This window comes from Adiantum capillus-veneris, chromosome 20 (assembly GCF_014529385.1).
Source record: "Adiantum capillus-veneris isolate H3 chromosome 20, ASM1452938v2, whole genome shotgun sequence".
NCBI lineage: Eukaryota > Viridiplantae > Streptophyta > Polypodiopsida > Polypodiales > Pteridaceae > Adiantum > Adiantum capillus-veneris.
This window is the reverse complement of record NC_140950.1, coordinates 123,231,348-123,491,558: the sequence shown is the minus strand read 5'-3', so window position 1 is coordinate 123,491,558 and position 260,211 is coordinate 123,231,348. Positions and strand designations below refer to the sequence as shown.

The 260,211-nt window shown below is 43.9% G+C and overlaps 4 protein-coding genes and 2 pseudogenes across 6 annotated transcripts; 3 read left to right on the top strand and 3 right to left on the bottom strand.

The window, feature by feature from the left end:
• Positions 1-20,954: 20,954 nt before the first annotated feature.
• LOC147433201 (uncharacterized) lies at positions 20,955-118,750 on the bottom strand. 3 transcript variants are annotated; one of them, XM_086492847.1, is made up of 8 exons: positions 118,572-118,741; positions 75,515-75,598; positions 75,367-75,419; positions 22,243-22,400; positions 22,047-22,119; positions 21,787-21,967; positions 21,583-21,704; positions 20,955-21,393 (listed from the first exon to the last, which is right to left on the bottom strand). In XM_086492847.1, exons 1-8 carry the CDS (start codon positions 118,703-118,705, stop codon positions 21,164-21,166), a joined length of 1,035 nt encoding a protein of 344 aa, XP_086348973.1. In that variant the 5' UTR covers positions 118,706-118,741; the 3' UTR covers positions 20,955-21,163. The 3 variants fall into 3 exon arrangements, with proteins under 3 accessions (XP_086348973.1, XP_086348974.1, XP_086348975.1); XM_086492848.1 differs by having other exon boundaries at positions 22,243-22,367; XM_086492849.1 differs by having other exon boundaries at positions 21,176-21,440; positions 118,572-118,750.
• Positions 118,751-150,174: 31,424 nt separating this feature from the next.
• Positions 150,175-152,412, top strand: LOC147433200 (uncharacterized; annotated as a pseudogene).
• Positions 152,413-153,628: 1,216 nt separating this feature from the next.
• Positions 153,629-230,972, top strand: LOC147433197 (WUSCHEL-related homeobox 14-like). Its single transcript, XM_086492846.1, has 2 exons — positions 153,629-153,994; positions 230,137-230,972. Exons 1-2 carry the CDS (start codon positions 153,751-153,753, stop codon positions 230,691-230,693), a joined length of 801 nt encoding a protein of 266 aa, XP_086348972.1. The 5' UTR covers positions 153,629-153,750; the 3' UTR covers positions 230,694-230,972.
• Positions 163,425-174,665, top strand: LOC147433199 (uncharacterized; annotated as a pseudogene).
• Positions 206,012-208,407, bottom strand: LOC147433198 (uncharacterized). The gene is made up of 4 exons (XM_086491497.1): positions 207,239-208,407; positions 206,805-207,150; positions 206,552-206,713; positions 206,012-206,440 (listed from the first exon to the last, which is right to left on the bottom strand). The coding sequence occupies exons 1-4, from the start codon at positions 208,405-208,407 to the stop codon at positions 206,012-206,014; spliced, it is 2,106 nt and encodes a 701-aa protein (XP_086347623.1).
• A 25,897-nt stretch (positions 230,973-256,869) lies between the features above and the next one.
• LOC147433196 (hydroxyphenylpyruvate reductase-like) lies at positions 256,870-258,894 on the bottom strand. The gene is made up of 2 exons (XM_086492845.1): positions 258,413-258,894; positions 256,870-257,783 (listed from the first exon to the last, which is right to left on the bottom strand). Exons 1-2 carry the CDS (start codon positions 258,857-258,859, stop codon positions 257,265-257,267), a joined length of 966 nt encoding a protein of 321 aa, XP_086348971.1. The 5' UTR covers positions 258,860-258,894; the 3' UTR covers positions 256,870-257,264.
• Between the last annotated feature and the right edge of the window lie 1,317 nt (positions 258,895-260,211).

Sequence of the window (260,211 nt, the reverse complement as noted above, 5' to 3'; positions counted from 1 at the left end):
GCAACAGGTCAAAGACGAAGCAACAATTTTGGATATCTCACATCGAGGTATTATCTACCCTCTTGCCATGGTGCGCCACGTGGAGCGACCAATGCTCATTTCACGATTTTGGAATGGCGGTCATGTGGAGCAATGGATCAAAGAATGCACTGCAGACGACAACCAGCCTGTCATTTGCGATTACGTACTCACTGCAAGAACAATAGAGCTATTCCAGGAGAATATTTTGTAGATCATCAATGCTCTCCTCCAAACTCTGAAGTATATACATATGCATAACTACCTCCACAGTGATCTACAATCTCGGAATATGATGCTGCATTTTGGCGAAAAAGGTGTTTACGCCGGCATTGTGGATTGGGGTTCATGCACCAAAACAAATATGACAGCCAGTTTTCCTCCTTTACGCGATATGTAGATAGAAACTAGAAAACAATATGAGAGAGATTATCCATGGGTAGCCCCCGAATGTGTATCTAGTAATCCTCCCTCCTGGACCAAAGCTATGGATATTTATTCCATGTGTCATACATGTAAACGCAGTTTGAAGTGCTTACCAGAGCGCCAAGAACAAAGCAAGAGACATTTTTTGAGTAATGTACTTGCTCATCTTGAAACTGGCAAGCGCCAAAACCCCAAAACCCGGCCTAATGCTTTTGATCTCTCCTTATGTTTAAATGGTGCCCATAGAGTGGGTTACAACATTGTAATGACATCTGGCTTACGACCAGCTGATGATTAATGAAAACACAATCTCATGATTTCATCATTGTTTTACTTTTGGTGTCAGATTTAATTGTATGTTTAATTGAACAAAATATCTATGTTTGTCATTTGATATACTGTCCAATGTCAAATTAATTGAATGGGTATTTAAAAGTAATGACATGTTTACCTGATATGCAGATATGGAAGAAGAACTCAACCACACTGAAGCTCATGCAATTTTTAAAGAAGAACAAGTTAGATGTGGACAAACAGATCTTTCTACTATTGCCAACATTGAAGAAGATGAATCTGAGTTGCAGGGCAAACCATTAACCCTTAAAGAGTGCAAAAATCTTTGCCCTAATCACTTTGTACGCCATCAACTATTTCAAATAAGTGGCGATGCAAAAGATACAGCTCCTTTTAAAGCTCTCTGATTTGCAACATAAAGGACTGGCACGTGTATTGCTGCAAAGGTTTATATGACAAGAGAGATGCCTACCAAACAACAACCAAGTAGCAATCTACTTTATCCAGCAATGCTATGTCTGATATGTTTTGCTGAAGAGAGTGGATTGATCAGATCGTCTAGGCACCGCTGGCGTTGGATGTGGACGCATTGCAGAAAAGGTGGCAGCACGCAATGCAAATAATCCAATGCCTCCTCGCAAGCGTCCTATTGTTTTACTTCCTGAAGAGTCAGAAACACTGACTGAATTAGCCGGCCAAGGACAAGACCTTACCAGCCAAGGAGAAACACCGGACATGCTTCGTGGCCGTATTCTTGAGCTTGAAATAGAGTTAAGTGATTCACAAGCAAAGCTTCAACGATATGAATCATTGTATGGACCTTTGCTAGATGATACTACCACTTCACATAAAGATGTTGCTCAACCATCCCCTGAGCTAGGAATTACAGATTTTACCATAGACGAACTTATAGCAAATCTATCAAACTCATAAGTCACTGAGAAGCTTTTTGTAATCTCAAAATTATATCAAACTCTTTTCGATTGAGTAATTTCCCAGAACCTCGTTGTAATTTCAAACCTACATCGACTTTATGTAATTGTTATTCGACAAAATATTATCGGCAGTTTATATTTGAGTGTGAGTGAATATGTGCGTATGAGAGAGAGAAAGAGAGAGGTTTTGATGTGAACGACAATGAGATAACACTTTCTTTCATCATATACAAAAACTTGTTGAGTAAGTATTACAATGGTACTCTCACAAATCATCTCCATCTTCAAAAACTGCAACCATATCATCTACTTCGTCCATATCTGAGCATTCTGAAACTATCTCCCATTCCATATCATCATCATTATCAACTTCTGCAGAAATAGCTTCATGCATTTGGAAGACTCCATATTGCTTTTGAGCAGCTCTAGTTGCAATGTTTTGAGGCTTATAAATAAGGCTCATATTGCAAAAAAAATACACCAAATCAGCAGTCTGTTTAGTATGAAGTCTGTTTCGCTTTTTAGTGTGCACAAAGTCGAATGCTGACCAGTTTCGCTCACAACTTCCACTTGATGCAGCTACTGATAAAACTCTAACTGCAATGTGTTGCAACTCCACTTTCTCTCCACCATACTCCTTCCACCATAAAGGTGCACTTGTTTTGCCAATGGCATCTATATGCCACGGATCCTGAAACATACCAGTTCTGTTGGCATAATCTACTCACTGATGAAAAGCTGTTTTTCCATGTTCGTGCCCTAAGAGTTGGGAGCACACTGTTTTGAAGTCGGACATAACTTCTTTCTTGGCAGATTGCTGATGCATTTGAAACTTAGGATCCAATACAAAAGCCGCACCATGCAATGGCGTATGCAACTGCACCCAACGCTTGTTAACAATTGTAATCATGGTAGCTTTATCCTTTGCACCAAAACTGACATTTTCTCTTAGCTTGCGTATAGCCTCTGACATATACCAGTAGAGTCGACCAAAAATAAAAGAATCTGTGTCAACTGCTCTCAAAAGATCTACAAATGGCTTTGACACAGTTACTATTCTTTCTACATTACGCCAAAAGACTGGTGAGTTTACTATTTGTGCACATTGACCAGCTGCTTCCTGATAACTTGGATACTTGCTGAGCCATCCATCCCATCTTCTGTCTACTAAGGTTTCCATCAATGCAGGCTTCAACTCTTGCAAAGCAGCAAGAACATAGTATGCCGTAGCAAACCTTGTCGCGCAAAATATTTGCAAAGCTTTATTTGGTGACTTGGTTCGAAAAAGAGCATACGAAAATTGATGCTCTCTAATGAATTTCACCACATGATTTGCATCCAATAAAGTTTGCTTCACACATGCCATTTTACCAATAACTTTTAAAAGAAAATTTAAAGTGTGAGCTGCACATGGTACCCAAGAAATCTCCAGATACTTGACTTGAATAGCTCTTCCTGCTCCTTTGTAGTTGGCCGCATTATCTTTGAAAATAGCAGTCACATTCTTCGGTCCACCTGCCTTTGCAATTGCATGCTCATACACCCCTGCTAGGTAGGTGATAGTCTTCTCTTTCAATGAGCTGTCAATTGCTTCCATGAACATAGCCCCTCTAGGGTTAATAAGCATTACATTGATTAAAGGTTTTTTCTGACAGTTAGTCCATCCATCCAATGCTATGGTGCATCCATATGCTGGAACAAACTCTAGAACTGTGCGGTTGAGGATGGCTTCAGTACTGTCTTTGACTTTATCAAGATATTCAGTTCGCATCTTGTTATAGTCAGGAAGCACAAATCCTTTTTTGGCTGTACTCATCAAAGCATCTTGAAATATTGGATTGCGCATAGCATTGAACGATATGCCACACACAACAAATACTTGTGTCCATTTTAAATGTAACTCAAGCAACCATTGTTTACCTAATGCTTCAGGCATTGTCTGTCCATTGGATGACGCTCTGTCGGATTTGCTTGTGCTAGGAACTCCTCCTGATGTAGAAGATGTCCATGAAGAGGGTTCAACTGAGAACTTTGATCGTTTACTTGAGTGGTACACACCTCTTCTGTTGCCTCATTGTATACAGATGGTTCAATATTCGCATGAATATCTTTAGAAACATCACCTTTATGTTTAGCTGCAAGAATCAACTTTACTTTGCAAGAATACATGGCAAATTTTTCATGAATATCTTTTGGTGGTGCCCCGCACTTTTCAACATTGCCAGGGAATTTAAATAAATGCTCTTTAATTCTGGTTGCATTACCACTGAACTCGTGGCCACAAGATTTACATTTAAGTCGAGATGTATTTCTCCCAGCTTTCAACTCATGCACATAACTCCACTCTTGTCCTTTCACCATGATGCACAAAAGTAATTTGCTAGTAAAAACAAAGTCAATGATCATTTTCATAATCAAAATCAATTAAAACATTAAATTAATTTAACTAACAATGATTGAAGGAAATTAAAATAATTAAAAACAATGATTGAACAAAAATACAATAATAAAAAACAATACCATTGGATTACATATAAATTGCATCGATTTATCTAAAGTGCAAGCTTGTAGATTTAACACATTATGATAATCAATAATTACAATTAAATCAAGTATTAAAATGATTATCATTATAAATTGCTATACATACAAGAGCTATAAGTGACATTTTTAAATGTCAAAACGATAATCATTTACAATACTTGATAATTATCGTATCTATGTAAAGTGCGAACAAAAAGTTCTTACACTTTACCATAGATTTTTAAGCGATTATCTATTTACAATGCGAGCATGTGTATGCTCTCACACAGTACGGTAGATTTTGCAGTCCAAATAAAGATAAAAGAATATCAATATTTTTGGACATGTTTTTCCTAAATTTTTACTCTAGTGAGAGCATAGCAGTGTGAATAGCTCTACACAAAACGTAAAAATATAATTTTGTTTCATTATATTCATTTTGAAGTGAGAGAAAATCTCTACACATCAAAATCGAACTTTAAATTACATAAAATTAATTTTTATGTAATTATATTTTTAAACTAATTATCCCATGTGAGAGTACACTCTACACACAACGATCATATCTTACTTTTTTTTTATTAGTCACTTTTAAGTGTCAATTAATTGAACACATTGACAAGTGATTCTTATAATTACAGTTTGTATCAGGTGAGAGATTAAACTCTTCACAAAATACAAACTTTCAACTATTTACTAAGTTTTTCAAAACAAATTCATATATTTGAATCACAAAACTTAAAATTCTATTGAATTTTAATTTTTATTAAACTCGAATTGTTTTATTTTTTTACAAATTACTTTTTTTGACTGTTTGGTGAGAGTACTCACATGGAAAACACTGACTGTGAAAGCTGGTATAAGGCCTGTCACGTGCTGCTATATATACTAACATATTCGATCGTTATAATTTTTGATCAAAAATAATTTCGATCAAAAATAATTTCGTTCGAAAATAATTTTTGATCGAAAATAATTTCGATCGAAAAACCAAGAAGTTATACGATTAGCCATTTATGCTGATGTGGCACTGTATAATACGGCCGTATAATTTAGATAAACGAATAATACGTCCATTATTCGCGTATTATACGTCTCCCGAATAACGAATAATGCAACTTAGAGCACAATCATGATTTAACATTGTCTTAGTGATGAAATGGGTGTAAATGTTTGAGTTCTTATCAACCTCTAGTTTTTTGTATTCTAGGGTGTCATAGTGGACTAATTACATTTCTTGAAAATAGACAAGTGTTTCCATCCATCAATAGCTTAGGACAACAACTTTGGGAAATAGGCTCCATCAACCCAAACACTTCCAAGGATCTTCCATGCCACTTATTTTTGCTAAAAAACCACATCTTATTATCAGTATTCTCTCTCTTGCAAAAAAATAGTTCCTGATGATTTTGTCAGATAAAAATTTCTTTGTAGGATTGCATATAAACAAGATACATGTGGTTACATGTAAAAGAAGGAATTCCTTGCCGTTCAGATTTGATACTGATCACTTCATAGTAGTAACAAGAAAAAATTTAAAAATGCAGTGGCTCCCAATGATCAACCCAAGAGACCTGCAGGCCCTCAAGTATCTCTCTCTTATCATGAATTTTTTTTTTCGAGAAAAAGATCCTTCTATTAGTTAATGAAACTGCCCATAGGGCGACAACCACCTCTTCAAGAGAGGGCTACACAACCATGCTGGGGAGACTCTCACAATGAAAAAATAGCATTTGTACAATGAGCCTTAATCAAGAAATGGGAGGAAAGAAAATCCACACAGGTGGACGGTAGTGCCATCTGAGTTCACCCTGCACAATGGTTAAAGAAGGCCCAGGATGCCAAAGTCGAAGAAAAGCCTCTTTGCGCTCTCGCATGAGGTCGGAGCTGCCTTGGAGTCTCTCGAGCTGTCCTTTGAGAGTGTGGATAAGATCTAGCCAAAGATCACGAACAATCTCTGCTGGTGGTACATGGCGAGCCTCAAAGATGTAGAAGCAGTGGGCCCTCCAGATGAACCACAGTGTCAGGCCACTGATGAGCTCCCAACACTCCTCTCTCTCACTGTATCACTCCTGTGGAGTAAGATCTTTGGTAGGATGGAGTGTAGGTCGCCCCCCCTATATCAGTATCATCCTGTTGGTGGAAGATAGCTCAAACTGAAGTGCCGGGCCCGTGAGAGTGGACTAAGCAGTTGCCCCCAAGTGTACTGCCAAGCCGTGGAAAGAGCAGGCATCAGCCAAAGAACACAAAGCTACACCTGCTCTCCCAAAGGACAGTCCCAAAGAGAGTGACGCTGACTCTCCTCAAGATAGTCACAAGCTGCACATGTGGTCGAGAGACCACTATGTACAAGCCAACTCCCAACTGCTGTAGCTCTGTGTGTGACCAGACACTGTAACAAAGTGACTCACCTCGGCTATCTGGAGGCCCACCACCTCTCCCAAAAAACTGTCAAGAACTCAGCTGTGAGACCCTCCTCCTGCCAATGAGGTGCTGCAACAGGGTGAGCCTCTCTCTGTGCTGCCAGTATGTGACGTCCCAGTCGAACAGTGTACTAAAATAAAGGGACCCTGGGTGGCCTGTAGAAGAGAAAGAGTCCCTCCAAAGACACTCTCTAGGATCCCACTGTACTCGTGCCAGTGGACAACTCTCCCAAGCCGACAATTTCCAGTGTCCAGTCTCAAGAGCTGTTGGGTCAGGATCGATGACACAAGTCCTCCCACAACTGCCCACCACTCGGATCCTCTGAAAATAGCACTCTGCAACCGGCGAGGCCTCTACTGCAACTCGCTGTAAGTGTCCCTCACCCTGTAACTCAAAAAACAGGGAGGGTACAGTCTGTGAGCAAGATGGAACTCAGATGAGAACCTCTAGTCGCGTGAAGGCTCCCATCCATCTGGGTGCTGTTGGCTCGAAAGGTGTGAGCCACTCAACTAGTACTACCTCTGAGATGTCCTGGCACATGCTTTGCACCTCTCTCATGCCTTATAGCTGAAAGCCCTACAGCTCCTTTGACAAGCCTTAAAATTGTAACCAATCACCTAAAGAGCGCGCTGGACACGCTGCCATGGGACCCCAGGAAACATGAGGCCGACTACCAACCAAGTGGCCTCTCTAAGTGCTAACCATGGGGTTCCAAACAAGGGGCTGTCTCAGGCGCTCCTCCGTGCAAGTAGGTTGACGTTGCTCCAGGCCTCGCCGCAAATGCTCCCAAGATCAAAGCAAACTCACAGTGAAGAGGTCCTTCCGTCTCTTGCTCAAGCCAACTCTGCACATCTCTGTGAAGATCCATCTGGTCGAAGGTTGCCAGGGGCCTCCAGCCTAAGGCACCCTAACACAAAGCCGCTGTAGCAAGAACTCCTTCTAGGGCTCATCACCTGAAGAAGTCCTCCAATGATGAAATTCCGAAGAAGGGCTCTGCTCTGCTGTGATGGGTCTATGATCCCAAGCCCTCCTTGAGAACAAGGAAGAGTGATGACCTACCAAGCCACTTTGGCCTTGGCTATCTGAGTGTCACACCCTGACCAAAGGAAGTTCCCGATCAGCCTTTCTACCTGGCTGATACAAGAACTCGAGAAGATCCAGGAAGAAGTGATGTACCGCATAGTAGCCAACAACACCTGGTTGGCCACTACAACTCTGCCTGCGAGCAGGAAAGTCGTGCGGAGCTCCAATGTAACAACTTCCTCCTGATAGATAGGAGGAGGGGAGCAATCTGCTGCTCAAGAGACAAGTCCAAACCAACCTGACAACCCAAGTACTGAACTGCAGTCCCTGGGGGAATCCACCTGAAACCCTCACCTGGCATCCAATCGGGCACAGGAGCACTACCAACCGAGAAAGCCACTGTCTTTCTCTAGTTGATAAGTGCGCCAGATGCACAACAGAAGGTCTCTAGAGCCTGCTCACACCTGTGAAAGTTGGCCTCCTGGCCATCCATGTACAAGGCTGAGTCGTCTGCAAACTCAGTGTCCAGTAGCTCATCTCCCCGAATAGGAAGTGCTAAGCCTCGTAAACCAACCTGCTACGACACCAAAAACCTTCTCATCACCTCAGCATAGAACAGAAAGAGGAAGGGGGCAAGAGGGCAGCCCTGTCTGACTAAACGTGTGAGCGTGAAATGATCATCTCTACTTTCTGACAAAAAGTACCTGACTGTGTGCACGTCTGTACAAATCTAACACCCCTATGATCCAAGCATATAAGAAGCCCATCCTGCACAGAGTGCCCTCCAAAAAGTACCAATCAACTCTATCGTAGGACTTCTCAAAATTGAGAAGAAGAATCACCAGATCTTCATCACGGAGCCGCACTAGGGTAGAAGCCTCCCAAAAAGTAAAGATGTTGTCAAGGATACTACGCTCCTTGACAAAACCCGTCTGAGTCCCATGTATAAGGCTCTCTAGAAGTGGATGAATCCTCAAACTCAGAGCCTTGGCGAGGATTTTGTAGGCTGAGTTGAGGATCGTGATGGGGCGCCACCGTCGAATCTCATCCAAGGAGCCACCCTCCTTGGGAATGAGGTAGATCAGGCCCTCACTCATGCTGTTAGGCATATCTCCTATGTGCAAGATGTACTGAAAAGCACTACAAATATCTGGGCCAAGCAAGTCCCAGTACTCCAAGAAAAAACTGGGAGTCAATCCATCCTCACCTGAACAACTACCACGGGGGAGTGCACTAAGAGCCGTGTGCAACTCCTCAAGCTGAGTGGCAGCTCAAGACTCTGGCGCATCTCCTCAGTCACAAGACAAGGCATCTATGCCCACACCTGCTCTCTGCATGCATCCTGATGCTCTGACCGGGGCTCTACATACAGTAACTCACGATAAAAGTCAGTAGCAATTGCACGCATGTCCTATGGCTCAAAAACAATTGACCCGTCAGGCCTCCTCAACTGACTAACCTTGGCATGCGTATGCCGAGGTCGGACTGCCTCACAGAAAGCACCAGTCTCATTGTCACCCACCTGCGTCCACTAAGATGCCTGTTGGTGGAAAGAAAATTCATGGCGCCGCTCCTCTGTGGTAACAAGCTCCTGGTGAGCCTGCTGTAACTGCTCCTCCAACCAAGGACTATCTGTATGCTACTCCTGCATCCTCTGCAAGGAAGCAATGCCCCGTCGGAGACGTTGCTTCTCCTCTCTCGCTACAGCCAGGCGAGCCAAAGACTCCTGAAGAAAGAATCAACTAACCTGAGCTAGTCCTGAGGCCACTCTATCAGCAGGAGAATCTTGCATGTCTAAGCTCTTTGTCAAAAGAGCCTTCACTCGCTCTCTGACTGTAGAGTCCAGCAAGACCCTCTCAGGGATGCGAAGCATCGTGCTCCCCCTCCTTTGCCTATTTGCCACTGTGAGGATCACTGGTGCATGGTCCGAGAAGGAAGTCCCTGCCAGAATGCCAACTGTCCCTCCTAAGTCACAAATGTAAAAGTGATCTATCCGCGATAGATTCACTCCTCCCACTGTGCGGTCCAAACGAGAGAAGGCCAGGCTATTTGGGGGCCTCAAAAAGCTAGAATGATGCCACACATCCAAAACCCTCAGATTCATAAAAACCTCTCCCAAGCTGGTACCTCAACTCCATGCACAGTAGCATGGCTACCACCAATCCTGTCAGAGGGGTCCTCCAACATGTTGAAGTCACCCCCTATGCACCACTGCTTTGCCTACGGTAGAGACTCAACAATCTGTGACCAAAACTCTACTCGTGCACTCGCCACATTGGGCACATAGATGTTCAGGAAGCCCACAAGGCAACCTTGAACTTGCATAGTGATTCACTGAGCCCTGCCTGGCACAATAATCCCTTTGCCCACAATGGCCTGTTGCAAAGAACCCGCAATAGTCATACATACCCCACCTTGGATGCCTCTGTGCGCTCCTTGCTGCACTGTCGAAGCAAGGGACTTGCCGATACACCGTGTGCGAGCCGCAGACGGCTCCAAGCACACAACAAGCCTAAACTAGCAAGCTCAAGAGAGCAAAGGGTGTGTCACTCACCGCTCTACGCTCGCCTTCGTGGTGGATTCCTCACCGCGATGAAGAAGAAGCTACAGTCGTGCCGCGCTCAACCGCTTCGCCGCCGTCGTGCCTTCATAATGCTCAATCGCACACACACTCTCCCTCTCTCTCTCTCTCTCTCTCTCACACACACACACACACACAAGGAGGTGAAGAAGAAGAAGATGGAGATGGAGATGGAGCAAGAGCACTCTTCTATTGCACAAATGAGAGAATGAGTAAAAATTAGGTTTAGTTGGCTTTTATAGGAGCTCACCCCATTCACACTTGGGCGCCCATGCTTAGCCAACTAACCCTAGCATGTTCGTGTTAGAGTGCGCCTCTCATCGGCGATCACTCTACCTTTCCCTATTGGACCGACAAGCCCGGTACCTGACTCTAAATAATACACAATACGCGTCTGTCGTAGGTGATAGGGTGTCCGTGTGCCGTGAGGGTTAACATGCCCCCCTTCCTGATGTAGATTCCGTCCTCGGAAGCTATTGAGTTGAAGCTGGTTCGTCGAGGTGGAAGAGCATTTGAGATGAATGTCCTTAGCCTTGTTCAGTCACTGCAAAATCAAACAACATTGGCACAGTAATTGCATTCTCTTAAAAAGCATATGCAGTTTTAGGTAGACAAATTGATTGGTAAAAGAATTTCAAACAATTTGTTAGCAATGAACATTAAATTGCAATGTAATCAAATGCATAAACAAATGTAAAGGTAGAAAATTAAACAAGTCTGAGGTCGCTAATTTGACGGTCAAAAGGCACTAGAGATCGAATATTAATACCATGGGTAAGCTTCTTAATTTTCTGTGGTCAATTAAGTTGTTTAATCGCGAGAGCCAAGTATTCATGTTCGAGGGCTGACTAGAGGCTATATCTAGAAGACCTTGTAGTTAAGCTACCATAAAAGGAATTTCTCATGAAATCATTGCTTGACTGATTACTTTTTCTTTGACCCCCCAAAGTCTTTTCACATTGATTCAATTATGATGTGTGTGCTTATTTTGTATGCCTTGGGTTTTTTGCTTTTCAAGGAAAAGCGCCCACACTGGGAACCTCTAGGGCTCTAGTACCATAGGCGATACATGTGAGTGAAGTACCAATTTAAGCAGGGATTTCTCTTCCAGCTTAAAATTTTACATTGTGGCACTTTGATTTTTTGTTTGTTCATTTTCAACATTTTAATTTTGTAACTTTGGGAGGTCATATAACACTGTTACCCTCCCCAGGCTCATCACATTAGTAAACTCCCTTTATAATACTTAAGCTAAAGGTCAATAGGGTTAAGCCCACTAGAAAGCCCTAGTACATTTCATACAATGCTGCCTAAATCGGATTAAGAACCTAAGTAACCATTGCTTATTAGGAAGGCATTCCCCATGGTATTAAGAGAAGATCTCGAACACCTAGCTTGGTCAAACTAGCTTAGTCGGACTGCTTGATTTTTACACCTAAACAAGTGATTATGACAAAACATTACATTGAATTAAATGTTTGATACTAAGCCAATGCGCTGAATATTATGCTACCAATCACAATCAAAGTAGACAAACATAGATGCAAAAAGATAAGGGCAATGCTAATGGACAAGAAACACCTGTTTGTGTTGATGGTCGCGCTTGATTTGAAGTGTGAACGAGAGAAAGGTTCCATGAACGTCCAAATCCTATCAATAGCAACACGCTCCTGTACACACTATGAAACAAAAGGAATACCTCCAGGAGGCACATTAGTGGGAAAAGAGAACTTCGCTAATCTCTCAACTCTAAAACAGAAACACTCCTATCGTACTAATCTTACCTACCCTCCATCACTCAAGTGATGAGGATCAAAGGTGTTTTATGGCATAGGTCTCTGTTTCACTGTACCAATTGTGACATGTGTAAGACTGAGTCAATGTTTTGACTTTTAATGTGCATACTCGTTTGCTAATTGCTCTTGCTCTTTTTTTTTTTTTTTTTTGTGAGTATAAAGCTTTATATGTACATTCCCTAAGATCGGGGATTAAGAGGTCAGGGAAAAAGGTTGAGAGGGAAGCAAGTGAATAATGGATGCCCACAAACACTCCCCCCTTCCTTGGGTAGATCATACCGTTTGAAATGAGCTTGTCACCCTTTGAAACCAATTGTTCCAGTTGGTAATAGGTGAGGATTTTTGCCAGTAGTTTTCTATTACCCTAGGTGCCTCGTCAAGTTGCAAGGGTGGTAAGGTACTCTCCCAGGATCGAACTTGAAGTGGTTCATCAGGTGATTCTTGAACACTGGGAGGTGTGGATTCTTTTGTAGCTTCATGGAGGTCCACTACTATAGATGGAGGCTGTGTAGAAGCTTTTACCTCTATGGATGTATTACATGAGGAGCTAGAAGCTTCATGGGACTCCCCCCTTCCTGAGCTAGGTGGAACAAATCGTTCTTTCTTTGGTACCCAAACTAGCGCGGGAGCGGGTGTGTAGCATTCTGTGATTTTTTTCTTTTCACGATCATTGATTTGTTTTGGAGCTACGGGATTGGGCTCACTTGGGTTAGGTGATAGGTAAGAGCACAATCTACGTTTTGGCACCCAGATTTGATCATTTCCTTGATAGTAGCCTTGGGCTTCCAATAGTCGTTTAGGGATCCATCGCAACCTTTTCTTACTTTTCTTGGAGCGAGTGGTACTCTTCTTACAAGGCTTCTATTTTTTAGCACTAGCTATGGTCACTAAGGAATCTTTAGGGACCCACTTGTATGTTTTCTTCGTTACATTAGGATGAGTCTTGTCAGAAGCGATATGCATTGCTTGTAGCATATTTAAGGGTACAGGCATTTCATCCCCCTCAGGTGTTACCCAGGTCGTTCCCCTATTTCCCCAAGTGTCTATGGTTAATGCTAGGTGGACCCAATCCACATTGTCCGACTCCGTCATACCCGGTAACACATCCATGTAAGGAGAATCTTGGCCAATGTCTGTATCCTTCTTACAAGTGTAACAATATTGTAGTGGGGCCGAGTGAACTGTGGTGTCAGAGCGATGATCAATAATGGTTTTACTCCCTAAGGGGTGTACCTTACCAGTCACCAAATCCACTCTAAGGACAGAGTCTTGGAATTGCAAATAGACATGATTTTTAGACCAATCATGAACCATTTGTGCTTCCCTCATGAATGGTCGTCCTAAAATCATTTCATATGACATAAGGTGTTTGGAGAAATCCATTACAATGAACGTATGTCGTACCTTGTGTCCTAGAACATTGATCTTAAGATCCTTGAGCATCCCCATAGGTTTGGCTATGGTACCATTTGCCATCTTTACCACAATGTTAGTAACACTGAGGCGGGGCTTTCCGATGGATTCCCAACAATATTTTGTAACGATGCTAACTCCCGCACCACCATCAAGAATTCCATTTATAATTAATCCCTTGGTAGTGATGGGTAGGGTCGCATTAGACTCGTCGCCTTCAAAATACTGCCCTAATTCGTTAATGGGTACCTCAATCACAGACTCGTGTCCATCTAAGTCAAGTGATTGCATATGATTTTCCTCATCAATCATAATCGAGTCAGGCCTATTTGGTTGCGCAAACTGCGGTAATCCCGTTCGTAGCTCTCCGTTAAGAAATGCTCGAAGTGCAAGGAATAACTCAGGATCTCCATACAGCTTTGCTATGATCGTGGTTCGGACCTCAGAAGACATGAAGTCCACTAGTTTGGCAACATTCATTGGCGTTTTGCAGGGTGTAGGTCCTTGACTAGGAACTGGTGAGGATGGAATCTCATATTCCTCAATGGGATCAGGTATTCCTTTGTTAAACATCCTTTCCAACAAGAAGGGTGTATGCTCACTTTCTGATGTCCCGTCCTCACTCCCTTCTTGGATGATACTAGATATGGCTAACGGTCTATGGTTCATGTGGGGTGGATGAACTTGCGTGGGAAACACTGTGTCATGAATTTTGACATGCATGGGTTCTGGTTCTAGTTTCCTTTGAGTCTCCTCCACTAAACCTCTTAGATGTTTCACCTGCTCAATCTCGTCTACTAGGTTTGGGTACGTCCCAATCTTCTTTTTACGATTCTTCCCTTTTTGCCCCTGCGGTTTATCTTGGGGGTCTTGGATTGGATTTGGAAACACTTGTGGTGTTTTCAGAGGCTCTTTATGGTTTTCTCTTATTCGGTTTTCATTTGGTTCCATGTTACTGTTTTCTTTGTCGGTCTTTCCCTTTGTGGTATTGGTTCTAGTCTCCATTGTCTCGATTGAATCTGAATCATCCTCGAGGTCATTCATATACACGGGGTCATCTCCTGTTCCTATGTTTGTTTAGCAACAACAGGTGGAAAGAGAAAGACCAACTAGCTACCCAATTTCACCTTAGTGGCATCCACAAACTATTGATTAACACAGTTGTTGAAGGATTCAATGATTATATGCTACCTTTCAACGAGTCTGCTTTTGAGTGGAAATCCTAGCAGTGGCCAAAAGTACACATTTTTATAAATTGCAAACCAAAAGTATCGATCAAGCTCTAATGTTCAAGACCGATTGGAAATGAGGAAAGCAATGGTTGGAATCAAGATGGATGGCAGTACCATGCATCATCTGGAATCGACAGTGGCCGCTGTCGAAGAAAATCTTTTTGTGGAAGGTGCTTTGGGGGACTCTACCAATAGGCGTCAAGGTTCTAGCCAAAGTTATTAGCTCGGATAGGTACTTGGGGTGCCAACTTCAAGTGAGGATCTCTCTCACCTATTCAAGGAGTTTCTTGCGATCAGAGGCTTTGCAGGCAAGATCTGCAAATGGATCCAAAGGACTTAGAAGACAGGGTTCTTCAAGAACGACTTATTTTTGGGAGGAATGATGATAGAAAGACAAGGAATTCTAATCTGCAAACAAATTGTTAGATTTTGCTACTTTCAGCTATAACAACTTTTGGGAACCTCAGTAGGAGTTTTTGTTTCCTCTCTTGGAGAGAACCCCATATGCGTTTGAGATTTGAGCTACTCATGTAAAGAGATGACACAATATTGAGGGTTAGAATGCCCCATCCCTCCTCCATAATTTGGCTTAAATTTGAATCACCAAATCTCACAATAAACCTAAATACAATCATGATACATCAATTACCAATAAGGTTGCCTTTTTATTGTGCCAACATAATGGCCTTTTCTATTTATGCCAACAATTTTGGCCTTCTCTAATCGAAAACATAGACTCACAGAGTCTTTTCATTGAAGAACCGTTATCTTCTTCCTTCTTCAACATCTCTTCATCCTCTTGTAGAAGAATCACAAAAACATACAAAACTCTTCAAAAAATATGCATGTTTCTCTTTAGAAGAGTTTTACTTATAGAGGTCCATGCACGGTTCATGCATGGAAAATAACTTTTCCATCGTATTCTCTGGGACTAGTGAGAATAATCCGCAAGCAAAGATGGTTGCCAAAAACATATTAGATCTTGTTAAAACATGAAAGTGATACCATAGATACATAGAGCTTGAAGAGAGCCTTCATTTGAGTTAGTATGCACGATTCTGACAATCGAAACTCAAGTTATGATCATTTTTTGGGAAGGACTTTTAAGCACATGCTATTGCCTTCTTCTCTAATCAAGAGAGTCATCTGTATGAAAAATGCCCTTGTCTCTCTCTTTACAGAGTTTTAGCCTTTTTGGATTGCCTCCTCGCTTCCTTTTTAACCAAATTTAGCCGACATGCTATAATTAGCTAAAAATCATGCAAAGTGCTTAACCTTAAAAGAGAGCACTTAAAAATTTCACATCCAATGCTAGGTTCTTGATCATAAACTTGTCCTCTTCAAAAAAAACATCAAAAAACACACTTGATTTAAAGAAAGCACTTTTTGCTTCTTCTTTTTTAAATTCTTTTGCTTTTACAAGGAAAATGACTCATTCTAAATCATAATTCTCATAAAAAGAATTCATAAATCATAAAATGCATACCTTAAAAATAATAATTGGTGACAAAACTACCCATACATAAATACTTGTTTTAAGCAGTAATTAGCTGTGAAGTATCGGGTCATGGCCATACCACTTGCCATTAACCCCAAACACCAAGTTTGGCCACCAAGTGACTGTCATCGAGCGATAGTCTACACTTGAGGGCCAAGGTAGGGACTCTATTTCTTGGAAGTGACCCAAGAACACGTACCCAATGATGGTTGAGATTCATTATCAAACAATAATTTTAAGAAATCTAGTTCTTGGTGAGCATGAGCAAGAGTGCAAAGCGATTGTCACTAGAAACATCATCATATTTGATGCGAAGTGTTGTGTGCATCCAAACAATGTTTCCACATATAGGGTTCTAAAAAAGACAAAAAATTGGTGCTTTAAAAACTTTCAAGTGAGGGGAAGGAGCTCTTACTCTAATGGATATTGAATTATATGCATAGGAGATTACCACCACGATATGCAAAGGGATCGCTAGCTTCATTCGATACACAATTGGGCATGTATTGTATGGCATGTATAGGTGGGTAGAGAGTGAAGAGTCCCCACAAGATAGCAGAAAGTTTTAAGAGCTAAATCTCCCTCTATTTGCTTTTTTTGTATTATAGTTAGACTTCCTAGCTGGCCCTATGATGTATCTATGAGCCTACTATCGTAGCGCTTTGGGGCAACTCTGCCTGCTATAGCATGGCCCATGTCTTCGTGTCGATGGTTGAATGGTTGAACTAGATCAGCTCTCTAAAAGAGTTCCATGAACTATTACTATCACCCTCCACTAGAGTGTTTGAGTAGAGGAGAGTCTCCCTATGTCTCTAAATCTCTAGTGAGAGACAACTCAATTGGCTTTGGTCTCTTGACTTAAATAGCACTGTGTGGGTTGTCTTGTAAAAAGGTATGCATACTTATATATCATAAAGTGCTCTCTATAATACTTCATCTTTGATGGAAGAGTCTGTCTAGGTGTAATTCATGTCTCTCGGATGTATAGTTGTTGGAGATCTTGCATGAGGGCCCAATTCCTGTCACTATGTGAGAGGTATATAAATGGTGATTCTAGGTCATACTGAAAAGAGGGAAGCCGCTCTATATTGAGAGCATGTCTATTGAACCCATGTATCATATGTGCATATCATGATCTATTCTCATCTATCTCTCTCAGCTGCCTAAATGCCTCAAGGGCTCTATATGGAAGTCTCTCACGTGGTAGCTCCCTCAATCTCTGAAAGGATCATCCACTCCCATGGGTGCTGTGGCCAACTTTGCTCTCACAATGTCTTATGGGATGGAGGGCTTGTAATGAATTATCTAAGAGATCATAATGACCTAGAGTCTCTCAATCTGCATCCGCCATGAAGCTGTAAAAGTGCCCAAATTTATGTTGCATACATCATGGCAAGAGTAAGTGAGGTGGGAAAGGCCGGCCCTTTATGCAGGGCTAGTGAAAGTGTGCCTAGTGGCAGCAACGCTCTAGCACTGTTAATGCAGCTTTTTCTCTAGTTGCAATTTTTGGCTATGCTCGCCATGGAGAAACGGGGTCTAAAGGTTGTTAAGGTAATCCCAAGGTATACATATGAATCTACCGCCTCGTCTACCACCCTCTAGATATTGTGAATAGGTGTCTAATATGTCTGAATGTATGAGAAATTAGAGCCTTAGAAGTTAGTCTTTCTAAGGTTCACAGTGGGTCCTCTCTGTGTGCAAAAATCAGATAAAGCCTATCTACTTGATCAATGCCCGTGCCTCTTGCACGAAGAATGTACTCAAATACTCATCAATGTAAAGGTCAAACAGAGTCTGTGACAGTGGGCACCCTTGCTTCACACAAATAGTGCTAGGAATGGGTGTTGAGGTGCCTCCTAGGTAGCATACTCATCCTATCACCTACTCATAGAGAGAATAGATCCCCCAAATCACCTTTGATAGCACAAGTGTATGCAGGTGTTCTAAAAGTCTATCACCTACTCATAGAGAGAGTAGATTCCCCAAATCACCTTTGATAGCACAAGTGTATGCAGGTGTTCTAATCATCTCTTCCAGGCCTTTGCTTGATCAATCAAGCAGCATAAAGATGTACTCGATGGTAGAGGAGGCTTATCTCAAATTGGCATGTCCAATAGCTCGTAGGTGCTCACAACTTAAGAAGCTCAACTAAGCCTCCAGCACTGCTTCATGGAGTTTGGCCAATGTGTAGCCAATCATGATGGTCTTGTAGTTGTCTGGGTCAAAAGCATCTCTGGACTTATGGATAGGCACAATGGTGTACATACTCTACCACCCTGGCAATCCCTTTGCTAGTGATCTGTTGAAGAGCAAGGCCATGAATGGGGCGAGGGTGTCTGCAGCGTTTATGACATACTCACTCTACACCCTTGTGCGATATGAGGAACGTCCATGCTACATGTTGTGAATAGCCCTCTCCACTATCGCGGTAGTAAAGAGAGTAAATGTGGACGGGCGTGGCCCTAGAGGCTATAAAATCAGTGCCTATACAGGTATCTGCTAGAGTCTTCACGTGTAAGTTATGCCATCTCTATGGGTCCTCAATGGGGGGTGGTTGGACGGGGCTCCAATAGTGGGCACCTGTCTCGACTGAATCGTGGCTCATGAGCCGGTAGTACAACTCTAGCTCATGGGCTTCCTCAAACTCCAGCTATGAGGGGCCTCATCTGTCTATGAGCCTCTCACTAGATGATTTCCGCCCTTGCACACTATATACTGAGCCGTCTATATAGCTCTCTCCAGTTGAGATGCGTTGCAGACAAATCATGTGAAAAGTATATGGTGGTATGGGGTTTATCTGGATATATATGGTGGGGGTGTGCTATCAAGGGAGAGTGGGATGTAAGTATGGTCAGTGTCGATAGGTGTGGATGGAAAAGTGAATGATGTAATCTGCGTCCCTGTACCTAAGAATGTGGTCCACGGTGCTATCCAATCTGTATAGGTGTCATCCATGGCTGTCGGATTTGTTAACTCTGGTGAGGTCCTCTCAACTCCAGTCTCATCACAGAATGCAGCATCATGAACTCCTCAACGTTGTAAGTCACACACTGCTTATTCTATGTCCCATTGAATCTTCCCATGAGGAAGACCTCTTCGAGGCTAGAACACTCCATGATCCCTTCTACAAGACATGTATATGGTGAGAGGGTGTCGCCCTCCCCCTCCCCCTCCTCTGGTCTCGTCCCTCTGCCTTCTCTCCCATTATCACAAACCTTGAACCAAGAGGAGGAGAAGTAGCATACAGCAATGCATATGCAGATCCCCTCATGTAGGTGAGTCTACTCCACAAGCATGCCTCTAGATCATATGCCCCTTTAGTTCTCATCTATAAGAGACAGCCACCCCTCCTGATCCTTGAGAAGTGTAAAGGCACATACACTTTCGGTGCAGGGACTCCTATACAAACCCTTGTTCTCCCGGTACACCTTGTTCAAGGCTCTCATGTGTCCCAGTGAGAAGTATGTTGTCTCTAAACTCCATCACGTCCTCGAATCGCCCTCAGTGTGTCCATAGGGATCCATTGCAGTTCCATATCGCCATGTGTCTGTGTGTGAGGTGTTGTAGGATGTGAGCCCTCATCTTGGTTGTGTCTTTGACGGCTCTACAAGCTTTGCTAAAGGGGAGGGGCTCCTCTTCCTTATAGCCAAGCTTCTTGGATAGGATCTTCCCATCTAGTTTGAGAGAGGAATCGGTATTCTCGGGGATATCAGTGATGTGGATGTTGCGGAGGCAGGCTTGCCTCATCCTCTATTACTCCAAGGCGGTGTGCACAATTTGCAATTCGTCTTTTTGTGATCCTTCCTATACCTCTTTGCAAAGGTCAATCTTCTTCTCTATGTTCGCAATGACCACCTTGGTGAGCTCTTTCTTGATGGTGTGTCTCTGGCCACTTCTGGGATTTTTCCTCCTCTTGAGGTCGTCTTGTAGAGACACCACCTCCCCTTTGAAGAGGTCAATCTCCTCTCTTATCACCTCCCGTCGTGGCCAATCCTCCTCTTTTGCTTGCTTCCATTCTTCCTCCTCTTGAGGTCGTCTTGTAGAGACACCACCTCCCCTTTGAAGAGGTCAATCTCCTCTCTTATCACCTCCCGTCGTGGCCAATCCTCCTCTTTTGCTTGCTTCCATTCTTCCTCGCATACATTCTTCAAGGCCACGGATCCCTCCAATTTGATCAACTCCGCTTGAAGCAAGTTGATTAGACCGTAAAGCTTACGGTACATCGTAATGGTTGTACATACGAGTCCATCCTTGGTGGTGTCGACGAGCTCCTTGAATGTGGCTTGAAATGCATACAAGCAGCATGCGGGCGGGGCGAAGGGGGAAAGGGGGGGTTGGGGGAGGGGGGAACGACATGCCATACCAGAGACAAGCCAATTTCTATGGTACCTAAGATTTTCAAGACAAACCACCTATGGCCTTACTTATAATCACACTTTCACATATGCTGATCCCAGGTGGCTTCTGCCTGCATAAATTTATTGTTAAAAGAAGAAGTGCTCATTTGTGAAATTCTAGTGTACCAACAATTTATTTTGGCACCACGGATGCATCTCACAAAGGAACTGACTGATGAGAGCTGAAAATGATGCAGCCCTTGAATATTTTGTGCGTTTTTCCATCGACTTGCAAATCCTTTTCAAACATGCACACTTCTATCGATCGTGCCAAGACTACAAATGAGCCAAAAAAAAGGGGGTCTGGCTCGGTAAGGAAATTCTTGGGCAGCAGTAAAAAGTTGGAAAGAAATGAAATGGCTCCGAAGTCAAGACGTATCAAGAACAAACAATGAATGGTAATCAGCATGGAATACATTCATACTATATGCATCTTGCCCACCAGGTTCATCTTTTGAACATTGCAGTATATATGATACAAGGTCTTGAGCTGAAGGTCTGGTTAAACCACCATCAACCCACTATGAGGTATCTGTCAGAGTAATCGAGAGTAAGAGCTTATCAAATCGAATCCCGGTGACTGGGTTGTCAATGTAGCTGGAATTATTGGATGTGAAAGACAGCTCCTTGAGGGGGGTGAAAAGCTGTACAGTAGAATGGAGGTGTCTCTGCATATGTCGTCGAGTGATGAAATGATGGATGGTCATCACAAGATACAGGCTGGTGCAATGATTCAGATGTCAACTGACAAAATGGTCCATCTATCTCACCATCCTCCCCTGGGGCTGATATGTGCCTCTTCCGCATGCAAGTCTCAATCCTCTTTCGTTTCTCTGAAAGTGGATCACAATCACTCTCAGTGTGAAACATGAAAGAGAACCTGAAACAACCCTTGTATTTTAAATTGGAGCTTACGCTATAATAGAGGACACACTGAATTGAGGGTGTTCAACAAATACAAACAGACATTCAGTATACAACTCCGTAGAAAGACGCATATGTAGCTGAAATAGATGACTTACTCTTGCTCGCTATAGCTTCCTTCGTCATCAAAAGAAACTCCTCCCACTGAAGCCCATGTAACTCATGCTTCTCCTCCTCTGAAAGCTCAAAATTTGGCACTCTTCCACAAAGGTAGGCAGCCCTTCACATCACATTAAAATAATTAATAAATAGTGCTCCTCAGTGCAACATGATTCACCTTATATAAACATCAGTCTGCCAACCTGTCATATAAATGTGCAGCTTCCTCCATAGTTGCAACTGTGCCCAAATGAATTTGCTTCTTCTCAACCTTGATTGCTGCTTGCCATTTCATGTTTTTGTAGTAGACTCCCCGCAACATGCAAGAGTCTTGGTTTTCAGCTTGTTTCCTCCTGGAAGACTTCCTCATCTTCATTGCCAGACCTGAACAACAATGTCATAAAACCGTGACACACTGAAGTGCGTTGTATCATAATTCCTTTGCCATTGACCTTAAAATCACCTTGACTTGAGTCATTCCTCTCTTTAGATGAGCGAAGTTCCACATGTGATGAACTCGGCTGAGGCAATATTTCCTGCATCAAGCAAAGAGATTTATTGAAAGAAGCCTTATAGATTTTAAGAATCAGAGGACACGAGGATGCAGGAACAAATGCAGTAGTGTGAAAACAAGCTAATGTAGTGGGGCACTTCTTAACTGGCTTTTTCTCAATAAGAACCTCTGATGTGTCCATCCTGCCTATTTGAATGACCTCCAGCTTGAACTCTGGTATAGTCTGGTGTGCATTGAATCTTGAAAGCTGACTCAAGATTTTATACCTTTCTGTGAGTACATGACAAGATCCTCCTTCAGAGACTAGACACAAAAAACTTTTTAAAAAATGGTATTGAAATAGCAGTAAGCTTGTACCAAACCCTACTTTTTTGTGAGCAAAATCCTTTACTCTATATAAACAAAAGTCCATGATGCCTAGGCAGCATGACATAGTTTGTACATCACTTGAAGAAAAATAATTAATAAAGGCTCTCTCTCTCTCTCTCTCTCTCTCTCTCTCTCTCTCTCTAAACACAGGCGCCTAGTGGTCAGCAAACCCTAAACGCGCAGCAGACAGTTGCTAAAAACCCTAAATCGTGCGTCAGAATTTAGCTCGACAGTTTTTTTCTCTTTTTTTCTCTTCTCTCTCTCTCTCTCTCTCTCTCTCTCTCTCTCTCTCTCTCTCTCTCTCTCTCTCTCTCTCTCTCTCTCTCTCTCTCTCTCTCTCTCTCTCTCTCTCTCTCCGCCCACAACTGCGGAGGACTACACAGCATCGACGGAGGCTACATCAGAGGATTCGGATCACTTTGGCCCGACATGCACAACGCCCGGTCAAACTACTGTCCATGGAGGAGATTGATGAGATCCGCCAGCGGCCGATGCTGGATTTCTTGTGACTTATGACAATCCCAGCCAGCTGCTTAGTTCACACCTACCAGTTTAGGATCCCATAGTAATTTTATTTTATCATTTTGTCATTTCATTTTGTTACTCTGACTTTGTACCAGATTCACCACATTGTAACTCTTTGGTCTCATTGGTCATTTTGGCCTTTTGAAGACGTTAATATAACATTTCATTTCATTTCCTCTCTCTCTCTCGAGGTCAGCACCAGCATTCACATACGGCCAGGAGACTGTGGAGTATACAGATGCGTACACTTACCTCGGAGTGGTTTTTAGTGGGCCAGAATTTTCATTGAGGAGGGCAGCACAGACTAGACTGACCAGAGCCCATGCAGCATTGGGTAGATTGGAAAGGATGTGTTCACAGGTTCAGTTTCAAGAGCCTAGGACGAAGCTCTGGCTCTTTGACACTCTGGTGGCTTCTGCATTGCTTTAAGGAGCTGAGATCTGGGGACCTTCATTAGATCATCACGGGAGGACAGGCCGCAATGATGGATGGGGGGACATGGAGAAGCCTCTGGTCTCTATGAACTCGCGGCTCATTAGAGCCAAGGCCTCAGTACCACGTGCTATTGTTCGAGCAGAGCTAGCTGCCCCCCCACTAGTGGTTGAGGCGCTCACCACATCGGTCTCCTTCATACACCGCATGTGGGAACTTCACAGAGACAGATATGCCCGCCTTGCACTTGAGTCCTCTCGACAGTTAGCCATGCAAGGAGATACAGCATGCTGGTATGGGGAGATGACATCATGCGCATGGGTTCAGCATAGACAGATTGCCTCCCTTCCAGTACTCACTGGATGCACCCTCTCTGACTCTTACACAGTCCGAGATCACCAGGCTTATCCGCCAGGACTTGACTCAGCTAGACACCAGGAGGACATGGATACAGCCAGCCAGGAGCTGGGCATGAAGATGGCTTTCTACAGAGAGCATCTCCTCCAGCTTACGGTGTGAGCGGGATGAAAACACACACAGCGCCTCTATAACGACCCGACACACACTCTTGGGAAGATACACACACACACTATGGGGCACCACTCGGCTTACACAACACACCTGGCCGAGACAGGGAACACACCTCTGGAGTAAGAGGAGAGAGACTATCCGCTTGCCCACTCCACACCAAGACACACACACACACACACACAAAAACTCAGCTCAAAAGAGGAGAACTTCTGATGTTTAGATACAAATGAGCTTGGGCCAACACCAATGGGGCAAACAACTCACACAATATGGGTAAAAGATACCAGATACAATCACAAATTGGAGAAGAAGCTTCACTCACCAGAGAAGATTACACAGAAAAACAGCAGAAAAAGAGTGAGGAATTTGGCAAAATGGACAGCGCCATCGCGTCCGGAACGGCCCAAACCCCAGTCTACAATGTCAAAGTGCTCAAATCCGACCTCGGATGAGCAGTTTACAGCCAAAACAGGCTCCAAAATGAGCAAAAACACACCTGCGGCTGTTCCTCCTCTCTTCTCCACGTTTTTTATGGTCTTCTCTCTGTTTTTTCAGTTCCCACACTTAGCTTTTTTAGTTGGGCACCCTTAGCCTTTTAGATGACCTCAAACGGACCCCGAACAGGCCAAAAACTGACCTCGCAGTGCATAGTTGTCACCTTTTTGCATCATTCGCACACCGGGCACTCAGCTTTTTTCCAATAATGCATCTCGCCACCACGTGAAGTGGCCCCAAAAAGTGGTCCTAATGATGACCTTTCTGCATAACTCTCACAAGAAAACACCCACGTTGTGTCCGTCCTCATCCGCGTGCAAATATTGACCTCGTTCGCCCTCCTGACGCCACTAGATGCCATCTGACGCACCTGCTGACCTCATGTCGTCGGCCCACGAATAGCTTCCTCGAGAAGTTTTACGAACTACCAACTCCTCCTTATTGTAGAAAAAACACACTAGTATTGATAATAGTGAAAATCGCTGCACTATGTACATGTTGTCCTACCTGTACACATGTGGGCCCCACGTAACCACTTGGCTATGAAAATTGGGTAATCCTTTATTCGATGCACCATGCATGTGTATGTACATATGCGCAATCCTTTGCTCAAAAAAACTCCTGACATAATTTGCCCATCCCCTAGCCTGCTAGATCATTCATGATCAGCAGCAGCAAAGAGAGATATGAGACTCGCCGCATCACAGTTCTCCTCATCCTTCACCAACATTGCTTGCTCCACAGACAGCTCATCTTGCTCCACCATGATCAATCTAGCATGATACAATTTAAGACGCGACCCATTTACCCTTGACTTATGTAGAACACCATCCAAGTTAGCCAGCTGATATGTGCCATTTGGAAAACACTCCACTACCTTGAAAGGGCCTTCCCACTTAATTTGAAACTTCTTTTGGAAGGTGTTGTACAGCTTACTGTTGTAGCGCAAAACCAAGTCATGTTTCTTGATACCCTTACTTTTGACCTGTTCATTTATCTTTGCCAAAGCCTTATCCTGCATCTGCCCATAATGCTCCAATGCGCTCATCCTATCCAACTGGACCTCTTGTAACTGCAAGAGCCTCTCTTTGAATGCATCACTAGGCGGCCCAAGCAACTTCTCTAACATCTTGACCGCAGGCAACTCTACTTCCACCGAAGTACGGTAAGCCCATAATGCACTAGGCAATTCCAAATCCCAATTCTTTCCTTGGTGCTTTGTCACTTTCGAAAGAATCTGTACCAACTCACCATTGAATCTTTCATTTAAGCCATTACACTGTGGGTAATAAGGAGTGGTATGCTGGTGCCTAATCTTCATCTTTGTGCATAAGAAGTCTAGCAGTTTAGCTCTAAATCCTGGCCCCTTATCTAAAAGTAGCTCTAATGGCACCCCAAACTTGCAACATATTTCATCATACACAAATTTTGCCACATCCTTTGCAGTGATCTGTTTTACTGCTATAGCCTCTGCCCATCTAGAGAGATAGTCCACTGCCGTCAAGATATAGCTTTTGCCCCTGCTTGTGATAGGTAACGGGTCTATTGCATCAATCCCCCACTTTTCAAACACATCAAACGCCATAATGGTTTTTCGTAGCTCTGGCTTCAACACTCTCTTCCCAAACGCTTGACACCTATTGCAAGAACTACACCAATGGTGAACATCCTTGTGCAAACTAGGCCATACATACCCCTCTTGCAAAATCTTATGCAAGGTGATCTTTAGAGCAAAATGGCCACCACATGCGCCTTCATGATTCTCTTCCAACACTCTGTAAAGCTCCTCCCGCCAAGGTACACGTCTCAACACGAGATCAGCCCCTTTCATGTATAAGACATCACCAATCAATTTGTACCTGTATGCTCTACGCACAAAGCCATACTTCTTAGACTTCTGAATCTCCTTTGGAATGATTCCTGTTAGCAAAAACTCCTCTTCTTGAGCCAAACTTTCCCGGCCATGATAAAGAGGTAAAGTGGTCCTCAACACAAATAGCTCCCCAATCATGCCTTGAGCTGCTTCAGTGCCTCTCCATTTAGAGCACGTTCAATGTGTCTGATGATCCATGCTTCGAACTTTTTTAACAGGCCTTTAATTCTGAATCACATTTCCTTCAATGAGGTGTTCTTGCTCTTCCACACACCCAGCACTTGCTTCACCACTAACAAGGCATCACCTTTTATACTCAACCTTCGAACCCCATGCTTCAAACAAATGTGTAATCCGGCTTCCAATGTAGCATATTCAGCCTCATTGTTACTATGCGCATCCAATTTGAACCCTCTCTTGCATACTAGCTTCCCCTCTGGATCATAAAGTGCTATATCCCCTGAAGCTGCATCATGGCTCTTTCTGTATGAACCATCAAAGAACAACACATGTGCATTGCTGATCTGTGGCACTTCTTCAACTACCTTTCTCACCACCTCTTCCTTAACAATAAGGGGATTCTCCTTGTAGGTCAACAAATCAGCCAGGGTAGCCCTTGTACTATCTTCCACTAGAAAAGAGAACTCAAACTCTTGCAGCTCAATTACCCATTTCTTCACCATATTTGACATGTTAGTACCATTAATTAATTGTGGCAAAAAGGCATAACTCGTCAAGAAAACAAAAGGCCGTGGTAGCAAGTAATGACGAAATCGTCGACAAGCAAATATTACACTGGCCATCACTAGCTCTACTTCCGATAACTTTCTCTCCGCTACCAACTTCACTCGGCTTGCACAATACACTAGCCTCATATAATGGCTGCCCTTCCCCTTTTGCAATAGCATGGCTCCAATGGCATCATCTCCTACTGAGGGATTTACATAAAAAATTTTCTCCCAATTAGGAGCCTGCATGGCTGACAAACCCCCTAACACCTCTTTCACCTCTTGAAACACTTCTTCACACTTGTCATCCCATTGCAATGGATCATGCTTTGCCACTTGTTGTAATGGATAAAGAAGTTGCGAAGACAATGGAATAAACCTTGCCATGTACTTCACTTTGTGTATAAAGGTTGCCAATTGCTTCGTACTCGTAGGTGATGGAAGAAGAATAATAGACTTAACCTTGTCTGGAACAGCCTCAATGCCATTTTCTGACACCATGTGGCCCAATAACTTCACCCTTGGCTGTGCTAGATGACATTTCTTTGGATTTAGTTGTCCTCCACATTCATCATATCGAGCCAATACCATCTGCAGCTTCTCATGGTGATCAGCCCTACTGCTATAGACACAGAAGTCATCCATAAAAGCTTTAACACAACTACCAATGAATGGTTCCAACACCCAATTTGCTCTCTCTTGATAGAAGGAAGGTCCATTTGACAACACAAATGGCAATACTGTGTAGCAATAGCAGCCCCATGGCGTAATAAAAGTTGTCTTTGTGCGGTCTTTAAGAGCAATCTTCAATTGAAAATAGCCTGAAAAACCATCACACACTGTACCTCTCATAACCTGCCACTGAATCCAAGATCTGATCAATGAATGGAAGAGGATATGGGTTCTTCTTAGTGGCTGCGTTTAAGGGTTTAAAATCTACACAAATTCTCCACTTCCCATCCTTCTTTGGACTGACTACAACTGGACTCACCCATTCTGTGGTCTCCACAGGGACTATGAACCCTGCCTTCAATAACTTGTCCACCTCTTCTCGCAAGGCTTCCATTTACTCTTGACCCATCCTTCTTAGCCTTTGCCGCACTGGCTTAGCTCCTTCTTTCAGCTCTATATGCATCTCTTCGCCCTTGAACCCTCTGATCTCTTCATATGAAGTAATGAACAAATCAGGAAAACTAGCCAACATGTGCAAATATATATCCTTCTCCATAGCTGAGAGGTCTCCACTAATCATTTGCGTCATTAATTCTTGCTTCTTTGACAACTCAACCTTGGTTTGCATCATCCCTTCAATCACTTCATAAGGCCCTTCACTTTCATCTGCAACCTCATTCGCAAATGCAACTAAACCAATCTCCTGGATTTCTTTGTCCATCAAAAGAAATGCAACATCAGCATCCTCATCACTGCTGGTAGTGCTATCACTGTCTTCATCTGTCACCGTGGAAGAGTCTTCATCACTAGACTCATCCTCATCTTCATAAAGCTCCTCTAATCGTTTCCTTGTGTCCATATTATAAAGCTTCTTGGTACCTGTCTTTCCATAGAGGCTAATCGTACCATGTCGACAATCTTGAACAGCTCCCACTACGCGTAACCATGGTCTGCCCAGTATAATAGGATATGCTCCCAACCCTGCTGGCATCACATGAAAATCAACCACTGCCTTTGCTTCATATGCCTCCACTTCTAAGCTCTTTACAACACCCAAGCATTTTACTTTTTGATGGTTTGCCAATTTGATCCAAAAACCTGACACCCCAGCCACTGTGAGACCCATCTTCTCAACACATGAGTGTGTTATGACGCATATTTGGGCTCCGCCATCCACATAACCTTGTCCCAAATTTTTCCTTTTATGCCACACATCTACTATTGGACAAATGTCTGGTAGCTCATCCATTGCCAACACCTTCACTGGACCTCTCTCTGGCTCTTTCTCCATTGGGTTAACCATCCTCTTCCACTGTCACTTTAGCTTAGGCACCATCTCTATAAGCTGCCCAAAAGTAACATCTGCCTTCCTGCTCGTCAGATCCTCCTTCAAGTCATAGCTTAATTGCCCATCCCCTAGTGGAAAATCTAAAACATGAAACTTTCGACGAGCTCTCCTTTTCCTCTTGGCCTTGATATCCTCGCCTTCATGGCTCTTTCCTTTCTTCTTACTAGGACCTGGGGCACTTCTTCCTTCCTTTTCCTCTGTGGTCCTCTTCCCAATAGGCATCACTAATGTATCCTCTAGCTTTGATGCCTTCTCCAAGGTGACTACACTTAGCACTTTTGTCTTTCCCTTTTCCTCCTGGGTCAGTCCACTGGTTCCTTCGTCTCCCTTAATTTCGATGCCATAATCACTTGACCTAGTTTTAGCACCTGTCTTGGCAATGGATACATGTCTCCCCCCATCCTTGGTGGCTTATCACATTGCGGGCTGATGTGACCCAACTCTCCACAATTATAACATATGGACGTCTGCCTCCAAAACCTACCATTGCTTTGTCCAACACCATTCCTAGGCCTTTCTTCACCTCCTTGCTGATTAGCAAACCTCCCTCGACCTCGATTATTTCCCACTTGACCTAGCATGTTTAGGCTGAGATTCTTCATCAAATCTACCATTTGCCTCATGTCTTGCCTTAGCCCATCATCTTGCACTGCTGTAGTGACCACTGCTGGCATAACCTGAATAGTAACAGGAACTACAGGTTCATGATGAACCCCTGACATGCGCCCTTGTAAAGACTCTATAGGCTGAAATTCAGACCTCATTGGCAAAGACTCCACCCCTAACTGGCTCATTTTCCTCAGCTTCCACTCTTTGTTCCTTGCTACCTCTAGTGCATCCTCATATGTCCTAGGCTTCTTTAGCTCCACTCTCCAACGTATATTCTCCCAAAGACCAGCCAAGAACCTGTCCTTCTTCATCATGTCAGGCGGGGGTACCTGTGGTGCTAAAGCCTTGCACATTCGCTCCCATGCCAATGAAAACTTACGTATGTACGCATCTACTGGCACACCTTCCTTTTGCACCAAAGCCTGTACTTCTTGCCACACCTTGTCAGGATCTTCTATCTTCACAAACTCCACTTCCAACCCATGTCGTAGATTGTCCCAACTCAACCTTACAGGTGGATCAGCCACACGCAACTCCTCTTCAAATGCTTTAGACCAAACTCGTGCATCACTCTTCAAACAAATTTGGAGAAGGCGTAATATCTGCGCAAGATCATGAATCTGGTTCTAATGCAGGCAACCTCCATCTTTTCCAAAAATTCTTCCACATCTTCATCACTTCTTCCATGAAACTCCGGATAAGAGAAAGCCATGGCTACCCAAGTTACAATGCTTTGAGAACCCCTTTGAACACACGTGCAAGAACCCAAAACTTTTGACTACCCAATCCCCAGAAACTTCAATGGAGCTCAACTTTAGATAAGGACAAACACATGCACATCAAATGAGTTTTCATAGTTGATCATCGGAATTACAACAGGCAAAGGACATTCCAAGATCTCTCGTAATCTTCTTGGCTCAAACATAAAGACTATGCACTGCTGGAAAAAGATCTTCCTGGACACATGAACATTAATCTGAATTCTTTGAGTTAAATGAAAAGGAGTGAACTGAGGGCCATTTTGATCATCCATTAAAGCCAACCATGAAGCTCCCAAGAAGGCACACCTGACTCAACCTCTGATTTTGCCAAAATTTCAGCAACATAACAACATAAATGACTCAAAATACCAAAAAACCAGCCATCATAACTTGGGAAAATTTCAACAGAGTTTCCCCAGAAGTAGAGCAGTAGGAACCCAAAATATAGACTGTCTATGTATGCATAAACTGTCAACAATAGAACCCGAGCATCAAGTAGGACTCACTAGTACATAGCCTATGGCGAGGTAACAAAAAGGGTGCTCCAGCTACCTGTATCACCGAAAGGATCTCCACATTTGAGAATCCCCCAGCTCAATAAAAATCTCACGCTATCGACCCTCACACGAAGGCTAATGCAAATCGCATATAGTCAAGTCTCAGAAATGACTATCTTCCAGACCAAGTCTCAGAGATGGCTGGGACTGCCAAATACAACCAAGTATGGCTCCACAAATGCGTACAATGGCAGTTTCCACAAGTAACGTACAATCCAGCAGACAATGCGCTCAAATAGGTGCCAAGTGATGCATTCCCACAACAACTGCAAGTGACATCATTGCTAGTATATCACTGTACTCCAGCTACCTGTACCTGTACCTGTCCCTGTAACCTGTAATCTACAACCTGTAATCCCGAAGTTCGAAGCTCGAAGCAGAAGGTACTCGAAGAAGATCCTCCGTGGGGGCACCAAAAGAATGTGAGCGGGATGAAAACACACACAGCGCCTCTATAACGACCCGACACACACTCTTGGGAAGATACACACACACTATGGGGCACCACTCGGCTTACACAACACACATGGCCGAGACAGGGAACACACCTCTGGAGTGAGAGGAGAGAGACTATCCACTTGCCCACTCCACACAAAGACACACACACACACACAAAAACTCAGCTCAAAAGAGGAGAACTTCTGATGTTTAGATAAAAATGAGCTTGGGCCAACACCAATGGGGCAAACAGCTCACACAATATGGGTAAAAGATACCAGATACAATCACAAATTGGAGAAGAAGCTTCACTCACCGGAGAAGATTACACAGAAAAACAGCAGAAAAAGAGTGAGGAATTTGGCAAAATTGTAACAAACTTAGACACTCCAAGTCAAGAATCAACCGCGACAGCACCAAATAACCACTTCAAAACAATTCATAGATCACAATAGATTTGCACTGGCCCGGCGGAGTTCCGTGCCTAGAGATATTGGCCCCAAAGACTGGCGCCCCTTTCGGTATTTCTTTTTGTATTAATCAATCATCAAAGTACAAGAGAGCGGTAGGGTTTCACTCTCAGACTCTGCGTCCAGATGCTCTGAGAAGTGAGGCACTCACCACTAATTTAAAGGTTACAAGGGATGCCCAAAAGCAGAGCCCCAAAAACTTTTAAAATCAAAAGCATCAGTTCTCTCTCTCTCTCAGAGAGTCTTTTCTCTTTTTTTATAAAAAAAAGCAAAAGCAAAATTCGCGTCGCTCATCATTTTCCAAAAAGAAAAAAAAAAAAATTTAATAATCCGCCTCCGCGATTTCCGGAATTTAGGGTTTTTGGCAAAAATTAGGGTTTGCAGGAATTTTAGGGTTTCTGGCAGAAATTAGGGTTTCTGCTGTCCGCCACATCATCACTTTGTGACATACCACCCTCTTGAAAGCATTGTAATCGACTGCGATTACGCCTGCAAAACCAACAAAAACCATAAACCGTCTTAGCAGACACTAAGTGTTAGTACCTACGTACTAGGAACACACATCTAGCACATGTACAAAATCGACAGTCACATCACACGACATCACAGGACATCACCAGACATCACAGGACATTCAACATTCATTCGGATCTTAGACCATGATTTATCGGCAATGTAGCTAGCAATCACATCTAGGTCCAATCGGGACCTCATCGATGTCCGATTGATTAACCCCTATTGCAACCATGTCTATTCGAGATCAATCAGACCAAAATGCTGCAGTCATTTCGTCTACCAGTTCCTGCACTCACAAGAAGTCAAGAACAAATCAGTATCATAATCAAGAATTCCATTTCATAAAGTCATCCAGCAGAATACTGTCAGCTCTCAGTATCCCTGAAGCTCAAATAGACATCAGTGACTTTAGTATCAAAATCGAGGCATCTGTTGACAAAGGAGCGGAGTAACTCCCCTCTTGTGCATCCCACTGCACCAGATCTTCGGCCAAGCTGAGTTCTGGGTTCCGTTTGGAGTAGACTATGCTAAACCAAAACATCGAGGTAAAGTTTCACAATCCGAGGAGTATCTGCTAGGTCCTCCTCCTCCATCCACTTCGCATCAAATGCAGGAAAGTTCTTGAACTTAACCAAGAACCCGCCTTCGGACTTTACCTTTCTTCGTATCATTATGTGCCAAAATCTGTTCAGGAACAAGGATCTCCTCGTTTTCTTCCACTTTGGGTTGCTCATCAGGCTCCCCATCATCAGGCACATCACCCTTAACAGGTTTCAAGAGACTCACATGCAATGCATTGTGAATTCTCCAAGTATCTGGCAGTTTCAATCGGAAGGAGACATCATTTATCTTGTCAGTAATCTGGAAAGGTCCGTAGTATCACATACTAAGCTTTGGAAAAAGCCTCTCCTTTCCCTTCTTCTTTCTTAGGCGTGCCTTCTCAAAGTAAGAGCACCCAATCATCCTCCTTTAGTTTCCAGTCGCCATGATGGGGATCCGCTGCCTTTTTCTGTCGTTCTTGAGACTCCTGCAAAGTCTCGCGAACCTTGGCAAAAGCCGTATCCAAATCTCGCGAATATTCATCCGCTTCAAATTTCTAATCTTTCGTGCTCAGGAAGGATGGAACCTTCGCAGCAGTTTCAACAATCTCACATCGCATCTTCCCCGTCGAAGAGTGTATCGTGTTATTGTAGGCAAATTCCACCAAAGGTAAGTTCTTTTCTCATTGTGTCTTCTGATGCGAGATAGAAGACTTCAATAAATCTAAAATCATTGAATTGGCAATCTCAGATTGCCCGTCAGTCTGCAAGTGGAACAATGACGAGAACTGCAACCGCGTGCCAATGTTCTCCCAAATTGCCTTCCAAAACAAACTCATAAATCTGGGGTCTCTGTCGGAGACAATCGTCTCAGGCGTGCCATGTAATCGGAAAATCATCGTGATCATTCTGTATTCTCGGGAGAGAAAAAAAAATGAAATCCATTTCAATATTTTCCCAGGGGCGGGTGGGTATGGGTAAAGGCTGTAACAATCCCTGTGCCTTATGCCTGTCAAACTTGACCTTCTGGCATACCAAGCAACTGCGCACAAACTCTTCCACATCCTTCTTCAGTCTCCGCCAAAAGAAATCTCTCTCTACCCCTTTCATGGTGGTAGCAATGCCGCGGTGACCCGTAAAAGGTGGACAGTGGCAATCAGTCATAACCTTTTCCCTCAACGGCTGTGTAACGCACAACATAGTCTTTTTCATCAAGTACCTTCCCGAAGGGAGTATCCAGCTACTGTCTCCCCATCCCGTATCCGTGTGAAAATATCTGCAAAATCTGTATCTGTGGCACACTGATCGACCATATCCTCGAAGCTCCTATGATGTATCGCGGAAATAGCCAGAACCAACGGTTTCCGAGACAAAGCATCTGCCACCACATTCTTTTGTCCCTGCACATGGACAATCTTGAAGTGGAACTGTGACAAGATGTTTGCCCACCGCATCTGCTTTTCCGAAAGCTGCTTCTGTGACAAGAAGTAGCGCAAACTCTGATGGTCTGTAAAGACAGTAAAATCCGCTTCGAGTAGGTAATGTTGCCACTGAGTAAGAGCATGGATAACCGCCAAAAGCTCTTTCTCATAAATCTGTGCTGTCATCTCCGGCCTAGAGAACAAACGACTCTCGTAAGCTATGACATGGCCTTCTTGCATCAAGACCGCACCCAGACTACGACCACAAGCATCCCAATATACTTCAAATGACTTCTGCAAGTCCGGCAAAGTCAAAATAGGTCCCGTAGTCAATTTCTCTTTCAACGTCTGAAAGGCAGTCACCTCTGGGGGTCCCCACGAAAAAGGTACTCCTTTCTGTGTCAAGATATGCAAAGGGGAAGCAACCTGTGCAAACTTTCGTATGAACCGCCTGTAGTTCGAACACAGTCCCAAGAAGCTTCTAGCTTCATGGACATTCCTCAAATCGGGCCAATCACGGATAGTCTCTATCTTGGCCGGGTCCATTTGCACTCCTGTTGCTGACACAATGTGTCCCAAAAAGTGTATCTCTGGTAGGAAAAATTCACTTTTCTTAGCATTAATCACTAATGTGTGATCTCGTAATGCCTGAAAGACTTGAAGCAGATGATCTCTGTGTTCTGCCTCATTCTTCGAGAAAACAATGATGTCGTCAAAGAAAGTGCCAACAAATAGCCTGTACTCTCGAAAAATCCTGTCCATCATCCGGTTAAATGTCGCAGGAGCATTGGTTAAGCCAAAAGGCATCACCAAAAACTCAAATAACCCAAAAGTCGTCCGAAAAGCTGTCTTGTAGACATCTCCTGGCGCTATCCTGATCTGATGATATCCACTCTTCAAGTCAATCCTGCTAAAGCACGAGGATCCCTGTAACCTGTCGAGTATATCATCGATCCTAGGAATCGGAAATCTGTTCTTGATGGTGATTTCATTGAGAGTGCTATAATCGATGCACATTCTCCAAGATCCGTCTTTCTTCAAAACCAACAACACTGGAGAGCAATACGGTGAAGTACTAGGCTGGACAAGACCCTTTTCCAAGAGGTCTTTCATTGAGTTCATAATCTTTTCATTCTGTACTCGGCTCACACGATAAGGTGGCCGATTCGGTGGCGTGCTTTCAGATATCAGATCAATGGTATGATCTTCAGGCCCTCTCAAAAGCAATCGGCATGAGCGTGGAGAAAAAAAATCTTGGCGTTCTTTTCTTCAGGTCAAAACATATTCAACCTTTATCCATCGTTCAGTTCTCCCAAAAGAATGAGTAAGAAAACTGAAGTTCATCAAGTACAATCTCTAAGCCCTTCATTTATCAAAGTCGCTTTCTCGGCCCGGTAGTCAACCACGGCGTAGTTCTTGTGGTACCAAGGGATCCCGAGTAGAACGTCACTCACGTGCCCTGAACACCCCTGTCATTGCAAACGAAGTTTGCCAATGCTCGGTGTAATGGCAACATCCCATCCGGGTGCCAGTCGAACTACCTCCGCCTGTGGCGTCAGTCGGTCGGGCGTAGTTCCAAATCGAGCCGCCAATTCCAAGTGAAAAGAAGTTGGCCTTGGCTCCTTCAAAAGAGCTTCCTGATCCTTCACTTTGCCCCAAAAAAGCGGCAAAGTTTGTACTTTCATTCATTTGATTCGGTGCAAGTCCCATGCCATGTGGTACCAGTTCTACTTTTCTATCTGCCTTTTCTGCCACATTCCTCAGCTACTCTCGAACTCTCAGACCTGTCGTCGTCTTTATCATTCTGTTCTTTCTGTGCCTTATCAGGGCACTTTGCGGAAATATGTCCATGTTCTCCGCATCCAAAGCACTTCCCCTCTCTGATGAAGCGAGCTCTCTCCTCAGGAGTAAGCTTGGGTCGTGCATCCTTTTTTTTTTTTCTCTGGGTTTCTCTTTTTCATTCTACTTTCATTCCCGGAAGTCTGTTCAGCTCGTTATGTCATGGCCTCATCTGTGGGGTAGGTCAGACTGCCAAAGTGAATGGCAAAGCCCCGCTTCGCATGACTCATCAACTCCTGAATAGAAGCTGACTTCTGTTCCAAGCAGTGATCTCGGATCTCTGTAGGTAAACCCAAGGTAAACCGCTCAATCTGTTCTCTGAACGAGATCTTCTTGAATGAAAAGGCGGGTAGAAAAGAGCTCCAGAATCTTTCACAATAAGAATTCACTGTATCGCTCTTGGTCATCCGGAGATGGTTCCAAGCAGCTCGTATATCTCGCTCAAACTCTTGAGTCGACCAAGAAGAAATAAAAAGCCTCTTAAATTTTAGCCATGTAACTGGCACAGTCTTGCTTAATAGAAGCGTGGACCACCAAGTACGAGCATTCCCCTCAAAGTAAGAGGCAGCTCTCCGAATCTTGGAGTGCTCTGAATAGCGTCCTCCCGCGAAAGCGATGTCAAACTGCTGTATACAAGACAAAGCCTTCGAAGCATCTGAGTATCCTGAAAAGTATCAACCTTGATCGAGTGGCCACCTTCCTTAAACTCTCGGACTTTCTTGCTTTTATCTTCGAGAAAGTCATACTGGTTGGCTTTGTAAAAATTCTTCTTGTTCGCATAAAACTTTCCGTCATCGGAATATGAGCTGTCTGTAGACGAGTCCTCAGTAGAACTGTCAGTCTCTGGGCGAGATGTAGCCTTCTTTGCCTTTTTCTTGCCTGTTCCGAAGCTTTGTGTCTTGCTTCGCTCTTTGCTTTTTTTCTGTCTTCTTCGCTCTAATCTGAGGAGCTAGAAGAACTGTCAGAAGAAGAAGAAGAAGAACTGGGTACTCCTTCAAATCGAACACGCTTCTTCCGTTTCTTTGCTTTGTCGAATGTCGACTGACGACCCAAATATCCCGGGAACTCAGTACCTTTGTTCTGCTTTTTGCCGTGCTTTTTTGCCTTTCTTTTGCACGTCGAAAAGCTGAGCAATCCGTGCATCAACCACGTTCTCCAGTTCCTTCTCTGTATATTTCTTGGAGGCAGAAGGTTTCTTGAGAGCGGGTTTCGGGAGTGGTGTTGTGGTTCTCTGCCACTCCATCTGTACCTCTTTCAAAGAGGTCTGGTTCATATATTTTGCCATCTTCGGGTCCTTGGCAAAATTGAGCATCATCTTTGTTGCATCGCCGATCAACTGGCGACGCTCTATCTCTCGCCGCTCCGCCTAAGTAGGCCGAGGCGGGCCATACTCTCTGTCTGAATCTTCGTTGTGATCCCAGCCCGCATCTCCAGATGCAGAGGGAGTCGACTGATCATTGCCTGAAGCCATAGGTGCCGCAGAAAAAACATTCGGGGATCGGATTTCCCGTAGAAGAGAAATCGGCCGTGCTCTGATACCACTGTAACAAACTTGGACACTCCAAGTCAAGAATCAACCGCGACAGCACCAAATAACCACTTCAAAACAATTCACAGATCACAATAGATTTGCACTGGCCCGGCGGAGTTCCGTGCCTAGAGATATTGGCCCCAAAGACTGGCGCCCCTTTCGGTATTTCTTTTTGTATTAATCAATCATCAAAGTACAAGAGAGCGGTAGGGTTTCACTCTCAGACTCTGCGTCCAGATGCTCTGAGAAGCGAGGCCCTCACCACTAATTTAAAGGTTACAAGGGATGCCCAAAAGCAGAGCCCCAAAAGCTTTTAAAATCAAAAGCATCAGTTCTCTCTCTCTCTCAGAGAGTCTTTTCTCTTTTTTTATAAAAAAAAGCAAAAGCAAAATTCGCGTCGCTCATCATTTTCCAAATATATATATATATATATTTTTTAATAATCCGCCTCTGCGATTTCTGGAATTTAGGGTTTTTGGCAAAAATTAGGGTTTGCAAGAATTTTAGGGTTTCTGGCAGAAATTAGGGTTTCTGTTGTCCGCCACGTCATCACTTTGTGACAAAATGGACAACGCCATCGCGTCCGGAACGGCCCAAAACCCCAGTCTACAATGTCAAAGTGCTCAAATCCGACCTCGGATGAGCAGTTTACGGCCAAAACAGGCTCCAAAATGAGCAAAAACACACCTGCGGCTGTTCCTCCTCTCTTCTCCACGTTTTTTCTGGTCTTCTCTCTGTTTTTTCAGTTCCCACACTTAGCTTTTTTAGTTGGGCACCCTTAGCCTTTTAGATGACCTCAAACGGACCCCGAACAGGCCAAAAACTGACCTCGCAGTACATAGTTGTCACCTTTTTGCATCATTCGCACACCGGGCACTCAGCTTTTTTCCGATAATGCATCTCGCCACCACGTGAAGTGGCCCCAAAAAGTGGTCCTAATGATGACCTTTCTGCATAACTCTCACAAGAAAACACCCACGTTGTGTCCGTCCTCATCCGCGTGCAAATATTGACCTCGTTCGCCCTCCTGACGCCACTAGATGCCATCTGACGCACCTGCTGACCTCACGTCGTCGGCCCGCGGATAGCTTCCTCGAGAAGTTTTACGCGCTACCAACTCCTCCTTATTGTAGAAAAAATACACTAGTATTGATAATAGTGAAAATCGTTGCACTATGTACATGTTGTCCTACCTGTACACATGTGGGCCCCACGTAACCACCTAGCTATGAAAATTGGGTAATCCTTTATTCGATGCACCATGCATGTGTATGTACATATGCGCAATCCTTTGCTCAAAAAAACTCCTGACAACGGTTGATGGCTTTGTGACGAGGCCGAGATACATGGACACCCACTTGTCTCATGGGATACGATGTGCTATCGGCCAAATACATACATCTTCACACCAATTGCGGATCGAGACTGGGAGATACAGCGGAGTACCAACAGAGGCTAGGACATGCCCCCTGTGTGACATCGAGCCTGAGACAGAGTTGCACTACACATGCCACTGCCACGTCTACTACGAGATACGAGGCCGCTTCCATTGCTTGTTCAGAGAGGGCTTTGGACCATTCTCCAGAGTCATGCAGTACGAGGATCAGAGATGCTTGGGTTTGCTTTTGCTCGAGCTATGCAGACACAGAGAGAGCCTGATGAGAGGAGAGGCTAGCCAGTCCCAGAGACAGATCACAGATTTCTTTAGAGCTGCCACTGGACACCAGGAGAAGTTACTACCACAGCAAAGCTCGTCGTCTCACACCAGAGGCACACTGATCAACCAAGCGACTGAGCTGGGAAGATCCAGACGCCCACGACTGCGGAGGACTACACAGCATCGGCGGAGGCTGCATCAGAGGATTCGGATCACTTTGGCTCGACATGCACGAAGCCCGGTCAGACTACTGACCATGGAGGAGATTGATGAGATCCGCCAGCGACCGATGCTAGATCTCTTGTGATCTAGGTATCCTAGCTAGCTGCTGTTCACACCTAGTAGTTTAGGATTCCATAGTATTTTATTGTGACATTTGTCGTTTCATTTTTGTCATTGTTGTCATCTTGTTACTCTGACTCTGACTTTGTATCAGATCCACCACATTGTAACTTTTTGGTCTCATAGGTCACTTTGGCCTTTTGAAGACGTTAATATAACATTTCATTTCATTTCATCATCTCTCTCTCTCTCTCTCTCTCTCTCTCTCTCTCTCTCTCTCTCTCTCTCTCTCTCTCTCTCTCTCTCTCTCTCTCTCTCTCTCTCTCTCTCTCCACACCATGATAGACATTTGAAAGGATCTTCCCCCCTTTCTTTTTCCTTTTCTTTCTTTCTTTCTTTTTCCTTTTCTTTCTTTCTTTTCTTTTTCTTTCTTTTCTTTTCTTTTTCTTTTTTTCTCTTTTTCTTTTTCCCTCTTTTTCGCGCAATCCCGAAATGGTGTCCCCCACCGTCAAGGCCTCTCCCTTGGCAAGTAGGGTGAACAAGGCCACATTCATGGCTATCAACAAGCGTCTCGCCGCCCTTGAAGAAGAAATGCAAGCATGGAGAAAGGAGATGAACGAATGGCGGAAGGAAAAAGCGGCCATCCTCGAGGAAAGAGACATTATGAGGCAAGAGATCAGCATCCTCAAAGCGGAGGTCGCTTCTTTGCGAGTCCGGCCAGCATGCGAAGTAGGAGAAATTGTCGAAGTGAAGGAAGCAATGAAGGAGAAGCTCACAAAGACCGTCACCGAAGCCATCGAGATAAAAACAAAAGCCATGGCCAACTCCATTGAGGGAAAGATGGATGCTAAGAAGGACGGATGGGTGGAGGTAGTACGTAAGAACCTCAAGAGGGAAGTCAAAGAAGAAGCCCAAAAAGACGAGCATCTCATCATACAAACAACAATTGAAGAGGAAAAGATGAGACAAGCACGGCATCTCAATGTCAGAGTGACAAGCATTATGCAGACAATTGCCTCTACTCCCGAGGAGGAGACCAAAGGGCTATGTCTCAAGCTTGGCTACGAAAGCGAATCTCTCCCATTTGCCAAGGTTTGGAGAGTAGGGAAAGATACAACAAAGAAAATAGCTCTCATCCTCCACTTCCCCAACGAAGAGGAGAGGACCACTTTCATGAGAAAGAGGGTAGCATTGCGTACTCTACAAGGGCCGCCTATATACCTTGATGACGATCTCACACGCATGCAAGTTGAGCATCGACAAGCATGCATGCCTCGAGTGCTACAAGCCCGCAAGGAGGGCAAGAGAGCTATCTACAGAGATAGCCGTGTCATCATTGATGGCAAGGCTATCAACTAGGGATTCGCAGCCTATGACACACCTCACTCATAGCTGCAATGGTTCCTTGTGGACACATCCGGGGAGACTAGAGGAGGTGATGGAGGACCAAGGTATCATACTTCTGACAGAGCCCAGAGAGAGGACTACCGAGGGTACAGGGATATGTATGGGAGTCATCGCACAGAAAGAGCATGCATCAACACACTTCCAGAGGCTCAGAAGGGGTAGCAGTATTATATAGATAAGAGCTACAGGCCAGGATACAGATTGTGACTAGAGATGCGGAGGCACGCTTCATGTAGATCAGAGTGAGCTACATGAGGGGAGCTTTATCTATATTGCCTTATCTTATTTCGCCCCATCAAGATCGAGGTTGGCCACAATCAGTGGAGACACAGCAAGGGGTGACACAGAGTTTTAGAAGAGAGACAGAGAGACGGGGGGAGATACTGTAAGGTCTCTGACCTGACCCAAAAAGAGCACCATTGTACCATGAAATAAATATAATGGAAAAAGTTACAGTTTTCCGAATTTTGGCAGTGTCATGATGTTTAGAATGTTTTAAAGCTTCGAAATGTGAATTAAAATAATTTTTGTAGAAAAATTCCAAAAATAGTAAGTTTTTGGTCACCCGACCCGTCCAGTTTTGACCGTCTCAAAAAACTGCACCCGTACCCCAAATTTGAAAAAAATGTATTTTCGGACCCCGAGGGCTACTAAATATGGCAGGTACTTGGACCAGTACGCCTTAGTTAAAGCTTAGTATAACAATTTATGGCATTAAACTCCGACTCGTATAGGCCGTTCTAGCCTAAAATCAATTTTTCCTAAAATTGTGTGGGAAGGCATCGAGGCTCGAGGCTGTGTGGCAGCAGATTCCAGGCCACTCTGAGCCAGCTTTAGCAACTAGGGGGCGCCCTTTTGCCTTGTGGGAGTTGTAGGAGAGTTTCCAAGCTAGAGAGTGGGTGTGAGAGCCAGTTAAACTAACCAACTAGACACTTGGTGGGTAGGTAACTAGACTTGCCAATGCAAGGAGGGAGTGCTCACTCAGATGCTTATAGCAACCCAGATCGATTTTCAGCTTTGAGGAGCCTATTTAAAGGTGTGCTCACACACACACACACATGCTCACACACACCCAGTACACACACACACCTACACACACCTTGGGGAGGTGATGCCGACACACACAGTTTTTGAAGGAGAAGCAAGGAGGAAAGTGCTGCCGAATTCTCGTATTGAGAACTCATTTGGATCAGAAAATCGAGAGGATTTTAAGCCCCTAATCACGGTAATCATGATTTAATTTATGCTCATCTGTAAACCTCTGCATCATTCTCTTAAATTTCTCGTCTACTATGCTTAATCCTAGCTATAATTCCCAATAGATGCTCTCTAATTTTCCATAGCTATACTCCATTACATAATCATCATCCAATAGCTAATTATGCAGCCATTGATCACTCTTTATCAATGATTAATACATGATTAGAAGAAGATTTCTCTCTTTAGGCAGCATAGTAATTAATTGTCAGCCGGTAATAATGTAGATTTGATGAAAGTCATTCTTTTACCACTCAATAGTGTTGTATTTAAGTTAGATTCAATTTTCTCATGCATTAAGATGTGATTAAGGCAAGAACTAATCCATCATTAAGCCACTAAGAAGAGAATTTTCTCTCACCTATGCATGCGGTAAATCTGCATCCTTCTAACTGCACTAGGAAAGTGATTGAACTTGCTTAATTCATCTCTCTTGTAATTTAATTAGTAAAATTCTGAAATTCTTAATCATCTAAGCCAAGTGATTAACTTTAGAGCCGGTTTCTATAAGACCAGTAAAGTATTACCCATAACATTACTAGGTCTCGAAAGAAAAATCTAACCCTCTTGCATAAAGAGGATTGTTCAATGATTCTAATCTGCCATTTGGATTGTTATGATGCTCTCGGACTTTAGCTCTTTTCTCCAAGTTTATCATTTAAAGTAGTGAGTATAAAATGGCCCCGGTTAAGAGAATTCGCTTCGGTGGTGCCCACGACCGCGAGGCAGGAACGAGCAATGTGAATGGGAAAAGAAAAACTCCCATGGACGAACAAGCACCGGCCATCTCACGAGCCATTGACGAAAAAATGGAAGAGGTAGGTCACAATTTCATTCAAGTTGTTTAATTTAACATTGCACACGTTTAGCTAGGAAAGAACATATCCCCAAACATGTTGGAGAAATCCAACGGAAACCTCGGCATTTGAATTCGTTGTATATTAAGTCTAAAGTAGGAAAGAAATGATTGACGGATATACTGTTTGCAATAGGAAAGAATGTCTGCTAGGGAAAATTTAGCTCGACATGTTCATTCTATTTCCAATGTTGAATCAATCATAATCCCCCTACTGATCACAGGGAGCGGCTCGCGACGATTTCGCAGTAGCTAGAGTTACTAGCTTACGGCCTTTACCCACGACTTGCTTTCTATGCGGTGGGAATCCACGTCTTGCTTTCTATGCGGTGGGAATGTCCATGTCGTGCTTTCTATGCGGTGGATATACCTAGTTGTATGGGCAACTAGGCGACAACGGGAGGAGTAAACTCTCGTTGGAGGGGGGATGTTGTACCTCCAGAACATTGGAATTTTAATGAATAAGTTTGAGTAGAATTTTTACTAGAGTTTCTGTCTTGGTGCCCCTTTGCAATACTGGTTGAAGGGCTGTCTTAACGAACATTGTGACTCGGAATCTAATCAAGGAATTTTTATGTTGAACAACCATTGTGGTAGTAATTAGGACACACAAGGAAGTGGGAGTGTGGGGGTGGAAAGTGGGGGCTTGGCTCAGGTTGCCAATGCCTATGAGAAGAATGGTTCCGATTGGTCGGGAACTCTCTGTCTCCATAGTGCTTAAATCGACACTAGTATTAGTCATTGCCCCTAGAGCGGCGAAGTCTCAAGTGTACGTGCCTCTGAAACATGGGGAAAAAAGCACTCGGGATTTCTTTCCTCTTAGTGGATCTTAGAAACGCTAGATAGGTTAAGTACGCTTCCCCTGCGAGGTGGAGCTAGATCTCATTGCTAGTAGGTTCGAACTCGACTCACTTTGTGATGAGAGATCGTCCGCTAGTTGAACCCTGAACCACTTTGTTCGCTTCCGTTATAAATCTAGTGGCCACCAGGTTCACCATCAGATCCACCGTTTGATACTGCGGGGTGGGGACCTCACACTTGGTATGAGAGCCTAGGTTAAACTGAGAAATAAAGTCGCATTGTTTGAATATTGAAAAGGAACTAAAAGTATATAGGTAGCTGATCCGAATTCCTTGCATTGGTGTTGCAAGAAGATCCCGTGCTAGAATATCGAAAGTTCGAAGTGTTTGAGCTTATTTACGAGCAAGCTCGACAATCCCCTGTTTACTAATTCAGGCGAGATGTCATGGAGATACTAATGAAGGCTCATACGCCACATTCCACTCGCATCGATAGAGGATGGGGACTTGATTGGACACTTGCAGGAGGGATTTACTATCAACGCTCGGAAGCTAGGATGCCTGGCTACCAATTTAAAGAAGATATGTTGGGAAGAAGAGTTGAGGGTGGTGGAGATATTCTACTTGCTGCCAACTCGATTGGACCTGACTGTCTCAGACGACACCAATCAAACCCTCAACAACTGGCTTTTGGAGAAGGTCACCAATGTAATCGCAGCAAACAGAGTCAGAACTTTTGGAGTACCAAAAGAAGAATCCCGGCTTGACACCATAGTTTATTATCCACTCAAGGATGAGTATAGAAACTACTTCACGAACAAAGTAGTGTATCATGTGAACACAATCTCCTAAGCGTATCTTATACGCAATCCAAAAGCCATGTAATAAATTGATCATCAGTTATCCTAAACCTTGAGGAGTTTCGATTGTAATAAATTTTCATCAATAAAGTGCTTTTTGTCTCTGAATCTCTGTCTCTTGATAAAGTGGGATCTTGAATTTTATTTAAAGTCTCGTGTCTATTTTAGCAATCATGGTATCAAGAATCTCGTATAAACCATGTAGGCACCGCCTATTGCTCTCTACTCGGCAGCACAAGAGAAGAAGCTCCTCCTTAAACAAGCTCAACGTCCACTCTTTAAGGGCGAGGGGACAAATGTCGAGAGAGATGCGGAAGTGTGGATGGAAGCAATGGACGATTACTTTGAAGCTGCGGGAACCCAACCCGTGAATCAGACCATGCTTGCGATGTTCCGCTTGTCTGGTGATGCCAAGATATGGTGGAAGCAACATTGCAAGGACCTGGATATTAAGGGATCTTCCCAATCCTGGAAAGACATCAAAACTGCAATAATGAGACGTTATTTACCACCTGCCTATAAAACCTTGAAGATGAATGAGTTCTTTTCACTTCGGCAGCTGACTTCATCTGTCGAAGAGTATTATGCAAAGTTTGTTACTCTTCGGAGATATGCTCCTAAGATGACCTTGGAACAACAAGTAGCGAGGTTCTGCCAAGGGCTAATCGACCCTTTGAATACTCGGTTGGAAGCTCTCAGGCCGACAACACTACAGAATGCCTTGTTGAGGACCAAACCTCTAGCTCTTGAAGTACAAAAGGTTAATCAGAACAGGAGGAATCATTGGGCAAAGACAGCAAGGACAACTGCTTGGAATAACACACCAGCCAACCAAGCATATGACCAGCGTCCTATTGTGGCTACCACCACAACCATGGAGTTTCCAGATGTTCGATGCTATGGTTGCGGCGAGTTTGGACATTACAGATCCAAGTGCCCTAGGAATACTCAGGCAACCAACGCCAATGCCATACCCTTGAATGCCCATGGGCGTGGCCAACCTAATGGAAGAGGAGGACGTGGAAGGATGAACAGAGGGCGAGGGCGTGGAGCTACCGCCAGAGTGAATGCCGCAGTGGTACAACCAACTGTGGGTGATGAAGCAGTGGAGAGAGCAACCCTGCATGCTGCAATTGACAACCCCAATGGTTGCGAGCAATACACAGTCATTCATACGCCAGGATCTCTCAGAGGTGAACAAGTTAACTTCCTTATAGATTGTGGTAGTACTCTTTCATTTCTTTCACCCAGATGCATGAGGAAGCTAAAGCTACATAAGTATCCAACAAGCAAGCTAGTTGTAGAGTTAGCAAACGGCAAGGAAGTAGTATCTCAACATTCTGCAGGAAAAATCGACTTTGATTTAGGGGGACACCCAAATTCTGCCCAATTTCGAACCCTACCCTTAGGATTCTTTGATGGGATACTAGGGATGGACTGGTTAAAGCAAAATAAGGCCCACATCCATTGTGCACAGGGGAACTTTACCTTTACAGATAACTTGGGTAATGAAGCCTTAATCCAGAGGGAAAATGGGAGACCTAGGGCTACTCTAGTTAAGGCCAACAGACTTTTGAAGGGACTGAGAAAGGAACAGCAAATTTATGCGATAAAGCTCAACAAGGTGGACCAATCAGATACCTCACTTCGACCAAACTGGTTGAGTGAGTATGATGATGTATTCCCTGAAGACCTTACGAATCTTCCACCACATAGGGAGGTAGATCATGAGATTGAGACTATCTCTGGATGTGAACCTATCTCAAAAAGACCTTATAAAATGTCACTTCCAGAGGCCATCGAACTCAAGGAACAACTTAGGCAACTCATTGAACAAGGATTCATTCAACCCAGTACTTCTCCTTGGGGTGCACCAGTTCTTTTTCAGAAGAAGAAGGATGGAACCTTAAGGCTATGCATAGACTACCGTGGATTGAACCAGGTAACTGTCAAGAACAAGTATCCAATTCCAAGGATCGACGAACTCTTGGACAGACTCCACGGCGCCAAAATATTTACAAAGATTGATCTAAAGTCAAAATATTACCAAATCAGGATCAAGGAATCAGATATCCCAAAGACGGCTTTCAACACTAGGTATGGGCACTACGAATTCACAGTAATGTCTTTTGGTCTAACAAATGCTCCTGCAAGCTTCAATCGACTTATGCAGGATATTTTCAAACCTTACCTGGATGATTTTGTCTTGGTTTTCTTTGATGACAGTCTGATCTATTCTAAGAACGAGGCAGATCACGAAGAACATGTTCGCAAAGTACTTGATCTTCTTCGGGAACACCAACTTTACGCTAAAGAGAGCAAGTGCACCTTTTGTTCACCAGAGGTCAATTATCTTAGATTTGTCATATCGGCCGAAGGGATTTCAGTGGACCCAGAAAAAGTCAAGGATATCATTGATTGGCCTCAACCATCCACCGTCAGTGAAGTAAGAGGATTTCTTGGGATAACGGGATGGTACAGGATTTTTGTCAAGGATTATGCACGTATTGCTGCACCTTTGACGGAACTCCTGAAGAAAGGAATGAGGATCGAATGGAAGACCGAGCACGAGTTTAGCTTTGCTAAGCTAAAAGAATTCTTGGTCTCAGTCCCTATCTTAAAGCTCCCAAATTTTAGCAAGGAATTTGAAGTAGCGACCGATGCTAGCAAATTTGCTCTAGGCGGAGTTCTTACTCAAGAAGGAAGACCGGTGGCTTATACTTCACGAAAGTTGAGGGATCATGAGAAGAATTATCCTACTCATGATTTGGAACTTTTAGCGGTTATACATGCGCTGAAGTTATGGAGACATTATCTTCTCGGACGCAAGTTTCAGCTGGTTACAGACCACAAGAGCTTAAAATGGATTTTTACTCAACCTATTCGCAACATGCGACAACGGCGATGGATAGAGCTATTACAGGAATACGACCTTGACATAAAGTATAGACTAGGGAAGGAAAATGCAGTTGCAGATGGACTTAGCCGAAAATCATTTCTCGGGGCTATCTCTATTCCAAATAACCCTATCTGGGATAGAATCAAAGAAGCATCCTTGGCAGATCCAGAGTACCAACGAATAGTATCATTAGTCCAGCAGAATAAGATGCCTGAAGCTAAAGATTACTCTCTTATGGGAGGATGTCTTTACTACAGACATAGACTCTGTGTACCGAGAGACACAGCTCTAAAGAAGGCTATTCTTTATGAAGCACACGATAGCCCTACATACGGACATCCAGACTATGCTAAGACTCTTCATGCTGTCAGAAGGAGTTATTTTTGGTCTGGAATGAAAGGAGACATAATTCGCTATGTGAGGCAATGTCTTTCTTGTCAGCGTATAAGGCCAAAAGAATCAAGTTACCAGGGCAACTTCAACCTCTTGACATACCCCAAATGAAATGGGAATGCATCAGTATGGATTTTGTTACAGGATTACCTTCTACAGGAGGTTATGATTCTGTTTTCGTGGTGGTCGATATGCTCACGAAAGTGGCTCATCTAATACCCGTAAAGACAACCTTTATAGCTTTAGATATTAGCCGCATATTCATCAAGGAGATTTTTAGGTTACATGGTCTACCCAAGCGTATCGTCAGTGATAGATATGTCAAATTTACATCGAAATTTTGGACTTCTCTTTTCCAATCTATTGGGTCACAATTAGCTTTCACTACAGCATATCATACGCAGACAGATGGGCAAACTGAAAGAGTTAATCAAGTCATCGAGTACATTCTCAGAGCCTATTGTTCGCAAGAGCCAAAGAAGTGGTTACAATATCTACCTTTGGTGGAGTATGCTTACAATTCTTCCGAACATAGAGGCATTGGAATGTCACCTTTCAAAGCTCTTTATGGACAGGACTGTTTAGCACCACTGAAAATCTGAGATCCAACCATCAGGATAAAAGCCTCTAGTAAGATGTTAGAAGATATGGAAGCTCAGACTAGAGCTATTCGCCAAGACATTCAGGCCGCTCAAGATAGACAGAAGCACTATTCAAATAAGAACCGTTCGGAAAGAACTTTCAAAGAAAGGGATAAGGTTTTTCTGCGAGTCCGACCAAAGAAAAGCAACTTATCTCTAGGCAGATATAAGAAGCTAAGCCCAAGATATTGTGGACCATTCGAGATTGTTAAGGTTGTGAGTGACCAGGCCTACAAGCTAAAGTTACCTACAAACTTAAAGGTTCATGATGTGTTCCACGTCAGCTTACTCAAACCCTATATCCCTAATCCTGATCAATTCTTGGACTCAGATCAGATAGTCATGCCAGCACAAGGAGTTCTCGAGCTCCAACCTGACTACGTACTTGAAACAAGGGAAAGAAAGTTACGCAACATAACTATCACGGAACATCTAGTAACGTGGAAGGATTATCCTGAAGAAGATACAACTTGGGAGGACGAACCAACGCTCTTAAAAGATTACCCAAACACATTCTTGAGATGAGGACATCTCAAATTTTTCACGTTGGGGAGGTTGTAAGGTCTCTGACCTGACCCAAAAAGAGCACCATTGTACCATGAAATGAACCAACGCTCTTAAAAGATTACCCAAACACATTCTTGAGATGACGACATCTCAAATTTTTCACGTTGGAGAGGTTGTAAGATCTCTGACCTGACCCAAAAAGAGCACCATTGTACCATGAAATGAACCAACACTCTTAAAAGATTACCCAAACACATTCTTGAGATGACGACATCTCACATTTTTCACGTTGGGGAGGTTGTAAGGTCTCTGACCTGACCCAAAAAGAGCACCATTGTACCATGAAATGAATATAATGGAAAAAGTTACTATTTTTAGCAGTTTTTCGAATTCTGCCAGTGCCATGATGTTTAGAATGTTTTAAAGCTTCGAAATGTGAATTAAAATAATTTTTAATAAAAAATCCCAAAAACAGTGAGTTTTTGGTCACCCGACCCATCCAGTTTTGACCGTCTCGAAAAACTGCACCCGTACCCCAAATTTGAAAAAAATGTATTTTCGGACTCAGGGGACTGCTACATATGACAGGTACTTGGACCAGTACGCCTTAGTTAGAGCTTAGTATAGCAATTTACGGCATTAAATTCCGACTTGTATAGGCCGTTTTAGCCTAAAATCAATTTTTCCTAAAATTGTGCGGGGAGGCACCGGGACTCGAGGCTGTGTGGGAGCAGGTTCCAGGCCACTTTGAGCCAGCTTTAGCAACTAGGGGACGCCCTTTTGCCTTGTGGGAGTTGTAGGAGACTTTCCAAGCTAGAGAGTGGGTGTGAGAGTCAGTTAAACTAACCAACTAGACACTCGGTGGGTAGGTAACTAAACTTGCCAATGCAAGGAGGGAGTGCTCACTCAGATGCTTATAGCAACCCAGGTCGATTTTCAGCTTTGAGGAGCCTCTTTAAAGGTGTGCTTTCACACACACACACACATGCTCACACACACACCTACACACACCTTGGGGAGATGCTGCCGGCACACAGTTTTTGAAGGCGAAGCAAGGAGGAAAGTGCTACCGAGTTCTCGTCTTGAGAACTCATTTGGATCAGAAAATCGAGAGGATTTTAGCCCCTAATCACGGTAATCATGATTTAATTTATGCTCATCTGTAAACCTCTTCATCATTCTCTTAAATTTCTCGTCTACTATGCTTAATCCTAGCTATAATTTCCAATAGTTGCTCTCTAATTTTCCATAGCTATACTCCATTACATAATCATCATCCAATAGCTAATTATGCAGCCATTCATCACTCTTAATCAATGATTAATACATGATTAGAAGAAGATTTCTCTCTCTAAGCAGCATAGTAATTAATTGTCAACAGGTAATAATGTAGATTTGATGAAAGTCATTCTTTTACGACTCAATAGTGTTGTAATTAAGTTAGATTCAATTTTCTCACACATTAAGATGTGATTAAGGCAAGAATTAATCCATCATTAGGCCACTAAGAAGAGAATTTTCTCTCACCTATGCATGCGGTAAATTTGCATCCTTCTAATTGCACTAGGAAGGTGATTGAGCTTGCTAAATTCATCTCTCTTTTAATTTAATTAGTAAAATTCTGAAATTCTTAATCATCTAAGCCAAGTGATTAACTTTAGAGCCAGTTCCCATAGGACAAGTAAAGTATTACCCATAAAATTACTAGGTCTCGAAGGAAAAATCTAACCCTCTCGCATAAGGAGGATTGTTCAATGATTCTAATCTGCCATTTGGATTGTTATGATGCTCTCGGACTTTAGCTCTTTTCTCCAAGTTTATCATTTAAAGTAGTGAGTATAAAATGGCCCCGGTTAAGAGAATTCGCTTCGGTGGTGCCCACGACCGCGAGGCAGGAACGAGCAATGTGAATGGGAAAAGAAAAGCTCCCATGGACGAACAAGCACCGGCCATCTCACGAGCCATTGACGAAGAAATAAAAGAGGTAGGTCACAATTTCATTCAAGTTGTTTAATTTAACATTGCACACGTTTAGCTAGGAAAGAACATATCGCCAGACATGTTGGAGAAATCCAACGGAAACCTCGGCATTTGAATTCGTTGTACATTAAGTCTAAAGTAGGAAAGAAATGATTGACGGATATACTGTTTGCAATAGGAAAGAATGTCTGCTAGGGAAAATTTAGCTCGACGTGTTCATTCTATTTCCAATGTTAAATCAGTCATAATCCCCCTACTGATCACAGGGGGCGGCTCGCGACGATTTCGCAGTAGCTAGAGTTACTAGCTTAGGGCCTTTACCCACGACTTGCTTTCTATGCGGTGGGAATCCACGTCATGCTTTCTATGCGATGGGAATGTCCATGTCGTGCTTTCTATGCGGTGGACATACCTAGTTGTATGGGCAGCTAGGCGACAACGGGAGGAGTAAACTCTCGCTGGGGGATGTTGTACCTCCAGAACATTGGAATTTTAATGAATAAGTTTGAGTAGAATTTTTACTAGAGTTTCTGTCTTGGTGCCGCTTTGCAATACTGGTTGAAGGGCTGGCTTAACGAACATTGTGACTCGGAATCTAATCAAGGAATTTTTATGTTGAACAACCATTGTGATAGTAATTAGGACACACAAGGAAGTGGGAGTGTGAGGGTGGAAAGTGGGGGCTTGGCTCAGGTTGCCAATGCCTATGAGAAGAATGGTTCCGATTGGTCGGGAACTCTCTGTCTCCATAGTGCTTAAATCGACACTAGTATTAGTCATTGCCCCTAGAGCGGCGAAGTCTCAAGTGTACGTGCCTCTGAAACATGGGGAAAAAGGCACTCGAGATTTCTCTCCTCTTAGAAGGTGGGTCTTAGGATCGCTAGATAGGTTAAGTACGCTTCCCATGCGAGGTGGAGCTAGATCTCATTGCTAGTAGGTTCGAACTCGACTCACTTTGTGATAACAGATCGTCCGCTAGTTGAACCCTGAACCACTTTGTTTGCTTCCGTTATAGAACTAGTGGCCACCAGGTTCACCATCAGATCCGCCGTTTGATACGGCGGGGTGGGGACCTCACAGATACATTTTCTCCTTGTGCATGCCTGACAGAGGGGATCATAGAGTACTACAGTCTTGGCAAAGTCTTTCTCATGGGAGTCTTCAACGGACGGACACAGAGCAGATTGTGTGAGACCTATGACTTTGAGGACTCCTAGAGACCAGAGGATATGTAGGTTATGTACAGCAGAGCATTATGTTTGTAGATGCTGAGCTTACCAAGATATCCGCAATCGCTACCCTGCCCTATTTTCAAGGCAACCTACGCTCAGAGAGCTTATGGAGTCCAGAGTCCAGAGACCAGAGACACCTTGGGCGCTTTCTCCTTGAGATTTAGAGATATAGAGACTTGATACTACAGTCATCCAGTGGGAGTAGACAGTCCCAGCTTACAGATTTCTTTCATCGAGTGACTCCAGCACCACTTGCTACGACTACACAGAGAGGGGTCACTCTCCAGCAGGCAGATGCGATCCGAGCCAAGAGACGACCTAGAGCAGAGGGATATCGTGCTCGACGAGCACACCAGAGGGAGATCTACCAGATTCGGACACAGAATGAGCAAGCCAGACAGAGAGAGATACATCGAGTCTTTTCGACCCATCTGCCATACTACAGGGGCTCTTCACACCCTACCCTCCTATGCATGATATCCTACACCCTACCGGATGGAGCTAGATTGCATCTCATCATTGTACCCCTTGAGCATATACTTTCACATCTACTAGAGATAGAGCTTCATCCCCTCACTCTACTAGCACATGTATTACCCCACCTCTTATCTGATTACTGCAGCAGTGTACCACCTCAACTCTAGTCTTGTATCACTTTAGTTCAGTTCTTTTTCAGCACTTTTATCCTTTTTTGGATACCCAGAGGATACACATGTACATGGTTTTGTCTCATAGGCCGAGTTCGGCCTCTAGAAGACGTTAATAAAGCTTTCTTTCTTTCTTCTTTCTCTCTCTCAAGATAAAGAAGCAAGAGCTGCATAAGGTACAAGATGCACGGGCCGCAGGTAACTACGCCGTCTGTCGTGGATGTAGAGCCATCATTGAGAAGTTTCGAACACAGAAACCCACCCGGCATCCCCCTCCTCCCCCCTTAGCCACCCCTACCCCATAAGCAACATTTGTTGCAATTTTGTTGTATCACCCCCCTAGCCACTCCCCCCACCACATCTATATGTGTCATTGCAAACATTGTACCCTCTTAGATAGAGGAGCCTCTATTGTACACGGTTTTCTGGTCCCATAGGTCACATTTGACCTCCAAGGACAATAATGGAATCTCTCTCTCTCTCTCTCTCTCTCTCTCTCTCTCTCTCTCTCTCTCTCTCTCTCTCTCTCTCTCTCTCTCTCTCTCTCTCTCTCTCTCTCTCTCTCTCTCTCTCTCTCTCTCTATTCCAAAAGAAAATCTTCTATTAAAATAAACATCTCAAGGGCACAACCTCAAGACAGAATGTACAAAGCAGATCACCACAAAGGCGTGACCCCAAAATTTCCATAAATTGAGGAAGGATCGAAGGCCTTGAAGAAAGCATGGGAGGAAAAATGGAAGCAAGGAGTAAGGTGACGAGAGAGGAGATTGACCTCCTCAAAGGGGAGGTGGCGTCTCTATGCGACCGGTGCAGTGACAAGACAAACCTCGCACAAGAAGGATGTTACTTTAACCGGACAGGCATCAGAGGCCTCTAGCTACATGAAGTTGAGAGGGAGAGAAATACACTTGAACAAGAAAATAACTCACAATTGAACCCGAAGAAACTGAAGTCGTTGTAATGCTCACAACCTTCAAGTCACGACACGCTTATCTCTATGTGTGCTCAATACAGCCCGCTAGAGCCCAAAACCCTAATTGTTGCAACTTGCTTTTCTTGCTTGCAATATTGACGTTCTCGCCTTCAAAATCCCTTTCATATCCAAAATAGAGAACAGCAGCACACATGAAAAAGATTACATACCCAAGTTATCCCAAAACAAAAAAAAAACGAAAACAAAAACTGCTCGCTGCTGCCCGTACACGCTCGCCATCGCTCCCTTATCCAAGCTGCTCCTTGCGCTACCCTATGCCTGCCATCCCGCCCCACTCCCCCCCGCCGCCTTGACCTCCCCGCCGCCAAACGCGCGCCCTGAGCCGCCCGCAGCCTGTTGCCCGCCCCATTCCCTCCTTGCGCCGTGCTCCCCCCCCCCCCCCCCCCCCCCCCAACCACCACCACCCCCCTCTTACCCCTTGCTCTCTGGGTTGCTCACCTAAGCTCGCCCTTGGTGGTGTTTCCCAGCAGCATCAATTCGTCCTGTGGACGCCTTCAATCCTCCTTCGCTCGGCATCACAGTAGTAGACACAGATGGAGGGCTATGTTCCACCTCAAAGGGACTCGATGGAAGTCCCCCTCACCGGACCCTGCTTAGAGGCAGAGTTGGCGCACCTTTAGGCCACCTCTGTTATCTGCAAGATTATGGGCACCCGACCTAGCAAAGGGGAGGTGCATGATCTCTTGGAGGCCCGCCTTTTTGCAGAGGTGGGTAAGATCATCGACGTTCAGCTTCTCGAGCACGGCTACTATCAGATAGAGTTTGAGACTTCCGAGATGGTGTCCAAGGTCATTGCGATGAGCCCCCTGGCCATCCAAGCACCTAGAGCTCATTTTCGACAATGGAGCCATGGATTTGATCCGGTTATCGATGCTCTCGTCGAAGCAGACCTACTCATCTCAATCTGCTTCTCAAGCCGAAGATGAGAGTACCTCCCGCTCCTTTCCAGGATGGGGTTTTAGATCGGGACTGTCTTGGAGATACCTCGCACGGCAGCTTCAGTAGCTCCCAAGGCAGCTAGCATACCTACAATACGTGTTTTGATTCGGAACACCCACACCCTCCTGAAGGTCGTTTTACTACCTCAGGTGAGTGGTGGTTGGCTCTGGCAAAATGTGGAGTATTCAGGTCTTCCGAATCAGTGCTTCATTTGTCAGCAGATGGCCATCTAGCGAAGGCCAATCCACAAGAGAGGCCCAGACCTTCGGCACAGACCCAGACCCAGCCTCATAAGGCTAACCAAACACAAACAGACACAGGGAGCTCAAGCAGGTTCGTCCTTTGAGCCAGGTGTCCAGGCTAAAGAGGACTGGCAGCAGGTCCGTGGTCGACATCCCGAGGGACCACCACGCCCCACCCCCCCCGGGGGGTCGTCCTACACCAGGCCAGTAGCAATGGACTCCCACAAGGAACCGTTTCGACCCCTTACAGCAAGACGAGCCCACAGATACCCCCTCCACCTCAGCTTTTCCATCGACAGCCCCCTCTCCTCCCGCGCCACCCACCGCCCCGCCCCCCTCGCATCTCTTCCACCTCCCCCCATTCCCCCCTTTTCCGCCCCCTCTCCCCCCATTCCACCCACTAGCGCCCCTGCTCCATCAGCTTCTCCCGCTCGTGCCTCACAACCAGCTCAAGGGACAAGACCTTCATCGTTTGCTAGAAGGTCTCTTGGCAACGCTTTTGCCACAAGCCACCTGGCGAGAGAGGAACAGAATTTCCTACGGACCCCCCTTCTAGTGCAAACGTAACCTTTTGCCGCAGTCCCTCGAGGACTGACGAGTTTCGACATCTATCACCGGTGGGACTTCTTCGCCTACGACTTCACACGATTCCTCCGCGACTCTTCACCACACTTTCAGGCGGCTTGCTTCGAAGTCCATGTATTGTTTCTTGCAGCTAGAGGGATAGAGGCCCTAGACACAACAGTTGGTTTCTCTTTCCCTCCGTGTGGCACGGACCAGACTAAGTGGACTTTGTACTCAATGATGGACTGGCTTCAGGCTCACGCTCTTGAGTTCTCTCATCACACGGGACACTTGGGGGTGACAGATTTAGTACAAACTCTGTGGCCGTTGGCCAAGTTCTCGGTGACACCTTCGGACAGCAGGATGTAGACACATTGTCATATACTTTTTTGCTGACACACATAGTCCACCATGCTATGTATAAGTACATGAGGACTCCTGGACAGAGGAGGTAGCCCGACGGATGGCACGCTCTTCTTGGGCCTGGGTTGGACAGTCTCTACAGTCACGACTATCTAGGGGTCACTAGGATGCGGAATACTCCCCATCCAAGCCAACCTCGAAGATGGCAAGGTTGGTTGTTATTACAGCATCCGTTTTCTTCACTGACTCCATGAGGATTGTCTCGTAGAATGCAAGGATTAGGTGGACCCCAGCTTCAGCGTCAGAGGGGCTATCTACGTCAAGAGCTTAAGTGATGCCTTGTGGATGGTGAGATTGATATTCTTATGCTTCAAAAGCATCATCTTTGTGAGAGCCACATTAGACAATGTGGTCAGATTTTGTGTGGTCGTTATGAGTCATTTTGGTCAGCTGCATTTTGGTCAGCTGCATTTAGGCCTGGAGGCATCTAGGGAGGGGCATGTATGACTATTGCAAACTCATGGCAGCAGGCCATTGTGGGCACAGGCATTATTGTGCTAGGCACGGCTCAGTGGATTACTATGCATGTCCAAGGGTGCCCCATGGCTTCTTGAACATATATGCGCCCAATGTGGCAAATGCATGAGCAAAGTTTTGGTCGCATATTGTAGTCTTTGCCGCATGTAGAGCGGTGTTGTGTTGGGGGAGACTTCAACATGTTGGAGGACCTCTCAGACGGGATTGGAGGTCGCCGTGCTACTGTACACAGGGCTGAGTTGGCACCTTGGGAGCGGCTATATATGACCTTGAGGGTTTCTGATGTTTGGCAGCATACACGCTTTGTGCGGCCCCCAAACAACTTATCTTTCTCTCCCTCTGACCGCAGAGTAGGAGTGAATTTATCTCGGATAGATCGCTTCTACGCCAGTGACCACATCTGTGACATGAGTGGATTTGTTTGCTTTCCGGCAGGGACTTTTTTCCGACCATGCAACAGTGATTCTCATTGTGACAGACAGACAGAGGAGGGGGAGTACGATGTTGCCTATCCCTGGGAGGGTCTTGCTGGATCCAAAGCATAGAGGAAGGGCGGTGGCACTTTGGACAAAGAGTTTGGACACACAGGACACCCCTGCTAGTAGAGTGGCCTCTGGACTCGCTCAGCTTAGTCGCTTCTTCCTCCAAGAGTCTGCAGCTCGCTTGGCTGCAGCCAGGGAGGAGCAAAAGGGTCTCCGACGGGGCATTGTTTCTTTGCAGAGGATGCAGGAGCACCACCCAAACAGTCGTTGGTTGGAGGAGCACATGCAACAGGCTCGACAGGAGCCGACTAGCATTGAGGAGCGGCGTCATGAGTTTGCCTTCCATTGACAGGCATCTCAGTGGACCCAAGTGGGTGACAGAGTTACTGGGGAGTTGACGATGGAGCCCCGCCATGCGCACACGAGTGTTAGCCAATTGAGGAGACCCGACGGGTCAGTTGCTTCAGAGCCTGAGGATATGCATGCTCTGACTTCTATCGTGATTTGTTGTCAGCTGAGCCTCAGTCAAAGCGTCGAGATGCATGCAGAGAGCAGGTTTGGGTGCAGATGCCTAGCCTTGTTAAAGAGAAGATACGTCAGAGATTAGAGCTTCCTCTGCGTCTAGAGGAGCTTCATGAGGCCCTCAAGAGCACTCCCCGGAGATAGCTATCCAAGGGAGGATGGTTTGACTCCCAGCTTCTTTTTGGAGTGCTGGGATTTGCTTGGTTCGGATCTTTGTAGCACTTATCCATACATCTTGCACATTGGAGAGATGCATGACAGCATGAGGGCATGATCTTCCTTATTCCCAAGGAGGGAGGCTCCTTGGATGAGATTCGGCAATGGCGACCCATCACCATTTTCAACTCAGCCTAAACAATTCTAGCAAAGGCTCTGAGTTTGAGGATTCAGCCACTACTTGAGAGCATTATACATGGGGCCCCGGGCCCCGACAAGTTTTGTCAAGGAGCGTAGTATCCTTGACAACATTTTCACCTTTTGGGAGGCGTCTGCCCTCGTGTGTCTCTGAGGAGAGGATCTTGTGATACTCCTCAATTTTGAGAAGGCTTACGACAGAGTTGATTGAGACATTTTGGAGGGCACTTTACGCAGGATGAGGTCCTCATATGCTTGGATCAGAGGTGTGCAGCTCTCTACAAGTTTGCACAAAATCAAGTGCTCTTGGCAGGAGGAAGAGAGGAGTGCTTCATGCTCACGCGTTCACTCAGACAGGGTTGCCCTCTAGCCCCTTTTCTCTTTCTTTTCTATGCTGAGGCAATCAGCAGATTTTTGAATTCACAGCAAGCCAACTTGCGTGGTTTAGAGCTCCCTATTAGGGGAGACGAGTTACTTGACGTTGAGTTTGCTGACGACTCAGCCATGTACTTGGGAGGGCCAGGCGGCCAATCTGCATAGATGTGAGTTGTAACAAACTTGGACACCCCAAGTCAAGATTCTACCGCGACACAACAGAGATTCACTTCAAAATTCACAATTCTCAATTAGGTCGACCCGGCACGGCGTAGTTCCGTGCCAAGAGGTATTGGCCCCAAAGACTAGCGCCCCTTTCGGTATTTCTTTTTGTATTAATCTTTGTTCAAAGTACAAGAGAGTGGGTAGGTGCTCACTCTCAAACTCTGCGTCCATATGCTTTGAGAAGTGAGGCCTCGCCTACTAATTTATAAGTACAAGGGATGCCCAAAAGCAGTAATAATAAAAGCTTTTCTCTTTTAAAAGCAACTATCCCAAAAGCTTCTCTAATTAAAGCTGTCCTAAAATCTGTCAGCGCTTTTTCCTGCAGTTTCTGTACGAAAATGCCACGTCAGCCTGTCAACGCAGATTGCGCCGCAAATCCTGCCGCTTTTTTCGGATTTCCGTACGAGCCTGTCGACGCATATTGCGAAGGTTCCTTACAGTCTGCCACGTGTTGCTGTTCGGGGGCCAGCCACGTCACCATTTTGTGACATACCCCCCTCTTGAAAGCATTGTAATCGCCCTCGATTACGCCTGCAAAACAGAAAAAGGCCATAAACTATCTTAGCAGACACTGCTTTAGTACCGACGTACTAGGAACAACACATCTAGCACATGTACCAATCGACAGTCACATTACCGGACATCACATGACAAATCACATTCAAATTCATTCCAAATCTCATACCATGATTAATCGGCAACGTATTTAGTAATCGCATCTAGATCCAGTTGGGACAATAAAGATGCCCGATTAACTAATCCATATTGCAATCATGTCTATAGAGATTTATGAGACCGAAATCCTGTAGTCATTTCGTCTATCAGTTCCTACACTCAAGCAAGTCAAGTATAAATCGATCAATATCATATTCATTTTCGGGAATTCTAGTTCATCAAGTCATACAGCAGAATACTATCAGTCCAACACTATCCCTGAAACCCAAAGGGACATCAGTGACTCTATATCAAAAATCGGGGTAATCTGTTGACAAAGGAGCAGAGTGACTCCCCTCTTGTGCATGCCCATTGCACTAGATTCACCCATGCTGAAATCGGAGTTCTATCGGAGTAGACTATGCTAAACCGAATGCTCAAGGTAAAGTTTCACAACCTGAGGAGTATCTGCTAGGTCCTCCTCGTCCATCCACTTCGCATCTAATGCAGGATAGTTCTTGAATTTAACCAAGAACCACATAATCACTTTACCTTTAATCTTTTTATCTTTATGTGCCAGTATCTGTTCTGGAACGAGTATCTCCTCTCTTTCCTCCACTTCGGGTTGCTCATATGGCATCATCGGACACATCGCCTTTAAAAGGCTTCAAGAGACTCACATGAAAAGCATTGTGAATTCTCAAAGAATCGGACAGCTTCAGTCTAAAGGAGACATCATTTATCTTTTCATTTATCCGAAAAGGTCCATAGTATCTCATGCTAAGCTTTGGAAAAAGCCACTCCTTTCCCTTTTTCTTTCTCAGGCGTGCCTTCTCAAAGCGTAAGAGCACCCAGTCGTCTTCCTTTAATTTCAAATCGTGACGATATCGATATGTTGCCTTCTTATGTCTTTCCTGAGATTTTGTTAAAGCCTCCCGGACCTTGGCAAAAGCAGTGTCCAAGTCCCTCGTGTATTGGTCGGCTTCAAAAATCTTATCTTTCGTGCTTAGGAAGGGTGGAACCTTCGTAGCACCTTCAATAATCTCAAATGGCGCCTTCCCCGTCGAAGAGTGGATCGTGTTATTGTAGGCAAATTCCACCAAGGGCAAAAACTTTTCCCATTAAGTCTTCTGATCAGAAATATAAGACTTCAATAAATCCAATACAACTGAATTTGCTCAGATTGCCCATCTGTCTGCGGGTGGAAAGATGACGAGAACTGCAACCGTGTGCCAATGTTCTCCCAAATAGCCTTCCAAAACAAACTCGTGAATCGGGGATCTCTGTCAGAGACTATTGTCTCAGGCATGCCATGTAATCTGAATATCTAGGCAATGAACAATCGCGCTAAATGATCCGGCTTGATTGTTTTCTTCACTGGAATGAAATAAGCTTGCTTGCTAAATCTATCAATAACAGTCCAGATACCATCGTGTCCACTCTGTCTTCGGGAGATCAAAAATGAAATCCATAGAAATACTTTCCCAGGAGCGGGTGGGAATGGGTAAAGGCTGTAGCAATCCCTGTGCTTTATGCCTATCAAACTTGACCTTCTGGCATACCAAGCAACTGCGTACAAAATCGTCCACATCCTTCTTGAGTCTCGGCCAAAAGAAGTATCGCTCATTCGGTTAGAACCTTTTCCCTCAACAGTTGTGTAACACACAACATCGTTTTCTTCATCAAGTAGCCATCCCGAACGGAATATCCCGCTACTACCTCCCCATTCTGTATTCGACTGAATAGATCTACAAAATCTAGATCCGTGGCGTATTGATCAACCATGCCCTCGAAGCTTCTATGATGAATCGCAGAAATAGCCAAGACCAACGGCTTCCGGGACAGAGCATCTGCCACCAAGTTCTTCTGTCCCTGCACATGGACAATCTAGAAGTGAAACTGTGACAAGATGTTAGCCCACCGCATCTACTTTTCCGATAGCTGCTTTTGTGACAAGAAGTAGCGTAAACTTTGATGATCAATGAAGATCGTAAAATCGGCTCCGAGTAGGTGATGTCACCATTGAGTAAGAGCATGGATAACCACCAAAAGCTCTCTCTCATAAATCTGTGTTGTCAATTCCGGCCTGGAAAACAATCGGCTCCCATAGGTAATGACACGGCCGCCTTCTTGCATTAAGACCGCACCTAGACTACAACCACAAGCATCACAATATACTTCGAATGACTTTTGCAAATCCGGCAAAGTCAAAACTGGTCCCGTAGTCAATTTCTCTTTCAAAGTCTGAAAGGCAGTCACCTCTGTGGGTCCCCACGAGAAAGGGACTCCTTTCTGTGTCAAGATATGCAAAGGAGAAGCAACCTCTGCAAAGTTTCTAATGAACCGCCGGTAGTAAGAACATAAGCCCAAGAAGCTTCTAACTTCATGGACATTCTTCAAATCGGGCCAATCACGTATCGTCTCAATCTTGGCCGGGTCTATCTATACTATTGTTACTAAGACGATGTGTCTCAAAAAGTGTATCTCCCGTAAGAAAAATTCACTCTTCTTGGCATTGATCACCAACTTGTGATCTCGCAATGACTGAAAGACCTGTAGTAGCAGATGTTGTCTATGTTCTGCCTCATCCTTGGAGAAGACTATAATGTCATCAAAGAAAGTGCCAACAAAAGATCTTTACTCTCTGAAAATCTTGTCCATCATTCGGTTAAAAGTCGTTGGAGCATTGGTAAGGCCAAAAGGCATCACCAAAAATTCATATAAACCGAAGCTCGTCCGAAAAGCTGTCTTGAAGACATCTCCCGGCGCGATTCGGATCTGATGATATCCGCTCTTCAAATCGATCCTACTGAAATAAGAGGATCCCTTTGGTCCGTCAAGAATATCATCGATCCTCGGAATCGAAAATTTGTTCTTCATGGTGAATTTATTGAGAGCTCTATAATCAATGCACATTCTCCAAGATCCGTCTTTCTTTAAAGCCAACAACACCAAAGACCAATAGGGTGAAGTACTTCGCTGGATAAGACCCTTTTCCAAGAGGTCTTTCACTTGGTTCATTATCTCTTCATTCAGGGCTCGGCTCACACGGTAAGGTGGCCGGTTCGGTGGTGTGCTTCGAGGTATCAGATCAAAAGTATGATCCTCAGGACGAGAATCGAGATGGTGACAACTCGCCTGGCAAGCCCTCAGAAAAGCAATTGGCATGAGTGTGGAGAAAATCTTGGCGTTCTTTATCAAGTTCAGACAAATTTGTCTCGTATTCATCATGTAACTCTTTCAAAAAGATCGAGTAAACAAACAGATTGGATTTCATTAATTTCGAAACGGTCGAAGCCGATACAATAGGAACAGACTTGCCCTTCAATTTCACATCAAGTACAATTTTCCGACCCTTTTCCTTTGTCAATGTTGCTTTCTTCGCCCGATAATCGACCACGGCGTTGTTCTTATGGTACCAAGGGACTCCAACGAGGACATCACAACCTTCCAAGGGCATTATGTAGAAGTCCTCGTGCCCCAAATACCCCTGACAATGCAATCGAAGTTTGCCAATGACAGGTGTAATGGCTACGTTCCGTCTGAGTGCCACTAGAACTACCTTTGCTTGTGGTCCCATCCGATCAGGTGTAATCTCGAGCCGCGCCGCCAGTTCAGGTGAAATGAAGTTGGCCTTGGCTCCTCCATCAAAGAAACTCAGGGCTTCTTGATCTTTCACTTTGCCCCAAGCTCGGCAAAGTTCTGTACTTTCATCAATCATGCTTGGGTCAGTACCCATGCAATCTAGAACCAATCCTGCTTTCATCTTGCCTTTTCTGCCACGTTCCTCAGCTGCTCTCGAACTCTCTGGCATGTCTTCATTTTGTTCTTGCTGTGCCTTTTTAGGGCACTTAGCGGAGACGTGCCCATGTTCCCCGCATCCGAAACACTTCCCCTCTTTGATGTAGTTGGCCCTCTCTCGAAGAGTGAGCCGGCGTCGTGAATCCTTGTCTTTCTTTTCTTGGGAACTCTTTCTCTATCTACTTTCATTATTAAAAGTCTGTTGGGTTCTCTGAGTCAAGATCTCATCAGTGGGGTAAGTCAGATTGCCTGAATGTATGGCAAAACCCCGTTTTGCATGATCCATCAATTCTTGAATAGAATTTGACTTTGGTTCCGAGTAGTAGTCTCGGATCTCTGTAGGAAGTCTGCAGCAAAACCGCTCAATCTGTTCTTTAAATGAGACCTTCTTAAATGAAGAGGCTGGTAGAAAAGAGCTCCAAAATCTCTCGGAATAAGCGTCCAGAGAATCTCCCTTGGTCATACGAAGATGATTCCAAGCAATTCGTACATCTCGTTCGTACTCCCGAGTCAACCAAGAAGAAATAAAAAGCCTTTTGAATTTCAACCAATTAACTGGAGCTTCCTTTCTCTGAAGGGTGGACCACCATGTTCGAGCATTTTCCTTGAAGAAAGATGTAGCCCTCCGAATCTTGGAGCGCTCTAAGTAATGTTGTCACGTGACACATCCAACCCTATGTGTCCGTGGACAAGCTACAGCATGATCAGGGTTCAGTCAGTCCAATCAAGTCTAGATTAGAAGTGATCTGGCACTTTTGTGAGTCTATTCGTAAACCGTGCATGCCCAATCACTTAGTATAGATGCATATCCTCTGGTTGCACACAGCATGATCATCATAATTCCCATCAGAATCCATTAGAATCAGTTAGAGGAATTTTCCAGTGCATTTAGCCTATTTTCCCTATTTTTGGTATTTTCCACTTATTATTTTTAAGTGACTTTCCAACAGAAGTAGGTAGGGCAATTTTGCTAAGTTAATATATAAGCAAACCCAAGTTAGCACTTTTTAGCAGAAGAGGCAGCAGGAGCTTCCCGCTCAATAGGCACCCTCTCAACAGAACCCAACAAGAACCTTGGCGTTTTCCATTGCCGTCATCGCCAACACCCTCAAGCACCTAGCGTTTTCTGTCTTGATAGTTTCCGCATCAGCAACAGTACCCAGATCCCTGGTGTTTCCATCCATTGCATGATCGCCATCATCTCCCAGTCCCCTAGCAGTTGCAGATCCACCCAATCGCCAATAGAAGCATCAGTTTGCTAGCATTTTCCAATCTCAGTCATCAGCGTTTTTGGAGTTCATCAAGGCCAGCGTTTTTGCTAGCTCAGCAAGCAGATCAGCGTTAGTGGTTTTCAGCCATTGCCGCGTCAAAAAGGCAGCGTTTTCAGCCCTATCGGACAGCAGTAAATTCAGCCTAATTGGTTGCAGAAGACCCCCATTTTCAGCCCTCCAAAACGCAGCCAAAACAGACTTCGAAACAGTCACGAAATTCAGCAGTTAGAAGACCACAGATTTCAGCCCTAAGTCGTCGTCGTCATCGGCATAGTCCCGGATTGCATCAGTCCATTGCATCGTCATTGTACCACTTTGTGCAATCATTAGTAGACCACTCTCGCCGACGAGAGTGGGGCCTTCGGAGGAGGGTTTTACATCTCTGGTATCGTATCTCTCTTCTCTCTCTATCTCTCTGTCTCATACACTTGCACGCACAGTGTCCATTCACTTTGTTTGTGATCATAGCACTTTCCATTAAGAACGGAAGGCTCTCCCTTCCATAGGAACTAAAAGGAACCTTGAGCACAATTCGGAGCACTCATCTTGAGCAAAGCGCAAACAATCATTCCGTTGCACCTTACAAATGCCCTCCAAAGAAAGCTATGTTAAACTGTTGTATGAAGGCCAAAGCCCTCGGAGCATCTCGAAATCCAGAAAAAGAGTCAAACTTAATTGATTGTCCACCTTCTTTGAATTCTCTTAGTTTCTTGCTTTTATCTTCGAGGAAATCATGTTGGTTGGCTTTATAAAAATGTTTCTTCTTTGCATAAAACAAGTGATCGTCGGAGTCTGAACTATCTGTGTAAGGTGTAGCGGAATGAATGTTTGCGCTTTGCTCAAGATGAGTGCTCCGAACTGTGCTCAAGGTTCCTTTTAGTTCTTATGGAAGGAAGAGCCTTCCGTTCTTAATGGAAAGTGCTATGATCACAAACAAAGTGAACGGACACTGTGCGTGCAAGTGTATGAGACTGGGAGATAGAGAGAGAAGAGAGATACGACACCAGAGACGTTGTAAAACCCTCATCCGAAGGCCCCACTCTCGTCGGCGAGAGTTGTCTACTTATTGATTGCAGAAAGTGGTACAATGCAGATGTAATGGACTAAAGCAACTTGGGACTATGCCGATGACGACGACGGTGATGACAACGACGACTTTAGGGCTGAAATCTGTGGTCTTCTATCTGCTGAATTTCGGGACTGTTTCGGTGGCTGAAAGTGACTGTTTTGGCTGCGTTTTCATGGGCTGAAATTGGGGGTTCTGCTGCAACCACTTAGGCTGAATTCTGCTGCGTTTCTATCTGCTGAAATCTGCATTTTGTCACTGCTGAAAATCTGCGTTTTTGTTGCTGATGTCGCTGGCTGAAAACGCTGAGGGTCTGCAGGTGTGGCTGGCGTTTTTGTGGCTGAAAACGCTGAGGAGATGCAGGCGTTGCTAGCATTAGTAAAACACTGAGGCTGATGTGGGTTTTGGATGGCAATAGTGATGCCTAGCAGGAAACGCTAGGGCCTGACTGTCGACGGTGATGATGCAGGGCTGAAATCGCCAAGCATCTGGGAAAATGCCCGGCGAGGTTGGGGATCCAAAAACGCTAGGGGTGCTGGGGGAGGTACTGCTGAGAAGTTGCCTGTTGAGCGGGAAGCTTCTGCTGCCTCTTCTGCCATTTAGTGCTAACTTGGGTTTGCTTATATGTTAGCTTAGCAAAATTGCCCTACCTACTTTTGTTGGAAAGTCACTTAAAAATAATAAGCGAAAATACCAAAAATAGGGAAAATAGGCTAAATGCACTGGAAAATTCCCCTGACTGAATCTAATGGACTCTGAAGGGAATACTGATGATCATGCTCTGTGCAACCAGAGGATATGCATCTACACTCAGTGACTGGGCATGCACGGTCTACGAATAGACTCACAAAAGTGCCAGATCACTGCTAATCTAGACTTGACTGGATGGACTGAACCCTGATCATGCTGTAGCTTGTCCACGGACACATAGGGTTGGATGTGTCACGTGACAATCTGAGGATGAGTCCTCTGTAAAACTGTCAAAAACTGGGCGAAATTTAGGCTTCTTTGCCTTTTCCTTGCCCCTTCCGAAGTTTTGCTTTTTGCTTTGCTTTTTGCCTTTTCTATCTTCTTTGCTCAAGTCAGAAGAGCTAGAAGAACTGTCAGAAGAAGAAGAAGAAGAAGAAGAAGAAGAGGAACTGGGTAGTCCTTCAATTCGTACACGCTTCGTCTGATTTCTCGTCGATGCAAAAGAAGATTGACGACCCAAATAACCCGGGAAGTCAGTTCCTTTCTTATGCTTTTTGTGGTGCTTTTTGGCTTTATTGTTTGCGTCCAAAAGCTGGCTGATCTGTGTCTAAACCACCTCTTGTAATTCTTGCTCTGTAAACATCCTCGGAGAAGGAGGTTTCTTGATTGCCGGTTTGATAGGTGGCTCTGTGACCATCTGCCACTGGGTGTGTACTCCGGCGAGGGATTGTTGAGTCAAAAATTTTGCAAATTTTAGATCCTTCGCAATTTTAATCATCTGCTTTGTTGCCTTGTCAACCAATCGTCAACGTTCCATCTCTTCAATCTCGAACTGAGTAGGTCGAGGTGGGCCGTACTCTTCCTCTGATTGCTCATGAGAATCTTCTCCGTGATCTCCTTCCCCATTCCCAGATGCATAAGAAGTCGACTGATTTTTGTTAGAAACCATAAGTGTCGCAAGAAAAGGATTGGATTTCCCAGTTGAAGAGAAATCGGTCGCGCTCTGATACCACTGTAACAAACTTGGACATCCCAAGTCAAGCTTCTATCGCGACACAACAGAGATTCGCTTCAAAACAGTTCACAATTCACAATTACGTCGACACGGCCAAGCGTAGTTCCGTGCCAAGAAGTATTGGCCCCAAAGACTGGCGCCCCTTTCGGTATTTCTTTTTGTATTAATCTGTGTTCAAAGTACAAGAGGGTGGGTAGGTGCTCACTCTCAAACTCTGCTTCTAGATGCTCTGAGAAGTGAGGCCTTGCCCACTGATTTATAAGTACAAGGGATGCCCCAAAAGCAGTAATAATAAAAGCTTTTCTCTTTTAAAAGCAATTGTCTCAAACTTGAGCACTCGACACTCAGGGCCCAAGCATCCAAAGAACTTTAGCATTAGAAAATATATTTCTCTTGGCCAAGAATGCACCCTTAAATAGAGAGCTATGCAAAGAAGTGCAATCAATGTAAGGTCAATAAAGCAAAGCACCTAAAGACAACCGGCCTACTACATCCCTCATACCAAGTGGCACTATATTTCAGCATTTTAAGTTGGTTTACCAAACAGTCGTGGCAATGATGCCATTTAGGTCATGGTAGATAACTCACAAAAATGGAAAATGTCACGTGCACATCTAACCCGATGTGCATGTGGGCAAGCTAACTCCTATTTCCAAGGTTTAGGACAGCCTAGGAAGTGTTCTGGCACCCTCATTGGCCTGTGTGCAAGACCAGCATGCCAAGACACTTTAGAGTAGTTGCATACCCTCTGATCGCACATTGTTAGATTCTTCATCTCCAGATGCTTCGCACCCTGCCTACAGGCTTAACACACATCGTGTGCACTGGCCCTTGGTTGTGGGTTGGCCACCCGTACACCTGCTGGACAGGGATCTTCAGGCACATTTAGGGTTTTGCTCAACACTTTTCCCAGACGGACCTATTTTGGTCCTTTTCCATTTTTTCCTCATTATGGGTTTTTTGTGCATGGTCGTTGGGGCTTCTGGTTTGCCCTACCTACTCTTTATTCTCCTATATATAGGAGGGGGGGGATGCACTCTCCCATTCATCTTGCCATCTTGTACACAGCAGTTTTTGCCATCTAGAGTTATTGGGGCTTGCCAACCTTTTCCATACGTCTCTTGTGTGTCCATCGCCATTGTCTCTCTCTCTCTCTCTCTCTCTCTCTCTCTCTCTCTCTCTCTCTCTCTCTCTCTCTCTCTCTCTCTCTCTCTCTCTCTCTCTCTCTTCCGCTGCTCACTCTGACACACATGAGCACAGCCAGTGTCTGCTAGATGTAGGAAATGGGGAATGTTTCCATACAATTGCATCAATACCTAGCCTAGGTATTTATATGCATCTGAAGCACCTCTTATAAGTGAGTTTATTAACTTGTTAATAAGTGACATTTTTAGAAATCGTGGGATGTTTTATTGGAATTGTCCGACCCAACTTTATCTCTCTCCCCACCTTCCGCTGCTCACTCTGACATGGTATCAAAGCTCTAGGCTTGGATCTGCCATTGCCTACAACTGGGAGGACTCTGCACAGATTTCCATCGCGAATAATCACCTCTTTCCCATCAGCTTTTTCTTTTGGGATCCAGCTTTTTTGCTCTCAACCCTTGCGTTTTTGGTGGACAGTATCTTTTTCTGCACCCTTTGCTAGCGCCTTTCCCTCCCTTTGCCTTATCGCCACCACCTGCGCTCTCCTTGCTCCAGCGTTTTTCCCCATCCTTGGCCTAGCGTTTTTTTGTGGCAGCCAGGACACCATTCGACCAACGTTTTTCAACTACCCTGTGGATCTAGCGTTTTTTGTGGCAGCCAAGACACCATTCGACCAGCGTTTTTTACCCTCTACTTCAGCGTTTTCTTGCTTGCCGATCTTGGACAGCCGGAGCCCTGCTCCTTGCCCCTTGATCTTCCCTCTTGGAAGCTGAACAGTTGTGACTATTGCCGGCGATTTCCCAATTACTTACCTGCTGATTTTCAGCCTGTTTTGGTGCATTTACAGCCCTCACCTACTAAACTCGGCATCCGGTGTTCATCACCTGGTGTTTTTTGCTCAAACTCCTGCGTTCTCGTGGTGTTTCGAGCTCCCTTTTGCTACGATTTCAGGTTTGGACAGCACCTCGACTTTGCTTCATCGGCATCCCTTCGGGTTTCCCTTGCCTACCCCATCACGTACCACCTACTTCGCGGTCTTCTGGAGTTCTATCCGGCGTGGTTTTGCGATCCTATCCTCACCTTTGCTTCTGATTTTGCACAAAAGACTTCTCTACTATGTTTTGTCTGTATCTATGGCAAAGCTCCCAGCCATGCCCATCTTTCCTCCCAGCGAAAAGCTTGATGGCTCCAACTTTGTCATCTGGAAGATGAAGATCATGGTGATGCTTATGCAGTTTGACCTTTGAGACTGGCTTACCAATCCTGCCAATGCCGTGTGTCCTAGCCTTGCTCCTGTATCTCGCGTGTCCTAGCCTTGCTCCTGTATCTGGTGCTTCTACATCGACATCATCAGCTACCACTTCTTATGTAGTTACACGTGCTGGTTCCTCATCTACTTCTTCTCATGGTATTGCTTCTATCGGATCAGGTACTGTGGTTACACAGGCTATGGTGGATCAGTGGAATCTTAACCATTGCAAAGTTTACTCTTTCTTACTCATCAACTGTGCGGATAGCGTGTTGACGTCTTTACGCTCTCACACCGTTGTACTTGAGGTATGGGGTTTCCTTTGCAACATGTACGAGGCGAAGACACCCGGAAGGATCCTCGCTCTGGAGAAGACTTTGATGGACTTACTAGTCTCGTCATTTTCGACTATCCACGACTTTATATCCCGAATGCTTCTGCTCCGCGATGAGCTAGCATCTTGTGAACACCAGATTTCTTCCTAGGGCATGGCAACTCGGTTGTTGCTCAAGCTTCCCATGATTCCTTGTTCCAGTCACTTACTACCTCCACGTGCCCTACTCCTATCACTTGGGAGGAGCTCTTACCCGCTGTGTAGCAGATAGCTTCACGCATTCAGGACAAAGCCACCTCAAACGCCTCTGCGGATTCTACTGCATTGGTCTCTACATCCAGTAGGGGTGGTAGTGCTCCTGGACAGTCTGGACCTGGTTGTACACCTTCTCGCCCTAACATTACTCATTTTGCAGCAAAATGTTATAAACGAAGGCGGGACCGCAAGAAGGATTCAGATCCTAAGGATAGGACGCCTTCTCGACAGATGTCTGCCACCGCCACCTCTAGCCCTTCATAGGCCGATGGCTTCACCCTCTAGTTTCATCCACCTCCTTCTTCCCTCTTATGATCGAGATCACTTTTTTGGCTTGGAGTTTGCCGGTTTACCACCTTGGCCTTCAAGGGGGGGGTTCTCTCTCTTCCGTTTGTGTCTGAGTGCTCTGCTTCAGGGGGGGGGTTCTCTCTCTGAGGTTCTTGAGGTTCTTGAGGTTCTTCTTTCGCTTGCAATCTGTGTTAGAGAAGTATCTTCTCTTACTCGAGCTCTTCTCTTTTCCGCGGGCGCACCCCTTCCCACCTCACGTCGATTGGCCAGCCACGAAGTGCACAGTCCGCTCTCAATGAGTGAAAAGAGAAACAAGGGGAGGCTGGACAAGCCCTTCTTTCTTGGGTTTCCTGTCACTCTTCAAAAACACGATTAAGAATCGACACGCCCATTTCGACTTGGGTTACGTGCGACAGCAACAAGCAAAACAAAATTATGTGGTTCTTGTGGTTCTTTCCTTGAGTGATACAGAACACTGCCAAAGCTCTGATACCAATGTAAGGTGCAGCGGAAGTGAATGTTGAACTTTGCTCAGGATGAGTGCTCCGAACTGTGCTCAAGGTCTCTTTTACTTACGTTAGGGAGAGCCTTCCGTTCCTTTAGTGAGAGAGTGCAAATGATCACAAACAAAGTGACAAACACTGTGAATGAAGGTGCTGAGACTGAGAGATAGAGAGAGAAGAATACGACACCAGAATGTTGTCAAAACCCTCCTTTGAAGGCCCCACTCTCTATGGCGAGAGCGGTCTACTATTGATTACACAAATCTCTACAATGCTTGGACTTGCCGACGATGAGGACGACAACAAGACGGGCTGAAATCTGAAAACGCTAATGGCTGAAATCTGCAAATCTTTATCTACTTAATTCTAATTCTATGTCACTGACGATGTCGATGGCAACGATGCGACGACGACGTGCTGAAAATGCAGATGCTGAAATCTGCATTTTCCGGGCTGAAACTGCAAACTTCGATGGATCTGACTGTGCGGCGAGGATCTGCTGCGGGAAGGTGAGATATGCGAGGTTCAGGACTTGTTCTGCAGGATCTGACTGCTGATAACTGAAAAGGCTAGTCTATATGCTGAATTTGTCACGGTAGATCTGCAAAACGCTAAGTGGTCATGCTGATGCAAAAACGCTAGGGCTCAATTCTGATCTGCTGTGGAAATCTACTAACGCTATGGCTGATATGCTGTGTCTTGCTGTCGTCGGGCTGATCTGCAATGCAAAACGCTGGAGGATCTGCAATGCTGAAAAACGCTGGCTTTGTCTTAGCTGAAAAGGCTAGGTCTCCTGCCCCCGGGGGGGGGGGGGGGAGGGGGGTCCCTGCTGAGAAGGTGCTTGTTGAACACAATGTTCCTGCTGCCTCTTCTGCCAGAAAGTGCTAGTGCTAGGTTTGCTTATATAGTTGAGGTTCTAAATTGCCCTACCCAGTTTCCAACAAAAGTCACTTAAAGATAGTAAGTGAAAAATGTCAAAAATAGGAAAAATTGGTCTATGCACTGTAAAAATGCTCCTGATGGGTTCTGATGGAAATCTGATGATCATGATGTGAGCAACCAGAGGATATGCACTTAATCTAAGTGTCTGGACATGCACGGTTGGCGAACAGACTCACATAGGTGCCAGATCATTTCCTAAGCTAAGCTAACTGACTGAACTAAACCCTTGCCATGAAGTAGCTTGTGCATGTGATAATAAGAGCATGATGTTTTTACGTCCTGAAATGGTTGCACAGATTTATGAAAAAGAGCTATTAGCAGTGATCCATGCTTTTACGAAATGGCAACACCATCTTCTCGGAGCCGACTTTACAGTCTTTACAGATCACCAAAGTTTACGCTACTACTTGTCGCAGAAGTAGCTTTCGGAAAAGCAGACGCAGTGGGCCAACATCTTGTCACAGTTTCACTTTCAAATAGTCCATGTTTAGGGATTGTAAAAAAACTTAGCGGCAGATGCATTGTCTCGGAAGCCCTTGGATTCTGGCTATTTCCGCGATTCATCCCAGAAGCTTCGAGGATATGGTTGATCAGTACGCCACAAATTTTGACTTTTCTGAGATTTTTACTAGGATTCAGGATGGGGAGACAATTTCAGGCTATTCCATACAAGATGGCTATTTGATGCAGAAAACGATGTTGTGTGTTACACAACCTTTGAGGGAAAAGGCTTTGAAAGAGTGCCATTGTCCACCTTTTAAAGGCCACCGTGACATAGATACCACCTTGAAGGATGTGGAACGCAGGGTGGTCGTACGGTCACGCACGTTTTGTCCACGTACGAAGACGTGAGGTACTCATCGAATAGAAAATTTTATGTTGTACGACATCATTACGTACGTTCGAAAATAAAAACACGCAATTCTTAAGCCTAAATTTTACACTTGAGACAATTAGACAATTGATAGAACACTTGAGAGATGTAGAGCTTGACTCTTGAGGGTTGAAACTTGAGCTTGAGAGGTTTATGCAATGGAGAGCTTGAGGATTTTTTGTAATGGCCGTTAATCCCACCGGACGGGACGGACAAAACCACTGGACGGGACGGGACAAGACGGGACGTCACGTCCAACGACCCTGGTGTAGCGTTACTTCTATTGGCCGAGGCTTAAAAAGGATGTGGATGACTTTGTTCGCAGTTGTTTAGTATGCCAAAAGGTCAAGTTTGAAAGGCATAAGGCACACGGACTCTTACAGTCTTTACCCTTTCCCACCCACCCCTGGGAAAGCATTCCTATGGATTTCATCTTTGATCTCCACAAGGCTCAAAGTGAGCATGATGGCATTTGGACAATCATCAACGGATTCAGTAAACGGGCTCACTTCTTTATGGTAAAGAAGAAAGTTAAGCCCGATCATTTGGTCAAACTGTTTATCTCACAGATTTTCCGAATATATGGCATGCCTGAGTCCATTGCTTTGGACAGAGATTCCCAGTTTACTAGTTTGTTTTGGAGGGCAATCTGGGAAAACATTACCACGAGGTTGCAGTTCTCGTCCTTATTCCACCCGAAGACAAATGGGCAATTTGAGATAGCCAACTCAATGGTTTTAGATTTATTGAAGTCATATATTTCGGATCACAAGACTTAATGAGAAAAAGTATTTGCCCTTGGTGGAAGCCACAAAATCCAATAAGTGGATTTCCCCAAAATCTTACGAGCTCTCTCTCTCTCTCTCTCTCTCTCTCTCTCTCTCTCTCTCTCTCTCTCTCTCTCTCTCTCTCTCTCTCTCTCCCCTTTCGATTTGCAACGTCATCTCCTTCTTGCACTCACGCTTGGCTCTACCCGGCCCAAACCTGCACTCTTTCACCTTGCGCATCTCCCGGTAGCCTCTCCTTCGCATCGTACGAGCTCTCTCTCTCTCTCTCTCTGCTTTTGATTTGTAGTGCCATCTCCTTCTTGCACTCACGCCTGGCTCTACCCAGCCCAAACATGCACCCTTTCACCTCGCGCATCTCCCGGTAGCCTCTCCTTCGCGCTTTCAAAACCGTCGCCAATAGGCTTCAAATAGCCCACCACAACGGAGGCGTATGGCGAGAGGGGGGGAGGAGAGAGGGCAATGAAGCGAAGCAGGGGGCAGGGGGCGGCAGGGTGCAGTGTGCGGGCAGGGAGCAGGAGGCAACGGGCAGGTGTTGGGCGGGTGGGCAGCGTGCAAGTGTTGGGCAGGGGTCAGCACGTTGAGGACCGGGGGGACCGAAGGCAACGCGCAAGAGGTGGGGGTGGGAGAGGCTAGGCGAGGGCGAGAGAAATCAGCGATAGCGAGGGGGGGTGCAGGCAGCACCAACGAGCGCTATGCTCGGAAGCACTTTCATGGAGCTGCCCATGACGAGTACTTAATCACGGGTCAACTTGAAAGCTACATGGGAGTCTATTAGAGCTCTAAAAGCTTAGTTTCCCTTTCCCCACCTAATTGATGTGGACATCGGGGATCCTAAAGGAGGGAAGTATGTTATGACCACATCATAGGAGAGGAGACCGAGTTTAAGGCATTGGTCGTATAGATGTCTACTGTCCGGAGAGATGTAGCGTGAACTCGATCAATGTGGTTGAGCACCTATAAAAGGAGGCCAAGGCCTCATTCGTAGATGACAACCCCCACTAGCAAAGTGCCCAAGGTTAGCCCGTGAGGTTAGGCATGCATCAAGTCACCTCGAGGAGGTGAGGCCAGAAGGTATGGGATGCTCCATCTTACAGGTGTGTCCCTACATCCTAGGATGCTAGCCTCGACAAGGCGGTGCTTCCGGATGGTAGCTATGGTTGGGGGTTTTAACCGACGTGTGCTCAGAGGCAGAGTCCAAGGAGCCTTGAGCTCCTCCCCATTAATTGTTTCAAAAGAGACGAGCACAATACATCATTACAAGAACACCGCACGCAAGTACCTCTACACATGTAATAAAAGCGTGTATATCCAAACCACGTGAAAAGGAAAGGGTGGATGGCAGAGAAAAGACATTAGAATTGGGGATCTTTAGAGGGTTGGGAAAAAGGCGACATGAAATTGGACCATAAAGAAGAGAGAATGAGTGAGGGATGAAGAGGGAGCGAGAGAGAGAGAGAGAGAGAGAGAGAGAGAGAGAGAGAGAGAGAAGACTTTGCGCACAAATTCAAGGACACACTCTTTTGGATCATATGATGACGATGTAGTTTTCTGATCTCTTAGGTCTTTTGCAAATGAATGTAAATAAACGATTCATTGAATCTCTCTCTCTCCCTCTCTCTCTCTCTCTCTCTCTCTCTCTCTCTCTCTCTCTCTCTCTCTCACACACACACACACACACACTAGTTGCAAATATGCCATAGCCAGAGAATGAGTAACAAAACTTACCTTGTATACCAAGGTGTCTCCTTTTCCTAATGCTCACCATTCTGATCTGCAACCTTCAGCAACCACATAACCAAAAATCAAAGAGGAAGCAAAACAAGCACACCTAATGTATAGTCCCAAAATAGCCCAGAATTCAAGTGATAATTACTGTCTGATGTATGTTTCAACACCTAGTGACTTTTCTTCACCAACAAAGCTTCGTCTTTCAAAACAGCTCACAACCACTTTTTCCCTGCTTGGAAAATATATGCAAAGACAAATATTTACGTACTCCCTGTGCATACTCAACAAATCATTTTAAGATTACAGTACATACCACCAAGCATAATATCCAAATAGAATTTTGAATGGAATAAAGAAGTTCATTAACCAACAAGCTTAAGTTAAAGTGCTGACAGTTATCGAATACATGTACTAGCAGGTGATAAATCTTCCACCCAAAGAAGAGCCCTGCAGTATGAATAGCCTACTGCGGAATCTTGAATCCCCTACAAACAGATTTTAAAAAGGCCGTCTAACATACAAAATAATCGCACATACAGGAGGGATGCAACAAAAACACAGACACTATTCTCATAGATGTTAGGTTTAGGGTGGATAAAAGAGGGTTGCATTCATACTAGTAACGTGCTAATTGCTCAATGGAAATTGACTAGAGTATAGACACAAAATGAACTAGATTACTTGGTTGAAATGAGTTAAAAAGGGGGTGTTTATATACCACTAGGGAGGTAGCATCTGCTTACCTCATGCATGACAACTTGGTACAACGTATTCTAAGAGCCAAATCTTTGCCTTATGGAGCGACTGACAAGCTAAATGGTCCTAGACTTTTGAGCAATTTGGCAATTTGGTTAATTATGTTCCTAGTTAAGCTAACCCAATTTCAAATGCGTTCGGGGGGGGGGGGGGGGGGGAGGGGAGAGAGAGAGAGAGAGAGAGAGAGAGAGAGAGAGAGAGAGAGAGAGACACGAGTGCTCTGCAATGATGCTCTCAATACACAATGTATGGCTACAAGATCCTAACCATTCTATTTATAGAATGTTAGGTTGAGGTAGGGCAAAATGTGTAACTGGTGCAAAAAACATAAAAGCCCAAAAAATGGCTAAAAATGTGTGCACCCAGCAAGGCTCAGAAAATGACCGGCCGGACACGTGCTAAAAGTGTCCGCCCATGCAATCTACATGATGTGCGATGGGTGGCCAACCCGGGACAATCACTAGCCGTACAAAATGGCGAAGCAACAGTGGTGTAACTCTAACACCCCCTCTCAACACAGAATGCTGAGACAACACAGATGAGTCGAAGATGAGAATCCAAGGTCCGCTGAGGTATAGCCTTCGTGAAGATGTCTGCTACATTGTCCGCAGTAGGGACATCATAGTTACCCCGAACGCGGAACGGGAATGGCGACGAGGAACCCCGAGGAACGGGGGAATGGCAAAGGGTCCGAAACAGGAACGGCACGGAACAAAAGGCATAAATAACACCCAAATAATGCAATTTTTAGCTCTACATGTTTGAAATTTGAATACAAGTAGTATTAGAGTCAAAGGACTCTAATACTCATACAAAACTCGATTTGAAGACCCCTAGGCCATGGATAATGCGAGAGGGAGAGGGAGAGACTCGAGAGGGAGGGAGAGGGAGAGAGTTTAAGAGAGAGAGAAAGAGGGACAGAGCTTAACAGTGAGAGGGAGAGACTCAAGAGAGGGAGAGAGCTTGAGAGAGTGAGAGGATTTGCTTGAGAAGGAAATGGGTGTGTGGGGGTGCATTTTGAGTCCTTGCACACTTTAAAAAACACCTAATGTTCACTACAAATTTGCAAAAAATTGCCCATTTCTCCCCATTTTGAGAGTTGGCCGTTCCGGAGCCGTTCTGGTATCAAGTGGTCACCCGGAACGGCAAAACGTTCCGGGACGTTCCGGCCTTGAAGGGGATGAGGGAATAATGTTCCGGCATTCCAGGGCCTAGGGAACGCGTTCCCCGGTAACTATGAGGGACATACTCCAGATGAAGATCTCCAGCCAAAACCGCTCCCAAACATAGTGGTACTGCACCTCGATGTGCTTTGTCCGAGCATGAAAGATAGGGTTCTTGGCAATTGTAACCGGCCCGTAGGGCGGTAGGCGTTGAATTTCACCCAAAATTCTTTACTTTAGACCCACACAGAGTACTTTGCAAAGGTAACCTGTAACGGGGATTAACACCTAAGTACACACACGACTCGGAAGCTAGAATGCTCCGAGCAGACGCCGACAACCTATAGGCCCCAAAATTGGCGCCCCTTTCGGTATTTCTTTATACTTTGAGAGGATAAATTTACAAAGTAGAGTCCTGGGAATCCTTTGTCTATATCCAACTAGATACCACTTGATTTGGCCAAATTTCGGTAGCATAACAACCCCAAAACTTGCGCGAAACCAATTCCCTTGCTGGAACTCACTTCCACTGGCATAAACCCTCTGATTCCTGCCCAAAAACAATAAATTCAGCACGCTGTATTTACTGGTTTTTGCCCTGTTTTCAGCCCCAAACAGTCCCCTAACTGTCCTCTGCCAGTGGGGCACTATTCCAAATGGTTCTGGCGTCCGTATCGCTGAAAAACAGTCAATTTTCTACGCATACACAACGCACCTGTACGGTGAGGTTATGACCCTCACCGGTGTCTGCTTTGGAGTAGCAGTTAGCTACCAGTGTTCCTGCTCAAGGAGGCTCTTGCCTCAGCACAAAAGCATGAACCCACACAGCTGTACATCAGTCAAATGAAGAGCCCTCTTGTGGGGCATCACATAACTGCACATACGGGAGAGAGAGCAGTGTGTAGCGTGCAGGGCATCACTCCTAGCACCACACTGTACATGGGAGGGAAAGAAAGCACTCCATAGCTCTTAACCTTGACAGGTTCTCAATGAAGCATCCCCCCAGCATAAATCGAGCACCCCCTCTGCTGCCCTTGACCTGTAATGCATCTATGAACAAATAGATGCAAAGGGGGGAAGAAATCCATGGTTGCCAAAACCTGCGTATCGCTGAAAACGCAGCAAAACAGCCTTGTAGACACGCATATGATGCCTTCCAATGCTGAAAATGAGCTCCTTAGACCTAGGCAAAGTCATGGGAAGCTCAAAAATGGAGAGAAATGGCTGAAACTCAGTGTTAACAGCCTCCAAAACTCCTTCAAAAAGTCAGTTACAAGTTTTGTTCTCCCAAACTTGGTAAATTGACCAAAAAGTGCCACCTTGCACTCATACATGCAATTTCCCCGCATTGGGCTTCCTACTTAAAAATCTCTCCACTGGTGCATCAATTGACTTTGCAGCAGAGTAATAAAATGTTCCCCTTGTCATACCGGAGGTAATGATGAGAACACATTTCACGGCCCAAAATAGCAGTTCCCTAAATTTTAGGAGATGCTTCCATTGGGCTCCAACTGGTCATCTGACCATCTATCCTCATTGGGACCGCATCCAAAAGTGCAATGTGGCCCAACTGTCGGATACTTTCTGTTGGTGATCCCACCTTGACTTTATGCCTTTATTGAGTTCACTTCCTAGTATCCACCAACTTGCTAAGTGGGACGGGGGGACCTACATGACCTTGCACTAAGCCTAGACATCCTTTTACTACATGAATACCAGTGCCAACCAATTTTCCGTCTGTGGGTGAAACTACCGTTCACATTGGCCATACAATGTCCGACCATTTGCAACTTCAAAAAGAGGGTCTCAAAAATTAAACAAAAATCATTGGAAAGAAACCAACAACTAAGGTTAGCAGTTGCCACGTCCTCGTGACATACCCCCCTCTTGAATCGCAAACGTCCTCGATTGCATACCATAAATACATGCCATAGATGATCTTGTGTGGTAAGCACCCTTTTATCATCGCATGTATCCGCAAGAAAGATTGTCAAAACATATGTACAAATGACTTAATGAGACCTTCGTACTTTTGTCAAACTGTACACTGTTGTTGCACTGAATCCATGAGTACATATACATTTGATGTGCTAGCTCTATCATTACCCTCCTTTGCAAACATTGAGTTGGGGCATACGTAGGCTGTAACCCAAAGGCCTTAAGGTAAAGCTGCAATACATTTGGTGACTCTGACAGTTCACGCTCTTCCATCCACTTTGCATCCATAGGTGGATAGTTCTTGAACTTCACCACATAGCATCTTGCAACATGTCCCTTAACTTATACGTGTGCAAAAGGCTCTTGCCTCTGTAAACGAACATAATGCCACAACATGATGTACCAACCCATGACCAAGTAAGCTCAAATTTCAAGATGATTTACCGATGCGTCAAAGAATCCAAGCAATCGCCTCAGAGAATCGGCAAGGAGCGTGTCACCTAGCAGACTCACATCACTCCCGCAGGAGATCTAGTGGCCAATCTACCACCAAGAAACCTCTCCCTATCTCGTCTTGGTTCATACTTGCAAACCCTAAAACGTAGCAGAAAATCAACCCTAATTTGACCACTTTTTGGCAGGGCGTACATGCGGAATTTCCTGTCTGTTTTGTGAAGAGAAACCCTCTTTCTTCGTGTCATTCATCCTGTCAGTCATAGTGCAATTCCAAGTTCCTGTACTCTATGTCTTTACCCAAAACAACCGAGGCTCAATCTTTGAGGAAAAAGTGATTGATATCCCGGCAATGGAACCATGAAACTGGCCCGTGGGGCGGTAGGCTTTCGCTTTCATCCGAAATTCTTCACTTTAGACACACACAGAGTACTTTGCAAAGGTAACCTGTAACGGGGATTAACACCTAAGTACACACACGGCTCGGAAGCAAGAATGCTCCAAGCAAACGCCGACAACCTGTAGGCCCCAAAATTGGCGCCCCTTTCGGTATTTCTTTATACTTTGAGAGGATAAATTTACAAAGTAGAGTCCTGAGAATCCTTTGTCTAGTTGGAGTCTATATCCAACTAGACACCACTTGATTTGGCCAAATTTCGGCAACATAACAACCCCAAAACTTGCACGAAACCAATTCCCCTGCTGGAACTCACTTCCACTGGCATAAACCCTCTGATTCCTGCCCAAAAACAGTAAATCCAGCACGCTGTATTTACTTGTTTTTGCCCTATTTTCAGCCCCAAACAGTCCCCTAATTGTCCTTTGCCAGTGCGGCATATTCCCAATGGTTATGGCGTCCGTATAGCTGAAAAAGAGTCAATTTTTTGCGCATACACAGCGCACCTGTACGGTGAGGTTATGACCCTCACCGGTGCCTGCTTTGGAGTAGCAATTAGCTACCCCTGTTCCTGCTTAAGGAGGCTCTTGACTCAGCACAAAAGCATGAACCCACACAGCTGTACATCAGTCAAATGAAGAGCCCTCTTGTGGGGCATCACATAACTGCACATAGGGGAGAGAGAGAGCAGTGTGTAGCGTGCAGGGCATCACTCCTAGCACCACACTGTACATGGGAGGGAAAGAAAGCACTCCATAGCTCTTAACCTGTGAGCCAGGTTCTCAATGAAGCATCCCCCCGGCATAAATAGAGCACCCCCTCTGCTGCCCTTGACTTGTAATGCAGCTGTGAACAAATAGATGCAAAAAGGGGAAGATTTCCATGGCTGCCAAAACCTGCGTATCGCTGAAAACGCAGCAAAACAGCCCTATAAACACGCATCTGATGCCTTCCAATGCTGAAAATGAGCTACTTAGACCTAGGCAAAGTCATGGGAAGCTCAAACATGGAGAGAAATGGCTGAAAATCAGTGTTAACAGCCTCCAAAACTCCTCCAGAAAGTCAGTTACGAGTTCTGTTCTCCCAAACTTCGTAAATTGACCAAAAAGTGCCACTTGGCACTCATACATGCAATTTCCCCGCATTGGGCTTCCTACTTAAAAATCTCTCAACTAGTGCATCAGTTTACTTTGCAGCATAGTAATAAAATGTTCCCCTTGTCATACCGGAGGTAATGACGCGAACACATTTCACGGCCCAAAATAGCAGTTCCTAAATTTTAGGAGATGCTTCCATTGGGCTCCAACTGGTCATCTGACCATCTATCCTCATTGGGACAGCATCCAAAGTGCAACGTGGCCCAACTGTCGGATACTTTCTGTTGGTGATCCCACCTTGACTTTATGCCTTTATTGAGTTCACTTCCTAGTATTCACCAACTTGCTAAGTGCGACGGGGAGACCTACATGACCTTGCACTGAGCCTAGACATCCTCTTACTACATGAATTCCAGTGCCGACCAATTTTCCGTCTGCGGGTGAAACTACCGTTCACATTGGCCATACAATGTCCGACCATTTGCAACTTCAAAAAGAGGGTCTCAATAATTAAACAAAAATCATTGGAAAGAAACCAACTAAGGTTAGCAGTTGCCACGTCCTCGTGACAGCAATAGCAATGCAACTCTGATTGTCGCAGAGAAGACGAGTTGTAGCAGTCAGGGGAAAAAACAACTCTCCCAGTAATCTACGTAGCCATATGTAAGGTGCAGCGGAAGTGAATGTTGATATTGCTCAAGATGAGTGCTCCGAACTGTGCTCAAGGGTTCCTTTTACTTACGGAAGGGAGAGCCTTCCGTTCCTTTAGAGAGAGTGCAATTGTAAGGTGCAGCGGAATGAATGTTGAACTTTGCTCAAGATGAGTGCTCCGAACTGTGCTCAAGGTTCCTTTTTGTTCTTATGGAAGGGAGAGCCTTCCGTTTTTAATGAGAGAGTGCAATGATCACAAACAAAGTGAATGGACACTGAGAATGGAAGTGCATGAGACTGAGAGATAGAAACAAGAATACGACACCAGAATGTTGTCAGACCCTCCTCTGAAGGCCCCACTCTCTATGGTGAGAGCGGTCTACTATTGATTGCACAAATCTCTACAATGCTTGGACTTGCCAACGATGTTAACAACGATGAGGACGACGACTAGACGAGCTGAGATCTAAAAATGCTAAGGGCTGAAATCTGCAAATCTTTATCTGCTGAATTCTGACTCTTATGTCGATGACGACGATGCGACGACGACGCGCTGAAAACGCAGATACTGAAATCTGCGTTTTCCGGGCTGAAACTGTAAACCTTGCGGAATCTGACCGTGCGGCGAGGATCTGTTGCGGGAAGGTGAGATCTGCAAGGTTCGGGAGTTGTTCTGCTGTGTCTAAGGGCTGAAAACTGAAAACGCTGATGCTTCTTGGTGTTCCGTCACGTTGAAACTGCAAAACGCTATGCTGATGCAAAAACGCTAGGGCTGACAATGGTCCTGCTGCTGCCGGTTGTCCTGCAAATGCAAAACGCTAGGCTTCTTGGTTGGTCTTGCTGTTGCCGGGTCTGATTTGCTATGCACAAAAACGCCAGGCTACCTGTGGATGAAAACGCTAGGTCCTTGCTGATGCAAAAAAGCTAGCCTTGCTGATGTGGGGGATCTTGCTGAGAAGTTGCCTGTGGAGCAAGGTGCTCCTGCTGCCTCTTCTGCCAGAAAGTGCTAGCGCTAGATTTTTATTTATACAACTTAGCAAAATTGCCCTACCTACTTTCCAACAAAAGTCACTTAAAAATAATAAGTGAAAAATGTCAAAAATAGGGAAAATGCACTGGAAAATGCTCCTGATGGGTTATGATGGAAATTTGATGATCATGCTGTGTGCAACCAAAGGATATGCATCTACTCTAAGTGATTGGTTATGCAGGGTCTGCGAACAGACTCACAAAAGTGCCAAATCACTTCCTATTCTAGACTGACTTGACTGAACTGAACCCAGGTCATGCTGTAGCTTGTCCACGGACACATAGGGTTGGATGTGTCACGTGACATCCGCTCCTTTTCAAAGTGAGGTACTGGTACCGAACTGTATGGCGTCGAGGGAGATCGCAAATAGCATCCGGAATCCTCGAAAGGACTCTTTGTCGGCCCACTCTGAGGTGTGGGTCGTACGATACTTGAACTTTATAAAGGTCTGCAATGCTTGCTTCTTTGGGCCGCGCCGAAAGCGACACAAAGTCTTCTGTGGCTCCTTCGATGCTTCAACTTCGTTTAGAGTCATGCTTCTTCCTTCTTCAAGAATCTCCTTGATTGAAAATTCCTGAAACCACTTCCAACACAAAACCATGAACATACCTATTCCATGTAAAGTGAGTGGAAAAATTCTTCTCTTCCTCAAAAGACTGTGCATGCAATGTAGATGAACAAAGAGACGGAGTGCTAACCCGTTCACCACACACACGCAAACAATGAGATCGAATATTGTCGTGCTGATCTAAATCAATCAACTGTGGCAAAACACAATGGAAATACTCATGCTTGGTGCTCATACTTTCTTGTGCTCTTTCTACAAATGTGTCATGCCAAGGAAGAAACATGGAATGTGACTTCCTTGAGTGCATACTTTTCAACATTTCATGAACAATCCGCATACATTCGTGCTCATTCATGAGCGAAACGTGCTCAACGTACAATATGGCATGCCTATGAAAAGGGATCACATAAAGACGCTAACTAGAATACACGAAACGATCACGAAAGAAACACTCGAACAATGCGTGCTAACTAATCATGCGAACACATAGTACTTCCTGTAAGGGTTCTTTGGACCTAGGCTCGAGGGCCAAGATCGGTTCGTCGTGTTTGATCAAATCTGCCTGGGGGGTGTTGTGGACCTCAACTCGAAAGCCAAGATCGATTCTTCATGATTGATCGAATATGCAATGAGGTTAGCTTCGCTAGAAAAAACATCAACTAAATCATCATCCTTGTGAACAATCACATCATTTATTTTGAAAATCATTATGCTTGTGAGAAATCACATCTTGATCGTCATGCAAATCATTATGCTTGTGAGAAATCACATCTTCATAATCATGCAAATCCTATGTGTCATGCTTTGGAGACGAAGAGACTAAGAGAATGTCCTTTTCTTGAATCTCTTGCATCTGTGCCTGCACTTCAGAAGAGAGTCGCAACATCTCTTTCATGCGTCGGTCGTTCATGGCTTTTCTTGCTAAGTTTTCGCGATCCATTTCTGCTTTTCTTTCTTTCGACGCATTCACTATCAAATTCTGTCTCTTCTTGCTTCGCGTTCTAACTTCCTGTCCATCATCATCATGTCGAAAGCTTCCATAGGAGTTAGGGCAATCCTTGTCGTAGATGGGAAAGGGGGAGGGTCGGAAAAACCTCATGGTGGGGAAATTCTTCGTCGCCTCTCTCATGCTCATCACCTCCAAGCAAAGTATCCATTCCACTTCGAGTGAAGACCATCCACTGAAGTCGTGGGTTCTTGTGGTCTTGGGTTCTTAAGTTCACGAGGAACTTGGGTTCTTGGAGGTCTTGGTTCTCGGGATTCTTGAGTTCTTGAGGTTCTTGCGGGTCTTGAGGTTCTTGAGGTTCTTGCGGTTCTTCTTTTGCTTGCAACCTGTGTTAGAGAAGGATCTTCTCTTCACCCGAGTTCTGCTCTTTTCCGCTGGTGCACCCCTTGGCAGCCTTGTGCTCACACCAAGGTTTCTTTTTCTCACCTCAGGTCGATTGGCCGGCCGCTAAATGCACGGTCCGCTCTCAATGAGTAAAAAGAGGCACAAGGGGAGGCTGGACAAGCCCTTCTTTCTTGGGTTTCCTGTCACTCTTCAAAAACACGATTAGGAATCGACACACACTTCGGTTCGTACGACCTCAACAAGCAAAAAAAATTATGTGGTTCTTTCCTTGAGTGATACAGAACACTGCCAAAGCTCTGATACCAATGTTAGGTGTTGCAGAATGAATGTTGAACTTTGCTCAAGATGAATGCTCCGTACTGTGCTCAAGGTTCCTTTTTGTTTTTATGGAAGGGAGAGCGTTCCGTTTTTAATGAGAGAGTGCAACGATCACAAACAAAGTGAATGGACACTGTGAATGGTGAGTGCATGAGACTGAGAGACAGAGAAGAGAATACAACACCAGAATGTTGTCAAACCCTCCTCCGAAGGCCCCACTCTCTATGGCGAGAGCGGTCTACTATTGATTGCACAAATCTCTACAATGCTTGGACTTGCCAACGATGTAGACGACGATGAGGACGACGACGAGACGGGCTGAAATCTGAAAATGCTAAGGGCCGAAATCTGCAAATCTTTATCTACTGAATTCTGACTCTATATCGAGGACGATGTCAATGACGATGATGCGACGACGACGCGCTGAAAACGCAAATACTGAGATCTGCGTTTTCCGGGCTGAAACTGTAAACCTTGCGGAATCTGACCGTGCGGCGAGGATCTGCTGCGGGAACATGAGATTTGCGATGTTCGAGAGTTGTTCAGTTGTGTCTAAGGGCTGAAAACTAAAAACATTGATGCTTCTTGGTGTTCCGTCGCGGTGAAACTGCAAAACGCTATGCTGATGCAAAAATGATAAGGCTGAAAATGGTCCTGCTACTGCCGGTTGTCCTGCAAATGCAAAACGCTAGGCTTCTTGGTTGGTCTTGCTGCTGCCGGGGCTGATCTGCTATGCACAAAAACACCAGGCTGCTTATGGATGAAAACGCTAGGTCCTTGCTGACGCAAAATCGCTAGCCCTGCTGATGTGGGGATCTTGCTGAGAAGTTGCCTGTGGAGCAAGGTGCTCCTGCTGCCTCTTCTGCCAGAAAGTGCTAGCGCTAGGTTTTTATTTATACAACTTAGCAAAATTGCCCTACCTACTTTCCAACAAAAGTCGCTTAAAAATAATAAGTGAAAAATGTCAAATATAGGGAAAATGCACTGGAAAATGCTCCTGATGGAATCTGATGGGTTTTGATGGAAATCTGATGATCATGTTGTGTGCAACCAGAGGATATGCATCTGCTCTAAGTGATTGGTCATGCACGATCTGCAAACAGACTAACAAAAGTGCTAGATCACTTCCTATTCTAGAGACTTGACTGAACTGAACCCTGGTCATGCTGTAGCTTGTCCACGGAGACATAGGGTTGGATGTGTCACGTGAGAGCAATGATCACAAACAAAGTAAATGATACTGTGAATGAAGGTGTTGAGACTGAGAGAAAGAGAGAGAGAAGAATACGACACCAGACGGTTCTCAAACCCTCCTCCAAGGGCCCCTCTCTCTATGGCGAGAGAGGTCTATGCTATAGATTGCACAAATCTGGTACAATGGTCTAGATAAAATGGACTGGATGATGACTATGTCAACGATGATGTCGATGACGACGATGGTGTCGTCATCGTCAAGTCCGGGATCTGCGACAAAGGTGTCGTCGTGAAGATAGGGATCTGCGATAACGATGACGATGACGAAGGTGTCGTCGTCAAGATAGGGACTTCGATGACGATGATGATGTCGACAATGACGATGGTGTCGATGACGATGGTGTCCAGGCTGAAAACTGAAAACGCTAGATGCTCTCTATGGATCTGCTATTGTGGCGGTACTACGGGGCTGATCCGCAACCGCCGAGTCCTGCAAAGGCCGAGAATGCAAAATGTTGATGTTAGGTGCAGCGGAATGAATGGTGAACTTTGCTCAAGATGAGTGCTCCAAACTGTGCTCAAGGTTCCTTTTACTTATGGAAGGGAGAGCCTTCCGTTGTTAATGAGAGAGTGCAATGGACACAAACAAAGTGAATGGACACTGTGAATGAAGGTGCATGAGACTGAGAGATAGAGAGAGAAGAGAATACGACACCAAGAAGTTGTCAAACCCTCCTCCGAAGGCCCCACTCTCTATGGCGAGAGCGGTCTACTTATGATTGCACAAATCTCTACAATGCTTGGACTTGCCGACGATGTCGATGACGATGAGGACCATGACGAAACGGGGTGAGAACTGAAATCACTAAGGGCTGAAATCTGCAAATCTTTATCTGCTGAATTCTGACTCTATGTCGATGGCGACGATGCGACGACGACGCGCTGAAAACGCAGATGCTGAAATATGTGTCCTCCGGGCTGAAACTGCAAACTTCGCGGGATCTGGCCGTGCGGTAAGGGACTGCTGCGGGAAGGTGAGATCTGCGAGGTTCGGGGGTTCTACTGCGGAGTCTGACTGCTGAAAACTGAAAACGCTGGTCCTAGGGCTCATTCCGTCGAAAAGATCTGCAAAAAAGCTAAGGTGTCTGGCAGATCCAAAAACGCTAGGGCTGATCTTTGTGCTGATGCAAAAACGCTGGGGTCTCTTGTTGTTCTGTTGTTGCTAGGGTCTGTCTGTCTCGCGGGCAAGTCAAGGCGGTAAGGATCTGCTACCACAATGGCTATGCTGCGGAGTCGTAGGGCTGAAAATTGAAAAACACTAGCAGACTTGCACCATGCAAAAACGCAAGGGCTGATCAGTCTCTGAGGGGGGGTCTTGCTGAGAAGTTGCCTATTGAGCAAGGTGCTCCTGCTGCCTCTTCTGCCAGAAAGTGCTAGCGCTAGGTTTGCTTATATACAACTTAGCAAAATTGCCCTACCTACTTTCCAACAAAAGTCACTTAATAAATAAGTGAAAAATGTCAAAAATGGGGAAAATTGGTTTAATGCTCTGGAAAATTCCCTGATGGATTCTGATAGATTCTGAGGGTAATGCTGATGATCATGCTGTGTGCAACCGAAGGGTATGCATCTAATCTAAGTGTCTGGGCATGCACGATCTGCGAACAGACTCACAAAGGTGCCAGATCACTTCCTATTCTAGACTGACTTGAATAAATTGAACCCTGGTCATGCTGTAGCTTGTCCATGGACACAAAGGGTTGGATGTGTCACGTGACAGCTGATCTGGGCTGAAATTGCAAAACGCTGGCTGTCTTGGCTGAAAATTGAAAATGCCAAGCTGATCTACTGCTGGTTGGTCAATGGGGTGAGGAACTGTAATGGGGAGTTGCGGTCCGTCGAAGCTAAGGCTGAAAATTGACAACATTGGTGGCTGTGGGCTGAAAACACTTAACTGCTGATGCTAAAAACGTTGGGTTGAACTGCTAAGAAAACGTTGAGGAGCCTAAGGGTGCCTGCCGGTCTGCTGTGCTGCCTGCCCTTTCTGTGTCCCTGCTTCTTCTGCTTTTACTGAGTGCTCGATGGGTTTCTTTTATAGATATTTAGCAATTTGCCGTACCTACTTTTCCAACAAAAGTCACTTATTAAATAATAAGTGAAAAATGTGTATTTTGGGAAAAAGGGTTCTATACTCTAAAAAATGATCATGCTGAAATGATTGTATTGTGCAAGAGAGGGTATGCAACTATGACCGACCTGGACATGCACGTCTTGCTAGAGGCTCACAAAGTGCCAGGCTAGGTCCTACGCTAAGACTGACGCTAGACTATGGCAGAAGCATGTCCATGTAGCGCAAGTGAAGTGCACACGTGACACCATATGGCCTCACAAGCAACATAGCAAGCTGCTCTGTACTCCGCCTCTGTGGAAGATAGCGCAACGGTGGGTTGCCGCTTAGTACTCCGTGAAATGGATCCCGAGCCGAGTGTGAAAACTACACCTGTAATAGAGCGCCGAGTATCTAGATTTCCTACCCAATCTGAATCGCACCAACCAAGTAAGGTGCAACCCTTGGAGCGACCATAGAACACACCATGGTCCAAGGTGCCGCTAATGTACCGTAAAGTACGCTTAACACATTGCCAATGTCGCTAACGAGGTCGTGTGTTGAAGGAGCTGAAACAAAAACTGTCTAACACATGTCTAGTCGAGAATAAGTCAGCCATACGAGGAAACCAACAACATTCCTGTACTGCTCCAGGTCAATCAGTGGGGAAGGATCGTTAAGCGATATATTCTCTCCGGGCTTAAGTGGAGTGTCAGCAGCCTGTCATCTGGAATCTCTCCAGGATAGCCTTCGCATACTTCCGCTAAGAAAAGATGTAAGGTGCAGCGGAACGAATGTTGACCCTTGCTCAAGATGAGTGCTCCGAATTGTGCTCAAGGTTCCTTTTTCTTAAGGAAGGGAGAGCCTCCCGTGCTTTTAATGAGAGAGTGCAAGTGATCACAAACAAGTGAATAGACACTGTGCGAGAAGGTGCTGAGATTGAGAGATAGAGAGAGAAGAGAATACGACACGAGGAATGTTGTAAAACCCTCCTCCAAGGGCCCCTCTCTCGATGGCGAGAGAGGTCTACGCTATTGATTGCACAAATCTGGTACAAGTGCAATTGAAGCTAAATGATGCAAATGCGGGAGACTGAATGCTTCGGGAACGACGGTGAAGATGACCTCTATCTGCTGTTGTGGACTTGAAGGCTGAAAATGCTTGATTGCTTGCTAGATCAAAACGCTAATGGCTGTTGACAGAAAATGCTGTTTCTGAGACTGTTTTGTCACTGAATTTCTGCTGCAAACACTGGTCTAGTAGTGCTGAATTACTGTTGCAAAAAACGTTGTATTGTTGGCTGTAAAACTGCTGTGGAATCGTTGTCCTGCTGGTACAGAAAACGCTGAGTAGGTTGTCCAGAAAACGCTGATCAGTAGGTCCTAAAAACGTTGCCTCTGCTGAGTCTTGCAAGTGCTACTGACTGGGGCTGCTGGCGATGAGGATGAATCAGTGTGACATGAAACGTTTCGTGGTTTCGATCGTTTCGGGGTTTCGAGGTTTTGAAACGTTTCGTTTCATAGCGTCAAAAACATGAAACAGGTTTCATAAACGACATTAAATTATATATTAATAAAATATGATAAATATGTATACAATGTAGCACACATGACTCTAGACTTTAATGTCCACAAGAGAGAGAGAGAGAGAGAGAGAGAGAGAGACGTGCTCATTGCTCAGTGCTCACTGCTTAGAAGCGACTTCAAGCGCGCACGATCAAAGAGATGTTCAGTATTGATGAAAGTTAAAACACAGCCACTAGTTTCCTAAATCATAACTGATGCATCATTGATTCATTTAGCAAAGTACTTCTATTGAACAAAGTTTCTGGAAAAAAAGCCCCAATTTTAAACGTTTCATAAAAAATGCTTGTCCGTTTCATGCGTTTCGGCAAAACGTTTCATAGGTTTCGGGGTTTCGGGGTTTCGTCTGCATGAAACGCGTTTTTATGTCACACTGGGATGAATGCTGAAAACGCCAGGGGGTTGGAGTTGGAAACGTTGGATATGTTGCTGAAAACGCCGGGGGGTGGGAGTTGGTTCTTGCTTGAGAGGAGGAGAGAGTACCCTGCTGCAAATGAACTGCCTAATGCACTTCTCCTCTTATGCAAGAGTAGCCTAGCCCTAGGTTGCTTATATATAACTTTAGCCAAATTGCCCTATCCAATTCCCAACAAAAGTGACTTAAAATAATAAGTGAAGAATGTCAAAAATAGGGAAAATAGGTTTAATGCAAAGGAAAATGCTCCTGATGGATTCTAATGGTAGTGTTGATGATCATATTGTGTGCAACCAGAGGATATGCATCTACTCTATGTCACGTGACACATCCAACCCTATGTGTCCGTGGACAAGCTACAGCATGGGTTTAGTTAGTCCAGTCAAGTCTAGATTTAGAAGTGATATGGCACTTTTGTAAGTCTATTCGTAGACCGTGCATGACCAGTCACTTAGTGTAGATGCATATCCTCTGGTTGCACACAGCATGATCATCAGTATTCCCTTCAATATCCATCAGATTCAGTCAGGGGTATTTTCCAATACATTTAGCCTATTTTACCTATTTTTGGCATTTTTCATTTATTATTTTTAAGTGACTTTCCAACAAAAGTAGGTAGGAAAATTTTGCTAAGAAAATATATAAGCAAAACCAAGTTAGCACTTTCTGGCAGAAGAGGCAGCAGGAGCACCGCTCAACAAGCAACTTCTCAGCAGAACCTTGGTGGACTTCCCTCCAAGCAAGAAACCACAGCCTTGGCGTTTTCCTCATCAAGGCATCATCGCAGAAGACCCACAGCCCCTAGCGTTTCTTGATCCACTATCATCTCCAAGAAACCTCTCAGCCTAGCGTTTTTGCTTCACCATCCATCGCCAACAGAAACCAGCTTTGCTAGCGTTTTTTATCATCAGCTCCATTGGCGTTTTTGGATTTCGGCAACAGATTAAGACCGGCAATATTCAGCTAAAGTGTAGCAGATTCAGCCCGGTAAAGACCTCAGTTTTCAGCCATGAAGAACCTCAGTTTTCAGCCCTAAACCTGCAGATTTTCAGCGTCAAAGACCCACAGAAAAGAGCCCCCGAATCAGCGTTTTTGACTCAGTTGCAGATTTCACCCCATAGCGTTTTTGGACAGCAGCAGAAAGATTGCAGATTTCAGCCCTTAGGTCGACTTCGTCATCACCGTCGTCGTCATCGACATAGCCTAGACTTGCATCAGTCTCATGCATACCATTTGTACCAGATTGTGCAATTATAAGTAGACCACTCTCGCCGACGAGAGTGGGGCCTTCGAAGGAGGGTTTTACAATGTCTCTGGTGTCGTATCTCTCTTCTCTCTCTATCTCTCAGTCTCATACACTTGCACGCACAGTGTCCATTCACTTTGTTTGTGATCATAACATTCTCTCATTAAGAACGGAAGGCTCTACCTTCCATAAGAACAAAAGGAACCTTGAGCACAGTTCAGAGCACTCATCTTGAGCAAAGCGCAAACAATCATTCCATTGCACCTAACATTGGTATCAGAGCTTTGGCAGTGTTTTGTATCACTCAAGGAAAGAACAACAAGAATTTTTTTTGCTTGTTGAGGTCGCACGAACCCAAGTTCGCTTGGGCGTGTCAATACCTTCTCGTGTTTTGTTGAAGAGTGACAGGAATCCCAAGAAGAAGGGCTTGTCTAGCCTCCCCTTGTGTCTCTTTTCACTCATTGAGAGCGGACCGTGCACTTAGCGGCCGGCCAATCGACGTGAGGTGGAAAAAAGCAACCTTGGTGTGAGCGCAAGGCCGCCAAGGGGTGCGCCCACAAAAAGGAGTAGAACTCGGGTGAAGAGAAGATCCTTCTCAAACGCGATTTGCAAGCGAAAGGAAAAAGAACCCAAGACCCCCAAGAACCCAAGAACCCAAGACCACAAGAACCCACAACTTCAGAATGGTCATCACTCGAAGCGAAATGGATACTTCGCTTGGAGGTGATGAGCATGAGAGAGGCGAAGAAGAATTTTCCCCCACAGGAGGTTTTTCCGACCCTTCCCCATCTATGTCAAGGATTGCACTAACTCCTATGGAGGCTTTCGACAAGAGGATGATGGACAGGAAGTTAGAAAGCGAAGAAAGAATAGCAGCCATAGAGCGCAAATACCAAGAAAGAATGACAACCATAGCGCGTGAGAGCGAGCAAGCACGCTTGGAAGCCAAAGCAAGAGAAGCAAAATTTGATCGCGAGAACAAAGAAAGAGAAGCAAGATTTGTTCGCGAGAACAAAGCAAGCATGCAAGAGTTCTTGCGACTCTTTTCTCAAGCTCAGGCACAGATGCAAGAGATTCGGAAAAAGGAGACTCTCTCAGTCTCTTCTTCTCCAAAGCATGACACACAGGATTTGCATGATTGTGTGAAGCATGATGATGATTTGATTGACAATGACTTGCATGATGTTTTGATTGACAATGATAAGCACAATGATTTGCATGATGATAAGCATGATGATTTGAATGATTTGCATAATGATTTGGATGACAATGACAAGCATGATGATTTGCATGATCAAGATGTGATTTCTCACAAGCATCATGAGTTGCATGATGATGATGTGATTGTTCACAAGGATGATGTGTTAGTGGATGCTTTTTCTAGCGAAGCTAACCTCGTTGTAGATTCGATCATTCAGGAAGAGTCGATCTTGGCTCTTGCGCCTACGTCCAAAGAACCCTCACAAGAAGTATTATGTGTTCGCATGATTGATACGCACGCATTGTTCGAATGTTTCATTCGTGATCGTTTCCTGTATTTTAGTCAGCATCTTTATGTGATCCCTTTTACTAAGCATGACATATTGTATGTTGAGCACGTTTCTCTCATGGATGAGCACGAATGTATGCAGATTGTTCATGAAAAGCTGAAAAGTATGCATGTAAGGAAGTCACATTCAATGTCTCTTCCTTGGCCTGACACATTTGCAGGAAGAGCACATGAAAGTATGAGCACCAAGCATGGGCATTTCCATTGTGAATTGCCACAGTTGATTGATTTGGATCAGAATGACAAGATTCAATCTCATTGTTTGCGTATGTGTGGTGAACGGTTTGGCACTCCGTCTCTTTGTTCATCTACATTGCATGCACAGTCTTTGAGGAAGACAAGATTTTTTCCACTCACTTTACATGGAATAGGTATGTTCATGGTTTTGTGTTCGAAATGGTTTCACGAATTTTCAGCCATGGAGATTCTTGAAGAAGAAAGAAGTAGACTCTCAACGAACTTGAAGCATCAAAGGAGCCACAAAAGACTTTGTGTCGCTTTTGGCGCGGCCCAGAGAAGCAAGCGTTGCAGACCTTTATGAAGTTCAAGTATCGCACGACCCACACATCAGAGTGGGCCGGCAAACAGTCCCTTCCAAGATTCCGGATGCTGTTGCCGATCTCCCTCAACGCCATACAGTTCGGTACCAGTACCTCACTTTGAAAAGGAAAGGATGTCACGCGACACATCCAACCCTATGTGTCCGTGGACAAGCTACAGCATGATCACGGTTCAGTCAGTCCAATCAAGTCTAGATTTAGAAGTGATCTGGCACTTTTGTGAGTCTATTCGTAGACCGTGCATGCCCAGTCACTTAGTGTAGATGCATATCCTCTGGTTGCACACAGCATGATCATCAGTATTCCCTTCAAAATCCATCAAATTCAATCAGGGAATTTTCCAGTACATTTAGCCTATTTTACCTATTTTTGGCATTTTTCATTTATTATTTTTAAGTGACTTTCCAACAAAAGTAGGTAGGACAATTTTGCTAAGAAAATATATAAGCAAACCCAAGTTAGCACTTTCTGGCAGAAGAGGCAATAGGAGCACCGCTCAACAGGCAACTTCTCAGCAGAACCTTGGTGGACTTCCCTCCAAGCAAGAAACCACAGCCTTGGCGTTTTCCTCATCAAGGCATCATCGCAGAAGACCCACAGCCCCTAGCGTTGCTTGATCCAGTATCATCTCCAAGAAACCTCTCAACCTAGCGTTTTTGCTTCACCATCCATCGCCAACAGAAACCAGCTTTGCTAGCGTTTTTTATCATCAGCTCCATTGGCGTTTTTGGATTTCAGCAGCAGATTAAGACCGGCAATATTCACCTAAAGTGTAGCAGATTCAGCCCGGTAAAGACCTCAGTTTTCAGCCCTAAACCTGCAGATTTTCAATGTCAAAGACCCACAGAAAAGAGCCCCCGAATCAGCGTTTTTGACTCAGTCGCAGATTTCACCCCATAGCGTTTTTGGACAACAGCAGAAAGATTGCAGATTTCAACCCTTAGGTCCACTTCGTCATCACCGTCGTCATCATCTACATAGCTGTCACAAAGTGATGACGTGGCGGACAGCAAAAACCCTAATTTCTGCCAGAAACCCTAAAATTCCTGCAAACCCTAATTTTTGCCAAAAACCCTAAATTCCGAAAATCGCGCAGGCGGGTTATTAAAATTAAAAAAAAATGGAAAATGATGAGCGACGCGAATTTTGCTTTTGCTTTTTTTTTATAAAAAAAAGAGAAAAGACTCTCTAAGAGAGAGGGAGAACTGATGCTTTTGATTTTAAAAGCTTTTGGGGCTCTGCTTTTGGGCATCCCTTGTAACCTTTAAATTAGTGGTGAGGGCCTCACTTCTCAGAGCATCTGGACGCAGAGTCTGAGAGTGAAACCCTAACCGCTCTCTTGTACTTTGATGATTGATTAATATAAAAAGAAATACCGAAAGGGGCGCCAGTCTCTGGGGCCAATATCTCTAGCCACGAAACTCTGCCGGGCCAGTGCAAATCTATTGTGATCTCTGAATTGTTTTGAAGTGGTTATTTGGTGCTGTCGCGGTTGATTCTTGACTTGGAGTGTCCAAGTCTGTTACAGTGGTATCAGAGCACGGCCGATTTCTCTTCTACGGGAAATCCAATCCCCGAAATTTTTTTCCGCGGCACCTATGGCTTCAGGCAATGATCAGTCGACTCCCTCTGCATCTGGAGATGCGGGCTGGGATCACAACGAAGATTCAAGCAGAGTATGGCCCGCCTTGGCCTACTTAAGCGGAGCGGCAAGAGATAGAGCGTCGCCAGTTGATCGGCGATGCAACAAAGATAATGCTCAATTTTGCCAAGGACCCGTAGATGGAAAAATATATGAACCAGACCTCTTTGGAAGAGGTACAGACGAAGTGGCAGAGAACCACAACACCACTCCCGAAACCTGCTCTCAAGAAACCTTTTGCCTCCAAGAAATATACGGAGAAGGAACTGGAGAACGTGGTTGAGGCACGGATTGCTCAGCTTTTCGATGTGCAAAAGAAAGGCAAAAAGCACGGCAAAAAGCAGAACAAAGGTACTAACTTCCCGGGATATTTGGGTCGTCAGTCGACATTCGACAAAGCAAAGAAACTGAAGAAGCGTGTCAAGTTTGAAGGCCTACCCAGTTCTTCTTCTTCTTCTGACAGTTCTTCTAGCTCTTCAGACTCGAGCGAAGAAGACAGGAAAAGCAAAAAGCGAAGCAAGAAACAACGCTTCGGAAAGGGCAAGAAAAAGGCAAGGAAATCTAGGTCTCGCCCAGTGAGTGACACTTCTACAGAGGACTCGTCTACGGACAGTTCAGACTCTGACAACGGAAACTTTTATGCAAACAAGAGGAATTTTTACAAAGCCAACCAGTATGACTTTCTCGAAGATAAAAGCAAGAAAGTCCGAGAGTTTAAGGAAGGTGGCCAAGCACTTAAGTTTGATACTTTTTCGGGATACTCCGATGCTTCAAAGGCTTTGTCTTTTATACAGAAGTTTGACATCGCTTTCGCGGGAGGACGCTATTCAGAGCACTCCAAGATTCGGAGAGCTGCCTCTTACTTTAAGGGGAATGCTCGTACTTCGTGGTCCACGCTTCTATTAAGCAAGACTGTGCCAGTTACATGGCTGAAATTCAAGAGGCTTTTTATTTCTTCTTGCTTGACTCAAGAGTTTGAGCGAGATATATGAGCTGCTTGGAACCATCTTCGGATGACCAAGAAAGATACAATCAATGCTTATTACGAAAGATTTTGGAGCTTTTTTCTACCCGCCTCTTCATTCAAGAAGATCTCGTTCAGAGAACAGATTGAGCGGTTTACCTTGGGTCTACCTACAGAGATCCGAGATCACTGCTTGGAACAGAAGTCAGCTTCTATTCAGGAGTTGATGAGTCATGCGAAGCGGAGCTTTGCCATTCACTCTGGCAGTTTGACCTACCCCACAGATGAGGCCATGACACAACGAGCCGAACAGACTTCTGGGAATGAAAGTAGAATGAAAAAGAGCAACCGAGAGAAAAGAAAAAGGATGCACGACCCAAGCTTACTCCTGAGGAGAGAGCGCGCTTCATCAGAGAGGGGAAGTGCTTTGGATGCGGGGAACATGGACATATTTCCGCGAAGTGCCCTGATACGGCACAGAAAGAACAGCATGATAAAAACGACGACAGGTCTGAGAGTTCGAGAGCAGCTGACGAATGTGGCAGAAAAGGCAGATAGAAAAGCAAAACTGGTACCACATGGCGTGGGACCTACACCGAATCTAATGAATGAAAGTACAAACTTTGCCGCTTTTTTTTGGGGCAAAGTGAAGGATCAGGAAGCTCTTTTGAAGGAGCCAAGGCCAACTTCTTTTCACTTGGAATTGGCGGCTCGATTTGGAACTACGCCCGACAGACTGACGCCGCAGGCGGAGGTAGTTCAACTGGCACCCGGATGGGATGTTGCCATTACACCGAGCATTGGCAAACTTCGTTTGCAATGACAGGGGTGTTCAAGGCACGCGAGTGACGTTCTACTCGGGATCCCTTGGTACCACAAGAACTACGCCGTGGTTGACTACCGGGCCGAGAAAGCGACTTTGATAAATGAAGGGCTTAGAGATTGTACTTGATGAACTTCAGTTTTCTTACTCATTCTTTTGGGAGAACTGAACGATGGATAAAGGTTGAATATGTTTTGACCTGAAGAAAAGAACGCCAAGATTTTTTTTCTCCACGCTCATGCCGATTGCTTTTGAGAGGGCCTGAAAATCATACCATTGATCTGATATCTGGAAGCACGCCACCGAATCGGCCACCTTATCGTGTGAGCCGAGTACAGAATGAAAAGATTATGAACTCAATGAAAGACCTCTTGGAAAAGGGTCTTGTCCAGCCTAGTACTTCACCGTATTGCTCTCCAGTGTTGTTGGTTTTGAAGAAAGACGGATCTTGGAGAATGTGCATCAATTATAGCACTCTCAACGAAATCACCATCAAGAACAGATTTCCAATTCCTAGGATCGATGATATACTCGACAGGTTACAGGGATCCTCGTGCTTTAGCAGGATTGACTTGAAGAGTGGATATCATCAGATCAGGATAGCGCAAGGAGATGTCTACAAGACAGCTTTTCGGACGACTTTTGGGTTATTTGAGTTTTTGGTGATGCCTTTTGGCTTAACCAATGCTCCTGCGACATTTAACCGTATGATGGACAGGATTTTTCGAGAGTACACGCTATTTGTTGGCACTTTCTTTGAGAACATCATTGTTTTCTCCAAGAATAAGGCAGAACACAGAGATCATCTGCTTCAAGTCTTTCAGGCATTACGAGATCACACGTTAGTGATTAATGCAAAGAGAAGTGAATTTTTCCTACTAGAGATACACTTTTTGGGACACATTGTGTCAGCAGCAGGAGTGCGAATGGACCCGGCCAAGATAGAGACTATCCGTGATTGGCCCGATTTGAGGAATGTCCATGAAGTTAGAAGCTTCTTGGGACTGTATTCGTACTACAGGCGGTTCATACGAAAGTTTGCATAGGTTGCTTCCCCGTTGCATACCTTGACATAGAAAGGAGTACCTTTTTCGTGGGGACCCACAGAGGTGACTGCCTTTCCGACATTGAAAGAGAAATTGACTACGGGACCTATTTTGACTTTGCCGGAATTGCAGAAGTCATTTGAAGTATATTGTGATGCTTGTGGTCGTAGTCTGGGTGCGGTCTTGCTGCAAGAAGGCCATGTCATAGCTTACGAGAGCCGTTTGTTCTCTAGGCCGGAGATGGCAGCACAGATCTATGGAAAAGAGCTTTTGGCGGTTATCCATTCTCTTACTCAGTGGCGGCATTACCTACTCGGAGCGGATTTTATTGTCTTTACAAACCATCAGAGTTTGCGCTACTTCTTGTCACAGAAGCAGCTTTCGGAAAAGCAGATCGGAAAAGCAAATGCGGTGGGTGAACATCTTGTCACAGTTCCACTTCCAGATTGTCCATGTGCACGGACAAAAGAATGTGGTGGCAGATGCTTTGTCTCGGAAACCGTTGGTTCTGGCTATTTCCGCGATACATCATAGGAGCTTCGAGGATATGGTCGATCAGTATGCCACAGATACAGGTTTTGTTGATATTTTCACACGGATACGGGATGGGGAGACAGTAGCTGGATACACCCTTCGGGAAGGCTACTTGATGAAAAAGACTATGTTGTGAGTTACACAGCCGTTGAGGGAAAAGGTTATCACTGATTGCCACTGTCCACCTTTTACGGGTCACCGCGGCATTGCTACCACCATGAAAGGGGTAGAGAGAGATTTCTTTTGGCGGAGACTGAAGAAGGATGTGGAAGAGTTTGTTCGCAGTTTCTTGGTATGCCAGAAGGTCAAGTTTGACAGGCATAAGGCACAGGGATTGTTACAGCCTTTACCCATACCCACCCGCCCCTAGGAAAATATTGAAATGGATTTCATTTTTTTTTCTCTCCCGAGAATACAGAATGATCACGATGATTTTCCAATTACATGGCACGCCTGAGACGATTGTCTCCGACAGAGACCCCAGATTTATGAGTTTGTTTTGGAAGGAAATTTGGGAGAACATTGGCACGCGGTTGCAGTTCTCGTCATCGTTCCACTTGCAGACTGACACGCAATCTGAGATTGCCAATTGAGTGATTTTAGATTTATTGAAGTCTTGTATCTCGCATCAGAAGACTCAATGGGAAAAGAACTTACCTTTGGTGGAATTTGCCTACAATAACACGATACACTCTTCGACGGGGAAGACGCCATGAGAGATTGTTGAAACTGCTGCGAAGGTTCCATCCTTCTTGAGCACGAAAGATTAGAAATTTGAAGCGGATGAATATTCGCGAGATTTGGATACGGCTTTTGCCAAGGTTCGCGAGACTTTACAGAAGTCTCAAGAACGACAGAAAAAGGCAGCGGATCGCCATCGTCGCGACTGGAAACTGAAGAAGGATGATTGGGTGCTCTTACTTTTGAGAAGGCACGCCTAAGAAAGAAAAAGGGAAAGGAGAGGCTTTTTCCAAAGCTTAGTATGTGATACTACGGACCTTTCCAGATTACTGAAAAGATAAATGAAGTCTCCTTCCGACTGAAACTGCCAGATACTTGGAGGATTCACAATGCATTTCATGTGAATCTCTTGAAACCTTTTAAAGGTGATGTGCCGGATGATGGGGAGCCTGATGAGCAACCCGAAGTGGAAGAAAACGAGGAGATCCTTGTTCCTGAACAGATTTTGGCACATAAGGATACGAAGAATAAGGGTAAAGTCCGAAGGCGATTCTTGGTTAAGTTCAAGAATTATCCTGCACTTGATGCGAAGTGGATGGAGGAGGAGGACCTAGCAGATACTCCTCAGAGTGTGAAACTTTACCTCGATGCTTTTGGTTTAGCATAGTTTACTCCAAATGGAACCCAGAATTCGGCTTGGCCGAAGATCTGGTGCAGTGGGATGCACAAGAGGGGAGTTACTCCACTCCTTTGTCAACAGATGCCTCGATTTTGATACTAAAGTCACTGATGTCTCTTTGAGCTTCACGGATACTGAGAGCTGACAGTATTCTGTTGGATGACTTTATGAAATGGAATTCCTGATTATGATACTGATTTGTTCTTGACTTCTTGTGAGTGCAGGAACTGATAGACGAAATGAGTGCAGCATTTTGGTCTACTTGATCTCGAATAGACATGGTTGCAATAGGGGTTAGTCAATCGGACATCGATGAGGTCCCGATTGGACCTAGATGTGATTGCTAGCTACATTGCCGATAAATCATGGTCTAAGATCCGAATGAATGTTGAATGTCATGTGATGTCCTGTGATGTCGTGTGATGTGACTGTCCATTTTGTACATGTGCTAGATGTGTGTTCCTAGTACGTAGGTACTAACAGTCAGTGTCTGCTAAGACGGTTTATGGCTTTTGTCGGTTTTGCAGGCGTAATCGCGGTCGATTACAATGCTTTCAAGAGGGGGGGTATGTCACAAAGTGATGACGTGGCGGACAGGAGAAACCTTAATTTCTGCCAGAAACCCTAAAATTCTTGCAAACCCTAATTTTTGCCAAAAACCCTAAATTCCGAAAATCGCGGAGGCGGATCATTATTATTATTAAAAAAAAAAAAAATTTGGAAAATGATGAGCGACGCGAATTTTGCTTTTGTTTTTTTTTTATAAAAAAAAGAGAAAAGACTCTCTAAGAGAGAGGGAGAACTGATGCTTTTGATTTTAAAAGCTTTTGGGGCTCTGCTTTTGGGCATCCCTTGTAACCTTTAAATTAGTGGTGAGGGCCTCACTTCTCAGAGCATCTGGACGCAGAGTCTGAGAGTGAAACCCTAACCGCTCTCTTGTACTTTGATGATTGATTAATATAAAAAGAAATACCGAAAGGGGCGCCAGTCTTTGGGGCCAATATCTCTAGGCACGGAACTCCGCCGGGCCAGTGCAAATCTATTGCGATCTGTGAATTGTTTTGAAGTGGTTATTTGGGGCTGTCGCGGTTGATTCTTGACTTGGAGTGTCCAAGTCTGTTACAATAGCCTAGACTTGCATCAGTCTCATGCATACCATTTGTACCAGATTGTGCAATTATAAGTAGACCACTCTCGCCGACGAGAGTGGGGCCTTCGGAGGAGGGTTTTACAACGTCTCTAGTGTCGTATCTCTCTTCTCTCTCTATCTCTCAGTCTCATACACTTGCACGCACAGTGTCCATTCACTTTGTTTGTGATCATAGCATTCTCTCATTAAGAACAGAATGCTCTACCTTCCATAAGAACAAAAGGAACCTTGAGCACAGTTCGGAGCACTCATCTTGAGCAAAGCGCAAACAATCATTCCGCTGCACCTAACACTCTAAGTGTTTGGTCATGCACGGTCTGCAAACAGACACACAAAAATGTTAGATCACTTCCTATTCTAGACTGACTTGACTGAATTGAACCCTGGTCATACTGTAGCTTGTCCACGGACACATAGGGTTGGATGTGTCACGTGAAAAAAGAAGATGTCGTCTGGTGTCTGAAAAATCTCAAATCCAAGAAAATAGTGAAGAAGCCCAAGATCAGTCATCTCGAAACGCGTCTCCACAGCTTTTATGATCGACTTGATCTTGTTGGTCGTGAGCCTGTGAAAATGAGATGTCCACATAGACAATCACTATCGCCACCAAAGAGTCATCAGAGACAACATAACAATTGGAATCTGATGAGGTATGCCGTAACCCTAGCTTCACGAGAAACTAGTCGAGTGTGAAGTACCACTGTAGCTAGCCTGCTTCAACCCATGCAATGCTTTCCACAATTGATAGACCTAATTCTCCTTCCCTGGTATACGAAACCCAAGAGTTTGCTCCACATAAACTTCTTTATCCAAATCTCCATTCAGAAAAGCACTTTGACATCCATCTAGAAGATAGGCCAACCAAAGTTGGCTGCGAGAGCAAACATTGTGCGTATCGTAGTCATGCGAACGGTGGGAGCAAAGGTCTCGTCAAAGTCCACGCCTAGTCGCTGTGTGAAACCCCGAGCAACAAGTTTGGCCTTGTGTTTGTCAAGGGAACCATTGGCCTTGTACTTTGTCTTGAAAATCCATTTCGTAGAAACCACCTTCCACTTGTTGGGCCTGGGAACCAAAGTCAAGGTTTTATTATGCTCGATAGTGTCCAGCTCTATCTGCATGGCACGCTTCCAGCAATCATGTTGGAGTGCTTCCTCCACCAAGGAAGGCTCAACTGTGAAGCCTGAATCTATGACATGAGTGCAAAGTTCACGAACTCTACACCGTCATAAACTTGCCTCTGCTTGAGGCATGCAAAACGTCGAGGCTGTCTAGGGTTTGGCGAGTCTGGTAACTTCGTGACTCCAAAGGAAGAAACCATAGAGTAGAGAAAACCAAGTATTAACTTCTCCTTGCAAAGTGGGACCGCCTTTACCGGAGGAGAACTATCATCCACACCAGAATTGGAATCTGACATGGCATCATCGGGTGAAGTAACTGGTTGCGGTGTAGAGGGTATAGGGACAAGGATAGGGGTAGGATAAGGTGTAGGAGGTGGACGAGGAGGAGGTAGGGAAGGTATAGGCTTGGATGATGCCCCCTCTCCAAGTGTGTTGAAAAGCTCCATGAAAGTCGCATCACGGCTAACTGTCATGGTCTTACCGTCAGGATCATAAAGCCGGGATCCATCACTCTCGTGAAAGCCCAGGAAGATGAGCTTCTTCGCCTTGAAGTCTAACTTCTGTCGCTTCTGCTTTGGCACATGGACAAAGGCCAAACACCCAAAAACTCGAAAGTGTGAGACCGAGGGCTTACGCTGTAGTAAGCCTAATAAGGAGTCATGTCCTGCAACGCATGGGTAGAACGATTTTGGATGTAAACCGCCGTGTTGCACGCCTCTGCCCAATAAACCCAAGGCAAAGAAGCATGTGCAAGCATCGCACGAGCTATCCTCACAATAGTCCGGTTCTTCCGCTCAACAACTCCATTCTGGAAAGGAGTGTAGGGAGTAGTCAGCTGGTGTTGAATGCCCTCTGACTTGCACCACTGTACAAAGTCCTTCAAGGTGAATACCCCTTCTGTCTAAGCGAATACATTTGACATGCAAGTCCTTTTGTCACGTGACACATATAACCCTATGTGTTCGTGGACAAGCTACACCACAGCAGGGTTCAGTCAGTCCAATCAAGTCTAGATTAGAAGTGATCTGGCACTTTTGTGAGTCTTCGTATACCGTGCATGCCCAGTCACTTAGCCTAGATGCATATCCTCCGGTTGCACACAGCATGATCATCGGAATTCCCATCAGAATCCATTCGCATCAGTTAGGGGAATTTTCCAGTGCATTTAGCCTATTTTCCTATTTATTGGTTATTTTCACTTAATATTTTTAAGTGACTTTCCAACAAAAGTAGGTAGAGCAATTTTGCTAAGTTAATATATAAGCAAACCCAAGTTAGCACTTTCTGGCAGAAGAGGCAGCAGGAGCACCTTGCTCAACAGGAAACTTCTCAGCAAGACCAACCCCCGCGACTACTCTAGCGTTTTCCCCACAGAAGACCTAGTGTTTTTGCATCAGATCAGCCTTGGCGATTTGTGCACAACAGATCAGCCCTGGCGTCATCACAACACAACAGATCAGCCTAGCGTTTTTGCATTTGCAGAACCCCGGCGACAGAAGGACCAATTTCAGCCCCTGGCGTTTTTGGATTTCAGCAGCAAATTAAGACCGGCAATATTCACCTAAAGTGTAGCAGATCCAGCCCGTAAAGACCATCAGTTTTCAGCCTATGCACAGTAGCCGATCACCCCCAAAGAGGTTGCAGATTGTTCCCCCATTTCCAACCATCAAAACGCAGCCAAAACAGTCCATTTTCAGCCTTGAAACAGTCCAAGAAATTCAGCATCTAGAAGATCTCAGATTTTAGCCCAAGTCGCCGTCGTCATCACCGTCGTCGTCATCGGCATAGTCCCATTGCATATGCATTGTACACCGCCGATGAGAGTGGGGCCTTCGGAGGAGGGTTTTACAAACTCTCGGGTGTCGTATCTCTTCTCTCTCCTTCTCTCAGTCTCATTCACTTGCACGCACAATATCCACTCACTTTGTTCGTGATCATAGTACTCTCCATAAGACGGAAAGCTCTCTCCTTCCCTAAGAACTAAAAAGGAACCTTGAGCAATAAAGATCACTAACCTTGAGAAAATACAACATTCATTCCGCTGCACCGAACACCTTTTCCTTTTTGACCATCGGGAGTCTTCTTCTCTATGGCAATGCACGATTTGGACATCTATGCTATCAGCAACTTCAACAAGCTGCTAGGACCTCTATGGTGGAGGGTTTACCAATGATACGCTGCTTATCATGCGTATGCGAGGCTTGCCAGATGGGCAAGCAACACAGGGTTGCCTTTCCGAAGCAGGCATCCAACAAAGCTTCGGCACCACTCAAACTTGTTCACATTGATCTATGTGGCCCGATGAGCACTCCTTCATTTTCTGGCTCACAGTTTTTGCTTGTGCTTGTGGATGATTTCAGCAGGTACACTTGCTTCGTTCTTAAAGCTCGAGTCAGAGGCTTTCAATTTCATTTGAAATGTAAGGAACGTAAAGCGCCTCCACTGAAATGAACTTCGGGTCCGAGGTAGAACGGAAGAGGGTAATCTGGCCTGTGCCAGACACTGGAATCTCATGGTTCTCACCCATAGTGACGGTCTGCACATGAGTCTCCCTGAGAGAGCTAAACCAAGACGATTGGGGAGTCATGTGAGTGGTGGCTCCACTGTCAACAACCCAAGGACCTAACTACGATGTAGCAAGAGCATGGTTCGTCGTCGCGACAAAAGCGGTCCCCGCCATCTTGTGAGAGGCTACAACTGCAGTTGAGGCTGTCTGTTTCTCTTTGTTGGCCTCTTCTCGCTTCTTCTATCTACATTCTCATTCTTTGTGCCCTTTCTTGTGACAGTGGTAACATTCGATGTCCTTGTTCTTTTTCTTCTTCTTACCTTTACCTTTCTTGTTGCCTCCTTGAGCTATCAAAGCTCCTTCTCCATCAACAGCACCTCCGGCTCTGAATGTGGAGTGCCCCTCGATCTGTCCGAGGGAAGGGAGAATCTCGCCCCAGGTGGGAAAAGAGGTACGTCCAGATGTCAGCAAACTTTCAAAGTAGGGATGAAAGCCTAGGGGAAGCTTGAATAGTAAGAGGCCAGCCATGCCTACTGAGGTGATGTCGCCTCTGGAGTGCCCCTCTCAAAGCTCCTTCTCCATCAACAGCACCTCCGGCTCTAAATGTGGAGTGCCCCTCGATCTGTCCGACGGAAGGGAGAATCTCGTCTCAGGTGGGAAAAGAGGTACGTCCAGATGTCAGCAAACTTTCAAAGTAGGGATGAAAGCCTAGGGAAGCTTGAATAGTAAGAGGCCATCCATGCCTGCCGAGGTGATGTCGCCTCTGGCAGAGACAAGGTTGTCCCAGAGTTCCCGCATCCGACGGGTCAACCCATCGAGTGAGTTGAAATCCTTGAACTGAACATTGTACAACTCCCGTTCAAGTGTGATCTGTCTGGCAAACGAGGTCTCCTTAAACCGGTCAAGAATCTGTCTCCACAATGGATATGCATGCTCCTCTTTGGAAACTTCCTTCGTGATGCGGTCCGAGAGGTTCATCATAAGAAAGGTGAAGACTCGTATGTCCCAATCCACCCACTCGTCGATCTAGGCCTGAGTGGTGGTGGGAAGGGTAGGCTTGGTAGCCGAATGGGTGAAATCATTCAACCATTCCCAAAGTCGATGGTAGGCAATGATGTGCGGACTCGTGTCCTCCCAACAGAATAGTTATGTAAATCCAACTTCTTCTCCTCAGCAAACTAGGTGAGGGCATAGTTGTTGAATGTTGCATTGCCGACATAGTCGCAGAAGTGGAAGTGGAAGTGGCCGTAGTCGCAGAAGACGTGGTGGCCCCCTTCTAGGACTATTGTTGTTGTCCCTTTTGCTTCGGAGTCGACATGTCGCATGCTCAACGAGTAGTCCCAGAGGTAGATCGATAAGATTGCAAGTCGCCGACGAGGGTACCGTCTCCAATGTTGTAGCAGTCCAAAATAAACGCTAAGACAACCACCCGATGGTGTCCTGACGAGCAAGGGAGTGATCAACCGCACAAAAGGCAAAAAATCAGCCTGCTGTCTGCCCAAAAAAAGTTGCAAAGGGTGCTAAAAACATTGCTATAACAAAGATTTCAGCGTGGCTGTACGCCACCGATCGGTAGGGGAGCGTCGCAGAGTGTCAAAGGAGGGGGTTCTCGCACTTCTCAACCGTTGAGGGGCTAAAAACAGAGAAAAAAACAGCAAGTGATCAATGCCAAAACGGTGCCAATTTCGGGGGATACCTGACGATGGATGTAGATCTGCAAGTTCCTGGCAATAGTAGACTCTCCAGGCAAGTGAAGGCCGCTCCCTCATGTGCACAAGGGCAGTGTTTTGCAGAAAACGCAGCAAGTCACCAAAAACGCAAATCTGCCAGCAAAAACGTAGAGCTGATCTAGTGCAACATGTGGCTGAGGAGGAAGCACTGACTGTAGGGGATGCAGATCAAGGTCGCAAGAGCAAAAACGCTAGGCGAAATTGCAAAAACATTGATGTTTGCAAAAACGCTAGGCTGTTGTGCAACTTTCCCGCGACGAAACTTTGCAGAAGTGCTAGCGCTAGCCTTGGTTGCTGAGATCAATGCTTGCTTCACTTGCTGGCGATTGATACCATGTGAGAGTGAGCAACGGAGAGGGTGTGAGCCACGCGCGCCGAAAATGCGAGAGAGAGAGAGAGAGGGAGAGAGAGAGAGAGAGAGAACACAAGTGCTCTGCAATGATGATCTCAATACACAATGTATGACTACAAGACCCTAACCATTTGATTTATAGAATGTTTCAAGACATTTCCATTTTGTGACTAATCTGTCACAAACTGCTAATGTCTCAAGCCACTCAAGACTCTGCACGTTAGGGCTCTCCGTTGGCCGACCTGCAAATCACGGCCGAGGGGCCTAAACCCTAAGAGCGACAACAACTAAAGAAGCTTTACCAACCTACACGTCCTAGCCGAGTGGGCCTAATTTTTAAAAAATTTCCTAACCAACTTATGAGGTTCCCATTCGATGAGGCCTATACTAAAATAAAACAAGACCCACTCCTACACACTAAAGTTTGTGTAGAAGATGGTGACATGGCACTTGTACGGACGCCCGCAATTTGCGCTGTCAGTGCCACATGGCAGGCTGTACGGACTTCCACAAATTGCGTTGCAACATGTCCCCGTGGCATATGTACCAAAAATCCCTGTTTTACGTTGCTAAGCTTTTGGAGACCAGATGCTTTTAAAACTTGATGATTTTCATGTATTGCTTTTGGATAGGCCGAGTGCCTTTAAATATGTGCCGTGGGCTCATTCTCTGGCACGTTTCCGAGTGGAAGTGCAGAGAACAAAGTATCGGCTTGTACTAAATTGAAGCAATATCAAGCAATACCAAAAGGGGTGCAAAGGTTTGGGGGCAGTGCTCTCTTGGGGTGGAACTCCGCCACTCCCCACCTCGTGTGTCGTGCATCTCTTTCAGTTCAATTGTTATTTGAAGTACTTAAAGTCTGTTCTTTTCCGTTGGCACGTGATTCCCTCCCGTTACAAATCTTTCACCTAGTTTGTCTAACAGACTTGGACACTCCAAGTCAAGAATCAAACACGACAGCACCAAATAACCACTTCAAACAATTCACAGATCACAATAGATTTGCACTGGCCCGGCGGAGTTCCGTGCCTAGAGATATTGGCCCCAAAGACTGGCGTCCCTTTCGGTATTTTTTTTTCTATTAATCAATCATCAAAGTACAAGAGAGCGGTTAGGGTTTCACTCTCAGACTCTGCGTCCACATGCTCTAAGAAGTGAGGCCCTCACCACTAATTTAAAGGTTACAAGGGATGCCCAAAAGCAGAGCCCCAAAAGCTTCAAATAAAAAACAGCTGCTCTCTCTCTCTCACAGAGAGTCAAAACTTGAAAGCAAAAGCATTCTCTCTCTTTCTCATTGCATAGAGAAAAAGCAAGATTTGCATCGCTCATCATTCTTTTTTTCTTTTTTTTTAATTTCAACCTTCGCGATTTTCGGAAATTAGGGTTTCTGGCAAAAATTAGGGTTTCTGATGTCCGCCACATCATCACTTTGTGACATACCCCCCTCTTGAAAGCATTCTAATCGACCGCGATTACGCCTGCAAAACCGACAAAAGCCATAAACTGTCTTAGCAGACACTAACTGTTAGTACCTACGTACTAGGAACACACATCTAGCACATGCACAAAATCGACAGTCACATCACACGACATCACCAGACATCACAGGACATCACATGACATTCAACATTCATTCAGATCTTAGAGCATGATTTATCGGCAATGTAGCTAGCAATCACATCTAGGTCCAATCGAGACCTCAACAATGTCCGATTGACTAACCCCTATTGCAACCATGTCTATTCTAGATCAATCAGCCCAAAATGTTGCACTCATTTCGGCTATCAGTTCCTGCACTCACAAGAAGTCAAGAACAAATCAATATCATTATCAGGAATTCCATTTCATAAAGTCATCCAGCAGAATACAGTATATTGTCAGCTCTCAGTATCCCTGAAGCTCAAAGAGACATCAGTGACTTTAGTATCAAAAATCAAGGCATCTGTTGACAATGGAGCGGAGTGACTCCCCTCTTGTGCATCCCACTGCACCAGATCTCCGGCCAAGCTGAATTCTGGGTTCCGTTTGGAGTAGACTATGCTAATCCAAAACATCGAGGTAAAGTTTCACAATCCGAGGAGTATCTGCTAGGTCCTCCTCCTCCGTCCACTTCGCATCAAATGCAGGAAAGTTCTTGAACTTAACCAAGAACCGCCTTCGGACTTTACCTTTCTTCGTATCGTTATGTGCCAAAATGTGTTCAGGAACAACGATCTCCTCGTTTTCTTCCACTTCGGGTTGCTCATCAAGCTCCCCATCATCAGGCACATCACCCTTAACAGGTTTCAAGAGACTCACATGCAATGCATTGTGAATCCTCCAAGTATCTGGCAATTTCAATCGGAAGGAGACATCATTTATCTTGTCAATCATCTGGAAAGGTCCGTAGTATCGCATACTAAGCTTTGGAAAAAGCCTCTCCTTTCCCTTTTTCTTTCGTAGGCGTGCCTTCTCAAAACGTAAGAGCACCCAATCATCCTCCTTCAATTTCAAGTCGCGACAATGGCGATCCGCTGCCTTTTTCTATCGTTCTTGAGACTCCTGCAAAGTCTCGCGAACCTTGACAAAAGCCGTATCCATATCTCGCGTATATTCATCCGCTTCAAAGATCTTATCTTTCGTGCTCTTCGCAGCACCTTCAACAATCTCAAATGGCGCCTTCCCCGTCGACGAGTGTATCGTGTTATTGTAGGCAAATTCCACCAAAGGTAAACATCTTTCCCATTGAGTCTTCTGATCTGAGATATAAGACTTCTAATTGTAGAACCAATAAATTGGCAATCTCGGATTGCTCGTCAGTCTGCGGGTGGAACGATGACGAGAACTGCAACCGCGTGTCAATGTTCTCCCAAATTGCCTTCCAAAACAAACTCGTAAATCTGGGGTCTCTGTCGGAGACAATCGTCTCAGGCATGCCATGTAATCTGAATATCTGGGCCACAAACAGTCTCGCTAAGTGATCCAGCTTGACTGTTTTCTTCACTAGAATGAAATGAGCCTGTTTGCTAAATCTGTCAATAACAGTCCAGATACCATCATGACCACTCTGTGTTCTCGGGAGATCAAAAATGAAATCCATCGCTATACTTTCCCAGGGGCGGGTGGGTATGGGTAAAAGCTGTAACAATCCTTGTGCTTTATACCTGTCAAACTTGACCTTCTGGCATACCAAGCAACTGCGCACAAATTCTTCCACATCTTTCTTGAGTCTCGGCCAAAAGAAATATCTCTCTACCCCTTTCATGGTGGTAGCAATGCCGCGGTGACCCATAAAAGGTGGACAGCGGCATTCAGTTATAACCTTTTCCCTCAACGGCTGTGTAACGCACAACATAGTCTTTCTCATCAAGTAGCCTTCCCGCCGTGTGAAAATATCTGCAAAATCTGTATCTGTGGCATACTGATCGACCATATCCTCGAAGCTCCTATGATGTATCGCGGAAATAGCCAGAACCAACGGTTTCCGAGACAAAGCAACTGCCACCACATTCTTCTGTCCCTGCACATGGACAATCTGCAAGTGGAACTGTGACAAGATGTTCGCCCACCGCATCTGCTTTTCCGAAAGCTGCTTCTGTGACAAGAAGTAGCGCAAACTCTGATGGTCTGTAAAGACAGTGAAATCCGCTCCGAGTAGGTAATGCCGCCACTGAGTAAGAGCATGGATAACCACCAAAAGCTCTTTCTCATAAATCTGTGCTGTCATCTCTGGCCTAGAGAACAAACGGCTCTCGTAAGCTATCACATGGCCTTCTTGCATCAAGACCGCACCCAGACTACGACCATAAGCATCACAAAATACTTCAAATGACTTCTACAAGTCCGGCAAAGTCAAATCTGGTCCTATAGTCAATTTCTCTTTCAATGTCTGAAAAGCATACCTCTGTGGATCCCCACAAGAAAGGGACTCCTTTCTGTATCAAGATATGCAGAGGGGAAGCAACCTCTGCAAACTTTCGAATAAACTGTCTGTAGTACGAACACAGTCCCAAGAAGCTTTCAACTTCATGGACATTCTTCAAATCGGGCAATCACAGATAGTGTCTATCTTGGCCGGATCCACTTGCACTCCTGTTGCTGAGACAAAGTGTCCCCATGTATCTCTGAAGCATATGATCTCTGTGGTCTGCTTCATTCTTGGAGAAAACAATGATATCATCAAAGAAAGTGCCAACAAATAGCCTGTACTCTCGAAAAAAAATCTTGTCCATCATCCGGTTAAATGTCGCAGGAGCATTGGTTAAGCCAAAAGGCATCACCAAAAACTCAAATAACCCAAAAGTCGTCCGAAAAGCTATCTTGTAGACGTCTCCCGGCACTATCCTGATCTGATGATATCCACTCTTCAAGTCAATCCTGCTAAAGCACGAGGATCCCTGTAACCTGTCGAGTATATCATAGATCCTAGGAATCGGAAATCTGTTCTTGATGGTGATTTTTTTGCGAGCTCTATAATCGATGCACAGTCTCCAAGATCCGTCTTTCTTCAAAACCAACAACACTTGCTTCCAGGTATCAGATCAATGGTTTGATCTTCAGGCCCTCTGAAAAGCAATCCGCATGAGTATGGAGAAAAATCTTGGCGTTCTTTTGATCAGGTCAAAACATATTCAACCTTTATCCATCGTTCAGTTCTCTCCCAAAAGAATGAGTAAGAAACTGAAGTTCATCAAGTACAATCTCTAAGCCCTTCATTTATCAAAGTCGCTTGCTCGGCCCAGTAGTCAACCACGGCGTAGTTCTTGTGGTACCAAGGGATCCTGAGTAGAACGTCACTCGCGTGCCCTTAACACCCCTGTCATTGCAAACGAAGTTTGCCAATGCTCGGTGTAATGGCAACATCCCATCCGGGTGCCAGTTGAACTACCTCCGCCTGTGGCGTCAGTCTATCGGGCGTAATTCCAAATCGAGCCGCCAATTCCAAGTGAAAAGAAGTTTGCCTTGGCTCCTTCAAAAGAGCTTCCTGATCCTTCACTTTGCCCCACAAGCGGCAAAGTTTGTACTTTCATTCATTAGATTCGGTGCAAGTCCCACGCCATGTGGTACAATTTCCCTATTTGCCTTTTTTGCCATGTTCCTCAGCTGCTCTCGAACTCTCAGGCCTGTCGTCGTTCTTATCATTTTGTTCTTTCTGTGCCTTTTTAGGGCACTTCGCGGAGATATGTCCATGTTCCCCGCATCCAAAGCACTTCCCCTCTCTAATGAAGCGAGCTTTCTCCTGAGGAGTAAGCTTGGGTCGTGCATCCTTCTTCTCTGGGTTGCTCTTTTTCCTTCTACTTTCATTCCCAGAAGTCTGTTCGGCTCGTTGTGTCATGGCCTCATCTGTGGGGTAGGTCAAACTGCAAAAGTGAATGGCAAAGCCCCGCTTCGCATGACTCATCAACTCCTGAATAGGAGCTGACTTCTGTTCCAAGCAGTGATCTCGGATCTTTGTAGGTAGACCCAAGGTAAACCGCTCAATCTGTTCACAGAATGAAATCTTCTTGAATGAAGAGGCGGGTAGAAAAGAGCTCCAGAATCTTTCACAATAAGCATCGATTGTATCTTTCTTGGTCATCCGAAGATGGTTCCAAGCAGCTCATACATCTCGTTCATATTCTTGCGTCAACCAAGAAGAAATAAAAAGCTTCTTAAATTTCAGCCATTTAACTAGCGCAGTTTTGTTTAAAAGAAGTGTGGACCACCAAGTACGAGCATTCCCCTTAAAGTAAGAGGCAGCTCTCCGAATCTTGGAGTGCTCTAAATAGCGTCCTTCCGCGAAAGCGATGTCAAACTGCTGTATAAAAGACAAAGCCTTCGAAGCATCTGAGTATCCTAAAAAAGTATCAAACTTGATCGAGTGGCCACCTTCCTTAAACTCTCGGACTTTCTTGCTTTTATCTTCGAGAAAGTCATACCGGTTGGCTTTGTAAAAATTCTTCTTGTTCGCATAAAAGTTTCCGTCATCGGAATCTGAGCTGTCTATAGACGAGTCCTCAGTAGAACTGTCAGTCTCTGGGCGAGATGTAGCCTTCTTTGCCTTTTTCTTGTCCTTTCCGAAGCTTTGTTTCTTGCTTCGCTTTTTACCTTTTCTGTCTTCTTCGCTCGAATCCGAGGAGCTAGAAGAACTGTCAGAAGAAGAAAAAGAAGAAGAACTGGGTACTCCTTCAAATCGAACACGCTTCTTCTGTTTCTTTGCCTTGTCAAAAGTCGACTGACGACCCAGATAACTTGGAAAGTCGGTGCTTCTTTTGCTTTTTGCCATGCTTTTTGGCTTTCTTCTGTGCGTCAAAAAGTTGAGCAATCCGTGCATCAACCACCTCTTCTAGTTCCTTCTCTGAATATTGTTTGGGATCAGAAGGTTTCTTGAAAGCAGATTTCGGGGGTGGTGTAGTGGTTTTCTGCCATTGTGCCTGCACTTCCTGAAAAGAAGCCTCGCTCGTATATTTTGCCAATTTCGGATCCTTCGCAAAACTGAGCATCATCTTTGTTGCATCGCCGATCAATTGACGACGCTTTCTCTCTCTTTGCTCCGCCTAAGTAGGCTGAGGCGGGCCATACTCTCTGTCTGAATCTTCGTTGTGATCCCAGCCCGCATCTCCAGATGCAGAGGGAGTCGATTGATCATTGCCTGAAGCCATAGGTGCCGTGGAAAAAAAAATTGGGGATCGGACTTCCCGTAGAAGAGAAATCGGCCGTGCTCTGATACCACTGTAACAGACTTGGACACTCCAAGTCAAGAATCAATCACGACAGCACCAAATAACCACTTCAAACAATTCACAGATCACAATAGATTTGCACTGGCCCGGCGGAGTTCCGTGCCTAGAGATATTGGCCCCAAAGACTGGCGCCCCTTTCGGTATTTCTTTTTGTATTAATCAATCATCAAAGTACAAGAGAGCGGTTAGGGTTTCACTCTCAGACTCTGCGTCCAGATGCTCTGAGAAGTGAGGCCCTCACCACTACTTTAAAGGTTACAAGGGATGCCCAAAAGCAGAGCCCCAAAAGCTTCAAATAAAAAACAATTGCTCTCTCTCTCTCTCACAGAGAGTCAAAACTTGAAAGCAAAAGCATTCTCTCTCTCTTTCTCATTGCATAGAGAAAAAGCAAGATTTGCGTCTCTCATCATTCTAATTTTAAAATTTAAAAAAAAAAAATCAGCCTCCGCGATTTCCGAAAATTAGGGTTTCTGCTGTCCGCCACATCATCACTTTGTGACAGTTTGCATTCAAGGAATATACAATATTTAACAATCGTTGACGTTTCAGCAAGTTTTACATGTTCATTTCTTGTAAGGCCACAGTCACAGCACAAGATGTAGCACGTTTGTTCATTATGCACTAGTATCCCCTTTGTGGTTTGCCAAAGTCGATTGTGTCAGATACGGATGTCAAGTCTACATCACATTTTTGGCAAGCACTCTTGACACTAAGTTGAATTTCTCAGTCCAATGATCAAATTAAGATCTCCAATCAGGTAGCCTTCGATGCCTTGAAGTCATATGTGCATGACCAACACTCTGATTGGGAGTTCAAGCAATTTTTGTCATGTGGACATGGCTGTCTGTGCCACGTGGACATGCTTCATTGACTTCCAGAGCCAATTTTGTACCTATCTCTAGATAGGTACAGAATTGGCTCTAGATAGATATCTCTAGACACTCCTATCTCTAGATAGCAATGTCTAGAATTCTAAGAAGATTAGTACTGGTAATTTTGTGAGCCTATTCGCAAGACTTGCATGTCCGGATGAGTCCATTGGATAAAGTTTTCCAGTTTTGGAACCCTCTTGTATAAATGAATTGTACAAGAGTTATGACAAATGTTACACTACGGTGGACATCTGGCATGACGTGCATGTATTTTTACGTTGCAACGAGCCATTTCCCATGTCACAAACTGCTGGTGTATCAAGCACTGAAGACTCGAGCCAACCTGCACATCCTAGCCCAAGGGCCTAAACCCTAGAAGCAATAGAAGAAGCAGAAGTTCTCACCTTGTCACAAACTACTGACGTGTCAAGCCATTGAATACTTGAGCCAACCTGCACGTATCAGTCCAACGGGGCCTAAAAAAATAAATAAAGATGGACCCACACACTCACAGAAAATTTAGCGTATCCAGCTGATGAAGTAGCATGATTGTACGGACAATCCGTGATTTACACTGGCAATTGTATGGATATCCCGCGTTTCGCGCTGACAGATGCTGACATGGCAGGCGTACGGACCTCCGTGTTTTACATTGGGCTGCTAACGTGGCAGGTGTACGGACGCGCTGGCAGTTTTTGGAATCAGATGCTTTTGATGTAACTGCTTTTGGGATGGGAGTTATACTGAGTTGAAGCAATATATAAGAAATATCGAAAAGGGTGTCAAGGTTTGGGATTGAGTACCAGCTTGTACAGTCCTCTGAGCTTATGGCCCGAACCTTTTTAGGTTATTTGCGGGGGGAGTGATGAGGTAGTTGTTGAGTGCTTCATACCGCAGACCGTTTGTCTCGAGGGAGTGCTCAGCGGCGCTGTTTGTTGTTGTCTGTAACATGCATATGTGAGCATTTGTAATGCATTGTGATGTGCCAACAACTGAATATTCCTAATTGGATGAGATTGCCTAGGTATGTAATTTTAGTGCATCAAGACACCTGTGGAAGATCAGTGTGGTCTGGGTGTGATGGCTAATTTTACTACGCCGAAATATATCTGGACGAAAAGAGAAGCCAACTCCTTGATCAAAAGAGCCGAAAGAAGAAGCCAATTCCTTAAAAAAAAGAGCAAACTGATTGTCCCTTGGAATGACTCTCGGAAATTTTTGAGCTAACTTGAGTTGTTTTGCAGATATGTTGTAATCGCGGACAATTACTTTCTTTCAAGAAGGGGGGATGTCACAAACTGCTGACGTGTCCAATCACAGAAGAACGGAGCCATTGTGCACATCACGGCTGAGGGGCCTAAACCCTAAGAAGAACAAGCAACAGCAGAAGAAGAAGTCCTACCAACGTATGGGACTCCGTCCGATGGGGCCCAATTGACGTAAAGGAATTAAAATAAAGCTTGACCCTCACACACACAACGTAGAATCTGATGACGTGGAAGTTGTACAAAAAACCCTGATTTTGCGCTGACATGATGACGTGGCAAACTGTGCGGATTTTGGCGTTTTGCGTTGGCTATTGACGTGGCAGTTGTACGGATTTCCGTTATTTACGCAAGCAGCTTTTGGGCATTGCTTTTGGACCAAATGCTTTTGAGTTTGAAGGCTTTTCATGTAAAACTACTTTTGGGGCCAGGGCCTTTAAATATGAGGCCATGGGCTCATTCTCTGGCATGCTTCTCGACGAACGTGCAGAGGATGGAGTACCGGCTTGTATTGTGTCGATGGACTATAAAGAAATACCGAAAGGGGCGCCAAGGTTTGGGGCCAATACTCTCTGGGGTGGAATTCCGCCACTCCGTGTCACGTGTTGTCTCTCTCTGCATTTAGTACCTTAGTACCAGCCCTAGGTAGTGTAGCATAGGAAGCACCTCTTATCGGTAGGTTTATTAGCTTACTAACAATTGACATTATAAGCCAAGTCGTGGGGTTCCAATTGTGTATCTGCTCGACCCAGCTTATTGGCATTATATAGGTGAACCCCATGTTCAGCACTTGGACCATCAGAAGTCAATCCATCAGTACCCTATAGGCAGCCAGCCCATCAGTACCATCAGCCTTGGCATTTTTCAAGCATCATCCCCTAGCGTTTTTCAGGAGGGTAGCAGATCCAGCCCATCGCCACCAAGACCAGCAATTTCAGGCATGCTTCCACACACCCTAGCATTAGCAGAATTCAGCCCAAGTACCAGATCAGCCCTAGTGACAAAAGATTTCAACCAATCCATCAGATCATCCATCCTTTTCAATTTTCAGCCCATTAAAGTCATCGTCATCAGCACCCTCGACATCGGCCATAACAGATCATCCCATAGCCTCGTCAGTTTGCATATCTAGTCCCAAGGGCCAAAAGCCCTAGTGTTTTCACTTTTCAACCCAGCCTCGCAGATCCAAGCATCTACCGCAAGAATCTAGATCCATTGTATCAGCATTTGTGCAATCTAAAGCAAATAGGATCTCTCTAGCAATAGAGAGGGGGGCCCTTGGAGGGGGGTTTGGGACCCCATCCCGTTGTTAGTCTTCTTTCTCTCTCTAAACCTTCACTCATAGTATTTCTCTCTTCTTTCTCTATGTCTATTGCACAATCTCTCATGAACTAAAAGGAACCCTGTGTACATACTGAGCATTCATCGTGAGTTATCACCTTAAATCACTTCGGCTGCAGATTACAGCTGATTACATGACGCACATGAAATATACAATCTGATTCTGATGGAAACATAGATCTTCCTTACTGATTTTTGTTCCACAACTACAAATATTCATCAAAAATTAGCCAAACAGTTACAAGTTCCAAGCTCTTCCTTCACAGCCTTTGCTGCCCAGATTACTTAGGCACGCATAAATGTCTACTACCCCACCAAAGGAACAGAGACAGCTAGAGCCTAAAAGCTAGAATCTGCCAAACAACATTGGCCACCTTAACCTCACCAACCACACCCATAAAAGGATTCATAGAAGTTCTCAATCAAATCACCTACTAATTAGGTGTACATGCATAAAAGTTGAAACAATTCAGCACTTAAAGAGTTTGTCCAAAGCTGTTTACCGATACCATATCACTTCACAAATTTTACAATCTTAACTTTTAAGTGCGATTAATAATCTCTTAAATGCTAAAATCTCAAATATTCTCTGAAGGGAAAAGCGATAAAACTTTATGGGTCATGTGGGCTTTCAAGAAATGTGAATTCTTGTGAAAAAAACTTCCAAGGATCATCAAAAGTTCTCAGACAACATGCTAGAGATTGCTACTTTGTAATCAGCAGACTCCAGTATAGAAAAATGATCACAATTATTGATTGCAAGACTTGCAGAGAAATGCTGTCCGTAGGCTGTAACAAAGCCACTGAGATAAAAAGTTTCTACCAGGCAATTCAGCTCATCTCCGTATCACTCACCGTAACACAATATGGCATGGATGGAATTACCTAGAGGTGACAAACAGGCTGTGGCCCATATTTGGAGCTTTGCATCCCCGCCTATCCGGAAGAGTAATGGCAGTCTAGTACCCTTTCGTTAAGGTCACTGACCTCTGCTAAGTTGTAGTATCACTCCTGGTCTTATTCAAGAAAAAAGCATGGCCTCCACAAAAGAGATATCTTAGAGCATCTAAGGCCAGGCATTGACTTGAATTACTGCACCCGAATGGCCCTGAAGTCTACCCAACATTGTTGTTTTCATTTTAAGCGAGATCAACGTGTACGTTACAGATTTAACACCTTAGCTGTGGACGCATGGTTTCAAGGCATCTGGTGCCATTGACGAACATGGGCAGATGCTGTTAGCTAGCTTCGAACGCTCGCATAGCACTGCTGTGCGTTTGACCGGTCAATCTTCGCAGCTTGCGGCCATGGTATTCAGCTGCTATCAGTGGTCGATCTAATTGCGTTTTCTACTCGTACACAGATGGCGATGGCGGTGCGCAAATTCGAATCGAGAGCAAAGTAGCTGTGTGAGGATATTACCTGTGTTTGTGGCGGCTTGCCAACCCTCGCCGAGCTTGCAACACCTCCACTTCGTCTGGTTCGCCACCTAAAGTAGCTGGCCTGTTTACATAAGGCCCCATATGGTCACTTACATCAATGGAGCAGCTTGCCATTTCATCAAAACTACATCTTTGCACGCCCTCACTTGATGCATGGTAGGATCGTAGAATTTATAGCATTTTCTATCAACCAAATAGCCAATAAACACACATTTTTCAGCTTTTGGATAAAGTTTTATCCTCAAGTCATCTGGCACTTGCACATAAGAAATACATCCAATAGTTTAAAGTGTGAAACATTGGGTTTTCTACTTGTAATTATCATTAGAAGCTACACCATGCACAAGTGCAGTAAGAGTCCTAATCATTGCAATAGAGATAGCTTTAGCCCTATAAGATAAGGGTATATTCTTCTCACTAATCAATGCACATGGAACCTCTGTAATATGCCCATTTTTGTGCTCAACAACACCATTTTTCTACAACGTGTATCTACATGAAATATGTCTATGAATTCCACTCTTTTATAGAAAATTGTTGAATCCATGGGAGAAGTATTCTCTCCCTTAATCTGACCTCAAAACAATGTACATATTTTCTGTTTGCTTTTTGAACGTAGCCTTAAAATTTTGAAACTCAGTGAGCACTTCACTCCTCTCCTTCATAAAATAAATCCATACTTTATGTGAGTAATCTCCAATGAATGTTACATAAAACCTACATCCTCCCATTGATGCATTCTTTGCGAGACCCCATAAAACCTACATCCTCCCATTGATGCATTCTTTGTGAGACCCCATACATCAGAATTTACCAATTCCAATACATTTTTGCTCACATGACTTTCTTCCAGAAAGGAATCTTTTGCTTGCTTCCCAAATTGATAAGCCTCACATATTCTACATTTTGGAAACTTTGATTATTGTGGAAAAAATGTGACAAGTTTGTTACTTTGCTCTCTCTCTCTCTCTCTCTCTCTCTCTCTCTCTCTCTCTCTCTCTCTCTCTCTCTCACACACACACACACACACACACAAACAGAAAAAAGAAGAAGATAAGGCAAAAGCAAGCTTCATACGTTCATAGTAAATCAAAAGATTAGTTGTACAACCTTATGTATGGGTTGGGTCCGTCCCTTTCACATACGGGCGTCCACATTCAGCCAATTGTCACTAAACGAGTGGTGTGCAGTCTAGTGCACCTCTCATTGGCGATCACTAGCCCTAGGCTATAGACCTAGGGGATTGACAAGCTCGGCCCATAACTGAATACAAAGGAGAAACGAAGGATGACACGCAAAGTTAACATGTCTCCGTTCCTGATGTAAATTCTGTCCTCGAAATTTAGGAAGGTATGTTTGAAAAGTAGGAACTTGGTGGGTCCACTCGTATGGGTCTTGTAGTAGTTAAACATCTTGATGACAGTAGTGGCCCATGGATGTTCTCTCAATCAAGAAGTTTAATTCTATAAGATGTTGCACTTGTCCTCACCAAGAGCTCGACTCTTTAGCTTCACTCGAACACTGCAAAATCAACCCAAAAGGGCACAATAATTGCATTCTCATAACATTTGTAGTGAATAAGCACACATAACGATTGGTAACATAGTATGAAACAATTTTTTGAGCGGTAAAGATCAAAATGCAATATAATCAAACGCATAAGCACTTGTAAAGGTCAACGAATCAAAAAGTCGCGAATTTCATTGTCAATAGGCACTAAAGGTCAACTATTGATACCATGGGCAAACTTCTCAATTTTTTATAGCCAATTAAGCTTTTTAATCGCAAGAGCAAAGTGTTTCATGTCCAAGGGCTAACTAGAGGCTATACCTAGAAGATCATCTAGTTAAGATACAGTAAAGGAAATCGCACATGAAATCATCGCCTGAATAGTTTCCTTTGTTTGACCCCCCAAAGTGTTTATGATATATGCTTTCTTTCCACATAGAGCCTTAATTGATCTTGTGGGATCTCTCTCTCTTTTTCACATTGATTCAAAGTCATTTGACGTGTGTGCTTATTTTGTATGCCTGGGGCTTTTTGCTTCTCAAGAAAAAGCAGCCACACTGGGAACCTCTAGGGCTCTAATACCATAGGCAATACATGTGAGTGAACTACCAAATCAAGCTGGGATTTGGTATTACCAACTACTGCAATATGTTCTTGTATACACTAGGAAATACCTCTAGGAGTCACATCAGTGGGAAGAGGCACCAACCCTTATTGAACAGAATCAAAACAACATAAAGAGCCCTAACCTATCTATTTGCACCCCTCTAGGGTCAAGGGAACAGGATATTGTTTAGATGGGCAGGCAGCCCTAAGTCTAGCTCTGTGAAACACTTGAGAAGTAAAGAGGGTACCTCTCACACCAGGTAGGAGTGGATGACTCTAGCATACTAGCCATGTCTATACACACATATAGATTTTGGTTAGCTTGCAAATATCATAAGGGTTGTGTCATTGTGCGTGATGTTCCACTATGATTTTTGGTTTATGGACCAGAACATGTTGGTTCCAAGATTTTTGTGTGGTAGCTCTTGCTCTTTTACTCTTTTTTTTTTGGGTTTTTTTTTTGGGTTTTAGTATAGGGCTATCTATATACATTCCCTAAGATTAAGAGGTTAAAGAGGTCAGGGAGGAAGGTTAAGAGGGAAGAGTCTAACAAGATGCCAAGCGAGTTTTTTTTAGGGATGAAAAAAACGATCGAGTCCTTCGGTTTTAGTATAGGGCTATATATATACATTGCCTAAGATTAAGAGGTTAAGAGGTTAGGGAGAAAGGTTAAGAGGGAAGAGTCTTACAAGATGCCAAGCGAGTTTTCTCGAGTGATGAAAAAAACGAGCGAGTCCCTCAATAAAGAAAAACGAGCGAGTCCCTCAATAAAGTTATTTGTTGTGATTAAGAGATTAAGAGATCGGGGAGGAAGGTTAAGAGGGAAGAGTCTTACAAGATGCCAAACAAGTTTTTTTTAGCGATGAAAAAAATGAGTGAGTCCCTCAATGAAGTAATTTGTGATAAGGTCACTTCCCGGGACGAAGCAAGGGCTACAAGGTAAGCAGAAAAGGGACTTAGCTCAAGCACTTATATACCTTGGAGTGGCATGAAAAGGGACGTGCTTCACATTGGAGCCATACCTTTATGGCTTTGTTTCTCGACTTCTTGTGTCGTCCCAGGGGGTTGTGTGTTGAGTTTGGGATGGCTCCAATTTTGTTTGGATGTTTGGCTATTGGTCTTGCGTGCATCTCTCAGTCTAATGATGCATTGGTTTCTACTTACTTGCATCCCTTGCTTCATCCCAGGAAGTGAGGGAGAGAGGAGACCCTCGATCTCCGTCTTATATTGGCCTTGAGGGTGATATGTGGAGGTGATTGCATTTGGACTAAAAGAGCTACATGATCTTGCCAAAAGAGCTGCTAGGGCTCTCAGCATAGGGCTTGAATTTGGGCCACACACACCCCCAAGGATTGCCCAGAGAGAGAGAGAGAGAGAGAGAGAGAGAGAGAGAGAGAGAGAGAGAGAGAGTGCCTCGCACATTTCTTGCGTGGATGCATGAACTGCTAGCTCCACATGCAAATGTATCTAAATACATTTGGTTCCACTAAGAAGTGAGAGGATATTTCAGATTCCATTGATAAGAACATTTTTTGGAAATCATAGGTACAAAGCAAGCTAATAAAGGTATGCAATTTGTACCTACAAAGGTTTTTTTTTTAAATCGGCTTTAGAAGGCCTTCGTATGACCTTTGTGAAACTACTCCAAATTAGTCCGTGTCGACATGGACCCGTTTCAGCATGGGGTGGCACCATCGTTGGCGGCGATGGATTCAGGAAATGATGCTCTATATTTTTGTTTCTTTATATAAAATTGGTAACTTGTTACAAATGTGATCACATTTTTAGTTTAAAAGAAAGGTTATTGAGCATGTTGGCCAAGACAATAAACTCATTAATATATTTTGCACTCTAATACTTTATATACATTGGACATGAGCATAAATTTGTCCTAAACCTGCTCAAACCAGTCCACGCTAGCGCGGACTATTTTCGACATGTTTTAGAGGGTTGGAGAGCATCATCGATTGCGATCTTCAGTAGTGTCTGCATCCTTGTCGCCCATAAATATTGGCCTGTGTTCGGGGCTTCCCCTTCTCATCCACGGTTATGTCTTGCCCAGTGGTTAAAGCCTAGCAATAGAGCAGTGTTAACTGGGGGCAACATGGTGGCATGGTTGACTGAGCTCCATAGATTAGCATTGTGATTCAACAGAGTTGATTTTCAGTTGTTCTTTGTGATTTGTGTTACCATATACATGTGGTAGTGATGTGTGTGAACACACTAGGACCGCCGAGGCATTTTTTCCCTCTTTAGGAGGTTTTTCCCCGTGCATTGTATATATGCCCATCACTCTAGGGCTATCTATCTTTCCATTGCACACTAAGTAATACACTCTCTATTGTGTGCCTTGAGCTTCCTTCGTCTTCTCCAAGCTCTATGAGTTTCTCTGCAACCCTAATTCCAACAATTGGTATCATAGCAGGTTGCGTCCTCCCAGGCTTAGTCGCCAGCATCTCCAACACACGCCTAATCACTTTCTTCGATTTTAGTGAGCCTTGGCAAGTTGTCGTAGGTTGACAAAAATTTCAGAAACGCTCGTAGAGCTTAGTCTGCTCAAATTTTTGATTTGGGCTCGTTTCGGCCTCCGTTTCCACTACAAGCAGTATTGCACAGGCTATTTCGTCATTTTGTGCAGAATTTTTGTCAGTGCCGTTTTTTGCATAACAGGTGTCTTACAGTCTCCTACGGTTTGTGCTATATAGCACGTGTTGTTTCCACTTCGTTACTCCTCTTTTCGGACAGTTTTCACATCAGGTGCATCATTTACCATGGCTGACAACAACACATATGTGTTCAAGATGTTTGCTGCCGAGGACAGGTTGGATGGGGACAATTACCCTATGTGGGCTTATATGATGCAACATGTTCTTGTGTCAAAGGTCATTTGGAATATTGTGCAGGGCATTGATGTATGTCCTGGTTCTGAGGATGTAGGCAATGTTGAGGATGTTGCAGGTCTTGCTCCAAGGATTGCTGCTATTAGAGTTGTTTTGCCTACGGCAGAACAAGCTCGTTGGGATGTAAAGGATGCACAGGCTCATGCATTGATTGCATTGTCTGTGAAGCGCACCATTGTTCGTCACATTCATTCAACAAAATCTGCAAAACACGCTTGGGATATTCTAGCAGGTCTTTATGCAAGCCGCAATGAGGCTAAAATTTCTTTGCTGCGTAAAGAGATGGATTCGAAGATTATGCACGAGGAAGATGATATGGACAATTTCCTTGCTGGAGTCAAGGATATCAATCAACAACTTATTTCTACAGGTGAAGTCATTTCAGACAGTTCCCTTGTACATACTATTCTTTATGCCTTACCAGATTCCTACCATACTTTTGCTAGTACTTGGAGACTTACGACCCAAGGAAATCCTAAAGTTGTCAAGTTTGATGCATTATGCACAGTGCTATTGCAAGAGTCACTTTCCAGAAAAAAGAAGACTAGGCAGCATGCATTTGAACAGGCTTTTATTGCTTCTCAAAGAAAGGGTGGTAACAGAATTGCAGCCACTTCTTATGGTTCTGCTGCGAGTGGCAAAACTTTAGTTCCTAATGCTTCTGCTGGCAGCAATTCGTCTGGAATTCTGGTGATAAGGGAAAAAAGAAGATGCATTGCCATTATTGTAAAGCTAACGATTACTTGATCAAGCAGTGTCCTAAGTTGAAGGCCAAAGAGGCTAAGAAGAAAGAGGGTGGTTCCACTAAAAATGCAGCCATTGTTGAGTCTTTTGTGAAAGGAGACTGTGATGCTGATGTTGATGCACAATGGGATTTTAATGCAGAGTGCACTTACAATCATGTTTTCCATGATGCATGCATGTCAGTTGCTGCAGATTCACATGTGTGGTATTTTGACAGTGGTGCTACAAAGCATATTACCTCACATCATGAATTGTTTACCTCTCTCGAGTCTCTCCCTCATGGAATTCAGTCACTTGTGCCAACAATGCCTCTTATCCGGTTCAGGGAGTTGGAAAGATTGTGTTTACTACTGCAAATGGCAGTTCTTTCACACTTGTTGATGCACTTCATGTACCTGGGATCAAGAAGAATCGTTTGTTTGTATCTGCACTTGCTAGACTTGGACTTGCAGTCAAATTTGTGGATGACAAATGTACAGTTCATGATCTCAGTTTTGGTGATGAAATTGTTGCATCTAGCTTTTGTGCCGTGGGCTGTATAAGCTCACCTTGTATGACCAATGTGGACAAAATTTTGGCAAATGCATTTGCTGATTCAAGGGCTATTTCAGAAGCAAAACTTTGGCATGCACGTTTTGGTCATCTGAATTTTGCCAGTTTGCTGCATTTGCAGAAATCTGATACGGTTGCTTCTTTGCCGCCTCTTGAAGCACCTGTCAAACATGTTTGTGAAGGCTGTATTTTGGGTAAAATGCAACGTTCTAAGTTTCCAAAGGATGGTTCAGTTAGGGCCACATGCAGGTTGCAGCTTGTGCACAATGATGTTTGTGGACCCATGCAAACTCGGTCCGTAGCTAATTACCTATACTTCGTGACTTTCATTGATGATTACTCCAGGCATGCATGGGTATTTCCGCTTAAAGAAAGTCTGAAGTTTTTATGTGCTTCAACCAATTTTTGGCTATGGCTGAAAATGTCTCGAAATGTACTATGGGCACTCTTTCTTCCGATCGAGGGGGGAGTATATGTCTCATGAATTTAATGCATTTCTGGCTAGTCGTGGGATAAAACACCAATGTACAGTGCCTTATACACCTCAGTAAAATGGTGCTGCTGAGAGGAAAAACAGGTCACTTACAAAAATGGCACGATGTATGGTCAAAAGTCAAGCTTTGCCACATTATTTTTGGCTTGAGGCCATCATGTGTGCCACTTATGTACTAAACATGTGTCCTACGAAAGCTTTGCAATCTATTACTCCATATGAAGCATGGCATGATAGACAGCATTCTATTGAGCAAATGCGTGCTTTTGGCTGTTTGGCATATGCTTTGGTGCCACAAACACAACGCAAAAAATTGGATGATAATGGTGTCAAATGTATTTTTGTTGGTTATAGTGCTGAAAGCAAGTTGTATCATCCACAAAAACAGTGTATTCTGGTTTCACGGGATGTAGTGTTTGTGGAAGATTCTGTTCAGCCCTTGTTGTCGTGTACTAGAGATAGTAATGTAAGCTCACATGACATTTATGACACCTTGTTGCCTCTTTTTAGTGGTGGAAGTTCGAATGTAAATTCCAATGAAGCAAATGTACAGCCTATGGGGGTTTCTGAAAATGTTACAGATCATCCTATTACTGAGGTAGATGTACATGGTGTACTTGATTACATTATTTGGGCATACAGTTTAAGTAGTGTGATGGTGGTATTGCCTTGTGTCATGGAGACATTGCTATGCGTTTGGACTTTAGGATTGCAAACCTATTGCCACTCTCATGGAAACAGGTTTAAAATTGAGTCTTCATGATGATGGTGATCCTGCAGATGTCACTCTTTACCAAACTGCTGTTGGATGCCTCATTTATGTATGCAACATGAGGCCGGTTATTCAGCTTGCAGTCTCACAGGTGAGCAGATTTATGCATAGCCCAGGGTCTAAGCATTGGCAGGTTGTCAAGAGGATTTTTTGCTACCTTAGTGGCTGTTACGAGACTAGTAAGCAAGAGTTAGATGGCAAAGAATTGTCTGTTAAATGACTAGGCATGCCATAGGCAGCAAAAAGGGATAAGGGTGGACAAAATAACCAAGGTTAGGCGGTCAAAATAAGGTGTAAGTTGGGTGGTCGGAAGAATTTTAAATGGATGGCTTTGAAGTTTAGTCAAGTGCAACTCTGGTGGCATAATCGATCGAGAAATTTTTTAAATGGGACGGCCAGTCAAGGGCATAATAGGGTGGACATCCCCTCGAGGATTTGACCCTTGAGTACCAAGTGGGTGGTTGACACTGTTTGGGAAAATTCATTTTTTTTCCAAACATACAAAATTCCTTTTCTTGAATTTTCCAAAAGGAAATTTTAGAAAATTAGGTTTTTTTTTTGGAGTTTTTACGCTATTTTTTTCTCGATTTTGGGGCAAAATTTCTCCGTTACTCTATGCCCTTAACGGCATTTGTTCAAAATTGAAAATGGCACGATATTGAGCTGAGACACATTTTTCTCGAACACTCGTGGGTGACCATGAAGTTGAGGCAAATGGGGGATGATTGCACCTTTAAGGACAAAGCTAAAATTTAATGGCCAAAGGGAATGCAGCTCGGGCGGCCATATTGGGTGGTCAAGGGGTTAACAGCTTCTTTTTATGGGTAAAAGGGAGTGAAAAAACTGTGGTTGAGAGCCATCGGAATCTGTCCACCAGGAGTTTGCCCGAGTGGTTAAGGGGGCGACCTTAGATCACCTGCACTCAAGTGCGCGAGGAGTTTTGGGGTGTTGGCGAGTTGCTACAGGGAGGCGAAAGAGCCTTTTGAGGCGTGGGAGACCAAAATACTGCAGCTCGGAGCAGGTTGGCGATGCCGAGAGCTGAAAAAAAGACGGAGGGGGACAGGCTACAGTGTGGGCAAGGCAAGGCTGGCAAGCCTCGTTTATTATGTATCTCTGGCTCAGGAATCAGCGTCCAGTGAATGGCCGCCATGTCTGGTTGTCACAAAACCCAAGGTGGCACCTGAGTCCCGACTCCCAAAGCTCAGCCAACATCGAGCAATACTCTCTCTCTCTCTCTCTCTCTCTCTCTCTCTCTCTCTCTCTCTCTATTGCAGCTTTGCTTCGGGCACAAGGCAGTAGTGACATTGCAAATCCTGGCAAGCTTGGAGTCCCTCTTGAGCCACCTTCATTGCAAATTTGTTTTCAAAAGCCTTTTTTTTCTCTTTTCTCTGCCCAGTCCGCGATCTGTATTTTTTTTAAAACTTAGCTTCAATCACCTTCTCTCAAATCACTTCTTTGAGCTTCCATAAATTAATTACCTTCTTTTTAATTGGCCTCTGCTTCCTCCTCCTCACAACCATAACAAACAACAAAAAAAAACAAAAAACAAATAACAGCCATACCTTTCTTTTTCTCTCGATGGGCGTCACTCAAAATTTCAAACGATTAGCCGAGAATAAATTTGATTAAAGCTAATCAAATTTTGAGTTTTAAAATTTTAATTTTTTTTATAATGTGGTTGCTCCATCTTCAGAATACACAAGAGTTAGCCATTAGATTGAATTTTAAACTTAACATACCATATCGGGATGGTCATGAAGCCGAAAGTGGAAATTGATTGCCGATTAGTGGCCAATTTGTCACCAATTAATGACCAAGCAGAAGTTGTTTGGCAATTCCGACCAATGAAATTTTGAATTTTTACAGATCCTTGAATCGTTGAATTGTAAATTCGAGGAATTGCAATTCGGAGATTGGCGATTCGAGGAATTCCTTCTTCAAATTGAAATCTGGTGCCGAGTTTTCCTCGAACCTGAAGCTCTGATACCACTGTTGGGAGAAGAGGGGGAGATCGACCACTTAAAATATTCAACACAAGCTTCCAAGCAATCACCATCAACCTGTCCACCTCTTCTTCCAATTTCCAAGCACACACACTCACCTAGACTATGACACACACACACACACACACACACACACACACACACACACACACACACACACACACACACACAGTAAACATAGAATTGACATAGACAAGATTGTAAGAGAGTGTAAGAGATGTGTAAGAGATGGAGACTAGATTAGAGAGTACATAGCAAATAACCATAGCATAAGAGAGTAGAGAAGAGAATCTGCAAGAGAAAGGCCTAAATCTAGCCCCAAACTCCACGGCACCTCTCTTGTGGAGTTGGTATTTAATATATTATTTTTGAGTTTAAGGTGCCAAAAATTGAGGCCCCTCTTTTACAACCACTTCACTTTTGTAAATGAGTGAAGCTCATTAGTTCTTGCATGACCCATAAGGGGAGTTCCCACTACAACTATTTACAGAGCCGTAGTGGCTTATTGCAATGATGTTCTAAGATACTGTGTAAATATAAAATGGCCAAGAGTAATTGCCGTCACCTCTTCATCAACTCCCCGCATTCCACTCGACAAAATCATCATCAACTCAATTAGTAAAATAAATAGACATCACATAATTAACCATTACGCCCAGCTATCCCAATTGCAGCTAACCACTACAACAGGAGGGTGCCCAGTCTCGTAACAGTGGCACTTTACATCTTGGCTTGTTTTATCCCAAGAGGGGATCATTGTCGCCAGACTTACATGCTTTTTCAGACTCAGATTGGGTTGGTTGTTTTGACACACGAGTGTCCACAAGTGGTTTTTGTTACATGGTTGGTAGTGTATGTATATCATGGTAGAGCAAGAAGCAACCTACTGTGGCCACTTTGAGTTGTGAGGCTGAGTACAGGGCAGTCTTCATAGCTACGGTTCAGTGTGTATGGCTCAGACGCCTTATGGCTTATTTGTTGGACAGGACACTGCCAACACTATCTACACTGATAGCCAGAGCGCATTGGCAGTTGCGAGGAACCCAATTTTTCATGCTCGTACAAAGCACCTTGAGGTGGATTACCACTATGTCAGGGAGAGGCTCTTTGTAGGAGAGATTAGCTTGGCTTATGTGCCAGCACAGGACAACCTTGCAGATCGTTTCACAAAGGCATTGTCTCGTGAGAAGCTTGAAGCTTTCCGCAAAGCTTTGGGCTTACTCCCCTTTGTGGATTGATCGTGTCCTCAGGGCATGGCACTTCTTTTTACTCATGTGACAACTCTCATTCACCGCATCACTCCAGGGGGGATTTGTTACCATATACATCTGGTAGTGATGTGTGTGAACACACTAGGACCGGCGGTGCATTTTTTCCCTCTTTAGGAGGTTTTTTCCCCCGTGCATTGTATATATGCCCATCACTCTAGGGCTATCTATCTTCCCATTGCACACTAAGTAATACACTCTCTATTGTGTGTCTTGATCTTCCTTCGTCTTCTCCAAGCTGTCTGCGTTTCTCTGCAACCCTAATTCCAACAATTTGATAGAGGGTGAAAAGACGAAGAATCTACCAACAAAACACATGATTGCGGCTTGTTGATTTTGATGTCGATGTCATCACATCCTTGGGATATAGTCTCTCTCTCATCTTTCTTACAAGGAGAAGGATATCTCTATTTACAATGTGTCTCTCAGTGAACTTCATCATCTAAATTTGTTGAGATATCAAGCTCTATGGCCAACATTGTGGCACATCATATATCACTGGCACATGTGAGTTGTTACAAGGATTTTTTCGAGTGATACGATAGTTGGACTACACCAACTTATTCCATGTAGCAAGAGTGATGTCATGCTTACCTGCCACTTACTCACTAGCGGCTACTCACTATGACCACTTGTACATACTCCTTTTTCACTTATGCTTTGGAGCCCTTATCTTTGATTCTAGTAGTGAAGAAGAAGCTTAACAACCTCCATCTCTATGTGTCCTCTCTTCTCTTTGTTTATGTGTGCTTGTAAGAGCTTGAGCTCTCTTCTATCTTGTTTCTCCACATGCTATCTATTAACTTCGACATGTGTCATCCTTATTATTATTATTTGTATTCATTTATGGGCCGAGATTGTCGGTCACGTAGGTCTATAGTCTAGGGTTGGTGATCGCCGATGAGAGGCGCACTAGACTACGCACCAAACTTGTTTACTGCTGCCAATTACCTGAATGTGGATGCCCGTATGTGAAAGGGACGGACCCAACCCATAGATAAGGTTGTACAACTAGTCTTTTGATTTATTTTGAACATATGAAGCTTGATCTTCTTCTTGTGTGTGTGTGTGTGTGTGTGTGTGTGTGTGTGAGAGAGAGAGAGAGAGAGAGAGAGAGAGAGAGAGAGCATAGGCTATCGAGCAACGAGAGTGCAATGGTAGTGAGGAGGGCAGTCAGTACCATGACGGTTTCTTCCTCTCGTCACGACAAGTGGCTGACGTGCCAATGTGTAGTCGTAGAGCTTGCTTGTATGCGCAAGCTGTGTGTTGGTAGCCATGTGGCTCATAAAAAGTGTTTAGCAAGTCCCTAGCAGTTGACATTTTTGGCACCGTTGCTCTCTTCGCCAAGCTTCAACCATAGCCTGCATGCTGTGTTGAGGTCATGTTTTTTACATGTTAGAAAGGTTGAGAAGTGGGTGTGTATTGTCTATGTGTGCAGATCTGGATACGGTGATATCAGACAGTTTATTCCTCTTCATTTTTGTTCACTATTTATTTAAATTTAAATGATCGACTATTTTTTGTTTTCTTGCAAATTAGTGTTAAGGCACAGTTTTTGCAGATATATTTTAGTTTTTTTGTAAATATATGTTCTTATTAAGGTCTACTTAAAAAAGGGAAACCAAAAAACAAAAACGCCTTGCAATCGACTGGGGTTTTTGAATCGACAAAAAAAAAAAAGACTCCAACTAGGCCCTAGGCGAGAAAAAGAAAGAGCCCCATTGGCTCCGTCCCCGGCCTCAGTCTTGATTTATATGTATAGGAAGTAGGGTCCTCCATAGCTTCCTTGCAAGTGAAAGAATAATGGGTCTCATGTTATATACATACCCCACTTCTCAAGGGTAAAAGGAAGCATATGGGATCTAATCGTCACCTTTTCCCTCCACTAGCTTCCTTAGACTTTCCCTCTTGTGCCTACACGCCCAAGTAGAAATTGACTATTTTGGGGGTCATAAGTGTCATAAAATCGAATATCTAACCAATCCAAATGATTTTCTCTTATTAAACTGGTCATTTAATGTGGGATAATAAACGAGAACAAGGGTTAGAATATAGACATGTGCTTACGGATCTATCTCAACATGGGGCCAATGGTATAGGGGTCCAAATGAGAGATGGTATGTCAAAGAGCAAGGCTATCTAATGGAGCTTAAAAGACCTTAGGGTTATCTTCATTAAAGACCTCCAATGGTTAGTGTTAAAGTCCTTTGACCTTAAACATCTATTGCATAAAATTCAGCATGCATCACGCAAATATCATAAGTTTCCTTTCCATATCATCGTCATGGCAAAGCCATTCACCTGTAGGACTAAAAGACAACACATCATCTTGCACCCCTATGAAATAGGCACTCCCAAAAACATAGCCATCCTTAAAAAGCAAACCACAAACATATGAACTATAATCAAAAGCATCTTTAGCATCATACATGCATACAATTCTTGTCCTCCTCAAATTCTAATGCTTCAGTCATCGGCTCACAAGTAGCTTGTGCATTAACGGTAGCATTCTCAACTTGTAGATAGTCCAAACACTTGGTACCCTCATGTATGTCTTCAATTTTGACCTTGGATGCACTTTTGACTTGTATATCATATCCCAATGTATTAATATATGGAAAAAAAATTGCAACATCCAATTTTGCATAGATAACTTGAGCTATGTCCCCGTCATTGTGAGCTTCCAATAAGTTTTCATGTTCTTGAAGACATGCATCTACGAGAGCTTCCAGTTTTGCCCAAATTTGGTCATAAACACTTGCATAAACCGATATGTGTTCCAATAGTTGATTCCCTTGTTTTGAGCTTGTTCTTCTTGAACATCCTCATCACAAGAAAGAGAAAGCTCTATTTCCAAATCCAGATAATGTGCACTTATTTGTAAAACGGCTTCTTCAAAAGTCTTCCAACAGTCTCTATATACTTTGGAAAAGTCGATTGTCCCAAGGAGTAAGCACAAGGTGCAGGAAAGGAGAAAGCCATGCAGATGGTGCTACTATTTTCTCTAGACTCTCCTTTAAGTATGCCAATGTGGAAGTTTCCCACACGAAAGAGTTTTTCTTTTGGGGAGAAGATCCAACATCATATTTTTTCACAAGCTCAAGGAACCTTTGGCATCACCGCCTATACTTTCTGTAGTTGAAAAATTTGTTCTAGAAAGAGATACCAATTCTAGATATATTGGTGCAGTTTTACTCCAAGAGGGGAGACTAGTGGCTTTCGAGAGTAAAAAACTCAATCGTGCACAGAGAATTATTGTGCCTACAATAGTGCACAAGAGAATTATTGTGGCTACAAAAGAGAACTAGACCAAAAGAGAGATTGGCTCTACAAAACCTCAAAAAGCGATAAACAAGTATGTAGTCAAAAGAGTTGGTGCTGCAACATTTGCTTTGTAGGCTTTGTAAAGAGGTTGGATACACGACTAGGTTTGAAAATTGCACAAGGCTTGAGACAATAATTGAGTATATGACAGATGGGAATGTTTATGACATACGTTCTTGTGAGTAATCAAATATATAACAAATGGAATGTTTATGACATAAGTTCTTGTGAGTACAACTATTATTATACTCTTGATGAAGCACGTGAAAGAACAAGACACATTGATGTCCTCTTTGGACTGCAAAAGGATCTAGTAAAGCGGCCAAAAAATTTGTGTATTTTTATCATAACATTTTCACTATTCCAATAAGAACACTTTTTGTCAAGATTCTGTATGCAAGGCAACCAAAGAGTGATTGGCTAAATGCTACACTTATTTTTGTTATGAAGATACCTTTAAGTGATCCAGAAGATGATATCCTTGTCTTTTTAACAAAACATGCATAGCATGCTAGAACTTGTATGAAGGATTGGGTACCAATGTACATTTATCAATGATTTGGGATTTGTCCATTTATCAATAATTTCTCAGTCGATGATATGATGAACGGATAAAGCAGAAGTAGACCAATTTTTGAGCAGATGATGCAAATAGAGAACATGAAGAGAAAGAGAGAGCCATCATAAGCATGCATTCTATGTTCTCATAGCACGAGCATGCAAATAAAGAACATGAAGGTGGAGAGAGACCAAGCATAAGCATGGTTCTATATTCTCATGGTATGAGGCTACACTCTCATGGCATTGAGCACGTGCCCCTTGCATGCTATCATGGGTTGAGCCTCAGTGCTTCTCATCACGTAGGTCAAGTCAATACTTGTTGACTCCTATTTAGAGGTCTTTCCTTATGAAGTGTCAGCATCTTGAGAACTTCCACCCTCTAATCGGTTGTTAGCAAACCTTAGTATATCAACATGATCGAGTCATGATATGCTTCCCACCACCCCTTCTGTCCAAGCGGCTTGTACTAGAATTTAGAAAGAAAATCACTTGCAAAAAGACCTACATCAAGCTAATCTTCACAGATGATATAGAAAAGCATGCTAAGTCGATAAGCATACGTAAAAGATTGCAATAAACATGATGGACACCATGATGGAGATTGTGCTAGACATGATTGACATGAGAGAAGTTTCAAAGACAAAGAGATCACAATAGAGGGACTAAATATAGAAAGGATCTTAGCCATAAGGATGGTGATCAAACAACGCAATGAGAGCATGATGATCGCAGGAATAGATATAATGGATATTCCAAAAACTTTTGCAAAAGCCTCAAGGGGAATGGCTCTGATCTTCTTGATACTTCAACAAATGCTGGCTCACCAACATAGAAACACAAAAGGGAGCATTGAAATTCAATCTTCTTAGGCTTTGTGTCCCTGAAGAAAAAGGGAGAATCAAAGACCTGCAAAGGAGTTTGAGCATGAGGCAAGGAACAAGTGATGGTAGACATGATGGTAGAGGTGAAATTGATAGTCTATTTGATAGCAGAGGTCACAAAAAAGATGATGATGGAGATCGGATTATGCATGATCAACATGATGATAGAGATTGCGCTAAATATGATCCAACATGAGAGAAGTATGATAGACGAAAAGGCTATGATAGAGGTGGTATGTAGACGGGATGTTACAGAGAGCATGACGATCACGAGGATAGATACCATGGACATGTAGAATTTTTTTGGCAAAGGCCTCAAAGAGAATGGTGTTGAGCTTCCTAAGTACTTTCACAAAAGTTTTCTCACCAACATGGAAACACAAAACGAAGCATTCAGATTCAATGTTCACTTGGCTTTTTGTCCTTAAGGATCGAGGGAGAATCAAAGACAAGAAAGAACTTGAGCATGTGGCAATGCACAACACACAAAAAAAACGGTGATTGTAGACATGATAGCAAAATTGAATGCAAAAGTCACTGAAGAGATGATGAGCGGGATCATAGTAGACATGATTGACATAATTGTGGTAAACATGATCTATATAAGAGAAGTATTAAATATGAAGTGACCATGACAGAGAGGCTAAATGTAGAAGGGATATTTGCGACATGTATGTTGACCAGATGACTCAGAGAGCATGATGTATGGTGATGGAAGGACTCACACCATCGAACAAAACTTTGTATCAGTTGTAAAGGTTTGTCATTTGCATCCAATATCTCCATGTCTATGCATTTGCTTGGACTGCACACCTAGACTACTATGCAGGGCACGACTTTCGTTCTTAATTACTTATAGGGAGACATAGCGCCGACTCTCCACCGTACTTCTCTATGGCACTTTTGTATGACATTCACTCTTTATGGTCTGTAGTTTGTGTCATTCTCATTGCATGACAAAAGATGTAACTATTGATATGGTTTTCATGTAGCTGGACACAACAACGTTCTCTACCTTGCACACTCAAAGCAGGCACCTATTCAATGATAGTGTCTGTAGTCCAAGTTAACTTTTACATTTCCAATTTATTATATGTAAATAAACCATTTTTCACACTCAACAATACATCAATACTAAACAATAGTAGCAAGTTTCTTTGGTAAGGCCAACCAAGCAAGACTAGTTGTAGAGGGAGGTTGTAAATAGACTTAGGGCGAGTTCATACTGTCGACGAGTACTAGGGAGTTCGCCTTGCTCACCTCAAGGTCATGCAAATCCACCTCAAGCTCATGTCGAGCCTTGAGGGACAAAAGGTTACATGAACCTAGCAACACACTATACCAATAGCCCAATCCTTTATATACAATGCTTCATCGGATGGCAAGGGTTGCCCTAAGCCAATCCTCTGTGTTCTGCCTTTTACCTACTACATAAATAATCTCCTTACTTTCTTGTACAGCCACAAAGAGGTCGTTATCAAATACACGGCAATTTGTGGCCTTCCAGATATTCCTTTAGAATGACAATGTGAGTGTAGAACTTTGAAACTGTTTCCCATCAAGGCAAACATCCTCCTTGAAAAATCCTAATTTCCACATTCTTTGTATCTATTTGCATACCTTTCGTGCCAGGCCAACCAAGCGAGACTAGTTGAGATATAGATGTGTGTTATCAAACATAATAAAATATAAAAAAATTGGAAGAATTCATCCATGAATTTTCAAGGGTGCTTCAAGATTTGAAAATTTTAGGGTTATTTTGGGAATTTCCACAAAATAGAAGGGCAGTGTGGTAATTTTTCCTTTAATTTTGGATATGTCTACTGAGTCAAAGATGTAGACAACCCAACCAACATTTCTTCAGGATGGAGAAGAGAGAGAGAGCACTTGATAAGTCTAGAGAGTCAAGACTTCAGGTCTGGGCCATGCAAAGTTGGACTCGGGAGAAATATTGCAAAGGAATTCCTCTCTCTAAATGGGAGTGAGCCTCTGAGAGAGTGGGAGTACGGACCTCTGAGCCTCTGTCTTGTCATTCACCTCGCGCCACCATCCTCGCCTCTGCCTTCATCCCTGTCATTTCTCTTTACTTTTCTACCACTACCTGACCTCTAGGCACTCTCCCCTTTGGGCTTTGTGGAGGGCCTAATGGCCCTCCACGAAGCCTTGCGTAATGGGGTCTCAATCTTCCCCTCGACAGGTCCCATGGAAAACTCAAGGGCAAGCTACCTAGAAACAAAAGCAATGTACCCCTTCAAGTCACTCCTCTTGAGCCCCAACATATCTTAGTGCCTTCTAGTGCTCTGCCACAAATGCAACTTGTGCAGAATAACGTCTCTTCCCCGCTCAAAATGGTCTTTGAAGAGGGAACCAGGCCTCTGATGCATGATAACCTTCAGCATCTCCTACATTTTTGTCCGAAGATGCCGGTGGTCAATCATATGGATCTTCCATCCATGTCTTATGCTGAAGTTATACGCGGCCCCGACAGGTTCTTTAATTCTCTCTTCAGACCCCAACCTCAAGGGGAACAAGGTATGGGTCTTCCTCCTACTGCCATTCATCATAGCATATGGAGCTTGCAAGAAGGAATGCAACATCATCCCCAAACCTCCATCGGATTGCAGAATAATAGCCATATTCCCCCATTGAGCCATGGGGCGGAGGGCGTCCCTGAGTAACGCATTCCAAAATATGAAAAGAAGACCATAACACTGACCTACTGATGGGCAAGGAAAATACTGACAGTGTCACCATAAAAAAAAACTGATCTTGAGTCCTGGCACAATCAACTGGTGGATAGAGTCATCATAGGGCTCTGCCACGGAGCCAAGCCTTCTTTGGAAGCTTTGAAGAGTTGGATGTCTAGTAATTGGGAGAAAGGAACCTTTTTCCCCAACAAATTAAGTACCTACTGAACCACTATTATCTAATTTTCTTTGACAATGTTGACAGTGCCTAACAAGTTATTACTGAGGGACAATGGATCATTAAGAATACCCGTATGTCCTTCCTTAAGTGGTACAAAGGCTTTAATCCTAGAGGTGATAAACATCAGAAACCCCCGTGTGGGTTGTTTTTTTCCTAATCTGCCCGTACAGTATTATCCTTGGCTTAGAAACATTGGGAATGTGATTGGCAAGGTATTGGGGCAAAAAGCAAGAGTGGGGATAAACCCTAAATGGGACCCTCATCTCCTCATTGAAGTTGACCTCAACCAATTTGCCAAAATGTCTGTTCCCATTAAAGATTGTGAGGGCAATCCGCTTCATGAGCAAAAGGTTCTTTATAGAAATTTACGTAACTCGTGTTTTCACTATTTTCAGAGAGGTCACTTGATCAAATATTGTCATGTGCTTCTTTTGACAAAGCAGCAAAGCAATGTAGATAATGTTAGGTAAAGGTGGTGTGCCTCACCGTGCTTTGTCCGTGTCTGTCGGCCAGTGTTGGCCGCCCACATTTATCTCCTTGTTGTTTATACATACAAAGAATAAGGAGCTCTCACTTATTCTCACATAGTGCTCACACAGTGAGATTTGGGAGCTCCACCCACATCCTGTGTCGTGCTCTCTCTCTCTCTCTCTCTCTCTCTCTCTCTCTCTCTCTCTCTCTCTCTCTCTCTCTCTCTCTCTCTCTCTCTCTCTCTCTCTCAATGATACCCCACCTTCTGAGGAGAGGCATGTTCAAACTGATAAAGGAGAGTCGAGTTCTCACTGAAATCCTCAGAGCCCCACCATTGCCCCAGGGAGTCCTAATGAATCCACCAGAGGATCCTCATGACCCAGGCTGAGGAGGAAAGTTTGCCCAACATGCACGTAAGTAAATCTAAGAGGAAAGTAGAAAAACCCTCTGATCCTAAAAGAGCTTCCGTGATTCTCTCCAAACCGAACAAAAATAGTAAAAAATGATTTGCCTTAATCTTCAAGGGATTACTCTTAATTGCAAGGGACTGTCTGACCCAACCAGACCTATGATAATTAAGAAGTGGATGCAGGATTTGTCTCTCCATCCTGATTATATATGCTTGTAGGAGCTAAAAGTTACTGGCGAAGATCTTCTGAATAACTTGAATAGAATTGGGACAGGTTATAAATGGTTTTATAATGATCACTGCTCTGGAAGAGGTGCTGCTGCTCTGGGAATCTCTCTTAAGTGGGCCAACCTGATATCAAATGTGGTCTCCTCAAACAAAGGCTTCTGGGTTGCAGTCTCTCTTTCTGCTCATAACAACTACACTTTGGTGTGTCTTTATGCACCTAATTCTATCTCTGACTGAACACATTGCTGGCAAGAGTTGTCAAATTTGCCTTCTAGAGTTGTTATGGCTGGTGACTTTAATATGGTAGAGCATTTGTCAGACAGGTCTAGAAATTTGGGGCAGGTAATTTCGGGAATAGAAAAAGACCACAGGAGTGACCTAGTGGATGAATTGAGTCTTATTGATGCTTTCGCTGTACTGGCTTTACCTGGAAAAATAGACAGTCTGGGGAATGCTTCAGGTCACCTAGGCTTGACAAAATCTACATGTCTGCTTCTGTGTTACAGGATCACTGGTTGGTTAAATGTAACACAAATGCCTCACTGGTGCTTTCTAATCATAAACATATAATCATTGATTTGCTTAGAGCTGCTTCCTCAAATAAAGTGGGATGACCTCATTTGGATAGCTCTTTGTTTGGTATCAAAATTATCATAAATAAAGTCCATGGCATACTCAAGGTTGCCTTTTCTATGCATATTTCCCCTGCTAAGGCTTGGGAGGAAGCTGTTAAGAGTATCCAACATACTCTTACTGAATATAAGAGGCTAGCCAAAAAAGATTAGAGCCATTAAAAGGATGATGATTGCAAGGGAGATCCTTTAGATGGAAGCTTCTCTCTCTAGACATACCAAAATCATGTTTGATTTGCTTAAGAAGAAAAAGGTTGAGGATTTTATTCCTTTTCTTAAAAATAAAGATATTTTTGTTGCTAAATCCCATGGAGAGAACCTTTCCTTTGTCAAAGAGTTCTTTACTAATATTTTCTCTGGTTCCCCCAAAAGAAATGTTAAGATTCAAGAGGCAAGGGCTTTGATAGCCTAGGTAAGAGAGAAGATAGTGCCTTCCAATATAGCACTCTCTCTGGACAAGCCCTTATCTGAAGGGGAAATCAAAGAAACTATTGGTAACATTAAGGCCGAAAAATCTCCTAGGATATTCCCAATGAATTCTATGTGTTATACAAGGATTTTTTGGCCCCTTACCTTCTCTTGGTGGGGCAAGACGCTATTAGGAAAGGATCTCTCCCTGCTTGTGTCAATCCTAGGGGATTCATTCTATATACAAATTGGGACGCCACCTGCGAGCGGACAACTTTGACAAAACCCCTATATACGACTCATATTAGGGAATATGACCCCCCTTTCTACGCTTATACGACAATCAACGAAGAAAACTATCAAAACCCTATCTTACATATAAAATTTAGGTCTCACATAATCTAAATGAGTAAAACTACTCAAAGAGTGTGCAACATAGTGACTGGCAATGCACTAAGGAACCACTTCTATTGATAACTAGATGTACCCTCAATGTGTCTTAGTTTGACTTTCAAAGTATGTGTTTGATCAACCTGCACTCTTGCTTCTTGCCAATTCTGGCCCATCCAAAGTTGGTGTAAATCAACCCTTGACCTACTCCAAATTAGCCTTGATCTCTATGACCGGCTTGATGCAAAATTTGGTGTGTGACCTGATAAAAAACTTCCCCAAAATTCATCCGAGTTCTAGTGCACACCGATGACCAATTGTTACAAGTAATCAACTTGGGTTAGGCTCCCCCCCCCCCCCCCCCCATAAATACGATACCCCCTCCCTTATTTTTAAGTTTGGGAGATAAATTATTGGGGGCCTGCCCCTAACTTATATGCTTATGTAACTTGTAAAAAAACCCCTCCCTTGCACTTACGTGGTGCGGTAAGTTTTCCATGGTGAATCCCCCGGGGTGTCAATACAGGAGTAGTCAAACTCATTCATAAAAGAGGAAACAAGGAGGACCTCAGTAATTGGAGACCCATTACATGTCTGACTTCTATTTATAAAGTTTTTGCTTTGGCTCTAGCTAGGAGACTAATCCCTTTAATGGATAAGTTTATCCTTCAAGAACAGAAGGGAATTATCAAGGGTAGATTCATATTGGATGCCATTATTACTTTGTGGGAAGCTATGGAGCATGCATTAGAATGTGGTCAAGATTTCTTTTTCTTTAAGGTTGATTTTGACAAAGCTTATGATAGAATGGAATGGGAGTTTATTCTGCAGTCCTTGCATGATATGGGCTTGGGCAAAAGGTTCATCAGATTTGTGCATGTACATTTTGGAAATGCTTTTCCCAAAATTTCCTTAAATGGAGATCTTACTGATGTTATTGTTTTGAGGAGATCTATCAGATAGGGATGCCCACTGGCCCCTCTATTGTTTGCCATCGCTTCTGATGCTTTAGGTTGGCTGATCAAAAAGCAAATGCAATTGGGTAAGCTGAAAGGGATCAAAATATCAAGCTTCCCCATTGATTTATGCTTGTAGATGTTTGTTGAGGACACTAATAGTCCCTGCAATGCTGATCACGATTCAGCTAATGCTTTTTTGGAATGTCTATCTCAATTCTGCTTGGCAAGTGGTTCTAAAATCAACCATTAAAAAATTGGTTTCAAATCATCACATCATCAAATTCATGATGCAGTCAACAAGGTAGGATGCAAGATTATACCAGATGGACATATTTTTAGGCGGCTTGGTATCCCTTTAGGGTTTAAACTTATAATGTCACAAAGATGGGAGTGGATGTTGGATACGTTCAGAAAGAAGGTGCACATGTGGCAATCTTTTCACTACTCTCCAAGACTTTTGTGTTAAACCATTACCTGTTGCCTACTTTTATCTACTTCCTTTCATGTTGGAAACCTACCAAGTATCAGTTGAAGAAGGTCTCTATCAAGGAGATTCCTTTGGGGAGGTTCTTCAGAGTTTAAAATAATACCAAAGGCTGCCTAGGATATTTGCTGTGTGCAGAAATCTAGAGGAGGTTTGGGAATCCTCAACATTGAAAAGGTTGCCCCAAAACTCAATGTCAAATGGATTGCCAGAGCTATGCAATCCATGGACTTCTGGGCTTGTCTCATTAAAAGGAATGGATGTTTGAACATCAGATAACGAACACTTATAACATCCAACAAGTGGATGACTTGCAACATTTATTTATCAATTGTGAAGATAACAGGAAAATGTTGCATATTCTAAGGAGCTGTTGCATAGAGATAAACCCACAAGAGTTCACTATTAGAGAATTATTGCTGGGAGAATGTGTAAGACTGGACGTTCCACTCTGGAATGAATGGAGACTCTCTTATCTATGGTATTGTAAGAAGCAAAGGGATGAAGCGGTCTTCCAAGGACTCTCCAAGGATCTCAAATTTTCTTTCCTTATGGAACTTAAAAGATCTGCTCTGCTGATTGTTTGGCTAAAATTAGAAGTGTATGACATCCTCCTCTTCAGGCCATCCAACATTCTTCTAGATGGCAAGTTTGGAAAGAGCAAATGCTTGGCTTTTACTCTAAGGAAAGGCTATTAATGGTCTCTTCCTTCTTAAGATTGTAATTTTTCCCTTGATTATCTAAAATCGTTTTTGAGAATCCTGCAAGGAGAAGTAGGCCACTTGGCAATACCTCATTGGAGGAGATGACGCTGGTGAAGATGACACTGGTGGTAAGTTAAAAAAAAGGGCATGCGTGCGGCACGCTGCTTTGCTAAAAATATGCAGAAAAGCAGGCGCAGCCACCACCTTAGAAAAGCAGCCAGCACCTTATATAGCAGCCGCGCGTCCTTCTTACCGTGCAGGAAACTAAGCAGCGCGCGCACGCACAGAAAGAGAGAGAGAGAGAGAGAGAGAGAGAGAGAGAGAGAGAGAGAGAGAGAGAGAGAGAGAGAGAGAGAGAGAGAGAGAGAGAGAGAGAGAGAGAGAGAGAGAGAGAGAGAGAGAGAGAGAGAGAGAGAGAGAGAGAGAGAGAGAGAGAGAGAGAAAAGCAAAGAGAAGAGAAGAGAGAGAGCAGAGAGAGAGAGAGAGAGAGAGAGAGAGAGAGAGAGAGAGAGAGAGAGAGAGAGAGAGAGAGAGAGAGAGAGAGAGAGAGAGAGAGAGAGAGAGAGAGAGAGAGAGAGAGAGAGAGAGAGAGAGAGAGAGAGAGAGAGAGAGAGAGAGAGAGAGAGAGAGAGAGAGAGAGAGAGAGAGAGAGAGAGACTGCTGCATGGGCTGAAGACGCATCTACTGCCGAGGGGGAGAGAGAGAGAGAGAGAGAAGAGAGAGAGAGAGAGAGAAAGTGCTGCATGTGCTGCGTCTGCACATCATCGCCATTAGTTGGAGAGCACATACTCTCATAGCTTCACCATAAGTTGACGGAGCAGAAAGAGGGGAAACACGTGGTGTAGATTTGTTGGCTCAGTACGAGCAGGATAGGCTCATGAATGTGGAGAAACAGGCTATTGCAATGTGCATCTTCAACGTCACTTCCGGCCACAAGGGGTTGGTGGAAGTGTGTCGTGCGGAGCTAGATGCAGCTTTCTCATGGCATAGCCAACGCACCCTGCAGATGTGGTTCTCCAAGCAGGCTTTGGCCAAGCTTGTTTTTGTGAAACCCACTTATTATGCCATGGTTTCGGTATGCAGAGGCCTTGATGAGAAAGGCGCTCAGGGCAATGTGACCGTGCCATGTGACCAGAATGTGGAATGCCTGATTTCTGATGGGGTGGTCGTGGACAACAGCCCAGATACTCAACGTTTCATCACTCCTCCACTCCACGCTGCTTGTGAGTGAGACATAATCACCTACGCGTGCATGTTGGCTGATTCCAAGCTGGAGAGATGTACGCGTGCATCTTGGCTGACTCCAAGCTGGGGAGATGTACGCGTGCATCTTAAACTGTACGCAAGATGCTAATATAGACACAAAAAATAATGAAGGTAATGTTGGCTGATTCCAAGCTGGAGAGATGTACGCGTGCATCTTGGCTGACTCCAAGCTGGGGAGATGTACGCATGCATCTTAAACTGTATGCAAGATGCTAATATAGACACAAAAAATAATGAAGGTAAAAAAATTCACTATAATATTGTTAGTCTAAGGCTTAGAGAGAGAGAGAGAGAGAGACCCATTTTCTCTGTGTGTGTAGGCATGCGAAATAGAGCTTCTCTACTGATGACTAGAAATTTTCTGTTTATTGTTTTACTGCCACAGAGAGAGAGAGAGAGAGAGAGAGAGAGAGAGAGAGACATAATCACCTACGCGTGCGTCTACGCGAGCGAAACATAATCACCTATGCGTACATGTTGGTTGATTCCAAGTTGGAGAGATGTACGCATGCATCTGAGAGAGCGAGACATAGTCACCTACACGTGCATCTGGGTTGACTCCAAGCTGGGGAGATACACGCGTGCATCTTAAACTGTATGCAAGATGGTAATATAGACACACAAAATAATGAAGGTAAAAAAATTCACGATGATATTGTTAGTCTAAGGCTTAGACACACACACACACACACACACACACACACACACACAGACATAATCACCTACGCGATGGCCCCGCTATGTGCAAGGTACAACAAAAGGACTATGATTCTTCTTAGCTCAGTCAACAAGACGCAATTTTGGCTGACTGCAAGCCGAGCGGAGAGAGAGAGAGAGAGAGAGAGAGAGAGAGAGAGAGAGAGAGAGAGAGCTAACAAACTATTGTCATTTAAAAAATAAAAGATTTTACTAAAAAAACTAGCCCCTCTAACACTAGAGGAAAAGCATAAGCCCCCCTTCAACATTGGAGGGGATAAAAGTGGCGGGGGAAAGGCACATTCCTTACGGTATTATAAAAAATGTGGAGAATTGTGCCAGCTCCACACCATACATATGTATGGTTATTTTTTCCACAACACACCAGCATTCTGTGCACGATGTTTGCACAAAAGACACTAGCATTTTGCACGTGCATGTTGTTGTATTGTACGGTTTATTGCAGCAAATAATTCCATGCTATCAATTAACGCAATACTTCTGCATTGCCTTTCTTATTGAGAAACCATATTTTCTTTACACTCTGTCATTATTTGGTGGTTTAGTGATCAAGTTTGGTCGTCTATTATGCAGTACTATGATGTTGTTGTTGAAAATCTAGGGATCAATTGATTGCTAGTGTATTGTTAAGTATTATCAATTTATCATTCCAAGTTTAGAGGTCGTTTTTGTTTGTGTACATATCAATTTAGGGTATGAAGAAGAAAAATAAAATTTACTTATGTTGTTGGGTAGATGTGAAAGACTGTATGCCTCTCCAAAATCTTGATCACTTCGACATCAATCGTCCTCTCTATTGCAAATGTCGTGCTCTCCCATTCACACACTATAGTCATCATCTCATTTGTGCACGCCCCCGTCTTAAACTGTAAAATTGAATTTACTTATGTTGTGGCGTAAATATAGAGACCTATATGACACTCCAAAAACCTGATCACTCCGACATCAATTGTCTTATCGATTGCAAATGTCGTCTTCTCTCATTTGTGTACTTCCCCGTCTTGAACTGTAGAATTTACCACGCACCAAAAGCATGCTTACTTCGACAGCAATCGACCTCTCGATTGCAAATGTCGTTGTCTCCCATCCAAACACACTATGGTCATTGCCTCCTTTTTAAACACCCCCATTTTAAAATGTAAAGTTGCATTTATTACTGCAACATTGGCTACCACTTTGGACCCCCATGTCATTTTTGTGTACATATCAATTTAAGGTATTAAGAAGAAAATTGAATTTTACTTCTATTGTTGGGTAGATGTGAAAGACTGTATGACTCTCCAAAAGCCTGATCCCTTCGACATCAATCGTCCTCTCGATTGCAACTATCGTGCTCTCCCATTCACACACTATAGTCATCATCTCATTTGTGCACGCCCCCGTCTTAAACTGTAAAATTGAATTTACTTCTGTTGTGGCGTAAATATAGAGACCCTTGTGACACTCCAAAAGCCTGATCACTTCGACATCAATTGTCTTATCGATTGCAAATGTCGTCATCTCCCATTTGTGTACGTCCCCGCCTTGAACTGTAAAATTTATCACACACCAAAAAGCATGCTTGCTTCGACACCAATCGTCCTCTCAATTGCAAATGTCGTTGTCTCCGATCCAGACACACTGTGGTGATTGCCTCCTTTGTACACGCCCCCATTTTAAATTGTAAAGTTGCAGTTAGTTATAGAATTGCATTGTTTAACCTGTCGACTGCAAAGATCAGTTCCCGTACTGCAATATTGGCTATCACTAAGGACCCCCATGTCGTTGTGCCTAACCGAGCCACTTTCTGTTAGTTCCCATTGTAGGAGCACAATTTCCATTAGTTGTTACCCTTAGCATGCCATCCAATGTGAAACAATTGCACTTCCTATTAGTTTGTACATCGACGGCCCCTCCTAGGTTATGAGCATGGATCTTGACCAAACATATTGCACTACTTTTTCAAATATTTGATGTCATTTAAAATTTAATTTATATACAATAATTTATTGATTTCCATTCCCTCCTCCTTGTCAATACAGCACTTGTCATTGCTACAAGAAATCTAGCTCTCCTTTTCAGCTGTGAAGTGATAAATGCTCTCGCCAATACATCATAATGTCATTTCAGTGCTTGTAGGTAATATGCTTCCCAAACAAGCAGTGCAATTGAAAAAGAGATTATGCACACAATTAGTGCGTGTAGTGGATGCCCTCACATTGGACGAGATAACAACAACCTTGCGAGATGAGAGGCACTTGCAAGCCTTGCTCTCTGAAGTGGTCCTCTCAACAGCCTTGAAGTTTGAGGGTGCAGATATTAGTGACGTGCAACACCTTCTCTTTAGTACTGTTGGAGACATGCCAAAATGTGCTATCGACCTGCGAGCTGACTTACCAGAGGATATACAAATGGATAAATTACAACATTGGTATAACTGCTGGAAGGTTGAAAAGGAAAAATCCACTCGCACAAGGAATATTGACACACAGAACACCTTCAGTAAGAAATTGCGGAAGGAGACCCTTCAAGATACAAGAGGATCCATGTCTAGTTTGCATATTTAGAAAACTGTATTCAACTCATTTTGCTATGTCACCTTGGGCATTCCATTTGAGGCTATACAACGAGGAAGGAAACTAGGATATGGGTCATATGGAGACACTTATGAATACAAGATCGAAGGAATTTCTTTCCTTCCGTCCAACAATGTGTACTGCTGTAAGGAATTCAAAGGTCAAGCAAAACAACAATTCAAATCATTCAAAATCGAGAGCAGTGTCGACCTCAATCATCGAGGTATTGTGCGTGCTCTTGCACATACAATTCAATCCCCATGGGTACTTATATTTCCTTATTTCAATGGATCTTCCCTTGGCGATTTGATGGAGTGTGTGCCTACACCTTCTGGAAGCATCGACGAAATTGTACTTGCCATGGGTGATAAAAAAAACAAAAAACCAACTGAACTGAAGTTGCAATAATGCAGGCTTATCATCAATCATGCTTCATCTTTGATTCATGCACTAATAAAAGCTTTAGCATTTGCACATGACAATGGAGTTATTCACAACGACCTTCACCCTTGGAACATTATGCTAGACTTCACTAGAGAGGGAATACCAAGAGTAGGCATTATAGATTGGGGTCTTGCCCTTCGACCACCGTATGAGAGAAGACCAACAAATATTCGCAAACCAAAGGAGCATGCCAAAAGGCCCTGGCGAGCAGCTGAACTACTGAATACCAGATCTACATGCCCTTGGAGCAAATCAACAGATGTATATGCACTTGCATGGGTCATCAATCAGCTCGGTATTTTTTGCAACGAATTTTGTGCCTATTACAAACATGACTTGATGCAAACAAGCACTGCTATCGAGGTTCAAGCCATTCAGAATATAATCAGCAATGCCTACCTTTTGGACAACCCGTCTGAAAGAAAGACGCTCGCTGATTTAGATAAAGATCTAGAACATCGGCATATACACCCCGAACAATGCTTGCGTCCCATCTCTGAAATGTCTATTTCTTTTTTCCACTGAACCTAGGAAATTTATCGCAACTACCAAGCTCTTTTTATTTATAGAGATTCTTTTCTTTTCTTCCAACTTGTCTCCAACATTAGCATGCCCTTCTTTAGTATTAGCTAAAAGTTCCATTACGGTTTGCAATAGTTCATTGAACATTGATTTGTTGCCTACTTCCATTATATTCATCCCTTCTACTTTTTTTTTGTCGTCCAATTTCATTATATTAGTCCCTACTAATTTGAATAGGACTAATTTATACCTGTTGTACTCACAATTGCATTTAAGTGTAGACCTTCTCAATGGCAATTGCTACTACGCTATGTGCTACCTGCAAAAGGCGCCGAGAATACGCCACTTTTCAAACTATGAATATACGAAAAGTCCTACTCTGTCCTGTTGCTTCCTCATGGTTCAACGTGCAACTTATTTATGAGGCTTGGCAAGAGGAATGCAACATCATAGCTCACAACATTTCCATCTGCGGAAGGTGTGGCATTTGCAATCTATCAAAAAATAATACCCAGAATGATGGTCTTCAAACCACATGTACGAAGCTAGCAAACACAACCTTATTGCAAACAACTACAATGCATAATCTCAAAGTGAATTGGACTTGCTATTCTGCTTGCCTGAAAAGTTCAAGAGCAAGCAGCGTCGTCATCTTGCAACCCGACTACATACAAGCCATCCTAAACACAAATCAACTAATTGTGCAACTTCTTAGCATCATCGACGTCACAGTCAGCGTCACAAAAATAGCAACTACGGTTGCAAAAGGCCTACTTGATAGAAGATCGCTACCCGACAACCCACTAATCTGCTGGTCGACAAAGCAAAACATGTCTCGGCCAACTTCGCTACTTGCAAACACGCCACTAGCAGTAGTGCTAGCATACAACATAAAGAATAGCATACAGCAGTAGTGCTAGCATACAACATATTGCAGAATTTGTTCAGCACATCAAAGAGAACTGTATTTATTGTTAAAGACAAACACGAGTTTGGTTCCATCCAAATACGCGATGCCGTTTATCTAAGTGAGCGGACAGTCAGCTTTCAATACAATGGACTTCCGACTCATGAATCTGAAGTGCATGATATTACATTAGAATCAGGGATATTCCCTTTTCTCTTTCCCACAAGAAAAGGAAACTACCAAGGAGAATTCGACTTTAGTGAATACATTAGAATGAGAATCGGAACTTCCTTCTCTGTGTACACATTGTACAAGCCATATTTGCTCATGATGTACCAACTGAAACAAGCTATTATGATTGTAAACTCCACAAATAGTACATTTTTGCAAAGGGATATTGATAACTACAAACGAGCACACACCACGGCATCTACACATGATGCAATAAAGCATATTATTCGATACAATCTCCCAACCACAATGCCAGGTACTCCACCATGGCATCGACGAAACTTGAGAGACCTCATAACAATGGTGGACACATGGGGACTACCACATCTGTTCTTGACATTCACTGCTAATGAGGTTTCCCAAACAAGATGGCAAGAAGTCATCACAATTGAAAAACTTTCTCAAGGCTATAACCAAGACTTCAAGTGGAACAATTGCCCTGTAGAGTGTGCAACTCTATTTCACCTTTGCTTACACGCTTTCCTGAATAAACACGTCATCAATGGAAGCAGCATACTTGGCCATGTAGAGCATCACATGGTGCGCTACAAGGTGCAAAATCGAGGCTCATTGCATGCACATGTCATACTGTGGATCTTTGACGAAGATTTGTGTCGAGTTACAAATGAGATTGCTGCAAACATACCAACAGAATCACAAGACATCTTCACCACCAAGCTGCGGAGCCCCGTTACCACAAAACGGATACACAAATGCAGAGACTCTTGCAGAGTTATGGGATCAGCTAGAGTGTGCAAATACGGCTTCTCGTTTGAACCACAATACAACACGACTTCAACTATGGATGCCTGTACCGCTAGATGACTTTACTACTGTCCTGGGTATGACCATCGAAATGTCGTCCCGTACCATCCCACAACCTTGCTCCTATGGAAGGCACACATAAATATTCAAAGAGTCACAAATTCATCTATATCACATTACCTTCACAAATATGCGATGAAACCAGAACCCCTTGGAAAACTAAACCTCTCCACATATGATGCAGCAAGGCTTGGACTTCACGGCTTGGACAAAGTAAAGCTTCAACTAATTGCAACCTCTGTATTATCAAAGCCAATATCTGCAACACAGAGGCAGCAATCAACTGTTTGAAGATTCCAATCATCACAAGGAGTGAACGGGTTGAATACATCGACTCCTCTCCACCATCACTACAACAAAGGTTGCTATCTCGTAGCCAGACTATAGTCATGCATCCAATTGATTTATATTGTGCAAGGCCCCTTCATTTTAAAAACATTACATTCTATGACTACCACAGAAGATACAAAATTCTAAAACCACACGAACATACTTCTGTAGTGAGTTTTTGTGATGCGTACAACAACAGCATCATCGAGAAACAACGCCTCGTCAGATTTACAGAATATGATCCTGGCCATCAAACAGAGGGATTCTTCTTCAATGTCCTGTTGCAAAAAATTACCTTTAGGAATGAGATGGAACTTCTATCACCAACCAACACACCCTCTTCTTACTTCCTGAAGTGCAAAATCCGTCGGATGATTCTTGATGATGAAGACTTTGAGATGTACATAAATGAGCACACCCAACGCAATATGCTCGTTTCTGAAAATACATGACACACTTTAAACCTCATAAAACAAAAGTTCGTCCTCAATCGTGAAGAACCACTCACTTCTGAAGTAAATGACATAATCGAACCAGGAGTATCTCAAAGTCGTGCTAGAATGCTAAAGCTACTACAAGAGTTCGCTCATACCAACAATGCAGTTCTGACCTCTCAAGAGCAAGAAATCTTTGATCGTATATCAGGCCTAAGTAATGGCTTCCATGTCATTACAGGCGTTCCAGGTTGTGGAAAAACATTCCTCATAAAATTCTTCACTTCAAGCTTCATAAACAAAAATAAGACCGTTATCTTGACTGCATCAACTGGAGCAGCGGCTGCCCGCCTTAGCAGCCTCGCAACTACAATCCACTATCAATTCAGGATTCCTTGTTCCAAACAGCATTTTCCACAAGTAATTCATTCCACAGATGAAATATTTATCGCTATTCATGGTGCCAACGTCATTATCATAGACGAGATATCAATGCTAACGAGTAAATCTTCAATATGGTCGTTCGCCAGATAGTTAACATCAGCAATGGGACACTTCTTGATCCATTCAGCCAAAAGCTCATCTTGTTTTTTGGGGATTTGGCGCAACTTCCTCCAGTCTACCATCACCAAGAGCCATTATGCCATGTTTGCAACATACAGAACTCAGCTTACATCGTTGCAGCCACTACCCACAACATGAACTTCTCAGTTCGCCATGCTGCAGACCCCGCTTATGTCCAATTCTTGGATACTATCCGTGTCAAACAACCAACAGAACAACAGATAGCAGAAACGCTTTCACAATGTGTAATTAATGAAACTGAACTCCTAAGAGTAATCGATGACGCTACTACACTGATATGTGGAGGATGTATATAAGTACAACAACTTAATGTTGCAAAAGTCGTTCTCGGCATCCGATATTGTTGCCATTCCACTGAAGACCAATGCTCTTGCCGAACCATTACTAAAGGAATGGCTCCAAGACAAGGCATTCCATGAGATGGACACTACTGCAATTGGGGCTAGATGTATGATCACAGAGAACATTAACTTGGCTTTAGGTGCCGCGAATGGCTCCACTTGTCGTACACTTTCCTATTCATACGACTGTAACGGCCAAATTGCCGCTATAGAAGTAATGTTACTTTCCACTGATACCACCATGACAATAGGAAGGACTAAGCATGCTACAAGAGCAATCAATTGCAAATGGTTCCACAAAAGCACATTCCCTTTGTCACTCGCGTACGCAATCACTGGACACAAATCTCAAGGAGCAACAATATCAAAGAAAGCCATCCTCATTATAAAACAAGCTTTCGCCCCAAGATTGGCATACGTCATGTTCTCTCGTGTGACAGAAAGACGCCACCTCAAAATATTGAACATTCCAACCCCAAGGATGTTTTGGCCCGCCAATAAAACACTCCCCCAATGGTTAGACATTTCCTCGCTTATTTTCACAAACAAGTCCTCTAACTCTTTCGTTTGTTCTTTCATCTCGTAAGGTGTATGGAATACACAATCAATTCTTTGATGACAGTTTTCTTGACTACAGATTTCCTTCTCAGCAAGTAACAACCTCTAGCATCTCCTCATGGACACCGACCAGGTAACCATTCCTTGCATTAATCTATTTTGTAGCTACATTTCATGCCATATAATATGTAGAAAACTCAACCATCATATTTCTCTTTCTTTATCATTCAGATATTTGATAAATTCATCAACATCGCAGCTACCTCAAAACCAAAAAACGGTTCTTCTGTATACCCATCTGCAAATCAAATGCGACTAGCAAATATGGCTGGCGAGGCCCCATCTTCATTCATTGAAGGGTTCCACACGACTCAACTCCTCCACTCATACATCAATCAATGTAGTAATCGAAACAAAGAATACATAAATAACGAGCTAAAGTTGGCAACAGGTACTTCGAGCTCCTCATATTCTTGTACTGCAAACACTAACCATTAACAAATTTGGTTGCTTCTACAACATCTATCTTTTTTTTTCTACAGGGTTACAAAAAGAGATACTGCTATCGTTGGGCATTGACTTTGATGAGTCAAACAAACTAATGCTAGACACAGAAGCCCAAGAAATACTGAACACAAAGAGTGCTGGAATCACCACCTACGCAATCGAGATGCTTCACTACGGTTACAAAATAGCCCTTGATAAATTGGTCGTTCTCGACAAGAATATAGCAAGCCAGGCACTTTCCAACATGGTCAAAGAGTTTGGGAACGAATTCAAAGGGACAGAGAGAACAATCTTAACTGATGAGAAATTCACATGGCATTTTAATAGAGACCTTTTTCATGCCCGGTTTGGCGACACAACTGATCCATTTTGAAAGCTTGAACCACTATATAGTAACCATCTGCACCCCTTGTAGAATATAATTATCTGATTACATACTAATTGAACACATCACTTCAGTGCAGGACATCGACACCGATACCAATAAGGAGACCCCCAACAATATAACAACTTCACAAGAGGAAGCAGCACGTTCCGACGCTGCTCCAACACCCAAAAGACAACGACAAACGAAGAGAACTACATAGTTTACTCTATTAGGTGCAAAATCAATAATCGTGTTTATATAGGCATGACATCCGATTATGAAGCTAGGAAAAGAGCACACATGGCAAATCCACCAAAACGGATGAAACATGATGTGTCGTCCTTTCCACCATTTTGTCAAAACTTCGAGTTTCATGTACTGCACATTACACACGATAGGAGCACTACTATTGCACTAAAAGCACAAGAGATAATTACTCAAGATGCAACATCCACCAAATGATACAATAATATGAAGGGACATCTCCAAACTGCAAGAAATACTATTATTTAAAACACCATAGAAAAATATAGCGTGCAATGAAATTTATTCTTTGTTCTTACGTAGCAACTCTCATTCAGTTCTCTCTTTTGTATTAAATTACTTCTCAAGAGTCTTTTCCTCTAATATCTGTGATAACTTTTATGTTAAGTTTCTCTATTATCTTTGATACTTTTTTTTTAGTTATGCTTTGTTTACCTTATGTTGTGCAATTTTTTTCTCAAAGTTATATTATGTTTACCGTTTGTTGTTAATTTTCTCTTCAAGAACATCATTTAACTTTCAAATTTTATGATTTAATCGCTACATGTACTGCAGATCAGTCACTAATCAAGATACTAGTCCGTCCACATTACCTAAATGTCTAGCAATAACATCAACGGAAATAGACAATCCATTTCAACAATCCCATGTCTAATACTTCTACACAAAATAATCATCTAATAAGAAACAAAGAATCTACCAACAACTTCTATATTTTACAACAAACTTATACATGTACAAATGCTACACCTTGTCTTCAACACAAATTCGTGATATTCTTTGCTATTGCTTCTCAATAACTGTGCACTATACATATCATAACTCATTCCGGCAATCTCCATCTTTATGCTTTCTCCTCCAAAGCGTGGCAACCAAGGCATACTAGTTTCTTCTGGATGCCTCTCTCGCTTCCTGTGAGGCTAAGTCGTACTTTCTTTCCTATTAAAGGAAGCAAAAATTAAAGGATTTTTTTTCTTTTTTTTTGTGTTGAAGATAACAAATCAGTACTGCCTGCAGGGATCGAAATTCCCGTCACGTGGGGGCGCTCTGAAACTTTGGAGAGTATCGGGCAGGACAGTAATGATGGGGGGTAACGGCAACCAGGAGAAGGTGGCATCGGGAGGGGTGGTAATGGGTGCAGCAGGGCGATCACCCACAACCATTCGGCTGCCAGAAGCGGAAGGGCTTGTGGCAGTCCGGGGGCAGGTGATGACTGATGAACAAATGGAGACCCTACGGCGCCAGATCTCTGTTTATGCTACTATCTGCCAGCAGCTTGTAGAGATGCACAAGGCCACCATGGCTCAGCAGCATGCCCTCTCAGGTACCAAATTTGTTTGTTAGCTGAAAACAAACAGTGCCTGCTTGCATATTCTGGTCGCAGGACTTGTGGTTTCACGATAATTGTATCTTGCTCTTTAGATAAATCTGTACATCACAGTCTTGTTGTGAGTTTAGGTTGTACTCAACAGAGAGCATGTTGTTTTACTCTCTCCTTAGTGTGCGACTACCCTTACATGGGGGCACTTAATTCTTGTAAATCAGAAGGACCTTTTAGATGCTTGCATTAGGAACTTTCTTGAACATTCTTTCTATTTCTATGTAGTTTCTTTATTGCTTTAGTTTGATGAAATTGTAGTTGTTTTTAAATCTGCATATACGAATTGACAGATTAGGTTTGTGAATCCACAAGTAGAAGGGAATGTTTTATTTAGACCATCCTAGAAAAGATATTCATATGTGACGAGACCATTGTGCTATGCTAGGCCACTAGAACAAATACACATTACATTGGATAGGTGATTAGAGCATCAAGAAGGGGTTGCCAATAGTCACACGTCCGACAAACCACCCGACGGTAGCCACCATCCGGCATCACCCCCTAGTTGGGGCAGCATCTGAGGACATAGGTGTGCACGTGTAAAGACCAAGCGTCCCATACCACCCTCTCGCATGTCTAGCCACATGGGCTGACCAATTGGAGGTAGTCCTTTACAAATGAGGTCTTCACCTCCTTTTGTAAGCGGTTGGCCACATTGGCTGGGTCCATACTTTGTCCATTGGATGTTATGTGTAGTGGAAGTGACTTATGGTGATTACTCAAGATGAGTGCTCAGTGCGTACTCAAGGTTCCTTTTACTTCATGAGAGAGATGTGCAATAGACTAGAGAGAGGAGAGAATGATACCGTGAGTGAAGATTCTGTGAGTGATAGAGAGAGAAGCAGATGGGGTCCCAAAACCCCCCTCCAAGGACTTCCCCTCTCTATCGCTAAAGAGGTATTTGCTTTAGATTGCACAAATGCTGATACAATGGTCCTAGATGAGATGCTTATGGGATCTTGCGGTGAATGCTTGGATCTGCGAGGCGTAAGGCTGAAAATGCAAAACGCTAGGGAATCTGCTTGTATCTATAACTTGATGAGGCTATGGTCTGATTTGCTAATGATGATATCGAGGTTGCTGATGACGATGGTGGGAAGGGCTGTAATTTGAAATGCTAGCTGATGTGATGGCCTTGGGCTTAATCTAGAAACATTGGCTGGATCTACTGTTGAAGGGCTTGGCACTGCTAACGCTAGGGCTGATCTGGTCTTGTGGGCTGATGATGCCAAAAACGCCAGAGATGCTAATTGTACTGCTCGGGAAAATGCCAGGGCATGGTGTTGTTGGTGCTTGTTGTGAGGTGCAGCGGATTTAAAATGGTGACAAGATCTAGACTTCACACTTCCACAAACCTTTAAGTCTTTCCTTGCTTGATGTGTGCTACTTAGCACGAATGTTGGTTCCTTTTAGAGAGAGAGAGAGAGAGAGAGAGAGAGAGAGAGAGAGAGAGAGAGAGTCCCGACCAACCCTCTCAAGGCTCCCCCCACACCGTTGCCGATGTGGTATTTGCTTTTGATTGCGTAAATGGAGTATACATACATGCAATACCTCAATGCAAACTCTATTCACTCGAATGGGGAATGTCGCCGTAGTACTCTTCAAAATGAAGCACCTTCGAGGCTTATTTGATGCACCTTTGAATCCGTCTCGATGAGGGGTTATTGATGGCCACCAAGGGATAGATCTGGGGTTGATTTGCGCTCTTGATGTGAGAGGAAACAAGGGCTGAGAGCTGGCTACAAAAATGCAACCGATCTGTTTCGTAAAGCAAGGTTTAAAACGCAAATGATGATGGAGCTGATGATGAATAACAATGGGAACACTCGATGCAGTGAGGGAATGACCGAGAAGAGGCTCAATGGGCTATGGAGGTACTAGGCTGCAGGAGAGAGGCTAGCATCAACAGATCCAGGATAACTCCGGCGAGGAAACATGCTAAAAACTGAAAACGCTGAGCTGAATGGCTGATTTGGCACGCTCACTCTCGCGAGGTTGAGCCAAAAATGCTAGGCGCTGCAATTGCAAAATGCTGAGGCTGATCTGAAAAAATGTTGACCGATGGTGCTTGCGCTGGCTCATCTGATGCAGAACACTGGCTCACGGGTTTCCTTAATAGTGGATTTTTAGGTGCCAAGTCTGGAAATAGTGTCTGGTCGAGAAAATGTGCAAATGTGCGCACACGAGAGTATTCCGGTGATAACTCATTGTTCTGTGACCATTTGATGAACGGACTTGACTCACGTTCCTCTAACCTAGATCTATATGTTGGTCATGTCAAATGTCCATGGAAGTGTAATAACATCTGTCAAAACGCTTGTACAAACCATTTATGCAAGAGGTTTTCAAAATTGGAAAACTTAATCTAATGGACCGGTCGAGACATGCATGTCACGTGCACATCTAACCCTATGTGCATGTGGACAAGCTACTTCAGGTCTAGGGTTCAGGTCAGCTTAGGAAGTGTTATGGCACCTTTGTGAGCCTGTGCGCAGGCAGTGCATGTCCAGGCACTTAGAGTAGTTGCATATCCTCTGGTTGCACACAGCATGATAATCAGCATGACAATCAATACCCATCATGAGCATTTTACAGTGCACAGAACCCATTTTCCCAATTTATCCATTTTTCACTTATTATGAATAAGTGACCTTTCTTGGAAAACTGGGTAGGGCAATTTTGCTAAGCTACCATAAATGAAACCTAGCACTTTTCGGCAGAAGAGGCAGCAGAAGTTCCAACAACTTGTAGTGCACCTTCTCAGCAAGACTGACAGGAGACCTAGCGTTTTCAGCCAACAGATTCAACATAGCGTTTTTAGGTTGCAGATCAGCCTTGGCGTTTTTGCAACAGACCACCTAGCGTTAGCAGATTGCAGATCAGCATAGCGTTTTCTACAGCAGATCAGGACCAACGTTTTTGCCACAGATTCCTTGGCGTTTTCCAGATTGCAGACCTTGCGAGCCTTTTGCAGTTTTCCGGCGTCAGATCAGCCATTGCATCAGTGTTTTCAGTTTTCAGCACTTAGACACAGCAAATCCGTCCCTAGCCTCGCAGATCTTACCTACCCGCAGCAGATCCTCCCCGTACCGTCAGATCAGCCAGTGTTTTCAGTTTCAGCCCGCTATCCGCAGATTTTAGCGTCTGCGTTTTCAACGCATAGTCATCGCGTCGTCGCCATCGCCGTCCTCGCCGACACAGTGTCAGAATTCAGCAGTTAGTAGATTTGCAGATTCAGCCCGTCCTCGTCATCGTCATCATTGTCGTCGACATTGTCGGCAAGTCCATTACATCTAGACCATTGTACCAGATTTGTGCAATCAACAGCATAGACCTCTCTCGCCATAGAGAGGGAGGCACAGTTCGGAGTGAGTGAGCAGCGGAAAGAGTGTGAGCCACGCACGCCGAAACCGCTGGAGGGAGAGAGAGAGAGAGAAAACACAAGTGCTCTGCAAATGATGCTCTCAATACACAATCTGAATGACTACAAGACCCTAAGCATTCCATTTATAGAATCTTAGGTTGAGGTAGTGAAACCGGCCAGTAGGGCAGTAGGCTTTGGCTTTCACCTGAAATTCTTTACTCTAGACACATACAAAGAACTTTGGAAAGGTAACTTGCGGCGGGGATTAACACTTAAAACACACACATCTCGAAAGCTAGAATGCTCCGAGCAGACATCGACAACCTGTAGGCCCCAAAACTGGCGCCCCTTTTGGTATTTCTTTATACTTTAAGAGGGTAAATTACAAGAAGAGTCCTGGGAATTCTTTACCTGTATCCAGCTAGATACCACCTGTTTTGGCTATTTCGACAGCGCGAAACAAATTCCCCTGCTAGAACTCACTTCCATTGACATAAACCTGATTTCTGTCCCAAAACAGTAAATTCAGCACGCTTTATTTAATGGTTTTTGCCCTGTTTTCAGCCCTAAACAGTCCCTGAACTGTTCTCTACCAGTGGGGTATTGTTCCCAATGGTTCTGGCATCCGTATGGCTGAAAAACAGTCCAAATTCAGCGCGTAACCAGCGCCGAAAACGCACTTGTACGGTGAGGCAGCAAAAACGCATAAGACCTCATAGCTGTACATGAGTCAAATGAAGAGCCCTCTTGTGGGGCATTACATTACTGCTGTAGGGAAGAGGGAGAGCAGTGTGAGGTGTTCAGGACATGACTTCTTGCACCACACTGTACATGAGAGGGAAAGCTTGCAGTCAATAGCTCTTAACCTATGACATACTTCAAATGAGCTCGCTCCCAGCTTAAATTCAGTGCTACTTCTTGTGCATGAGGAAAGTGCACCAAAATGTGCCACTTGGGCACGTTTACAAGCAATTTCCCGTTTTGGGGTTGCCGCTTAAAAATCTCTCGACGGTTGCCCAGCTGACTTTGCAGCAGAGTTCTAAAATGTTCCCCTTGTCATTCCGGAGGTAATGACGCGAACAGATTTCATGGCCCAAAATAGCAGTTTCCTAATTTTTAGGAGATGCTTCCGTTGGGCTCCCACTGGTCTTTTGACCATCTATCCCCATTGGGACCGCATCCAAAAATGCAATGTGGCCCAACTGTCGGGTACTTTCCTTTGGTGACCCCCCCTTGACTTTATGCCTTTATTGAGTTCACTTCCTAGTATCCACCAACTTGCTAAGTGCGGAGGGGGAACCTACGTGATCTTGACCTGAGCCTAGACATCCTCTTACTATACGACGACCAACTTCCCGTTGCAGGTGAAACTACTGCTCACATTGGCCATACAATGTTCGACCATTTGCAACTTCAAAAAGAGGGTCTCAAAAATAAAACAAAAATTATTGGAAAGAAACCAACAACTAAGGTTAGCAGTTGCCACGTTCTCATGACATAGTTAACAGTTGCCACGTCCTCGTGACAAGTAGGGCAAAAATGTGTAACTGGTGTAAAAAAACATAAAAGCTCAAAAAATGGCTAAAAATGTGTGCACCCACCCAAGCTCAGAGAATGACCGGCCGGACACGTGCTAAAAGTTTCTGCCCATGCAATCTACATGATGTGCGATGGGTGGCCAACCCAGGACAATCACTAGTCGTACAAAATGGCGAAGCAACGGTGGTGTAACTTTAACACCCCTTCTAAGCTCCGGATGCTGAGACAACACAGAGGAATCGAAGGTGAGAAGCCAAAGTCGGCTGAGGTACAGCCTTCGTGAAGATGTCTGCTGCATTGTCCGCTGTAGGAACATACTCCAAATGAAGATCTCCAACCAAAACCCGCTCCCGAACACAGTGGTGCTGCACCTCAATTTGCTTACTCTGAGCGTGAAAGACAGGGTCCTTGGCAATAGCAATGCAACTCTGATTGTCGCACAACACACAAGTAGTAGGAGTCTAAGGAAAACACAACTCTCCCAGTAATCTCCATAGCCATATGGCCTCACAAGTAGCATAACAAGCTGCTCTGTACTCCGCCTTTGTGTGGAAGATAGCGCAACGGTGGGTTGCCGCTTACTGCTCCATAAAATGGGTCTCGAATCGAGTGTGAAAATTACTCTTGTAGTAGAGCGCCGAGTATCTGGATTTCCTACCCAATCTGAATCGCACCAACCAAGTAAGGTGCAACCCTTGGAGCGACCATAGAACACACCATGGTCCAAGGTGCCGTTGATGTACCGCAAAGAATGCTGGGCACATTGCGAATATCCTTGACGAGGTTGGGTGTTGAAGGAACTGAGGACACGAACTGTGTAACAGATGTCTGGTCGGGAATCAGTCAGCCATACGAGGCAGCCAACAACATTCCTATACTGCTCCAGGTCAATCCGTGGGGAAGGATCGTGAAGCGATACGTTCTCTCTACGCTCAAGAGGAGTGCCAATCAGTCTGCAGCCTGTCATCTGGAATCTCTCCAGGATAGCATTCGCATACTTCCGCTGAGAAAAGAAGATGCCGTCTGGTGTTTGAAAAATCTGGAATCCAAGAAAAGAGTGAAGAAGCTGAAGATCAATCATCTCGAAATGCGTCTCCATAGCTTTCATGATCAACTTGATCTTGTTGGTCCAAGAGCATGTGAAAATGAGATCGTCCACATAGACAATCATGACCGCAACCAAAGAACCATCAGAGACAACGTAACAGTTGGAATCTGATGAGGTACGCCGTAACCCCAGCTTCACGAGAAAGTGGTCAAGGGTGAGGTACCATTGTCGTCCAGCCTGCTTCAGACCATACAGTGCTTTCTACAACTGATAGACCCAATCCTCCTTGCCTGGTATAAGCAACCGAGGAGGTTGCTCCACATAAACTTCTTTATCCAAATCTCCATTCAGAAACGCACTTTTGACATCCATCTGGAAGATAGACCAACCAAAGTTGGATGTGAGAGCAAACACTTTGCGTATGGTAGTCATGCAAGCCGTGGGAGCAAAGGTCTCGTCAAAGTCCACGCCTGGTCGCTGTGTGAAACCCCGAGCAACAAGTCTCGCCTTGTGTTTGTCGAGGGAACCATTGGCCTTGTACTTTGTCTTGAAAATCCATTTCGTAGAAACCACCTTCCGCTTGTTGGGGCCTGGGAATCAAAGTCCAGGTTTTATTCCGCTCAATAGCATCCATCTCTGTCTGCATGGCACGCTCTAGCAGTCATGTTGGAGTGCGTCCTCCACCGAGGAAGGCTCAACTGGTGAAGCCTGAATCTGAGACATGAGGGCAAAGTTTACAAACTCTGCGCCATCATAAACTTGCATGTCCTTGAGGCGTGCAGATTGTCGAGGCTGTCCAGGGTTTGGCGCGAGTCTCCTAACTTCGTGACGCCAAAGGAAGAAACCGTAGAGTAAAGCCAACCAAGAACTAACTTCTCCTTGCGAGGCGGGACCGCCTCCACCGGAGGAGAACCATCATCCACATCAGAATCGAAATCTGACATGGCATGATTGGGTGAAGTATTTGGCTGCGGTGTAGAGGGAACAGGAACATGGATAGGATCAGGTGTAGGAGGTGGACGAGGAGAAGGTAGGGAAGGTATAGGCTTGGATGCTGCCCCCTCTGCAAGTGCGCTGAAGAGCTCCATGAAAGTCACATCACGGCAAATTGTGGTGGTCTTGTGTCAGGATCATAAAGCCGGTATTTGTCAGACTCTCGTGAATAGCCAAGGAAGATGAGCTTCTTCGCCTTGAAGTCTACCTTTGTCGCTTTTCCTTTGGCACATAGACAAAGGCTGGACACCCAAAAAACTCGAAAGTGTGAGACCGAGGGCTTGCGTCCGTAGTAAGCCTGATAAGGAGTCATGTGTAACAAACTGCTGATGTGTCGAAATCCTAATTCTGTTGAAACCCTAACCCTAAAATAAAAAACCCTAATTCTACCCAAAATCCTAATTTTGTTGAAACCCTTATCCTAAACTCAAAAACCCTAATTTTGCCCGAAACCCTAACCCTATAACCCTGATTTGCTGACGTGGTTGGCTGACACATGGCCTGTTGTACGGACACCTGCGCGATTTACGAAAAGCTGGCAGCTTTTGGCATTGCTTTTTGGACCAGGAGCTTTTGAGTTTTGAAGTCTTTTCACTGTAATTGCTTTTTAGGCCAAGGGCCTTTAAATATGAGGTTAGGGCTCATTCTCTGGTATGCTTCGTGGAGAAGGTGCAGAGTCTGGAGTACCGGCTTGTACTGTGTTGATGCAATATAAAGAAATACGAAAGGGGCGCCAAGGTTTGGGGCCAATACTCTTTGGAGTGGAATTCCGCCACTCCGTGTCGCGTGTCGTCTCTCTCTATTTCAGCTCAGTTGCTATTTGAAGTGCTTAAAGTTGTTCAGACTGTTCTTTTCTATTGGCATGTGGTGCCCGTCTTGTGATAGTGGTATCAGAGCATCACGCGTGTGCTTTTCTGAAAGCATACCGGTCTTACAAAAGAGCAGACAGAGCTATTGGAATTTATTTGAGGTATCTTAGTGTCATGTGACACATCCCAACCCTATGTGTCCGTGGACAAGCTACACCACAGCAGGGTTCAATTAGTCCGATCAAGTTAGATTAGCAGTGATCTCGCACTTTTGTGAGTCTATTCGTAGACCGTGCATGCCCAGTCACTTAGCATAGATGCATATCCTCCGGTTGCACGCAACATGATCATCGGAATTCCCATCAGAATCCATTAGCATCAGTTAGGGGAATTTTCCAGTGCATTTAGCCTATTTTCCTATTTATTGGGATTTTCACTTATTATTTTTAAGTGACTTTCCTACAAAAGTAGGTAGGGCAATTTTGCTAAGTTTCTATATAAGCAAACCCAAGTTAGCACTAAATGGCAGAAGAGGCACAGGAGCACCTTGCTCAACAGGCAACTTCTCAGCAAGACCAACCCCCGCGACTACTCTGGCGTTTTCTCCACAGAAGACCTAGCGTTTTTGCATCAGATCAGCCTTGGCGATTTGTGCACAGCAGATCAGCCCCGGCGTCATCACGACACAGCAGATCAGCCTAGCGTTTTTGCATTTGCAGAACCCCGGCAACAGAAGGACCAATTTCAGCTCCTGGCGTTTTTGGATTTCAGCAGCAAATTAAGAATGATATCATTCACCTAAAGTGTAGTAGATTCACCCCGTAAAGACCATCAATTTTCAGCCCTAAGAAACCTCATTTTTCAGCCAAGAAAACGCAGCCAAAACAGTCATTTTCAGCCACCGAAACAGTCCCGAAATTCAGCGATTAGAAGATCTCAGATTTCAGCCATCGTCGTCGTCGTCATCGTCATCGTCATCGTCATCGTCATCGTCATCGTCGTCACCGTCGTCGTCATCGGCATAGACCTAGTTGCATAGTCCATTGCATACGCATTGTACACCGTTGTGCAATCAAAGAATAGACCACTCTCGCCGACGAGAGTGGGGCCTTCGGAGGAGGGTTTTACGACCTCTCGGGTGTCGTATCTCTTCTCTCTCCTTCTCTCAGTCTCATTCAGTTGCACGCACAATCCACTCACTTTGTTCGTGACCACAGCACTCTACAAGACGGAAAGCTCTCTCTTTCCCTAAAGAACTAAAAGGAACCTTGAGCAATAAAGATCACTAATCTTGAGAAAATACAACATTCATTCCACTGCACCTAACATTGGTATCAAAGCTTTGGAAGTGTTCTGCATTACTCAAGGAAAGAACCACAAGAATATTTTTTGCTTGTTGTGATCGCACGAACCCAAGTTTACTTGGACGTGGCGATTCCTAATCGTGTTTGTTGAAGAGTGACAGGAATCCCAAGAAAGAAGGGCTTATCTAGCCTCCCCTTGTGTCTCTTTTCACTCATTGAGAGCGGACCGTGCACTTAGCGTCCGGCCAATCGACGTGAGGTGGAAAAAAGCAACCTTGGTGTGAGCGCAAGGCCGCCAAGGGGTGCGCCCGCAGAAAAGGGTAGAACTTGGGTGAAGAGAAGATCCACCTCAAGAACCCTAGATTCTCACGAATCAAGGACCTCAAGAACCTCAAGAACCCCAAGAACCCAAGTTCCTCGTGAACTTAAGAACCCAAGACCCCCAAGAACCCACAAGAACCCACGACTTCAGAATGGTCATCACTCGAAGCGGAATGGATACTTCGCTTGGAGGGGATGAGCATGAGAGAGGCGAAGAAGAATTTTCCAGACCAGGAGGTTTTTCCGACCCTCCCCCTTCACCATCTACGACAAAGATTGCACTAACTCCTATGGACCTATTAGCCACTCCCACCCTTACTTCATCGCGTATCGGGCGCGCTCCCGTCTTCACCGCTCATGTCTTACAAGACATAAGCCAATTAAGATCACTTGCAAGAGAAGGATCCATATTTGTTTCAAGTCACTGTTTTTTTGAGAAGCAGTGCCATGCAAATGTTGATGTCTAAAGCTACCAAGCAGCATACTCCAAGTACTTGGCAAGCTTTCAAGATTTTTTTTTTTTTTTTGCCCGAAGTTACATGGTTTCTGACATCTTCCTTTGGAGTGCAACTTTTGGCAGAGTGGGGTATCCTGAAATGCTTGCCATGGAAACCCTAGCAGATTATATCTTGAAATTTCTCGACATCTCTCAGTAGATGTCTCTTCACGAGTAGATGACTTGGAGGTTTAGTGTGATTGCTATCTTGGGACTACCATCGCCGCCAAAGCAACACTGTTTGTCCAAGAGTTGACGCACAATGCTGTGCTTGGCTACGACCTCATGGAAGGAACCTAACCCTAATTTTTGGTGCAGGTTTCAAGATGGAAAGTAGTCAACTTTTTAAGCTTGACTGATGTCGAGATTGCTTTTTAAGTTTGAGTTCTGTTTGATCTTGTTTGGAATTTGTTTGAAATGGATGGTATTTGTTTTGAACCTGTTTTGGTGCCGATTTGAATTGTTTGACTTTGGTTTGATACTGGTTTCAATGATTGGTGATTTTACTCCCGGGTGGAGAAGTGAGAAATATTGTTTTGTTATTGTTTGAACCTCGGAATGACGCAGGCCGATGCCTGGGGAGCGTTTCGTTGTATGTTTGAAAACCTTCGAACGACCCAGGCCGATGCCTGGGGAGCGTTTGGTTGTATGCTTGTAAAATAATTGTTGTTGTTACTCCTGTCCTGGACCTGGATGGTTATACGGGAGGAGTATTAAGAAGTCTGAGTAGTGGTTACTCTCAGCACCTCCAAACGACGTAGGCTGAGGTCTGGGGGGCGTTTGGTTGTAAAAGGCCTTCATATCTCCCGGCCCGGACCTTTTTAGGTTATGCGGGAGGAGTGATGAGGGAGCCGTTGAATATCTCCCGGCCCGGACCTGGTTAGGTTATGCGAGAGGAGTGTTCATCGGCGGCTTTATGTTTCTATGTCTTGTAACATGCATATGTGAGCATTTGTGTTGCATTGTGATGTGCCAACCAATGAATATTCCTAATTGGATGAGATTGCCTGGGTATGTAATTTTAGTGCATCAAGACACCCGTGGAAGATCAGTACGGTGTGGGTGTGATGGCTAATTTTACTACGCTGGAATATCAAGAGTTCCGATATGGACGAAAGGAGAAGGTAACTCCTTGATCAAAACAGCCGAAAGGAGAAGCTAACTCCTTGATCAAAATAGCCAAGAAGGAGAAGCTAACTCCTTGATCAAAAGAGCAGAAAGGAGAAGCTAACTCCTTAATAAAAAAGAGCAAACTGATTGTTCCTTGGAATGACCCTCGAAAATTTTGGAGCTAACTTGAGTTGTTTTGCAGATATGCTGTAATCGCGGACGATTACTCTCTCTCAAGAAGGGGAGATCTAAGAAACTGTTGATGTTTCGAAACCCTAATTTTGCCCGAAACCCTAATTTTGTTGAAACCCTAACCCTAAAATTAGAAACCTTTATTCTACCCGAAACCTTAACCCTAAAATAAAAAACCCTAACCCTATCCCTAACCCTAATTTGTTGACGTGGCGGGCTGACACATGGCCTGCTGTACGGACACCAACACGATTTACGAAAAGCTCGTAGCTTTTGGCATTGTTTTTTGGACCAGGAGCTTTCGAGTTTTGAAGGCTTTTCACTGTAATTGCTTATGAGGCCAAGGGCCTTTAAATATGAGGTTAGGGCTCGTTCTCTGACATGCTTCCTGGAGAAGGTGCAGAGTCTGGAGTACTGGCTTGTACTGTGTTGATTCAATATAAAGAAATACCGAAAGGGGCGCCAAGGTTTGGGGCCAATGCTCTCTGGGGTGGAATCCTGCCACTCCGTGTCGCGTGTCGTCTATGTCTATTTCAGTTCAGTTGTTATTTGAAGTGCTTAAAGTTGTTCAGTCTGTTCTTTTCTATTGGCACGTGGTGCCCGTCTTGTGAAATCATGTCTTGCAAAGCATAGGTAGGAGAGCGGATGTTGTCACGTGCACATCTAACCCTATGTGTACGTGGACAAGCTACTTCATGACATGGGTTCATTTCAGTTAGCTTAGGAAGTGATCTGTCACAAAGTGATGATGTGGCGGACAATAGAAACCCTAATTTCCGGAAATTGCGGAGGCTTAAAAAAAATAAAAAAATTAAATATATTTTTTAATTTAATGATGAGCGACGCGAATCTTGCTTTTTACTTTACGCAAGAGAAAGGAAGAGAATGCTTTTTTTTTAATAAAAAAAAGAGTAGAGCTTTTGAGCTCTTATGCTTTTAACTGGAAAGCTTTTGGGGCTTTGCTTTTGGACATCCCTTGTACTTTTAAATACGTGGAGAGGGCTTCACTTCTCAGAGCATCTGGACGCAGAGTCTGAGAGTGAAACCCTAGCCATACTCTTGTACTTTGATTTGATTAATATAAAAAGAAATACTGAAAGGGGCGCCAGTGTTTGGGGCCAATATCTCTAGGCACGAAACTCCGTCGGGCTAGTGCAAATTTGGTGATCTGTGAATTGTTTTGAAGTGGTTATTTGGTGCTGTCGCGGTTGATTCTTGACTTGGAGTGTCCAAGTGCGTTACAGTGGTATCAGAGCATGGCCAATTTCTCTTCTATGGGAAATCCAATCCCCAAATTTTTTTTCCGCGGAACCTATGGCTTCAGGCAATGATGAGTCGACTCCCTCTGCATCTGGAGACGCGGATAGGGATCACAACGAAGATTCCGGCACGGAGTATGGCCCGCCTAGGCCTACTCAGGCGGAGCAGCAAGAGATGGAGCGTCGTCAATTGATTGGCGATGCAACAAAGATGATGCTCAATTTTGCCTAGGACCTGAAGATGGCAAAATATATGAACCAGACCTCTTTGGAAGAGGTACAGACGGAGTGGCGGAGAACCACAACACCACTTCCGAAACCCGCTCTCAAGAAACCTTCTGTCTCTAAGAAATATACGGAGAAGGAATTGGAGAACGTGGTTGATGCACAGATTGCTCAACTTTTCGACATGCAAAAGCAAGACAAAAAGCACGGCAAAAAGCAGAAGAAAGGCACTGACTTTCCGGGATATTTGGGTCGTCGATCGACATTCGACAAGGCAAAGAAACTGAAGAAGCGCGTGAAGTTTGAAGGCCTACCCAGCTCTTCTTCTTCTTCTGACAGTTCTTCTAGCTCTTCAGACTCGAGCGAAGAAGACAGGAAAAGCAAAAAGCGAAGCAAGAAACAACGCTTCGGAAAGGGCAAGAAAAAGGCAAGGAAGTCTAAGTCTCGCCCAGTGAGTGACACTTCTACAGAGGACTTGTCTACGGACAGTTCAGACTCTGACAACGGAAACTTTTATGCGAACAAGAAGAATTTTTACAAAGCCAACCAGTATGACTTTCTCGAAGATAAAAGCAAGAAAGTCCGAGAGTCTAAGGACGGTGGCCAAGCACTTAAGTTTGATACTTTTCGGGATACTCCGATGCTTCGAAGGCTTTGTCTTATATACAAAAGTTTGACATCGCTTTCGCGGGAGGACGCTATTCAGAGCACTCCAAGATTCGGAGAGCTGCCTCTTATTTTAAGGGGAATGCTCGCACTTGGTGGTCCACGCTTCTATTAAGCAAGACTGTGCCAGTTACATGGCTGAAATTCAAGAGGCTTTTTATTTCTTCTTGGTTGACTCAAGAGTTTGAGCGAGATATACGAGCTGCTTGGAACCATCTCCGGATGACCAAGAGCGATACAATGAATTCTTACTATGAAGGATTCTGGAGCTCTTTTCTACCCGCCTCTTGATTCAAGAAGATCTCGTTCAGAGAACAGATTGAGCGGTTTACCTTGGGTCTACCTACAGAGATTCGAGATCACTGTTTGGAACAGAAGTAAGCTTCTATTCAGGAGTTGATGAGTCATGCGAAGCGGGGCTTTGCAATTCACTCTGGCAGTCTGACCTACCCCACAGATGAGGTGACGACACAACGAACGGGATAGACTTCTGGGAATGAAAGTAGAAAAAGAAAGAGCAACCCAGAGAAAAGGGATGCACGACCCAGGCTTACTCCTCAGGAGCGGACTCGCTTCATCAGGGAGGGGAAGTGCTTTGGATGCGGGGAAATTGGACATATCTCCGCCAAGTGCCCTAAAAAGGCACAGAAAGAACATAATGATAAAGACGACGACAGGCCTGAGAGTTCGAGAGCAGCTGAGGAACGTGGCAGAAAAGGCAGATAGAAAAACAGAACTGGTCCCACATGGCGTGGAACCTGCACCGAATCTAATGAATGAAAGTACAAACTTTGCCGCTTTTGGGGCAAAGTGAAGGATCGGGAAGCTCTTTTGAAGGAGCCAAGGCCAACTTCTTTTCACTTGGAATTGGCGGCTCGATTTGGAAATTTTGCCGACAGACTGACGCCACAGGCGGAGGTAGTTCGACTGGCACCCGGATGGGATGTTGCCATTACACCGAGCATTGGCAAACTTCGTTTGCAATGACAGGGGTGTTCAAGGCACGGGAGTGAAGTTCTACTCAGGATCCCTTGGTACCACAAGAACTACGCTGTGGTTGACTATCGGGCCAAGAAAGCGACTTTGATAAATGAAGGGCTTAGAGATTGTACTTGATGAACTTCAGTTTCTTACTCATTCTTTTAGGAGAGAACTGAAGGATGGATAAAGGTTGAATATGTTTTGACCTGATCAAAAGAACGCCAAGATTTTTCTCCACACTCATGCCGATTGCTTTTCAGAGGGCGTGAAGATCAAACCATTGATCTGATACCTGGAAGCACGCCACCGAATCGGCCACCTTACTGTGTGAGCCGAGTATAGAATGAAAAGATTATGAACCCAGTGAAAGACCTCTTGGAAAAGAGTCTTGTCCAGCCTAGTACTTCACCGTATTGCTCTCCAGTGTTGTTGGTTTTGAAGAAAGACGGATCTTGGAGAATGTGCATCGATTATAGCACTCTCAACGAAATCACCATCAAGAACAGATTTTCGATTCCTTGGATCGATGATATACTCGACAGGTTACAGGGATCCTCGTGCTTTAGTAGGATTGACTTGAAGAGTGGATATCATCAGATGAGGATAGCGCCAAGAGATGTCTACAAGACAGCTTTTCGGACGACTTTTGGGTTATTTGAGTTTTTGGTGATGCCTTTTGGCTTAACCAATGCTCCTGCGAGATTTAACCGGATGATGGACATGATTTTTCGAGAGTACAGGCTATTTGTTGGCACTTTCTTTGACGACATCATTGTTTTCTCCAAGAATGAGGCAGAACACAGAGATCATCTGCTTCAAGTCTTGCAGGCATTACGAGATCACACGTTAGTGATTAATGCAAAGAAAAGTGAATTTTTCCTACCAGAGATACACTTTTTGGGACACATTGTGTCAGCAGCAGGAGTGCAAATGGACCCGGCCAAGATAGAGACTATCCGTGATTGGCCCGATTTGAGGAATGTCCATGAAGTTAGAAGCTTCTTGGGACTGTGTTCGTACTACAGGCGGTTCATATGAAAGTTTGCAAAGGTTGGTTCCCCTTTGCATATCTTGACATAGAAAGGAGCACCTTTCTTGTGGGGATCCACAGAGGTGACTGCCTTTCAGACCTTGAAAGAGAAATGTCACGTGACACATCCCAACCCTATGTGTCCGTGGACAAGCTACACCACAGCAGGGTTCAGTCAGTTCAGTCAATTCTAGATTAGCAGTGATCTGGCACTTTTGTGAGTCTATTCGTAGACCGTGCATGCCCAGTCACTTAGCATAGATGCATATCCTCCGGTTGCACACAGCATGATCATCGGAATTCCCATCAGAATCTATTAGCATCAGTTAGGGTAATTTTCCAATGCATTTAGCCTATTTTCCTATTTATTGGGATTTTCACTTATTATTTTTAAGTGACTTCCCAACAAAAGTAGGTAGGGTAATTTTGCTAAGTGTCTATATAAGCAAACCCAAGTTAGCACTAAATGGCAGAAGAGGCAGCAGGAGCACCTTGCTCAAGAGGCAACTTCTCAGCAAGACCAACCCCCACGACTACAGCAAGACCAACCCCCACGACTACTCTGGCGTTTTCTCCGCAGAAGACCTAGCGTTTTTGCATCAGATCAGCCTTGGCGATTTGTGCACAACAGATCAGCCCCGGCGTCATCACGACACAACAGATCAGCCTAGAGTTTTTGCATTTGCAGAACCCCGGCGACAGAAGGACCAATTTCAGCCGTGGCGTTTTTGGATTTCAGCACCAAATTAAGACCGGCATTATTCACCTAAAGTGTAGCAGATTCAGCCCGTAAAGACCATCAGTTTTCAGCCCTAAGAAACCTCATTTTTCAGCCAAGAAAACGCAGCCAAAACAGTCATTTTCAGCCACTGAAAGTCCCGAAATTCAGCGATTAGAAGACCTCAGATTTCAGCCATCGTCGTCGTCGTCGTCACCGTTGTCGTCATCTGCATAGACCAAGTTGCATAGTCCATTGCATACGCATTGTACACTTTTGTGCAATCAAAGAATAGACCACTCTCGCCGACGAGAGTGGGGCCTTCGGAGGAGGGTTTTACAACCTCTTGGGTGTTGTATCTCTTCTCTCTCCTTCTCTCAGTCTCATTCACTTGCACGCACAATATCCACTCACTTTGTTCGTGACCACAACACTCTATAGACGGAAAGCTCTCTCTTTCCCTAAGAACTAAAAGGAACCTTGAGCAATAAAGATCACTAATCTTGAGAAAATACAACATTCATTCCACTGCACCTAACATTGGTATCAGAGCTTTGGAAGTGTTCTGCATTACTCAAGGAAAGAACCACAAGAACCACAAGAATTTTTTTTGCTTGTTGCGATCGTACGAACCCAAGTTTACTTGGGCGTGGCGATTCCTAATCGTGTTTTGTTGAAGAGTGATAGGAATCCCAAGAAAGAAGGGCTTGTCCAGCCTCCCCTTGAGTCTCTTTTCACTCATTGAGAGCGGACCGTGCACTTAGCGGTCGGCCAATCGACGGGAGGTGGGAAAAAACAACCTTGGTTTGAGCGCAAGGCCGCCAAGGGGTGCGCCCGCAGAAAAGGGTAGAACTCGGGTGAAGAGAAGATCCTTCTCCAACGCGATTTGCAAGCGAAAGAAAACCTCAAGAACCCAAGACCCTCAAGACTCAAGAACCTCAAGAACCCTAGATTCTCACGAGTCAAGGACCTCAAGAACCTCAAGACCCTCAAGACCCTCAAGAACCAAGTTTCTCGCGAGCAACAGGAGCTTCCCGCTCAACAGGCAACTTCTCAGCAGTACCCCCCAACACCCCCAGCGTTTATGGTCTCCATCCTTGCCGGGCAGCCCCCATCATCAACATCGCCATCGACTCATCTCCTTGGTGTTTCTCCCCTACAGCAACCCATCGCTCCCAAGATCCCCAAGTACCCAAGTTCCTCGTGAACTTAAGATCCCAAGACCCGCAAGAACCCAAGTTTCTCGTGAACTTAAGAACCCACAAGAACCCACGATTCCAAAATAGTCATCACTCGAAGCGGAATGGATACTTCGCTTGGAGGTGATGAGCATGAGAGAGGCGAAGAAGAATTTTCCCGACCCTTCCCCATCTACGACAAAGATTGCACGAACTCCTATGGAGGAGTTAGACCAAGAAAGAGAAGCAGAAAGAAAGGATTACGAAGAACGAAGGGCAGCCATAGATCGTGAATACAAAGAAGGGATGGCAGCCATAGCGCGTGAGAGCGAGGAAGCACGCTTGGAAGCCAAAGCAAGAGAAGCAGAATTTGATCGCGAGAATAAAGAAATGCAAGCCAAGTTTGATCGCGAGAACAAAGCAATAAAGCAAGAGATGTAGCGACTCTTTTCTCGAATGCAGGCACAGATACAACAAGATCGGGAAAAGGAGACTCTCTCAGTCTGTTCTTCTCCAAAGCATGACACACAGGATTTGCATGATTGTGTGAAGCATGATGATGATTTGATTGACAATGACTTGCATGATGTTTTGATTGACAATGATAAGCACAATGATTTGCATGATGAGAAGCATGATGAATTGGATGCCAATGATAAGCATGATGATTTGGATGCCAATGATAAGCATGATGATTTGAATGATAAAGACAAGCATGATGATTTGCATGATCAAGATGTGATTTCTCATAAGCATGATGAGTTGCATGAAGATGATGTGATTGTTCACAAGGATGATGTGTTAGTTGATGCTTTATCTAGCGAAGCTAACCTCGTTGTAGATTCGATCAATCACCAAGAATCGATCTTGGCTTTCGAGTCGAGGTCCACAGATCCCCCACAAGAAGATTCGATAGATCCCGAAGAACTGATCTTGGCTCTCGAGCCTTGGTCCAAAGAACCCTCACAGGAAGTATTATGTGTTCGCATGATTGATACGCACGCATTGTTCGAGTGTTTCATTCGTGAAGGTTTTCTGTATTTTAGTCAGCATCGTTATGTGATCCCTTTTTCTAGGCATGACATATTGTATGTTGAGCACGTTTCTCTCATGGATGAGCACGAATGTATGCGGATTGTGCATGAAAAGCTGAAAAGTTTGTATGTAAGGAAGTCACATTCCATGTCGCTTCCTTGGCATGACACAGTTTCCGAAAGAGCACATGATAGTATGAGCACCAAGCATGGGCATTTCCATTGTGATTTGCCACAGTTGATTGATTTCGATCAAACAGAAAAGATTCAATCGCATTGTTTGCATGTGTTTGATGAACGGGTTGTCACTCCGTCTCTATGTTCATCTACATTGCAAACATAGTCTTTAGAGAAGACAAGATTTTTTTCCTTCACTTTACATGGAATGGGTATGTTCATGGTTTTGTGTTGGAGATGGTTTCAGGAATTTTCAACCATGGAGATTCTTGAAGACGAAAGAAGCAGGATACTTGACGAAGTTGAAGCATCGAAGGAGCCACAAAAGACTTTGAGTCGCTTTCGGCGCGGCCCAAAGAAGCAAGCATTGTAGACCTTTATGAAGTTCAAGTACCGCTCGACCCACACAGCAGAGTGGGCCGGCGAAGAGTCTCTTCCAGGATTCCGGATGCTGTTGGCGATCTCCCTCGACGCCATACAGTTCGGTACCAGTACCTCATTTTGAAAAGGAGGGGATGCCACGTGACACATCCCAACCCTATGTGTCCGTGGACAAGCTACACCACAGCAGGGTTCAGTCAGTTCAGTCAAGTTTAGATTAGCAGTGATCTGGCACTTTTGTGAGTCTATTCGTAGACCGTGCATGCCCAGTCACTTAGCATAGATGCATATCCTCCGGTTGCACACAACATGATCATCGGAATTTCCATCAGAATCTATTAGCATCAGTTAGTGGAATTTTCCAATGCATTTAGACTATTTTCCTATTTATTGGGATTTTCTCTTATTATTTTTAAGTGACTTCCCAACAAAAGTAGGTAGGGCAATTTTGCTAAGTTTCTATAAGCACTAAATGGCAGAAGAGGCAGCAGGAGCACCTTGCTCAACAAGCAACTTCTCAGCAAGACCAACCCCCACGATTACTCTGGCGTTTTCTCCACAGAAGACCTAGCGTTTTTGCATCAGATCAGCCTTGGCAATTTGTGCACAGCAGATCAGCCCCGGTGTCATCACGACACAACAGATCAGCCTAACGTTTTTGCATTTGCAGAACCCCGGCGACAGAAGGACCAATTTCAGCCGTGGCGTTTTTGGATTTCAGCACCCAATTAAGACCGGCATTATTCACCTAAAGTGTAGCAGATTCAGCCCGTAAAGACCATCAGTTTTCAGCCCTAAGAAACCTCATTTTTCAGCCAAGAAAACGCAGCCAAAACAGTCATTTTCAGCCACCGAAAGTCCCGAAATTCAGCGATTAGAAGACCTCAGATTTCAGCCATCGTCGTCGTCGTCGTCATCGTCATCGTCGACGTTGTCACCGTCATCGTCATCGGCATAGACCAAGTTGCATAGTCCATTGCACACGCATTGTACACCTTTGTGCAATCAAAGAATAGACCACTCTCGCCGACGAGAGTGGGGCCTTCGGAGGAGGGTTTTACAACCTCTCGGGTGTCGTATCTCTTCTCCTTCTCTCAGTCTCATTCACTTGCACGCACAATCCACTCACTTTGTTCGTGACCACAACACTCTATAGACGGAAAGCTCTCTCTTTCCCTAAAGAACTAAAAGGAACCTTGAGCAATAAAGATCACTAATCTTGAGAAAATACAACATTCATTCCGCTGCACCTAACAAGAAATTGACTACAGGACCTGTTTTGACTTTGCCGGACTTGCAGAAGTCATTTGAAGTATATTGTGATGCTTGTGGTCGTAGTCTGGGTGTGGTCTTGATGCAAGAAGGCCATGTCATAGCTTATGAGAGCCGTTTGTTCTCTAGGCCGGAGATGACAGCACAGATTGATGAGAAAGAGCTTTTGGCGGTTATCCATGCTCTTACTCAGTGGCGGCATTACCTACTCGGAGCGGATTTTACTGTCTTTACAGACCATCATTAGAGAGTACCTCTCAGGACATTCAGCACTAGAGAGAGAGAGAGAGAGAGAGAGAGAGAGAGAGAGAGAGAGAGAGAGAGAGAGAGAGTACCTCTCAGCGCTGCTGAGTTTTTCTCTTTGAGCGGGCAATTTCAGCGTGGAAGCTTTGGTATGTGCTGGCTCCAATGTGGCGCTGGTGGCTTGTGCTGGGCACGCATACCCACGGGCCTGGATATTTCTCTCCACGCGTCAAAACATCTGGCCAACGCTGCCATCGAAGAAAACCCACGCTGATGGTTTATTTTTTTTAACGCTGGCTTTATTAGCTCTTCAAGGACTTTTTACTAAGTGGCCAAAGGCCCTTGACTTATTTTAAAAAAGGGGGGCTGGTGTCACAAGACGGGAGCGTACACGAGCACTTAGAAAATCTGAAAATTATAATTCTTTGAAAACATGAGAGAAGGGAGAAGATCGACACAGTATTGGGGACCAGAAGATGGGCTGGTCCCCCCCCCCGTAAAGACTATGCTTTTATTTAGGGAGAATTCTTATACAAGCATGAGAACCCGAGGAAACCCCTCCGTTCTGTAATCTTAGACCCGAAGGTCGTGCTTTCCCGTAAAGGGGCTTGGGCACAAGGCCGTTCCTTCCCGTAAGGGACTTAGGCGCGAAGCCGTGCTTTCCAGTAAGGGACTTAGGCGTGAAGCCGTACTTTCCCATAAGGGACTTAGACGTGAAGCCGTACTTTCCCGTAAGGGACTTAGGCGTGAAGCCGTACTTCCCGTAAAGGGCCTTCCCGTAAGACGGGAGATTCCTGCAAAACAAACCACACAAACACGCGACAACAATTCGTATGACGAATGCACAATAGATACCTGCCACTCTTGCGCGGGAAAAGCGACTCCCGTGCTTCGTAGTCTCGCGATCTCTTGCGGCAGAGTCTTCTCTTGCTGATGTTGGTACCTACCGTGAGTGAGGGCATGTGGTGCTTTTATAGCTCCCTGGCCACGGCACGAATAACTGCTCGCGTAGAGATCGTGGACGTTTTTTTTTTTGTGGGCGCTGTTCTACCCGAAATAGGGATAGAGAATTCGTTGGCTGGTTTTGTTGCTTTATCTTCTAAGTGGCTGCTTTATTTTATTAATAAAGAGGCCGGTCACTTAAAAGTGACCGGTCACTTTATAAAATAAAGTGTGAATCTGTTCAAACTTTAAAAACTCACTCCGTTAGTGAAAACAATGCTACACGGACACATTCCAGGCGTCCCCGGGTGTAGGACACGACACAGATGCAATGCACTCCTCGCGGGAAAACATCTGTCCTCCCGCGACTCTTCCTGCTTTTCGTAAAAAGCTTCATTGAACCCATCTTTATTCTTGTGCTTGCGTTCTTAGGCGTACTTTCTTACTCAGTTCGGATTTCCTCCTTAGCCTACGGGATCCCCCTTTACTGATGCACCCGTCACCCATCATGTGACGCATCAAAGGCACTCGTAACCCGGCCCTTTCCACCGAACTTACGGAAACTCCTTCGCGATGTTTACCGTCACCCATCAAATGACACATCAGAGTTGTCCGTTCCTGATGGCATTTCCCGTAGCTACAATCTTTTAACAGTTCTTAGTGTACACATTAAAATATCCTAATTTCATAAAAAGAAATTAATCATTAAAAATAAGAAATAGTCCAATTAGCAACAGCTGGACACTTTACATTTTTTTTAAAAAGAGAGTATGAAACCTGCTGATTATTAAAAGTCACTTACAGAGACTTTAAAGTTTGCAGAGAAACTCATTTTTGGGGCTCCCTACTTCTCTCTACTGCTCCCCTCTCTCACCCGCTCGTGCTCCCGCGCTCCCGCCATTACCTGCTCACCACTTCAACTTTTCGCGACCGAAAAGTCCAGAAAAGGCTCGATTTCGCGTGAATTTTCTAGTTTTTCGCCATGGATTCCTCCAGCTCAGGTGTGCAGTGTGACGACGCGTCAGGTAACATTCAAATTCCATTCACGCAGGCTCTCTACACATGGATTACAAGCACTTTCCAGAGCTTCGACCAGCGTGTTGCTGCTCTGAAAAACGCGAATGTTCAGACGAACCTTCGCTTGGCCTCTCTCGAAGGGGTCGTATAGGGGCTTAGTTCCCGACTTTCTACTCTCGAAAATATGGCTCAGTCGACGACTGCTCATATTTCCGAGGGCGAAACCCATCTCCAGCATTTGCGGACGCAGATTGCTGCTTTTGGGCGTTCGTCGGGTGGTCCGACTGTCACAATTCCGTACAAAACTACAAATTTCTCAGGTGAAGAGGAGTGTACGGAATTGGCTGTAAATAACTGGCTGTACCAGTGGACCACATACTTTGATCTCCATGGGGAGCATGATGAACGGAGGATTCAGACGTTTCCTCTCTATCTGCGCAGTAAGGCGCTTACCTGGTGGCGTGATATGAAAGAAAAGCCTACGACGTGGGTTGATTTCTGCGTGAAATTCAAGAAGGATTTCGCTAAAATGGACCCTTTGAAAGCTTACACCAAATAGGAGTCTTTCGATGAAAACTCCGTCTTTTGATAAGTATACGACAGCTTTCAAAGAGGCACTCACCTTCTGCAAGGTGGATTCCACACACGCCGTGCACATGTACTTGCTTGGGTTACATGAAGATTACCGGTGGGCCTTAATCAAGGACAAAGCCCCGATTGATGTCGAGGATGCAGTGGCCAAGGCCACGACGTTCCATTTGATAAATGGAGCAAATTATGAGAATAAAAGAACTGCAGACCATCAATCCGGTGAGGGTGCTTCGAGGAAGCGACCCCGATTCCAGCGTAAGTCCAAATCACCACCGAGATCTTCTCAGGAAAAGAAGGAAGCCAAAAACGCTTTAGTTACTGATGCAGTGAAGAAGGGCGCTTGCTTTGGATGTGGCTAGACGGGTCACAAATCAAGGATTGCCCTAAGAAGAAGAAGACGCAAAAACGGCAAGGCCGTCCTTCGGTTCAGATTCACGAGATCTTAGGTAACTCTGATGTTGTTCAAGTTGAAATCCATCATTTAGCGCACAGTTCATGCACAAATTGTACTTTTAGCACCAAAGTGTTTGGTAAGTACGATCTTCTCCGTTTCCCCAGGAAGATCAATGGTCACGACGTGACCGTACTCCTTGATAATGGAAGCTCACACAATTTTGTGGATGCAAAATTGGTGCAGAAACTGAACTTGCGGACGCAGGACAGTGACCATGAGTATCGCGTGAAGATGGCTCGTGGCGTGGATACGGATGTATGGAATCGGATGGTTCCAGAGTTGTCGCTCGAGCTGGCTGATTACAAAGAGAACTTGGACTTCCACATCATGCGCCTGGACAGAGCAGATGTTATTTTAGGAATTCCATAGTTTTATGATAAACAAGACTCATTGTATATAGGCTATGTACATTACTCTCTTGTTTTTGTTAAGCAAAACATTCCTTATGTATCTGTGTCGCTTTGTAATCAGAAGTCTGTAAATAATGGTTTTGCAATACCAGTTGTTACTGCTTTGGAAATGTATAAAGAAATAGTCTTCTGATGTTGACTTTTATCAATGTGTACGATCTGCTTGGTTTGATTCATTAGTGCTTGGTACTTCTGTCACTGAATTTCGTAAAAATGTTTCATGTTCTTCTGTTGAACTTGGGGATTCCGACGAATCCGACCTTATGACTGATTTCAAGGATGTTTTTCCTGATGATCTTCCTCCTGGCTTGCCGCCTTCGAGAGGAGTAGATCATGGGATTGAGTTGGCCGCCTTTGAGAGGAGTAGATCATGGCATTGAGTTGGTGGCTGGTAGTCAACCCTTCTCAAAGCAACCCTATCGGTTTAGTAAAACCGAGGAGGACGAGATTCAGCGACAGCTGAAGGATTATCTCGATAGGGGTTTTGTTTGGCCTAGCAAATCCCTGTGGGGAGCGCCAGTGCTACTTTCTCGAAAGAAGGATAACACTATGCGCTTCTGCGTGGATTACAAGGGGTTAAATAAACTCACTGTCAAGAACAAGTATCCGCTCCCGCGCATGGACGAGTTAATAGATCGGCTCCATGGAGCGTTGTATTTTACGAAGATAGACCTGCGATCAGGCTATCATCAGATATGGATCAAACTGGAAGATGTTCCTAAGACAGGCTTCCATACGCGTTATGGTCGCTACGAGTTTTTGGTCTTGCCTTTTAATTTGACCAATGCTCCTGCTACGTTCCAGCAGATGATGAATGATCTGCTGCAACCATTTTTAGGCAACTTCGTTGTTGTATTTCTCGATGATATCTTGATCTGCAGCCGAAGTTTGTCTGAGCACCTAGTGCATATACACGCACTGTTCTCGAAGTACTGAGAACTGAGAAGCTTTACACTAAGGCTTCGAAGTGTGAATTCTTTAAGAAAGAGCTTCTGTACTTGGGTCACATCATTACTCGCGATGGAATTCGCGTCTACCCTGAAAAGCTGGATAAAGTGCGAAATTGGCCCATTCTGAAGAATGCACGCCAAGTAAAGTCCTTTTTAGGCTTTACTCGATTCTTTCGCAAGTTTATCAAGGATTACTCTAAAGTTGTTGCTCCGCTTATGCAACTTTTAAAAGGAGGGGTGAAACGGCCGAAGACTTCGGGTCCTCGTCGTAAAGGTAATCCCCCTGTTGTCTGGAATGAGCGTCTCGACGAGAGCTTTCGGACACTAAAGAACTTGGTGACTACTGCGCCAATATTGCACATTGTGGATCCTAGCAAACCGTTTGTGGTTGAAACGGATGCTAGTGATTATGCTATTGGTGCGGCGTTATATCAGGATGGACGTCTTGTTGCGTTTGAAAGTAAGAAACTTTCTGACGCTGAGATGCGTTATCCAACGTATGAGAAGGAGCTTTACGCCGTAGTCCACGCCCTGAGGAAATGGCGGCACTACTTGTATGGCTCTACGTTTGTTGCATGGACAGATCATCACTCCTTGCGCTATATCTGTGATCAAGGTGATCTCAGAGGCCGGAAGACTAGATGGGTTGAGCTTATGCAAGAGTTTGACTTTGAGATCCGTTATAGAAAAGGATCCAGCAATCGAGTTGCCGATGTGCTCAGCAGGATTCCTGAGGTCAATGCCTTGTTTGTGGCTGAAATCTTGACGGATTTCTCTCTCTCTCTCTCTCTCTCTCTCTCTCTCTCTCTCTCTCTCTCTCTCTCTCTCCGAGGGCTATGTTGTTCCGATGGCCATTTGGGCAAGATATGGAACGAGCTCGAAGCGGGGCATGACTCGCATACAGGCTTGGGTGATTCAGAGACCCAAGTGAGTAGTGCTGGAGAGACGAGACAGCGACAATATTCCATTAGAGGTGGACCATTGTTCAGAAATGGTAAAGTCTGCGTGCCGGAAATCGATCAGATTCGACAAAGGATTTTGTGCGAATGCCACGATGTTCCTAGCGCTGGGCACCCAGGCATCCAGAGAACTTTGGCTTGGGTCAAGCGATATTTCTATTGGCCAAGAATGCGCTCTTACATAGAGAGCTATGTAAAGAGATGCGCTCAGTGTCAGGTCAATAAGGCAGAGCGCCTTAGGAAAGCTGGCCTGTTACATCCAATGGAAATCCCAAATGCCAAGTGGCAGAGTATTTCCATGGACTTCATCGTTGGTTTGCCAAATACTAGTCGAGGCAATGACGCTATTTGGGTTGTGGTCGATAGACTCACAAAAATGACGAAGTTTATACCAACGAAGTCGACAGTAAAAAGCCATGAGTTGGCGGTTTTATTTGTCGATCAGCTTTATAAGTTGTATGGTCTCCCAGAGGACATCGTCAGTGATCGAGATGCTAAGTTCACTGGCCGATTTTGGCGAGATGTGTTCGCTCATCTTCAGACGAAGTTGAGTATGTCGTCTTCTGACCATCTTGAGTCCAACGGACAAACCAAGAGGATGAATCAGACGTTAGAGGACATGTTGAGAGCCTATGTCTCTCATAGGCAGTCTGACTGGGAAAGGTATCTTCCACAGTAGAGTTTGCCTATAATAGTAGCAAGCATTCTGCTACTGGATATAGCCCGTTCATGTTGATGTATGGATTCGAGCCTAAATCCCCGATTGCTATTGGCTTAGAGAAAGTCAAGGACCGCCAAGCTCGTGATTTCCTGTATGACATGCAGGAAATGCTCGAATTGGCCAAGGATAGCATAAGAACGGCTTGTGATCGAGTCACTACTTATGCTAATCAAAAGAGATCTCCAAGGACTCTAGATGTGGGACAATGGGTCTATCTGAAGATACCCAAGGATTCCAAGACTATGCGAACAAGAAAGCATTATAAGCTTTCAGCTAGATATTGTAGTCTATTCCTGATCACAGAGAATTGGCCAGGTTGCCTACAAACTTGCTCTCCCTTTGGATGTTGCTGTACATCCAGTGTTTCATGTCAGCCGCCTTAACATGAAATTGGGCGAAACTGATGTTGTGGTGCCTATCGAGGAAAATGTGTGGCAAGATATGCAAATTGAGTATATTCCTCGGGAACCAGAGGCAGTTTTGGATCATCGTACCCGTCATTCTCGCCAAAAGGCTTATGACGAATACTTAATTAAATGGAAGGGTCAATCTGAAAGGTTTGCTACTTGGGAACCTGTTAGAGCTTTGAAGGCTCAGTATCCCGACTTCATTGATGAGGACATCAATGGTTCTTAAGGGGGGAAGTATGTTATGTCCCGCTCACAAGAGAGGGGATCTAGCCCAGATGCCGTCGGGATGGGCGTCCAGTGTCCGGGCGGACGTAGTGTGAACCTGGCTAGTGTGGCCGGCCATTATTATAAAAGGGAGGCCAAGGCCTCTTTTACAGTTATCGACCCCACTGGCAGAGTGCCAGTGGTTAGCCCGCGAGGCTAGGAGTGCGCGAGGTCACCTCGAGGAGGTGAGGCCGGGTGGTATGGGATGCTCGGTCTTACAGGTGCACGCCTACGTCCTCGGACGCTAGCCCCAGCACGGGGGAGCTGCCGGATGGTGGCTATGGTCGGGTGGTCCGTTCGACGAGCATCTGTAGGCGGTCCGTGTGGCCGGGAGATCTTTTCTCCTCGTTTGTTTCAGGTTCCATCCTTCTTGAGCACGAAAGATTAGATATTTGAAGTGGATGAATATTCACGAGATTTGGATACGTCTTTTGCCAAGGTTCGCGAGACTTTGCAAGAGTCTCAAGAACGACAGAAAAAGGTAGCGGATCGCCATCGTCGCGACTTGAAACTGAAGGAGGATGATTGGGTGCTCTTACTTTTGAGAAGGCACGCCTAAGAAAGAAAAAGGGAAAGAATTGGCTTTTTCCAAAGCTTAGTATGCGATACTATGGACCTTTCCAGATAATTGAAAAGATAAATGATGTCTCCATCCGATTGAAACTGCTAGATACTTGGAGGATTCACAATGCATTGCATGTGAGTCTCTTGAAACCCTGTTAAGGGTGATGTGTCTGATGATGGGGAGCCTGATAAGCAACGTGCAGTGGAAGAAAACGAGGAGACCCTTGTTCCTGAACAAATTTTGGCACATACGGATACGAAGAAAGGTAAAGTCCGAATGCGGTTCTTGGTTAAATTCAAGAACTTTCTTGCATTTGTACGAAGTGGACGGAGGAGGAGGACCTAGCAGATACTCCTCGGATTGTGAAACTTTACCTCGATGTTGTGGTTTAGCATAGTCTACTCCAAATGGAACCTAGAAATTAAGCTTGGCCGAAGATCTGGTGCAGTGGGATGCACAAGAGGGGAGTTACTCCGCTCCTTTGTCAACAGATGCCTCGATTTAGATACTAGAGTCACTGATGTCTCTTTGAGCTTCAAGGATACTGAGAGTTGACAGTATTCTGCTGTATGACTTTATGAAATGGAATTCCTGATAATGATACTGATTTGTTCTTGACTTCTTTTGAGTGCAGGAACTGATAGACGAAATGACTGCAACATTTTTGTCTGATTGATCTCGAATAGACATGGTTGCAATAGGGGTTAGTCAATCGGACATCGATGAGGTCCCGATTGGACCTAGATGTGATTGCTAGCTACATTGCCGATAAATCATGGTCTAAGATCTGAATGAATGTTGAATGTCATTGATGTCCTGTGATGTCGTGTGATGTGACTGTCGATTTTGTACATGTGCTAGATGTGTGTTCCTAGTACGTAGGTACTAACAGTCAGTGTCTGCTAAGACGGTTTATGGCTTTTGTCGGTTTTGCAGGCATAATTGCGGTCGATTACAATGCTTTCAAGAGGGGGGTATGTCACAAAGTGATGACGTGGTGGACAACCCCTAATTTCTGCCAAAAACCCTAAAATTCTTGTAAACCCTAATTTTTGCCAGAAACCCTAATTTCCGGAAATTGTGGAGGCTTAAAAAAAATAAAAAAAATAAAAAAAATATATTTTTAATGATGAGCGACGCGAATCTTGCTTTTTACTCTACGCAAGAGAAAGGAAGAGAATGCTTTTTTTTTAATAAAAAAAAAGAGAAGAGCTTGAGAGAGAGGAGCTTTTGAGCTCTTATGCCTTTAACTGGAAAGCTTTTGGGGCTCTGCTTTTGGGCATCCCTTGTACTTTTAAATACATGGAGAGGGCTTCACTTCTCAGAGCATCTAGACGCAGAGTCTGAGAGTGAAACCCTGGCCACACTCTTGTACTTTGATCTGACTAATATAAAAAGAAATACCGAAAGGGGCGCCAGTGTTTGGGGCCAATATCTCTAGTCACGGAACTTCGCCGGGCCAGTGCAAATCTATTGTGATCTGTGAATTGTTTTGAAGTGGTTATTTGCTGCTGTCGCGGTTGATTCTTGACTTGGAGTATCCAAGTCCGTTACATGATCTGGCACTTTTGTGAGTCTGTTCGTAGACCGTGCATGTCCAGACACTTAGATTAGATACATATCCTCTGGTTGCACACAACATGATCATCAGATTTCCATCAGAACCCATCAGGAGCATTTTTTACAGTGCATAGACCTATTTTTCCTATTTTAGCCAATTTTCACTTATTATTCTTAAGTGATATGTTGGGAACTAGGTAGGGCAATTTTGCAAGGAAGTATATAAGAAAACCCAGCGCTAGCACTTTCTGGCAGAAGAGGCAGTAGGAACTTCGATTCAATAGGCAACTTCTCAGCAGAACCCCCATCAGCAACAGGCCTAGCATTTTTGCATCAGTAGAGAGCTAGCGTTTTTGCATTGAACACCAGTCCTATCATTTGCGTTGCAGATCAGCCCCGGCGACAGCAAAATAGCAGATCAGCCCTAGCGTTAGTAGATTCCCACAGCAACACAGCAGATGAGCCCTAGCATCAACAAATTTCCCACAGCAGACAAAATTCAGCCCTAGCGTTTTTAGAGCAGCAAGAACCTAGCATTTTGAAGTTCCTCTGCGACGGAATCAGCAGTAGCACCAGCATTTTTAGTTTTCAGCATCAAGACACTGCAGGAGAACCCCCAGACTTTGTAGATCTCACCTTCTCGCAGCAGATCCTCGTCGCACGGTCAGATCCAGCGTAGTTTGCAAATTCAGCCCGGAAAACGCAGATTTCAGCATCTGCGTTTTTAGAGCGTCGTCGTCGCACCGTCATCATCGGCATCGTCATCGACATAGAGTTAGAATTCAGCAGATAAAGATTTGCAGTTTTCAGCCATTAGCGATTTCAGTTTTCAGCCCCTCTCGTCGTCGTCCTCATCGTCGTCGACATCGTCGGCAAGTCCAAAGCATTGTAGAGATGTGTGCAATCAATAGTAGACCGCTCTCGCCATAGAGAGTGGGGCCTTCGGAGGAGGGTTTTACAATATTCTGGTGTTGTATTCTGCTCTTTCTATCTCTTAGTCTTAGCACCTTCATTCACAGTGTTTATCCACTTTGTTTGTGTCCATTGCACTCTCTCACTAAAGGAACGGAAGGCTCTCCCTTCCGTAAGTAAAAGGAACCTTGATCACAGTTTGGAGTACTCACCTTGAGCAAAGTTCAACATTCACTTCCGCTGCACCTTACATTGGTATCAGAGCTTTGACAGTGTTCTGTATCACTCAAGGAAAGAACCACAAGAACCACTTAATTTTTTTTGCTTGTTGCGGTCGCACGTACCAAGTTCTCTTGGGCGTTTCGATTCTTAATCGTGTTTTTGAAGAGTGACAGGAAACCCAAGAAAGAAGGGCTTGTCCAACCTCCCCTTGTGCCTCTTTTCACTCATTGAGAGCGGACCGCTTAGCGGCTGGCCAATCGATGTGAGGTGGAAAAAAGCAACCTTGGTGTGAGCGCAAGGCCGCCAAGGGGTGCGCCCGCGGAAAAGAGAAGAGCTCGGGTGAAGAGAAGATCCTTCTCTAACACAGATTGCAAGCTACAGAAGAACCTCAAGAACCTCAAGATCCTCAAGAACCCAAGAACCAAGACCCACAAGAACCCAAGTTCCTCGTGAACTTAAGATCCAAAGATCTCAGTGTATGGTCATCACCCGAAGCGGAATGGATACTTTGCAGGAAGGTGGTGAGCATGAAGAAGGTGAAGAAGAATTTTCCACACTAGGAGGTTTTTCTGACCCTCCCTCTTCCCATCTACGCCACGGTTTGCACCAAATCCTATGGAGGCTTTGGTCAAGCCGATGATGGACATGATGGCATAACAACAAGAAGCGACTCGCGTTGCGATGGCACAACAACAAGAAGCGAATCGCGTTGCGATGACACAACTAGAAAGAAAAGCAGAACGACAGGAAGCCATGGAGCGTGAACGCCAAAACAGACAAGAAACATTGGCTCGCGAAGCACGCTTGGCAGCCGAAGAATGAAAAGAAAGAAAAGCACAAAGAAAGGAGACAGCCGAAGAAAGACGAGTGGCCTTGGAGGCAGATCGTGAGGTTCAGAGAGACCTACACATGCAAGAGTTGGTTCAACAGGCTCTCACCTTGAGACCCGCGTCGGACAGAGATGTTGGTGGTTCATCAAGTGGCTCACGCCGAGATTCGGACTCCAACAACCCCGTCACAGAGAAGATCACGTTTAGTAAGTATGATGGTAAGATGGATGCTAGTGTTATTCATTTTTGGCTGCATCAATTTAATGCTTATTTTGCGACAACTAAGGAGACAGGGAATCGCAAGGTTTTGAGGGTAGCTATGTACCTTGCCGGTGATGCCATCAATTGGTACCACGCATGGCAAGAGGCACAGATGGTCGCGCACCTAGAGGAAGCCGAGGATGGCACGCCCCTTTCCTTCAATTGGGCCGACTTCCAAGACAAGCTCAAGGCGCGGTTTATGCCACCACAATACCTAGCGCGGTTGAAAGAGGATTGGCGCAATCTCAAGCAGAATGGTATGCCAATCATGTCTTTTTCTAACCGTATTTTGTAGCTCGGCACTTAATTACGCAAATCGGATGATGAGCGTAAAGAGGCTTTCCTTTTTGGGTTGGACGAATATATCAAGTTTGATGTAGAAGTTTTCGACCCCGCGGATCTCAACAAGGCGGTAGCAATCGCTCTCTCCCAAGAGATGAAGCACAACAAGGGAAAGCCTAAGGAAAACAAGACTTCAACAAGTACCTCTCAGACTTCGCAGAACCCTCAGAACGGCAAGAACGGTAAGAACGGTAACTCTTCTAACCAATCTTCCAATAGTCTCTCAGAAAAGAACTCTCCAAATGAACTTAAGGGTAAGGCTAGTACAATTGCTTAACCTAAGCTCACTCTAGATGAAAAGGTAGAACAAGGAATTTTAGGAGGATACATCACGTTGGAAGAGCAAAGCACTTATTCTAAGGAAGGTCGTTGTTTTCATTGTCACATCAAGGGTCACATAAAAAGAACATGTCCTAAGCTTGGATCTAAAGACACTAAAGAACCCACATAACCCACTTCCTCTGTCAATGCAATAAATGAGCACACGAGTGTGACCCAAGTTCCTCATGATCCTTCCATTTATGAGTCTCTCATTAAGTGTTATTGTCATGTGAAGGGTTAGCGTTTTGTCATATTGTTTGACCTAGGCAGTATGCATGATGTGATTAGTGACTCTCTTGTCGAAAGAGCCCGCTTGGAGGTTAGTACGACATCTCCTTTCGAGGTGTCACGCTTCGCTCCCGGTATGGACTCTCTCATCATGAAAGAGCACCTTGATGTTTTGTTCACTGTTTAACAAGCGTCCTTCCGCAAAAAAATTGTAGTCTCTCCTCACTCAGGATGTGATATGCTTTTAGGCATAGGATGGTTTCGTGAGCTTAACCCTCTCATTGATTGGGCAGCTAATACGTTGACTTTCAATGCTAAAAGTGACTCTCCCATTGTCATTCATGGAGAGCAAGGTGTTCATTCTTCATCTCTCATTTCTAATGTGTAGGTGAAGATTGAAAGGATTCAGGAGAAGGAGACTCTCTCAGTCTCGTCTTCTCCAAAGCATGACACACATGATTTGGATGGTAATGACAAGCATAATGAATAGCATGATCAAGATGTGATTATTCATGAGCATGATGATTTGCATGATCATGTGATTATTCACGAGCATGATGATTTGCAGGATAATGATGTGATTGTTCACAAGGATGATGGTTTAGTTGATACTTTGTCTAGTGAAGCTAATCTCATTGCAGACTCGATCAATCACGAAGAACCGATCTTGGCCCTCGAGTGGAGGTCCACAGAACCCCCAGGGCCCACAGGAAGATTCGATAGATCTCGAAGAACCGATCTTTGCTCTCGAGCCTAGGTCCCAAGAACCCTTGTTAGGTGCATCGGAATGAATGTTGAACTTTGCTCAAGATGAGTGCTCCGAACTGTGCTCAAGGTTCCTTTTCCTTACGGAAGGGAGAGCCTTCCGTTTCCTTAGTGAGAGAGTGCAATGGACACAAACAAAGTGAATGGACACTGTGCGTGAAGGGGCATGAGACTGAGAGATAGAGAAGAGAATACGACACCAGAGACGACGTAAAACCCTCCTCAAAGGGCCCCACTCTCTATGGCGAGAGCGGTCTACTTATGATTGCACAAATCTCTACAATGCTTGGACTTGCCGACGATGTCGACGACGACGAGACGGGCTGAAATCTGAAAACGCTAATGGCTGAAATCTGCAAATCTTTATCTGCTGAATTCTGACTCTATGTTGACGACGATGTCGATGATGACGATGCAAGGACGACGCGCTGAAAACGCAGATGCTGAAATCTGCGTTTTCCGGGCTGAATCTGTAAACCTTGTGGAATCTGACCGTGCGGCGAGGAACTGCTGCGGGAAGGTGAGATCTGCGAGGTTTGGGGGTTCTACTGCGGAGTCTGACTGCTGAAAACTGAAAACGCTGATGCTTCTTGGGCCTTGTCGCGATGAATCTGCAAAACGCTGAGGTTGCTGCCTGATCCAAAAACGCTAGGGGCTGAATTGTCTTCTGTTGCAAAAACGCTAGGGGTTCTGTTGTCTTGCTGTTGTCGGGGCCGATCTGCTGTGCAAAAACGCCAGGCTGCTTGTCTTGATCCAAAAAACGCTGGCTGATCTGGTCCAAAAACACTAGGTTTATGTTGTGGAGCAAAAACGCTAAGCCTCTTGGGTTCTGCTGAGAAGTTGCCTGTTGAGCTCCTGCTCCTGCTCCTGCTGCCTCTTCTGCCAGAAAGTGCTAGCGCTAGGTTTGCTTATATACAAACTTAGCAAAATTGCCCTACCTACTTTCCAACAAAAGTCACTTAATAAATAAGTGAAAAATGTCAAAAATAGGGAAAATAGGACTGGAAAATTCCCCTGAAGGATTCTGATGGATTTTGATGCGAATGCTTATGATCATCCTGTGTGCACCCAGAGGATATGCATCTAACCCAAGTGTCTGGACAAGCACGGTTTGCAAACAGACTCACAAAAGTGTCAGATCACTTCCTATTCTAGACTGACTTGACTGAACTAAACCCTGGTCATGCTGTAGCTTGTCCACGGACATAGGGTTGGATGTGTCACGTGACAACCCTCACAGGAAGTATTATGTGTACGAGTGATTGGTCAGCACGCATTGTTCGAGTGTTTCGTTCGTGATGCTTTCATGTATTTTAGTCACCGTCTTTATGTGATCCATTTTCACAGGCATGAGATATTGTATGATGAACACGATTCACTCATGAATGAGCATGGATGTATGCGGATGATTCATGAAAAGATGAAATGTTTGCACCCAAGTAATTCACATTCCATGTCTCTTCCTTGGCATGACTCAGTATCCGAAAGAGCACAAGAAGGATTGAGCATTAAGCATCGGCATTTCTATTCTGATTTGCCACAGTTGATTGATTTAGATAAGAAACTCAAGATTCGACCCCATTGTTTATGTGTGTTTGATGAACGGTTTGGCACTCCGTCACTTTGTTCATCTGTATCGCATGCACAGTTTTTTCCAAAGAATAGTATTTTTCCAGTCACTTTACATGAAATGGGCATGTTCATGTTTTTGTATTGGAAGTGGTTTCAGGAATTTTCAGCCTCGGAGATTCTTGAAGAAGGTAGACGCATGACTATAGACGAAGTGTAAGGTGCAGCGGAAGCGAATGTTGAACTTCGCTCAAGATGAGTGCTCCGAACTGTGCTCAAGGTTCCTTTTACTTACGGAAGGGAGAGCCTTCCGTTCCTTTAGTGAGAAAGTGCAATGGACACAAACAAAGTTGTGAACACTGTGAATGAAGGTGCTGAGCCCGAGAGATAGAGAGAGAAGAATACGACACTAGGGATATTGTAAAACCCTCCTCCAAGGGCCCCACTCTCAATGGCGAGAGTGGTCTACTATTGATTGCACAATCTGGTACAATATGCTGATGCAAATCTACGTGATGCTATGTCGAGGCCGACGGTAATGACGAGACTATGGCTGAAAACTGAATGCTTGGCGAATCGGCAATTGTTGAAGTTGATGGGGCTGATATGCTATTACAAAAACGCTGTCCTTGCTGTCTACAAACGCTGGGTCTGCTGCTGTTGTATTGCTGAAGTAAAATGCTGAAGGCTGTCTTCCAAAAACGCTGGCTTGCTACTCTTCTAAGCGCTGATTTGCTGCTGTTTCGTAAGGCTGAAAACACTGATCTGCAGGGATGAAAAACGTTGGTTCAAGGCTTGCAAAACGCTGTTGCAAACGCTGACCTGATGGCCGAAATCGCTGATGTCTTAGGGCTGAAAAATGCCAGGTTAATTGCGCTGAAATCGCTGGCCTTTAGGGCTGAAAAATGCTGGAGTTCTCTTGAGGGGAAACGCCAAGGTTCTTAGGGGTCTTGCGTGAGAAGATGCCTGTCGAACAATGCTCTTGTTGTCTCTTTTGCCAGAAAGTGCTAGCTCTGGTTTCTTTATATATTTCATTAGCAAAATTGCCCTACCTAGTTCCCAACAAAAGTCAATTAAAATAATAAGTGAATAATGTCAAAAATAGGGAAAATAGGTTTAATGCACTGGGAACTGATCTTGATGGAATCTGATGGGAATGCTAATGATCATGGTGTGTGCAACCAGAGGATATACATCTAATCTAAGTGTCTGGACATGCACGGTCTGCGAACAGACTCACAAAAGTGCCACATCACTTCCTATTCTAGACTGACTTGACTGAATTGAACCCTGGTCATGCGGGTACATAGGGTTGGATGTGTCACGTGACTTCCCGTCCTTTTCAAAGTGAGGTACTGGTACCGACCTGTATGGCGTCGAGGGAGATTGCTAATAACATCCGGAATCCTCGAAAGGACTCTTCGCCGGCCCACTCTGATGTGTGGGTCGTGCGATATTTGAACTTCATAAAGGTCTGCAAAGTCTTCTTCTTTGGGCCGCGCCGAAAGCGACACAAAGTCTTTTGAGTCTCCTTCAATGCTTCCACTGCTTCTATGGACGTAGGTCCACCTTCGTCAAGAATCTCCGAGGCTGAAAATTCCTGAAACCACTTCCAACACAAAAACATGAACATACCCATTCCATGTAAAGTGACTGGGAAAATTCTAGTCTTTTGAAAAAACGGTGCATGCAATGTAGATGAACATATAGACGGAGTGCCAAATCGTTTATCAAACACACGCAAACAATGAGATCTAATCTTGGTTTTTTGATGTATCCTTATCAACTGTGGCAAATCACAATGGAAATGCCGATGCTTGGTGGTCAATCCTTCTTGTGCTCTTTCTACGATTGTGTTGTGCCAAGGAAGAGACATGGAATGTGACTTCCCTGAATGCATACTTTTCAGCTTTTCATGAGAAATTCTCATACATCCGTGCTCATTCATGAGTGAATCGTGCTCATCGTACAATATGTCATGCCTATGAAAAGGGATTACATAAGGACATTGACTAAAATACAGGAAACGATGACGAATAAAACACTCGAACAATGCGTGCTGACTAATCATGCGAAGACATAGTACTTCCTGTGAGGGTTTTGTGGACCTAGGCTCGAGAGCCAAGATCGGTTCTTCGTGTTTGATCGAATCTTCTTGTGGGGGTTTTGTGGAGCTCGACTCGAGAGACAAGATCGGTTCTTCGTGATTGATCGAATCTGCAATGAGGTTAGCTTCACTAGAGAAAGTATCAACTAACACATCATCCTTGTGAACGATTAATCACATCATCTTTATCTTGCAAATCTTCATACTTGTGAGAAAGCACGTCTTGATCATCATGCAAATCATCATGCTTGTCATTATCATGCAATTCATCATGCTTATCATCATGCAAATCGTGTGTGATGATTTGGAGACTGAGAGAGTCTCCTTTTCCCGAATCTCTTGCATCTGTGCCTGCACTTGAGAAAAGAATCGCAATAAGGCGTCTTTCCTTTTGTTGTGCTCATGTTCTATGGCTACCATTCTGTCTTCGTATTTACGCTCAATTTCTGCTTTTCGTGCTTCGCGTTCTAACTTCCTTGCTTCGCGTTCTAACTTACTGTCCATAAACATCTGCTCCAACTCCTCCATAGGAGTTAGTGCAATCCTTGGCGTAGATGGGGAAGGTGGAGGGTCAGAAAAACCTCTTGGTGGGGAAAATTCTTCTTCGCCTCTCTCATGCTCATCACCTCCATGTGAAGTATCCATGCCGCTTCGGGTGATGACCATCCACTGAAGTCTTGGGTTCTTAAGTTTACGAGGAACTTGGATTCTTGTGGGTCTTGGTTCTTGGGTTTCTTGAGGTTCTTGAGGGTCTTGGGGTTCTTCTTTTGCTTGCAATCTGTGTTAGAGAAGGATCTTCTCTTCACCCGAGTTCTGCTCTTTTCCGCGGGCGCACCCCTTGGCGGCCTTGCGCTCACACCAAGGTTGCTTTTTCCCACCTCACGTCTATTGGCCGGCCGCTAAGTGCACGGTCCACTCTCAATGAGTGACAAGAGGCACAAGGGAAGGCTTGACAAGCCGGTCTTTCTTGGGTTTCCTGTAACACGATTAGGAATCGACACGCCCAAGAGGTCTTGGGCTACGTGTGACCTCAACAAGCAAAAAGAATTTGTTGTGGTTCTTTCCTTGAGTGATACAGAACACTGCCAAAGCTCTGATACCAATGTTAGGTGCAGCGGAAGTGAATGTTGAACTTTGCTCAAGATGAGTGCTCCGAACTGTGCTCAAGGTTCCTTTTACTTACGGAAGGGAGAGCCTTCTGTTCCTTTAGTGAGAAAGTGCAATGGACACAAACAAAGTGGTAAACACTGTGAATGAAGGTGCTGAGACTGAGAGATAGAGAGAGAAGAATACGACACCATGGATGTTTTAAAACCCTCCTCCAAGGGCTCCACTCTTGATAGCGAGAGTGGTCTACTACTGATTGCACAATCTGGTACAATATGCTGATGCAAATCTAAGTGATACTATGTCGAGCCCGACGGTGATGACGAGCCTATGGCTGAAAACTGAATGCTTGGGGAATCGGCAATTGTTGAAGTTGACGGGGCTGATATGCTATTGCAAAAACGTTGTCCTTGCTGTCTACAAATGCTGGGCTTGCTGCTGTCGTACTACTAGTAAAACGCTGAAGGCTGTCTTCCAAAAACGCTGGCTTGCTGCTCTTCTAAGCGCTGGTTTGCTGCTGTTTCGTAAGGCTGAAAATGCTGATCTGCAGGGGTAAAAAACGCTGGTTCAAGGCCTGCAAAATGCTGTTGCAAACGCTGGCCTGATGGCTGAAATCGCTGATGTCTTCGGGCTGAAAAATGCCAGGTTAACTGGGCTGAAAACGTTGGCCTTTAGGGCTGAAAAACGCTGGAGTTCTCTGGAGGGGGAAACGCCAGGGTTCTTAGGCGTCTTGCGTAAGAAAATACCTGTTGAGCAATGCTCCTGCTGCCTCTTCTGCGAGAAAGTGCTAGCTCTGGTTTCATTATATATTTCATTAGCAAAATTGCCCTACCTATTTCCCAACAAAAGTCACTTGAAATAATAAGTGAAAAATGTCAAAAATAGGGAAAATAGGTTTAATGTACTGGGAACTGATGCTGATGGAATCTGATGTTGATGATCATGTTGTGTGCAACCAGAGGATATGCATCTAATCTAAGTGTCTGGACATGCACGGTCTGCGAACAGACTCAAAAAAGTGCCAGATCACTTCCTATTCTAGACTGACTGGACTGAACCGAACCCTGGTCATGCTGTAGCTTGTCCACGGCACATAGGGTGGGATGTGTCACGTGACACGAAGTTGAAGCATTGAAGGAGCCACAAATGACTTTGTGTCGCTTTCGGCGTGGCCCAAAGAAGCAAGCGTTGCAGACCTTTATGAAGTTCAAGTATCGCACGACCCACATATCAGAGTGGGCCGACGAAGAGTCCTTTCCAGGATTCCTCCAGACGCCGTTGGCGATCGCCCTCGATGGCTACAGTTCGGTACCAGTACCTCACTTTGAAAAGGAGGGGATGTCACGTGCACATCTAACTCTATGTGTATGTGAACAAGCTACTTCATGACATGGGTTCAGTTCAATTAGCTTAGAAAGTGATCTGGCACTTTTGTGAGTCTGTTCGCAGACTGTGCATGTCCAGACACTTAGATTAGATGCATATCCTCTGGTTGCACACAGCATGATCATCAGATTTCCATCAGAACCCATCAAGAGCATTTTTACAGCGCATAGACCTATTTTCCTTATTTTAGCAAAACCTATTATTTTTAAGTGACTTTTGTTGGGAACTAGGTAGGGCAATTTTGCAAGGAAGTATATAAGAAAACCCAGCGCTAGCACTTTCTGGCAGAAGAGGCAGTCGGAACCTCGGTTCAACAGGCAACTTTTCAGGAGAATCTTCATCAGCAAACCTAGCGTTTTTGCATCAGCAGAGAGCTAGCGTTTCTGCATTGAAGACCAGCCATGGCGTTTGCATTGCAGATCAGCTCCGGTGACAGCAAGATAGCAGATCAGCCCCAGCGACGGCAGATTCCCACAGCAACACAACAGATTAGCCCTAGCGTTAGCAGATTTCCCACAGCAGACAGAATTCAGCCCTAGCGTTTTTAGAGGAGCAGGCAACCTAGCGTTTTGCAGTTCCTCCGTGACGGAATTAGCAGTAGCATCAACGTTTTTAGTTTTTAGCATCAAGACACCGTAGTAGAACCCCCGGGGCAAGGAAGCATGCGCAAGCATCGCACGAGCCATCTCCATGATAGTCCGATTCTTTCGCTCAACAATTCCGTTCTGGGAAGGAGTGCAAGGAGTAGTCAGCTGGCTCTGGATGCCCTCTGACTTGTACCACTGTGCAAAGTCCTTCGAGGTGAACTCACCATCTTTGTCTGAACGAATACATTTGACGTGCAAGTCCTCCTTTTCAACCATCGTCTTCCAATTTTGAACGAATTGAAAGCCTTCGACTTAAGCTTTAGGAATGAAGCCCAAGTGTAGCGGTTGAAATCATCCACAAGCGCAAGCAAAAACTGTGAGCCAGAAAATGAAGTAGTGCTCATGGGGCCACATAGATCAATGTGAGCAAGTGCAAGTGGTGCCAAAGCTCTGTTGGATGCTTGCTTCGGAAAGGCAACCCTGTGTTGCTTGCTTAGCTGGCAAGCTTCGTATATTGTAACAGAGTTGGAGACTCCAAGTCGAGAATCTACCGCGACACCACAAGAATTCACTTCAAACAATTCACAGTTTACAATTGATTCGACACTGGCCCGACGGAGTTCCGTGCCTAGAGATATTGGCCCCAAAGACTGGCGCCCCTTTTGGTATTTCTTTTTGTATTAATCTGCAACTCAAAGTACAAGTGAGTGGTCGGGACTCACTCTCAGACTCTGCGTCCAGATGCTCTGAGAAGTGAGAGCCCAAGCCACTATTAAATAGATTTACAAAGGATGCTAAAAGTAGAGCCCAAAAGCCTCAAAATCAAAAGCCTTGCCAAAAATAAAGCAAAAGCTTTCTATCTCTCACAAACCACAACTTGGTAAATAAAATAAGGCTTTAATAAAAGCTCTCTCTCTCTCTCTCTCCCCTCTTGCATAGAAAAGTAGGCCACGCAAAAGCTGCCCAAAATCAGCGCCGTAAAACGTGGGCGTCCGTACATGTTGCCACGTGGCTGAATTTCCACAAAGTGCGTTGCATTTTCCGGGGCTGCCCTACAGCCAGCCACGTCAGCATTTCAACCAATTTTCTCCACGGGATTGTTCATGCCAAAAGGGGTGTGTGTGTGTGTGTGAGTGTGTACTGGGCAGCCACGTCACCAGTTTGTGACATACCCCCCTCTTGAAAGTATTGTAGTCGCCCTTGATTACGCCTACAAAATAGACAGAAGCCATAAACTGTCTTAGCAAACCCTGACTGTTAGTACCAATGCACTAGAAACACACATCTAGCACATGTACCAATCAACAGTCACATCACATGACATCACATGACAAATCACATTCAACATTCATCGGATCTCAGACCATGATTTATCAGCAATGCAATTAGCAATCGCATCTAGATCCACCCAGGACCTCATAGATGCCCGGGCCCTGATTGACTAATCCCTATTGCAACCATGTCTATCGAGATCATTCAGAACAAAATGTTGCAGTCATTTCGTCTATCAGTTCTTGCACTTAAACAAGTCAAGAACAAGTCAATACATGTTCGGGAATTCCAGTTCATAAAGTCATTACAGCAGAATACTGTCAGCTCTCAGTATCCCTGAAGCTCAAAGAGACATCAGTGACTTCTAGTATCAAAAATCGAGGCATCTGTTGACAAAGGAGCGGAGTAACTCCCCTCTTGTGCATACCCGTTGCACCAGATATCCAACCAAGCTGAATTCAAAGCTGAATTAGGGGTTCCATTTGGAATAGACTATGCTAAACCAAAAGCTTCAAGGTAAAGATTCACAATCTGAGGAGTATTTGCTAGGTCCTCCTCCTCCATTCACTTAGCATCCAATGCGGAGTAGGTCTTGAATTTAACCAAGAACCGTCATTTCGCTTTACCCTTTTATCTTTCTATCTTTCTGTGCCAATCTCTATTCTGGAACGAGTATCTGCTCGTTTTCTTTCACTGCGGGTTGCTGATCAGCTCCCCATCATCGGGCACATCGCCTTCAAAAAGGCTTCAAGAGAGTCACATGAAAAACATTTTGAATTCTCCAAGTTTCGAGCAGCTTCAGTCGGAAGGAGACATCATTTATCTTTTGGGAGATCTGGAAAGGTTCGTAGTATCGCATACTAAGCTTTGGAAAAAGCCTCTCCTTTCCCTTTTTCTTTCTCAGGCGGCCCTCAAAAGGTAAGAGCACCCAATCGTTCTCCTTCAATTCAAATCGCGACGATGGTGATATGCTGCCTTTTTCTGTCTTTCTTGAGATTTCTGTAAAGCCTCGCGGACCTTGGCAAAAGCCGTGTCCAAGTCGCGTGTGTGCTCATCGGCTTCAAAAATCATATCTTTAGTTCTTAGGAAGGGTGGAACCTTCGTAGCACCTTCGATAATCTCAAATGGTGCCTTCCCCGTTGAAGAGTGTATCATGTTATTGTAGGCAAATTCCACCAAAGGTAAATACTTTTCCCATTGAGTCTTCCGATTCGAGATGTAAGACTTTAATAAATCTAGAACCACTCAATTGGCAATCTCAGATTGCGTGTCAGTCTGCGGGTGGAAAGATGACGAGAACTGTAACCGTGTGCCAATGTTCTTCCAAAACAAACTCGTAAATTTGGGGTCCCTGTCTGAGACAATCGTCTCGGGCATGCCATGTAATCTGAAGATCTGGGCCACAAACAGTCTCGCTAAATGATCCGGCTTGACTGTTTTTTTCACCGGAATAAAATGAGCAAACCTGTCAATAACAGTCTTGTTACCATCGTGACCACTCTGTGTTCTTGGGAGATCAAAAATGAAATCCATTGCAATACTTTCCAAGGGCGAGTGGGTATGGGTAAACACTGTAACAATCCTTGTGCTTTATGCCTGTCAAACTTGACCTTCTGGCATACCAAGCAACTGCGCACAAACTCGGCCACATCCTTCTTGAGTGTCGGCCAAAAGAAGTATCTCTCTACTTCTTTCAAGGTGGTAGCAATGCCGTGGTGACCCATAAAAGGTGGACAGTGGCATTTAGTCATAACCTTTTCCCTCAACGGTTGTGTAATGCACAACATGGTTTTCCTCATCAAGTAGCCATCCCGAATGGAATATGTTGCTACTATCTCCCCATCTCGTATCCGTGTAAAAATATCTGTAAAATCTGTATCTGTGGCATACTGATCGACCATATTCTCGAAGCTCCTTTGATGTATTGCGGAAATAGCCAGAACCAACGGCTTCCGAGACAAAGCATCCGCCACCAAATTCTTCAATCCTTGCACATGGACAATCTTGAAGTGAAACTGTGACAAGATGTTCGCCCACCATATCTGCTTTTCTGATAGCTGCTTCTGTGACAAGAAGTAGCGTAAACTCTGATGGTCTGTAAAGACAGTAAAATCCGCTCCGAGTAGGTAGTGCCGCCATTGAGTAAGAGCATGGATAACTGCCAAAAGCTCTTTCTCATAAATCTGTGCTGTCAATTCCGGCCTTGAGAACAATCGGCTCTCGTAAGCAATGACATGGCCTTCTTGCATTAAGACCGCTCCTAGACTACGACCACAAGCATCAACAATATACTTCAAATGACTTTTGCAAGTCCGGCAAAGTTAAAATTGGTCCTGTAGTCAATTTCTTTTTCAATCTCTGAAAGGCAGTCACCTCTGTGGGTCCCCACGAGAAAGGTACTCCTTTCTGTGTCAAAATATGCAAAGGGGAAGCAACCTCTGCAAAGTTTCTAGTGAATCGCCTGTAGTACGAACACAAGCCCAAGAAGCTTCTAACTTCATGGACATTCTTCAACTCGGGCCAATCATGGATAGTCTCTATCTTGGCCGGGTCTATTTGCACTCCTGTTGCTGACACAATGTGTCCCAAAAAGTGTATCTCTTGTAGGAAAAATTCACGTTTCTTCACATTTATCACCAACTTGTGATCTCGTAATGCCTGAAAGACCTGAAGCAGATGTTCTCTATGTTCTGCCTCACCTTTGGAGAAAACAATGACGTCGTCAAAGAAAGTGCCAACAAATAGTCTGTACTCTCAAAAAATCCTATCTATCATCCGGTTAAATGTCGCAGGAGCATTGGTTAAGCCAAAAGGAATCACCAAAAACTCAAATAACCCAAAAGTCGTCCAAAAGGCTGTCTTGTAGAAGTCTCCCGACGCGATTCGGATCTGATGATATCCGCTCTTCAAATCGATCATGCTAAAACACGAGGATCCCTGTAGTCGGTCAAGTATATCATCGATCCTAGGAATCAAAAATCTGTTCTTGATGGTGATTTTGTTGAGAGCTCTATAATCGATGCACATTCTCCAAGATCCGTCTTTCTTCAAAACCAACCACACTGGAGAGCAGTACTCCCGCGGGCAGCGTCGTCGTGTTGACCCCCGTTTCGCTTCCGCTGATGCCGCCCTTTGGAGGCTTTGGGTGTGGGAGGGTCGTGCCCTATCTCAGCTTTATTGGGACCCAGGAGAGTGGCATTGGCCTCACTCTAACCCCACCGGTGCACCTGTATCATTCTTTGAGTACACTGTCAGAATTGGAAGATTAGCATTGATGAGACAACACCAAGAGCAGCCCACTCGTATGCGTTTCTGGTTACATTCAGGTCTCTCCCATGCCTATCTACAACAGTTTTGGTCAGCCATCTGGGATTTACATGCGGCTCGTCGTATTTCTTTTTTCATGTGGATGATTGCACATGCAGGACTTCCAGTTGGGACTTGGCTAGCTACTATGGGTCATGATCTGTTATGTACTCGATGTCCTCTGCGACTACCCGAGTCCCCTGCACACTGTCTTTGGTCATGCTCCTCTTCCCATATCGTGTGGCTAGCAGTTTGCTTTTTACTTAGCAGAGCCGGTGTTCAGCATGGATTTCTCACTTGGGGATCTGTCTCATGGTTGATGCCGATGCCCGGGCCGCATCTTTTCTACGAGGGCTCAGACACAGATCCAGCTCTTATGCTTACCTCGAGTGGTTATCGGCGAGGGACTTTGGCTATGTTACCACAGATCGCTTGGCAGGGGGATCCTCAGACACGTGATGAAGTTTTTTCAGTCATCACTAGCATTACACTATGGAATGTTTGGAGAGCTCGTTGTCTTCACATTCTCAGTGCGGTTCCACAGCTCCTTCAGGATACCCTCACTGCCATTTGGCTGGACATCATTCACACCCTGATTTGGCAGTGGGATTCTTCCTCAGGTACATCTAGAGCAGCCGAGGCTCGTCGATTTGCCTTCCTTCGGCGTTGGGCCCGATCTCCACTCTTCTTCACACTTACAGGTGGCCAGATTACATGGCATTATGCCCCCCCTCGGTGGTTTCTCCTCCACTCATCACACAGACCACCATGAGCTTGTTCTAGTCGAGTTGTCACTATAGTGGCTCTCACCCTTACCTTCAGCTTGTACACCCCACGTGATAGGCTATTTGGGCAGCCGCTGGGGATTATATTGTACTCGGTAATATACAGCCCTGATTTTTACGAAGAGAGAGAGAGAGAGAGAGAGAGAGAGAGAGAGAGAGAGAGAGAGAGAGAGAGAGAGAGAACGAATCTCCTAAACCAATCAACCTTGGCAATGAATAACTCATGTAATGTACAATGGGAGCAAGGGCTCACATATATATCTGCCTCAGTAAATTGCCCTACCTAGACTTTGACAAATAAGTAAAATAAATACCTAAAAGCCAAAATAAATAATGGGATCACATTGGGCAAATCACTTGAGATGCCAAAGTAACACCCTGTCTGCAACTCATAGTGGACATAAATATTGAGACCAAGCCGACGAAGAAGCTTCCATGGACACTGTAACTATGTCAGACTTTGTAAATAATTAATGTATTTACGAGAAAAGAATTATATAATTAGTTGTGTGCACATCAGAATAGGTCTAGCAGTTCTGGGGACTCAGGTGCGCCTAAGTTTGGGCCAGAGCACCTCAGGGAGACCCTAGCAGAAAAATACCCTGAAGCCCTAGTGATTGGGAAATCGGGTCTTCAATGAAGGGGTAGATGGTAGCCTCAGATTTCAGGCTCAGAAAATTACGCGCGCTAGTGCAAGTATAGGAATGAGATGGGGTCCTTAGAACAACAGTAATCCTAAGGCCTGAATTATTTTTACGGCCTTAGGATAAGTCAATTAAATTATTTTAAATTGTCTATGCTGGACCAAATGGCCAGACAAGTGCGAACAGGTAATGCCAGAGCAGTGCTGGTACGGCATTACGCTAGGGAGCAACTAACATTTTCATTGGTTGCATCTATGTGTGTAGTTGTGCACTTAACTGCACATTTCATTAATTAGCATAGGACTTTTAAAGTCAAAAGTTGAATGGTTTTTAAATATTAAGTAAGTGTGCCACTTGGCACACTTACCCATGCAATCTCTCTCTCTCTCTCTCTCTCTCTCTCTCTCTCTCTCTTCATGCCCCCTCTTCTGGTTGGCTATATGAGAGCAGCCCCTCCCCCTCTTGCCAGGTTGGCAGTGCACTACCCCCAGTGAAGCTCTCCATTGAAGCTTGAGAGCAGCACCTTGTGGTGTATGTGGAGCCTCTGAGCACCCATCACCTAGAACAAGGCCTCTCATGGTTGTAGGCAGCTGTGGGAGAAGTTTCATCGCGTAAAGTAGTAGAAAACTCTCTTTCTCTCTCGTCTAGCTGCTGCAAATTCTCTATTTTCAGCCCCTAATCACCTGTATTAGGGTGAATTTCAGCAAAGCATGAATAGGATCTTATTCCTCTCTACCTACTCTACACGTACACAAAGTTTGGAGCGTTTCCGTCGCGAAAAGGACCTCCATTTCGGCATTGAACGCGCTTAGGTAACAATTTCTGGTGATGTGCAGAAAATTACAGCAAGCGTGTGTGCGTGTGTTTTGCATGTTGCTTTCGTGGGTTGACTGCAGGAATGATTATGTCCAAAGAGACACAGTTAGCGGAAGATAGACTCTCATTTATGAGAGCTTCCGACGAGTTTGGTGGAAGGTAGACTCTTGCCTACGAGAGCTTCCCAAAATCTCACAGAAGAGGAAAGATCCTCTCAGTAGTCAGAGAGTAGTTCTTCTACTCTCTCAGTCAGAAGAAGAAAAAGGACAATAAAGAATAGAGGACGGGCTTTTGCGTCGTTCTTGTGCTTGTAAAGATTCTCCCTTAGTAATAAAGATATTCTCTTTATGGGGGGGGACCAGCCCATCTTCTGGTCCCCAATGATGTGTCAAGCTTTCTCTCTTTCTCTCCAAAGTCTCTTGAGTATATAAATTGCATTTGACAGTCAGTTTTCGCTTCTGTATTTTCGTGACAGTGGTATCAGAGCAAGGTCATCTCTCTCTTCCTTAAGGGATTGACGACTCTTGGCAGACTGCAGAAATGGGAGGACGCCAGATAGAGTTCTCTCTCCTTCAACAGCAGGTGGTAGAGTTGCAAAAAGCTCTCTCCCATCCAGAAGTCCAAAAGATTCTCCATAGTCTTGAGAGAGATCGGGAGAAATCCCGATCTCTCTCAAGACTATGGAGAGCCTTCCGTTCCTTTAGTGAGAGAGTGCAATGTACACAAACAAAGTGAATGGACACTGTGCGTGAAAATGTATGAGACTAAGAGATAGAGAGAGAAGAGAATACGACACCAGAGATGTTGTCAAACCCTCCTCCAAGGGCCCCACTCTCTATGGCGAGAGCGGTCTACTTATGATTGCACAAATCTCTACAATGCGTGGACTTGCCGACGATGTCGATGAGATGAGGACGACGACGAGACGGGCTGAAAACTGAAATCGCTAAGGGCTGAAATCTGCAAATCTTTATCTGCTGAATTCTGACTCTATGTCGGTGATGATGTCGATGGCGACGATGCGACGACGACGACGTGCTGAAAACGCAGATGCTGAAATCTGCGCTTTCCGGGCTGAAACTGTAAACTGTGCTAGATCTAACCGTGCGGCGAGGATCTGCTGCGGGAAGGTGAGATCTGCGAGGTTCGGGACTTCTTCTGTATGTTTGACTGCTGAAATATGAAAAGGCTGGTCTATGGGCTGATTCTGTCGCGAAGATCTGCAAAAACGCTGAGGTTGATCTGCAAACCAAAAACGCTAGGGCTAAAAACTGACCTTGCGGGGAAATGTGCTAACGCTAGGGCTGATCTGCTATCTACTGTCGCCGGGAATCTGCAAGTGCAAAAACGCTGACTGATTTGGTGCCAAAACGCTAGGCCTTCTGTTGAGAGAAAACGCCAAAGTTGTCACGGGGGTTGGTCTTGCTGAGAAGTTGCTTGTTGAGCAAGGTGCTCCTATTGCCTCTTCTGCCAGAAAGTACTAGCGCTAGGTATACAAACTTAGCAAAATTGCCCTACCTAGTTTCCAACAAAAGTCACTTAAACATAATAAGTGAAAAATGTCAAAAATAGGGAAATTAGGCCTATGCACTGTAAAAATGCTACTAATGGGATCTGACTGGAATCTGATGGTCATGTTGTGTGCAACCAGAGGATATGCATTTATACCGAGTGACTGGGCATGGACGGTCTACGAATAGACTCACAAAAGTGCCAGATCACTTCTAAATCTAGACTGACTAGACTGATTGAAACCTGATCATGCTGTAGCTTGTCCACAGACACATAGGGTTGGATGCGTCATATGACAAGAAGTGCATTCAAGGGAAAGGACTCCTGTCCACAAGGAGTCTAAGCATAGAAAGAAGGAGCACCATAAGAGGAAGCACCACAGGCAGAAAACATTCAAGTCAGGAGACAAAGATGTCAAATTCGACACGCTACAATGGACGGCGTGATAATGACAAAGCTTTGGTTGTCATCTGCCAATTTGAAGTTGCATTTGCAGAAGGGAACTTTAAAGAAAGATCCAAGCTTCGCCATGTCAGTACGTACCTGAAAGGCACCGCCAGCAGTTGGTGGTTAACCCTGATCTTAGAAAATCGCAAACCCCAAGATTGGACTGTTGTTAAGAAGGAGTTCTACGCACAGTTCCTTCCTCCAGACTATGAGGAAGAGGTAAAGAAAGAATGGGATCGACTCTCACAGTTAGAGAACGAAATTGTTCCACGCTATGTGGATAGGTTTTGGGACGTTCTCTTGAAAGTCACTCCATTCAAGAAGATTGACGATTCGGAAAAGATGCGCAAGTTTGAAGCAGGATTGCATGAAGCCTTGCAAAAGGCTATGAAACTTTATCCTCGAGGTAACTTGCAGATACTTATGGAATCAGCTCGCATAGCTGATGGAATACATGACAAGGGTACTCTCAGGAAGATGGAGCAAAGTACCTATCATGCCAAGCAGAAGACTCTCCATGAGCAGCCTATGAAACCGGCCCATGGGGCGGTAGGCGCTGGCTTTCACCCGAAATTCTTTACTTTAAACACACACAAAGTACTTTACAAAGGTATCGTGTAACGAGGATTAACACCTAAGTACACACATGGCTCGGGAGCTAGAATGCTCCAAGCAGACGCCCACAACCTGTAGGCCCCAATTTCTTTATTCTTTAACAGTGGGAATAAAACCTGTGATCTCCTACAAGCTGCCCCGCACAATCTAGGCTAAGAAACACCTGTTCTGGCCCGATTTTGGTAGCATAACTGTACTAGGAAGCTTCACAGTCAATATCCCCACGCAATAGGTGACTTTCTCGACGCATACGGACACTTTGCAAAACCTGGCGAGAATCTGCAGCACGCTGAATTCTCTGTTTTCTGCCCCGAAAATGTGCCAGTTCACCTGTACAACGGTCCCCTCGCGTCCCCGAACCTCTTGGGGGTATTAGGGTCCGTTTAGGGCCGAAACCCTAAGCCTGCAAAAATACACAGCAGGCTGTAATTCCCTGTTTTGGGCTCCGTTTCGCGTGCCGGTCGCATTTGTAGCAAGACCTCAAGCTCCCGCACCTGTAGGGCTACTTGCCCTTTGAATCGGACGAGATTTCTCACGTGAAACCTCTCCGAATTCACCTGTACCTGCGGGGGATTAGCTGCTAGCTAATCCCGTACCTGTGCAAGAGGCTCTTGCCTCGGCAATCGCGCATGAACCCAACTGTACATTGGTCAAATGAAAAGCCCACTGGTGGGGCATAACATACTGCACGTAGGGGAGAGAGAGAGCAGTGCGTAGCGTGCAGGGCATCACTCTTGGCACCGTGCTGTACATAAGGAGGAGAGGAAGCACTCCATAGCTCTTAACCTGTGACAGAGAGTAAATGAGGCCTCTCCCAGCATAAAAGAACAGTGCCCTTTTTTCTGTAGGATGAAAGTGCATGAAAATTTGACACTTGGCGCATTTACACAACATTTTCCTGTTTCGGGTTCGCCGCTTAAAAATCTCTTGACCGGTTGCCCAGTTGACTTCGTGGCAGAGTTGTAAAATGTTCCCCTAGTCATACCGGAGGTAATGACGCGAACACATTTCATGGCCCAAAATAGCAGTTCCCTAAATTTTAGGAAATGATTCCGTTGGGCTCCTTGTGGTCATCTGACCATCTATCCTCATTGGGACCGCATCCAAAAGTGCAATGTGGCCCAACTTCGAATACTTTCTGTTCGCAGTCACACCTTGACTTTAGGCCTTTATTGAGTTCACTTCCTAATATCCACCAACTTGCTAAGTGTGACGGGGGGACCTATATGATCTTGCTCTGAGCCTAGACATCCTCTTACCATATGAATTCTAGTGCCGACCACTACCCATCTGCGGGTGAAACTACCGTTCACATTGGCCATGCAATGTCCGACCGTTTGCTACTTCAAGAAGAGGGTCTCAAAAATAAAACAAAACCCCTTGGAAAGAAACCAACAACTAAAGTTAGCAGTTGCCACGTCCTCGTGACATACGCCCCTCTTGAAATCGCAAACGTCCTCGATTGCATACCATGAATACACGCCACTGATGATCTTGTGCTATTAACACTCTTTTATCATCGCATGTATCCGCAAGAAAGGTCATAACACATAGATACAAATGACTTAATGGGGCCTTCATACTTTTGTCATTTCCATCTATTAAACTCATAGTTACATGGGACGGCGGGTCGGGGTCGGGAACGGGGTCGGGACGGCAAAAGTCAGGAAACGGGGACGGGGGTCGGAACGGCAAAAAAAAAAAAGAGTTTTTTTGGCATTTTTTGACCTACACACATGCCACACACATAGAGCATCACTTTGACCATAAATTTACACTAAATAGACCAAAGAACACGAGTCATATAGGCTGAAATGTGCTAATAAAACATCGATGATCGATCGATACAAAATGAGAAGTGCATGCCACAAGGGCTCAAGAGTCAAAAAGCCTAAAGGACTTAGGACAAGCCTGAGGCCTCAAGGATAACAAAAAGTACAAAGGGCTATGTAGTAGGTAGAGTCGTAGACTCAAGAGTCTAGACTCGAGAGTCGAGTGATCAATGATCATCAAACTCAAGAAGTGCTCGCCTGCTGAATCTCCACATCGTCGTCGTAGTCGAGGTCGTCAGCAACGTATGAGGGCTCCGGCTCGCATTGAGGCTCGAAATCCTCCTCTAGCTCCTCCAAAAGAGTATCGGCCATAGATGGGTTCTCTTGTGCCATCTCCCACTCAGTGAAAGGATCTGCCTTGTGTGTGACGCTCTTGGCAAGCATGCGCAAGTTAGCGCTCACAACAAGGTGGTACCAAATGTACTGTACGTGGCGTATATGTACGTACTGTACGTTGTTTCGTACAGGAAAAAATTTTATGTACGTAAAAATACGTACTCTTGGTAAAAAACCGCCAAATACTCATTTTCTAGGACTTCTCCAATATAAATCAAGAGAGAAGCCAACAACTTATAGAGACATTCAAAGACATGTTTTACAAGACAACCACATACTGTGTAACTACTGCAAGAGACTTAAAAGTTAAGACGACATTGATAATTTAACAAGAACATCAAGGCTCAAGAGTCAAATGAGATCTGAAATAACAATGAACACACTAATGTTGAAAACATCAAATGACAAAGTACCATAGGTGATAGCCTAAAAGGCCCACGCCATAACAAAAGGCTCATCAGCCATCATAACTGAAACCATCCTACTCAAAAAGTCTATCTATATAGTAGTAGATACTAGAAAGCACTAAATAGCTAGCTCAAAGCTAGCACAGCATCCATGTGATGGCCCCATCGTCAAAAATCATCATCAGATGCAGATGAAGACTCTGTTGAAGAGACCAAGTCCCCATCCGTCAGGACATTGCCCTCTTCGTCGTACTCTGGCTCTGCCATCACGGACATCTGTGCCACATGTAGATCATCCTCTACTGCCTCTGTCGAAGCCTCAATGAGACGAACAGCCTCGTTTGCCCGTTTCCGAGAAGAACGAACAGGTAGCTTCCCTTTACGAATGCTCTCTCTTCGAGCACTATCTGGGTCTGGATCATGCTCACGTAGAGGAATAGCCAAAGCTCGTGCGCGTGACCTCGTCACACGCCGATCAACACTCTCCAACTCCCTGTGAAGCAGTCGAATAATCTCCTCTTGCTCATTTCTGATTTGCGCCTCCACCTCCTCTATAGCAGCATGATCTGCCACCATCTTCACCTTGGTTGGGTCCGCCTGTTGAAAAATGAAAACAAAGGAAATATTATTTAGTATGTACTAAGTACTCAATGGCCGAGTGTATCATGATTCATGACTCAATCATTCATGTGAAAATTAATAGTAGACCTGCTTGGGTGTTCCCAAAGCGTGGTAGGCTCGCACAAGCCTCATATTTGCTCGGCAATAGACTAACTTCTCTAGTTGAGAAGTGCTGAGACGATTGCGGATCTTCGTATGTATCAAGGAATAAGCGCTCCAGTTGCGCTCGCATGCACCAGCCGAGCAATCCTACAACAATGAGCATTGAGATTTAATATATGGCAATAGTAAGTACTAAGTACATTGTGCAAAAACTGTAAGTCTCAAGATTCTCAATTACCTGTGAAAGTACTCGTAAAGCCAGATGTGTAAGCGTTGGAAGACCTTGTCTCCCATAATTCTGCCACCATGTAAGAGGGAACTTGGTAGCCTCTGGCCTCAACACCACAGCTCTAGCAAAGGATGGTCCTAGATTGTTCATGAAGCTGATCAACTCTGCATCAATCTCCAGCTGATCGTCCATGTGGTACATCATATTGATGTAATCATCCTTGAGCTTTAAGAGAGTCCTCTCATGGAAAAGCTCTGGCATCTTGTAGAAAGGATGAAGCAATGCAGCCATCCCGTGAATGGGACGACTCATGAAAGTCCATCTCCTTTCTACAATGGCCATGATGTCATCTCGGCTGAAATTTTCAGCAATAAAACAAAGTTGAATTGGCAAATTCAAATGACAACAAGTCTACTAGAAGATTTCAAAAGACAAGTACTTACCAGGTCTGTGTCAGAGACACGCACTCTGTAAGGTGTCTCTTCATCTCCATGAAGAGATGATAGACTAGGCCCAATGTAGAGCCCTCCATGTCTGTGACTCGAAGAAGCACGTACACTGGCTGCAATGCCACTGTCAAACTCTGAACCTGTGTCCAAAAGGACTCATCGAGCACCCGTCGCTGTATGTATTTAGTGGGCTCTGTCTGCGAGTGATGCATCAATCTCCACTTCGGGTCCACGACTGTCTGGAGAAGTGGATCCCTCAATTTGAAGAGTCTCTGTAGCACTAAATACATATAAGCAAATCTGGTCTTTGAGGGTTGCACGATATCAAGTGTACTGTGGCTCCTGAAGATAGCTAAAGCTTGATGTTTCTTGCGGAAAAAGGTGGTCATCTTAGTGGCATCTGTAACAATAGGCAATACCCAAGGCAACTTGCCTATATCCTCCATAAGTAAGTCAAGACAATGCGCAGCACATGGAGTCCAAGAAATCCGAGGGTAAGCTGCCTCGACCATTTCACCCATAAGTTTACAATTTGAGGCATTATCAGTCACAACCTGTACCACATTATCCTTCCCAACCTCATCTATAGCTTTCTTGATGTGCCCCAAGATAAACTCACCACTGATGTGCTCTCCGGCCTTGCCTGCATCCACAGCGCGCAAGAAGTATGTGCCAAGACAAGACGACACAAGAATATTAATGATGTGCCGCCTACGAACATCACTCCAGCCATCTGATATGATGGTGCACCCAAACTGCTGCCAACCGGCCTTGATCGGGACCAAAGCCTTATCTATCAAAGCCTTCTGCTCATCAAGCATTGTAGTGCGCATCTTCTTATACTCCACCCCTGACCATGAATCTGTGTGACCAACATCAGCTATAGCCCGGACCATCCTCTTCCATTGCTCAGTCCTCAAAACATTGAAGGAGATGTTGCACTCAATGAGAGTACGCGCAATCTCCATCTCAGCCACCTTTTGACGCTCCTTCACCCAAGAGAGAGAGTTCACACACGAAGGCAAGGTGCTTTGCCTACGTGCATCCATATCACCTCGATCTTCCTCCTCCTGCACAACTCGAGCCCTCTTTCTACTAGAACCAGCAGTGGGATGATCCTCGAACCTCGGAAGATGAACCACCAAAATCCCCAATAAGAGCATCATGAAGAGCATCCTGTGTGTGCTGGCTACCTGTATTTTTTTTTGGTGTTGGTACTTCGGGAAAATTCTCCGCAATCAGCTTGTCCCTAATATCCCGTGGAACCTTTTTGCACCCTCCACAATTGTTGGTCGTGCCAATGCCCGTCAGATGCTTGACGACATGAGAAATTGTACTCGTGAGCTCAAAATTACAGTACTTGCATTGCCATCGTCGAGTGCCAGAACCCGCTTGGCCTGGAGTGTTGATAATGCGGATGACATTGGTATGCTCCTTCCAGTACGGGTTGCATGGCTTAGGCATGATGAATCTGTCGCAAACAATAAGACACACGCGACACGAGTGAGACAAAGAGACAGAGAGACAGAGAGGGGGAGCCCCGGAGCCTGCAATAAGAACTTGGAGAAGAGAGAGAGAGAGAGAGAGAGAGAGAGAGAGAGAGAGAGAGAGAGAGAGAGAGAGAGAGAGAGAGAGAGAGAGAGAGAGAGAGAGAGAGAGAGAGACTTTACCTGCACAGTGACACTTTGTTTCTCTGTAGAGATAATTGACTGCGTTACTGGTTTTCTGCAACCCAATGCAAGCGCCTAAAAAATAAGGCCAAAAAACTGGTCGCCTGGGCCTAGCGAAACCCTCATGCTGGAAAGGGGGCAGAATTAAAAAAAAAAAAAAAACCAGCACCGTACGGATCGATCTGTACGGTACGGATCCGTACAGATCACCCGTACGGTACGGAAAGGATCCGGACGTACGTGTTGATCCTACCTTGGCTCACAAACACCAAATCATTGGCCCTCTGAACCCCAAGGAGATTCCTCTTCTTAGAGGCAATGTGGCTGTACACACTCCATAGTTGCTCCAAGCAACTAGTGGTACATGCTTGGCTAAGGACACGAACAGCCAAGCGCTGCAAATGTGGGCCATCTCCTCCATAGTCCGCCCACCACAAAACTGAGCCAATCTTGTTGCGATCAAGCTGTGCATCTACACATCCATAGGAGCCCTTCTTTTGCCTGTAGTTGAGTAGCTCGTCTCTAATCTTGCGCCTAATGTCACTGCTAGGCTCAAGGCGCTCCAATGCAAGCCGCCATCCTTTGCTCACCTCCTTGTCAGTCTCTTGACGCCTTCCTTGAAACTCAGGGTCAAGCACATAAGCTGCCGCATGAAGTGGAGAGTAGTATCCATTCCACCTCGACTCACACAAGCCATGAATCTCCGCATACTGAACAGGGTCAGGCACAAGCTTCTCAAGTGCCTCTATCATCCGATCCATGGCTTCGTAGAATTTGCCAATGCATGGCTGCAAGCCATCCACCACTCGAAGTAGGTGTAGAATAGGCTTGACCATGGCGTCAAGAGTCTTCACCTCCTCCCACCAAGCGGCGTCGTGGGCCCATTCTCGGCATTTCAATCCTACTGCTGATGTAGACTCCGGCATGGCTTGGAACTCATCACTGAGAAAGAGGCCCCTTAAGGCTCCGCCACATGTAGACAAGCGGCCTAGCATAAGCCAATTGAATGCAAATCTTGTCTCTGAATATTTGAGCAAAGACAAGTTGCTCCTCTTTGAGAATTCATGGCGCACTTTTTGATGGTTGAGCACAAAGGAGACAATTCGAGAGGCGTCACCAATGGTGGGTGAAATCCATGACAAGTTCCCTATGTCCTTGAGGAGGTTATTGAGGCAATGCGCCATGCAAAATGTGACATGGATGCTGGGATACATGCCCTCAATGATAGCTCCGGCTGCCCTATTTGACGCCTCTCCATCTGCAACCATACAAAGGACATTCTCCGGGCCGGTGATCTCTATGGTGCTTGTCCACTCCGCAGCAAGCATCTCGGTGGCCTTGTCACTATCAGATGCATCATGTGACTCCACAAAGTACATCTCCCCCCGAGAGTAGGCCACCACCCCGTGGATGGACCGCTTGCGGGTGTGGCTCCATCCATCTACAAGAAGAGAGACGCCATTGGTCTCCCACAAATCCTTTGTTGCTTGGGCCGCTTGCTCCACGACAAGCTTCTCTTTGTCAAGGAGGGTGGTGCGAAGCCTCTCCGATGAAGGTGGCACATAAGAGGAGCCATATTCCCCTATTTTCGTAACCATGGTTCGAAAGTATGGAGACCTATCCACACAAAATAGAGCATGTTGCGTTAGTATGGAGAGTCCAGAAATTATAACCCATTATGAATACAAAATGGAAGATTGCAATGTGTATATGCCAAGGGAAACTCACCGCGAAGCATGGAAGGCAATGTGGTCGTGGAAGAAGAATCGGGCAACCGACCTATCCACCTCTTCCTTCAATTTAGGATTCCAATTTTCGTTGAGAGTGGTTTGGCGATGCGGAAGGGAAGAGGACGGTGTAGATCCATGGCTCTTGAAGGTTCGAGAGATGTCGTCAAGGTTGGCTTCCCTTTGCTCTCGCGGTGTCGTCGTGGCGGAGGGATCAACGGCAACAAAACGGCCCCTCTTGGCCGCTTCCGCAACCTCATACACCGTGAGTTTCTCAAGAAGATCCAACCTCTTCTCGGGAGCTACATGAGGGCAAAACTTCACCTCGTGACCGGGTTCATGAAGAAGATGGGCTCGCACTTTGTTTGAACCACCCGATCTCTTGTATGGACATAGCTTGCACGTCCATGGTCTTGCACCGCCACCTTTGCCACGCGAGCTAAAGTCGACTTCATCCCACCACGACCACGTTTGCACGGCGGGCCTCCTTTGAGAAGAAGCGGCTTGGGAAGTGGAGTTGGCTTGAGATGACATGATGGTGGAGAGACTCGAGAGAGTAGAGCTTAGAAGTTAGAAGGGTTAGAGGAGAGCTTGTGTGGAGAGAGAGTAAAGGAGAGCTTCAAAGTGGGTAGAAGAGGGAGAGGAGAGCTTCAAAGTTCAAACTTGAGCCTTGAGCTTGAGGGAAATGGAATGAGCTTGAGCCTTGAGCTTGAGCCTTGAGATTGAGGGAAATGGAATGAGCATTGAGCATTGAGACTATGAGTATTAAGAGGCCCAAGGGAGCCTTTTATAGCCTCCCAAGGGCCAAGGCTTAAAAAATATGGCAGTTGGGGCTGCACAGAGCCGTTGCAAACGGTAAAAAACGGCCATTTTTTTGAATCCGACCCCGGCCGACCCCTGTCGTCCCCGTCCGGTCCGTCCGGCCCCGGACGTCCCCGGTACGTCCCCCCTGCGACCCGCCCGTCCGGCCCGTTTTCCGTCCGTCCCTCGGCGTTCCCAGCCGTTACCGGCCCGGTTACGGCCGTCCCCCGGCCCTAGGGCCCGTCCCCTGTAACTATGATTAAACTGAATTCGTATGTACATTTGATGTACTAGCTCTATCATTACCCCTCCTTTGCACACGTTGGGTTGGGGCATAAGTAGGCTGTAACCCAAAGGCTTCAAGATAAAGCTGCAATACATTTGGTGACTCTGACAGTTCATGCTCTTCCATCCATTTTGCAAGGATCTTTGAACAATTACAAGAGGGGCAACATCACGAGCACTACCTCTCAGAGATGGTTTTATGATGATGCATGGCAGACTTTGTGTCACTAGGCCATTGCGACATAAGGTCATGGAAGAGAGTCATGTCCCACCATATGCAGGGCATCGTGGCATTGATGCAACAGTTAAAGCGGTAGAGACATTCTTCTATTGGCCTACCTTGAGGAAAGATGTGGATGCCTTTGTGCGAGCATGCATAGTTTGCCAGAAGGTCAAGTTTGACAGGCAAAAGGCACAAGGGTTGTTACAACCACTGCCGATTCCGGATAAGCCATGGGAAAGCATTGCTATGGACTTTATCTTTGATCTTCTAAGAACGCCAACAGGGAATGATGGTATATGGACCATTATATGCATGTCCAGCAAGCAGGCCCATTTTATCCCTGTCAGGAAGAAGATAAAATCTGATCAGATGGCATGCTTGTTCATGTACAATGTATTTAAGTACCATGGTATGCCACAATCGATTATCAGTGATCGTGATCCTCACACGACCAGTTTGTTCTGGAGAGGATTGTTTGAGAACATGGGCACTACGCTCAAGTTCTCGTCTTGTCATCCACAAACTGATGGACAGTCAAAAGAGGCTAATTCTATTGTCTTAGATTTGCTGAAATGCTATGTGTCAGATAATAAGTGCAAGTGGGAACAGTATTTGCCTATGCTTGAGTATGCGTACAATAATATACGGTGCATTCGTCTATTGGCAAAGCACCTTTTGAGATTGTTGAAGGCGGCAAAAAGGTTCCTCTCATTTTGCATACAAAGGACAAGATCTTTGAGGCGAATCGATATGTTGAGAACATGGATGAGATGTATAAGAAGATTAAATTTGCCTTGGAGAAGACTCAGGCAAAGCAGAAAAAAGCTGTTGATCGTCATCGTCGAGAATTGCTGTTATCACTTGGTGATTTGGTTCTGTTAAGGTTCGAAAAGGCAAGGTTAAAGAAGATGAAGGGCAAGGAACGGCTGTTTCCTAAGCTCAGCATGTGTTACTATGGGCCTTTTCAAGTGCTTGACAAGATCAGCGATGTGGCTTACAGGCTGAAATTGCTTGATGTGTGGAAGATTCATAATGCATTTCACGTGAGTCTTCTAAGACCCTTCATGGGTGATGTGCCACTACCTCTACTTCTTCTTCTCAAAAGAAGAAAAGGACCGCCTCCGATGCAGAAGCAAAGCCAAATCAGCCCAAGAAAGGGAAATATCTCTCTCTTGCTGAATTAAGAACCTACATCAGCGAAGGAAGATGCTTCAAGTGTGGACAAATTGGACATATGAAGGGAGATTGTCCTACCAAAACCCCGCAACCACCCTCTTCTAATGCAGTCCTAGATGTACAAGGGAATACAACCAAGGATGGAAAAGAAAGAGCTCTTCTCAAAGCATGCGGTAGTATCAACCACCAACGGGCCCTTATTCTGTTTGATCATGGCAGTACAGACAACTTCATCTCTACAAAGCTAGCCGATGACCTAAATTTACAGCCCAACTGTTTTGGAGTTTCTATTCAAGCACAATCTGCTTTCAAAGGACAGAACTCTAGCTCTACTCCAATCATAGGGAAGCTGAATTTAAAGGTCGATAGCTACAAAGATCAAGAGTCTTTCTTACTAGCTTCACTTGAAGGGTGTGATGTTATCTTGGGAATGCCTTGGCACTACAAGATGCATCCCATTCCTGACTTTGTTCAGAAACTTTATCCTTTGATCATAAAGGAAAGGAATATCTTGTACTTGCGGATGCAGGTGATTGGCGTATTCCTATCGCCAATCACATTGCAATCAAGAAAATAATGAAAAAGTGTGTTTCCGCGTACTTGATTTTTGCAAGAGAGAGGGATGTGTCTGCTTCAGAACTTTCTTCCTCTTTAGAGTAAAAAAGACTTCAGTTATTAGAAAGTTTTAAAGATTGTTTTGCAGATGAACTTCCAAATGAGCTCCCACCTCCTCGACCTGAGGATCATACAATTGATTTGATCCCAAGAAATTCTCCTCCAAATCAGCCCCCTTATCGAGTTAGTCTAATGCAGCAAGAGGAAATTCTCAAGCAGGTTAATGAACTTTTGGAGAAGAGCTTAATAAAGCCTAGTACTTCTCCATATTGTTCACCTGTTTTGCTAGTACAGAAAAAGGATGGCGTATTCCGCATGTGCATAGACTATAGATCTCTAAACAAGATCACAATCAAGAATCGATTTCCAATCCCTCGGATTGATGACATTTTTGACAAGTTACAAGGAGCAAGTGTCTTTAGTCGTATAGACTTGAAGAGCGGTTATCATTAAATCCGCATAGCTCCTCAGGATGTGCATAAGATTTCATTTAGAACAACCTTCGGGTTGTATGAATTCCTAGTGATGCCTTTTGGACTCACTAATGCACCAGCCACATTCAACAGAATGATGGATAGAATCTTCCACTCATTAGAAGTTTTACAGGCGTTTTCTTCAATAACGTCTTAATCTTCTCAGAGACCGAAGACAAACACTATAAGCATCTCGCATTAGTGTTTGAAGAATTACGCAAACACAAATTATTTGTGAATGCTAAGAAGAGTGAGTTATTTTTAAAAGAAATCCACTCTTTGGGCCATATGGTATCTCACAACCAGGTGAGAATGGACCCTGATAAGATTCAAGCAGTTGTAGAATGGCCTACGCCAACTACAGTACATGATGTACGAAGTTTCCTTGGCCTCTGTTCCTATTATTGGCGTTTCATTCGAGCCTTTGCCGCGATAGTAGGTCCCCTCCATGACCTGACAAAGAAGTGGATTCCATTCCATTGGGGGTCTGGACAAAGACAAGCTTTTGAAAAGCTTAAGTATCTACTCAGTCACGGACCTGTTCTCACCGTCCCTGATCTTCGCAAACCTTTCGAGGTATACTGCGATGCATCTGGAGATTATGTAGGAGCAATTTTGAACCAAGAGGGTCACGCCATAGCCTACGAAAGTCGGCGCCTTAAAGATGCAGAGTTGCATGTTTTCATATATGAGAAAGAGCTAGTGGCAGTAATTCATGCCCTTTCCATTTGGAAACATTATCTGTTAGGAGCTGATTTTATTATCAAGACAGATCATCAAAGTCTTCGCTACTTTCTCACACAGAGAAAGTTATCAGAAAAGCAAATGAGATGGGCCAACTTTCTTTCAATGTTCCATTTTCAGATTTTACACACTTCTGGAACAAAGAATGCAGTTGCAGATGCTCTCTCCAGGTGTCCAAAGATCAATGCACTAACAACAATTTATCATGAAGAACTAGAATCTCTCAGTGAGATGTATCCTCACGATCCAGATTTGCTACAATTTGGGCAGATCTTCAAACTGGTCACTCAAGGCCACCTTATGCCATTCGGGATAATACGCTTTATCGTCAACAAGCAATATGCATAGCTCAACCCTTACGACAAAAGGTGATGGATGAAGCACATAATTCTCCTTATGCCGGGCATCGGGGAATTGTTGCTACCACTAGTGCCCTTGAAAGATATTTCTTTTGGCCAACACTTCGTGCGGACATTGAAAAACATATACGTGAGTGTTTAGTTAATGAGTGCGCAGCAGTGTGTGCAAGTGATAGAGCACGAGGAGATGTGCAGGGCTTGTGCCTTGGAGAGGTGGCGATGACCTGCAGAGAAGGGGGCGCTAGAGATCGAAGTAGGAGGGAGAGAGGGAGCGCTCGATTTCTTGAGGGGAATAAGTGAGAGTGTGTATTGGGCTCTCTCATTCCCTTTATTAAAAGTATAGGACCATTTTTAAGTCAGTGGCCAAGTTCAATGTGAACTTGGCCAAAGGTTAGTAACCTTTAAAAATGTACATAAAAGGGGTCATTTGGGCCTTTAACCCAACAACCTCCCACTTAAAGGCATAAATGGCGCCTTTAAGCTACGTGACTCCCACCATCTTTATGCATAGTTGATGTTGTGCCTTGGGTAAGCACTTAGTGAGAGCATCTGCTGGATTTTGTGATGTATGGACCTTAACCAATGTGATAAGGCCATCCTCAAGCACTTCTCGAATGAAGTGATACCGCGCATCAATATGCTTTGTGCGTGCATGAAACATGGCATTCTTTGCCAGACATATGCCACTCTGGCTATCACAACCAAGCATAGGTGCCTTGTTAGGCAAACCAAAATCATTGCATAGGCGTGCTAATCAAATGGATTCTTTGGAAGCCTCAGTGGCTGAAATATATTCAGCCTCTGTAGTAGACAATGCAACGATCTTTTGCAATCTAGAACACCATGAAACAACACCTCCTGCAAGAGTAAACACATAGCCACTTGTGGATTTCCGTGTATCTACATCACCAGCCATGCCAGAGTCACAAAATCCCTTCAACTCCAATGGTCCTTTACCATAGCAGAGGCATTTGTTTTTAGTTCCTTTCAAGTACCTCATAATGGACTTCATTGCATCCCAATGCAACCTGCTTGGATCAGCCATAAAGCGGCTCACAACTCCCACTGCATGAGCTATGTCAGGCCTAGTAGCAACCATAGCATACATAAGTGAACCACAAGCTGAAGCGTAAGGCACACTTTGCATGTCATTGGCTTCTTTCTTTGACTTGGGGCAATCATCCTTGGAGATTTTGACATATGGCTGTAATGGCACGCCGAGAGGCTTTGCTTCAGCCATGTTAAATCTGTCCAGCACCTTTTCAATGTACTTTTCTTGCGACAAATACAATATACGCTGGTCCCTTTGCCTTCTAACCCTCACTCCAAGTATATGTTCAGCTGCCCCAAGGTCTTTCATTGAAAATGCAGATTTCAGCTGCCCTTTAAGAGCATCAACAATGCTTCTTTTCTTTGTAGCTATCAACATATCATCCACATAGAGCACAAGAATGATAGGGCTGCCATCCTCATCACGTTTGGTATACAAACAATGGTCTGCATGGCTTCTTTTGTAACCATGTTTGAGCATGAAGCGGTCAAACTTCTTGTACCATTGTCTACATGATTGTTTCAGCCCATACAAGCTTCTATTGAGCATACATACCAAATGTTCCTTGCTAGGAATAACAAAACCCTCGGGCTGCTTCTTGTAAAGCTCTTCCTCCACATCACCATGCAAGAAAGCGGTATGTACATCCATTTGGTCCATTTCCAAATCAAGGGCAACCACTATGGCAAACAATACACGCAAAGTGGTCATCTTCACTACAGGAGAGAACACTTCCTGAAAGTCTATGCCCTTGGTCTCAACATATCCCTTTGCAACCAGCCTTGCCTTATATTTGGGTTTTGCATCAACTGTCTTGATTTTATACACCCATTTGTTAGGAATAACCTTCCTTCCTTTGGGCAATCCACCAAATTGCAAGTATGATTAGCATGCAAAGCTTTAATCTCTTTCTGCATAGCAAGCTCCCACTTGTTGCTGTGCTCACATATCTTTGCCTCTTTATACGTAAGAGGCTCTCCCTCATCTGTCAATATAATGTAATGCAAAGAGGGATCATATCTACTCACAGGCCGTCTTGGACGAGTAGACCGCCTCACCCAATGATCCACATTATCCGGTAATGGGTCTACATCAGGTGGCATGATAAAATCATCAACAATGGGCTGCTGTACATCATTTTCAGCACCATTTTCAGCATTGTTTCATGGCTGCAAATGCCCTTCAGGAGCCTCAATTTGCTGCCCAACATCTTTAGGCTCAAACACCACTGGATCATCTACATTTTCAGCCATATGTGGTGCATCCTGAGGGTCAAGAATAGGCCTAACAGGTGGCTGGTCATGCTGAAATTTGACCTTTTTATGGTCATGCTTTGAGGCACAATTGTTTTGAAGCAGCCTTGCCTCATTAAAAACAACATCCCGGCTGCGTACAACCCTTTTGAGCTGAGGTAAGCAAATCTTGTAACCCATTTCGCCTTCTTCACCATATCCCATGAAAAGACCTTTAATGGGCTCCTCAACTCTGGTCTAATATGCACAAAAACTTCGCAATAAAAAATGCGTAAGTGATCATATGAAGCAGGCTTGCCAGACCAAACCTCTTGAGGGATGTCACCTTTCAAAGACATGTGAGGGGATCGATTGTATATATGCACTGCGGTTTTCAAAGCTTCTCCCCAAAATCCGTGAGAGAGATTAGATGTGAACAGCATGCATCTCACCCTCTCACAAAGTGTCCTATTGTATCTTTCAGCCACACCAGTAGAAGAGGGGCTGTATGGCACAATAAGCTTCCTCTTGATGCCCAAATTTTCACAAAATTTGTTAAATTCAGCACTTGTGAACTCCTCTCCGTTGTCTGTACACAAGCATTTCAGTTTTCTACCTGTTTGGGTGGTCACAAATGCATGAAATTTCTTAAACGCAACAAAGACTTCATCCTTAGATTTAAGTAAATAAACCCAAATTTTCCGAGAATGATCATCAACAAAGGAGACAAAATAGCATGCGCCTCCCATAGACTTAGTAGGCATGCTACATACATCCGAATGTACAAGATCAAGCACACAAGATTTACGAGAGACACCGGAGTAATAAGAAATCTTTACTTGCTTGCCATATTGACATTCATTACAAAAGTCAAGCTTTGAGCCTTTAGCATCAAGCTTGTTCAAAGTACAAAGCTTAGAAAGGCCCTTTTAGCTCATATGGCCAAGCCTCTTGTGCCATAACTCCATGTGAGAGTTAATTTCAGCCAATGCAATAAACTTGCCCAACGTGGCCTTTCCATGCATGCAGTAAAGTGTCCCTTTCTTTGTGCCCTTTACAATCAGCCTTGAGCCTTTAGTCATTTTCCATGATCCTCTCTCAAACAAGATGTTGTAACCATGCATATCCATCTGACCAACAGAAAGCAGACTCTTCTTGATTCCCGGTACATATCTAATATCATGCAAGACAAGCTCATTTGTGCCATCTATGGAGAGATGCACAGTGCCAATACCAACATGCATGATTGTTTCCAAGGTATACATGGCCATGCTTGCTTGCATCAAAAGTGGAGAAACAGTCCTTGATAGGAGTCACATGAAATGAAGTACCGGAATCAACTATCCAAGTCTGGGATAATGCATCATTGACAGTCAACAAAGCATCAATAAGATCACTCTTGGTGATCTGCATGTCCTGTGTATGAACGTTAAGAGAGGCATCAAGGTCATGAGCATCATCATCTGACAAAGTGACACACAAGATGTCCTCTACATCTGACAGCTCCTCAATCACAACACTAGAAGCCACATTGGCCTTCTCTTTGTCCTTTGAGCTATCCTGTGCATCTGTCTTGACTTCCTTCTTCTCTTTCTTTTTGTCTCCTTCTTCTCTTTGTCCTTTGAGCTATCCTGTGCATCTGTCTTGACTTCCTTCTTCTCTTTCTTTTTGTCTCCGCCATTCTTTTTCCGTTCTAACTCGGCTTTGTAGTACCTGCAATCGGGTTTCTTGTGACCTTTCCTACCACACTGATAGCAAGTCACATCACACTTGCCTTTGCTGGCATTTCCCCTTTCCTTACTCTTACTCTTACTCCTTTGTGCATAGACATTCTTCTTCTCTGTCTTGCCTCTAACCATGTTGGCAGAGCTGCCTCCCTCTCCACCTGCTTTCCTTCTGATTTCCTTATTCAAGATAGAACCCCTAACACCATCAAAGGTCAAATTGGGGTTATTCGACAATGAAACCATCAATGTTTCCCATGAATCAGGTAAGGTCATAAGCAAGAAGATAGCTTTCAGCTTATCATCAAAAGGAGGCAAACCTGAATCCTGTAACTGTGACAAAGTACCTGTAAACAACGACAAGTGCTCTGCAGCGCTCTTGGACTCATTTAGCTGCATGCCAACAAGTTTTCACATCAAGTGCACTTGGTTGACAGGCGTTGTATTCTCATACATCGCCTTTAACTTCTCCCACACGTCAAAAGCATTTGTGAGACCTTTCAAATCAATGACTGTCTCATCGGTCATGGCCATTTTGATGTATGTAACTGCCTTCTTGTTCAGGCTAACCCATGCTTCGTCCGATATATTTCGTGGCTTTACCTGTTCAAGTGTCCCTTCACAATCCTTAAGAAATAGGATTCCCTGGATCCTGTCTTTCCAAAGGTCGAAACCTATTTTATCGAACCTCCTAATCTCGAAGAGATTCTTCACATCCGAAGAAGATGAGGCCATAGTTGCACGAATAAGAGGGCTAATATGCTGAATTTTCGGGCAAAATGCATCAAAACTGGAGTATAGCCTCACAGAAGTGTGCACTACAGCTCCAAATGGTCACAGGAGCAATTTGGGGCAAAATGGATCAATTTAGGCACAAAAAACAATTTTTGAAATTTATGCGTAGGAAATTTCAGCGAGTGAATTTGTGCTCAAAAACAACAATTTTAGTTGTTTTTAGTCTCACAGAACATACATAAGGCTAATGCATAGCCTTTGGAAGCATGTATGAGCGAAAGTCCCAAGTTGTAGCATCAAATTGCACAAAATTGAGCCACAAATGGTCATACATAGCCAAAACTTGTCCAATGTGCATAAATTGCATCAATTTGCACTTTCCTCAATGTATATACATAAAAAATACACTTGCAAAAACCTGCGTAAATCTGAAATTTGCTGAAAACACCTGTTTTGGGACCTGTTTTTCGGCAATTTCTTTGTTTTCGGGTAGCGGGAACCTAGTAAAGATGTTCCCACACCTTAATACATGATTTGCAAAACCTGTATTTTGCTGTCATAACCTGTAATTTGCTGATTTTGACCTAATTTCAGCTTGTTTTAGGTTAATTTGACTAGCTGGGAGCCCTGTAGTGTCCCGAGACGAGTCCTTTGGCGATAAAATTGCAAAATCTCCCGTGAAAGTTGACCTCCTTGGTTGAAAATCAGCATTTGCAGGTTTGGAAGCAAACCCTAATTTAGTTCTGATACCAGTTGATGAGTGCACAGCAGTGTGTGCAAGTGATAGAGCACGAAGAGATGTGCAATGCTTGTGCCTTGGAGAGGTGGCGATGACCCGCAGAGAAGGGGGCGCTAGAGATCGAAGTAGGAGGGGGAGAGGGAGCGCTCGATTTCTTGAGGGGAATAAGTGAGAGTGTGTATTGGGCTCTTTCATTTCCTTTATTAAAAGTATAGGACCATTTTTAAGTTAGTGACCATTTTCAATGTGAACTTGGCCAAAGGTTAGTAATCTTTAAAAATGTACATAAAAGGGGTCATTTGGGCCTTTAACCCAACATTAGTCTGCCAAAAAATAAAATATGACAGACATAAAGTTTATGGCAAGCTTCAACCACTCCCTGTGCCTAACACGCCATGGGAAAGTATTGCCATGGATTTTATTACGGATCTTCCTAGATCCAAGAATGGAAATGATGTAATCTGGACTATAGTAGACAGATTCAGTAAGCGAGTACATTTCCTTCCAGTAAAGAAGACGATCAAAGCCGATCACATGGCTAGAATATTTCTAGCTCAGATTTTTAAACACCATGGATTGCCAAAGACTATTGTCAGCGATAGAGATCCTCGCATGACTAGTCTATTTTGGCAGGCATTGTTCGAAAACTTGGGAACTAAGCTTGATTTTTCATCAGCTTATCATCCTCAAACAGATGGTCAAAGCGAAATCTCTTATGCCACTGTTTTAGACCTCATCAAGTGCTATGTTTCGGAACGACAATCCGAATGGGAACAGTACTTACGAGATAGTTGAGTTTGCATATAATAATACCATCCATTCCTCAACTGGTAAAGCTCCCTTCGAAATTATTTATGGGAATCCACTCTTACTTCCTATTATGGTTACCAAAGAAAACATCTTCGCTGCAGATGAATTTGTGCGCAATATTGATACTGCCTATCGACAAGTAAAGCAAGCAATTCTACGTACTCAAGAGCAACAAAAGAGAAAAGCAGACAAGCACAAAAGGAATCTCAATCTTGAAAAATGACAATATGTCCTGCTTCGGTTTGAGAAAGCTAGATTGAAAAAGCGGGTCGGAAAAGGGAAAGTTGTCAAACTTTCCCATAAATTTTACGGCCCTTTCAAAATTACAGATAAAGTCAATGACATGAGTTTTAGATTGGATTTGCCTTCTCACTGGCACATCCATAATGCTTTTCATGTAAGTCTCCTCCGACCATATGTTGGACCTCCTCCAGTGGCGCCAATACAAGAAGATCCTCCAGAAGTCGAAGAGACTGAAGAAATCCTTCAACCCGAACAGATAATACACCACTCTGAGAGACAACTAAAGTCGGGGAGCCTGTATCGAAAGTATTTAGCCTACATCGAAAGTATTCAGTCAAGTTCAAGAATTACACCGCTTTAGATGCAAAGTGGATGACTGAGTCCGATCTTAAGGACTACCCAGACATCTTGCACAGTTATGTTGACGCTCTACAGTTGAGGTCAATTGTTTAGAACCAAGAGGGATGTAACTATGTCAGACTTTGTAAATAATTAATGTATTTACGAGAAAAGAATTATCTAATTAGTTGTGTGCACATCAGAATAGATCTAGCAGTTCTGGGGCCTCAGGTGCGCCCAAGTTTGGGCCAGAGCACCTTAGGGAGACCCTAGCAGAAAAATACCCTAAAGCCCTAGTGATTGGGAAATCGGGTCTTCAATGAAGGGGTAGATAATAGCCTCAGATTCAGGCTCAGAAAATTACGCGCGCTAGTGCAAGCACAGGAATGAGATGGGGTCCTTAGAACAACAGTAATCTTAAAGCCTGAATTATTTTTACGGCCTTAGGATAAGTCAATTAAATTATTTTAAATTGTCTATGTTTGACCAAATGGCCAGACAAGTGCGAACAGGTAATGCCAGAGTAGTGCTGGTACGGCATTCCGCTGGGGAGCAGCTAACATTTTCATTGGTTACATCTGTGTGTGCAGTTGTGCACTTAATTGCACATTTCATTAATTAGCATAGGACTTTTAAAGTCAAAAGTTGAATGGTTTTTAAATTATTAAGTAGTGTGCCACTTGGCACACTTACCCATGCAATCTCTCTCTCTCTCTCTCTCTCTCTCTCTCTCTCTCTTCATGCTAGCGTCCCCTCTTCTGGCTGGCTATATGAGAGCAGCCCCTCCCCCTCTTGCCAGGTTGGCAGTGCACTACCCCTCCTCTATGCAGTGAAGCTCTCCATTGAAGCTTGAGAGAAGCACCTTGTGGTGTATGTGGAGCATCTGAGCACCCATCACCTAGAACAATGCCTCTCATGGTTGTAGGCAGCTGTGGGAGAAGTTTCATCGCGTAAAGTAGTAGAAAACTCTCTTTCTCTCTCGTCGTCTAGCTGCTGCAAATTCTCTATTTTCAGCCCCTAATCACCTGTATTAGGGTGAATTTCAGCAAAGCGTTAATAGAATCTTATTCCTCTCTACCTACTCTACACATACACAAAGCTTGGAGCGTTTCCGTCGTGAAAAGGACCTCCATTTTGGCATTTGAACGTGCTCAGGTAACAACTTCTGGTTATGTGCAGAAAATTACAGCAAGCGTGTGTGCGTGTTTTGCATGTTTCTTTCGTGGGTTGACTGCAGAAATGATTATGTCCAAAGAGACACAGTTAGCGGAAGATAGACTCTCATTTATGAGAGCTTCCAATGAGTTTTGTGGGAGCAATTCTTCTACTCTCTCAGTTAGAAGAAGAAAAAGGACAAGAAAGAATAGAGGACGGGCTTTTACCCCGTTCCTGTGCTTGTAAAGATTCTCCCTTAGTAATAAAGATATTCTCTTTATGGGGGGGGACCAACCCATCTTCTGGTCCCCAATGACGTGTCAAGCTTTCTCTCTTTCTCTCCAAAGTCTCTTGAGTATATAAATTGCATTTAACAGTCAGTTTTTGCTTCCGTATTTTTGTGACAGACACCCCAACAACAACTGTACACCTTGGATTTGCTACCCTCAACTTTGTACCTTGAAAGAATGCCAGCTTGAGCATCGGTTGCCTTTTAGAAAATTTGAACTGTAGAGCACGCTACGTCCAAGAATCACATCATATCCAACATACTCCAGGATAATGAACTGTGGAACACATCCTATCCATAATCCGACCAACAACAATGGATTGGTGCACTCATCCATAGTGTTTTTAGACACGTCTGATTGGTTCCCTGCCAGATGCATGTGCCTTGAACTCTGACCCAAGTGCTAGATGTCTGTAGTTTGGTGCATGGGTACATAGCATCAGTGTCTACTGAGCTAGTTTTTGTCATTAGTCTGTTTTGTAGGCGTAATCAAGGGCAATTACTCTTCTTTCAAGAGGGGCTTATGTCACAAGTGTGATGACATGGCACCCTAGTGGATCTTAAAGACTAAAGAGGCTGAACCATTAAAAAATAAAGCGAGGCTCAAAAATTGTTTGGACAAGGGCTGGTGGCAACTTTCGCAAATCGTGTCGGGAATTACGGACTGCCACGTGGCAATCCGTATGGCCAAAACAGGGGGCACTCTTGCGTAGACTTTTGAGCTCCACTTTTGGTGCCCATTTTAAGGGCTTGTAAGAACCTTTGTTAGGAGGGCCACGCTCCCCTTCCCGGTAGATTAGCTTGGGAGCATTCGCAGAGAAGGAGACCCTCGGCCACGTATCTTTGGGAGCAATCAAGAAAGAAATACTGAAAGGGGCGCCGATATTTGGGGCTAGTGCATCTGGAAGCAGAATTCCACCGCTTTGTGTCGACCACCCTCTTCTCTTTTTTGAGTTGTTGGAATGCTGGACTCTCTCTCTCTCTCTCTCTCTCTCTCTCTCTCTCTCTCTCTCTCTCTCTCTCTCTCTCTCTGCTCTGTGCTGCAGTCCTTGCGCGCCACTTCCCACCTGCTGCTGCTGAGGTACGCGCCACTTTCCACCTGCGGCTGCTGAGGTGCGCGCCCTTCTGCCTGCTGCTGACACGCGCGCCAATTGCCTGCTGTTGACCCGCGCCACCTGCTTGCTGCTGCCTGCGCGCCACCTGGGCTGCACCCTGCTGTTCAGCTGGACTGCGCCCTTCCCCTCCCCCCCCCCCCCCTGTTGTGACAGTGCGCGGCCACCCCCAACCCCCCACCACACGAGATTACTAGCGGCTAGACTGCGCCCCACCCGCCCGCCCCCCCCCCCCCCCCCCCCCCCCCTGTTGTGACAGTGCGCCGCCACCCCCAACCCCCCACCACACGAGATTACTAGCGGCTAGACTGCGCCCCCCCCGCCCCCCCCCCCCCGAACCCGCAGGTGCATTACAGTGTGGACCTGCAAAATTTACATTTACATTTACATTTTCACATTTTCAGATTTCCTGCAGGGAAAGTTCAGAATTTCAAGATTTAAATAATTTTCAGCATTGACAGAAAATTGCAAAAATTGCAGAAAATAAAAAATGTATGATTGATATGGGGAACACACATGTATGCATCATGCGGGACAGGGATGTATGTGTGATGTGGACATAGTGGGTTGGCTTGGCAGAAGTGCAGATTGTATTTTTGATTTTGGACGTAATGATTGCTTCGCCGGTATGTAAGCCCCATCCGAAGGCAACTTTTGTGCTTACAAACAAGCAGATTACACAAATGGAGAGGGAGATGAAAGACTGGAAAGCCGATATGGAGGGATGGTGGAAAGAGAAGGCCAACCTTCTTCAAATGTTTCTCAACGAAGGCGCGCAGTGGAAGAAAGAGAAAGAGGACCTGCACGCAGAGCTACAAGCACTTAAGGCGGACTCCAAAGCACTTAAAGAAGAGGTCTCAGCTCTCAAGCGAGGACTTGCTAATAGAGTGAGCAGTGGACTAGAGGAGGGGGAATTCCAGCCTTCGGTAGTAGAGGAAATCAAGGTCATCAAAGAGTAGGTACGGATGATCAAAGAGGAGGAGAAACAAAAGATGGTAAAGACCTTCGTGGATGGATGTGATCACGAAGACGCAAAAGAAGGCGGACGAGGCCGAGAAGTGGATAGAAGTCGCTAAGAAAGGCAAGGGGAAAGAAACCACATCTGTCCCCACTCCTACAATCATCAACATGACTCTAGAAGAAGAACAACGAAGGAAAACTAGAGCTTTGCATATAAGAGTAACCGGTCTAAAAGACCGAGATGATGTGGAAGGGGAAATTGAAGAACTTCTCCGCATTATGGGTAGTGAGGGTACTCATACAAAGGCATGGAGGGTGGGGAAGAAGACACAAGGCAATGGGGAGACTTCAAAAGGGAGAGCTCTAATCATCCGTTTCCCATCCATGGAGGCAAAGGACTTCTTGAAGAAGCGTCCTACACTAAAGAAAACGGGCATATTCCTTGGAGATGACCTCACTCTCACACAGCTTGCGCATATGAGAGAGATAATGCCAGAGATTCAAGCGGCAAGGGAGAAGGGAAAGACGGCCTTCTACAGAGATGGCCGGGTTGTGATTGTAGAGCGGCGCTCCACATGACGGTGCGAGACCCGTGGGACCACCCTCAAAGTTGCCACGTGGAATTGTAATGGATCTATGCGACTTGATGTGGGCGCCTTTGAGGATAGTTTCAGGGGAAGAGACATCGTCTTCTACTCTGAGACACATCAGGCCCATGGGCAGTCTATGCCTCACATCAGTGGATATAGATGGGAGACTGCCTATAGACAGGAGACACGATCAGAGCGCAGAGGGCGGGGATCAGGAGAAGTGGCAGTGTTATTCAGGAAGGAGTTGCAGCCATTGATACATATAGCCCGCAGAGATGAGCAAGCTAGGTACATGTGGGTGAGGCTGAGAGCAGAGACAGACAGATATCTTTACATTGCTATTTGCTACTGTTCCCCGAGCACGTCATTGTATGCATCACCCAGAGCACAGTCCCCTTTCTCTATTTTGGATGATGACATATGGGAGTTCTCTAGAGATGGTGACATCATCATTCTAGGGGATTTCAATGCTAGGAGTGCCCATCATCAGACAATATTTTATGATACTTCAGAGGAGATGCTGAGAGAGTTGGATGCTGCAGAGACAGGCCTATCCAGACTATCAGAAGATGGAGAACACACTGAGTATGGACGACACTTGATAGACATGGGGACTGCACATGGATTGGCCATCTTGAATGGCCTACAGAGATTTCCCGCCTCAGGGGGTTTTACATGCTTTCCACACAGACATGGAGCCAACACAGTGGACTATGTCATGGCACAGCCGAGCCTCATCTCTAGTATCCAGGATCTCACGATTGGACCCAGACCTGTTGGTGTGGCAGTGGATCATGCTCTTGTGTCAATGACCATCTCCTTTCAGTTTAGTGTAGCACACAGGCTACGGACAGTAGCCCCTACTCGCTACACCTTCACGCGGGAGACAGACTCTGTATACATATATGGGATCTACAGACGCCTATGCACAGAGGAGCCAGGGCGACCTCTGGAGGAGCTTACTACTATATTGACACAAACACTACATCATGCAGCAGCAGAGGCATACCCACATACCCAGCCTGAGCAGAGACGTCGTTTGGGGAGCATGTCCTAGAACAGTTGGTATGATGAGGAATGCCGGGACACTAGAGCTAGACTTCAGAGGGAGGTGCTTTTGGGGGACATCACTCACAGACAGTCACATATTGACTTCCGACGCCTAGTGCGGTGGAAGAAGAGGGCATTTTTGGCTCGGCTAGAGCAGGATCTATATCAGCTGTTCTTGAGTTAGGACTCACGTGAGGCATGGCGGCTCTTTCAGGAGCACCCCCCCCCCCCCCCCCCCCCCCCCCCCCCCCCCCCCCCCCATCACTTCTACAGAGGACTGGGGCCAGTGCGCATCATCTTTGTACACAGTTCCTGAGCAGTCCCCGCACTTACGGCCAGGCGACTGTGGAGTATACAGATGCGTACACTTACCTCGGAGTGGTTTTTAGTGGGCCAGCATTTTCATTGAGGAGGGCAGCAGAGACTAGACTGACCAGAGCCCATGCAGCATTGGGTAGATTGGAAAGGATGTGTTCACAGGTTCAGTTTCAAGAGCCTAGGACGAAGCTCTGGCTCTTTGACACTCTGGGGGCTTCTGCATTACTCTATGGAGCTGAGATCTGGGGACCTTCATTAGATCATCACGGGAGGACAGGCCGCAGTGATGGATGGGGGGACATGGAGAAGCCTCTGGTCTCTATGATCTCGCGGCTCATTAGAGCCAAGGCCTCAGTACCACGTGCTATTGTTCGAGCAGAGCTAGCTGCCCCCCCACTAGTGGTTGAGGCGCTCACCAGATTGGTCTCCTTCATACACCGCATGTGGGAACTTCCCAGAGACAGATGTGCCTGCCTTGCACTTGAGTCCTCTCGACAGTTAGCCATGCAGGGAGATACAGCATGCTGGCATGGGGAGATGACATCATGGTTTCAAGCGCATGGGTTCAGCATAGACAGATTGCCTCCCTTCCAGTACTCACTGGATGCACCCTCTCTGACTCTTACACAGTCCGAGATCACCAAGCTCATCCGCCAGGACTTGACTCAGCTAGACACCAGGAGGACATGGATACAGCGAGCACAGGAGCTGGGCACGAAGATGGCTTTCTACAGAGAGCATCTCCTCCAGCTTACGGTTGATGGCTTTGTGACGAGGCCGAGATACATGGACACCCACTTGTCTCATGGGATACGATGTGCTATCGGCCAGATACGTACATCTTCACACCGGCTGCGGATCGAGACTCGGAGATATAGCGGAGTACCAGCAGAGGCCAGGACATGCCCCCTGTGTGACATCGAGCCTGAGACAGAGTTGCACTACACATGCCACTGCCCCGTCTACTACGAGATACGAGGCCGCTTCCATTGCTTGTTCAGAGAGGGCTTTGGACCATTCTCCAGAGTCATGCAGTACGAGGATCAGAGATGCTTGGGTTTGTTTTTGCTTGAGCTACGCAGACACACAGAGAGCCTGATGAGAGGAGAGGCTAGCGAGTCCCAGAGACAGATCACAGATTTCACTGCACACCCGGAGGAGTTACTACCTTAGCAGAGCTCGTCGTCGCACACCAGAGGCACATTGATCAACCGAGCGACTGAGCTTGGAAGATCCAGACGCCCACGACTGCGGAGGACTACACAGCATCGGCGGAGGCTGCATCAGAGGATTCGGATCACTTTGGCTCGACATGCACGACGCCCGGTCAGACTACTGACCATGGAGGAGATTGATGAGATCCGCCAACGACCGATGCTGGATCTCTTGTGATCTAGCTATCGCAGCTAGCTGCTGTTCACACCTAGTAGTTTAGGATTCCATAGTATTTTATTGTGACATTTGTCATTTCATTTTTATCATTGTTGTCATCTTGTTACTCTGACTCTTGACTTTGTATCATATCCACCACATTGTAACTTTCTGGTCTCATAGGTCACTTTGGCCTTTTGAAGACGTTAATATAACATTTCATTTCATTTCATTTCTCTCTCTCTCGGGATAGTTTCCTACGACGTTAAAACTCTCTTCTTGTTCTTCTCTCTCTTCAAGTTCAGTTGCTGCAGTTTCTGTTTGTATGTTGCTATTGATTTCTTGCTCAATGCTTGGGTGTCCAAGACTGTTACACAAGATGCTCTTATATACTCTCCTGGGGGACTTAAATACCCCTCACATGAATTTGCTCGACCGAGACTCATGTCAAATAAGTAAAACAAATACCTAAAATGACAAAATAAAGAAATAGAATAACATTGGGAATTCACTTGAGACATAATTTTAACATAACAGCCATCCATCAAGTTGGATACTGTCTAGGTGATGGCGTTTGGGATGCATCCCCTGATCTTTTCCACCTGAGTGAGCCTTGTCCACTTCACCTTCACCAGGCTGGTGTGGGTAGCCACATTTGCCCCCCTTCTTCATCTGTGTTAGTCCGGCAAGAGCCTCGTCGACTACCTCTGTTCAAGCTGTTCACCTCCTATGGTGCCTTCGATTTCTTCTTTCACAGCTTCTCAAGGATTTTTTATTTTGTCCGAAATTGTGCAGACGTATTGGAGTGTTGTAATATTGTTCGGTATCACATCTTTATCTGCTGGATGTGCAGGTGACATTGAGAGTGCCCAAATGAGAAGGCTGAAGTCAATTAGGAGTTATTGCTAAGGAGGTGAGTGGGGACAAGAAGGGAGAGTGCACCAGACAGGGGGGGGAGAGAGCTGAGTTATTTGATTGTAAGATACTACAGTTTGTTGCAATCGATTTGAACTTTGTCATGTGTACTAGTTTATTTAATTGCTATATTAAGAGAGCGTTTAAGGTCAGCTATCAAAGTCATCATCGTTCTGGATCCAACAGGCTTGAAGTATGGCCATACAAGCCCCCTTGATTCAGCCTTAAACTCAATGGGTCAAAAGTTTGCATCAAGGCAAAGGTGGACGCCCAGCCAAACACAGCTTCAGATACTGGAGAAGCTTTTCCAGCAAGGGAATGGAGCTCCGAGCAAGCAGAGGATAAAAGAGATCAGCATAGAATTGAGCCAGTACGGGCAGATCTCTGAAACGAATGTGTACAATTGGTTCCAAAACCGACGAGCAAGAACCAAGAGGAAGCAACAAGGAGGGTCAAATACGGGCGAGTTGGAATTTGATACAGATGTGGATTCTCAAGAAGAGAAAAGGGTATGTGCAGATAGGGATTTGTCTAATGATGGCACAACATCTGGACAAAATCCATCCAACTTACAATCTTGGGAGTATGCTGAACATGATCACCATTATGATGCACAGAAAGGGCCACAGTCATCTCAAAGGCTTGTAGCTTTAGGAGATTTTGGTATGGCTCCTAACAAAGCTGACGCTGACGATGGTGGGTCGGCCACTATGGGTCTACAGATTAATGGTTCCAGGACCTGAAGTTAACCGGCTCGTTCTTTCCTTTTTTGCGTACATGTTTTATACTCTTGCTCTGCCAGAATGGTTCCGTGCTAGGTAGGCTGTTGTACAAGACATGTGGTAACCTCTATGTATAAATATGGACAAATGTACTAAGAAAGGCAAGGAGCCTTTCTTGAGCCACCCTGGACAGGAGCAAGAGGAAAAAATGTTTGTAATGAGCTTACAGGTGTCAAATGAGGAGCCCAAGAGTCCCTCGAATGTGGTTATAAGAAAAGGGATTTGGGGTTTTTGGGAGCATGAATTATTGTGGTTGTATACATGGAGAGGCTGTAATATAGGCTGTGCATTGGAGAGTATTTGTTTTTGCAAGTGTTCACACTTGTGTTAGACGAATGACATAAACAAGTCCTATTGTTTGTTGTGCAGACACTTCCTTTGTGTCTAATGGAAATAGCTGAGCAAGAAAAAAAACCGGTGTCTGTGCATGCATGCGCGTGTGTGCCAGAGAGAGAGAGAGAGAGAGAGAGAGAGAGAGAGAGAGAGAGAAGAAGAAGAAGAAGAAGAAGAAGAAGAAGAAGAAGAGAGATTTTTATGTCGTAGGAACAATCCCAAGAGACCTCAAGACCTGATGCTCTAGAGGGAATTGCCCCCCCCCCCAAAGACTTGAAGTAAGCTTGTCATGTGATTGAATGCAATCATGGTCACACACTAGTCATTAAAATCGGTGGATTTGTGCCCGATAGCACAAGCTTACACGTTGCTAGCACCCATAAATCAAATCACAATTTCTGTCTCTACATTGAGGTTCCTTTCTGTGTGTGTATGTGTGTATGTGTAGCTTTGTGCCCTGGTAGTCTTTAACACTTGCTCTCAATTATGTTATGTAGCTCGGCATTCGCACGAAATGTGTCGTGGAGTTTCATCCGCCTCAAGCCGGCGAGGGTACTCAGTTTGCACTCAGCAATAGAAAAGGCAACAATAAGCTTCTAACTCAGTGGGATGTTTACCGTCAGGAAGTACGAAACTTTAGTTAAGGGCGAACATCGGAAGAGACGCTCTGCTGAGAAGTGTTAGAGGCTGGACACTGCTTGGAGTAGTTGAAACAAGCTAGTACCTAGCATGAGTGGAGGAGGATGCTTTGGCCTACTACTCTTAACCAGTGTGCACTCACACGTGCACCTAAAGAGAGGGAGTGTTTTTGGGTATATCTCTGTTTCACTTGCACTTGGAGAGTTTGGGACTATTGTGCATTGGTGATTTCACTATGGAAACTGTTGCGGATGCTGGCACCATGTTGTTGACATCGCGCTTAGGTGGTATAGTGTTATGGGAAGATCAATGAAGCTTGTCCTATGGCTTAGAAATGGATGCTTTGTGAGCAAGCTTAAACCTCGGCTTTTTCTAATGGATTGTGGTGTTTAGAGGAGCCACTTAGAAAAGTATCCAACATATTCTTTTTATCAACACCACAGTTCCTAGAGACGCCTATTGTTCAATTTTGTTGTTTACCGACTTTCAACATCTAAGGCATCTTGGTGCACCTTGTGTGTGTATGAGAGAGAGGGACGGAGGGAGGGAAGAGAAGCAGAGCTCAAGACCTAATATTCAAGAGGCAATGGGGATAATCAATCTACCACACATGGTGATAAAAAGGTTACTCTTGTTCCCTCTTATTATTCACACACCCACCCATGAGAGGCGAAGTTTTTAAAGTTGATGGGTGGCCGTCAAAATCTACGTGTGCTTGAAATTTTACATTTGGCTATTTTAAGCCATGAGATTTTGTCATTGACTTCGATTTTGAAACTCTAAGAGACTCAAGTTGTGGTCCACAACACAAGCTTGGTATGTATCCAATATACAATCTCCAAATTTAAACATCCAGCCAATCTCATAGCTTAAGATAGCTAGATATCTAATTAAAGTCCACGTAGATTTCAATGACAAATTCTTATAGCTGGAGATAGCTAGATATCTAATTTAAGGCCAAGTAGATTTCAATGACAATCTCATAGCTTAAAATAGCTAGATGTAAAATTTTAAGTACAAGTAGATTTTGGCGGCCATCCATCAACTTTAAAAACTTCTATTCTCATGGGTACAGATGTGTGAATAAGAAGAGGGAACAGAGGGAACATGAGTGGCCTTTCTATCACCCATGTGTCGTAGATTGGTTATCCCCGTTCCCTCTTAAATATTACGTCTTGAGTTCAAGACCTCTCTCTCTCTCTCTCTCTCTCTCTCTCTCTCTCTCTCTCTCTCTCTCATGCCATGCTAAGGGGTTCTTGCTTTCATATTTTTAACAATTGTCTTTAAAGAGGGCACCTCATTTTATGCCGCCCTCCCCCCAAATTAAGAGCAATGAAGTTTCTTTTTGGGATAATGGCATTTTGAGTGACTCTTGTGTGGTTTTTCGTAAGCAACATCTTTTTTTTTTTTTCGACGCACCAGAGGGCCCACAGGGGGAGGTGCTTATCCCTTCCAAATATTAGGCATGAAGTATGGTCGGGCAAGGGCCGTGTACCATTGGGCAAGAGACACGTGTAGGCATCACCATGGCCACCTAATTGAGGCACAACGTGCTCGGAATGACGGAGAGAACTCCTAGCAACCAACTAGGAACCTCCTCCTCGGGTGACCCACCCCAGGAGGAGGATGCACTCAAGTGTCCAAGGGCAAGAGCCCTAGCAACGTGAACACTAGGTGAGCACAAGGTGTCCTTCTAGAGGTGACCCAACGGGGAATTTGAACCCACAACCCATAGGTTGAGAGGCCAAAGACTTACCGTTAGACCAACTCTTTGGGGACTCGTCTTTTAGGGGTAATTTATTGCTTCTCAAAGTTTTCACTAGGGTGCTAAGCTTTGGTAGTTTCTTGGTGAACCGACTACAACCAAACCACATTGTACCCAAATATGGTTGTGAACTTTTGCTCCGGATTGGAGCCTGCTTGAAGTTTCCATAATCAAATCAATGGCATCTGATTAGCAACTCTTAGCATATCGCTGTGTTGAATTCAAGTAGCCATATGAGACTCCTTTGGATGATGCAACTATGTTGGAGGCTACCAACAACGATGACCTCAACAATGATCATGGTGTAGCTGTTGGTGACCATTCCCTGTAATGCAGGCGGTTGCATGGTGATTGGGGAAGGCCGAGAGTGATTGGCGAAGTCCAATTCAATAATGTTTTCTAGAAATAATTTTTACGAAGGGATGGGTAATGTTGGTAGAGTTTACTTAGCCCTCAGCTCAACCATATGACCAAGAAAGTATTTTCCTTTAAAATGAATTGCAGATGAGGTGCCATGTTTGTAAGAAGCAACCTTAGGCAAATGGAAGGATAGACCTAAGGAAGGTTCCACTTTGGAAACATTAGTGATCTTCTAAAGAGACTTTTTGCTTTTGTTTATGAGAAAGAGCAATATTTTTCAAGGGCGAGGGGGTAACTTCAAGACACTTGTCATCGTGGCTAAGAGAATGTGGGAATCAGGACCAAAGGCTAGTCCTATCCAACGAGTCGCTTGCATGGAAAGAGTTATTATAGGGAGTAGTACTAGTCTATATAAGGTGTTGGTTGGGGGGAGCTTTTGCATGCTTTTCCATTGCAGTTAAAAGGGCTAGAGTATGCATTGTCATGCTCCTATCTTCTCGCATATAGCCAAAATGAAACTGAGATCTTGATGACTATCCAAGTATTGAATGTGCTTGGGCTGGGCTTATCATTGTGGTCATACTAATTCAAACTTAAGATTTGGTTGACAACTTGATTATCCACAATTTCAAAGATGCTTTTATACAAGCTACAAATTAAAATTCGCTTCCATGTAAAGCATATTGTTTTTATAACTGTGCTTTTTAAAGATTGAATGACTGCTTGCTTGTTTTTTTTGTGTATTTTAGATACAATTTCAAATGGATCACATAGGAAGTTATCAATTGAAGGAATAATGGTTTGCAAAAAAGTGATAAAATTGCTCTTACAATCTCCAACATCACAAACTCCAAAATATAGTTTTATTTTTTGATATGAATGATAGCAAAGGCTTCTTGATGTTTGAATTATAAGGAAGGTGGAGGAGGTCATGAGTTCCTTCAACAAAAGTTGTGTTTGTACTATTATATCTAAAAGGTAAGAATTGTCTCCTTCATTGAGGCCACAATCAAATCTAGAAAAAGATCATCCATGTGGAAGATTCATTGCTTTCTGAAAGGGTTTTCTAAGCTAGATGATCCTAGGGATATTAGGACTAGCAATATCCTTAAGACATATCAATACAACTCAAGGAGGGCTAAAGAAACCGGAGACCAAGGAGAAGGACAAATATCTATTGCGATAAACAAAGGACATTTTAGAATTAAGAATGATAATTTCTAGGAGGAATGACATCCATCCTGCCTTTAAAAGAATCTCTGTCGCTAAGGTCAGTTTCCCTCACATTTACTTGGAATCCCGTCGAACTACTTCTTTGCTTGCTTCCAATATGTCTTCCCCACTTTCATGAATTCTTGGGTGTTGTTTCATAATAGGCTAATAATGGTTAAAAATTCATTAGAACATATATGGACCTTGCATGGGCCTTGTAAGGTTTTGAGATTAGAGGCTAATTGATAGCCATTAAGGGGGACAAAGGAATGGGTACCTCTACTTTACTAGTTTTTTCTTGTAGTTTAAGAAAGAGTTAAAACTAGAGGTCTCTAAGATAACTCTCACTAGCTTTTCACCTTTTGAGAGGTGGCTCTCAAGTAACCCTTGCCACATCATTAGCTCGTGAGTCAAAAGTGGTTCAAAAAGTGACGTTTTTTGGAAAAAATTCAACATGGGGTGTTTTCCCTCTTCAAAGCACCCCAACACACACACACACACACACACACACACAAACCTTTCACGGGACAAAAAAAGGTTAGTTGATGATTATTTCAGGAGCCCTTCATCTACATCTCTATTATGCCGCCCATTACATGATCACACAAACAACTGTCACAGTAGAAGCAAGTGTTTGGACGCTCAGCCAAAGGTACGATACGAGTCGCCAAAGCTATCCCATACTCGCGACTGCGGTGAGTACAAGTAAAATATCCTCGTAGTTGATGACCATAACTACGATATAAGAAAATCTTATGAGGAGGTAGAAACTAGGCTAGCAGATATAGCCGATTTGAAAAACCGGGCTTTATTGAATGCTCGATGTAATAATACTTTGGCCCTAGGCCGACTGCTTTAGTAACCATCGCCAATCGGATATTGTTCTTGAAATGTTCACGACCCCAAAGGGTCACTCGTGTCACTCGGTTTTGATATGTCCACCACTTTGTTTGGGAAACAGAGGTTCCTAACTGCGAAAATAGATGAAGTTCATAACATAGTAATGTTGCTCGACGTATAGATTCATTTGACATAAAGAGATGTGTAGTTGCTACGAAAAAAACCTGGTCATGATTGTATGCCATAATTTGAGGAAGCAAAATAGTTGAAGAATGCTAACTCTGGAAATGATACTCTGGACTCGGGTTTTATATTTGACCAACCATCTAGAATAAAACCATTTTTTGACTCCTAAGCCAAATTGGAAATAGGAAAGTGTACTTGAAATTGAGTATACTCTCACATTGTAGATCGGGTTTTTTTTTACACTAGTGGATTGCTAAAGCTTAATATAGGGCTGGGATAGCAGGTGTAAATACCTACTGTGTATGTATACCCGAGGCCTGATACAGCTTACTCGCTACGAGTCTAAAGAACGGGCTTTGACTATGGGAATTGATGCTATCTATTTTTACCTTGTGGTGATATGGACTGTCTGACCGGGCTTTACATTTAACTTAAACAAAATAGTTGAAGACTGCTAACTCTGGAAATGATACTTTGGACTTGGGTTTTATATATGACCAACCATCTAGAATAAACCCATTTTTTTTGACTCCTAAGCCAAATTGGAAAAAGGAAAGTGTACCCGAAATTGATTATACTCTCACATTGTAGAACGGGGTTTTTTAACACTAGTGGATTGCTAAAGCTTAATGTAGGGCTGGGATAGTAGGTGTAAATACCTACTGGGTATGTATATCCGAGGCCTGATACAGTTTACTCGCTACGAGTATAAAAAGACCGGGCTTTGACTATGGGAATTGATGCTATCTAATTTTACCTTGTGGTGAGGTGGACTGTCTGACTGGGCTTTACATTTAACTTAAACACTCTCTGTTCATCGTACTAATCTTTACTCTGTAGCGTAGTATTATTCATTGCATTGAGTCCTTCTTGCCTCTGCTGCACGCCACCGCTTAGGTATTGGGGTGTGGATCTGCTGCCGACTATAGTATGTAGATATGGTGAAATCTCGCCAGTAATCCTCCGGATCTTGGGTTGTGAGGGATCCCGTGGTATGTGCCTGTGCTGGCATCCTCGAGTGTGGGATAAACCTGTCCAACTCAGGAGTCGCGTCTTCTGCAGAGGAGCATCAACTGGTATAAATAAGGCTCATAAGGTGAGTAATCATACTCACATAGCTGCGTGCTCTGTTATCACCTCTCTGTGTGTGTTAGTTCAAAACTGTGTGTATTTATCTATTGGCTGCTGTGGCTCAACATGCCGAAAAAATCGAAGAAAGCTATTGTGGAGGCGTCGTCGTCTCCTAATCTACAGGTTAACGGAAATCTGTTTTTTGATTCTTGTATATATAAAAAAGTATGAGCTGGGTAAAGTAGCTGTAGCTCGTTTTCGGTGGAATATATTGAAATGAAGAAATAAAACAGTGTTCAAATCTGTCTGCTTGTTAGAAAAACCTGGTTCCGAAAATAAGGTTTCTTGCTTGATAAGAACCAAATGGTAATTTACTTGAGGTTTACTTGTGACAATTGTACAGTAAGGATCCGCAAAAATTACGGGTTCTCCGAGGAATAAGTGATGGGGTAAATAATGTCTGGGTTTAAAAAAACTGTTTTTTAACTGAGATTATATCATATTGTAGGAAAAATGACCTGGTTTCGAACTTCGGTTGATAAACGACTGTACTAATTGCTATATGGCATGTGACTAATTGGAATTTAGTAGCTATATGAGTTTTTTTCTCAAAAGGAAAGTGAGTACTGAAGAAGTGGATACTTCAGGGCTGAGGTGGATACTTCAGCGCTGAAAATAGATGGAACTTCATAGAAAATTAAACCTTTAAACAAAGTGCTGGAAGGTTCAGTTTCCTTGGTAAGTTGGAATACAAAAACTAAATTATAGTACACTTTGTATTGTTACAGATCCTGGATTGTTTTTTTAGACCAGACGTCTATGTTACTGATTCAACAAAAGGGTGTTTTGGAAATTACTAAATTCTTCAAAACTGTAGCCATAGCTTCGGATTTTTTGTAGGAGATAAATGGCAGCATATACTGGATTATGGTAGATAACTGATTTCAAACTTACTTGGATTTTTTCTCTCAAGCTGATAAGATATATCTGGCAAGGTGTAATACTACAGGTCTAGGGTAAGTTGGGTTGAGGACAGACCCCAGACAGACTTGTGTTCTAGCTAGGTACTTATTTTTTCGGCTAAAGAGGTCGCTGTAAAGTGTTTTCGAAAAGTGTGGCCCTGTCTTCTTATACGCTATAGGTAGTTGTGGCATCACATAACCTAGTGTGGAAGTAAATATTGTTTTTTGCAGACCTTTATTACTGGATTACATCACCTACTAGAAAGATTGATCTTTTTTGCAGATGCCTATCTTACTTAATTGGCAAATACGTGTTTTGAAGTCACCTAATACCGGCTTCGGATATGTTACTTTACCCTTTGGTATTTTGTAGAAAACGAGATGCATCACATACTGTATGTGGTAGTGAAAATCTGGTGTCAAATTGATTTGATCTTTTGTTACATCACATACTAGGATGTTTTAGTAAAAAGTTTCGGTTAGATGATCACTAAATCGGCATATGTCTAAATTCTGTTGGCCATGGTTGGAACCTGGCTATTTGATTAATTATGCTGGCCTTCATCGACTCGCTTCTTAGTATCACTCAAGTGGATAGGATCTGGTCTTTTCCTACAATCTTGAACTATATACAACTAAAAGCTTCTAACTAATTAAAAAAAGTGCTCGATACTATGAGGAAAGTTCCTTGTTTTCCTTTAGCTGGTCCGGGATGTTGCTCATATGTTATTTCTGCCTCGGACTAGGGTTGAGCGGGCTCGAGTTTTTTGAGTCATCGATAGTGTTATGGTAAGAAATATAGTGTTTAGCTGACTTGGACTACATTATGTCAGACATGACACAATAACATAGTCTTTTTTTGATAAAAGGAAGTAAATTTTATTTTGAAGCTCTGGTTTGTAAATTGGTAAAATCTTAGTATTTCAACTTGTTTACTAAAGGATTTTTTTGTAGTAGGTTCTGTTCAAAAAGATGTTTTTTTTTAGGCTTCATATTATAAAAAAGAGATGGTCCGTAACAAACTAAGATCTGGCTCGAGATTTCATGAGCCTACCACTATTTAAATTTTTTTATTTCTCCAAAGAAGAGGTTAATAGAAGTAAATATGTATATTCAAGAATTAACCAGATAAAAGGGCTGCTCTATGTGGTTTTCACTCTCCTTTTTTCAAAATTGGCAAAAAAACCGAATTTAAAAAAAAAAACAACATAACAATAATTAAGAACTTTACGTTTTTTTTAATGGTGACATGGATAACAACTGGGATGCCCAACATCACCTGCGTATAGTCACGTGCTAATGAACTGTTTTCTTGTGGCTATGGGTGCAGGTGAGGGCTACCTTCCTTGATTAAAATGTCCCGTTCTTAACAAATGGTGGATCTCTTATTGTGATGTAAAATTTCCCAGACTTTGGGTTTACGGATTCTTGAGCTATATTGTGTTATCTTCATTACCTTGTACAAAATTCATTTTCAATTGCAAATAGATTATTGTACAAATCCATTACACTTTTCTAGAATTGTTGGTCTGTGAACAGTTAGTGTTCGTTTGCGTATATATATATAGATTTAGAACTGCTATACACACAATAAACGCAAAAGAGAGATTGACTTGACATTTGATCTCTCTCAGACAATGACTGTAGAAACTTTCGCCTATTATAGTATAATGTTTATACTCTAATAGGCTGGGGTGCTACCACACAGTCTCTGTGGTTTTTTTAACCTGACTGGTGAAAGGTTACTAGCACTACCATTCCACTTTATATTCATGTTTCTCACTTTAATTTAAATACTATCATTTACATGATCTATTACTTCTGTTAACCAGGTTGTGGGAAAGCTCACTGCAAGAATTAAAGTCTGCTCTGACCCAGAAAAAAGAGCTCTGATTTCAGAGAAGTTACGACTTGCTAAAGAAATAGAAAAGACCTTCCCTTATATCTCACTTAGGACTAGGCCTTATCTACATAGGGCTGTAAAATTCAAAAAGATGTAACTCTTTGTGTTAGATCTTTAGGTCTATACTTCTCTTCTAATACTATGGAATTCTAACTACTGACAATTTTGCAGATTGTTTCCCTTTCCCAAGGGCTTGCTCTTCATGTGGAACCCCTCTCCCTTGCCTCTCTTCTTGTACTAAAATGTATACAAGATAGAGAAGCTTCTGCCCTAATTTATGATGCTTCGAAGGAGTCTAGTCTGTCTCTTGTCCAGTGAGTTAAAGTACTAGCTCTCCTTTTTAATAATATAATATGATGGTATCAACCTTTTGATGGAATTTACTTCAAATCTGGCTGGACTTTCCAAAGCACATATTCAGGACTTAGCATCTTTCTCTTCCAAAGGTTCTGAACTGTCCAATCTTCTTAGAAAATTTTGTGGGCTTAGTCCTATCTTTGTTACGGCTCCCTCTACGCCTATAGTCCCTCCACCGAATAGCCTCTTCTGTAGAGATGCAGCTGCATTATAAGCGGTAAAAGAATTTCAAAAAGACCTTTGTTCACTCAGTGAAGCTTCGCTTTTGGACATGGTACCGAAAGTCTCTAGGGCCTTTCCTTTTTTATCTTCACGACAAGTTGAGGTAGAATCCTTCGGAGTAGAGCATAGGCTGTGGATGTTTCCGAATAAAGGATTTCTTGCACCCATATCCATAGAAACCTGGGTCTTCCTTGCCAACTTGGCCCTTGCTACTATTGAGGAATGCAAACTTAAAGTTCTGAAAGGCATCCAGCTCTTGGACAAAGGGGATCTGATTAAAGCTCCTTTCAATATGAGTTTCCTTGATGATAAAAAATGTAGTTCGAATACAGGTTTATATGCAAGAACTAAAGGAGTGATGACCTTTAGTAAAAGTAATGCTGATTACTACACCGAGACAGTGTGGAATGTGTTCAGGCCTTACCTTAAGTGTGCTTGCCAATTCTTAGACCCCAAAGCTGCTTGCGAGTCAAGCATAATTTGGTTTGACCATGCTATTTGGTATGCTCTCAACAATCTGCCTAGTATCTTTCCTGATAAAGCAGAAGAATTTCACCTTTCCCTCTTTTGCTCTTGGCTTGGTGGACAAGCGAAGGATCCGGTCTTAGCTCAAATTTTCTTTATTCAGTACAGATCAATTATGCGTGACACACTTGAAGAGATTGGATCGGATGGGTGTGGTACTCTGCTAACCACTTATGGCGGCTTCAAAGGTATCAAAAGTATAGTTGGGCAAATCAAACCCAATATTGAAGAGGATGAATCTCAAGTTTCCAAACGTCCTAATACTCTTGTCTCTCCGGCGGCGTCTTACACATCTTTCTTAACTCCATCCTCGAGTGAATCTGTGTTTGGAAGAGGGAGAGGTAGAAGTTATGTGAGAGGTAGGGGAAGAAACCTACCAATCAGAAACCTTTTGGATATGTAATATGCAGGATCGAAGGATTGCTTGCGGAAGACGTTACCTACCTCTAAAGGAATAAGTGTGTAAAAAGATTATCTCACATTGCTTGTTTACGAGCAAGATTTTGGATTTCTTTACTCCCCAAGCTATCTTTGCAGAATGTTTTGGACATATTTTTGGATCGAATTTATTACTAAAAGATGTGATGATTGGATGGAAATACTCGCTGCCTATCAAGAATCTTTTTTATTCCAATGAGTTTCTCCATAATAATGAGATACCTATCTACTCTTGTCATCTATTTCAAAAATTCTGTAAAAACTTCACTGACTTTGGTTTACATGTTTGTACATCTAACTTAGAAATCATTTCAGATCCACATGTAAGGAGTCTCTTGAGTAAAGGCTTGAATCATATTCCTCCTTTTCCACTAAATCCTCAAAGTGCCTTATTGGCACTACTTGAATGCCTGGCCGACTTGGCCTTAAAACTCCAACTGGAGAAGGAAGTTCACTTCCAACTTACTTCAACACTCAAAAGAAGTTTTTGGAAAAAGATCAATCTTATGCCACAAGTATGGCTAAGCACTGATACTACCTGGCTTACGCCGAAAATAAAGACCTCTATTTTTGATACTAAAAAGAAATGGCTCATTATTTGCCTAGATAAAGCCTCAAATATGGCATCCTTTATATGGAAAAAATTGGCATTCGAGGCTGCTAATTCAAGACTTAATAGTAAGGAATTTCTTAAGCTTGAGAGCTCTCTGCTTTGCGTAGCTACAACATTGAACAATGAATTATCAGGACTCGGTTATAGTCTCGACTCTCTGAAAATTCCTGTACTCTTCCTAACATATAAGAATCATAAGCATAAATTTAGATGGATTTCTGACGCTTCCAAATGCCTGTTCTCTTGTGTTACGAATGATATCACCCACTGCTTAAATTTTGTTCTACTAGAAATCGAAGATATCTGTGCCATCAAACACAGAGATATAAAGAGATTCAGAAATATAAATTATTACCCTTTTTGGGTCATAAAAAACGCAGTTGAGGTGTTTATCAACCTCCTAGAAAGCATTTACTCTATCTTCACGGCATACATAACTCAATGCTATGAAAATATCCCTTTAGATGGACCATATGGGCTTGTTTATACCTTATCTTCTCTTATAAAGATTGCCTTTGTCCACAGAAAGGAGCTTGGGTATACATGCATCTCACAAAAAGGGAATAAAGGATGGGGAAAAAAAATCAAATAAATATGCACCTTTCATCTTTAAAGAGGATGATCTATATAAGTATATCTTTTGGCTACTTAATAACAATTGTATCCAATTAGGTAATACCTGCTACAAACAAACTCTAGGGATCCCAATGAGTTTTGCATGCTCTCCGATTATGTGTAATCTATATCTCTGTTACTTCGAATACCAATGGCTCCTAAAAATATTAAATAACCCAGCAAGTAATTCGTTACTCACACACTTTGCACATTCATTCAGATTTATGGATGACCTGTGTAGCCTCAACAATCCCATGTTTGAGATTACTCTTAATGATAAATATCCACCTTGCTTAAGTATTGAACCTACATTTTCTGAGAGAGTGCTATGGCAGGATAAATGGATCATTTCTAGGACACACTTCCTGAATATTGAGTTTACTTTAACTTCCCCATTTTTGGGTAATTTTTATACTCGTTTTTTTTTTTGGAAAAGAGAAAAGCTTAAGCTTGTATCCTCTGAATTTACAAAGAAAAAAAGCAATAGACCTTACAAAAACTCTCTACACACATGTCTAGGAATGATTTTTCTTATAATGTATGCCTCTTCCGACTGTTTTAGAGCATATGAAGAGATCAATACTTTGATTACCAAGTTCATTAATAATGGGTTTACAAAAAAAGACCTTGTTACATGCATCTGTAACTCCCTAGAAAAACACAACTGGACCTACCTTAAGTTTGACTTACAAAATTTGATAAGTCTACTTAAATAAGAATAAAAGCTAACCTCAGCATAGCATGTTGCAAACTAATACAAACACTTCATAAGGTGGTAGGCCCCTATTCTATGGGGTCTACTACCTCATAGGATAAGGTGCCTGGGAATGGGTGGGCACACACACACACACACACACACACACACACACACACACACACACACACACACACACACACACACACACACACACACACACACACACACACACACACAAAGCTTACACGAGACAAAAAAAGCTTAGCTGATGATTATTTCAGGAGCCCTTCATCTACATTTCTATTATGCCGCCCATTACATGATCACACAAACAACTGTCACAGTAGAAGCAAGTGTTGGGACGCTCAGCCAAAGGTACGATAGGAGTCGTCAAGGCTACCCCATACTCCCGAGTGCCGTGAGTACAGTTAAAATATCATCGTAGTTGATGACCATAACTACAGTATAAGAAAATCTTATGAGGAGGTAGAAATTGGGCTAGCAGATATAGCCGATCTAAAAAACCGGGCTTTATTGAATGCTCGATGTAATAATACTTTGGCCCTAGGCCCACTGCTTCAGTAACCATCGCCAATCGAATATTGTTCTTGAAATGTTCACGACCCCAAAGGGTCACTCGTGACACTCGGTCTTGATATGTCCACCACTTTGTTTGGGAAACAAAGGTTCCTAACTATGAAAATAGATGAAGTTCCTAACGGAGTAATGTTGCTCGACGTATAGATTCATTTGACATAAAGAGATGTGCAGTTGCTATGAAAAAAACCTGGTCATGACTGTATGCCATAATTTACTAAATACACCGAGGAAGCAAAATAGTTGAAGAATGCTAGCTCTGGACTCGGGCTTTATATTTGACCAACCATCTAGAATAAAACCATTTTTTGACTCCTAAGCCAAATTGGAAATAGGAAAGTGTACCCGAAATTGAGTATACTCTCACATTGTAGATCGGGGTTTTCTTTACACTAGTGGATTGCTAAAGCTTAATAAAGGGCTGGGATAGGAGGTTTAAATACCTACTGTGTATGTATACCCGAGGCCTGATACAGCCTACTCGCTACGAGTCTAAAGACCGGGCTTTGACTATGGGAATTGATGCTATCTATTTTTACCTTGTGGTGATATGGACTGTCTGACCGGGCTTTACATTTAACTTAAACAAAATAGTTGAAGACTGCTAACTCTGGAAATGATACTTTGGACTTGGGTTTTATATATGACCAACCATCTAGAATAAACCCATTTTTTTTTGACTCCTAAGCCAAATTGGAAATAGGAAAGTGTACCCGAAATTGATTATACGGGGTTTTTTTACACTAGTGGATTGCTAAAGCTTAATGTAGGGCTGGGATAGCAGGTGTAAATACCTACTGTGTATGTATATCCGAGGCCTGATACAATTTACTCGCTACGAGTCTAAAAAGACCGGGCTTTGACTATGGGAATTGATGCTATCTAATTTTACCTTGTGGTGAGGTGGACTGTCTGACTGGGCTTTACATTTAACTTAAACACTCTCTGTTCATAGTACTAATCTTTACTCTATAGCGTGGTATTATTCATTGCATTGAGTCCTTCTTGCCTTTGCTGCACGCCACCGCTTAGGTATTGGGGTGTGGGTCTGCTGCCGACTATAGTATGCAGATATGGCGGAATCTCGCCAGTAATCCTCCGGATCTTGGGCTGTGAGGGATCCCGTGGTATGTGCCTGTGCTGGCATCCTTGAGTGTGGGATAAACCTGTCCAACTCAGGAGTCGCGTCTTCTGCAGAGGAGCATCAACTGGTATAAATAAGGCTCATAAGGTGAGTAATCATACTCACATAGCTGCGTGCTCTGTTATCACCTCTGTGTGTGTGTTAGTTCAAAACTGTGTGTATTTATCTACTTGCTACTGTGGCTCAACATGCCGAAAAAATCGGAGAAAGCTATTGTGGAGGCATCATCGTCTCCTAATCTACAGGTTAACGGAAATCTGTTTTTTGATTCTTGAATATATAAAAAAGTATGAGCTGGGTAAAGTAGCTGTAGCTCGTTTTCAGTGGAATATATTGAAATGAAGAAATAAAACAGTGTTCAAATCTATCTGCTTGTTAGAAATACCTGGTTCGGAAAATAAGGTTTCTTGCTTGATAAGAACCAAATGGTAATTTACTTGAGGTTTACTTGTGACAACTGTGCAGTAAGGATCCGCAAAAATTACGGGTTCTCCGAGGAATAAATGATGGGGTAAATAATGTCTGGGTGTAAATTTTTTTTTTTTAGCTGAGATTATATTTTATTGTAGGAAAAATGACCTGGTTTTGAACTTCGGTGATAAATGACTGTACTAATTGCTATATGGCATGTGACTAATTGGAATTTAGTAGCTATATGCGTTTTTTTCTCAAAAGGAAAGTTAGTACTGAAGAAGTGGATACTTCAGGGCTGAGGTGGATAATTCAGGGCTGAAAATAGCCGGAACTTCATAGAAAATTAAACCTTTACACAAAGAGCTGGAAGGTTCGGTTTCCTTGGTAAGTTGGAATACAAAAACTAATTATAGTACACTTTGTATTGTTACAGATCCTGGATTGTTTTGTTAGACCAGACGTCTATGTTACTGATTCAACAAAAGGGTGTTTTGGAAATTACTAAATTCTTCAAAACTGTAGCCATAGCTTCGGATTTTTTGTAGGAGATAAATGGCAGCATATACTGGATTATGGTAGATAACTGATTTCAAACTTACTTGGATTTTTTCTCTCAAGCTGATAAGATATATCTGGCAAGGTGTAATACTACAGGTCTAGGGTAAGTTGGGTTGAGGACAGACCCCAGACAGACTTGTGTTCTAGCTAGGTACTTATTTTTTCGGCTAAAGAGGTCGCTGTAAAGTGTTTTCGAAAAGTGTGGCCCTGTCTTCTTATACGCTATAGGTAGTTGTGGCATCACATAACCTAGTGTGGAAGTAAATATTGTTTTTTGCAGACCTTTTTTACCGGATTACATCACCTACTAGAAAGATTGATCTTTTTTGCAGATGCCTATCTTACTTAATTGGCAAATACGTGTTTTGAAGTCACCTAATACTGGCTGCGGATATGTTACCTTACCCTTTGGTATTTTGTAGAAAATGAGATGCATCACAGACTGTATGTGGTAGCGAAAATCTGGTGTCAAATTGATTTGATCTTTTGTTACATCACATACTAGGATGTTTTAGTAAAAAGTTTCGGTTAGATGATCACTAAATCGGCATATGTCTAAATTCTGTTGGCCATGGTTGGAACCTCGGCTATTCGATTAATTATGTTGGTCTTCATGGGCTCGCTTCTTAGTATCACTCAAGTGGATAGCATCTGGTCTTTTCCTACAATCTTGAAGTATATACAACTAAAAGCTTCTAACTAATTAAAAAAATTGCTCGATACTATGAGGAAAGTTCCTTGTTTTCCTTTAGTTGGTCCGGACTGTTGCTCATATGTTATTTCTGCGTCGGACTAGGGTTGAGCTGGCTCGAGTTTTTTGAGTCATCGATAGTGTTATGGTAAGAAATACAGTGTTTAGCTGACTTACTACATTATGTCAAACATGACACAATAACATAGTCTTTTTTTGATAAAAGGAAGTTTTTTTTTTTTGGAGCTCTGGTTTGTAAATTGGTAAATTCTTAGTATTTCAACTTGTTTACGAAAGGATTTTTTTGGAGTAGGTTCTGTTCAAAAAGATATTTTTTTAGGCTTCATATTATAAGGAAGAGATGGTCCATAACAAACTAAGATCTGGCTCGAGATTTCATGAGCCTACCACTATTTAAAATGTTTTATTTCTCCAAAGAAGAGGTTAATAGAAGTAAATATGTATATTCAAGAATTAACCAGATAAAAGGGCTGCTCTATGTGGTTTTCACTCTCCTTTTTTCAAACTTGGCAAAAAAGCTGCAAAAAAAAAAAAAAAACAACATAACATAAGTTAAGAACTTTATGTTTTTTTTATGGTGACATGGATAGCAACTGGGATGCCAAGCATCACCTGTGTACAGTCACGTGCTAAAGAACTGTTTTCTTGTGGCTATGGGTGCAGGTGAGGGTCACCTTGCTTGATTAAAACATCCTATTCTTAACAAATGGTGGATCTTTTTTTTTTTTTTTTTTTGAGAGTGCCATAAGCCAAAATGGTGTAAGAACTTGGATGTTTGAGTGAGTCCGTGGAAAATGCCCCCTTGTAGCTCTATTATGGTGAGAACGGCTGCCAAAGAGGAAAAAAAAAATCCTTTTTTTTTTGCAACTTAATGCAACTTGAAAACTGTGTGAGGGTCAACTATCAATATGAGGATGATGACGAGCGCCGAATGATTCGTTGACTCTAGAGTTGAATCCGAGGTCAATTGACAAGGTGCACAAACAGGTGGGGCTAGCAAGTTATGAGCGAAATTCGATTTGGAAATTAGAAAACTTCAATTGAGTGGGACCTCAACGGGTTGAGTAGTTCTTGTTGCTAGCAATTGGTGATATAATATTATGTGCATGGTCATGTCGTCTATTGCAGATGATGACGTAGGAAATGGGCCAAGGCAAGGCTTGATTGAAGTGGTGGTTGAACAACATGTAGAGCAGCTCTCAGAAAGGTCAAGGCCAACACTCATGTTGACGGGCCAACAGTCCTGTTGACAGATCAACACTCATGTTGACAGGCCAGCATGGTTTCTGTAGTCTTGCAAATTTGAAAAATCCATCAAATAGTACTCCCCTTAGCCCTAGCCTATCAGCAAGTCAGAGACTTGGCGAGGGCTGTAGATGAGTCACACAATGCGTGAGGCAGAGGTGGCGCAACCCGGGCCTGTGCAAACCAAAAAAGGAGTGCCCCCCTTTTAGGAGTTGACCTCCTGAAAGCCACATACACAGGAGTTCTTCAGTTCAAGTTCTACAGTAGGATGGCTCACGCAAAAGTTCTCTCTCTCTCTCTCTCTCTCTCTCTCTCTCTCTCTCACACACACACACACACACACACACACACACACACACACACACACACACACACACGCAAATTATACGAGCTAGCGGTGTGCAAATAAAGAGTTTAAAGTCTCGACAAATTGATCTTGACAATGGATTTTCACACATATAAAATGCAAAACTAAATATATAATACAATGAGAGCAAAGCTAGTGCAATATGGAATGAAAATGAACACAAAAACTAATTGAAAATTACGCACACACAATTATTAGAATGCCACTAATAATAAAATCAACTAATTAAGAAGGGTAGTGGCTCACTCGTATTGTCAAGAGCGTGCCGTGATTAGGGAGTGGATGATTAGAAATACAAATAGAGATTAATCTATGGATAGGCCTAGGTATGGAACCGTCGGCTCTGATATCACTTGTTGGGAGGCGTGGAAGCGTGTTCCCTAATCCCCAATGGCTTAGCATTAGGCTATGGTGGATGAAGCCTTAGCTTAGCCGTGGTCTTACGGTTAGGGTTAGAGAGATGGAGATTAGGGTTAGGTTATGCCAAGAGCAAGAGCATAAAGAGAGAGAGAGAGAGTATAGACACAATGATAATGCTCAAAGTGCAAAGATTAATTAAAAAATAGCCTCTAATATAGACTTGGTGCTTTACAATCATTGGCTAGAGAGGTTGCACCCTCTTGCTATTGGACCATCTCATCATTTATCCTTCTTAGGTGGCTAAAGGGCTTTCCCACATGGTGCCACAAGTTGGGCTTACCCTTACACCCTTTTCATTGAGGTAATGCTTACCCTTTTAAACGTTGAACTTTCACAACCGGCACTCATCGAGCTTCATAACGAAGACGAATTTACCATCACACTCTTCATGTTTCAACATACAAAACCTAATCATTAACTCGTGAAGCTTCAACAAGGCAACGTACACATTGTTGAACCCGTTGTAGCAAAAGGATTTGTTGTCTTCCATGCATCATTCACACATTCAAATCCACCTAATAAGTCGGCAACATCATTATTGACAGATTTCATTACAAGGCTCACACTGTAAGGTGTTGGTAGCAATCTAAATAGCCCCTTTGTCTTGTGTCCTAGCGTGACGACTCCGTACGAGAATTCGTAAGCTTTGAAACTTATTCCCGCACCGTCACATACCTCTATCATTTCATGAGACAACACAATGCTTTTCAATTCAATGGAATACTTTTGGCGCAAAACAAACTTTGGCAATCCTAGCATTGAATGGGTCATTCAACAACTCCACAAGCTCCTTTGGCTTGACAATATATTGCAATAGTGTACGTCCTGTTGCTTGAGCATAAAAATTGGTTCCCATCATCATGCACATCAAATGCCTGTAGGTTGAAATAAAGTTTTAATAACGTGCAAAAATTATAGAATACGTGTCAAAAGCGTGCACCACTGCCTATATCTCGTGTGCTAGATACATTGCTTTCGTGCTCCATCACCTAAAGATAGCATAACATCTCTTGTCTCTTGCGTTTGCGAATATGGAAGCCAAGGGGAATGTGTGTGAGATGATCAATTTGACGCTACGTATTATGTGTAATGTGCTCAAGTTGAACATTATTGTTCAATCGTTGCTCTTGCTCCCGCTTTTGTTGGCCTAATTTTTGTGTGAGCTTTGTTATTTCTCCATTGATCTACTTGGACTTCTCATTGGCTTCCTCTTGAACTTGTTCTCTCTCTCTCTCTCTCTCTCTCTCTCTCTCTCTCTCTCTCTCTCTCTCTCTCTACACTAGTAAGAGACAAATCTATGGCTGGTTTTGAACTACGTTGACTATATTCTTAAGATTTTAAATTTTTTATTTAAAAAAAAGAGAAGGTTATAAATTTAGTGATTGTATAAAAAAAAAGTAAAATTAAGCTAAACAATTTAGATTTTGATTCGAAAATCACGAAGATCGGGTAAAACTTACCTTTTTTGCTCAAAATCAACAATGGTATATTAGAGGACTCTAGATTTTCTCAAAATCAGAAGATTAACGTAATGATTATCACGTGCACACATGTTCATGAGAAGAAAAATCAGCAAATTAAGTTATTTTGATAAAAAAATACATGAAAATAAAACAATCCAACTCAAAGCTATCCAACGGGAAAGTGTATGAGGTTTAGACATGAATCTATAAGATCTAGCGTCCCATAGCACCCAACCTATATTGATATTTTATTATGGAGCACTACTGTATATCTAATGCATGGTTGATAGGTTAAAAGCATTATCTATCCTTGGCTTTTTCCTCAAGATCTAATAAATGATTTCAAATGCACAAGGACAAGATTATCTTATATAGACAAGCCCCCTCTCTCTCCTCTCTCTCTCTCTCTCTCTATCTATCTTGTAACTCGCATGAAACTAATATGCTCACATGGATTCATTGAGGGACCCATGTGGGGGGTTAGCCTTGGCCCGAGTGCTTGTGGTTCTCCTCTCGTCTCTATTTCTCCTTGTCTCTCTTGCATGCATGCATAACACCAATCTAAGAAATGCACAAGCCAAATTCTCTAATATTCTCTCGCTCTCTCCTTCTATCCACTCATTTACGCCAATAATTTTTGCATATACATTGTTGCAAGGTATGCATATCAATTTTTGCATATACATTGTTACAAGGTAAGCATATCGGTTCTTCTTTGTATATGGCGCTTTAGTGTTTTTGCAAGGACACTACGCATCTAGTGTTAGCTTGCCATAGCCTTGACCTTGTGGGTGAGAAAAAAATGTGGAGCAGAGGAGAGAGGGCAGGAGCTATGTATGTATAGCAATAAGCCTTGTTTAGTGAAACGAACTCAGCCTTACATTAAAAAGTCTTTACATTATTTTTGAGCTTCAAGCTCCACTGCACGCTTATGCAAAGCACTCCAATAAAATCAAAAGGAACCTATTTAGCATGGTTTAGGAGATGCATCCTATGGTAAGTGGGTGTTTCTTGATTATCCAATAATTCTCTCTATCAAGTGTTATCCACTTTTGCTTTAGTGGCTTACACAAGTTGTGAGTAGGTCGCAAATGATACAAGTTGTGGAACTACAAATTGTCCCCACTTAGCGTGACGTCTCTACATTTTCGATTTATCCTTCTATGAAGGATTTACGAGATGTGAGATTACACTGAAGAAGTAGATCAAATATTTACTAATGTGTGATTATGCTATGCAGTGAAGGGGTTTTAATTCTTTATAGAGTCAATGTCTAACCCTTGTATATAGAGATTATTGTGCAAAAAATACAAAAGAAACTAATTTAGAAACTCTATTTTACAACATACGCAAGATTTGTTGCAACACCAATATGTGGAGCTTACTACTAATGTGAGTAGTAAGCATAGTACATTTCTTCATGAAAGTTGAACCTTTATAACAATCTTCATGGTTCTCATTTGAGCTCCAAAAAATTTGTTAGTTTCTTGCCATGCAAGAGTAAACGTAGTCATTCTAGAAATATGCTAAATGAAATCATCATCTGAGCCACGGAAATTTTAGCTTCTTGAGTGGATGGACATGGTATTCTCTAGGTTACAAAACGCCGCGCCGCAAATTATCCCTCGTAAGATTAAACTTGAGTTTTACCTGCCATGTATGAAAATTTGTTCCGTTGAACTTGTCTAGCTTCATTAAAAGACTTTAAAAGACATTACATAGAAGAAAATTTAGGATGCAATTGATTGGGAGTAGAAACTTAAGTTATCAATAATCTAACGTTAAAGAGGCCGATAACAATATATTTTCGTAAGTACTCAATAATAAGACATCTCTGTAAATATTTTATCGACAAAAACTGAGATATATAGATAATAAATCTCTTTTCAGTTGTAAAACAAATAATAACCCTTCTAAAGTCGAATAAGAATATTCACTAAATTGACAATTCAAAAGCTTCGAAAAACTCGTCAATGAACTCAAAATGCTAAAAGAACTAAGGCCGAGTCCCCCATGTGATTTAAAGTATTAGTGGTATTTTCCACTCACCAATGGCCCTATACCAAAAATCGAAATATGAAGAAAACGAGCACTACTACTAATTTTTGATGGCGTGCTCAAGGGGAAGTTACTTTCTCTTTGTTGAAGGAACTCCTAAAATCATGGCTTATTTTTCATTGGTTAATAATTTCTTTTCTCTTCGTAGTATTGTACTGGCCAAAAAGTGTATTAACAAGTGAAAATTCACGAGGCCTGCCCTTAGAGATGTTAGAGATGAGATTGCTATGAGTAGTTCTTCTAAGAGTTTTGTAGACACCAAGAAAATATTAGCCTACGGTTTGATTTTTGTTGTGAGTTTGAACGTTAAGGATAGGGCCAAGCTTGAGGAGAACTCTTTACAAAGATCTTTTAAGGCACCTTTGCATTGACAAAGTGATCCCAATCGGGACTGTTGGAACTTGGGCCTAACCTTCAATGATGTGCCTCTCTGTATATGTGTCCTATACTTTAATGTCTCTTGAAACAAGCATTGAGCAAGTACCCAAAACTCTCTTTTCAATATTAACTTGGAATCGTGCAACATTGGAATCTTGAATGGGGGGGAGAGAGAGAGAGAGAGAGAGAGAGAGAGAGAGAGAGAGAGAGAGAGCGCAAATCACATCAACCAAATGTATTGCATCCACTCAAATTTCAATCCATATTAGTTGTGAAACATTACCTATACTTTGTGTAAACCCATTAATTTGCAAGATTCTATTCCAAAAGGTATCCTTTAAACTCAAGAAAAACACGCAGGTGCTTGCTATGGGTATCCATCTCCGCCTCTGCACATATTCCTCTACACCTTGGCGAGCAACCCCACGCCCATACATCCTCCTCCATCTGTGTAGGTCAATCTGGTCCTCCTTGGGCTTGCCAACCTAACTCGCACAAAGAAAACACCTGCAGTTCTACCTGCCCTCGGTTGAGTGGAGAGAGAGAGAGAGAGAGAGAGAGAGAGGTGGCTGCTATCCTACAACGCCTCGTATTTGTCGCAGTTGTGTCTTCCACACAAATCGTGTCCATGCTTGTCGTCTGTAGCTCTGCATAGCTTGAGTTGCTGGACTGCATGACCCCCCCTTTCGTGCTCATCGGCATGCTCTCTCTCCCCAATCCCATTCACTGCATCTCCCTTGGATTTGTCCAGTGCATCCATGCTGCACCTATTCGTGCAGACACAACAATGCGAGAGAGAGAGAGAGAGAGAGAGAGAGACTCTAATGCTGCATCTGAGGTCTGAGGTCATGGGCACACGATACCTCTCCTCTCCCTACCTCCAGACATTGTGTAGCTCCACTCTTGGCTCCGCTGCAGAGAAAAGAGATGGATAGAGAAGGAGACGTCACTGCACACCAGACCTTGCCTCGACATTAGTGCGAGATAGAGAGAGCAAGATGGTGTGCGCTCACACTCGAGACTAGATGGCTGTCAACATCAAACAAGGTGAAGACTTCACGATGGCCTCAAGAAGGCATCATTTTTTCCTCTAATAAATGATTATTAGAACACATTTGACATGTTAATGGACCTTGTGTTCATGAAAAATGTGTCTTAGCTTAATATTGTGTCGTTTTCAATTTCAAAAATGTCAATTGAGAGTAAGAGGAAAATGAGAATTTTTGTCCCAAAATAGAGAAAAATAATATAAAAATCCGAAAAATAAATCTAATTTTTAAAAAATTCCTCTTAGTAAACTCAAGAAAAGGAGTTTTATGTCTAAAAAAATGATATTTCTCGAACACTTTAATGGAGAGAGAGAGAGAGAGAGAGAGAGAGAGAGAGAGAGAGAGATGCACGTGTACACACACACATGCTCATTTTCATAATGAAAATATTCAAATGAATATAGTAAGGCATAAAATGACTTGAAATGTCACCTAGAAAAGTTAATGTGAGGGTGACCATTTGATGGTGAAAGAATTGTAAGAGAAAAAAGAGAATTTTTGCCCCAAAATAGAGAAAAATATTATAAAACCCTGAAAAATAAATCTAATTTTTTAAAAATTCCTCTTAGTAAACTCAAGAAAAGGAGTTTTATATGTCTGAAAAAATGATATTTCTCGAACACTTTAATGGAGAGAGATTAGAGAGAGAGAGAGAGAGAGATACACGTGTACACACACACATGCTCATTTTCATAATGAAAATATTCAAATGAATATAGTAAGGCATGAAATGATTTGAAATGTCACCTAGAAAAGTTAATGTGAAGGTGATCATTTGATAGTGAAAGAATTGCACGTTTTTCTCTACCACTTCCCTATGGCCTTCTTGACCAAAAAATCTATTCTCTCTCTCTCTCTCTCTCTCTCTCTCTCTCTCTCTCCCCCCATCCGTGTCGTGTCCAATTTTCCCTCTCCTAAAGAACAACAAAGCACCTCCGCAGATACTAAATAACTAATTAGACCCACCTAAGGAAAAGGTAAAATAGTTACTAACTTTTCTACCAAAGCGTCGTTCGCTTCCCCCCTTTTTCCTCTTTCACAATACTACAAGATCTTTCTTAGATTCCTCTTAATAAACCCCAAAAGAAAACGTTTTGGCCACTTTATTGCATCCACTCATAACACAAATAAGAGAGTTTCTTCAAAGAGAATAAACCATTTATATATTTTTATGTGAACTCTCTCTACTAGGGATCAAGTAAAAGCTTAGTTAGAACTTGAACATTTCACACTTTCAAAGGCACCCAAAATCTTTTTCATCATTGCTTTTACACGCTCTTCATTTCATGAGTGCCCACTATCATATTCAACCAATCAAAGTTTTTCTTTACAAAAATTGAAAACTAAAATTGCCTTTAATTTTTTGTGTATTTTCCAACAGCAAAAAGGAAACCCATCTCTGTAGCCTTTGCCTTTGGCAGGCCAAAAAGACCACGAGGTTCAAGGGGGTTGTCTCCTTAATTTTCCTAAAATGCAGGTAAACACGTGCGACTATGATACAATGCAATTGTATAAATTTCAATAATACTAGTAATCTCTAGCTGGATTCGGCTCTTAGCAACTTATGTGAAAATCCTCTAAGCAGGCTGGCTAAAGTTCATAATAGTGTGAACATAAAGAGACCTATGAACAAAGAGATGTAGCTTTCGCTATTTTTCCCTGTAGCGGATATACAAGCCAAATCCTTTCTAGGCTAGGCGAGCAAGTACTCCATCTCTTGGTTCAAAAGCAATAAAGAAGTGGCCCATTACATTATTTCAAGATGGGATCTCCACAACAAAAGACCTTGGACAACTAGAATTGTATCGTATTTTGTTAAATACGGATACTTCATGCCATGACAAGGCATATAGAAATCATTCTCTTTAAGATTACATGTTGCATGTACTATACAGCTTGTGTTTTGTTTGACTTTAGATAATGCTACTAGCATCTTCCTCAAACCACTTCCTCCAAAGATACTTACCCTTAGACCTGAGAAGGTGTGTTAGACTTTCACTTACTCCAGCTCTCTTAGATTGGATCCACGTCCAAGACCTCGCTAGGGTTTCACTTCAAATTTAGCAATGGCTTTGATATCTCCCAAGAGCATACTAGGGAGTGAGAACTGTGTTTTGGCATGCGTGCCCATCAATGATGTAGATGTCGATCACTTTGGATCCTAGAGTGCAATGTCTACTCCCTATCTTAACTTACCTTTACAAGACTACCATGTGCACTTGTTGACATTTGCTTCTATTTTTTGTGAAAGCTAATCCTGGTACACTGCAACTGAGTTGACATTTGCTTCTATTTTTTGTGAAAGTTAATCCTGGTATACTGCAACTGAATTAGTTGAAAGCATCTAAAATTAGGCCTTTAGTATATAAATTTGGGCATACATGTGTAAATTGTACACCCAAAGCAATTCTGACTCGCTTTATTTTGGGTTGGTCCTATCTACTTGCTTGCTTCTGACTGTTCAATGTTTGGTAACCCTCATGAGAAGCTAGCCTTAGTGGGCAAATCAGGCAATGAATTTCTCTCAATGCAACCTTATATCAATATTTTATCCTACTTAATACTATACTCCCCTACTCAAAAGGCCGTACATTCAAGATCTTGGCGTCGCTGGAAAGAGTCTTCTCGAACTTCTTGAGGAGCTAGCTACCTGGCAATTGTAATAAGTAACGTGTTTATATACTCACATACCCAATTTCCTCGACAAAAGCATGCGCAATGGTAAGGGCCCTAACAACGTGAATGCAAATGTGACCACCTGCATTATCCCATGTGAGCTGAAAACAAAATCCAGGTGGGTCTGAGATGGCACCCGTAAAGCTCTTGTGTGTAAGAGCATGCGTTGGTGGTGGCCGTAATTCTGTACTTTAACAGGGTTTTCCCTCTCTTGTGGTGCATGATAGACCATCTTTTGTGGGATGTTCTGCTTTGCCACCTCTACCGTGTCATTAGAAAAAGAATGTGTTCCACACACTTCAATTAAGTGAAGCTAACTTCAATTCAATGGCTCATTTCTCAATCTCAATTACAGAATGCATGAAATTCCTTGCTCGTCTACCTTACAGCAGTCAATGAGGATTAGAAGAAACACAATGGCATGCCTTCCCCCACACACCATGTGTAAAGCCATTTTTGAATCCAGAAAACAGAAAATGCTGGTAGCTTTCAAAAGCCATGAAGCAGCTTACCACTGCAGGGTAAGGGCTATTGTTTCATAACCTTTGTTTGAAGCATTGAAAAAGATTTTCTTCAAAACAAGCTCACCTGCATACATGTCGTATGACTTCTGGTAGGTATATCTCATCCAGACATGTCTGCAATGACAAATAATTGAGAATAATCAATCGAGGATCCAGTATTTGCACGCAGTTTGTGTTTTCAAACTACATTTAAATGACTGGACTCAACAATGGCTTTCCTGTAAAGAAAGCATTCAAATTATCCACTATAAGTTGTGCCACAGCTGTTCTAGTTTCCCATGTGGCAGCCCCAGCATGAGGGCTGAGCACCACGTTGTCCATACTCATCAGCTCAGCGCAGATATGAGGCTCCTTCTCAAACACATCAAGACCAGCGGCTCCAAGCCGTTTCTCTACGAGTGCTTTGCTAAGCTCAAGCTCATCAACAACCGGGCCCCTAGCAATATTGATGAGGGTGCCCATTGGTCCCAAGGCATCAAGTACATCCTTTCCAATCAAATGTGTGGTGTCCTTGGATAGGAGGCATGCTACAATAAGAACATCAGAATTGGCAGCTAGATCTATTTCATCTGCATAATAAGCATAGGAAACATCCTCCTTTCTGGTTGGTCCACAATATGACACGATGCTGTTCAGCCCCGCAGCCCTTTTAGCTATTGCCCTGCCAATCTGCCCAAGACCCACAATGCCAACCCGCAAGCCGCTTGCCTGAAAAAATAACATTAGGGTACACTCAATATCCTCAATGGAAAATCATGTATGTGTAACATTGGAATATACTCAATATACTCGATGGCAAAGTAAGACGAAGCCTAATTTTTTTTTGCTTGTAAAGTGCATCACGTATGTAGAGTATAATATGCTAAATGTCTTATACGCCTCTTTTTCCTCAGCTCTTCTGAACATTCAACAATGTAAAGCATCTCTTCTCCCATGTTCCTAATTGTATCTTCACCACAAATTTAATTTAAGGACTGCATTTTTGTTAACTCGAACTGTTAAATTTAGATGATGTTGGCAAAAGGGTAGTCACCAAAACTGATAGCAAAGTTCAATACTCTCTTGACAGTTTTTGAAAATGCATCTTAGGAGGCACGCCATCACCTAAGCTTCGAAAGCTTTCCTGTGTTTAGAGTATGACCCAAAGCAATAACAATAATTTCCAACATCATTGCCAGAATTCTCAAATTTCCATCCTCATTAGCACACATGCTCATAACACACATAGACAAAACTCCTATATCTCCTTGAAACTCCACACTATGCACATACAGAACTATCCTATTTCTCATTTCCATGGTCGTAGTCTGAGCATGGGTGAATGAATAGAATATTACCTTTCTGGCTAGGGGGAATGAGCTCAGCGACCAAGATCCACGTCGCACAAAGTTATGAGCGGGGCAAAGGCGTCGGAGTGCGGAAAGCATAAGGAGTATGGCCATGTCGGCTGTATCTGCAGTGACAGATGAATGAGCAGCATTTGTGACACGGATTCCGCGCTGACGGCAGAGATTGAGGTCGATGTTGTCAACACCAACTCCCGAGTTGCAAATTATTCGCAGATTCGGGAGAGCGTCCAAGAGAGGTTGATCTACAAGTCTGCAGGGTGAGATGAGTGCCGATATCCTCGATGAGACTTTGGAATCGAGCTCTCCCACCTGCAGCAGGGTGTAGTGCTCCTCTACCTGCCGCACAAGGCCAGGCAAAGGATGGTAAAGGGGCTGCATTAGCACGCACACCTTCTCACTTTCTGTGTCTAAATTCGTAACGCTTTCCTCGCCCATGGCTTCCCACACAGCTCCGTCGCTCTGAGAAACAATGTGATAATTCGTAGGGAAAATTACCAAAATATCCAAACATACAAAATTCCTTTGCTTGAATTTGCCAAGAGGAAATTTTAGGTTTATTTTGTGTGTTTTTACACTCTATTTTGGGGTGGAATTTATCCCAATCCCCTTGCCCTCAACCGGCATTTTTGAAATTAAAAACGATAGGATATTAAGCTGAGACACATTTTTCCCCAACACTGCAAAATACCCTTCTAATTTGTGGAAATTCCCAAAATACCGTTGTATCTATTTTGGTTATATTGTTCAAGATTTTCTACTCTTTATTCCTTCTTGACAATTACGATCGGTTTTTGAGTGCTTAGCATGTAGTTTGTCACAAATTACCTCGTAAAAAAAGGCAATTAGGTCTTAAAAAAGTGAAGCAATTTATCTCCAAAGCATACATAATCATCTTGTATTGATAGACAATCAGTCTTCTTATGAAAAGCTACATATTCTTTTATCTTTGGAGAAATTAATCTCACAATTAGGGGTATTTTGGGAAGTTTGGAGAATTTGAAGGGCATTTTCGGAATTGATAACAAAATATTGGGAGTATTTTGGAAATTTCCACAAATTAGAGGGGTATTTTGGTAATTTTCCCTAATTCCTATTACAAAATCATCTCATTTATTAGGCCTCATGGTTTGTATGTATTGTCTACTCGCGGATTGCAACTTTTTGGCCTGCCATGCTGGAAGGCCTTAGCGTTGAGTTGATTTTTGGGTCATCCCGTTCCATTGGGCAAAGAAAAATACTATTCGTGAGTTTGTGTCTCTCACTAAATAGAGAGCCAAAGATGTGACCTGTTGACGTTGGTACATGGCTGCCTATGATGATGTCTTCTGTACGTGTGAAGAAAATTCCATTGGATGAGTGCACATCAACCGCAGGATTATAAAGCCAAAAACTTAATCTAAGCTTTGAAAATGTTTGTAAAGCTCTCGGTCCAGATGGTATTTATCAAAATGATTGAGGAGCAACAGGTCTTCTCTGATCATTACTATGATGCTATACACCAGTTGGAAGAAGAAATGATTACAATGGAGGAATCAGACTCTCAGAAAGAGCACCCAAGGGAAAAAATTCTACTCAGGGGAGGAGGAGAAAAAAAATTCGAGTTTCCAAACCAACATCAAAGACGCCAACAAAGGTATCGCAAAAAACGAGACAATAACTTAAAAAAGAAAACACCAAGACATAATATGGAAAACAAAACTCAATTCCTGATGAAAGTAGATGCAGTGGACTGCATAAAAGGCAAACGAGAAAATAACTTAGAAAAGAAAACACCAAGACATACAATG

Coding starts and splice junctions, on each gene's coding strand:
- LOC147433201 (XM_086492847.1), bottom strand. CDS start 118,705: ATGGCAAGCTGCTCCATTGATGTAAGTGACCATATGGGGCCTTATGTA. Junction 75,420..75,514: donor GTTGAAACATACATCAGACA/GTAATTATCACT, acceptor TGGTTGCTGAAG/GTTGCAGATCAGAATGGTGA. Junction 21,968..22,046: donor GAGGAATGACTCAAGTCAAG/GTGATTTTAAGG, acceptor ATTGTTGTTCAG/GTCTGGCAATGAAGATGAGG.
- LOC147433197 (XM_086492846.1), top strand. CDS start 153,751: ATGATGGGGGGTAACGGCAACCAGGAGAAGGTGGCATCGGGAGGGGTG. Junction 153,995..230,136: donor TCAGCAGCATGCCCTCTCAG/GTACCAAATTTG, acceptor TGGATCCAACAG/GCTTGAAGTATGGCCATACA.
- LOC147433198 (XM_086491497.1), bottom strand. CDS start 208,407: ATGCTCTTATTGGGGATTTTGGTGGTTCATCTTCCGAGGTTCGAGGAT. Junction 207,151..207,238: donor GTGTCTCTGACACAGACCTG/GTAAGTACTTGT, acceptor TGAAAATTTCAG/CCGAGATGACATCATGGCCA. Junction 206,441..206,551: donor CTTTGGGAACACCCAAGCAG/GTCTACTATTAA, acceptor ATTTTTCAACAG/GCGGACCCAACCAAGGTGAA.
- LOC147433196 (XM_086492845.1), bottom strand. CDS start 258,859: ATGGGCGAGGAAAGCGTTACGAATTTAGACACAGAAAGTGAGAAGGTG. Junction 257,784..258,412: donor CATTCCCCCTAGCCAGAAAG/GTAATATTCTAT, acceptor TTATTTTTTCAG/GCAAGCGGCTTGCGGGTTGG.